A 287,649-nucleotide genomic window follows, 5' to 3' on the forward strand; every position below is an offset into this window, starting at 1 on the left:
GAACAGAGTCCTATCTTGACTCGCTACAAAAAACAGTCAAAAACTCTCAGTTTCCAAAGCTGAGCCAGTTCACAGACCTGGAGTCTTGAATACAGAGAGGGCTGGGTCTCCTTGAGAAAAGCCCAGCAACACTGCCTCAGATACTGTGAATCTTCTTCCAAGCCGTCCCAAAGGACGCATTACGGCACCGTTCACTGGGGAAAAGCCAGTACTTTTTCGTTAACTTTTTCTTTTGAAATAAAGTTAGATAAGCAGAAGCTACAAAGATAGCACCGACATTCCTTCTTCCCCTTCCCCCAGCTTCCCTTCATAGCTTACATCACGGTGCATTTTTCAAAACTAAGAGCATTATACACACTCTTGTGCATCCACATGTCATAATACAATTTTATTTTATTACTATGTTTTGGAATGAGAGGAGCAAAGCTGGAGAGCATGAGCATAGAGAACTCTTCAGTGGAGTTTTGCTGTAAAGGCGACCAAAGAAAATGGTTAATGAGAAGCATGAGGGAACCTGGTTTGGGGTGTGTTTGTTGGAGATGGGAAATGTGGCCACATGCTTCTGTGCTGCCAGGGATGACGCATCTCAAGGCATCATGAATATATCCAAAGTGAGGTCTGAAACAGGCTTGTAAAAGCTGCAGCTACACTACAAGCTAGTTGCTCCCGTTGCTTTAGACATAACACAGCTGCACATTACATTTCCGCCTAAGCCGGGAAATCCTGTTCCACTTCAGAACTGAATCTGTGAGACTGAGATGGGATTTTCGTGGCCCTTTTAGGAATAATTTCCTCTTCTCTTCAACTCTCAATCTCCCTTTGATCCAGTACCTGCAATTCTGTTTCTTTAAAATTAGTCCTTAGTATATACAAAATACTGATTGCTATTTCATTTAATTTTTATGAATTCCATGTAAACAGCTCCTAGAATCCACCAAACTCTTTCCCGCCTCTGGGAATACTGAGCTGAATCAGACTTTCAAGAAAAATGTTTTGAAGTGAAGGGAGTTTATTCTGTCGCTGCCGAAGAGGACATCTACCTAGTAACTCGTTACCCAGACCCCCAGCCCTTCTCCCCACAGCTATCCACTTACAAAGCTGTGGCTCTCCAACTTTCCTGATTCTTTTCCAATGCATTCCCTTTTGCTTAAGTGTAGCCAGAGAACTTTTTTGTTGTTGTGGCATGAAACCAAAGAGCCCTGGCCGATACAACCAGGATCTTAAGTCCTGTTAAGATCCCCTGTGTCTCCTAAAAAGACCACTGCCTCCCAAGCCAGGTCCCGGATACAGATTTGGCAGGAAGTCTCAATCTGGTGTTTACCCCAGTGGGCTCAGTTAGAGAGCATTATCTCTGTCAATTTGGACATTCTAGCTTCTGCACAGATGTCTCTACCCCAAACACCGGGAGCAGGGAGTTCTCAACCTGGCGGCATGTTTGAATCTCCTGGAGAATTCTTCCAAAAACAATGGAATCACAACCTCTGAGCAGCAGGCCTGGGCAACCTGTATGCAACCCGCGTTGAAAACTTGGTCTTGACACTTGGGATTGTCAAAGTCGGGGACATTTTGAAGAGCGCACACTTGCTTCTACCGTCTCCATGACTTTCATGAGAAAGATTTACTGTTACTTTACTCATTACTCGGTAAGAGTGGGTGCTCCTCCCACGGGCTTGTTTAGAAGCAGTAATAATATTGCCTGACCCTGGTTTTATTTATTTCATGGTTAAAATAGGAAAAGACCCATAAATAACCTGCATACCAGTTATTTAACAGAAACAGAGACATGATCCCATTCAAACACATTTATGAAACTGTGTCTTTGTAAATAACAGGGTAATCTTACCATCCTAGTTGGCCACAGTGCTGGCATTTGGCTAACTGCGTTTTCACAAACTGTATTAAGCAGAAAATCCCAGCCTGAGATTTCTATCAAGTAGCAAAACTACTCTGCAAGAAAAGATAGACAGACAGACAGATAGGCGTGTCTGTATTTTTCCCTTGCAGAATCTATCCAGACAGGCAGACAGACATAGAATTTGTGGGAGTTGCCCCTGCACCACTGTCCTCTGGCCCCACCCAAGGTCAGTGTGTCTGAACCAATGCTCTTCAATCCTCACCGCCAGGGTTTGCAGCCCCAGCCTTGCAGTGGACCCGCACACCCCTGACTGACCTCTGCCTGACCTTGCGCCTTACTTGAAATGAAGCTCTCTCTACACAGCCTCGCGTGATTAGAGATGGGCTTGATTCTGCTTACTGACCATGCCTGCCTTCTCCTACTCCTGATCTCAGATCTGCTTGTCTTTCTCTCCCTCTCCATTACCATTACCATTTATTGAGTGAGCGTCTACTGTGTGCCAGACACTGTAATAGGTGTTTTATCAACATTGTTCCTGTTATTCGCGACCCTACAAGACAGGTAACTGTTCGCACTTCACAGCTGGAGAGAGGTTAACTGACCCAAGATCAGGCAGTGGTGGGTACTGGGTGGAGTCTGAGCCAGATACAAGTGGTGACTAAATCAGCTCATCACTGGAAGTCCCTTTATGGGAAAAAGAATCAAGAGCAGGTACTTTCTGTCACAATGCTTCTGATGTTTAGGTTTGAGGGAGCTGATTTGCATTTGAAAGTGTGGCGCTGTCTTCTTGAGGTCTGTGAAGAGCACAGTAGCCGTCTCTAAAAAGACACCTTATTTGTATAGTTGACTCAAAGCACTAATAGCTGAAAACAAACTATTCCAATGTTTGTATTAACAAAACCCACAAAAAAGTTATAAAAATACTTTATTTAAATGTTAAAGAAAAAATTATACATTCTTAAAAATCATTAAAAGTTCATAAGTTAAAATGCCAAACGCCCAATAATTTACACAATGATAAAATCTAAAGTATGAGAATGCATAAAAATACGTTCAGTTGGTCCTCTCACCTAACAAAACCATTATAAAAATGAGATATACAGTAATTGCTAAAATTGGGCTAAAGGCACATGACACTCATTCCTTCATGTACACAGGCAGTCATCTTACGCCCCTAAAATGAAGAGTGAACAATTTATCTACAGTAGCAGGAGTACATTATATACTTCTAATGAAACTTTGTTGAAATTTTTACACCAATACTTTCTCCAATGATTCAAATAGATTTACATTGCAAATTAATTTCTGTTTTGAATAGAATATTTCTATTTTGAATCTGAAAAATTCACAAATCACTTGAGATTAAGAATATGCAAATGAATATAATTTATTCTGATTTCAACCACAGATCTATGAAGCTACAATTTTTTTCCCAGGAAACCACTCGCTTCAAGATGCAAAAACACACTAGCTTTTCCACAATGTCTACGATGCTTTCCGCTAGCTGGATGTTTAATCATTCACTTTAGATGCCCTGAAACCTGAAAGAAAAGCAGATTTATGTTTCACATAACACATTCTGTCTCATGCTGTTGGATTTAGTATTAAAAAGCACAGTTCAACCTGCATTCCTACAACACTATCTGGGCCTCCATAACCAATTATAAATTCATGTCAACAGAGTGGTCAAAAGCTCCTGAACATTTAAAACTGAAAGCCAAAGATTTAATGACATCAGAAGGGGAGAGGCAGGAGACACGGTCAGATGAGGGAATGTTCTTGTGGTGACACGTGTCCACAGGGACAATGGGCGTACAGTGAGCGTCCCCATGGCTCCCTCCCTTCGCAGCACAGTGTGCGGAGGGGACGCTACATGGCAGCGTGGTCCAAAGTGCATGCCAGCAACTCTGAGGTTACATCCTTATCTTCTTTATGTGGTTAGAGTGACTTTCCTTTAACACTCCAAAGGGAGGACATGCTGTCTGTTAGCGGAAATGTCCCTTTCCTTTAGCAACCCAATAATTTACTTAGTGTATTCACTTGTACTTTTCTGGGCCTAATGTTCATGCTGTCAACTGATGTATGGAGTGGATTTCCTTCAAGTTCTGATGCAAGCGACATAAAAAGAGGGGCTATCTCTGTCTTTTTCACCATGTCCCTAAGCGTATGGAGTGAGTACTCTCAATACTGACTTCTTTAATAAAAGAGTAATCTGATACTCAGCAAACAGACCCCACTGTGCCAGGCAGCAACCCCAGGCAGGGAGGCAGTGGGCTGTGTGGGGGGGGCAGAAATTCTATAAATAGCACAGAAGGCAAAGGCTGATGTGTCATGCATCAAATGTATATGAAGTAGCCAGAACAGGTAGAATATGGCAGAAGTTTTTTTCCCCGCAATTGGGCAAAATTGCCCATTCTTCCCATATCCCATTCCTTAGTCAACAGTCACTTGTATATAAGTTGATGGAAGTTGACTTCAATAGAAAATGGTCTAATGTGTGAACTTATCTATATTGGAAGGTGCAGAAACTGTCTTCGTGAGATCTTTGAAGGGTAGGGTGCCCTCCCGGAGAAGTAGTTCAAACTAAATTATACAAAAGGGGAGGGGTCTCAGTCCCTTTCATCTGAGATCAATGGATGAACAGCTCTGGTGTGAACACGACTGAAATAAGTCCCAAGTAGTCTGTGTCACCTGAAAACTGTCACGAAAGACGTTTTCCAAGTGAGGTCATTATTAGACATTCCATTCCAGAAATCTTACCTTTAGAAGTCATCCAAGGAGTGAGATCAACATTACAACCCCCATAAACTGGGTAAACAACAATACTGGAGTGAAAAATGACCACACGTGCCATAAAGCAATGTTGAAGCTGAAAATAAAAAGACAAAAGACACATGGTTGACAAGTCTAGCTGTAATCTACATATATATATATATGCTATTGTAGAGTCTCGATTTAAAGAACTCACTTTTTACACAGTTTGAGCAAGTTCATTTAGACAGCAACATTTATATATACATATAAATAATATATATGTAAATTACATATATACATACATACATACATACGTACATACACCGGGAGTGCCAAAACAATGTACACAAGTGGACACTTTGGTCACCGCAGCTCAAGCAGTAGGTCGCCATCATCAGAAGTGTCTGGAAGCTGATGGGAACCACTTTGATCACCTCTTGTAATTGCAGAAGTCAAATATGACTTGTATTCCTCTTCTGTTATCAGTATGTATTGAGTATTACTATTTTAATACAGTTTTCCTTTCTTAAAATGTGTGTACTTTTTTTTGGCGCCGCGTGTGTTTTCTCTGAGATGAGATTTAGCCAATATCGGAAATGCCACAATCTCTTCAAAGCCCTTGGAACTGGAATCACTAAAGGTCTTTCCAATGAGAGCTGGCATGGCTGAACAGAAAACTAAGCCTCTTAAAGTTCGTGTCTGCAGTGGAATGTGAATTAAAATGGCTCTAGACTCATTTCACTATATCACACACTACCAACCAAGGTAAAAAGACGGTTAAAAGCAATTTTCTATTAAAACCAGAATGAAAAAAGTAATCATTTACAAGTTGCTATTAAATTTTCCACTGAGAAAAACACTATTCTTATCACCAAGGTAAGAATAAAACATATTCTAAGTGCAATGATTTTTACGGTCTGAAATTATAAGAGCAGAAGTTAATTAGGGAAAACTATAGTCAATTCAATGCTTCAGAAAGTTACTGATTTTAATATGCAACATTTTGATAAACAGAACTTTAAAATAGCTATAATTACACTGTTCTGAAAAATCAGATTTTTGGGGTGATGTTAGCCTTATACAAAAATGTACAATAGCACACCTGTCACCCACGTCACTGAAGGGTTAATAATAACCACATTACAGTGTAATCTGTGCCAAATACCCTTAAACTTCAACTACAGAAAGCAAATCATAAAAAAACATACATTTAAACTGAGTAAGTACAAGAGTATATGGTTTTTCCAAAATCAAAATTCAATTAATGTAAAGAAAAGAACTGAAGGGTTCTACACAATACATAAGAGTAGTGTTTCTCTCTGTTTGGCAGGCTCCTGGGATTTGTTTCTTTTGTGTTTTTCTGTAATTAACAGATTTTTCTGCAGTGAGCAAGTATACCTTTATAAACCTTTTTTAAAAATCAGGGGTTTTTCACTGAGTGTCTATTTCAAACTTGTGAAGAAGGATAGGATTGTGGCATTGTTTGTAGCAGCAGCAGAACAGAAACAACAGGGAGCTGGTTAAATGACTCGGGCAGTGTCCATGCAGTGACAGCTATGTAAGAAGGCTGAGGCACACCCACAGCCAGCCACACGGAAGAATCCAGACTAGATGGCCCATTACAAAACAGAACAGGAACAATCTCGTAAACAGTTTGGCACAATTTACTGAAGGTGGAGGCACGCACACCCTGTGCCCAACAATTTCACTTCTAGCGATAAGTACACATGTACACACGTATGTCCATACACATCCAACAGAAATGTGTGCATCGGGGCAAAAGACATATACTAGGATGTTCTTAACAGCATCAGTGATGCCGCCACCAAACTAGAAACGATCCACATGCCGTCAACAGTAGAGAGAAGCTGGGATTCAGTCACAGGCCGGGCTGCGAACCAGCAGTGAATAACTGTTACACACAACACGACTCATACGTAAGGCTGCATGTGAACGGCCACATGTGAAGGATACATAACCTATGAATCCATGTCTATCCAGTTCAAAAAATAGACAAAACAAAAATAGAGTACTGAAGAGATGCGAAAGAAAGCAATTATGTAAAGGGCGGGACAGTGTTTCCCTGTGGGCGTGAGGGTGACATGATGGCACAGTTCTCTTTCTCGACCTGGGTGGGGTTTATGTCAATTCTCATTTCATGATCATTCATTCAGCTGTACATTGAGTTTTTCCAATTTCTGTACGTTTATACTTCACAACGAAAATGATTTAAAAAGCAAAATGCAGAATATACTATCTAACATGTCACCGTTTTATGTTTTGAACAACTAAATACATAAAGAAAAATACGACTGAAAAGGGAATCAGAGACTAGAAATGACAGGGAGGTTATTTTCCCATTATTCCTTTTTGTTTCTTTTGAATTTGTACCGTGTACTTCAGTAGCCGATGAACAACATTTTTATTCCTGTTCATCATTTCAAAGTTAACTTACCAGATTCCCGCTACGATAAAAGCAGCAGTTGTAATGGGTATCAAGGTTGGATACCTGACATCATAATCTTCAATTCCATGATACCATTCCAGGTAGAGAATGCAGTAAAATGCAATGGACAAGCTGATAAGCAACAAGGCACTGCCAACGAGAAACCAACTGCAGAGACAAAAATAATGTCAGAGTTGGCAGCACTTAGCAAATCACAGATATCCTACAAGTTTTTACTGGTAATCTAAAAATCTATTTCTACAGAGAATATCCACTGGAAAAGGGGCACAAAGGGACCCACAATGACTCAATCCCAGCTTTCAGAAAGGCTGGCTCTACTGGGAGATGGGGTGAGAAAGGCTGAGATGAGACATACGAAGGATGACAGTGTAAGACTTTGAAGACATGCATTCCTATATACTTTTATAAACTAACCAACCAAAACAGAACCCTGGTCACAGGGATGCATTTTCTTTAAAAATACTGGAAAGATAGCAGCTTCCTGTTTGTTTCTGAACTGTTGAGTCTGAGAGTAATCGGTACCACTAACTCCTCCAAGGTATAGGGCTTCTTAGAATGACGAAATTCCATTTGGAAGATTAATTCAAACTGCCTCTCGTAAAAGATTTCTAAATGAAACCCTCCGTTTTAGAAGAGCTCCAATCCTCCTTCCAGGGGTGATGTCTTCTTCCGCGCCTCGAATTCTACTCAAGACCTGACTCGGGTGTGGGAGGCAACCTCGTCAGCCTCTTCCTTCCAGCCCCTGCTGGTCATGGAGGCCAGTTTTGGGAAACCAAGTTCCTTTCCCAGTCTCCCAGCTCAACCCATTTATCCTTAGCTTCTCCACGGGGAGACTAGCATTCCATGTAGGAGACGGAGGGGTAACAGATGGTGGCACAGTCAAGTGACACAGGCACTGAGTGGACTTCCAACAACGGCAAGGTCCCAGATTCCTTTAAGGCATCTTACGGTGGTGCAGCTCTGGATTCAGAATTCTGCCAGGTGGCCTGCACAGCGGTTAGGAGCACGGTCTTCACAATCTGTGTGTCTGGGTTTGACTCTCAGGTCTGGCACGACAAGCTTTGTGGCTCCGGGCAGATGACCCCAGGATGGCCGTGACAGTGAAGTCGTGTTTACCAGGGCACTTCTCACACCGCTAACCCTCCACGGCGATTCGTGGTGTCCCCTGATGCTATCGACTGGGAAAATACTTCCAGGCTCCTCTTTAGGCATCTCCCAAGACCTCGCTCTCTCCTGCTAGAGGGTCCGCTCTCAACAGGGGTGGTATCGCCCCCAAAGTGAAGACCATCCGTTATGTATAAAGCACAGACATCCGTGTAGTCCGTGAGGGGGCGATTAGGGACAGAAAAAAAAGGCTCCTCAGGAGGTGACAACAGAGAGGCTGAGGAACACTGTGCTAGAGCTCTGGTGACTTCCTTGCTCCGCCAGAGCCTTCCTTTTACTCCTGTCAGTTTGTCATCATCGCATGGCATCCTCGTGTGGCCACTCTGTCCAGAGATGGTAAAGAATATTAAAAATGGGGAAAAAACGTCCGCGCAAAATAAAGTACTGCCAGTCAGTGGTCCTCAACCCTTTGCAACTTTCTAAAAGGAAGCGACCTGGGCCAGTTTCCAAATTTCTGACTTAGTGGGTCTGAGGAAGGTCCTGACCATCTGGGCTTGTCAATTTAGTTCCTTTTTTCTTTTAACTCCATAGTCGATTTTGATACACGCAACCAGATTTCTTTTTTTTTAAATTGTGATTTCCAAAGCACCACAATGTCTTGCTTTGCTTTTAAAGCTGACTTGTCTCTCCTGCCTCTGAACAGACAATCTTAGAGCCTTGCACAGATTTAAAGAACCCTGATGCCTCGAGCTTCTGAAGTTGGGCTAATCGCAGGGTAAGAAATTACCTTAGGCATCAGAGGAATGATCCGTTTTCCAGAAAGCACGAGGAACCCACCGTTTTTCAAACTGCCCACTGCTTCCAGCAGCCCTCAGCGAGCAAGAGCACGGTGCTCCTCCAACCTTCACCTTGGAGATTACTCGTGGCTTTTCACTCTGATGATACTTTTAAGGCCAGGCCTACAGCTTCTGCTTCCTTTTCATGCTCCACAGCCCTGGTCCCAGATTTGAGTCCACAAAACAGCAGGGCGGGTGCTCCTGGGCACTCCACTTACTCCTACAGGCGTCCCAACAGCTTACGTGTGTAACTAACTCTTCCTTACCTCCCCATTTCCTTAAACTACTAAGAATATTTAATATGTGTAAGGATACAAATAGATAACTCCTCTCATCTATCCTAAACCTCAGAAACGTCCAGACTAGGTGCTCGTATAGCATCCTGTGCACACACACACACACACACACACCCCACATGACCTATTATTTGTCTGTCGGCCTAGAATGAGCAGCTGGAGGGCTACAAGTGGGCCTTACCTATCTCATCACCACAGCCGAAAACTTCTCAGGCTCTCACGGAACATCTGATGAACAAAGGGGCAGCTGCTACTGGTGGTGTTTAAAGTAACTATTCCCTCCTTTCCTTGCCCAAGTTCTAAACCAGTTGAGAGAGACGAGGAGTGAGGCTGAAGATCAACAACATTTTTATTTTATTTTATGAAGATCAATCATCAGTTTTCTGACTGACACAGCTGTGGAAAGATGGCTTTGGTGAGCGGGGACAAAGCGCCTCCTAATACGGAAACCCAGAAATAGACAGGCTTACCCACCAGGTCCCAAGTCGCAGTGAAAACCCAGCAACCTTCTCATATGGGGGCTGCTGTGCAAAATGAAGGCATAAAGAGCACCGCAAGCTGTGCTTCCCATGGGCAGCTGGCTCCCAAGAGGAAGAAGGTGCTGAGCTACGCGTCATCTAGCTCATCGCGAACTCAATCAGGGAGTCACACTGCCTCCCAGGGAAGGGGTGAGTGGGGAAGGGCAGGAAGGTAGGAGTGTTTCGGGAAAGTTACTGCTCGTGGAAATAAGGACAAAGAGGAACAAGCTTTCTGCCTCCACTAGTTTAAACAAACTTCCCTCTGCCTATTTTCTCCTGACTGCGTGCACCCTCGCTCTCCTGGGTCCTCCTCTGGTCGTCACTGCCCCTCCTCAAGGCCTCTGGAGAAACTGTGTCCCCTGTGATAACACAGGATCACACACTTCCGTCTGCTCCCTTCTACCCCACTGGTGCTTCCAAACAATTATGCTTTGCCCTATGCAAACGACCCCTCCCAATGCCAGATCTGACATTCACCAACATCTCTCTCTCTTTTTGCTATTATCTCGGGGTCTCCAGCATGTTCCCGGAGGAATATGGGACATAATTCACAACCTTCTCTTGTCAACTCCTGAGATTAACTTGTGACCTTCACCTCAACTCGAACTCAGTCACGACCTGCAGTTACCTTGTTGGTTGTAGCTACTCTCTGAAAAGAAACTCGGAGACCCTTTGCTCACCCACCACAGTTCTCACTCCCTCCTCCTCATCCTCCTGCACTCTACCTTCTCAAAGACGTTCGGTCAGTCTTGCTCCCTCCATGATTTATGTGGATTTGGTTGTTCTCTCACTTACTCCCTTTCCCATCCTGCAACACATTTATGCTGAAAAGGTACACTGAAATAATTTCCAGTCCCATCCATTCTGCTGCACACGTCTAGAGCACAAACTCTTACTCATTGTTGTATCACCAGCACCCCTAACATGGTGCCTAGCTGAAAGTAGGTACATATTAAGCGTTTCAACAGGAAAATTATAACATGAAAAATAAGACAAGCATGTTTACCTTATGAAGCAATAAAGCTCTCTTACCTACTAGTGTGAAAGTTTTCTTTAACAGTGTTAAAGAAGTCAACATAATAAGTCACAACAATGGATGCCAATATCCAGAATCCAGAATGGATATTAAGTCTTGGAAGAGGTTTCTCCTTTTTCTTAACAGCGGTGGAGGCTTCTGCAAATAAGGGAGATTTCAACTTATTAAATTACCATAAGCTTATGAGGAAAACTTACACTTCTTTTACGCCAAATAAAATAATGTCCTAGCACAAGAACCAGATTCTCTCCCATTATAGCACCAATTTCTTCTGTAAAACCATCAAAAGAGGTTTCTATTTGCAGAAATAATTACTAGGAGCCCGCTATACAACATGTTCAATATAGTCAGCTTTTTTACTCCAAGTGAATTTTGAAATCAAATTTACATATTCAGTCTTTCAGAAAGATGGATACCATCTGACAGTGTAGGAATTTTAGTTTTACATTTTGTCTAAAATAATTAGTCCTATTAAGAAAAATGCAAAAGGCAAATACTAGAGTACAAAATGGACTTGTAATTTCCAAAAATACTACCTATGACTATTTCTTTTAATAATTTTTAACACCTCCTCATAGGGCAGCTCAAAAACAGAGATGGCACACTGGAGGTCTACTCCTAGCACAGGACTGTCTACACAGGTGATGGACAAGTCAAATTTCCTCCATCTGGGACCCAATCAGAAAGAAGAGGTGGCTAGGGCTGGGTCTAATGAGTTATTTCTAACAATTTCGCCAGGTGATTAACATGCCCTCTCTTTCAGCTCATAACCACCGGTGTACATCCGAGGTTCTCAACCTGTAGAATTCCTAAGAAGCTTGTTCATGGTACAAATTCTGGGAGACAGTACCCTCCAAACTTATACGCCAGCGTGCCTGGGCATTATGTTTTCTGTGTTTATTTTTTTAAAGGTAAACAATGCACGTGGTTCACAACACACAGGACAAAAAAGATCTAAAATGACATCCATGTCTCCCAGACCCCCTGCCCAGGAGCAACCACCAATAACGACTTCTATTTAATTCTTCTATAACCTATGCACCTACAGGGAAACACGCATCACACGTGACCTGGTTTGCACCCAAATGGTGACAGCCCATACATTGTTGTGTAGGCGAGGCCACCTCTGAAAGTCACCCACGTGGGCAGACAGAAGTCAGCGTGGTGTGTGTCATCCACGGGTACACCCTAACGTATTTAACCAGCCCTGTGCTGCCGGGCAACGAGAGGGGTCCGGGCGCTCGCCATCACGAGCCACGCTGCGGGGCAACACTCGGCAAACCCGCCCCCGGGCGCCGCTGCGAGTCTGTGTCCTCGGCTGATTCTGGGACACCGACCCGCTGAGCGTTTTGTATGGATGTTAGCAAAGAGGTGTTAGGTCAGCATTCCTGGGAAGCTGCAGCGCAGCCTGACGCGACGGTGCGCAGGGCGACGGGGCCTCGAAGGGCCTTTTATGCGCCAAACACCCGCCTTGCAAAGCTGCTTGGCTCGCCTTGAGACCCGAAGCCCGGCCCGTGCCGGCTGCTGGGCAGGGCAGGGCGGCCCGCCAGGCCGGCCGTGTCCGGGCGTCTCGCCTCCGGGCCCCGCGGGCGGCTCGGGGCGCGCCCGGCAGAGCGCCTCACCCGGCCCGGCGTCGCCCTCGCGGTCCAGTGAAGCCTCGGCGTCGGGCAAGAAGCGGAATCGCCGCCGGAGCTGCTCCCGGGCCCGCTGGGCGTCCATCTTGGCGTCCCAGGAAACGGGCGGACGTGACGTCAGAACGGGCGCCGGAACTTCCGGTAGCGGCTTCCGGGCGGAAGGCCCTCCGTAGGTGAGAGGTAGCGACCGTGTTGTCTTCGAGGTTTTCACGCGTGAGCGTCTAGGGCGGAGTTGCCTTCGCAGTCTCCGCGCGCAAACGTGATTCGAATTTCAAAATACTGATCCTCTCCTGGCCGAAAATACTCCATTTTCTTCCGAAGGACCGAGCTGACGGACGCGGCTGAACGCGCGCCATTGTCCTCGGCGCCCCTGGGCCCCAAACATAGAAAGTCCCCTCCGTGGAGGCGCGATGCCCAGCCCCGGCCTCTTTCCTGCTCCTCCTCGTCAAGGATAGAAGGCCGCCCTCAGGGGAGCCCAGGGCCACTAGGCCACGCGTGTCGCTGACCACTCGGGTAGACGCGCGAGACAGCCTGCTCTCTGGGCCTGTCTCCTCCCCTGCGTCACCGGGACTGAAACCTGCCTCCTAGATTTGTCGTGGGCTTTGAGTGCGGGGCACCCGTTAAGTCCGTGTCCAACCTCTGAGACTCTGCGCCGGCTGCGCACGTGGGCGCCGGCTGGGTACTGTCCCAGGGGACCCGTTTCCCGTCCCTCGGGCTCATGAACCGAAAAAGACGGGGCGTCACTCATCCACAAGTCTCTCCGGCAAGAAGCCTGTTGATGACTCTCCGGCGCGCTTCCCCTGTCGGCGTGGACTGAGCGCCCGCCACCGGCCACGGCCAGGGACCGTTGGGCCGGTCGTTGGGCGACGGGGAGAAAGAGCCGGAAGCCATGGCGTTGCGGTCGAGCTTCCGGACCGTAGATGGTCGCAGACGCGCTACAGGACGTGGCAGCCTTTAGAAACGCATGCAAGCGTTTCATGAACTCCACGTTCTCTGAGTGGCTAACATGCTGAGGACGGAGCGTGCACTCAGAGGTAAGTTAGAACCAGGAGGAGACGATTTCCGGGCAGCGCCACAACAGACACTGTATGTGCGGTTCCGCAAGTGCCAAACAAAGGGCAGTGCCCTCTGCTCGCGGCTGTGAGGCGCACGGACAGTGGCTCCAGATGTGGCACTTACAGGAATGCACAGCCCCGAAAGCCACCCAGGAAGGAAAAGCTGAATTAGTTGGCACTTTTTCATGTCTTCTACATGACCTGAGTATCTGCAGAAGAAATGTAATTAGAAATTATCAAGAAAAGAAGGTCTGGTTTCCGCTGGTTTATTTCTGTCATTTCCTGGGCCTTTCTGGCAAACCCGTTGGAGCAAGGGAGGAACAGCTGGCTGGATCGTATGGCCTTTCTACACAATACCTCCTCTTTCCTGTTCTGTGTTTTTCTTTTCCTTTCAGCCTCCTAAGGAACCAGGATTCAACTCTTCAAAGCCACCTGGGGCCCTGGCCCTCCTTTCTTCTCTCTCTTGTACAGGGTTAGAAGCCTTGTTAATAGGAAGTGAATTTCTCCTATCAAATACAGTCTTCTGTTGATTGTCTCCTTAAAAGGTTAGTGCCGGGTCTCCCTTGTAACCGAATATTCCCGAGAGTATTGCAGCAATTCCAGGGTTTCCATATGTAGTATGTTCAGGTCAGATCCGGTTTCCCCTTTGGTGGTTTCAGGGCCTTTGTATTTGGATCTGAAATCCTTCCAGCTTTTTTCCCCTGATATTTTCAGTGGTACTACTTTGCACACCATATTGATGATACTTAGAAGCAGGTTGGAAAAAATCCAGTATTTACTGACCACATCTTCATTGTTGGGGCCCATTGAATAAGTTCTTAAATGTGTGCACCTTAACAATAGATACATGATATCAGTGTGCTACCAACCAAGAAATTTTCATTTTCAATGTGGATTACTTGTGGGGAAAAATGAATTTGACTGACCTTTGCTGGCCTCCCTTTAGCAACATGGTTAAGACCAAAATGTTTATTGAAGTGTTTATTAAAAGACTGTTTAATCTTAGCTCCATCAATTTGGGTTCTTGGGCATTATTTCATTGTTTTAAGTATCCATTTCCTCATTTATGATACTAGAGGTACCAGAGTGAAAATAAAGGCATGTAGTATGCATTCAAGTAGTGGTAATTACTATTTGTTACTATTTGTTAACCGGGGCTTCCAGGCTTCCAGGTCTGGTTCCTGCTCATCTCTCGATCAGTTATTCCCTTCTCCTTGGGTTCCAGTTACTCTTTGTTGCAATTTCCCTTTTGCCTGTTCTCTCCCCAGTTGATGGGGGCAATGACCATGTCTCAGTAGCTCCCCAATTCCCCAGTGCCATGTCTTAGTGGTTCCCCAGTGCCTTGCAAACACCTGACATAATGGATAATTCCATTGTCCAGTTTTCACTTTGGCCTTTGATCACAACTAACTGGCTTTCGGTGTAGACATATATAAGCCTGCCCAGCATCCCTTTCTCTGAGAAACCACTTTCCCTCCTTTCTGCAGGAGTCCTGCAGAGTTCTCAGGAGGCTAGGAGAGGGCATATGACCCAAACCAGATCCATCAGTCCCCAGGACTTGGGCTGGGGCTCTCCTTACAGACCCATGATGCTCAAACTTGTTGAAATTGTAGAGCGCCAGGGCTTTTGTGGAACATGAAATACAGATAAATGAAAAATCACCAAGTGCTGTACAAGTTTACGTCAACTACCATAGCATCTAAACTAGAATAGGATGGTAACAAGTGCCAAGAGGCTAAGAAAGTTTATGCAGGGACACCTTAAAATTGAGAAAATTCTATTACCTTAACTTTTTTCTGAAACCTAGCCGAGATTACCCTTTTCAAGTTTAGCTATAAAATACGTCTCTGTTCAGGTAGCATTGGTTGGAGCGGGGCTATCTTCCAACGTTACCATGAGCATCCTGATGCAGACTCGGGGCAGATCCCCAGAGCAATGCTGCGGGAAGCTACCCAGGAGAACTGAGTCTTCACCTATCTTTGATCTATAGCAGAGAAACCCAATCTATGGATTACCACCAGCCTCCGACAGAAGTCAGCCTGGGGTTACCAGGTAGGCAGTATTTCTACAGCTCACAATACCCACTCTGTGGCCAGAGGCCTGACCTTTCCAGCGATATCTGACCTTTCACTCTGACAAACATATATACGTACTCAGCAATTACAATTTAAACTACTGAAGGGGCAGCTTAATCACTTGTATCAAAGGGAATAAATTAAAGCTTCCTGGTTCCCATGACAGAAAAAGCTAAACTAGCCTTTGCTCTCAAAACAAGGAAACTGCTCTTTTCACCAGTGCATACAACTGCTCCCATAAACCGCCACTGTTTTGTAACCAGGACCTGCAAGAGGAGGGTCCCAGCCACATTACAGAAGTGGAAAAATCGAATGATAAGTGAGCTGAGCAATATCTTGAGTTTCTTTACACATTAAAAGGACAGTGGTCGAGTATCTAAGATGATACCATTTGTTAAGCTGGGGGCAATTGCTATTCTGATTTATTTTTAACATCACTCAAGACTGAACTCTACTGTGAAATGTTGGAGAGACCATTTTCCCAATTTTATAATCTAATGGTAAGCCCCAGTGATTTTACTTAACAGCAATGAATAACAGCTATTCTGAGGAAATTAACCCAGAGATAGAAACTTGAGACAATATAGATTTCAGTGCATTTTGGGGCAAAATAAACTCATCTGCCCTCATACATAGAGGGTCGCCGTGGAAACTGGTAAAAGCACTCTGAAAAACTGTTTGGCGATATCTATCAAAGCTGAAATATACCTGATGACTCAGCAGTTGCACTCCTAGGCATTTACTCAGCAGAAATGAGAAACTGTACATACCAGGAGATACACAGAAGATGTCGATTTTATCAGAAATCCAGCCACCCTGGAAATCGCCAAGCATCTCATTGACAATAGAGTGGATACATACTATGTAGCAATAAAGAGCATCAACTCCTACTACAAAGCAACGTGCATAAATCTCAAAGAATGTTGAGTGAAAAGAAGCCAGACATGAAAGGGCACATGCCTTATGATTCTATTTACATAAAGTCCATGCTGACACAAGTAAGGGTATGGTTACCTTTGGGCTAAATAGTCCATTGTTTTGATTTGGCACAGAGGCATGCACTTTCTGAAATTCACTCAGCTGTCCATTTAGGTTTTTATATATTTCTGTATGTTTACTTCAATAGAATGTTTACATTAAAAAGTGAACTCATTTAGGTTTGCTTGGCAGTTTTATGACTATCTGTGTCCTGAAAAATGGTTACACATTAACTGTGTCACTTCAGAACGAAAGTGCATTTCTTCATTAAACATGCTGCCATGCTGCCCGATTTGGTCACTGTGGGTCTTCTTGCTGCAGCCCAATCATATGGAGAGCTGCGTGCCAGAAAAAGGAAAGTGTCTGGAGGAGGGGGCCTCTCTCTGGAGCCAGTGCCTCAATCAATGGTAAACCCGGTGGTCTGTGCATACTTCAGGCACATGGAAATATTTTAAGACACCGACAATGTGTCTGTGTACTATATTTTCATTTCACTCTGTCTGCCTTCAGACGTCAGTATAACAGACAAAAACCCTGAGGTTCAGGAAGCCTATATAACCTACCCAGGAGGGGCCCTTGGCTAAGAAGATACAAAGTCAGACTCAATATCAAGTCCCATTGTGGCACATGGAGCGTTTAGAGCGCATCACCTCCCACTGCCTCCTATGTGGGCAGGGGTAGAAACCTGCGGGTGAAAGTAGGTGTAGTGGCAGGCAGAAGAGAAAGACAACCCAATACAGCAAGTAAATATCTTTCAAGAGCCAACCCGAGGGGCCTTTAACCTGGGTCCCTCCACCCCCAGCCCAGGTGGAATGACTCCCTCCCTCCCTGGGCGCACACTACAACCATACAGCCTTGTGACGTGCTGCTCTGCTTGCCTGGGGTGGTGGTGTCTCCCAGACCCTGACGACAGTGCAAGGCCCGGCCCGAGGTGGTTACTCTGGAATTATCTCCTGAGGCCTTGTGATGTAGAATCATTTCAAGGACAAGAGGACAGAATTGCAGGCACTGAAGGTCCTGGAGGAGTCAGGTCGAAACGTGTTTGTGAGGAAAAGCAAAAATCAGTGCACACCAGACAACGTCCCAACAGAATCTCTTTAAATGTGACATCAAACCATGTGCTATGATCAGTGATTCTTCTCCTGAAACTGAAAGGGGCCAGCTTTCTCACGTGTACCGAACTCCTGCCAAAATGCAGTTTACTGGAACGAGAACAACGATTAACTACACAACCATCCTCTCACCCATGTGTAATTTAGGAATCAATATAAAGTGACACTTTGTAACCTAGTAAATGAGAAATATAATATGCTCTTTGGTTCACAAAGTAGAAGAGAAACTGAGAAAGCCTATGTTAGCCATTTCTTGAAAAGCTTAATTGGAAGAAGGGATAAAAGGCTGAATATATGCTGAGATCCAGTAACCACAAAGTACTGGTAAATATATAGAATATGCCATTTCTCTTCTTTGAGTATAATAATCGATCTCCAATTTCCTTCCACAAGGAAAGGAGTTACAGTCGTAAGAGTGCTATGATGTCATGGGTCTGTATCCAGGTAAAAGTCAAAAATATACAATTATCTACTTTATGCTGGAGTCTAAGTTCATCATGGAGACAAACAAAACAAAACAAAACAAAACACCCCACAAAGCAGGTAGGAGGATCAGTTTTCAGGGGTGGAATAAAGAACTAAGATACACTATGAATAGCTTTCACTAATGGTGATGAATTGGATAAAACCACTTATCTCTTAAACCAGGGGTGTTCAAACTTTTTTCAACGTATTTTACCAAGGGCCACATGCGGTAAAATACACAAACAGCCGGGCCACTCACTCGAGGTGAAGTACGTATTGCCTCACCTGGTTTATGTAAGTAAACTATATTTTTGGAATTTGCTGCAATTAAAAATGGATTGCAGGGCCGGCCCGGTGGCTCAGGCGGTTAGAGCTCCGTGCTCCTAACTCCGAAGGCTGCCGGTTCGATTCCCACATGGGCCAGTGGGCTCTCAACACACACACACACACACACACACACACACACACACACACACACACACACACACACACACACACACACACACACACACACACACACACACACACGGCAAAAAAAAAAAAATGGATTGCAGGCCACAGTTGGCCCACGGGCCGCAGTTTGAACACCCGTCTTAAACCTTCCTTACTCAAGTGCAAAAGTACTACGTTAGACAACAGTCTACACCAAAGACTGCTGCTGCTGCTGCTTTTTTCTCCCCTAATTCCTAGAAATCCATTTTGGAAAAGAGGGGTAATTACAGGCTAGTGTGGTCATCAAAGTCAATTGTTATAATAGGACCTGCTCAGCTCAAGTTTTCATTTTCAGAGAAAAATGGTATGTTTAGAAGGGTAATATGAGAGCTTTTCAAAGACAGTCATAAAAATCTACAAGTACTATTAATCGTGACTTTTATTAGCTTTTCCTCATAACTTCCCTGTGAGGTGGGTTGGAACAGAGGACTAGGCGTGCGGTTCCTGAAAGCCTCCCTTTCCTCACAGAAGTTGTCCCACTTCACCTGGGCAGAAGACACTGCACCTGCCTGAAGCAGTTACCCTGGGTGGTAATGAGTGGTTTAGCAGTTTTTAAACTTCCTCCACATAAAAGCCCCATTGCCAGACTTCCGCGTCAGCCCGCAGCTGGCTTTTGCAGCAGGTGGAGGGAAGGTGGCTCTGCGCTCGCTCCTGTTAGGCCCTCCCTCTCTTCTGAGCCTTGACTTCCTCACTGTACTGCAAAGTGCCTCGTGTGCCGGACATTCAGGAGGGCCCCGGCCTGCAACAGTCACACAGCTTCATCTTTAGGAGGGCAAGACACATGCCATCTTCTCCTAGTTCCGCTTGTAAGCAGCATCACGGAAAATGGCCAGTGCGCAGCAGACAAATGCCAGGAAACCAGAAAGGAAGGTATCAGATTAGGACACCCTCGTGTCAGAATGTGTCACTGACAGGTTTGGGGATACCCAAGTGCCAGACCCATCAGACCAGCGCGGAGACAGGCAGAAAACTGAATTCAATCTTACACTCAACTCAGACAAGATGAAGCTGTAAAGCCTGACATGAATGTCATTAGATCGGCAGCTGAAGTCCCTGGAGCTCCGCTGCCAAAACAAAGGGCTGTCTGTGCAAAGACCTCGGGAACGCCCCGTGCATTGTGCTTGACAGCCAGACCCACAGGGGCAGCTGCAGGCCCGGGAGCTCTCCCTGCCTCCAAGCAGTTTCCACTGACGAGGCCTGTCCATGACTGACCATCAGAATGGCCACTGCTGGCCCTGCTTCTTCATCCATGGCGCTTGAGGGGACCGAGGGGCCGCCGCCTCCGTCCCCAACGCAGACTCTCAGCCAGCATTCCTGAGCAGCCAGCCATTTCTGCCGTCTGCTGCTGGCAACTTCTAACTCTTGGGAACCTTGAGTAATGGCTGACAGGATGACAGAAATGAGGACCCTACCAATTTGTTTAAATTTTGTCACATTTGCCACTTGGCCTTAAATGCATCATAACAATGCAAGATTGACAGAAAAATCAATCCAGATCCTGACATACTGTTGTGCTTGTAATCAGCATGACTTAGGGAGCTCTGCACCCCAACTGCACCAGGACAGGGAGCACAATTCTGCTCCCTTGGGCGCTGGAGCGGAAGATGCCCTGGAGTCGCAGCCGGGCTCTGTTTTTGTCCCTGATTAAGTGTGTAGTCTGGGGCAAGCCTCACTTTTCCTGTGTCTTCCAGATGTCTGAAGGTTCTCATGGCTCAAAAACAGTTACTGAAAACAGTAACAGTAGTGACAGCAACCACCAAGTATCTGCTGGGCACTTCACACAAGTTAGCTCATTCACGACAACCCAAGGGGCCTTTATTATCCCATTGCCCAGATGAAATAAGTGAGGTTGAGAGAGGTTACCTATGAAGGGACCAACCCGGGGCGACTCCAGGCCTGATTCGAAAGCCTAGGTCATATTCACCCTGACTGTGCCACTGAATCCCATCACCACCCAGCGGCACGTCCCCACATCAGTCTGCACAGTGCTCAGCTCAGCCGGCAAGGCCAGGGGGAAGCTGGGTCCTCCGGGCCCATTCGGGAACTGAGGCTCAGACAGCACCTGTCTGCCCTTCTGCCCTTCCTCCTGTTACCCACCCCCAATCCGTCAGCACTTGTTCCATGTCCCAGTCTTGCTTTCACCTGTAGTTTGAGGTACTGACAGTAACAGTTAATACTGTCAAAAGGGTGATTCAGCTTTTAAGGGACTTGTGGGCAAAACCTATTCAAATACCCAAAACGGGCACAACACAGCTCTCCTCCAGCACTGGACAGCATTTCTGAAAGCATTTCAATCCAGTCAGAGCACTAGAACAGCGATATGGCTCAATAATGGACTCGGTCTCAAATGAGCTGTTCACTGGGCCTGGTCACAAGCCACACCCAAAATCTGTCACTGACAGATCTGTCTTTGGCGGAAGCCAGACTGGGCCAGTGTGGACGGGCCAAACCATTAGCAAAAGCTCCTCTAAAGAGTGGAACTGGGCTGGCCCGGTGGCTCAGGTGGTTGGAGCGCCGTCTCCTATCTCCTAATGCCGTTCGATTCCCACTGGGCCAGTGAGCTGCGCCCTCTACAGCTAAGATTGTGAACAACAGCTCTCCCTAGAGCTGGGCTGCTGGGCTACCATGCACCCCCAAGAGCAGCCTGTGGCAGTGAGAGCTGCTGTGATTGGCGACCCAGCGAAAGAAGGGGGGAAAAAAAGGAAGTAAAACATTAATAAATAAAAAAAAGTGGACCTCCGGCTGGGTAAGGGCTATCACACACACACACACACACGAGTGGTGTCACCACCGTTCCTAGAGGAACTACTGCAACTCACACATTTTAACAACACAAACCTACCAAAACCTCTAATTGAAAATGGATAGAAATGATGTAGTTAAAACAAATACTTTTAGTCTGACCAAAGGAGGAGTTATTTTTTGACTTGTCATATTTAAAAATATTTTTCACATAGAAGTATTTTTTAAAGTACGTAAGTTACATTCACCATCACAGATTTAGAATTTTGGACAATATATTTTATTTTTGCATAAAAGTTCTACCAAAAATATATATTTTTTCTTAACTTAAAAATACAGCTGTGGAAAGCAAAATTTGAGTTGCTATACCTCATCACGTTTTAAAAACAGCAATGAAAAGAAATCAACAGAATGGATTCAATTTATAAATATAAAAATGTTCATTTCAAAAGCTTGACTTTGCCCTTTAATAACTTAAAGGAGGGGTTATTGCTGATTTTCTTGTTAAAGATGACCAGGACCTCCTCTTCAGACTTGTGGTGTTCATTGGTCACGGCGTAATACTGGGCTACAACCTTCACAAAGAAACACAACTGTCAAATGGGGGTGTTTGTCCTGAAAGTGTATCCAAAATATCCTTTCTTTAATTCAGAAGTAGGGCAACAGTAAAAACCAACAGAAATCCAGGTGCTGGTTACACAGGTGTGTTCTCTGAAATCTGTACAGCTAGCTATACACATGTGAGCACTTTGCTATGTGTGTGTCACACATCGATAAAATGTTCGGAAACAGAAGAAACCACTGCTCTGGAATAATCAAAAGATAGCAAGATATCTAGAAGGTAATTTTCACATTTAACATAGGTATCGCTCCGGCCTAGGAAGTGTGATGGGAACCGGCCCCAGTGTCCCCCACAAGCCCAGAGGGGCTACTGGAGAAGCCTGGAAGTCATTGAGATACAGACACAAATTTATAGCATTTTCGGTTTTATAAAAACAAAACTGTACATTTAAAAATAAGAGCCGATCCCCCCAGCTTATACACCCATACGCCATACCTTTTTCCTTAACTTTTTGACTGCTATTTCATTGTCTGGGGCCTGTTTCAGAATTGCTTTAATAGTTCCCTTCCAGTTGAATTTACCTACAATAGAAAGAATAATAAGTAAAATGTCCTGTTTTGTTGTACTACCAGAAGCGTAAAGAAATGATTTCTGCAACATCTATTTGCCGGTTGGGAAGAGAACTAATACTGAATGAGCAGGCACCTGACCTGTCCCATGACAGTGGCCCGGGAGCACTCACTGCCCTTCATGGTACTTGTGCTCGGAGTGAGCAGGTCACTAAGAATCATAAATACCATCACCACTACAAATTCCTGTAAAAAGATAGCTGCATCTACTGAACCCAACCAGATCTAAGATCCACTAAGAGCCGGGGCTGTCTAGGCACAGTGAGCAAGACAAAGACGAGCAAAAGGATGTTAACCTTGACAGAGAACAGCCCCAAATAATTACTACACAGCGGGCTGAAAGACTCATTCTACAACCTCATGTGAACCTACAATTATCTCAAAACAAAACCTTTAATTTAAAAAGCCTCATACACATCAAGTTGGGGGGTGGGTTCGAAGCTAAGAGGTCTAACCCAACGTGGGCAGTTACTGAACCTCCATGAATAAAGCCTCAATTCCCATTCGAGTCCCTGGCTGTCGTTGCCTGGCAGGGCCCCTGGAGCGGCTTTGTGGAGAAAGCAGCATGTGAGAGGAGCCTTCGCGGCCAGAGATGATCCTGACAAGGACATATTCCAGCTGAAGGAGACAGCTGGCCATGGAGTTCCAAGAAAGAGACACCAGGGACAGACCCAGACGTGAGTGGGGAACAGTCAAGTCTGGCTGCAGGAAAGGAAGGAACGGTCCCAGAAAGCAGGACTGCGTTTAGTTGTAATTCCAAAGACAATACATGTTTCTAGTCTTGGCTGCTTCCCCTTTTATCCTTAAAGCTAGACAGACACTGTAAGAGTGACCACACAGTTCTCATTCATTACTGAGGAGTCAGTCGCACCCTAGAGAACTTATTTTACTTTCCATTCTCCCACAGGCCTCTGGTTCACCCCAGCCTAACGAGGGCAGCGCTTGCCGGGTGGCGGCAGTGATACCTTTGGCAGGAACTTCATGGTTTTCCAGTTCTCCACCCTCTGATTGTCCTGAGAACTTGATCTTTTTCTTCTTAGAATCTGCTTCAACTAAATAATTAGAAAGATTAAAAACACAACAACAGATACTGCATTTATGACAAAAGCTACCAGTTCATGAGTCTTCCAGGGCCTGGCCCCTGACACCCATCACCTTGCTCAGTCCCCAAGCAACCCAGCACCGTGGGGTTTCTCCTCCCGGTCAGAGAGGAGACGGGAGAGCTTTCTGCCTCACCCGGTTCAAAATGCAAGGTCTACCAGACTTTCTACATCCCAAATTCAGTATTCACATTTTTTTAACAAACCCCAGAGCATAAGCTAGCCACACACCTTCCGAAAGCTTCCGCTTTCTTTCTCCTGGACCGGTTGTGGTCTCTTCCTGGTCCGTGTCTCCCTGGCGGGCTCCATCTCCGTCCCCTCTGTGGCCCACCGTAAGCTGGCCTTGTTTTCTTTTCTTCTGGCTCTTCTTCCCTGCGGAGCCGGTGGGCTTGGGGGCGTCCTCCCCTCCAGCCTCCTGTCCTGTTTTGCGCTTTTTAGGCTTCTGACTCTTTGAGTTCTCTTGGTGGTTTTCTAACTTTAGTTCTTTCTTCTCTTTTTTTCTATTCTTCTGCCGCTCTTCCTTCCTTTCTTTCTTATTCTTCTTCACCTCTGCTTGTCCTTCCGTGGTGTCATTTGCTTTGGAAGGTGGTACCTTGGTGGAGGTTTCCGCAGGGGGTCTCGCCATGTGGTTGAGTGGCCGCTGACCTTGCCCGTTACTGACTGGTTCCTTATTATTAAGCAAAACCAAGAAACACTGAAGTCCCCATTCCAGACTCACTTATTCACATCACTGCGTGTATCTACCGGAACAGTGTTCTGGAGAACGTCTTAATTACTTACCATTTTAGCTGTGACGGCTCCCAATTGTTAAAATGGAGCAGTAAATACACAAAATGGTAAGAACTCCCCAGCCCACACCCCTCTGCATTTAACAGACACTTGTTTCACCGGAAAAGTGAGGAATCCTTAAAGCACTTAAGCCAGACCAGTAATTTTGGCTCGTTAGTCACCTTTCCTTTCAGTGAAAGGTGAGCACTTAGGTGTGGTAGAAACCACTAGATTTATGCATCCGCAGACCTGGGTTTAAGTTCCAGCTCCTTAATTACCAGCCAGGTGACTCAGGGCAAGTTATTTATCTGCTCCAAACCTAGTTCCTCATCTGTAAAATGAGAAGCAGTAATACTTACCTTATACAGTTATGTACGAACAAAATGAGAACACAAGTGTCATGAGCTCAGCGCAGGGGGTGCTCCATAAACCAGCCGATGGCCGGCCGGGAAGGGGTCTGTAAACTACCAAGTACTAGACAGAGGCATGATCTCATCGCCACTCAGATCAGACAGGTGCCGTTGGAGGAACGGGGATACCTGGATAGCCAGTAAGGAATCCCAGAAAACTAAAGAACTACATACACTGGGTAAGATAAACCTCCTCTTTACTGCACTACCTTATGCAAATCAGCACAGGGGTCCTATTTTTAAAAGTGACTTCAGCATAGCTGTACCCCGACTCTAAACGTGCTGGAATCTCTACGCCAGGTCCAGCTTGAGAGATGGCGCACAGCACAGCTTCTACCCCACTGTTCTCTGCGCTCTGACACGTCGGAGAGGAAGCGCAAGGGTCGGCAGCAGCTCCGGGGACCTGGCACAAGTTCCATCTCTAAGTTACCAGCCAGTCGACTTCCTATGTCACCTCCTCCAGTCTTCCCCTTTGGGAGACTAGGTCTCAAGAGGGGAGCTACTGCCCCCCCGAATCAAGAAGGACTGGCTTTAACTCAAGTATAAGAACGGACCAAATCAAGAAGGACTGACTTTATCTCAAGTACAAGAACGGACCAAATCATGAAGGAATGGCTGTAACTCAAGTACAAGGAAGCTACGAAGGTCATGCCTCACTCGATCTCAATGCTCAACCTCTGCCTAAAAGAAGAGCATTTAGGGAACGAATGTTAAACTAAATCGTAGTTTTCTCAGTAGCAGGTCAGAGAAATCAAGCAGTCCCAGCACATCGGGGTAGGGAGGCAGAGAATGAATTCAGAAACGGACTCAGGAGGCAGAAGGGGCAGCGAAACTTCACATCTACCCTACGATTCTGCTCATATTTAGTCAGGTATTGTTAGAACCACCAGGGCCACCAACCTTAGCCTGCCTCCCACCCGATTCAGAACAAGTGTCTAGCTGGTGCCTTGCCTCTACATCCAAACCAACAGAGGGGAAGGAGGTGGGGCACTGGGAGACACACATCCACCCCACCCAGCAGCCCATCAATGATGAGGGGACAAACCCACTCTTGTCTTCTACTTCACTGCAGGCTCTCCTCTAGTGTGGTCTCCTCAGCGGTGCCTCCACTGGCTCTCTCCTAACAGAGCACCTTTACTCTCTGCCCCTCCCACTGCCTTCTTTCTCTTCCTAGTGCTGACGGCGACCTGATATTACGGCATACACCAGTATGCGTAGCTGTCTGTCTCCCCACCTAGAATATATAGCTCTGTGAGGGCAGGTCTTGGTATCCACATGACCAGGTGGGATTGTGCTGGGTACAGAAAGCATCACAGCAGAGGACTAATGCCCGGAACAGAGTAAAGGGAGGGCTACAACTGGGGGCATGAACGAACAGGGCCCAGGACCTCTTGCTTTGCACCACAGACTCTGGGCCGTGCTGTGAAGTGCGTGGGACAAAGGCAAAGCAGTAACAAGCTGTATTTTCTAGAGCTCAGAGTTTACACGAGCTATTTACCGATTATTTTAATTCTTAATACGTTCATAGTTTCAAAAGGGAAATCGGAAAGAACTTTTTTTTAACTCTGCAGTTGACCCATTTCAAATCTTTAATTCTTAAAGTAATGGAACTAGCCTTTAAAAAATAGGTGCCACATAAATGCCAATTCAGTGGTTGGTTCTATGATTTCAAAGGCCCAACTTGTATACTCTGAGATAAATGCTAGGTATACTGCCAACATAAAGTTTCATCTTCATCTCAATTTGCTGCCCAAATTATTCTAAGTAAAGCAAATCAACTCTTTACAATGTGACCAGAATAAAAGACCAGCCAGACCCAGTGGTTTTGTTTTTATACTAAGTCTCCAAATGGGAAGAGCCGTGCAACTGAATTAACAGGAAAAATTAAATTAACAATGTAACCAACAAAGTGGCTACAGGATATCAAACCAACACTCTCTGCATGTGTATTCCACATCTGGGGTCTCTCACATCAACCCATTTTGACTAATACCGTGTTTTCCCGAAAATAAGACCTAGCAGAACAATCAGCTCTAATGTGTCTTTTGGAGCAAAAATTAATATAAGACCTTGTCTTATTTTACTATAATATAAGACTGGGTCTTAAGATACGATATGCTATGGTATAATAATACCGGGTCTTTTATTAATTTTTGCTCCAAAAGATGTATTAGAGCTGATTGTCCAGCTAGGTCTTATTTTCGGGGAAACAAGGCAGGCAGTTGACTGAATCACTCCAGTGGAAGGAAGGAGTCAGCGCTTCCCGAGTGCCCACTAAATGCTGGGCATAAGGTGGGATGCTTTTATAGCCTCAGCCACTTCAGTACATGTCAAGGGCCTTCGTGGCCCCTCCCACCTTCCTTAAAAGAACACCTAGTCACTCTCTGTGTCCTCACCCTGTTTATTTTCCATCGCGACACTATCACTACCTGAGATATTTTATATTTTTTGCTCACGGCCCAGCACAGAAGAGGGACTCAGTGGATATTGAATAAATGAATGAATATGATGATCCACTTTTTAAAGAAAAGGAAACTGAGGCTCAAAGAGGTTAAATAACATGCCCAAGATCAAACATTTGGCAGAGAGCACAGCAGGGATTCAATCCAGGTCTGTCAGGCACCCAAAACGCCTGTTCTTTCCAATACATCCCGCAGCCTGATTTCTAAGCAAATCATTCCGTGTTACTTGGTATCATTATCAAACATGGGGATTAAGTACCTGTCTTGGCACAATAAGGAACTCTTCTCTGCAGTGCATTCAGTTTATTCCTTCCCATAAATGAAGGCCAAAGAGGCTCTCTGAAAAAGAAGGCTGACTTGACCTCCAAAAATAAGACATTCCTATTGCATTATTACGAATTCATTTTTGCCACACTGCAAATCTAAAATGAGATCTGACTTACACTGCTGGAAGCTTCAGAAAAGATATTCCACACCTGCTCCAGAATAGATTCATTATGAACTTTTAAACTGTTCTTCATCCAATTCTGTAAGGAACAAAAGGGAAAAAAACCACTTATCCCATTTGACAGGTACACACAAGCTGTCACTGATGGGCCCATATTCCCTCAGGAAGTCATATCAAATACATACCTGAAATTTCGCCTTTTTCCTGGGAATGTTGTCAAAACCACTAATTTGCTCTAAAAGATCCCTCACTTTGGGGCTGACATTGGGTCTTTTTATTAATTCATTAACTTTCTGCAAAAAGGGAAGACAAACAATAAACTGACACGTGTGTTTCATGTAACCATGGATACAGGGTTCACATTTCAAGTCCAGATTTTGCATTAATGTCCATGCTTACAAATTCCACATAGTACTGGAAGGCCCAGCCAGAGCTATTAGGCAAGAAAAAAAAAAATAACAGGCATCCAAATCGGAAAGAAGTAAAATTATCTCCATCACAGCCAACATAGTCGTGTATGTAGAAAACTCTCAAGATTCCACAAAAAGAACCTTTAGAACCAATAAACAAATTCAGCAGAGTTGCAGAATAAACTACTGACACTCAAAAATCAAGCTTCATTTCTACAAACTAACAATCTGAAAAGGAAATTAAGAAAACAATTCCATTTACAATAGAATCAAAAAGAATATAAACTACTTAGGCATAAACTTAACAAAGGAGTTCATGACTTATCTACTTAAAACCACACAACATTGCTGAAAGAAATTAAAGACACAAACAAATGGAAATGTTCATGGATTGGAAGACTTATTATTAAGGTGTCATACCACACAAGTTATCTACAGCTATAGGGATATACAATCTTTATCAACATCCAGCTGACTTTTCTTGTTTTGCAGAAACAGAAAACTCTATCCTAATATCCACATGGACTATCAAAGGACACCAAACCGCCAAAACAACCTTGAGAAAGAAGAACAAGCTTGAAAAAGAAGAACAAAGGTCTCACACACTGATTTCAAAGCTTACTATGAAGCTAGAGTAATCAAAACAGTATGGAACCAGCATAAAGACAGACCAATGGTATAGAGAGCTCAGAAATACACTTTCACACATATGGTCAAATGATTTTTTGACAAAGACGTCAGTATCATTCAATTGGGAAAGGGCAATTTTTTCAACCAATGGTGCTTGTACTTAATTGGAGACTTTAAAATGGTAAACTTTATATCATGTATAATTTACCACAATTTTTAAAAACTGCAAAAAAATATGAGCAAACCAAAAGTGATCAAAAGAATCAGACAAAAATGGATACTATAAGGACTAGGAAATGAATTGAAGCCCAAGACAAAAAAGCATTAAGATCTAATAAATAAATCGGAAATAGCAAGAACAGAACAGATAAAAATTAGTGTCCTAGAGAAAATGTTTATAGCAATCACAGTGAAGGCAGAGGAAAAACGTAATTATTAAAGTCAGGGAAATGTACACAAAAAAGCTGGTCACTGGTGAGCCCTTTTCTGTAAAGGGCCCAATGGTAGAGATTTTAGGCTATGCAGACCATCCAGTCCTAACCATTCAATGCCACGCTTGTAGCACTAATGCAGCCACACACAAGACGTAAACATGGGCATGACTGTGTTCCAATAAAGCTTTATTTACAAAGAGATGGTGGACTCCTGGGCCATAGTTGGCTGATCCCTGCTTTAGATTTCATTCATGATATGATGACAAGGGAGATGGAGCTCACGCACACGGGTTCCTCAAGCTCAGGGGACTAGGAAGGTTGTTTCTTGGGGGAATTACAGATACAGTGCCCCAAAGTGTGGCTTGATGGTCGCCAGCCTAAATATCTTTGTTAAGGGCTGTCACTAGCTTCTGTCTGCACTGGGCAAACTCTGTCAGGCCTTTGTGAACAGAAGACTCCCTCTGAGCAGTTTGTACCTCAGTAAGCTCGCCAATATTGGAAAATTCACATTTAAGCTCTATCACTAGAGGAAGTAACTATTATTTATTTGGTTTTTAGGAAAATGTAGAATTTCCATATAGATGACATTTGTCTTTACATTTTCCTACCTTCCTTTCTGAATCCTTCCTCCTGCTATTCTGTAAATGGTGAGCTGAAAATCACACCTCTCAGTGAATTAGGGATTTCGTTGCTTTGCCATTTTTATTGTGCATGTTTTCATTTTATTTAAGTAAAAATTCCTCATATTCATGATTTATTTTGCCTGATTCTGATGACCAACACATATGACAGGTTAACATGGTTTGAGTTATAAAAGCTGTATTATTTCTAGAAACAAATACAGACTAGAAAGCTTCAGAGCCAAGAGAAACCTAGTGAAAATTCTAAAATAGTTTTGCAAGAAATCTGCAAAGCATATGGGTTAAATAGAAAATGCACTGCAGTTATAATTACAGAGAAATAACTCTTTTTCAAGGTTTAGTTGCTCAGCTTCAGTCTATCGTAAGACATTATGTGTGTGCCTGGATGATGCACTTATTCTTAGTTCCTCAGGCTTCCAGAAGAAGTGGAAGATGTCTGATGAAGCTACTAGGGGAGTCAGACCTTACCTGGATCCATGCCTGCTGTTTCATATCGCCTTTGTGGGCTTTGCCTGCATAACCTTTGCCCCCATACTTCTGCTCTTCACTTATGCATTTCACATGGTTTTTATAGTCGTCACCCCTGTAAAGTGATAAAAAGTTCCCCCATTAGACTGAGTCTCAGATTGGAGGCTGTCTAATGTTAGCACGCAGCGCCTACCTTCTGCGGTCCACACTGCTTTATTTTACATCTGTCCACTGCACGAGCACCCCACCCCCGTCCACTGCACGAGCACCACACCTATTTCACTTACCATGCTTATAGCCTCCTGGTCATAACACTTTCCTTCTTCCAAACTGTTCAGTATAAAACCCACTACGAAACTTTCCACCCATTTTTATGTACAATGCCTTAAACCAAATCGATAGGCAGCATTTTTGTTTAGTCCTGTGTGTACAATGACTAAAAAAAAACCCTCTGCAATATGGTGGCTGCATCTTAAGTCATAAAATGTGTATGATTTCCTGGCAATGTAGTAGGCAATCGATAATTCTTTGTAGAATAAGTTAAAAGCTGGTGTAAAATGGTGGTACCAGAACTGATATGTTATATACCTCAATAAATAATGAAAAATGTAATTAAAATATCATGGGATGTAATGTACAATATGGTGACAGTGGTTAATGACACTGGATTGCATAAATGAAAGTGGTCTGGATCTTTACTATGGATCTACATGAATTATTTGGAACTTACCAGAAGTCTTTACCACAGTCAATGCACGAAAGGCATTCACAGCTTCTGCAAATAGACACATGCTTTTCCACTTGCATTTTCTTCACTGATTCACCACATGCATTACATGTGAAAAATACCATGTTTAGCTAAATGATAAAATATTCTCTATCCAAGATAGGTTTTAAGTCTTGTCCTAAAAAAAAAAAGTTAAAAATAAAGGAAAAAAGATAATTATCATTATAGTCTGAAACTTTTATTCCCAATAAATGATCACACAGCTAATTTTTCAACCATAATTTCACATGAAAATAACTACAAACAGAATCAAAGTTGATTAGCAATCCACATGTAACTAGCACTATGTAAGCAAAATTATAATTAACGATGATACTAAAGGCTGACATTTGTTGAGTGCGTGCTCACCATGTGCCAAGCCCTCTAAAAGCTTTACATACATTAATTGACTTAATCCTCACAGCAACCCTATGAGGGAAAGACTACTGGTCACAATTTATAAGATAATAGAAGCACAGAGAGGTTAAGTAACTTGTCCAAGGTCACACAGCAGCAGAACGAGGATTCACACTTGGCAGGCTGGCTCTAGAGATGAAGAGTCTGGGGGGCATTACGTGAAATAGCTTACCTTTTCTAATAACTTTCCTTTTACCCCCACTTCTCTCTCCCCCTCCCCCTTATGTACAGTACAAATTACTTCAGTAAGAATATAATGGGGGGGAGGGGAATTGAGGAGGTTTAGAAGGTGGAGAAGAAGCCTGTAAACAACTTCCATAAGCACAGAAAACATTCATACAGGCATTACTACGTTCAAATATACCCTCAGTCCTAGTGGACAGAGCATAGGTGAGGGGCCCCATTCCTGTGGCTTCTTGTCGGATCAGGAAAGAAATGGAAACACGTGCAGCTGTTCCAAGTCCTGGGTGCTGAATTAATGGAGGGCGTTCACAGACCCAGGTGGCCCCAGCACCAAGGTGACATTCCGTACGTCTGCACAGATACATAACCACCATTTAAAAATTCATGGAACTGCTACGGTGCTCAACAAAACACAAATTCACCTAAAAGTGTGACAGAGTCACACTAATTTTCCAGCTTATATAATTTTTTAATCACTAGATTCTTAGAGTATTGTTGATTTACATTAGAAATAAGTTTCCCAGCACACTCCTCAGAACTATTTAACTTTCTTCCTCATGATGAAAATGAAGGAAAGGATCAAGTAAGCTAATGCAGCTGGCTTCAGGGGAAGACTGCATCCAGAAATCCTCCAGCACAAACAAGAACCTCTGGTTCACAGAGAATGCTCATGCACGAAATCCCTCTCCTGCCCTGCTGTCCCTATGGCAAGGGTCGGGGCTGCTCCCAGCCACGCAGCCTTGAATGGAAATGTACGTCCGCCTGCAACTCCAGGGTTCACCAAGGCCTTGCTCTGCGGGGCACTGCCGAACACCAGCTTGCCTGACACCAACCGCGGGCACCCGGCCCCGGGGCCCCTCCTCAGCTCACCATCAGGCTCGGTTAGCAAGAGAAGGCATCTGGTCAGCAACAGCCTTGTAGCGAATCCAGAGGAAAGCAAACAGGACTGCTGTGTGATGGGCAGCCACGAGCACCTTCTTATAGGTTACCATAAAGATGTGTGAAACAGGCGCAAGTCCTGGGGAGCTGGACTCATGTGGACTGTGACCCCCCCCCCCCAAGCTTCTGCACTAGGCAGATGGATGCTCAATTAATGAGACGCGTTGAGGACACCCTGCCTCTCTGGGGAGAACAAAGGCTGGAACAAGGGCCAACACCACATTATCAATAAATAGCCTGTAGGGGCACTTTGGTGTAAGAAGAGCATACCATTAACTAGTCACCAAGAAATAGATGGCCATCATTCACACAAGATAGAAGCAGCTTGAGAAGCCAAATTATCTGCTGAAAAACGTCTAAGTCCTTTCATCATGAGCATCAGCAACGAAAAATAGCCTCTCAGAGTTAAGCTAGAGCTTTCTGACCTTCCTTGTCGAGGTCTATTCGGTTTCTTGATTGATTGAGGGGGAGAAGAGATGGTTTCGGAAAGCTGTGCGATCCAATTGGGAGACTAGGTCTGTCCGGGAAGGTCAGGAATTAAAGGCCTGGGAAAGACCAGTGGAAACAAAACGTATCAACCGCAAGAAGCTGGTGACGTTGACAAAAAAGAGGCTGGGACTATCTGTGCAATCATGCATCCTTCTGGGGACCAGCCACAGAGGAAACGTCCGCTCAGCAGAGGAGGAGAATTTGGACACATGTCCATTGGAAAAATACCTCTCCAACCATTTTCATTCAGTCTTTTACAGCAAATGTTCACATTTAGAAATGTGTTTCTTTTTTTGCTTTTACAGGCAGAATGAGTAGCTTCATCTCTTAGTGCCTTCCTCAGGATTTTTAGTCTTCCCTGCATTTTAACTCTTGATATGAAATGGGAACAATGTGGCTGCCTGCTTGCTAATGCGATAGATAAGGCGTGTAAGCAGCTTACATCTCCCTCATTCAGGGTCACCTTGATCAGGCCTCACACCTTACCTAGCCCTCTGGGAAACACTGTCACTTATGCAGGAAACACTTGTGTGTCTCGGTGTGGGGGAGTGGAAGGACGGGACGATACACTGCAAATAACAGCAAGCTGAAAACCATGCTAACTGCATGGCAGACAGGTACCCTGTGTCTCAGTGCAGGCTTAACGATTTCAGAAGTGTAAATGCATCAACTTACAAAAAGACACCATGTGAACACTCACTCCCTCTTATTGAAGACAGCAAGCATCATCTTTAAAACAAAAAATTAAACTTACTCAAATATCACAAGACTAAATGTGGAAGAAATTTAAATACATGTTCAAATCATGTTTTGGGTAAACTTGTAGTATTTCTCCTTTGGAAATTAGGAAAGCTGGAAACATGCTGCATGAAGACTTTTAGGAAGCCGTCCACTGGGCTCAGATGCCATACATTTCAACATTTAGCCCCAAGTGTAAAAAGATGGCATTCTTTATGGGGCCGAACCTAAACAAGAGTTCCCTTTTCGTCCCTTGGTTCCCCACTCTCTCTGCCCAAGGCCAGGCCCCAATCCAGCCACAGAGATTCTGTGTGCTCATCCTCCTAGAGATGTGGGCATGTGAAAGAGAAGGGCAAGCAGAAAGCAATGTTTGTGGACCGGCTGAGAGCACATGTGGGTTCTCGGCCCAGGGCAGTCGCTCTAACTCAGCTCGGCAGACATTACTGCATGCCAGGTATGCACTAGCGTCCGTATACGCCAGGTGCACTCCCCCAAAGCAGACCAGGTCCTCTGTGAGCTTCTGTCTATTCATCTGTTGCTCAATTTACTGAGCTCTCGCCACGTGTCAAAACCCAAGAAAACGATGACGCATATGTCCTTCTAGAACATGACCATTAGCTCTCCACACAGCGATTTCACCTGTACCATCCCAACTGCACCAACACCTCCAGAACAGGTATGATCGCACCACCTCCCTCTGTGAGAAAACTGAGGCAGCCTGACAGGCCACGCGATAAGCCCAATCTCCTGCCCTGCCTCTCCATCTTGACTGGTCACGTCCTTGGCCGTTACTCGGCATCTCGGACCTTGAGACCCTCATCCCTCAAAGGCTCTACAAATGACCTGGCCTTTTAAAGTCTGGGGGCCCTATGTCTTAATTCTAAGGCCAGTCCCCACTTAGCAAGACCAGCCGTGTCGCAGCGGAGGATGTCAGGTACTGGAAAGTGATGCTGAGTTGAGAGGCAGCAGACAGCATCAGTAAAAGGCTGGGAACTTGTGAGGAACTTGGGGCACCTCGGTCTCCTCTTATCAAGATGGTAGCCCCGTGCCCTTGAACTAGGACTGGACTCGGGGCCAGAGGATCTGAGCTGGCGCCTGCATCTGCCAATTAAAAACTAAATGACCTCAAGACATGCACCCTAACTTGAATCTGTTTATCTATAAAATGGGCCTAATATCTATCTTAGAGCACTGTGCGGAAAGTTAAATAAGATACCAGATGTGAAAGATTCAGCCTTACCCAATGCTAGAATTTCCTGTGATCTATCAATTTGCACACAATGCTGTTACACCCAGTAACCTGCTAAACCCATGCTTCTTTATATATGACCTCAATTCATCTATCTTCATAAATTCACTCCAGTCTCCTCTGGCTCCCCACCCCATGGGTGCTACTCTACCCACCCTGGTCCCTTATAACATGACCTCAGGATCAGTTCTGGGATCAGGATTTGGAATAATTTTTTAGCCTCCTCCCTCTACGTTTTTATATTGTGTATTTTCTACAAAAACTACACTCACCAATCTTAAACCATTCTCTCACACACATATATACACAGACCTAAACACCACCACAACCACCAACACCAACACGGCCCATGTGACAGGCCAGGCTGGCAACCTCAGCACAGTCACCAATCGGCAGCTGGACCTCCAGCTGCTCAGCATCCCGTCTGAACTTCAAGTTCTCCCATCTCTGAAACAAAGGATCAGGCCCACTAGACCAGCCCTGAGCCCCTTCCAGGGACAAAATTCCAAGAAACCCTGGGATTTCTTGGACAGACGAGCACGTACTGTGCACCATCCTGTCTAAACCCCGAATGTGGGGGTGCCGAGGGTCCAGATGTGCTTCCATGCAGGCGCTCTCCCCTGCTCTCTGCCAAAACCCTGGGAGGCAGGTACACTGGTCTCCGCCTAACCGGGGAGTGGTGAAGCCAGACCTCACGCCCTCCCCTCACGTGCCTCGCCAGCACTGTTGAAACAGCATGGCTTCGCTGTGCAATTCCACGTGTGGCAGTCTACCGCTCGTCAGGCTCCGTGCTAGATGCCAGGGGCCTGGGCCGCTGTGAGAGCAAGTCGCCGGCGGACCCTCGCTGCGGGAACGCGGGCCCTGCACACACACCGCCACTCGTCCCCCGACCCGGGAGCTGCAGAAAGCCCTGACATGGGCCGAGCACCTACCACGTGCCAGGCCGTCATAGGTGGTCAACACGTGCGTGTCCACGCAATCCTCACACGAGTCCCCCGAGCTGGGCTCGATGCTGTTCCCTTAGACAGACGAGAAGAGCGGGGCGGGAAGAGGTTCGGTGACGTGCAGCGGGTCGCGCATCCCGCGGGCGGCACACGTGGACCCCACGCAGTGGACCCGGCCCCAGGACCGAGTCCCGCGCCCTCGAGCACTACGCCGAGGCCTCCCCCGTGGGGACCGAGCTCGTCCCCGACACGCGGCCGGCCTGAGCCGCAGGCCCGCGGGAACCCGGCGTCCCGCTTCGCCCTCGACACCGAGGTGCCCGCTTCACAACCGGAAGTCACTGGTCATCCTAAACGCAGGACTCCTTCCACTCCCCCGGAGCACCCACAAGGTCTGAGGAGCTTTCCTCCTTCCTCCACGCGCGTGACCACAGGAGGGGCCCGCAGGGTGGAAACGCAGGCATCGGCCATCCCGCCGCCTGCCCTCCTCGTTCTCCAAGCCCCCTCCCAGGTCGGACCTCGGGGCCTCCGCTCCTCACCTCTCGGCGGGCGTCCGCTAACCGTTTCAACTGGCCGCGGGAGCACGTGGAGCCGCCGCCGCCGCCGCCAGCCCAGCGCCGCCGCCGCGCTCCCGAGCTTCCCCGCGCACAATTCGTTTCCGAGCCGCCCCGCACGCCTGCGCGCCGCGGCTGCCCGCTCGGCGGAAGTGACGGCAGCGGAAGCCGCAGGGCGGGTCCGGCCGGCCGAGGGGCCGTTGTCGCGATGGTTCCGCATCCCCCGGAGCCCGGCGAGCGGCGCGGTGGGCGTCGCGGTCGGTGAGAGGCGGAGGCGGGGCGCGGAGCGGCCTCCGCGGGTAAGGTGGCCGCCGGGTCCGGAGGCCGGCCTCGCGAGGCGTGCGGGTCCCGCGCGGCGGGGCGGCCCCGGGAGGAGGCCGGGCAGGGCACGGACGCGCCGTCGCCTCCGCAGCGCCGGGCACCGCGAGGGTCTGGCGCCAGCGGTCGGGTCGGCAGCGAGTTAACCAGCCCCGGCGCCGCGCTCTGGCCCCGGGACACCGACGATCGCTCGGCTCGGCCGCGTGTGGCCCCCGCCGGTCGCCGTCCCCTCCGCCCCCTGCGGCGCGGCCCGGCCCGGCGCCTTCCCGTGGGGTCCAGCCGGCGTCGCCGGGCGTCGCAGCCGCGGACGGGGCCCCGGGCGTTCCCGCTCCGCTGGCGACGGGGCGCGGCGGGCGCACGAGGCCGGGGCCCGGGACCGCGGGGCCGCGCCTGCGGGGCAGCAGCCGTTCGCGGGCGCCGCCGGCACGAAGTCCCGCCCCGAGCGCTTAGGGACGTTCGGTTTTGTCGCGGCTCCGCAGGGGGAGTGGCGGGGGCGCGCCCTTCTCGGGGCCACCTTCTCGGGGCCACCTTCTCGGGCCACCTTCTCGGGGCCACCTTCTCGGGCCACCTTCTCGGGGCCACCTTCTCGGGGCCACCTCGGGCCACCTTCTCGGGGCCACCTTCTCGGGGCCACCTTCTCGGGGCCACCTTCTCGGGCCACCTTCTCGGGGCCACCTTCTCGGGCCACCTTCTCGGGGCCACCTTCTCGGGGCCACCTTCTCGGGCCACCTTCTCGGGGCCACCTTCTCGGGGCCACCTTCTCGGGGCCACCTTCTCGGGGCCACCTTCTCGGGGCCACCTTCTCGGGGCCACCTTCCCGGGCCACCTTCTCGGGCCACCTTCTCGGGGCCACCTTCTCGGGGCCACCTTCTCGGGGCCACCTTCTCGGGCCACCTTCTCGGGGCCACCTTCTCGGGGCCACCTTCTCGGGGCCACCTTCTCGGGGCCACCTTCCCGGGCCACCTTCTCGGGCCACCTTCTCGGGGCCACCTTCTCGGGGCCACCTTCTCGGGGCCACCTTCTCGGGGCCACCTTCCCGGGCCACCTTCTCGGGCCGACGGGTCTGGCCCCGCACCGGCCTCCCCGGGCTCCTCTTCTTGCAGGCCGTCAGGCAGACTGCATTGGAGGCTTGGCTCCCGGGATTGGACTTGAAAACCTCTTTCGAGGCCTGATCTGCAAGCACAGTCGCGTGCCGAGGTGCGAGGGGGTTGGGGGTTCAGCGCGTGAATCTGGGGGGGCCCCTCAGCCCTAAACAAGGAGTTCAGCAGAAAGGACGACAAGGGAAGTGTTTGCTGACAAAGGTGACAGAGGGGCCAAGAGGGTGGAAAGCAGGGTGCCCGAGGCGATTTTATGTGCAGGGCACGTAGGTGAGCCGCCTCCTTGTTGGCACTGCCCTGCGTTTTCCTTTTTATGCCATTTGCTTCCCCTGAAAACTCAGGGTGCGCTCTCTCCTTTCTCTGGCAAACTTAACTTTCAGGTCTCAGCATAGATGTCTCTTCCTCAAGGAAGTTTTTCCCTAACCCTCCTCCCCCCAATTAATTTCCGCGTCCTCTATTTAACATCTGCAGCGCGTTGCTGTTTTTGTTTCTCTCGCTTCATGAAGGCCTGGATGACCATGTCTGAGTCATTCGCCGTCGTAACCCTCAGTGCCTGGCATCTAGTGGACACTCAAGTTAAGTAAGTGAGGCCCAAATTGAGATAGACTGTTGAAGGCAGGGAGCATATCTCATTCAGTGTATCGGCATTCCATCCTCACGACAATGCTTGCACATAGTAGGCCCACAATACTGCTTCCGTGAATTGGCCCATGTAGCATCAGAGTCAGGGTGGCGCTAAGACGGGAATCCAGGCTTGTTTGCTTGAAGCCAGTGCATTGGGGTTGGGAATAAGCCATTTGAAAACCATGATGGCTAAAAGGAAGGTAGCATCACTGTAAGGCAAGCTCGGTGCTCAGGTGCATGAGCTGTGGACCCTTGGAGAAGTCATCTGTCAACGGCCCCACTCAACAGACTTGCACAGATTCTTTCCTCTGGTGTTTGGCCAATTGGTAGATTGGCCGACAGGACAGAAAGGGCTTTGCTGCACTAGCCGTCTCTACAGGGTAGATAGAATTCCATTCGGGCTCTTGTTCCTCTTCGTTCACACCTGCCTAAGCTTTTCTTGTGTGTTTCTCATTCTCTGTTCCCGTATTTTCATTGTTTTTTTATGCCACTCAGTCCATCTTTCCACCATCACATTCTTGGTACAGATGTGTAGTGGGGCTGGTCTGGAGCATTCACTGTGTCTTTGCTCCCATATCTGGTACCGGGAAGGGCTGGCAGAAGGCTGAGCCCAGCTGAGCCCTCTGTCACTCTGTGTATTCTCTCCAGTAGGGTGTTTTACAGTCTGACTGCCGACGCAGGCCTTCCAGAGCCATTGTTCCAAAAGATGGAAGGTGGGAGCTTCAGCTCTTAGGGCCTGGGCTCAGAAATGAGCACAGATGCTTAGATTCAAGGGGAGGAGACATAGACCCCACCTTCCCTGGGAGGAGTGTCAAAGAAGTTGTGGCCATCTGTAATCCGCCAGGTGCTTCACTGTCCTCATCTAAAACTGAGGGTAATAGTTATACCTATCTTACAGTTACTCTGATAATTAAATAAGTTAACAGGTGTAAAGGGCTTGGAATAGTGCCTGGTGGCATATAGGAAACATTTTAGAAATATTTGTTGTTACTTTTGTTGGGTACAGGATACATTATTACTGACAGTTGTCACACATAAGACATATAAGGTACCAATTCTTTCTCTGGAGCTTTTTATAAGGGAGGTATAGGATTACCATCATGAAGCAATTAGAGAATTACACTAAGCAATATGGGTCAGTTACAAGTTTTATAGTCAAAATAAATCGTGGAATGGTTCTTAAGTTTGCATATCATCATAATTCTCAGGGTCATTCCAAAGAATTTTTCCGTTTATCACTTCTGTATAGCTAGAAAATGTCTAATGTAGATTCAGAATATTTGCTGCATGTTAACATTTAAGTTTATGGAGGAAGGTTTTGTGTTGTGCTTTTTAACATCCTTTTTCTCGTGGGAGACAGCATTGCCTAAGAGCATAGACTCCAGGGTTTAAGGACCAGGATTTAAATTCTGGCTTTGGAACATAACAGTTTTATAATCATGGGCAAGTTACTTAAACTCCCTGTTTCTTAATTTCCTCACTTGTAAAATGGTGATAGTGGGATTCACATAGCATTCTTTTAATTAATGGATATAATATGCTCAGCACAGTGCCCAGCCTGTAATAAATGACAGCCAGTTAGTAAACGACAATTAATAATAATAAACCAAGAAGGCTTTTCTTCTCTGGCAACCAGTGGGGCAGGGGAAGGTAACTGATTGCTGTCATTTGGCTGTTCAGTACTATGGAGGATTCAGCACTGGGGACAGTGCCCCACCGGCCGACATAATGCTTCCCTTTCTGTATTCTTGTTCAGGGGTAATATTATCCACTCCCAGTGCTGCAGTGTTGCTCTTTATAGATGACACCACCTCTAGTCCTGGCTTTTTCGGAATCCCACCCTGATCTCGAATGAGGAGATCACGCCAGCACCCCAAACCCTACACACCAGAAACTAAGCTTTCCATTAAGAAATAGGGGAATCAGAAAAGGTATAGAGCGGAGGGTGAGATGATGGGGGTAAGTTTTGGAGATTCTGATTTGAAGGATAATACAGTTGGAGAGGTTTAGTGAAATGTTGGGCATTTGGAACTCGTGGTCAAAACTAAAGTTTCAAATTTAGGACTCATCTGCTTAGAGCAGATGAAGGCCAAGAACAGACGTGATTGTCAAGGGAAAGAGAAGAGGGCTCAGGGGCTAATCTTAAGCAACATTAACATTTTGGGGGCTTGCAGAAGAAGAAGTACAGCAGATCGGGGAGATAATAAGAGAAGCAGAAGCATTCTTGGGGAGGAGGAGTTTCAAGATAGACAGACAGACTACAGGACCACTCGCTGCAGGAAAGCTGGGGAGACGGACTGAGGACTGGCAATTGTGGGCAAGTCTGTTTCAGCATCTGGGTGAGAATGGCAGAAGGTTGCAAGGTGAGAAAGGGTCTTCAGAAAGTAAAGCGGGACATGTAGATGACTATTGTGAACGTGTGAAAGAGGCCTGTGATGCGTAGATGTACCTAGTGGGGAGGTTTCGTTGTCCTATTTTGTTTTGCTTTTGTTCAGCACGAGGTGCGCTTGGTGTGTTTGTAGGAACTGGTGAGCCAGTGGAGGACCGAGTAAAGCAATGAAAGGAGTGGTGATGAAGCGACGTCTCGGGGGAGGCAGGAGGGGCTAGAATCAAGGGGAGAAGGCACACTTCATCCTGTGGAGCTGAAGGGGTTGAGGGAGAGGGGAGTGGGAGCTGGGGATTAAGAAAAGAAACTAAAGGTTATAGCAAGTTATCCACGGGCGCAGCCTTCTTAGGGAAGTCAGGGTCACGGTCACTTTTATGGATGAGGGCGACAGACATGGTGAGAATGGAGAGAATGGATAGGATTTAGAAGAGCTATCATGATGAATGTAGAGGGAATCAAAAAGACATAAATAGAAAACATTACTAACCGTCGTTAATTAGCATGCATTTTAACGGCTAGGTGTCTGCCATGTGTCAGGCAAAGATGAGTAAGATGGTACCCTGAGAGTTCACAGCAGAGCTGGAGACACAAATGATGGAGCACAAGTTATCTTCTGGAAGTTGGTCGGGATGCTGTAAGATCATCCCAAGGAGGAGTAATCCCGAAGTCAGGCTTGAGGAGCAGCAGTGGGGAAGAGGGGACATGTTAGGAGTGGCAGGAAGGCTCCTCGGAGTTGCTGGCAGCCATGTGGGCATTCTGTGGAAGGTGGGAGAGTCAGAAGTAAAAAAAGTATTCCCAGTACAGGAAGTATCAGAACCAGAGGCTTCTGGAGGACAGAGCAAGGCAGAGAGGGGTGCAGTCCATCCGCTCAAACCCCTTGGATGCTTTCAGTGCAGATGCTTGGGCCCGGCGCTCAACGGGGCACACATCTGGGGCAGTGTCCAGACGGTCCTTTTTCGCAGGCTCTCCAGGTGGTCCTCAGAGGTACCCTTTGGGAACACTTACACGTGCCAGTGCGGTGGTGATGTGCACATGGTTCTCGGGTGTATCTCAGTGACCTGTGAGACAGGACGAGGAACGCAGGACAGGGAGAAGCCATTGCCCAAAGTGACGTCACTAATGAGAGTGGGCTCGGGCTCCAGCACTGGCCGGGAACACAGCCTGTTGGGGGGCTGCAGGTCGCTCATTTTGGCCGGCACATCTGGGAGTGACAGGATTGAGGTGAAAAATAATGATGGTAATAGAAGGAGGGGCCATGTTAAAAAGAGTAGATTTTTGGCTTCATGGTGTAGTGACTTTTCTCAGTAATGCTTATGCACTGAGAAGGAAAACAGATAAAGCAGAGAGTGACTTTTTAGGTTTTCAGTGTACTAAACTGTCGCATTAAGCTCCGTAGTCTCATCCCAATCTGACTTCATTTCTCCCCCACAGGCACACCTCACAGATACGGCGGGTTCGGTTCCAGAGCCCCACGATAAAGCGAGTATCTCAGTAAAGCGACTAGTGACCTTTTGGCTGCTGGAGGGTCTGCCTTTGATTTGTTAAAAAACGCAACATCTGTGAAGCGCAATAACGCGAAATGCAATAAAACGAGGTACGCCTGCACTCCCCGGCCATAAATCATGTATGCGTGTGAGCTCCTGGGCGTCGGAGCCCATGTCTTAACTCGTCTGTATTCACGTGTCCCGCTCGAACTATGTGGTTTAGTCGTGTGTCATATACTTGTGTGTATGTGTGTCTGTTCCCCATCCCTAGAACTGAAGCTCCCTGAGGGTTTTGTTCATCGTTGTAGCCCGAGAACCTTGCACGCAGAGGTCAGTCCATGACATTGAATGTCCATGACGTTGAATAGATGTGGAATGATGGAACTTCCTGTGCGCACAGGAAGGGGCTCCCCATCTCTTCCAGAGTCCAAGGACCCACGAGGCCCTGGGTGGCCCCCTTCTCACCCTCCCCCACCCCTTCCCGTCCCACCACTTGCCTGGCCTCGCCGCACGTACCCACGGCTCACTCCCTTACTTCCTTCAGGTCTCTGCTGAAGTCGTGCCTTGTCGGAGAGGCCTGAGGGACGCATGAAGGGCCCTGCCGCTTTGTGACACTTCTTTGCTCCTTGTCTAGTGGGGTAGTTTATTTTGTCTGGTACCTTAACTCGCCAAATAGGCTCCGAGTTTCCCTCAGCTTCTGATTCAGTGCCCCATATACCCTGCTCAGTAAGATTGATTTCATCTTTTCCAGTTGGCTTTTCTCCTACCCTTGTGTTTCTATAAGTACGTGTTTGCATCGCAGGGTTCCTAAGTAGAAACGAAAAAGTGCATGTGGTATTGTCACGGTCGTACTCTAGATTTGCACTGTGAAATAGAACGGCTGTTTAGTATAAATGAGAAGTTCCGTTCCAGCATCACACGAGCCATCAGCCCTGTGGATAGGAAACATTGTTATCACTGCGGAGTTTTGTTGACCAGCACCAGTCTAGATGCTTAAGAAACGATGGTTTTCTATTTGTTTTTCACACTGTTGTGACAGGGAATCATGGCAGTGAACTACAACCAGTCCGTGGGTTGTGGGGCCGTTGCGTTCCCAGTCCTGTCGTCGAGAACCACTGTCTTACCCAGTGCTTGCTTGCAGGTCTCCTGGATGGTTGAGCATGGACCCCGTGGCCACCCACAGCTGCCACCTCCTCCAGCAACTGCACGAGCAGCGGATTCAGGGCCTGCTCTGTGACTGCATGCTGGTGGTGAAGGGCGTCTGCTTTAAAGCGCATAAGAATGTTCTGGCCGCGTTCAGTCAGTATTTCAGGTGCGTATTTTAGACTGTTCTTCTAACTGCACAGAGAAAACACTCTTCCGGCATGGAAATATGTTGACTAAATTTTATTTTCTCCATGAATTTCATACCCTTTTTCTTTTGTAGTGCATTGTGGGTGTTTTGCTTTTGTATTTACAGTAACTCAAGAGGAAAAGAGCCTTTCAGTTAAAATATATCTGGGGCGATTAGGAGCATTTTGGTAGTTTGTTGTTAATCATGCTAATTAATGTCAGTCTTCCATATGTATGTTTCTTATCCTTTTAGGATAAAAAGATTGAGAAGCAGGATTCCTGTAAGAACTTTTCTGTGATAAGAAATCAGAGAGGGCAAACATCCTATATGCTGTTGCTTTTTCTAACTCAAACTTTTTCGTTTTTGTTCCCCATTTGACTATTCTAACAGGTTTAGATTCAATTTACTTATCCCTGTGATCATTTTTGTCTATGTGAAAGATTTGCTTAGAAATAGTAACATCAAGCAATAGTATTTCATTTATTTTAGCATTAGAGTTAAGGGTCCTACATACATTTTCTGCTGAGCTAGATTTCTCTCTTGAAGCACTGAAACTTCTGGTTTTTAGTTCCTTTTCCCCCCTAGAATGCATATTATATTACTGCTGTAGTCAACAGTACATGGAGCTGGGTTTAATCTTTCCTTGATAATCCCCAATCCCCAGATCAGATCTCAGCCCCTGTATATGCTGTAAGTACATGTTGTACTGGATCCGCTCACTGAAGAGGCAGCACTTTTCGTCTTTATGCAAAATGGTCCCAGGCTCTGGCTAGGCCTGCTCGTTCTGTCTTCCCAGGACAGTGGGGTTTAGGCACTGTGGGACATTGGCTGTTTGGAGTTTTCTGCACCCCACCTCTAATCTGTACTTTCCTTGAGGAAGAACAGAACCGAAGGCTGTTTGGGGGAAGCCCCTGACTGCATCTGATACAAATTTGCATACCCAACTCGGCTTGGTATTTTTACATAATACAAATTCCTTCACCTGTGAATTTGACTTGTGCCCAGAATGAGGTGTGTGGGCTTTATGGTGCCTTTTTCCCTCATTAACTCATAGGGGATTTACTGACTGCTGGACCACTGGTGGCTGAAAAACCACCTCTGACAGCTAGATGAATTACTGATTGCAAACTGAGTGTGTATCAGGTCTCCAGAATAGTCACATGCATAGCAACAGAAAGTAGAATTGTGGTTGCCAGGGGACGGGGGAATGGGAGTTGTTTAACAGGGACAGAGTTTCCCGTTGGGAAGAGGCAAAGGTTCTGAAAGTGGATAGTGGTGACAGAGCACGAGATGTGAGTGTAATCAATGCCACTGAATTTACCATTTGAACCATAGTTAAGTGTATAACATTATGCATATTTTGCCACAGTTAAAAAATTAAAATAAAAAAATGAGTATATCAAGGGTTGTTTTATTGTAGCTATTTTTATTTTTAGACTTTTAAGGCACTGAGGGATGGAAGTATTTTTCTATGTGTTTTATGGCTTGAAATATGTAATTTATCCAGCTAAACATGAAATATTGAAAAATGTGTGTCCTTTAGTTTCCTATATCTACATGCAATTAATAATACATAAGAATAATTACATTTTGAAAAAAGAGCAATGAGTATATTTCACAATTCTACTTTAAGATCTACTTGGAAGTTTGGATATTCAATGCACTAATTTAATTCATCTGAATTGCTTTATTGGATGGCTTCGCCAAAATTTTTTAAAGAATTGAAGCACATTTAATTTTAAAATCTTGGCATTTATAGGATAGTGATTTTGAATATTAGCCTGAACGTTGTTTATAAGTAAAAGTTATCAGCATGTATGAATTGTTAGCACTATAAACAGATCTCTTTTCTTTTCTCAGGAGCCTCTTTCAGAATTCGTCAGGTCAGAAGAATGATGTTTTTCACTTGGATATTAGAAATGTAAGCGGAATTGGGCAGATCCTGGACTTCATGTACACTTCTCATCTGGACCTCACCCAGGACAATATACAAGTCATGCTGGACACAGCACAGTGTCTGCAAGTTCAAAATGTTCTGAATCTGTGTCACACGTTTTTAAAATCAACCACTGGGGAACAGCCACCTGGCATGCCTTGTAATAACAGCCCGTTCTCCCTACAAAGCGCCCTGACTTCTGACACTAACTGTGTTATAAATGAAAACTACTCCCCTCATTTACTGCAAGAGTGTTCGGCAGATGTCCAGCATGGGAAGGTCTTGGATGAGTCACACTGTCCGGCTCCACCGTCAGGTAACCTTCATCACCCGCCAGGTGAAGCATCCAAACAAACCCCTGATACTTTAGACGACAGCTGCACAGAGCCGCCTTTCAAACAGCCAAGTTACTACTACAAACTGCGGAACTTCTACAGTAAGCAGTACTATAAACAAGCCACCTGTCCCACTCAGGAGAGAAGAACTGAGCAGCCTTTCGCCTTCAGCACCTCCACAGACCTCACCCCCGTGGAAAACCAGCCTTGTGCTGTCAGCCATCCCGAATGTGTCCTAGAGTCCGCTGAGCACTTGCCCTCCAACTTCCTGGCCCAGCCTTTGGGTGAATCGGCCCCAGACCCTGAGACGCACAACCCAGGCCCACAACCTACCAAACAGATGAGGCTCAAAAAGGCCATTCACCTCAAGAAGCTCAATTTCCTAAAGTCACAGAAATCTGCAGAACAAACATCTGAACCCAAGTCAGAGGGCGTTTTAACAAAGAGGGTTGAATGTGCCAGTGAAAACACTATAGAGAAAGCTAGCAGCCAAAGTGGTGAAGAAAAAGAAAGTGAAGAACTCATCAATTCTGAAAGTTTTAATTGCATCAGTGAAGCCGAGAGGCCTGAAGACCCTGTGACACTAGAAGACCAGTCCCAGACACTTCAGTCCCAGAGACAATACGCGTGTGACTTGTGTGGGAAACCTTTTAAACACCCAAGCAATTTGGAGCTTCACAAACGGTCTCACACAGGTACACTGATTCAGTACCCGCAGGCAAAGGAAAGGAAATAATGCAGACGATCAGACACCACTGCCTGCTTCTGTTTTCGTAAGAAGTTTTGCTATTGCTTGATGATGTCATTGATATTTACAGGGGAAAAAAATATCAAGGAGCATTAGCTACTTTTATATTTTTGGGATACCTCTTTAAGAATAATCTTATCTGTAGTTTGTAGTAGTTTCCAGCAGACTGCCCAGCCTCCCTCCTCTTACTTTAATAAATCTTCTGTCTTTCTAAAAAAAAAAAAGAATAATCTTAAAGTTCTATAGATGCTTTTATAGAGCCAGTTTCAAAAGATGTCACTCTTTTCATTTTTATTTTAATTATGCGTTTATATGATAAACTTTCCGTCTCTAAAAGAAGTATAGTAAATTTTGTTGCTGCACTAAAAATTTCAAATTAATTCTAAAACAGATCAGCTACATTTAGTTCTTTTTCTAATTAGATTAAGTTTATTCTTTAAAAGTGTGCGGTAGGTTAATTCCGACTAAAATAATTTAGTTTCAGTGATTCGAAAGTTCTCTGGAAAGTAATTTGAATATCAGATTTTAAAAATTGATTTGGGAGGTGGGAGGTAAACTTTTTAATAAGGATCATCTTTAACCGTCTGATATTTTCAAATGAAAATTCTTCCATCCTGAACACTGAATTTTCGAAGTTTTATTACCTTAATTCATACCTCCTCCCATTTCCAAATAGTGTATTTTTTCTAGAAGTTTCTTAATAAGTGTTACACAGTACATGTATATTACGTATATAATACATGTTACTTTCCTTCCTATACCTAAACATGATGACTCTAATACACATTCCAAATGAATAGCAATTATAATATGCTACAGCATGCTTCCAGATGCTTTTAAGATGCTTGTGTAATTGCAATTATTGATGTGACGTACTGTTATCACTTTCCTAGTTTGCCTAGGTGTTTACCACCTCAGTGTATTGAGAGAGTTCATATTTATGAAAGCCCTTTATAAATTATAATGTATATAAAGTACCATCATTATTACTGCTAGTAGTTAAGAATTACTCCATATGAAGGCAGTATCTTGACTTAGTTTTGTCCTGAAAACATTTAATTTATAATAGGTCATTCTTTTCACTTAAATTTCTTAGAGCCTAATGGTCACTATAATTTTTATTTGAGACTCTTATCTGTTTAGCTTTAAAGGAAAAAAAATTGTTTATCCTGCGAGAATATCTTTGAATGGCACTAGCCACACTGTCATGGCAGAGATGCTATGCTCCCTGGGACATAACCTCTCTATTGAGAAGAGTAGCAGTTGTCCAGTCATGATCTGGGGAACGCTCGGGTCTGTGAGGCCAGAACTGCTTCCATCAGAGCTTTGGACATGACCTGCCTTTTCCTTCTCCTTCTCCCACTAGTGTGCGTGGAGTCGGCTGCAGGCTGCAGGATGTGTGGTGAGGCCATCTTTCTGGTGGCCAGTGAAATATCTAGTCATGTGTGTTAGAAGTCACTCAGTTTTCATTCCTAATATGGGCTCTCCTGACAGACACAGGCCACATAAACAAAAGGGGTGTGAGAGCAAAGTTTTGAGAACCACTGGGCTAGGGTTCTTAGTGCTGGTCACTTACGAGTCTTGGTAACCGGTGACCTCTTTTCTCAAACTCTCGTGTCTCATCATGGGGGCTTTAACTGAACATTATCTATTATCCTTATAATTGCAGACATAAATATTGTCCCAAAATGCAGAATTAATATCATTATAAATATTCATAGTCAAAAGCTTCCCACCCACCTCATCCTGAGAAAGCCAGTAAACAGCTTCAAGAAAGATCAAAAGTATCGAGGTGGGAGCACAGAACGCTGGCACGCCCCATGCCCCAGCAATATGAAGGGAGATGTTGGTGTTATTTTTTAAAGACAGTCTTCATAAAGCCACTTATGTGAGGGGAATGGAGAAGATGGAGGATTTTTGGTCTTCCAAGTCTATTTACTGGAGTAACTTAGATTATAGGTGGTACCTTGAAGTATACTTTTAAACTGATCATTTTCTAGCGACTATATTCAGATCTGCTGTGGTTTCTTTGTCATTGAGTTCCATTCTCTACAACCTAGTCTATACCCAGATATAATTATTCAGAGGTACTAAGTCAGGTGGATAAGAAGCCAGCAGGGGGCCACATCTCCCGTAATGACGCCTCGTTTTCCCCTGGGCCTGTTCAACCCAGCCTGAAAGGGGGGGGCTTTTCCCTGTTCCACCTTCTGAGACCCCACTGTTTGGGGCTGTCCGGTTTTCATACCTCATGCGGTGTGAATGAGACCCTAGTTCTGTAGGAAATCGGAGGTAAAGTGGAGGCAGAAGGACAGGTGAACAGGTTCCTTCCATTCACAAAAACTCACAAAAACTCACATTTGATTTTCAACTAAACCGAAAGACTGTGTCCAAAACCTAGGTGGGGTTTGAGTGCAAATAAATAAGTTTGACTTCAGCGTCGGTTTATATTTGGAGAACAGTTTGATTTTTTAGCGAAAAGCAACCATAGATTTCACTTTTACCCTCTCTGCCGATCATGTAAGGGTGACAGAGACGATGAGGGTGTGGAGACCCCCATTTTCATCCCCTGACAACAAAGAATGTAATGCTCTGCATTAAACGGTGGGGCACAGGAGATAGTTTAAACGTTTTGAACAGAAAATTATTGTGCAAATAATGAGAATGATTTTACAAGCTGTTATTTTGTTTTGTTTTAGGTGAGAAACCTTTTGAATGTAACATTTGTGGGAAACATTTCTCTCAGGTGGGAATACTGTTATTTATTGTTAATAATTGGAAACCTGAAACCCAGTGTCGATTTTTATTACAAATAAGACATGGTTTTTGAGTTGTGAGAGATGCCTCTTAGGATATCTGTATCTTAAAAGACTTCAGACTAAATCAGGAGAAAACAATTTTCAAGAAAACAAATTTCTAGTTCATTGCGGAGAAAAATACCATTTTTTTATAAGAGTGTGAATGTCTCACAGTTAACACCACCCCCACCCCCCAGGATAGAGCCAATCCTAGAATATTTCTTCTCTTTCATGAATGAAATAAACCATATTGAACATACAGCCGGAAGCTGCAAATTATGCTGGGCTCCAAGACCAGTGTCGTCCTCTGATGGGGACCGTAGATATTAGGATATTGGCAAACAGACCAGTTTTCATTCCCCGCTTCTACTGGTAAGATGTTATATATTCATTCTCTCATCAGCCGGTATTTATTGTACCCTCTGATGGGCTGTAGACTGCTCTGGGCACTAGACCTAAAGGAACCTGGAGATCTAATGTTTTAGAGAAAATTTCGAATGTAGGCTTATGGGAACCTACTTCTCCTTCCGAAACAGAAGGTAAAACTCCAAACACCCCGTGCAGGCCCTGGCATTCCAGAGCTCAGTGAGACAAGCTGCTTGAGTCTGGTTAGAGCTAGGGGCATAGAGATCTGGAGTCCAGTCAGAGCTGGGGGCATAGAGACCTGGAGTCTGGTCAGAGCTGGGGGCCAGGCCCCACTGAGCCTAGAACCGCAAGAGCAGCGCCATCTTTGACACAGAGCCAGCCCTTGGTTTTCCCACGCATCCAAACCTGCAGTCTTAATTACTTTTCCCTCTTCCTACTCCCTGCATGCAGTGATTCACTGAGATTTAACAATCTCCCTTTGCGTTAAGAGTCTGGGCCGGGCTGCGTTATTTATCGTCCGGGAGAATGCCTGGCACCCACGAAGTGTCAGTAAGTGTTGACAGCCGCCTGGAGTGATCATTCCTTGCCACCATGGTAGCTGAGGCTGCTTCCCACCAGCTCAGCCTGGGGATCAGAGTGTGGCCTCTGGAGCCACACAGTCTGGAGATGAATCCTGCCTTCGATTTGTACTCTGTCACCTTGGGCAAACTGCCTGACCTTTTGACACTTCAGTTTCCTTATGTGCAACACAAGGATAATGAGATAGTTGACCCAACGGAGTGTGTGAGGAAGGAGGAAACGGGTTAATAAGGTCAAGTACTTGTAAATGAAGCAGCACAATCAGTGCTCAGGAAACCTTGCCGCACGGGCACCGTTTTAATCTTTGGTGCAGTGGGGAAGCCATGTCCTGCAATGATCATTAATAATGAGCCATCACGACTCTGGCTCTCATTTTAGTAATTCTTGAAATCGGAATACTACTTCTATACCTCAGGGGAATGTTAGGAGGAGTAAATGAAAAACGGGGCCAGAAAGCCGTTTGTACATTTACATTGTGATAAATCCTGTCCCCTTCTTGCTTGGAACCCTTCCGTGAGCCTCCCTTGCTAACCAAGTAAAGTCACACCAGGCCTCCAAGCCCCTTGCAGTCTGCCTCAGCCTTCTGTCCTGACGGTGATGCCCAGACCACCCTCAGAGATTCTGGCTCTGTTGGTTTGGGGGGAGGGGACACAAGAGTTGGTAGTTTGTGAGAAAGGCTGAGCCCCACTACCTCAAGCCTCATCCTGCACTTTCCCTCTCGAGCCAGTAGAAATCCTCCTCTTCTGCGTTAGTGTCTTTCTTGTCAGGTTTTGTAAAGGTAGAGTTACGTATAGTTACGGTTTTCAGATGTATATTGCAATATACAATATATTTCAATATACAATATATTCAATATACAATATGTTTCATTGTATGTTGTAAAGGTAGAGTTATGTATAGTGACGGTTTTCAGATGTATATTGCTGTTTTATTTCATAGTGAAATGAAGACATTTTTGTAAACAAGGAGGGCTCTTTTAAAACATGTCATTCAGTATGTGTGTTGCAAGCCTGCATTGCCCAAGGAGCTCTGCCATGTGCTGGGGGACAAAGGTGAATGCGGCTTCAGGAGCCAAGTGTTGAGAGGAGGAAACAGAGGTGTAAACGGTACAATACAACAAAGCACCGGAAGCCCGCTGATGGAGACGTGTACAGGGAACAGTATGGGAAAGACAGAGAGTAGGCATTTCTACGTGAACGGGGCGGTGCTTGGGGTAGGGACATCAGCTTTAAAAAACTATACTCCTAGATTGTGATCACAGAATATACCGATGTTAGTATAATCTGGACACTGCATCTGCCCAGATCTCAGGAAGGGAGTCATACCATACGTAGAGTAGGAAAGAGTCTCCATTTGGTGTGATGTGTCTCCTGTGTGGAGTAGGAGCTGGACCATTTGGTGCATCCACAGGGGAAAACTAAGATAGTGACGGGTGCGGAAAGCCTGTCACACAAGAAGCAGGAGAGGAAAACTTGGTGTATGTAGCTGTCTGTGGGTGAGGAGCAGAGTGGTTTTGTCTCTCGAGTCAGAAATAGAAACTGAGCAGCTGGTGCAGAAAGTCCGGTTTTCAGAGGTTAGGCGTCCTCCCACAGTGCTGTCTGGAGAGAGTGTCCATCCAGGTGTGATGGAAAGGACACAGCGTTCTGTAGGAGGCAGCCCAGGGACTTGGTTCCCAGGGCACTGGTGTGGCCTCATGCCAGAGGTGACTAAGTTTCATCCTGTCCATGGTGAAAAGGCAACAATAAGAGTATTTTAATGAACTTTTCCCAAGTTATTAAATTTTCAACTCGAGGTGATTGTTCCCACACTTTTGGTGTTAAATGTCCTTTTATCAGTATAATGATCATTTTTGTTTAGGTGACATCTCTATGTTAGTCTCCAGATTTTTTCCCTTTTAATTTTATTGCTTTGTTTATTGCTTTTAATTTTAAGACATCCTGAAGTCTTAAAACTGAACCAGGTGACTTTTAAGATCTGAGATCCCTTTTATCTCTAAAGTTTTATGATTTCCTGACTTTTTATATAAGCAATCAGCTGCCATTAGACGGGTACTCTGATAGAGAACAATATGCTTATTTTTTCATGTTTAAATACTGATTTTCAAGTCCATGTAAGAAGGAGTTTGCAGTATTTTAAAAATTCCTCAACAAATCAGATGTTAGTTCTTTTCTGCAACAGAACGTTTCTGTTCCAAATTCTGCTGACTCCATCTTAATATAAAATGATGTTTGCTTGGGAAGAATAGAACGCCTGCACTCCTGACGTCCTGTAGCACAGCTGAACAGCACACAGCAGCCCAGGCGCTGATGTCCATAGACAAACCTGAGTTAGAATATTCCATCCCCTGCAGGGGCCGAGGCTGATTACTTCTCTCCCAGAGTCTGTTTACTTTTCTGTAAAATGGGATGATACTGCTTCACGGGGAAGTTGTAATGACGATGACGTGAAATACGAAGTCCTGTTTGCCACTGCCCAGCAGAGTGTTCCTCACAGCAATGGCTTCGGATGGGACAGCTGTTACTATTACCACTTGCTGGAGTTTTCAGGGGTCCAACAAGCAATAGCTTCTCAGATGTGCTTTATGTACTTAACGTATACTTGGAGCATATCCAAGTTGACTACAAATGAAAACAGTTGACGTCAAATAATCTGGGCCCCAGCTTCCTATGTAATTTAGTATAAATTATCATTCTTGGACTTTTTTGCCTGAATTTTTCCATTATTTAATCTATTTTGATGTCATTTATCAGACTGTTAGCTACCGCATTTCCCCGAAAATAAGACCTAGCCGGACCATCAGCTCTAATGCTTCTTTTGAGCAAAAATTAGTGTAAGGCCTGGTCTTATTTTAATATAAGACCAGGTATAATATAATATGATATAATATAATATAACATAATATATAATATAATACTAGGTCTTATATTAATTTTTGCTCCAAAAGACACATTAGAGCTGATGGTCCAGCTAGGTCTTATTTTCGGGGAAACATGATATGCTCCTTTATCTGGGGGAAATATAATTGTTTTTATTACCCATTTCCACTATTAAATAGCTAAAGAAACACTTAAAAATGTTTTACTATTGCTTATTATAATATGAGTGGAAGACCATTGGATTACATTTGCTTAGAAAACAATTGTTATGCTTTGTTAAGTAGCAAAAATGCAGCATTGCTAAGAATTGATTCAGAGACTGAATTTCAATCATTATACATAGTTTACAAAATAAAGAGGGATCCAATTTAACAGTTGAGCAGATGGTGCTATTGGAATTGTTATATAACTGATGAGCTTTTCTGAAATTTGGAAGTGACTGATTTCGAACAGTCAGCCGTGCATTATCTAAACCCCAGTGAGCTGTTTTCCTGAGTGGCAAAGTGACTATTTCTCATCCTGAGTACTCAACACAGGCTAGTTTATTCACAGAAACTTGCATGTCCTCAGGTTTTCCCCTCAGACTCATATAAACCACTATTAATTTCTGGCCCAACCATGTACCCGAAGCAACTACTTTATCTGAACCTGTTTTTCATCTAGAAAATAGAGATCCTAAGAGCAGTTCCTGAGGGTAATTTGGTAATGTGTGGAAAGGCCTAAGCAGACCACATGTATATTGCCATTGGCATTTGTTGCTTTATTATTGTTATTCATAGTCATTCTATTAAAAGTTAGATATTTCCCAATATTTTGCCAGGTTCTTTCTCTTCTGTTACCTAAAATAAACCTAAGTGTTTTTCTAAGCCGTATCTCTCCTATTCTGAAAGGTAGTATCTCACGCCATGTTTCCCAGAGTCTGATAGACACGAAGAATCTCCGTGTTAGATGACGTAAAATCAGGACAGCATTCTTTATTTACACCTGTACATTTCCAATCACAGGTGGATTTCTCGCCCATCTTCAAACCTATAACTGTGAACTGTCTTTGCATTTTATGTAAAACATAATTTACAAATTTACAAAGCCAAGTTTGTTAGTTGGGTATTACTGTTTATTCTCCCTTTTTGGCTTATTTTATCCGTAATGTGTGTGCATTATTATCTTTGGGTGTACGCACTCATTTCAGGTTTTTTATTTTAGTTTAGTTTTTTTAACAGAACACTATACAAAATTAAGTAGGAGGAATGACAGACTGAGACCATTGCCTTAAATTATAGCAGTGGAAGCTTTTGTTTCCAAATCCTAACTAGACAGGAGCTTTTTTAATATCTGAGTCATTCGCAGTCTTAGTTTCACTCTACTTAAGGCAATTTAATATTGATTTCTTATTGATTAGTACACGGAAGTCTATTTTGTGATTTCCGTTTGAATGTTATTCTTTGTAAAGCCCTGTAGGGTCAGAAATTTGGAACATAAAGATCCTGCAACTGACTGACTGCTGCAGCTGTCTTCATTTGCATTTTTGCACAAAGGCCAAAATGACAAACCTGTCAGGCAGAACAACGGTACTGCCAGAGGAAAAACTGTTTGGAAATGCCTACCTTCCTTAGGAACAAAAGCCTGTTTTTCAGGAAGAAACAATCTAAAATAACCATGGACAAGCACTACTTTCTTTTTTCAAATGATGCTTGCATATAGATGGTCCAAGTTTAAAAATATACAGAACAATACATCAAGGTCTGTTTAAAATACAAACTTCACGACCACCAGCCTCCCTCACAGTGTGTCGGCCCCTTTAAGAAGCACCCCTTGAATAAGCAGCACAGTGTGTGCCTGAGTTGGACATCCCAGGGGAGCACACCCCCCGACTCCCCTGTGGCTTGTGGGCAGCCCTGTGCTCAGGGCACAGACCTGAGACACGTCCCTATTCAACAGACACTGGGCAGGGCCACTTGCCAGTTAGAATTGGGCCAGTGGTGGACCTCCTTGCATGCGGCTCCATGGAGTTTGTGCGTATGTCTCCAGTCGTCATTGGGACTGGAACCTGGCTAAACCTGTCTGTTTTCCCTTGAATGTATATAACTGTTTTTAAGAAACTCATTATTAGTGTGCTTTTTCTTGTCCTATTTTGCAGGCAGGTAACTTGCAGACTCACTTACGTCGGCATTCTGGTGAAAAACCATACATCTGCGAAATCTGCGGAAAGAGGTTAGTGCCGGGCCTATCCTTCCGTCCATGGGGATACCTCGTGGCTGGTGTCTTTGAAACGCAGTGTTCTGCAGCGGTGGCTCATGCACAAGCCACCTGGAGGCCCCGTGTATCACTAAGGAACACAGAGCCTTTCTTGTGACACACATGAGAAAAAGAAAAAGATGTTATTTAAAAGAAAATTTACTACAGAAGTCTTAGGAAATGGGATTTTACGTGAAACAAAATTATTTTATACTAAAGTTTCCATTCTTTCCAAAAATGGCTGTTAAAATAGCCAAATATCCCACAGAGGTGAGTGTCTAGTAGGGAAAGTGAGACTTGCAGCCTGAATGCCCAGACTTCGGGAGAGAGGGTGGTAGGAAGTGCCCCAGCCGTGGACCGGGAAAGGGTTTTGGGAGTGAGTCAGCTGCAGAAAAGAAAGAGATTGAGGGCTGCGTGCCGTAGGGTTTTGACTTGGGAAGTAAGAATTGGCTTGGTGACTGACAGCCTGATGTTGGGGAATCGGGTATGAGGAGATTGGCCTCTTGCGTGCACACCGGCCTGTGGCTTTGGCCCGCCCGCCCTCGCGGGGGTCGTTTCCCGGGAGCCCACATACTCTGTCATCTAATGGTCATGCTGGGACACAGGCAGCAACCAGGGCCGTGCCAGTCACATCGCCTCATCTTCCTCTATTTAACCAACGTTTATTAGGCACCTCTCATTGCACAAATAAACAGGACAAATTTCTGACAAGTTCATACTCAGGAGTCGGGGAAAGAGGTGGCCGTAGGGATAAAGTCAGAGTCCCCTGATGCTGTGGGAACACCAGGGGAGAGAGCCACTCCCACTTCAGGTCCCCGAAAGCAGTCGTCTCCGCAGATGGTGGAAAACAAAGAAATGAAAGCTACCCGGCCTAACGTGTCTCCCTTTCTGCTGTAGCGACCTGAACACTGACAGCCAAGTTCAGTGCCCAGGCACCGTGTGCGGCTCATTGCAGGTGGCTTGCAGCATAAACCCACCCCCCCACTGCACCTTTCATCCCTGAATGTCTTGCATTGGCTGGTGTTTTAAATGTGAGCCTTTGGAACTCTGTTTGAAAGTAAGGCATGCATTTAAAGTCACTTCTGTATGCAACATCTTCCCCAAAATAGAACGTATTACTCTACTTTCAAGTGTGGTGGACAGGAAAGAGCTGGATTTTCACATCCGAGGGCCTGGGTTGGAATTACTGCCTGAGTCACGTGAGTGGCCTTCTCTGAAGAAGAAAGATTAATGCAGTGAGGTAGAGAAAAATGTTTTAAAAGCAAAACACTTGTATCAGTTCCTACTTTCCTTTAAAAAAGAGGAAAACAGTGAAGATTTTTAAATGCACGTTTCTCATGAAATCAGCCCCCTCTGACTACGTTCTCAAGGAACGTCAGGAGCAGCTCATCCCCTGCCCCAGTGACTTGCAGTTACAAAGATTTGCAGTAATGGAAAACGGCTGTTAATTGCATTTCCAAATTACATTACAGGTTTGCAGCCTCTGGCGACGTCCAACGCCACATAATTATTCACTCGGGAGAGAAGCCACACTTGTGTGACATCTGTGGCCGAGGTATAGCTGAGCGTTTTCCTTTTTTTGCTTGAACATGACTGATGGAAATGTTCTCAGTCCTTCAGCTGAACACCTGTTATGGTCTCTGCAGGGTTTAGTAACTTCAGTAATTTGAAGGAGCACAAGAAGACACACACGGCTGATAAAGTGTTCACCTGCGATGAATGCGGGAAGTCGTTCAACATGCAGAGGAAGCTGGTGAAGCACCGAGTCCGGCACACGGGGGAGCGGCCGTACAGCTGTTCTGCCTGTGGTGAGTGTCTGGCCCTCCAGGCCAGGCGGTACCCGTCCTCCCTGGCGTGGGCAGCTCGCCTGTCTCCCGCTTGTCCCTGGCTGTTTGGTGTCTCCGAGGAGTCACCCTGTCCTCACAGGCAAAATGGAAGTCATGCTGTTGTTTTACCACTTCACATGGTCTCCTCTCATTCATTCCTATGTGCATGTATCAGATGTTTTCTGGGTGTCTCCGAGGGGTCCAGAGCTGTGCTGAGATGGTAGAGGTATCCGGATGACAGACTGTCCTGGGGCCGCACACTCCTGGCCCCCGGGAAAGTGGGACCCCGTGGTGTGTGGCAGCAGGTGCCAGAGCGCAGGGCGCGGGGGCTGCGGGCTTGTCTATCCTGCTGGAGCACGGGGTGCACACCATGGGGACGAGTGGGAGGGCTTCTTGAGGTCATGTGTTCTGAAGCAGAAGTGATTTCTATGGGCATCTGACCCGTCAGTGAACCAGCTCATCAGGGAAGGACAGGGAAGCCGACAGCTCGCAGCTTCACGGTACTTTATTGTAGAGACGCAGAAATGTGGACTCCGTTAAGGCACCTGTTACCTGCTCCGGCCTCTGAAGGAGTGTGTGTGTGTGTGTGTGTGTGTGCACATGCGTGAGCGTTCCTGTGACAAGTAGTTGGTAGTGTGAGTAGAATCATGGGTGAGTGAGTAACCATGTTTGTGATTTCCTTTATAGAACAAATGGGGAAAACACTCGAGAGTCCAGCTGTGGGAAACCTGGAATAGAGCACTACTCAGAGTGGCTCGTTCTAACTGTGATTGGTTAGGGGGCAAGGCTTCTGGGATGGAACCAGAAGACAACTTTGTTTCCCACTTAAATTATATACAGATCTTCTGGATACAAATTTAGGCAACTCCACGACTATTCTGATCACTCTTAAAAAATAAGTTGCATCACTTTAAATCACAAATGCAGTTTCAAATCACTAATATAAAATGTCAGTTCCAAATTATGACAACCGTCAACTTGATTTAAGGTTAAATTTTTTTCTTTTCTCCCAGCTGGGACTAAGACCGTTGCCAGGAGGGAGCGTGGGGGACCTTCTGTCTTCCCCACGTCAGGCCCCCACCCCACTGACTGTTTCTGCCCCTGACAAGCTCAGCTTTGGGAGGTGGGGAAGAGAAAGGGAGAAATCATGTTCTTGCATGACAGGTTCAAAATGCTTAAACCACTTGATTGAGGTAAAATTCTCATTCCATAAAATCTACCCATTTAAAGTGAGTGATTCAGAGATTGTGGTCCAGACACAGAGCTATGCAGGCTACACCACAGTCAGAGTTCAGAATGCTTTCAGAGCCCCTGAGAAGGAACTGCACACCCATTACCATCACTCTTAAAACATTCCCACCCTCCAGCCGCTGGCAACCACTGATCTACTTCCTGGGTCTACGGATTTGTCCTTTCTGGACGTTTCATAGAAATGGAAGCACACAGTGTATGGTCTTTTGTGACTGCCTTCACTTAGCAGATATGCTGTGAACATTCATGGACAGCTGCCCCCCTGTGCCCTCCTCAGGGCTGCGACACATGTCGAGCCTGGCTCCTGGCTCTGCTGTGACTAAAACTTATTTATACATATGACGAACCCTAACAGTGGTGCTCCCATTCTGCCCAGTAATCGCACTCCTGAGAGTTTATCTTAAGGAAACAATGAGAAGAACATCACATGAAGAAGCAAATAGGAGGGAGCATCCCAAACGTGCGACACCAGAGGGACAGTTATGAAGCTGTCATCCGCAGGACACCACACAGCTGAGGCAAACGTGTTGCACAGACAGGACAGCAAACTAAACACGCTTTTACGGTGGTGTTAAGTGAAGGCTACTGAGCTTGACCTTGTGGGCAATGTGCAGAAGTGACAACACAGAAGTGGCATGTTTCAGTAGTTTGTATGCAGACATGTAAGAAATAATAAACGGAGCCCCTTTCAAATGGAGCTGGGGCTGCCGTCCCAGAGGAGCTGCCTTGCAGGTCTTATGCCTCAAATCTTTGGAATATTAAAACGGGGCCCTTTGCCCACGGCCTAAAGTAACATTGTGCCCCAAAGAACTGTTTGCAAAGATCACAAGAAGGCAGATACTATGACTATGGGACTGAAAATTAAAAAACTGTTTAGAATTAGCGTCACTATGTGAACGTATATGCAGCAGTAGAAATGCCTTCCTTCTGTGGATGTCACGAGTCCCCTTCCCTCTGTCATACATACCCACTGCCTTTGTCTCCTGATAGGAACACTGCTTGGGCATTGTCTGAATCAGCGCTTCCCGAATAGCTATTCTTTGATCTCAAATAAATGCTTGTTGCCTCTCACTTGAAAGGCATTTTACTTTTAGGTTAACAGAAAAAAAAGTGCTCAAAATTTAACAGATGGGCATTGACATCTAGTTTTGTTCAAGGGCGTTTTTAGATAGCCCACATTGCTTGACTAGGGCTGGGTAGCTGAGAATTCAGATAGAGTGGCATATGGGTAGGAGAGAAGCCCTAAATATATGTGCACATACACTGTGTAGTTTGTTCTCCATACTTTGGAAATACATTATGCCTCTGATAAGGTTATTTATTGATTTTTCTCTTCTGATCCCCTTACCTGCTCTAATTGTGGAACTTGATCCCCTACCTGGATCCTATACACAGAGAAAGGAAATAGAACCAGGAGAAGTATGTGTCAAGTTATGTTAAAAGCCAAATACAGAAGTGCCTTTAGAAAAGATGTTTCTAAATTATAGATTGGCCGGTGGTAACACTTAAGGAAATGTAAGCAAAACGGACAAGGTTTCCCAGCACCGGCTCCTGTGCAGGGAGAGTCTCCGGAGGCTCCGAGCCGCCCGAAGCCGGAGGGCTGCGCCGCGGGGACACGGCCCGGTCCCCGCCCACGTGACAGCGAGTGGGCGCGCTCTGGGAGGGCCGCGGTCCTCCCCGAGTGGCCACTTCTGAAAGGTCCCTCTCTCATTGTCCAGGAAAGTGTTTCGGGGGGTCCGGGGACCTCCGCCGGCACGTGCGCACGCACACCGGGGAGAAGCCGTACACGTGTGACATCTGCAACAAGTGCTTCACGCGCTCGGCCGTGCTGCGGCGGCACAAGAAGATGCACTGCGGGCCGGACGATGCGGGCCGCGACGCCCTGGAGGAGTTCGCCCACGCCGTGGACGCCTCCGACCTGGGGCAGTCTCAGGGCGCGGATGCCTTTGCGCAGGACGTGTCTGTGACGTTGGTGCCCGTGTCTGTGAAGCTCCCCGTGCCCCCGGGGGAACACGGGGGGGCAGAACTTGAGGGCCACCCTGCCAGCTCCTACTGTAAGTTCCGGTGCACGGCCCAGCCTCCCGGAGCCGCTGACCAGGAGAAGCTGGCTCTGGACCCTGGCAAACTGGCCAAGGCCCCGGGGCAGCCCGCACAGCCCCAGGCCTTCGCCTACTCGGCCGTGGACGCCGCCCCCAGCGCCGGGCCGCTGCCGGTCGATGGCATGGCCGGGAGCCGCGCGTCCCTGGCCGCTCTGGACAACCACTGCGGCGACGCCCCGGGCAGCCGGGCGGCGGGCGCGGCCTACAGGAGCGCGGAAGGCCCGTTTTTCTCCAGCATGACGCTCTGGGGGTTGGCGATGAAGACGCTGCAGAATGAAAACGAGCTGGACCCGTGACGCCCTCGCGCGCTTCTCAGCGTCGGCCGCGTTTTCTGAGTCCTTGAAGGCGTCTCACGGCCGCAGAGCTCTTGGGCCACTTCCCCCCTGACGTGGCCGATAACTGGGAGCCGCTGGAGCTCAGGGTTTGGGAGGAAGGCCGCTGGGCTCAACTGGAAGCGGGCACCAGGGCGGGGCTCGTATGTCACAGAAGCCAAAAGCCTGAGAAATCAGTTCACAGACTTCAGCTAGCGTGGCAGAGGACAGACTATGGGTCAGCTACTGTACATTTTGGTCATGTTAAGAAAAAAAAAAAAAATATATATATATATATATATGATAATACAGATATTTTTGCATTTTCACATGACTGAAGTTTGTAGCATTTTGTATTTTTATTTACACAAAGATTTTATTTGTATATGAAACTCATACTATAATTTAATTTGAATAAATGAAACTTTCTATATAATGTGTGTTTCCTCCAGCATCCATATTAATCTAAAGACCATAGTGGGATAAAAATAAGTATCACAAGGGCAGGACTGACAATGCGGCAGGAAGTTGCTCCTGTCTTCCTTCTGTGACACAAGAGCCAGGACTTCCTGGAAGGCTGCTCCCTGTAGGGTTTCCCCGCAGTCCCTGGCTGCTCCATCTCAGACTCCTTCTCCCTCCCCTCAGCCCACACCTAGAAGTTGGGGTGCCCCGGGTTACAGGCCCTGGGGCCTTCCCTGACCTTGCTCTCTCCTTATGCCACCTCTTCGTGTCTAATGACCACTAAGTGCTGTTTGCTTATCACTCCCAAACTCCTGTCCGCCCTGGGCCTCTCCCAAGAACTCTAGATTCCTATACCCAACTGCATGCCCACCATCTCCATCTTAATGCCCAGGAGACACCAGACTGAACATTTTTAAAACTAGGCTCCTCCTCCTCTCCCCTACTTGTGCCCCCCATTAAAAGGCAATCCCATTCTTCCAGTCACTCAGACTAACCAGTTTCCCCACTTCCACCAGTAAATGTTTATGGAGTGCTTCCTGTATGCCAGGAGCTGGGTTTTCCCAAGCCTCCAAGAGTAAGACCCTCCTGGGCTGACGGAACTCGCCTGGAATAAATTTGCTTGATCAGGGTAATAAGACTTTAGGGGAAAAATTTTAAACCGAAGCTCTAATTCATATTTCCTGTCTCTTCCCTTTCCGCCTCTATCACTCAGCCTGAAGCCTTAACCTAAATAAAGAAAACTTACAAGTGGTGAGGCCTGGAAGTGTGAGCGCATCCTTGGACAGCAAATTATCTGTCACCTCACAGATATTGTCCCGTTTAATCCCGTGGCACCCAATGGGGTAGCGCACCGTTTACATCTTGGTTTATTTCCTTCCAGACGTCTTCCTCTGCAGTCAGATACAAATAAATTTACCACTTAAACATTTTCTAATCAGCTCATACCATACATGCTTCTTTGTCTTTTCACATAGCAGATTGTCATACACATCTTTCCTTGTCAAAAAAAAAGTGCGGGTTGACATTGACGCTCTGAATCCCTGTCTCCTATTCCCATCACATCCCTTCAAGTTGAGGAAGTTTGTGAAGAGCCCAGCCCAGTCCTGGTCAGATAGCGGGCGCTGCACGAAAATGCCCTTTTTCTTGACTTGACAAGGAAATCTATGGGTCGCTCTGGCCGCTTTGTGTCGCGTTTCCTTCCAGCCCCCAGATGGCGGTACAGTCCCTCACAAAAAGCAGCGGTGGGAGGAGGGGCATGGGTGACTTGCCTGGGCCGCGCGCGCCGTATTTCCAAAGCACCTGCAGATTGCAAAGCGCATTCACCCACCTGAGCCCCTCTCAAGCTCCCTAAGAAGCGTGGCCAGGTAGCACTCTCTTTCCCCAGTTTGGAGGAATGTATCCTGAGAAGGGAGGTCACTTGCTCATTTATTTTCCATCCTTGTTGAGTGCTGACAACACGCCGAACTCCAGTGTCCGCACAGGAGATGCCCTGGGAGCCAGGCGGCCTACGCCTTTGCCCTCACGGCTCCAAGAGGAAGCTCCATTCAACAGCTTCGTGAACTCAGCACAGTTCCCGGGTTCTCCACGTCTCCTCTGTACAGATGGGCTTAAAAAATAGCTCTAAGTCGTATGTGACCCTTGAGGACATGATTCGGAGTGAAAGAAACCAGACATAAAGGTCACACGTTGTAAGATTCCATTTATATGAAATGTCTACAATAGACAAATCCCTAGTGAAAGAAAATAGATTGGTGGTTGCCAGGACTGGGGGAGGGGGAAGGAGAAATGACTGTTAATGAGTTTGGGGTTTCCACTTGGGATCGTGGACCCCAAGAAAGAATGAATCTGCTAAGTAGGATTCCTTGTGGTTAATCGGGCCCACATTCTGAGTCAGAGTCTAGCAGCCATTGTGTGTGGGGGGGCCTTCCACACACGCTGCATATCAGGGAGGAAGCCACAGACCGAGCAGCCAAGCCTCCTGTCAGCTGAACCCACCCTTACAAAGGAGTTCCTGGAATCATATTTCCACCAATGGCCTGAGTCCCGCCCCATCCAATTGGAACTGCACAGCTATATCTTCATTTACATCTTTACCAACCAATCAGAGCATCTCCATAACAACAAATCACCACACTGCTTTTTGGACCAATCAAACTGTGTGAAGTTGGAGTCCTCATTTGCATAGAAATGGAGGAGGGATGGGAACTTCTCTCTATATAAGCCAGCCTGTCTCGGTGGACACTTTCAGTTTCCGCTGAAGTCTGTGTTTCTCCTACTGGAGCTGCCTCACTGGAATAAAGTCTCTCCCTTCACCCACCACAGAATGGGGACTCCTGTTGGCATTGAATTGGTGGCAGCCACCTTTTGTTGACAGGATGATGAAAAAGTTCTGGAACTGGACAGTGGTTGTTAGGGACTGAATTATGTCTCTACTGCCCCCCAATAATGAGGTCATAAGGCTGAGGTCCCGCCCACAGAACTGGTGTCCTTATAAGAAGAAGAGACCCCAGCGCTAGTCCAGAAGTGGGGACTGGGGCTCCCCTCTGCTCCCCTGCGGTGACCTCAGTGAATTACAGCACCTGCAGGGTACCCGGAGAGGGAGAAATGAGACAGCGGTCTGATCGCCTCATGTTCAGGACACAAATATCCTGATGGCCTCACCATCTCCTGAGAATTCGCTAAACGGGCTGTGCCTGGCAGACAGACAACAGAAAGGAATTTTGAAAATTCTGCCTCTCTAACAGACCCCTGGCTATCGAATCTATTGTCTTGTGCAAGATGCATTGTGCGTGCCAGACTCGGAATAGACCTCGATCATTCTCTTCTTCCTCCGCACTTTTCCTGGTCTCACTCGCATCCCCACCCAAGGCAGTGGGGTGCTTTGAGGTTCCTGGAGGAAGGTCGCGTACTCAGAGGCAAAAGAGAAACAAAATAATTTTCAAAATAGTACACCTTATGGTTGAACATGCAAATGTAAAGCTGATTCCTCCTGGGCCAGTAGGAATGGGAAATGATTCTTGTCTATGGTTGTGTAAATCCTATCCTGGCCAGCAGAGCTCCCATTGGCTCCTCTCCCAGCTGTGAAAAGCCGGCCCTGTCTCCAATTCATACTCATTTCAGTGCCTGATATGAAATGCATCTGTTCTTTGAATTCTCTGCTGAACCAGTGAGAATATCTGCCTCGTTTCCTCCCCGATGAATGAGTTAAATTAAATCCTTAACACATTCATTTTTATATCTGTATGAGAGGCATGATTTTACCTTTTTTTGAAAATTATTTTTAACAGACTTCTGAACGCAAAGGTTTGTTCAGAAGGAGACAAAATTCTCTCGTTTACTCTTTAATTTATGCCTGAATTTGTTAGATTTCTAAACATAGAGTGTATTGGTTTGCTAGGGCTGCCCTAACAAAGTATCACAGCCTAGAGGGAATTTATTGTCTTATAGTTTTGGAGACTAGAAGTCAAGATCAAAGTACGGACAGGTTGCTTTCTCCTGAGGCCTTTCTCCTTGGCTTATGGATGGTCACTTTCTCCCTGTGTCCTCACATGGTCGTCCCTCTGTGTGTGTGTGTGTGTGTGTGTGTGTGTGTGTGTGTGTCGGGGTTGGGGGGGAGTCTGTGTCCTGACTCCTCTTTTTATAAGGGTGTCAGTTGTATTGGACCAGGGCCCACCCAAGTAACCTCATTTTACCTTAATCATTTCAAGGCCCGATCTCTAAACATGGTCACATTTTGAGGTACTGGGGGTGAGGGCTTCACCATATGAATTCGGGGGGACATGAGTCAGCCCATAACAGAGCAGGAACACAGGAGGGCCAGAGTCCATGGTATGAGGAGTGGCCTGGAATCCTCGGGGGGACCCAGCAGACGCAGCTGCCCCACTACCCTGGGCCTGTGCCAACAGTGTGCCAAGTGACCCAATTAAGGAATCCGCCTGTGGTTCCCAAACCCAAGAGGCCACAGCAGCAAGGCCAGTGACAGACAAGTCCGCCTGCTAGCGGTCATTTCTCTGTTGGTCTCAGATTCGCCAATTACTGGGTGATTTCATCAGGGCCGTTGGCTGTAGACTGCCTGACCCTCCCACTGTAGGAAAGACGACAGACGCTGTGAGGGGAGGTGCTTCTTCCTGCTGCCTGGCCCTTTTGCTGCTGGTTGGGCCTCAGGGTTCTTCAAACAATCTTGGCCGTGGGAACTTCAAGTCATGGCATGTCAGATGGGCGCCCAATCCTCAGAGCAGAAGAAACCAAGCCGCTCTGGTTCAAGGAGGTGGGGGCCAGAGCCCGGTGTGCAGGGCCTCACCGCTCTGTCCCCCACTAGCCTTGGACCTTCAGAGGGCTCCCTGAGACCCCCCAGGGACTCCCAGGAAAACCACTGGCCTCAGACGGGTCATTGAGTCTTCTGCCATTTGGACATCAACAGAGGACAGTCCCACTGTGACGTTACTTATCAAGACCAGCCTCACTCCAAGACAACTGCAGAAACAAGCATATTTTTGTCTTTCTAAAATACACAAGGAGGTGGACGGGTGGCTCAGTTGGTTAGAGCGTGAGCTCTGGGCAACTGGGCGGTTTGATTCCCACATGGGCCAGTAAGCTGCACCCTCCGCAACTAGAATGAAATCAATGAGCTGCCGTTCAGCTCCTGGGTGGCCAGATGGCTCAGTTGGTTGGAGCGCGTCCTCTCAACCGCAAGGTTGCCGGTTTGACTCCCGCAAGGGATGGTGGGCTGCGCCCCCTTCGAATAACAACGGTGACTAGACCTGGAGCTGAGCTGTGCCCTCCACAACTAAGACTGAAAGACAACAACTTGACTTGGAAAAAGTCCTGGAAGTACACACTGTTCCCCAATAAAAGGCCTGTTCCCCTTTCCCAATAAAAATTTATAAACAAATAAATAAAACACACAAGGAGACTGAGACAAAGAGAAAATAGAGGCAGGTGATAAGTGGGACCAGGGGTGTGGGTGTTATCTAGAAATGTGTGACGTGGTGTTATGGACTGCAAGTTTGTGTGCCCCCCGAATTTGCACGGTGAAGCCCTGACACCCGCCCCCCAGTGTGGCTGTATTTGAAGATGGGGTCTCTAATGAGGTGAGCAATGTGAAAGGCCATGGCGGCTGTGATCTGACAGGTTTGGCTTCCTTATAAGAAGAAACAGCAGAGAGCTTGCTCTCTTTCTTCCCACTTGCGTACACGGAGACAAGGCCATGTGAGGACATAGTGAGAAGGCGGCCACATCCCTCAAAACGTCATATGTTGAGGTCCTTACCCCCAGGGCCTCAGAATGTGATCTTATTTGGAAAGGGGGTTGTTCAGATCTAACTAGTCAAGATGAGATCACACTGGAGTAGGTGGGCCCTGCCGCAGTGCCTGGGGTCCTTACAAAAAGGAGTCATTTGGACACAGACACAGGGAGAACATCATGTGAAGACTAGTTCTGCTGTCACAAACCAAGAAACTGGCAAAGAGGTCTGGAACAGGTCTTTCCCTAGCGCCTTCACAGGGGCATGGCCCGGCCACCACTGTGGCCTTGGACTTCCAGCCTCCAATACTGTGAGACAATGATTGCCGCTTGTTTAAGCCCCTCGATTTGTGGTACTTTGTTATGGCAGCCCTAGCAAACTAATACCATACTGTCGTGCCAATCAACACACATGAACTTCACCTTCAGCCATGAAGTTCCTAGTGGCCAAAGCAAAGAAAGGATCTGTTACTGGAATCTCAGCACCTCTTGTGGGCTGAGCTGGCCACCTCGGTAGAACCGATAAGTCCAGGGTGCTTAGCGTGATGCCTGGCACCCAGGTAGTGCTTAAAAGGAAATGTTACCTGGTATGTTTATTATTGTTAATTTTTCTTATTTTTAACTTTTTAACCACGGAATTTTTTTTCATGAACTCCTCGCTTTGGGAAACAGTAGATTAGAAAATAAATTCCCCTCCAGTTCTGTGGTTTTAAGATTTTACACTCCTCTTTCGGTAGCTAGTGTTGGCTTTCATTCCAGAGAAATAGCTGACATGGGACTTCATGGGCTGTGGACTCGGGCCAAACCACAGCACTGGCGCGGCCAGCAAGGTACCAATGGAGAGGAGACCTGCCCAGGCGTGTGTGACAGGGACCATCCCGGGTATGTGCAGATGTGGCCGGCAAGGCCAGCCCCAGAGCAGTGAGGGCCTCGTGTGTGCTCTGGCTTGTATTCCCTTCTGGCTGAGCCCAGGGGCCGCAGGCAGTTTGTGTTCTGCAGCTTCCTGCTGTGCAACCTCTGGAAAAGCAGGTGGCCTCTCTGGGCTTGCTCTCTTCCTGTGTGAACCGATGGGGTTAGACCAGCAGGAGTTTCCAGGACATCCTGTGCTCACTCAGACCTACTCACGGGAAGGGAGGTCTTTAACTCCGCCAAACTAAAGAACCCCAAAGCTCCTTCAGGAGTAAATGTTCTAGAAATGTCATCATTTCCTGTGCAAGCCCTCAGACCGTGCCTCTTCCAGCCTTTGATGCTTTTGTTCTCACAGTCTGGCGGGTTTTTGAGTTGGTCACTGAGTGTCCGTCTCTCGCAGGGTTGTGCCTCCTCAGAGTAGACGTGTGGGCGGGCCCCTCACAGCCACCAACACCATCACTCAGTCACTCCCCCGTGCGACCCCACTGATGCACTGCGGCCCCAGGGCCTCTGCAAGGCACAGACCCAGAGAAGGGGCGCTTTCCTGCCTCACACTGACACACAGGGCAGTGATCACCTTCTCATCTCTCCAGCCACCCCACGTGCACCCCTGGTGCTGGGAGCACAGTAAGTGCTGAAAAATACGTACTGATTTTGTGAAATAAAGAACAAATTTGACCTCATACCCATTAGGGTGGCTACTATCAAAGAAACAATAAACAACAAATGGTGGCGAGGCCGTGAAGAAATTGGAACCCTCGCGCAGCCAGCGTGCTTGGGATTGTAAAATGGGGCAACCACTGTGGAGAACAGCATGGAGCGTCTTCTTTTTCTTTTTCTTTTTTTAAAAAGATTTTATTGGGGAAGGGGAACAGGACTTTATTGGGGAACAGTGTGTACTTTTTTTTCCAAGTCAAGTTGTCCTTTCAGTCTTAGTTGTGGAGGGCACGGCTCAGCTCCAGGTCCAGTTGCCGTTGTTAGTTGCAGGGAGCGGAGCCCACCATCCCTTGCAGGACTTGAGTAGTTGAACTGGCAACCTTGTGGTTGAGAGCCCACTGGCCCATGTGGGAATCGAACCTGCAGCCTTTGGAGTTAGGAGCATGGAGCTCTAACCTCCTGAGCCACCGGGCCGGCCCTTCATTTTTTTTAATTAAAATTATTTTTTAAAAAATTAAACATTGATCCAGCAAACCCACTTCTGGGTATATATCCAAAAGAATTGAAAACAGGGTCTCAAAGAGCTGTTAGCACAACCGTTCATAGCAGCATTATTCACAACAGCCAAGAGGTGGAAACCACCCAAGGGTCAACGGGCCAATAAGTGAATAAAGAAATCATGGGCCATCCGTACAATGGGATATTATCCGCCTTAAAGAGGGAGGAAATCCTGTCACATGCTGTAACATGGACGGAGCTAAAGGACATTATGCTCAGTGACATCAACCAACTACAAAAAGACAAAATCATAGAGACAGAAAATAGAACGGTGGGTGCCAGGAGATGGGGAGTTGTTTCATGGGCACAGAGTCTCAGTCTGGGGGATGGAAAGTTCTGGAGATGGTGGCGCTGGCGGCTGCACAACTACGTGAATGTATGTAACACTACAAAAGCGTAACTTAAAAATGGTCAAGAAGGTACATTTTCTATGTGTTTTTTGCCACAATTTTTAAAAGAGAGATGTGCACATATTAAAAACCAACAAACCAACCAATCTGGACTTCGGTAAGGAGAAACTTTATTGGAAAGGATTGTTGCAGGCGGTTGCCACCGGGAGAAGGCTGGGCCCGTGAGATGGGCCAGCACCCCTGAGGCCAGGCCAAGAAGGCGTTTCTCCTCCAGGCCTGCACGAGCAAGGCAACCGGAGCCTGGTGTGGGGACGTGGTGGACAGTGGAGGAGGATAGACCGGATAGTCGGTCAGAGGATGTCTTTCCTCCCATCAGCCCTGTGTCTGGGAGCCGCGTTGGGAGGGGTGCTTGCCGGCCCGGGCGGAGGGCGGCCGGAGTTCAGGATCCTGGGAGAGGCAGAACCTCCACGAACATCTGGCCCAGTCAGATTACCGGACACACCCAGTGGGGACGAACAGGTGGGCTGATCTTTCACGAGCAAAGAGCCAGCATTTGGAGGGTCTGTGTGTGGCCTTGTCACAGGTAAACAAGGGGACATAGGTGAGTCATATCTAAGGCCCAGGCGGAAGGTTGATGCTTTGCAGTAAGCCATTTTCCAGAACACAAAAGTGTGGAGGGATTTCTGCATCCTTGTAGTTTTCCAGGAGCACAGGGCTCAGGTAAACCGTGATTTGAATAGGGTGGAATCGATAAAGTGGCATGGGGTATCTATCTATTTTGTTCTGGCACAAAGTAGACCCTCAGTAGGCATCCACTGAATGAATGAATGAATGAATGAATGAATGAATGAATGAATGAGTGAATGAAGGAGTGAATGAAGGAATAGGCAGACGGGAGCAGCCACTGCGTGCTGGAGTGGTCTGAGAAGGTGGTATCTGAAGTTGTGTGATGAATGCACAGGAGAACTGTCACCCTGCAGATCACAAGACAACAGCTGCAGGGATGGGAAGGCGAGAGAACCGTGTCATCAGGTGCGTGTTCCATGTGAGGCCCTGCAGTTCTACCGGGAAAACAGAAATCTCTGCAGTTATTTTAAGCAGAAAAGGGTGCAGACAAGGAATGGATTGCTTACAAAGCTGTTCAAAGGTGGGGAGGAGCAAATGTCAGCTGCTGCTCCAATGCCATCTCTCCCGGGACCCCGTCTCTTTCCCTCTCCCATTTTTCCAGCCTTGGTCACTGCAAGCTTCACCTCGGGGACTCAGCCTCCCTGAAGATAAAGCCTGAGCCCCAGCCCCTGCAGCCCCGGCAGACACAGCCGCCGGCACAGCCACAGGCACAGCTGGCAGAGGCCTCCTCTGTTTGCTGTTGAGCCCTCCATGGTTAGCTTACATTTCCTGCAAATCCCCCCGAGATGCAATTATGGAACCCAAGCTTTGCAAACAGACCTCCCACCTGTACAAACAAAATCAGGGGAGCAGGGCTCCAATCCAGCTGTACCCCTCAGGGACCAGCTCCCCTCATCAGCCTGGCTCCTTCCCGGGCTCCAGGAGAGGGGGAGGTGGCCTGGGCCCAGCCACAGACAGTCGGCCCTTGCCAGAGCCAGTGACAATGGGCCAGGACAATGCTCAGGTCTCAGAGCAGCAGCCTGGCCTCTCACGGTCAAGGTGAAGGTGAGGTGTTCAGGCACGGTTATTCCCACGCTCGCCTGGGGCCTGGTCCAGGGACACAAGCCCGGTGCTGTTATCACTCCCTGTGCACCTCCTGCCTCCGTCTCCCAGGGACCCAGGCTCCCTGGTGTTCACGCCTGTCTCACCCATTAGACCATGGGAAACCTAAGAGCAGGGGCTACACGCCACCCCCTGCTATACCCACAGCCTTGGCTCTGTGTCTGGCACCCATTCATCCTCGTTCACAGCAATAGATATGAACGTGCTAGAACAAATGGGCTCGGAACACGTCAGGCAGAGGCTGAGGGAAAAGTCCTGGAGGAAATAGTGTCCACTTCACGGACGTCCTGCATTTGTGTTGAACACAAGCCTGTTCAGAAAAGGATGGTTTGGGGCTGGAAGACCCCCGGCAGAGGCCCACTGCCCCGGCCAAGGTCTAGTTCGACATACCAAGAACAGTTCCAGAAACGGATACACTTGCCCATGAGGTGGCCCAGGTAGACCCTTCCTGTATAAAAGATTCTTCATGGTGAAGTTTGCGAGAATCAGCTGCCTTGCTGCTCTTGTTCATTATATCTGCTTTTCGTGGCACAGCATGCTCGTAATACAGCTCAGGGAGAACCCTTCCGTAAAGGAAGGATTTCTCACTCGTGTGGAGTGCTATCAGGTTTTCTCAGAGAGACCACCTGAGCTCCCCACTCCCCAACCCTGGGAGGGAGAATGACAGAGAAACGAGTGTATTGGCTAAGTGGCCACGGTGAAGGGAGGCAGAAGCAAGTGCTTTCCCACATCTGCCCTTTGAACCTGGCCCTGGGTGACAGCCTGGCAAATGCTGCAGCTTTCCCAGTCACTCTCAGACTATACAAAGTGTGCCGTTATCTCGTTATTGAAGGTCTAGTGTAGTCAGCTCTAAGGCTACAATGTGACAGCTAACTTAAAGCGTCTCCCCACCCCAGTTCCCAGGTATTCAGGGGTGTGGCTGCAGTTCCCACTGTTCCTGTTACCCCTTGCAGGCCTCTGCCATGCACTAGGCTGCTCCTGGCTCCCCCCGCATGGAGGGTGGGTCCTGCAAAGAAAGCAGGCCTGGTGGAGCTGGTGGAGCTGAAGTCTGCTCTTAGCCGTGAGGTACCCTGGCCAGGCCTGCAGTCATTCTGTGGGCACCTGTGGGGGTTCTTGGGAGCCTGCCCCAACCCTACCACCCAAGTCACTGGAGCCAAAAGCTGCTGACAACACCCCATCAGGCCCCAGCTTCCGGCAGGCCCCCCTGCACAGATACCTTCTGCGAGGCCCCTGAGACTCCCAGGGCCTGATTCCTGGAACCTGTAAAGGCCACCTTATACAGCAGAAGGGACTTTGCAGATATGATTAATTTAAGATTCTTGACATAGGGAGATTATCCTGGATCATTTTACTACACCCCAAATGTCATCACAAAGGTCTTTATAAGACGAGGCCAGAGGGAGAGGTGAAGTCGCAGGCACTGCAGACCCAGCCCTGTGGCCAGGACACTGATCTCATGGAGGTTATGTTTCAGTGGGAGGAGACAAGTAGGCAAACAATTAGCAAGGTAGTTTTAGAGAACTGACAAATGCTACAAGGTAATGAAACAGGATGGCAATCATCTACCTCAGGGACGGCTGATACGGGGACAAAGGAGCTTGAGTGAGATGGGAATCAGGGTGCCTGGAACCCGCTGGTGTGTATTATGGACTCACATACGTATCAGCTAAACTTGAGTATGAAATGCAGGTAAGCTTTCCCCTAGGGACCAGAACACTGGGGGTTGGGGTTTCAACACATAAATTTGGGAGGGGACACAACATTCAGTCCATAATAGTGTGGTAGGTTGAATAATATCCCTCCAAATATATGCTTTTCATCTATTATCTAATAGAGAGGCTGGGAAGATAAATACTTGGTTTTCCAGACTCCCTTGCAGCTAGAGAGGCCAAGAGACCCAGTCCTGGCCAATGAGTGCAAATCTTCTAGAAGTATCTATGGGAAAGGTTTTGTTTTCCTATAGGGACTAAATCTTAATCACCAGAATTTATGAATGTCACCTTATATGGGAAAAGGGACTTTGCAGGTGGGATAAGTTCAGGGTCTTGAGCTGGGCAATCATCCTTGATTATCCAGGTGGCCTGATGTAATCACAGCAGCCCCTGTGAGACACAGATAGGAGGAGTCAGGGCAGGTAGGAGGAGAGGATGATGGAACAATGACAAAAGCAGGGATTGAAGGGATGCTCTTTGAAGATGGAGGAAGGAGCTGTGAAGTGGGGACTACAAGTGACCTCTAGAAGGTGAAAAAGGCAATGAAACACATTCTCCCTTAGCACTTCAAGGAGGAAACAGCTCTACCAACACCTTGACTTCAGCCTAGCGAAGTTGATTTCAGATTTCTGACCTCCAAAAGTATAAGATAATAAATTTGGGTTGTTTTAAGCCAATGAGCTTTTGCAATTTGTTATGGCAGCCATAGGAAACTAATAGAGTTGGGATGAGGTTTGACCATAATAGAAACCTCCGCCACATAACAGTGGCTTAAAGATGAGAGCTGAATACAAAGCCTGGAGGTAAGTGGGTCAGGGCTGTGGGGGCTTCTGCCCCACGAAGTCCTTAGGGTCCCAGCTCCTCCCAGCTCCCTGCTACACCACCCTAGGTGGGGCCCTTATCCTCATGGTCCAACATGGTGGTACCTGCATAACAGGCAGCAGAAGGGAGGAAGGGACAAAGAAGTCAGAGGCAAGGAGTGGGCACCAACTGTCCTTTACAGAAGGTTTCTAGGAGCAGCCACACAACACATCTGCTCTTTCTCTCTTGCCAGAACTTACTTACAGGCCCATGCCTAGCTGCAACGAAGGTGAGTCAGTGGCATTTTTACTCTAAGCAGACACGTCCCTGGAGGAAATTTTCTTTTTCTTTTTTCTTTTTTGGGGGCTGGGTTATTACAACAGAAGAAGGGAGGATGGATGTTGGGGAATAGTCCACATGTCTGCTATACTTAACTTGTCTGAAACTGTCAGTTAGGAATTGCTCAGCTTCAAGAAACAGAAATCCTGCCCCCACCAGGGCTTAAACAAATAAGTCTTTGCTTTTCTCAGAAAACAAGAAGTGTTCAGTTGCTGGTGCAGTGTAGCCATTTCAAAGAAGACCACACTTTGAGGTTTGGTTTCCATCTTTAGACTTGGACGCAAGAAGGCTGCTGTGGCTTCAAACAGCATTTTTACATTCAAGGAAGGAAGAAGGAGGAAGAGTATTGCCAGCCTATATGTCCCTCTTCAACAGGAAAAGAAAAGTTTTCCCATAGACACTCCCAGAATATTTGCATACAGCACTCGTTGGTTAAGACTGGGTTTCTTGGCCTCTCTAGCTGCAAGGGAGTCTAGAAAACCAAGTATTTTTTATTTTTACTTTTTTTTAATTTATTGGGGTGACAATTGTTAGTAAATTTACATAGATTTCAGGTGTACAATTCTGTATTACATCATCTATAAATCCCATTGTGTGTTCACCACCCAGAGTCAGTTCTCCTTCCACCACCTGATCCCCCTTACCCTCATTTCCCACCCCACAACCCCCCTTACCCTCTGGTAACCACTAAACCAGTCTGTGTCTATGAGGTTTTGTTTCTCATTTGTCTTGTTATTTTGTTGTTTTTGGTTTATATACCACATATCAGTGAAATCATATGGTTCTCTGCTTTTTCTGTCTGACTTATTTCACTTAGCATTATACTCTCAAGACCCATCCATGTTGTCACAAATGTTCCTATATCATCTTTTCTTACCGCCGAACAGTATTCCACTGTGTATGTATACCACAACTTCTTTATCCATTCATCTATCGAAGGACATTTTGGTTGTTTCCATGTCTTGTCCACCGTAAACAAAGCTGCAATGAACATTGGAGCACACGTGTCTTTATGGATAAATATTTTCAGATTTTTTTGGGTAGATACCCAGGAGAGGAATTGCTGGGTCATATGGTAATTCTATTCGTAATTTTTTGAGGAACCTCCACACTGCCTTCCATAATGGCTACACCAGTCTGCGTTCCCACCAACAGTGTATGAGGGTTCCTTTTTCTCCACAGCCTCTCCAACACTTGTTACTATTTGTCTTGTTGATTATAGCCATTCTGACTGGGGTGAGGTGATATCTCATTGTGGTTTTTATTTGCATTTCTCTGATGATTAGCGATGTTGAGCATTTTTTCATATGTCTATTTGCCATTTGTATGTCCTCTTTGGAGAAATGTCTCTTCAGGTCCTCTGCCCATTTCTCTATTGGGTTGTTTGTTTTTTTGTTGTTGAGTTTCATGAGTTCCTTGTATATTTTGGATATTAGCCCCATATCGGAGGCACTGTTTGCAAAAATCTTCTCTCATTCAGTTGGTTGCCTCTTTATTTTGTCGATGGTTTCTTTTGCTGTGCAGAAGCTTTTAAGTTTCATACAGTCCCATTAGTTTATTTTAGCTTTTACTTCCCTTGCCTTTTGGAGTCAAATTCATAAAATGTCCTTTGAACCCAAGGTCCATACGTTTAGTACGTATGTTTTCTTCTATGCAGTTTATTGTTTCAGGTCTTATGCTTAAGTCTTTGATCCATTTTGAATTAATTTTGGTACATGGTGACAGATAGCAGTCCAGTTTCATTCTTTTGCACGTGGCTTTCCAATTCTCCCAGCACCATTTATTGAAGAGGCTATCTTTTCTCCATTGTATATTTTTTGCTTCTTTGTCAAAAATTATCTGTCCATATTTATGTGGTTTTATTTCTGGGTTCTCAATTCTATTCCATTGGTCTATGTGTCTGTTTTTCTGCCAATATCATGCTGTTTTGATTATTGTAGCCCTGTAGTACAAGCTAAAGTCAGGCAGTGTGATACCTCCAGCACTGTTCTTTTTTCTTAGGATTGCTTTGGCTATTTGGGGTCTTTTGTGGTTCTAAACAAATCTGATGATTTTTTGTTCTATTTCTTTAAAAAATACCATTGGGATTTTGATGGGGATTGCATTAAATCTGTATATGGCTTTGGGTAATATGGCCATTTTAACTATGTTGATTCTTCCAATCCATGAGCATGGAATGTCTTTCCATTTCTTTGTGTCTTCTTCAATTTCTTTCAAACATGTCTTATAGTTTTCAGCATATAGGTCCTTCACATCCTTGGTTAAGTTTAATCCTAGGTATTTTATTCTTTTTGCTGCAATTGCAAAAGTAATTGCTTTTTGTATTTCTTTTTCTGAGATTTCATTGTTAGTATATAGGAATACAATGGACTTTTGTACGTTGATTTTGTAGCCAGCAACTTTACTGTATTCGTTGATTGTTTCTAACAGCTTTTTGGTGGGGTCTTTAAGGTTTTCTATATATAGCACCATGTCATCTGCAAAGAGTGACAATTTAACTTCTTCATTTCCAATTTGGATGCCTTTTATTTATTTCTCTTGCCTGATGGCTCTGGCAAGGACTTCCAACAGTATGTTGAAAAGCAGAGGTGACAGGGGACAGCCCTGTCGTGTTCCTGAACGTAGAGCAAAGGGCTTCAGGAAAACCAAGTATTTATCTTCCCAGCCTCTCTATTAGATAGTAGATCAAAAGCACATATGCCCTTTGACCACTAATTCCATTTCTAAGGACTCCTATACCAGCAGTTACTACCACAGATGGGCTCAGAGACTTGTATATACCCAAAGACCTTCATTACAGTGTTACTTACCATTGTGAAAAATCATAAACATCCTAAATGTTCGACGTGTGTTTTTGGGTCCCAACTGATGAGGCAATCATTCAGTGTCTGGTTCCAGTACCTATGTTACCTCACTGGGAAAACAGAAGGAAATACAATTTACCTCTCAGGGTTATGGCGAGGACCAGAGATAAGAACAAAGTTTGTCTAGTGCATGGCTGGTGCTGAGTCAATTGTAATGCATGTGAATCTCCCAAACCTTCCATCATCTGCCCCATATTTTACCAACCAAAAGAATGGAGAATGAGCCAGTGTCAAAGGTTTCTGATTGGTTTATCTTTTCAGATCTCAGGAGAGTGAAATTCTATCCTCCACCCCTCACTCTGGAGGGAGAGTTGCCCATGTGACAAGATGGGGACAGCACAGCTTTGGGGCAAAGCTATTCTTGGTTGAAATCTGTGTTAGATGACTTCCTGCTCTACCATCCTGCAGAGGTGTCCCTCAACCCTTGTCCTGTAAAATGGGGTAACGGTGTCTGCAACCTGGTACGCCCCAAACAGATGCTGCTTCCCCCTCCTGACACCAGATGTTGAAGGAAGCCCACTTTCCTGTCCCAGAGGCGTCCCGGTGTTAGCACCGAGAACACTGATATGCTAAGGGCTTCTGTTCCAGCTGGAAATCTCCTGGGCCAGTCAGGGCTCCTGGCTAAAAGGTGACCTAATTATTAGTGAAGCCTCCAGAGATGAAAGCTAAGACATAATCCACCCCTGAATGGCTTCAGAAGGAGCAGATAATGGGACAGTAAAATTAATCTTGTAGAAAAACACAATTAGCTATATCATTTACACATCTCATCTGCTTCCACGTTGGGTGACATGGGGAGCAGCATTGCCTGAGACCTTCACAGCCCAGCCTCCCATTTCACAAGGATGGATGCGTCTTTTGCTGGGAAAATATTTTCATTTTACATTCAGAGGTCACTGCTGGGAAAATATTTTCATTTCACATTCCGAAGATAGAAAGAATCTTCGGAAGCCAAGATGACCCAGAGAACCAAATAAATGCGAAGGCCCCTCCATCTTCCCCACCCCCATTTCATGCCTCTGTCAAGTCACGTCAAAGCACACCAAGCACCCCTTACAGAGAACACGTCACGAAGGCCCCTCACTAGGACTGGGGGGGCCGAAAGAATGAGCCCCTGTGTCTGCACTTCCAGAGCTCCCAGGCCAGAGGGGCGGCACAGACAGACCTGACACCCCCCCCACCCCCACCAGCTGCCTGCTGTGTGACCTTGAGGAAGCACTTCACCTCCCTTGGTAGGCCTGCATTTCCTTCCAGATAATGCACAGCTAATAAGGGTGCCTCCCTCACGCCCACGGCTGGGGGAGGAGCAGAGACAAAGCCTGCAGAGCTCCCTGCACAGGACTGGCTCACGGCAGCCTTGGTAACTGGGAGCGGGCATGACGCCTACCGCAGGGCATTATTTATTGAGCACCAGGTCCTGTCAGTGACAGCACACCTGAGGGCATCTAATTGGAAACTCACAGTGACTCTCATTGTTCAGAGGAGGGGACTGGGGCTCTGAGAGGTGAAATGACTTCGTCACAGCTGGAAAGTGACCAAATCCAGTTTTGAACCCTGTGGCCTGTGTGACTGTGAGGCCCGAGCTAGTTTCTGAAATATTACTCTATGGAAGTGTAGTGAGCTGGGCTGAATTGTGCCCGTCCCCCCTCCCCCAATTTTGTATGTTGAAGTCCTAACCCCAGCACCACAGAACGTGACTGGATTTCAAGACGGGGTCTCTAAAGGGTCTTTGCGGTAAAATGAGGTCACATGTGTGGGCCCTGATCCAATCTGACTGGGGTCCTGATAAGAAGAGATCAGGACACAGACACACACAGAGGGACAGCCACATGAAGACACGGGGAGAAGACGGCCATCTGCATGCCAGGGAGAGAGGCCTCAGGAGAAACCAGCCTACCCTCACCTGGATCTCGGACGTCCAGCCTCCAGAACTGTGAGAACGTACGTTTCTGCTGTTTAAGGCCCCGGTCTGTGGCACTTTGTCATGGTGCCCGAACTAATGAACACAGGGAGCATCAGGAATGGGAGAGACGAGTCCAACCTGGGGGTGTGGAGATTTCTTAGAGGAACTGCACCTCCAGCTGACCTTGAAGTTCAGACAGGAGGGGCTGGCCATGGGAGGGCTTCTTCTGGTCCCAGGTGCCAGTCTCTCTCTCTGCCCATTTTGCTCTTAGGTATAAGCTGACTTCCTCTGGAGCTTTTATTCTCTCAACCCAGGCCATGCCACCCTGGGAAACAGCCCAACCAGGAGACAGAGAGCCTCCCTCACGGGCCCTCAGGCTCCTCTCCTGGGCGTGCAAGATCTGCGCACACATGGGCACACACACATAATACACACACGTGTTAGGTCACTCAAGTTTTCAAAAGAAAGCAGGAAATCAGAATGTTCTTTGAAATCTCCTGGTTTTCAGATATTTCCAATAAATAAAAGCAATTTAAAAAGCATACAAACAAACCACATCTGTGTATCTAGTGTAGCCCAGCCTGCAGAATTCCGGTTTGCAAACCTGGAACCAATGGTTCTGAAACCTGAGTGCGTGCTAATCACCTGGAGGGCTGGTTAAAGCAGAGTGTCTGATCCTGCAGGGTCCGGGGCAGGGACCTGAGAATTCCTTCCTCTACCAACTTCCCAGGTGAGGCAGATGCTGCTGGTTCGGGGACCCCACTTGGAGAAGCAGTCTGGACTGATGCTCTCTATGTTCCATCCCAGCTCTGAAAGGCACGTTCATGACTCTAGAATGCAGAGTGCAAGCTCTCCACTCGAAGGGAGGAAGCAGCTGGTCCCGACAGGACAAGGAGCCCTATGAGCGCCTGTGACCACCAGCTGACAAGACCACCTGGCAGGAGCAGCCAAGCAGGGACCAGGCACCTTTGTGCTACTGAGCTTCAATCGGAAAAATTCACCCTTGTGAATTGCTTTGAAAACTCTTAATGAGCTATTTTACAAACAATGCAGGTGATGTCAAAATATGCAACAGATTAAGATATAAAGTGGAAAAGCCTGACCGGGAAGCTTTTGGGGCTGTAGAATTTCTGTGTTAGTTTCCTGGGGCTGTCGTAACAAATGACCACTAACTAGGGGGCTTAAAACAACAGAAATGCATTCTCTTCCAGTTCTCGAGGCCGGAAGTCCAAAAATCAAGGTGTCGGCAGGGATTGTCGGTCTGCAGACTCTCCAGGAGCATCTTTTGCAGGACTGTCTCCTAATTTCTGGTGGCTGCCTTGTGGCAGCACCACTCTGCTTTTCACCTGCCCTCCTGTGTCTCCGTGTCCTCTCTCCGTCTTAAAAGGACACCAGTCATTGGATTTAGGGCTCATCCTAAATCCAGGGTGATTTCATCCCAAGATTCTCAACTATATTTATTTCCAAAGTTATATTCTGAGATTCAGGTGGACGTGAATTTTTAGGGGATGCCCTTCAATCCACTATTGTCTCCTTACTCCCGTTTTTAAAATGTCATTCTAATACATTTGGCCATTTGGGTTTTCTGCTCACAGCAAATGGGAAAGAGGTTGTCGTGCGGGTGATAGGTAGGGGATCCTGCTCGCTGCGCCTTTTGTCATGCAGGGAGTCACGTGGGGCGGCCTGCAGGGTCTCTGGTCTTGCTCCCCACATAAGAATGCAGGATACGGCTAGGCCAAGAAGGAACACCCACGGAGCCATGGATAGGGGAGTCCTACCACTGTATTCTTGCTGGAGGCTGGGTTGGAGACACAGGAAACAGGAGCCACACTATCTGCAACCTGCTGTCCACTTCTCTGCAAACTGTAACCCACACTCCACCATGCTAGCTGCAATCCCCTCTTGTTAGCTCAGCCAACATCTTCTTGCTAGCCCCCATTTTTCTGCTAGTGTAGCCACGGCAGTTATATCAATGCCCAATGGCTCACTGGTTACAGCTGACGGCCAACTAGCCACAGCTGATGGCCATGCAATCACAGTTGATGGCCATTTACTACCTGAGCCAGCACCTTTCCATATGAGGCCAAGAGCCTGGAAACTGCTCTTTGGGGCTCTGTCTCCATAGAGGTGATGGGGTGTGTGGTGAGGATGGTCCCCGGCAGCCCCCCGACTGGGAGGGAGGTCACAGAGATAGCAAGGAAAGCACGACGCGCTCTAAACAATTCCAGGAGCTTGGGGACGCTCAGTGCACAACGGCCCCCAGCCCTTTGCCCCTGGTCCAGCTCTGTGCATAAAGCTGACCCGATTCCCCCCCCCCCCAATTCTTTTCAACACCCTCTGTTTTAGGAGGCAGGGCAACGTGCCTTGCATTTTAGAATGACTCTGGTCCAAAAGGAGAAAACTTAGACTTTGAGAGGTAAAAATTCAATCTTTTGGAAAATCTGCTCACAAGGAACCTACCCCGCCCCCCATCCCACTCTCCAACCCCCGGTGGACCAGAGAACCAAGGGGCGCCTGCCTGATAGAGAAACGATGGTAAATTATGGATCTTTGGGGAAAAAACCATGCCATGGCTGGAAGTCCTAGGTCAGCTCAGAGCCCATGGACCAGCCATGTGCTAATTTCACTCCTGCTTCTACCAAAACCCCAGCCCAGCTGCAAGAGCGAGCGGAGACGTTACAGACAGAACAGCCCCGTTAGGTCATCGCCGAGCTGCCTGCAATGCAGCTCAGTCTTGCGCTGTGTAATCTCCAGCACTCCGGGGATCCTGTGAATTTTAGACACTCGCCCAGGGCCCCTGGCTCCACAGAGCGTGGAATGAATTGCACTCATCCATCTGTGGGCTTTTAAAAAATTCAATAATTAATTCAAGCATACAGTGGTATTACTGTTAGGAGAATTTGGCCTTTCTGTGGCTCTTTACTTTGGCAAAGTGCTTTTATAATCATTTACCAGCTAAATAATTTAATACAAGTTACTGCTACACGCTGGCAACCCAGTGCTTAGCTGGGCGATATTGGAAAGCTGTGAACGAAGCAGGGGAATTGCTGAATGACATTATAGGGCCCTGGGTATTTGTTTCCCAGGTGGTGTGCAATACCTTTCTTGACCTCAACATGCCCTTGAACCTGGGTTCTGATTCATCCTGGGCCATTCCCGTTAGAGTGACAGTGAACCAAATGAGACAGGGGTTTTCAGAGGGAGGGGAATTAAGTTATTCTAGCCCAATCCCTCATTTTATGGCAGGGGAGACTGAAACCCAGGAGGGTCCCTGCTTTGCCTAAGGTCACACGGCTAGTCTGACTCCCTGGGATGAGGAAAGGGAGCCACAGCCAGCATAACTCAGGACCTGGGGTAGCAGTCAGGTTTAGAGTATTGCCCCTCCCCCATGTGGGGCCGAAGGGCAACTTGGAGCAAGAAGGGGAAACCAGAAGCCTCGCTGGGCCCCGTCTCAGATGGCATAAGTGTGGGGGCAGGGCTGGGCTTGGAGCAGGGGAGGGGGCTGCATCTTTGGTTGGATGTCTACCTAGATGGTGACTAGGTACTTGAAGTGTCTGGTTTTCTCCCTTCTGCCAACGTATCTTCCGAGCATGGTCTTAATGACCAGGTACCATCTCATCTGAGAGATGGAACAATTATAGAGCCCACCCCAGGAGGTGGGGGGAGGGGGTTCAGAGGCGGCACTTGTCGGCACACACGCATGGTAGCTGTTAATAGGGTCGCTTTAACCAGATATTAAGGCTCCTTTACCCATAAAATGGGTATAATCATATTGCCCCTTCTGTTTTAGAATTTGTGTGAAGCTAAAAAGAAAAAGATCATCATCATCTAATCCTTCACCCTGGAGGAGGGTCGGAGGCGGGTGTCTTTCTAGAGGCTCCAGAGGGGTCCAGGCAGGAACAAAAATCCTTCTCCTTAGAGTTTTATCTGTCAGGACACCCAGGAATCGGCTTGAACTGACAGTGTGAGAAGGGGGGTGCTGTGACAATTTTTGGACCAGCTGGAGGGCATAGAGAGGGGACAGATGGTTGGTGTCCTGGAGGACCTGAGGCTGTCACAGAGGAGTGGTGACCTTCTTCGAGGGACAGGGCCAGCCTGAGAGGCCAGGGGAGTAGCTGTCCATTGGCCACATGGCAAGGGGTCCATTGACATAAGCCCTGCTCATACAGGTAGAGAGAGGGTGGGATGGTGGGAGTGGGCCCGGCAGGACGCCATTGGTGCACCCAGGGCAGTGAGAGTCCTGGGAGGTTGAGTGTGGGGAGGGAGTCTGGCTTGATCTGTGAGCTCGCCTGCCATGGCTCTTGCTGGGGGCAAATGGATGCTGAAAGCCCCAGGGATAAGTTCTGCTCCACTGAATGGCCAGTGATAGTGCACCCTACTCCCTATTGGCCTCAGTTTCCCTGTCTATAAAATCGGGGTGCAGAACTATAGTATTACCCAAACTCTGAAAAACCCTTGACCCTAAGATAAATTTTCACTCTATCTGCATATCCTCTCCAGGTAAGACGGGAGCTTTATCTTCTGCATTTGACCCCCTCCCACCTGCCAATATAAGGTAACTGTTGGATGTGCTCCTTAGAACTGCACAACTGCCCCCTACTGCCCCCCAGACCCTGAGTGGCCTCTAGTGAGTGGGAAGACTGCTTCTTACCCCTCCTTCCCTGCCCAGGTCACTGGATACCCTTTTAGGTTCCTTCCAGCCAAACAGTGACAACGTTCCTTGCATGCCCATCATGGAAAATTGCAGAGCTCTGAACTGAAATCTAAAAGTGGGAGCACTTTAAAAATCATCTTTTGTTATATCCCAAATTTTGTTGCTGAAATAAAGAAAACCTTTGTGATCACTTCTCTTGATTTGTAGATGAGGAAACTGAGGTCTGGAGAACACCACTCACTGGAGCCGGCGTCCATCTCTTCCTTCTTCACCCCCCCACCTCCCATCCCACCAAGGTCAAGGGATTTACAGCCAAAGCAGGACTGAGCTTAGAAATATTTTAGGAAAATTAGGAATTGCTGAGTGGTTGGTTCATTAAGACTATAAAGGCAAAATTGAAGAAAAAAAAAGGCTATATAGGCAACAACAAACACTCCCCACCCCTCCAAAAAACCCAAACTCCCAAAACACATGCAGTGTTCTGTTTAAATAGCTAACAGGTCACCAAATGGCCTGGGCCCTATAATCCTGTGTACTCAGTGTCTACAGGTACAAACAAACAAAAATATCATTAATTCATTCATTTCTTAGCCATTACTCAGTACCTGACATGTGCCAAGCGCTGGGGGACCTGGAAGTCCATAGAATACTGAAGAACACTAGAAACTGCCCTTAGGATTTTGTCTCTACATTGTTTTTAAATACGGTTTGGAGTTTTCCAGAAAGGAGCCTTTTGCAGCAGAGTTAACTCTAGGAAGGAGAACGTCACTGTTGTGTCAGGGGCAACCCTGCCTTCAGTGTGAATCACACCATGACTTTTCTTACTACACACTTGAACTTGGCTACAAACCTGACTCTTAAATGTGTGACTCTACTGTGAATGTAAAACGAGTGGATGCCTGTTCCGTAATCTTCCCAAGTCCCTGCTGTGTGCCCAGCCTATTCTAGGCACGGGGGATAGAGAAATGAAAGCCCAAGCTGTTCTGCCAGGATGTGCATGCGATCTCAGGAGTAGAGAAGCATAACGAAAGCCAGGTCAGGCTTCAAGGAGGAGGTGACACTGGATCTGGGCTTTGAAGGATGAATAGGAGTTGGCCAAGTGGACAAAGGGATGGGGGGTGCATTCCAGGCAGAGGAAAGGGCATTAGCCAAGGCCTGGATGCAGGTGCTTTGGGGATGAGGAGGTTGGTGTGGCTGGAGTACAGGGTTCAAGGAGAGGTGGGGAGGACTCCCCGGCGGGGCTGATTCTTCCTGAGTGTAGATACCCAGAGGCCCTATGTCTCTCCCTAATCTGCATCAGCGGACTCTGAGAACTGAGGAGCGGGGCAGAGAAACTTCAAACCATCACAAATGAGGATGTGTGCAGAATAGGTAACGCCATAGACGTGGATTAGGTAGATCTTCAATTTCTCACCACACACACACGCAATAACTAAAGTAACCATGTGAGGTAATGGACGTGTTAACCAACCTTACTGTGGTGATCGTGTCACAATATTTATGTGCGTCAGATACCACAATGTGAACCATAAACATACACAATGTTATATGTCAATCATATCTCAATAAAGCTAAAAACATTTTCAAAATAGTGTCTTGGCAAAGACAAAAAACAAAACAAAACATAGTAGTTGCCAGGAGCTTGGGAAGAGGGGAAGATGGGGAGTGCCTATTAATGGGTATCGGTTGCTTTTTGGGGTGATGAAAATGTTCTGGAATTAGTGGTGATGGTTGCACAACTTTGCGAATACTAAAAACCTAAGTGAAGTATATACGTTTTAAAATGGTGAAATTTGTGGTACATGAATTATAGCTCAACTTAAAAAAAAAAAAAAAGACTCACGGATGAAGCATCTCTGGGTCAACATGGCCAGGCTGTGGGAAATGGGGCAGAACCTTCTGGGTCACTGCAGCCTCCCCATGCTGACAGCCTGGTCCACCGCTCTGGCCACATGCATGGTGCTCACCAGTGCTGGGGGGTCAGGCTGCTTATGGGGAAGGCTGCTGGCAAGCGTAGAGCCCGCCTTGGCTCTGCCTGGCTCTCTGGGGCTTGGGCCTGGGCCTGAACTTCTCTGAGCTACCAAGAGGCTCACGAGGATGTGGGGATAGAGTTTCCTTAGTCACTCTCGGACTAATCCTACACCCGTAACAGGCATCTACCACCTAGTCCTGGCTCCAGCATAAGCTACCAAGAAGAGAGACCACAGGGGTACCGAATTAGAGGTCAAAGCCATAATCATAGCCAAAGCAGCCCATGTTTTGTAAAAAATATAATAATAGCTCATTGGATCCTCAACACTACGATGGAAGTATTATCATCATGTCTACTTTATAGATGGGGAAACGGAGGCACAGAGAAGTTAACCAACTTGTCTAGTCACACAGCTAGAAGTGGGAGAGACGGGATTGGAAGTCAGACTGTCACTGCCTTCTGCCGTGGCAGTCTGGACTTCAACCAGTGGGACAACTGGAAGCCACAGAGATGCTTGGACTTGGAAACGGCAGGGTCTTGAGTGGTGGGGACAGCAGCTGGCTGCCCAGGGGAGGGTGGATGGAGGTGGTGTGTCTGTCCCTGGGATCCGTGACCCTAGAAGTGTGCCTAAAAGAGTGCCTAAAAGTCATTTTGAAAAACCAAAAACATGTCAAAAATCCTGCGAGGCACTTGGGAGTTAGACTGTTGGTGCTAGGATAAAACTGGGGCGCAGAGGGGGAGACTAAGTCCTGTTGGTTTTACTGTGTGTACGCTGTAAAAATACCTTAAATCTGTTTGTCGGGCCGGCCCAGTGGCTCAAGCGGTTGGAGCTCCATGCTCCTAACTCCGAAGGCTGCCGGTTCGATTCTCACATGGGCCAGTGGGCTCTCAACCACAAGACTGCCAGTTCAACTCCTCGAGTCCCGCAAGGGACAGTGGGCTGCGCCCCCTGCAACTAAGATTGAACACGGCACCTTGAGCTGAGCTGCCTCTGGGATGGCTCAGTTGGTTGGAGCACGTCCTCTCAACCACAAGGTTGCCGGTTCGACTCCCACAAGGGATGGTGGGCTGTGCCCCCTGCAACTAGAAAACGGCAACTGGACCTGGAGCTGAGCTGCGCCCTCCACAACTAAGACTGAAAGGACAACAACTTGACTTGGAAAATAAAAGTCCTGGAAGTACACACTGGTTCCCAATAAAGTCCTGTTCCCCTTCCCCCAATAAAATCTTTAAAAAAAAAAAAATGTCCCACAACCACCATCACAGCTTCGTTGTCCCCATTCCTGTGACTGTGGCCTCTTTAACCTAATTTCTTACCAAGACCTTGCCTGTTCAGAACTCCCTGATATCCCCAAATCACTGCACCCTTACAGTCCCGGAGCCTGTAGAGAGTTCCGTGGTGGCCCCCCAAAAGATGTCCAGGTCTAATCCCCGGGACATGTGACTATTGCCTTATTGGCAAAGATGTGATTAAATGAAGGATTTTGAGGAGCACCTTTTCCCAGTGGCCTTGAAACCCAATGACCCGTGTCCTTAGAAGAGGCACAGAAGGAAGCAGTGGACCACGGAGGCAGATCACAGTGATGTACCACAAGCCAAGTCACACCTGGGGCCACGAGAAGCTGGAAGAGACAGGAACAGCTTTCCCCCCGACAGTCTCTACAGGGAGTGTGGCCTGGCTGACTGACACCTTGACCTTGGACTTCTGGCCTCCAGAACCGTGAGACAATACATGTCTATTGATTTACGCCACCCAATCTGTGGCTCCAGCATAAGCTACCAAGAAGAGAGCTTGCACCTTCCGTTCACCTACCTGCAATGCCCTCTCCCCTGCACATGAGGTCTGGTCTGCTGTCCTTCAGGGGTCCCTCGTGGATTTCATCTTTTGCCCACAGCTCCCTGGCAGTGGAGATGCCCCCCGCCCCCAACCCTGCCGTGGCTCCCTGCTTAGCTGAGACTTGCCATTTCATTTCCTAACTTGGTAAGCTGCTGGTGGGTGGGCTACCTGTGTTGTACATTTGCATTGCCTGTGTGTGCCCTTCAGGGCCTGGCGGGCCCACACAGAATGAAGCTGCCAAGTCTCAACGACCAGCACGTCAAAACCCAGGACGCACTGTGACTGTTCACAGCTGTATCTGGTACAACCACGGGTCCTTCTTGCCTCAGTCTTCTTCAGTTGACAGAGACTGATGGGGAGAGAGGCCCACAAGGGTCCAGGATGGTCCGCCCTGCAGCAACCTGTGTGGGATTCGGCCCAGTGCGTCTGTGTGCCTGTGGCCTGTTGTAGGGTCTGTAAAACGCTGGCACCTGAGACAGGGACAAAGCCACTCCCTCCCTGAAGCCCACAGGGTTTCTCCTGACCCCTGAACTTAGGAGGCCAGACATTAACCCAGGCTGGCACGTGGGCAAGTTCTAACTATTCTTCACCTGCTGCAGCAGGAACCAGAGTGTCAGGAAGGCGGCTCCCTTGGTTCCATGTCAGAAACCTGAACCACAGAGATGCCGTATCACTGCACAGGTCCTGTTGTTCAAAGGGCCTTTGCCAGCAGGCTGCTAAGGCCAGGCCCGGAGGCGGGTGGTAGGGGTCAGCTCCTGGGACACCTGCCTCCCCCAGGCTGGTCAGGAGTAGTGTCTGCCAGAGCCGGGGCCCTGCCAGGCTGTCCTGAGGTCAAAGGCCTACTTGCAGGCTGCTGGAGACCTGGGGCAAGTTCACAAGAATCCAGTTCTGCCATCTGTACAAGGGGTGGAGCCCTCTTGGGGATTGAAATAGGGTACCGAGGCCAGGTTACTAGCTTCAGCCACAGGCTCAGCACAGCAGGCAGTGGCTGTTTCCGCTCTGTTTATTGCAGGGGGTAGGGGTTGGGGGTCTGCTGGGTGTGGGGTTCTCTCATGGTTCTGTTGGCTGGTGGCAAATGCTGGGTCTCTGGCCATCAGGCAGGCAAAGGGCCTGGGTAAAGGGTATGAAAGAAAGGCTTTGGGGACACCCACTCTGCCTCCACAGGACTGGAAGCCGGACACAGGTGCCTGGGGAAGTCGCCCGTTCGTTCTCCAGCGACAGTCTTCCTCTAGCTCCCCGTACCGCTCCCTCGGCCCCACAGCTTTTTATCTGGGGAGTCCTGCAGTGTGGGGCGGGTTCGAAGTCTGCAAAATGGGGCCCTGCTCTGGGCAGCTGCGACAGTGGCCCTGCTGGGGTGGAAGGCCAACGGGGCAGGCTAGAACCCTCCTGGTTTCAGGCGGTGCCTCGCCTGCGCCCTGGGTGCTGGAGGCTGCGGGCGGCTGCAGAGGGACCCCTGCTTTCTCCTTCCACCAGATCAGGGAAACCTTTCTTCCAACGCGGCGCGTGAAGCGCTCTTCACCGGGAACACCCTCCGTCAGGCCCCGCGGGGCGTCGCCCTCCACCCGGGCACCGTCCTCAGGTCTGGAGGGCGCTCCCCCCGCATCCCGCGCCACCTAAAACCTCCCCCTCCGCTCCCATCGATGTCCCTTCGTACAGGGACGCGCGCTCTCTTTTTGTTTCCTTTCCCAACACAGCCACGTACTAACGCGACGCTCTGGTCCCTGCCACCGCCCACTGCCTCCAAGAACCCCCTCCGACACCCTTCACCCTCCTTCAGGACCCCCAGGTCCGCGCGGCGGCGAGGTGGGCCCTCTCCCTGCCACTTGGGGGGCTCCCTCTGTCCGTAGGGTATCGCCCCTTTCTCGCTTCCATTCGCCTTGTGCCCGGGCCGCCGCCCCAAGGTCGCCAGCCCGCAGCCTCCGGACCTGGGGTGCCGTCCGCGGCTGCCGCGATCCCCCATCGGGGGCGCGCGCCCACCCCCTCGCCCCTCCCCCAGCAGTTTGCGGCGCGGGGTCCCCGGGGAGCGCCCCCCCCGCCCCCCCCCCGCGCTCCTTTGTGCGCCGGGTGCGCGCTGCGTCAAGGCGGGGGCGCCACGGCCACACGCGCGCACTCACCGGCGCGCAATTAGCCCCCGGGAGCGGCAGGAAGGGAGGGGGAGGGGGAGGGGGAGGGGGAGGGGAGGGGAGGGGGAGGGGGAGGGGAGGGGAGGGCGCCGCCGAGTCCAATCGCTCGCTCCCGCCCCGGCCGCGCGGCGCCGCCTCCGCCATTGCTGAGAGCAGAGCGGGGACGCGGAGGCTCGGCGCGCGTCGGAGCCCAGACCTGCGGGAACCGGGCGCGGGTGAGTGCGGGCGGCCGCGGGGCCCTTCCCGCCGGGAGCGGGGCCCTTCCCGCCGGGGCGGGCTCCGGCCGCTGGTCTCCCCAGGCGGGAGGGACGGGAGTCTCCGGGCGCAGCCGCGCCAGGACCGGGGACGCATGTGGCCTGGCCGCGCAGGGGCGGCGCCCCCTCCCCTTCCTGCGGGCTCCCCTGCCTGGTCGTCCAGCGGGACCGTAGTCTGTAAAGACAGCATCCCTTCCCACCCGGGGTCGTGACCGCCGCGTCCTCACGATCCCTCCCGGGAGACCAGGCGGGGGCCGGCAAGTGGGGGACAGCAGGTGGGTCCTGCTCGCGGCGACTCCCGCCCGGTCCTCCCTCCGCAGGCGGCAGCCTCGGGTCCCCCGGAACGATGGTGAAGTTGGGGAACAATTTCGCGGAGAAGGGCACCAAGCAGGTGCTGTTGGAGGATGGCTTCGACACCATCCCCCTGATGACGCCCCTCGATGTCAATCAGCTGCAGTTCCCGCCCCCGGATAAGGTGAGAAGCCCCCGCGTCCTCACCCCCGCCCCGCGTTGCCTGGTACGCACCCCCAAATCTCCAGAGGCGGCCGCAACAAAAGAAACCAGCCGCGTGCACTGGGGAGGTGGAGTGGGGGACGGCTCGAGGACCCTCCCCCAAGGACAGCGTCCCCGCGCGGCATTCTGGTGGGGCGGTCTGGAGGCCTGAGGTGACAGCTCCGTGCTGGCAAGGTCCTTTCTAGATTTCCGTGGGAGCCTTGTCCGAGAGAGGTCCCTTGCCTCACAGCTGCCACCCCAGCCTTGCTCCTCCCTGCCCCACCGTACCAGGGCGCTCTGGGTCTGGGGTGAGCCGGGCGCTGCTGCCCCTCATGCCTTCCCAGGTGGTGCAGTTTCAGCCAGATTTGCCCCATTGCGGTGGGGAAGCCGGTCTCCTTGGCCAGATGGTCCCTCCTTAGAGGCTGAAATCCCCTCCTTAACCCCTCCACCTGCCCCTCCCAGGCCGGCGCTGCTGCAGGCTGTGTGCTCTTCCATCCAGCTTCCTGCCTCCTTTGTTCCTTTGTGAAATTTCCAAATCTGTGCCCCAGCCCCTCAGTGTTAGTATAACTGGGGACAGACATTCACAATTTCCCAAAGTGGGGAATTTAAAGAAGCCCCTCTTTTGTTGAATACAGCATCCAATCAAGTAGTTTGCGTTCATTAGAGATAATATTTTCAGGAGTTAATAATTAAAAACGTACATATGGTGCTTAAAAGTCTAGACAATTATATTGTAAAACTCAAACCTACACTAATAAACCAGCATCCATTCTCACCACCTTGCTGCTGCTTAAAAACTACCCGGCCACCAGCCACGTGTAAGCACATTTTGTTCCCCGAACGGCTTTTGCATTTATTGTGTCATTTGGTCCCTGGTGAGGAGGTTCTGACTCAGTCTTGGTGTTTTATTCGGGCATGTTGGTAATTATCTGGCTGTGGCAATGGGGGATATTCCTGTGGGTCCTTCCCTTCTAGAAGATTCCTTTGTGCCCCCGGGGATCCTTTGAGATGCTTACTCCGTCCTCCAGAGTGGGTTTGATCCCCCAGCTGTATTGTCTGTGTTGGGTAGGGGGGCAGGGGTGAGGCTGGCACAGGTGTTTCAGGTCAGGAAAGGAAGATCCGCTGGTCACACCTGTGCACCTGGGCCGTGGCAGAGCCATTCCGGGACACTGATGGCCCAGAAGAGGCTTCTTTGCAGAAGGGGCGGGGCTGCCTGAGGCCTCAGCCTCTGCGTTCCTGTTCCCTGTCTCGCGTCACACATGCCCAGTTAGCACAGCCTGGCCCCGCTGCCCCCATCTTACCCCCCCACCTCACCCCAAGAGCGGTGGTGACCTGTGTGAAGAACGCCGGGTGTGAGCCAGCACCTGTGTCAGGTGATGCCTTCCTTCCATCTGACCCTCTTTCTCCCTCAGTCTGTTCTGTTCCAGGGCCATCTGGCACACAGGCGGCGTATAGGAGGCGGGGTTTTAGGCTGGGAGGAAGTCCTGGCCCACCACTGGGGTTGTCCGGGAGCAGGGTAGGCAGCTCCGAAAGGTAAAGAGCCTCCCGTCTCTGGGAGTGTTCAGACAAAGGAGGGAACTGGCGGGGATGCCCCAGAGGCAGCAATTCTAGCCGGGACCCGGGACTGGACTCGAAGATTTCTGAGGTCACAGATGAGGAAACTGAGTCTCAGAGAGGTGACAGGACATGCCCAAGGTCTCTCAGCTAAAGGCCACGGTCCTCCAGAATGCAGAAGCTTCTGGCAGGGCCTCCTCTGTGCCCTGCTAGAGCCAGACGTCTCTCAGGCAAGACCTGTCTGAACACGAACAGCAGCAGTGCGCTGCTCACACAGCCAGGGTTCAGTGAGGCGATGTCACCTGTCTCAGGTGACACAGCGGCTGAGGGCTGATAACACAGGGTTGTCAGTAGAATCTGTTCTAAGGATGTGTACCAAGTGCTGAGCTTCTGGAGGAACAGAGCTGGCAGCAGTGGCAGGGCCAGTCTCACTGACATGTGTTAAATGCTTGTTAGGTATCAGACACTAGTCTGTGTGTTTCACAGGTTTAAATTCCTTTAGTGTGCTGACATTACGACGTTACTCCCGTAATTACCTCATTTTACAGATGCGGAAATAGAGGCACAGAGAGTGTAAGGGACTTGCCCAAGGTCGCTTCGCCTGTTGGTGGCAGATGCAGGCTAAACCCAGGCCGATGGAATACTGACTGTCCCCACTGGGCTGAGGGTTCCGTGGATTCCCTCCCCCTCACAGTAGCCCAGTGAGACAGGCCTTGTTCCCAGTTCCAAGGCGAGGACACAGGTTCTGAGTGGCCAAGTGTGTGCTCAAGGTCACAAGTTAGTGAGGCACACTTGGGATTGAGGATGGACTGCAGGGTGGTGCCCAGGTGTTGCCCCGAGATGGGCGCCTCCCAGGGGAGGACATGTAGACTGTCATCACACTAGGTGTGCTACATGGAACCGACGGGGAGAGAAGGGAAGGCAAGAGTGTGGTTACAGGGTATGTGGCCCTTGGGATTGTTTCCTAGTGACAACTGGCATGGGCCACTTTCTTCCCCAGTTCTTCTCCCCAAGACTGGTCCCGGGGGCACAGCTCAGTCTGAGAGCCCCTCCAGCTGCCTGCCCGGGGGTGACAGCCCTGACTTCATGGGTTCTCCTTGTTCTACTCTGGGTCCTGCTGTCACAAAGAGCAGGTATCTCCCCCAAACTATGGAACCCAGTGAGGGGCATTGTCACGGCAGAAGGAGAACATGGGGGTGGCTGGTTCTCTCCACTCCAACAGTCATGGCCCCTGCGCTGGGAGTGGGGCCTGGGGATATGAGACGTGTAAGCTCTGGACACTGCTCCTGAACGCCTGCCTGTCCAGTGGGGACAGAAGTAAGCAGTCACTGGCAGCAGGGTGTGGTGAAGGCAGTGACGGTGAGGGGAGACTGAGCATTGAGGGTGGAGGTTGGAAGGGGCTGGTTAGGGGTTCATCTGAAGCTGGAGGGTAGGTTTCCTGGTTGGAAAACCATGTCCCACCTTCCAGTAGAGAGAGGAGGGCAGTAAGAGCAGGGAGAGCCTTTGGGGGCCATTGCAGCGGGGAGAGGCGGGTGGTGGGGGGCTGCAGACGGAGAGACTGACCCAAGATCAGTTCCCTTGAAGGCTGACTACTCCTTTCTAATGCTGGCGGGAAATGGTGCCCTTGAATCTTCCCGTTTCACCCGTGACGCCATATAGAGACCCGTGCAAAACCCAATGCACCCTCCCACCACCGGCCAGTGGAGGGCTCCGGGCGTGGAAGGAGCCCTGTGTCAGGAGTCACACTCACCCCTGGTAGCCCTGCCACCTATGAGGTGTGTGGCTGTGGCCAATGAGCTGAACGTCTCTGCCCCTCAGTTACCACCTGCCCCCCAGCCCAGGGCTGCTATCAGGATTATTGATGGGTATTCATTTCTCTGGAAGGTTGCCAATAAGTGGTGGCTTTTCTGATTGATTCTTTGTGTGAAATACTTCCCGGCGAAACGGTAACTTTGAACATGAGAGTTCCCACATGCATCCTCTTTGGGCAGAGGTGTCTGAAGGCGTCTGGCCGTACCACTGACCAGACGTTTGCTTCTGTTTCCCGGACAAGGTGGTCGTAAAAACTAAGACCGCATATGAACCTGACCGCAAGAGACGCAAAGGGCGCATTTCCAAGCTAGCCGAGTTCACCGTCAGCGTCACCGAGAGCATGTCCGAGAGGTTTAAGGTGAGTGACCCTGGGGCGGGGTGCGTGCTGCTGGCCCTCAGGAGGGGCCTGAGCTGCACAGGTGACCTGGGGAGTGACCGGGACAGGATGAGACACCGTTGATCTGGCCTGATCCCAGCCGTGCCAGACCACGGTGTGGTTTTAAAAAGTTCTTTGTCTTCATCTTCCCAAATAATCACGTATTACTTAGTTTTAATAACAGGGAGACCCCACCCCTAAACTTTCTTTTAGATAAAGGTCATAAGCATAGGAAAAATCACTTCCCAAACATGCAAATCTCCACCTAACAGTTCCAGGAAGGAAACGGACAACAGCAGAGGTCACTTGTTGCACTTACTGCCTGCTGGACACAGGTCAGCCTGGTACTCAGGCTCGCTCATCTAAGCCCCCTCCCTGCCAGGTCGGTACTGTCAGGATAACCCATTTAGCAGATGGGGAAGTTGAGGTACACAGGGGTCACAGCTAATGTGGCAGGGCCGGGATCCAGAGCCCTTGTGTTCAGCCTGTGTCCTTGCTGCCCCCTGACACCACGTGCTCTTGGAGGGTAGGCTTGGCTGGCCCTCGGGACACGGATTGCTGGAAGCACTCACTTGGGGGAGGAACCTTGCTCCCGATGGGTCTCCGGGGAGGAACAGCTGCTCAACAGGGTGAGTCCCAGCCAGCCCTGGGGGCCTCTGCGGGTGGGCACCGCTGTGCTGGCAGAGGAACAAGTTAGGATGTTGATCTTCTGGAATCTCGCTCTGGGAAATGAGAGATGGTACAGAGTCACCCTCATGCAGATTGAAATGGGTGATTGGGAGACATGATACGCCTCGGCTGGCTGTCTGGTCACCCCCACGTGGGCAGGTAAGCACCTTGTTCAGGCTGGGATACAGAGGCTCTCCCACCCACACAGCTCAGTGTCTGAAATGCCTCTGCATGAGGTGTCCTGGTCCAACTCTGCAGCAGCCCTCGGGATTGGTTGATAGACGAAAGCCACGCCTGGGGAGGTGAGGCCTGATTGGGGATGTCAGGGCGAGATCTGACCTTAACCCTCCTCCTCCCTGTCGCTCCACACGGCCTCACTGGGCTGGAGGGAAAACGTACAGGGCCTCCCTGGCACAGGGATCCCGTCAGAGATGCAATCCTGTGTGTTCGGGGGTGTGTGGGGGATTTCCTAATGTTAGCTCATCTCATCCTCCCACAGCCTTCCTGGAGAGGTAGATACTGTTAGTAAAGCCCACTGTACAGGTGGGGAAGTTGAGGCACACAGAGGGCTGCGGCCGTGGTTTCTGCTGCTGCTGTAAGGAGGGTATATATGCTGGGAGGCTCTTCTGATGGCTCCAGGCTTGGCAGCTCAGACATGCTGTGACGTCATGGCTGGGACCAGGTCGGATGGGCCCGAGGTCAATGTCCCTCTCCACTCTGGCCAGCCATCTTAGCTTCATCTGCTGCTACTCGCACAACCTGTCCGGTCTGTGCCCTGGGATAGTGCCCTGGGTTTGTGTCCAGAAGTGACCTTGATTTCAAGGTCATGATAGCCATCATTCCCAAAGTGGGAGAGCACCTGGATGTCTGAGTGTGTCTGGGTTTCTCCTTCCTGATTTGACCTTTGCCCCTCCCAGCCCCAGCACGTTAGGTCGCCACAGGGTGGGGCGCAGTGTGGCACTTGAATGGCTGTCCCTTCATCTGTTGAGTGTCCACGGGTGCCACGCTGTCTCTCACCGCCAGTGTCCTTCATTTGTGCTTTTCTCACTTGCTCACCTGATGCAGGTCCCCAGGTCCCTTGTTTAAGGTATGGGTGACGCACATTGGCCACCAGGGCTCCCTGCAGCCATGGCTAGGCCTGTGTGGTTACCTGGCTCCTGTTGCCCAGAAGACCTCGGAAGACCTGTGGCCGTCGCAGGGGACCGGGCTGTGGTGGCAGAATCCTGCCTCTCCTGTGCTCGCACCTCCTGGGGATGTCAGGAGGGGATGTATGCAGTCGGTGCTCCATAGATGATGGCACTGCAGTGAGCCCATGTCCCCAGCCTTACATGTGAGGCCAGGCATGTTCGCATGCTCAGCATCTCTGGTCTTAACGATTCACGGCCACCCTGATGGGGGTGTCATTAGCCCCTTTTACTGATGAGGCTGTTGAGTCCCACTTGGTAACTGGGGGGGCCGGGGTACTTCCCCCGACTCCCTGCCTCTGAGACCAGTGCCTATCACCATACCTCCTGCCGCACACACGTCTCCCCACGGGCCCGCCGTCCAGCTCCCAGAACCAGCCCCTTCCATCTCCTTCCAGTGCCAGCTCAGAGATCACCTCCGCCATGAAGTCTCCGGGAATTAACCTGCCCTTCTGCTGTTTCCGCTGCCCTTTGTCCAGAGGCAGTACTAGGACCTGACGATTATGGGGTGCTCCCGGGAGCCAGACTCTGTGTCAAGCTGGTTAATGCTCATTACCTCCTTTAATCCTTACCAAAACCTCACGCAGGGTGCACCATCATTAGCTCCATTTTACAAGTGAGGGGAAACCGAGGCAGAGCTTGAACCTGGAAGCTGGCCCTTGGCTGGGACACCTGCGGTCATGTGGCTTCTCCTGGAGGACAGGTCTGCATGGGGGCCCTCATCCCAGGCCACCCGTTGCGTTGTTGATTGATCTGGTTCTAAGAATCCTTTCTGAAACCCAGCTGCACGGAACGCAAGTCTGCGTAATTCCCAGCAGCCGCCAGATGTGCGGCGGGCCCACGTGTGAACAGCATTCTTCTCTCGTCTCCCGGCGCCTTCCTCCCCGCGGCACCCTCCTCAGGAATTGCTCCTGGCCCCGCCTGTCTTCAGATGTGAGGCCTATGGCCAGGAGGCCTGGCAGGGTCCGGTGGGGGGGCCTGTCTGCCTGAGTGAGTGACATGGGGGAGGGAACCGCGGCATATCGGCCCTCGTGTGACACGGTGTCATGAAATGAAGGCTCAGGGACTCCTGGTGCAGAGCTACTCAGCAGCCCCTGGTGCCAGGCAGCATACGAGCTCCCTCTCTGGTGCGGAATAAATGCACCGTCCAGCTTGACAGTGACCAGCCAGGCTGCTGGCATGCAGTGAGTGGGCACGCGGTGAGAGGTCCACGGTCTGCCTGTGGGACCCTCACTTGTGAAGTTCAGTGGCGGCTCCTGATGGGTGTTAGCCCGTTATGGGTGTTACTTGTCAGTTCCGCCCAGTGGGGCAGGTGACCCACCCAGGGTCACACAGTCGGGCAGTGGCAGAGCGGGATCTGAACCTGGGTAGCCTGGCCAGCTTGACCGGGAGGCCCGTAGGCTGGATGTGCACAGCTGGAAGACCTGCGTTCTGCGCACCTCTTGCTCGCCCTTCTGGAATGTTCTCTGATTGCACGCACCCCTCTGCCGTGTGTGGCATCCGCTAGTCCAGGGCTGGGGGCTCTTTCTGAACACTAGGGCAGACCGTCTTCCTCCCCCTCTCGGTGACGGGCAGCTTCCGTGTCTGTCCCCAGTGCAGCCATCTCCTCAGTTCTTTCCATCTCTGTGTGAGACTCTCAGGAATGAAGCTATGTCTTTCGGCTGTTGAAGCAAGTAAATGTGTCACCCTTTGTCTCTAAATTGTGTGGTTCAGGAGCGAGACGCCGGCTGGATGGCATCCTTGAGACGAGATGTCTTTCTGGATGTCACTCTATGGTGATCACTGGGGGATTAATCTCTTGGCTACCAGGTTGCTAGGCTGGTTGCTAGGTAACAGCTGACTGGGGACAGGGTTTCGCAAGACTCGGCCACACTGGGATTTGCAGGATGAGTCACCCAATGACAGCCAAATATCCAGGCTTCCCAAAAGGTTAGTGTCAAGGAGGGCAGCCGTGGTTTCATTCTTTGGAGGAGTGTTTATGCCGAGAATAAACATATTTTCATTGCGCATTTGGGCTCACCTATGCAGAGCGGCGTGTCGTGGTGACACTGGGGGCTGCTGCTTATCCTTCTCTCCCATGGTGGACGATGAAGGGGCTGTAATTGGGCACAATAAAGGAAGGTCCCATCTGAGAGCTGCAGACACCACCGAGATCCCAGGCCCTCTCTCTGTGAGTTAAGGGGCTGGGTGAGCAAACTGCATCTCTTCACCCGTGCCATGTCGCCTTTGGGGCTGTTAGGAGATTCCAAGGTCGGCTTTTCATGTGAAAGTTTCACGGTCCACACAGAGCTGGGAGGATGTCCTAGAAGAAGAGACCATGTTTGTCTGAGTGGTCCCCATTGTAGGCACACGATACTGTGTGTCCTTCTGTATCCTGTCACAAAGGAGTCTGTGGGTGGTTTGCTTCTTTTTCGCATGTCCTTAATGACCTTGAGCTTCCCATGCACCCCTGTGTTTTCCACACTCGCCAGTAGTCCCCTGGTGTGTCTCAAGACGCATTTGTTAAATATTTATGAACAGCGACCGGCGGTGTCGCTCCTGGAGGTGCATTTGGACACCCCCAACCTTCAGCAGAGATCTTGGGGGATTTGGCCGCCTGGTTCTGTCCCAGTAGTAGAGTGGGGGATTCATCCAGAATCAGGTGACAAACGGTGGAATCACCTTGGGGGTGGGTGTCTGTGTGTTCACTCTTCTGTGGGTTACCTGAAAGGTGTCAGGATTCATCTTATTTTCCTAAGATGTGTGTTGTTGTTTTTTAACTGCATTACTCAGCAGAAATGCACCTCTCACTTTCCCTTCCCCCAAGGGTGGGAAGACAGACACTGGAATGGAAATGAATGACCCAGGCACCACCGACCCAGTGCCTGCTCGGCTCTGGGCTTCACGAGGGGGGTTTCTTTCCATCTTAGTAACAGTCTTAAAGGTGGAGCTTGCTGTCCTGGTGTTGATGGTGGGGAATTAAGGTCAGATCGGGTTAAGGAACAAGCTCGACGTCCTCCAGCTGGCCAGGGTTTCGCACACACATCCATCCGACCCCAGCCCACCAAGCTGTGTCTTCCACATGAACAGCTGTGTGGGATCCGTGCTGCTGACGTCCTAGTTCCCACCCCAGATGGGCATGACCCCGGGAGGTCCCCAGCAGGAGAGGAGACCGCAGGCCCGAAAGAGCAGATGGGGACGCAGCAAATTCAAACGCCACTTGAGCCCCTCGTCTACAAAAGGGGGGTGATCCCTTCTTCCCAGCTCACGGCGAACATTTAGAGAACCTGGTACGTGGACCAGGGCCTTGTCAGTTGAGTGGCCATATACTTTACGGTCCAGACTGGGGACACTTCTGAGAGTGACAGTGGACACTGCCTGGGGGATAGGGGTCGTGTCTGTCAGCCTTATCAACTCCTTGTAAAGGTCTGCCCCAAGGCCCATATCCTTTCTGTTATCCACTGCTGGCAGTTCTTTCTAGAAAACGCTCTGCAGACCCCTCTTGCCCCTGGGACAGGGCTGCTGTGGCTTGGGCTCACCGTGTCCTCAGAACCCCAGTCTCCTGCCCCCCCTTTTTATTGGGCTATAATATACATACCATAAAATTTGCCATTTTAACCTGTTCAGTTCACTGACATGAGTACATTTGCAATCTTGCCCAACCGTCACCTCTTCTAGTTGCAGAACATTGTTGTCACCCCAAGAAGAGACCCCATGCCATCGGCGGTCGCTCCCGGTTTCCCCTCCCCCAGCCCTGAGCCGCCTAATCCCCAATCTGCTTTCTGTGCCTGTGGCGTTCCCTGTTGTGTCGTAGAAATGGAATCCTACAACCTCTGATCCTTTGTGTCTGGCTTCTTTCACTCGGAATAATGTTTTCAGGGTTTATCCACGGTGGAGCGTGTGTCTGTACGTCATTCTTTTTTACGGCTGAGTAATACTCCATAGTGTGGATGGGCCACATGGTGGGGCCCCGTCATCTGTCGGTGGACATTTGGGTGGTTTCCACCTTTTGGCTGCCGTGAACATTGGCGCACGTTTTTGTTTGAACACCTGTTTTCAGCTGTTTGGGGTGTACCCCCAGGAGTGGAATTGCCAGTACACGTGGTAATTTTATGTTTGCCAGATGGAGAAACTTCTGTTTTCCACAGAAGCTGCACCAGTTTCCGTTCTCACCAGCAATGGCGGCTTTCAGTTTCTCCACATCCTCACCAACACTTGTTGATTTTTTTCTTGCAGCCATTCTAGTGCTGTCTCATTGTGGTTTTGATTTGCAGTTCTCTAGCGGCTAAGGACATTGAGCGTCTTTTTCTGTGCCTGTTAGCCATTTCTGTATCTTTGGAGAACTGCCCGAGTCCTTTCCCATTTTTAATTGGGTTGTTTGTGTTGTCGTCAGAGTGCCTCATGTATATTCTGCATAGTAGGTCCTTACCTGAGATACCATCTGCAGATAAATTTACCACTCTGGGGTTGTCTTTTCACTTTCTCACTAGTGTTCTTCAATGCACAAAATTGTTCAACTTTGGGGGGTACAGTTTATCTTTGTTTCTTTTGTTGCTAATGCTTTTGGTGTCCTGTCTAAGATGCCATTGCCAAATTCAAGGTCATAAAGATGTACCTCTCTTTTCTTCTACGAGTTTTATGGCTCTAGCTTTCATACTTAGGTCTTTAATCCATTTTAGGAACTTTTGTGTGTGGTGTGGGGGCAGGGTCCAATTTCATTCTTTCGCATGTGGACATCGAATTGTCCCAGCACCATTTATGAAGGAGACTGGTCTTGCCCGTTGAATGGTCTGGGCATCCTTGTTGAAAACCAGTTGACCATAGACACACGGTTTTCTGGGCTCTCCGTTCTACTTCATTGCTCTATATGGCCATTCTTAGGCCAGTACCACACTGTTTTGATTACTATAGCTTTGTAATACATTTTGAAATTGGGGAAGTTGAGTCCTTCAACTCATGCTTCATTTTCAAGATTGCTTTGGCTACTCAGGATCCCTTGCAGTTTCCATTTCTGCAAAAAAGGTTGTTGGGCTTTGATACGGACTGCATTGAATGTGTAGATCAGGTTGGGACTTATTCCCATCCTAACAGAATTACGTCTTCAAACTCACGAACACAGGATGTTTTCCCATTTATTCGGGTCTTCTTTAATTTCCTTCAGCAGCGTTTTACAGTTTGCAGTGTATGCGTTCTTTCACTTTTCACTGGAGGCAATAAACTGGGGTAATAATAGTAATACCTGTGACTGTCACCAATTTAAATCACAGGTGTTTTGCTCTCACACCGCCGTTGTTGCCACGATCTGGGGAAGTGTTTACCCTCGCCGTTCCTTAGAAATCACAGTATTTATAAGATCTGGTTGTTTGGTCTGTTGGTAAAGAAGCACATACATATTAAATCACAGATCTACATGTTTGTGATATTTTGATGATAGCATTTCAGTATAATTGGTCCTCTTTGCCGTCCTGTGTACAGTGTTTCATGCATTTTAAGCACAATTCTGAGAAGGATGCTGTAGGCTTTCACCTGGCTGCCATAGCGGTCAGTGGCACAGACCGAGTAGAAACCCTACACCAGACTCCCCCTAACCCACTGCTGCCACACACTGTGCCCGCAGCCGTGGGGTCTGGGCCACTGAGGGCCACGTGCCCAAGGACATGCCGCAGTGAGTACAATGAGCAGATTTGTGTACCTAGCTGTAATTTCATCCCATTGTCTCCTGCCTTAAAGCTTTCATTGATAGCTACACAAAAGTCATGTAGCTGTAGGGATAATGTAGAATCAGCTCTAACACACGTAAATCGTGGCAAACACCTGTGCTTCAGTCACTTGGCGACACCTCCCAGTGCTCTAAGCAACGTCCATTTGTCACAAAGGGGCAGCTGCCTCCTGGGGTCCTGTAGTGCACTGTCTGGGTTCCCACTTGCTGCTGGGGCACACAGGGGCCTTTGTCATCCGGTGTGTGTCCCCTCTCCTGCAGGACGAGATGCTCCCCCACGCTGGCTGAATACTTTGTGTCCTGTGACGCCTGAGCGCTTTGACACAGCTCTTTCTTTCTTCCTCTGAGAACACCCTCTCCCCATATTGCCTTCCCTGGTGAGCTCCTCCTCTTTCAAGACCCTGACACCCCCTCGTGGAAGCCTCCCCAGCCACAGTTAGGGTTTTGGCTGCGTTTCTGCCTCTCCTTTCACACTTTTCACCCTGGGTTGTGATAAGTTGACGCCACTCGGCAGAGACCAGAGTTGACACGGTAGGGCCAAGGACACTCCAAGGTGGCCACTGTGAAATCTCCTAAGAGCGTGTGCTGGCCACTAGGGATTCCGTAGGTGGAGGAAGGCAGGGCCTTGGGGCCCGAGGCACTTTGGTCTTTGTGGGCCCCTTAAAAAAACAAAAGAAAACATTATCTTATGATGGCCTTGGTCTGAAGATGGATGTAATCCAGGCTGGATTCGTTATTACACCTTTATTCTATTTTTCTTTCTAGTTTTGAAACAAAATTGAAAACCATGTGCTTAGGTCACTAAAAGCACCAGAGGCCACAGCACTGGGCCTCGTGTGCGTAATAGAGACGTCAGCCCGCAAAGCAAGCCAGGCTTCTAGGCAAATACGCTCGTCCAGTCCGGGGACTCCCTGGCCTCTGGGCCCACAGCCCCACCCTGGAGACGACAGGTGTGGGGTCCACCCAGGCTTTCCTGGCCTCCAGGCTTTGTGGAGGGCACGCCCCCCCTGGGTCCCACTTCCTTCTATTGTGTGACCATTTGCTTAATAAAACTCAGACAAAGGGTACCTCTGCCAACGGCATTTGTGTTCCACTGGGTGTAGACGCCCTGGGTCGGCTCCAGTACTGAGGGTTGCTCTGTAAATCCTCACTGGGGGGTGGCTGCCCGCCAGCTGCACCCATTCACTCCCTCCCTCATTCGCGCACTCAATCCTGATTCACTCGCTAAGCATTTGGGAGGCGCCTCCTCTCTGCCAGGTGTGTGGGCGTCTGCTCTGCCCACCGGGTGTGGGGAGATGGGCTTGACGTGAAGTCGTTTCCTGGAGCTGCTGTAACAAAGTACCACCAATCGGGTGGCTTAAAACAACACGCATTTCTTCTCTCAGAGTTCTGGAGGCCAGAGGTCCTAAGTCAGAGGTGCAGGCGGGGCTGCGCCCTCTGGGGGCCTGGTCCGGCTTCTGGAGCTGCACCCCTCACAGTCCTTGGCTACCGGCCCCTCCCTCCGCCTTCCAGACCTGGGCACAGAATCTTACTCTCTGCCATCTCCGCAGCAGCACCTCCCTCTGCCTCCCGCTTCTAAGGTCACCTGTGACTCAGGGCCCACCCTGAGGTTATCCTGAGTAAGACCCAGGATAACCTTCCCGGCCCAGGATCCTTGACTTAATCAGAGTCCCCTTTCCCATCTCAGGTGGCATGCACGGGTTCCAGGGATTAGGACCTGGAGGTTGTTGGGGACATGACCCAGCCGACTCGCCTTGGGCCACTCCTCTGCATGTCTGAGCCTCAGCTTCCCCGAGAGTAAAATGCAGGTGCTGCTGTCAGGAGCACACAAGCTTTACTTAAACACCAACCACAGTGAAGAGCATGGCCGGAGCCTCCAGGGGTACGGTGGAAACCCTGCGCCGGGCTCTCCAAAATACAGTGGCATTTTGGCACGTGTGCAAAGGCAGGGGTGGCGGCTCAGGAGCCCCCAGGCTCCGGGAATCCCATGCAGACATGGGTCCTCTACTCATCCCCACTGCTCGCAGCTTGGGCTGCACACCAGAAGTGGACTCTGGATGATCCTGGTGCCTGGCTGTGGCCCCCATAGTCTGCGGTCACTGCTCTGGCCGGGGTCCGGGTGGCGGGATCCTTAGGGGACCCTGTGATTCTGACTCAGCAGCCAGGGTTGAGGCCCGCTTCTGTGCTCAGGCTGCGTTATTGCAGATGGCTGCTTCTCCTCTTGTGTGCTCCCCTGGGTGCTCACGACCACTGAGGGGTCGGTCCTGTTGACCAACTGGAAGTGGACCTCTGCCGTGCGTAAAGTTGCTGGATTTGATGGTCTCTGAGCATCTTTCTTGCTCTGATGCTGCAACGCTGTAGGAATGGGGTCCGCACCTGCGTACCGAGGGTGGAGCTGTGTCCCACGGGGGACGTCTCGGATGCCCCACTATAAACTGGGGCACTGGGCTGTCACCCCCTTTCACAGCTGAGAGGGAACCAAGGGTCAGGGGGCAGATGCCTTTTCCAGAGTCTCTGTGTATGTTTACCGAGCAGCCTCGAACCCAGGGCTCTGGACACACGTTGGGCAACGAATGGCTGGTCTTATCAGTCCTTTGGAATTGGCTGACAGATGGAGCCGCTGGTTGGGGCTCTCGCGATGCTTACAGTCATGGCGTGTCAATGTAGAGACAGCCTAAAGGGTATATACCCTGGCCTGGAGGAAGCCCCTGGCCAAGGAATTCCACATTTTGTTCTAGAATATTCCTAGTTGTCTTTTTTTTTTTTTTTGCGGGGGAGGGGTGGCAGTTCATGAAACTCTCCACACTGGGACACACTTTTATTTCACTTGAATTAGGAAGCAGTAGATGCTGGGTTGTCTGGTGCACGCACATGCTGTGCGTATGCAGAGAGGATGGGAAGTTCCGGAGGCTTCCTGGAGCCAGGGTCCTGGCTGGGGCTTTGACGGGCAAGGAGGCAAGAGGGCCGCTCAGTCTGTGTGGGGACAAGGGTGACGGCAGAGAGAAAACGCCTTCAGGGGAGTCGCGTCGGTCCTGAGCCCCCGAAACAGCTCATGACAAAGTGCACCCGCTTCGACTGGGGGCTTCCCCGGCAGAAATCTATTCTCTCCCAGTTCTGGGGGCCAGAGGTTCAAGACCAAGGTGTGGGCAGGGCCAGGCTCCCTCTGAAACCTTAGGGGACAGCCCTTCCTCGCCGATTCCTGGTTTCAGGGGCGGGGGTGGTTGCCGGCAAGCCTTAGTGTTCCTTGGCTTGTGGACACCTCCCTCCAGCGTCTCTCTTCAGGTGGCATTCTCCCTGTATGTCTGTGTCCAGGTTTCCCCTTTTTATAAGGACACAGTCATACTTGATTCGGGTCCACCCTAATGACCTCATTTTATTTAATCACACCTGCAAAGACCCTATTTCCCAATAGGGTCACAGCCACAGGGAACAGTAGTTAGGACTTCTGGATTTTCGAGGAGGGGGGTGCACAATTCAACCCATAACGGGCCCAGCATATGAGGCTGACAAAATGCTCTCAAATCCTTGTTTTCTTGTCCTTCTCCTGATAAGTATGTGTGAGGCATTGTCCCCCCTTCCGAGGTGAGTGTCACAGGCAACTTGCTCAGTCACACAGTTGGCAGGTGGCAGAGCTGAGATCCAATTTTGAGCCAGTTGGGGATCTTTCTGGAAAGGCCTGTGGCTGTCTCCTCCGACCATGGGAACCAGAGGGGGACACCATGCCACACAGTGAACTGCAAGCCCACATTTCTCTTCCCACAGGAGGGCATTTCCCAGGTCTGAGCAGACTCGGGAGCCCAGAAGAAGCCCAGGGTTTGCAGAGGTGTTGGGGCAAGAGAGGCCTTTGCCATGCCAGCTGCCTCCTGCTGCCTCTCCATGGATTTCTTTGCCCTTCTCACTCGACTATTCTGGGGACTGTCACTTTCTCATTTCTCGGTTCTGTGAGCTCCTCTGTCCTCAGGCCCTGGGAATCCTGGACGAAAGGCCCAGGACAGGTTCCAGGAGGAGAGCCCCGAGGAAGTGGTACCCCACGGCCCTGCGGACAGAGCTGGGGTCATTTTTAAATCTAAACAGCTGGGGGGCCCTGAACCAAATTCTGATGAGTCTTCCAAATTCAGGGGACAGGTTTAAGAATGCCCCATCTCTCGACTTGAAATCATACTTTTTAAAAAAATTGAGATATAATTGACAGATAGCGTTATGGTAGTTTTAGGTGTGTAACATAATGAGTCAGTATTTGTGTGTATTGTGAAATTACCGGCACGGTAAGTCTAGTTAACATCCGTTGATAGACACTTAGTTTGCTTCTGTCTCTGACTACCGTAAGCAATCAGGCAGTGAACGTGTTATACGCACGGATCTTTTTGAGTTAACGTTTCCATTTCCTTTGGGTAGATACCCAGGAGTGGCATTGCTGGGTCGTATGGTAGTTTCATTTTTAATTTTTTGAGGAACCTCCACATTGTTTTCCATAGTGACCGCAGCACCTCCTTGGTTAAATTTATTCTTTTTGGATGCAATTGTAAACGGGATTGTTTTCTTCATTTCTCTTTCTGATAGTTCGTTGTTAGTGTATAGAACTGCAACAGATTTTTGTATATTGATTTTGTATCATGCAACTTGACTGAATTTGTTGGTAACAGTTTTTTGGTGGAGTCTTTAGGGTTTTCTATATATGTCATCTGCAAATAGTATTAGTTTTATTTCTTCCTTTCCAGTTTGGATGCTTTTATTTTTCTTGCCTAATTGCTTGTGACTTCAATACTGTCTTGACCAGAAGTGGTGAGAGTGGGCAGCCTTGTCTTGTTCCTGATCTTGGAGGAAAAGCTTTCAGCGTTTTCCCATTGAGTATGATGTTAGCTGTGGGCTTACCATAGATGGCCTTTGTTATCTGAGGTTTGTTTCCTCCCTACCCACTTCGTGGAGAGTTTTTATTTATTTTTTAACCATAAGTGGATGTTGCATTTTGTCAAATGCTTTTCTGCATCTATTGAGATGATTGTTTCATTTTTATCCTTCATTTTGTTAATGTAGCTTGTCACTTTGATTGATTGGTGGCTATTGAACCATCCTTGTATTCCCTGGAATGAACCCCACTTGATCACGGTGTGTGATCCCCTTAATGTGCTGTTGAATTCAGTTTGCCTATATTTTGTTGAGGTTACAGTCTAACAGCTCCTTAATGTGTTGTGTGCCATGGGCCTCTTCTTGGAATAACGTTTTGAAATGCCCAAAGTAAAACACAAAGGGCTTTGAAGGAGGCGCTTATATTAAATACAGCTCTCCTGACAGCCCCCCCCCCCCGGGTGAGGCAGTCCTGATGTTCTAGTGCGGAGAGAGCCCCTGGGGGCTGCCAGCAGGTAGCTGGGTCCCAGGCAGGGAAGATTGGGGTGAGTGGCAGTGGGAGTGAGTGTGGGTGGGACAGGGTGACAGGCTTGGGGGAGGCTGGGCAGCCTGGGCTGAGAGCCCAGCTTTCCATCTGCCAGCTGTGCGACCTGAGGGAGTGGTGGAATGACAGTGGTGACAGCTACGGCAATAAGCGCCAACGCTTCCTTCCATAGCTCTCACCACGCACTAGCCCTGGGAGCTGGGTCCTCTCACGGCCATTGGCAAGCAGGATCCTGGGCCCAGAGGAGCAGTTACTTGTCCAGAGCCTGGCTGCAGGGGCTGCATGGCGGCCTCGCTCCTCCCGGGCCCTGGGCAGCAAGGCTGCTGCTCCTGTTGTAAGCCCTTCACCTGTTCCAGCCGCTCCCTCAGGGGCCACCGCCTCCTCCCCTTCCTGGTGATTCGACCTCCTTCGTCACCCAGCTCCGCTCTCAACTCACTCTGCGGTCTCCCTGGGGCCCGGCGGTTGCGTCCTTGCCACCAGAACCCAGATGGTGTCTTCCCCATGGGTGCTGTGGGCCCCGAGGCAGCCCTGGCTCCATCCTGACCATGGCCCGATATCAGGCATGGGCTCCATATGCAGTACAGGTTGTGCAGACAGACGGGAGCTTCTCTGACTCTTAGGGGTCACAGGAAGGGACAAGGAGGGCTGGGGGATAGAGGTGTGAGGAGGACCAAAAGGATGGAGAGGGGTAGGAAGGGCCTCAGCAGAGGCGACTCAGATTTCTCGCTTGCCGGGGAGTCTGAGGGGCTGTCCCCTGGGAGAGGGGACACAGAGGGCCTGGTGTGGTCCAGGCTGTAGTGAGTATGAGCTGGGGAGTTATGGGGGTTGGACATGGGCCTTTGAAGCTGGGTGGGTGTGACCAGTGGCCAGGGTGGCCCTGTACGGAGGAGGGAGAGAACAGCAGGCTGGGCCTGGAGCACGGGGGGCAGGGAAGGAGGGCCCCCTGCGCGGGGCTGGCCCTGGCCTGGTTCCCAGTAGCCAGGACGCAGCTGGGGCCAGGTCTGAACCCTGGAGGTTCAGACCCTGGGGAGCGGAGGCAGGGCACAGGCCCAGCGATGCGATGGACACTCGCTGTGGTGGTCACGATTCCTTACCCAGCACCCAGCCTCACTGGGGAACCGTCGTCCTGTCACAGGAGAGGGGACTGTGGCTAGAGGTTCAGGGCCTTCCAGGGTTGGGGAACTCGGACCCCAGTGCTCGCGCCTAAGCCGGGTGTAGGGGGCACGGGGTCCCAGAGGGCAGGAGAGTTCCCTCCAGTCCCAGCAGGGCTGGCATCCTGCCTATCGGGGAACGTGCTGTGCAGCTTACACACACTCCCTCACGTCCCTCTTCCCATGTCGCCCAGGATCCTGGCTGGAGACGCGCTGTCTTCCTTTCACAGATGGGGACCGGGGGCTCCGAGAGGCCACATAGGAGCTGAGGCCCCGCAGTATCGGGGACCTGAGTTTGGGGTGAGGCTCGCGCACTGTGCTTGAGGGTCTCCCCAGATGAGCTCAGGGCTTGTCCCCAGCCTCTCTGCAGCCTCAGGAAGCAGCAGGGCTCCCCACTCCCGGTGGCTGGGGACTGTGTGTGGCAGGAGCTCACCTGGCCCTTTGAAGAGAGGTGGGGAGTGAGCGGCTACTGTTTGTCAGCCCTGCCCTGTGCCGGCTTCCGGGGCCCCGCTGCCTGTCTTCTTCCTTTCCCTGTTCAGGAGCCTAAAGCTGTCCCTGTGCTCTCCCAGGGCGGGGTTGGTGGGGGCATGTCAGTGGGAAGGCCCTCGCCTCCGGACCTGCCATGCATCTGCCGGCCCTTTTGGCCTCTGGACATGCTGTCGCCCCTGCCAGGTGGCCCCCAGTAGTCCAGTGAGCACCTCCACGCCCAGATCCACTGTCATTTTGTCCCCCATGCTCCACGTCCTCCAGCTGGGGTGGGACCTCCCACTTCCGTGCCCGTCTCACATGCAGTCTTGCATTCGTCTGCAAATGTTAGCTGAGCACATACTATGTGCCAGTCAGCATGTACTGCGCTGGGCGCTCAGGTGAAGAAAGCCGAGCCCCTGTGCTCACGGAGACTGTCCTCTGGGGAGGGGACGGACACTAACGGAGCACACAGGATACTGTTGAGGGCGGGGGTGATGGAGGCCCGGGAGGCCATCCTTTCCTGCTCAGCTGGTCGTAGCTCAAGGGCAGGGCCGGTGTCCAGGTCTCAGGAGATGTTTGTGGAACAGCTGACTAGCTGGTGGCTGCGGCGTCACCTTGGTGACTGGCGGCAGTCAGACGGGCAAACCGTGAATCACGTGTCTCAGTGTCCATGAGGCTTGATGATATCTGGACCCTGAGCTCTCTCTCTGTTAAGGGTCTGGCATACTAAAACTGCCAGATTTATAAAAGGTGACGTGAGGATGTGGTGAAAATGAAAATGGTACGCAAGTCCCGTGAGCAGTGATTCTGCTGACCGCTCATGCCCCGGGCCTCCCGGGCTGGCTGCCTCCCCACGTGCGCGAGCGCGCTGGCCGCCCGGTTCACCGACCCCGATGCCCCCGCCTCTGCCTGCAGGTGTCGGTGATGGTCTTCTTCGCCCTGGCCTTCCTCACCTGTGTCATCTTCCTGGTCGTCTACAAGGTGTACAAGTATGAACGCCTCTGTCCTGATGGGTTCATCCTCAAGGTAAAGCCCCTCCCCCTCCCCGGGACGCCTTTGCACCGTGTGTCTCGCTTGCCCTCGCAGCACCTGAGGGACAGCAGCCGAGCAGCCATAACCCAGGCCGGCGAGGACGGTTCTTGGGAAAGGTTCCTGTGGACGGTCCTGGTGGGAGCAGGGCAGGGAGGCAGAGGGGCAGGGGCGTGGTGGGACCTGTGGGAGGGGACAGCAGGCCCCGCACGCCCCTGGGGGACCAGGGACGGACAGCGAGGGTACTATGGGCCACACGAAAGGGGCAGGCACGCCAGGGAGGCTGCCCAGGGCCACGCAGGGATCTGGGAGCGGGGCCAGCACACAAAGCGCCCTCCTTACTGCGTGTCCCCCGCTCGTGGAAGCTCACTGCAGATGGTTGCTGCCTGGTTCCACAAGGCTGCACGTGGCACACCAGACGCCGGGAGGGAATGAAGAAAATGAAGGGCAGTGGGGCGGTGCGGGCGAGGAGGAGAGGCTGGGAGGAAGGCAAGTTCCGGGTGGATTTGCCCCCGTCCCCATCCACGGGGCTCTGGGCACCTCGCCTGGTTCTGAGCTTTCCAGAGCCAGTGTGAAGAGGAAACACCATCATTTTCAGGGTTTGGTGTTACTGATGTCACAGCAGGAAAGCCCCATTGTCTGGCACTGAGCATGTGCAAGGACAGGCTTGATTTGTCATCTGTCACTGGTGGCTTGGGTCTGGGTGTCGCTGATGTGAGGCCCCTGCCAAGTTAGCAGGTGAGGCTGGGACCCGCGTTCCTAACCCCGCCTCCTCGGGGAGGTACTTAGGGCTCCCACAGGCAGCCTTCTGCACCCTGCCTGTGTGTGTGCGTGTGCTCGCGCTGGCGTTCCCCTGCCCGTGCCTGTCACGCGCAGGTCGCTGCTGCTGTCCCAGGTGCTGGAATATGGCAGGAGCCAATCAGGCAAAGAGACTGCCTTTGTGAAGCTCCCTGACATTCTCAAAAGCAGCTTGAAGTCATTGTGTACTGAGTTACAGGGTTGTAAGCACTGGGAAATGGGAAAGCACAGCAGGACGGGCGCTGCAGCTTCCAGAAGGGAGGTCAGGTGCCAGGAGCAAGGCTCATGGGAAGCCTGTGCGGGAGCCTGCAGGGACCTGGGGAAACGCATCCAGGCAGAGGCCCCCCCACCCTTTAACAAGCCGCTGTCCACATCCTGGGCTGCAAGTGCCCCAGTTGCCACAAGTTTTACATTTGGGTGCTCCTTGTAGGCTTTGTGGACACACGTTCTTTCTCTTGGTGGGGCACACACCTGAGGAGGACTTAGTAGCCAAACGTCCATGTGCCAGGGGCTGTGGGGAGCATGCTCTCCGATGACCTCACCGGTCTGATGATTGTTTCTGGCTGAGGGACAAGGCATAGGGAGGGTCAGTGACCTCCCCAAGCCCACCCACAGCTGATGCGCAGTTCTCTGTAGATTCCGTCTCCATGACGGCCAGCAGGGGGCTGGGTCCCAGCTTCCAGTGGAGGCCCCACCCTGACCCATCTTCATCAGCGCCCCAGGGTGCCTGCCAGCATTTTCTCGCAGCCTCTCTGTGGGCTGCACCCTAACTTCTGTGCTGCTCCCTGGCCTGGGCACCTGAAGCGGAGTCACTTGCTGGCCAGCAGGTGTCAGCTGTCTCAGGTTGTCCTGGGCTGGCGAGTGGCAGGTGGAGAGGACAGAGTGAAGGGCAGGTGGCAGTGCAGCCTGGGGCCAACAGAGCCTTCCCTGGACTGGCCAGAAGGCGGTGCTCAGGCCCAAGGGACTGTCTGCCTCTGCAGTGCCCAGGTTCCCAACGCCCTGGTCAGGACGCTGATGGGCTGCGTATTGTCACTGTGCGGCCTTGAGTGTGTCCTGGCTTCTTACCCGAGTTACTGCACCTTGACTGTAGTTCTCACAGCAACCGGGAGGTGTGACTCATTAGCCCCATTTTAAAGATGAGGGAACTGAGGCTCAGAGAGACCATGAATTCCAGGGAACTCAGCTGGTAACATGGGGCTGTCTGCAAAGCTGAGCTTTTTCTACCAACTCCCACCCACTGAAACACTGGGTGAAGAACACTGCATGCCTCTGTCATTTCCTTCTGGAAATAGCACTTTGTGCTCATGGGGGGGGCTGGCAGGTATTTCTATCCTTATATTTCAGGGTTCAGTGAGCTGGGACGGAGAACCAATTCTCTGCGGGGCTGAGGGAAAGCAGAAGTTTATTACTTTCCCTTTCCCGCCTCAATAAAGCCGTGGCAGCGAGTCACTCATGTCTGGTAGCTATAGCAACCCAGACAGGAAAACAGCCAGAGCAGCACCACAGGCCCTGGCTGGGGGGGCAGAGGAGTGGGGGTGCTGCCAGGACCCACTTACTTACAAAGCTCTGCGAGATCCCAGAGCTCTAAGCCTCCTTCCCACCAAACCCTGTCCCGTCCTGCATCTGCCCACGTCTCCCCAGACCCAGCAGCGATGAAATCATAGCCTGCGGGCCAGGTGCTGGGCCAGGCTAGACACTGTCACACCTGGATTGACAAGGAGAGGCAGCCTGGGCCCCAGACCCGACAAGCTCATGAGAGCTGTGGACAGGTCTCTGGGCAAAATGCGCAGGCAACAGAATTTCACACGTAACCTCAGGGGCTTCCCAGGTTCTGTGGGCTGCAGGGACAGTCTCTTCCTTATCAGGGGCCAACTGCTCGGGACAGGGCCCTGCACTCAGTGTGCCCTCTTGAGGTCCTCAGTGACCTCTTGCTGCATCCTGGGTCACAAGGTCACACTCCCCACAGGCCCTTGCAGGTTGTGCTGCCCACTCGAGCCACTGGCCTTCCCTCAGGCCCCTGCCCCCAGGCCCGTCTCCTTCGCCTCGAGGCTCCCCCCACACCAAGGCTTGCTAGGGAGCCAGCGCACAGGACGCCTTTCTGATTTCCCTTCCTCTCTTGTGTGAATGTGTTCTTTCTGGTGGACAGGTGAAAGGTTTCGTTGTTTTCTAGATTTAAAATAAATGACAACTAGCGAAAGGTCTTTAATGAAGTAGGAAGGCCTGCTGTCCTGCTACACACTTGCCCTGGGAGCCAAGCAGCACCGTCATGCCTTGTTAAAGGTGGCTGCTCTGGGGCGGCTTCTCAAGGCCAGGCGGTCACTTGGCTGCGCGCCGAGGGCAGCACCCACAGCTGCTTTGCTGAGCCAGGGCAGGCGCTCAGTGGACACCTGCGGGGTGGTCACTGCAGACACGCCCCCCGCATCACGCGTACACTCACTGGCTTCTCGTCTTGCAGAACGCCCAGTGCATCCCCGATGGCCTGGCGGCCTACTACGCGGAGCAGGACACGCGCTCCCCGGATAAGTTCTACGCCATCGTGAACCACTACAACCTGGCCAAGCAGAGCATTACCCGCTCGGTGTCGCCCTGGATGTCAGTTCTGTCGGAAGAGAAGCTGTCAGAGCAGGAGACTGAAGCTGCTGAGAAATCAGCTTAGCGAGATGGGCAAGTTCTTCACGGTGTGTCACCCGAAGGTAACAAAGGGACTTTGAGGGACATTTCATTAAATATAATTACTGATAATTTAGAGGTTACTCATTTATGGTGCAACTGCTTCTGTTTGCTAATGCTGCTTTGCAAATAAAACTTGCTGCAGACCACCCGTGGGCATAAAGGGAGGTGTGTATCAGCATTGCTTAAAGAGCGCTGACACCACTTTTCATGGTAAGGAATCTTAAGTTAGCTGCGTTACTGGGATTTGTTGGATGCTGTTGAAAATAAATTTACACTGGATATGCAAGGGGTTTGGACTTGAGATGATAATGCATTTGTGGTTGCTGTGTGCAGACCTTACGCCCTAGCCGTATCTAGAATGATCCCTGCTTTGCTCAGAGCGAGCTGCACTCCACTCCCCCCCATCAGACGGTAACAGTGTCGAGCCCGGGACGCCCTGCCGTGGGCGGTGCAGAGAAGGAAGGACAGATGCCATCAGGTCACTGCCAGGCGAGTACATGTCGACTGTGTCATGGCACGTGAGGTGAGGGGACTCTGGAAAGAGCTGACCTCGGGCCCTGAGCTGCAGAAGCCCTTCTCCTGTGGGTGGTCTGTCTGCTCTGTGACGTGTTGAACAGGAACGAGCCCCACTGGCCCTTCTGTTCACTTCTGTTATGAATAAATTTGCACCAATGGCCCTATTAGCAAGTTAGGTTTTAAAAAATTGGCAGGGTGGGAAAAGTGAAAATGTAATTGTTGGTAAGCCAAGGCTACTTTAGTTTTCATTTTGTGAAACAGATGTGACTCCTTTGATGTAAGAAGCGGGCAGGAAAGGCTGGGGGGGAGGGGTTGGTGTGGTACCCCACAAGTCCAATTATGACATTTCAACTCACGATCTTTGTAAGAAAATTGTTTCAACCTGAATCTTGACATTAAAGTATATGTTTACAAAATTGCCAGTTAGATAAACTAAGTGTGTAAGACGATTAAATAGAACAAAGATATTCAGACATTTTCTTCCATGTTATTTGAATGTGTTGTTTCTGGTGGATGTGTCAAAAGTTTTACTGTTTTTTAGTAGATCCAAAATAAATGACGAATAGTGCAAGATCTGTTTCGAACAAGCATGCTGCTCACGGCCAATTCCATTCCCGTTTCCTGAAATGTGCTTCCACAGCAAACTGCATTCTTATCGAGGGTGTTTGGAAACAGTGGCCACGACTGCAGGGCAAGGGCTGTGCGGCGTGGGGTCAGGTGCTGCGAAGCCGAGGGAAGCACATGGAGTACTAAGTATTCCCCAAAGACTTCCTGCACAGACAGCTGTCAGTGGTGCCGAGGCAAGCCCGTTCGTGTCTGCCAGTAGACATGTACTTTATTGACTGTCAGTTCATTCACATTTTCACTCTGCAAATAACACAGGGGTCCCCGTGGCTGTCCAACACTGTAACACGCATGTCACAGGAGCCGTCCGCACACGCACCGAGGTGGCCCTTGGGACACCGGGACACTTCCTGCACAGATATGGCTCCAGGTACAAACAGGCATTCCCATTTTGCTTCCTAGAAGGTCACACGCACAGGCCCGGAGCCACAGGTCTGGTTCTCCTGGGGCCCATCTTCCTTCTCTGAACAAAAGCTCCTCGGGCCCCAGAGGCAGGAAGTCAGGCTTCCCGGCCCCCTGCCCACCCTGTCAGGACGAAGTGTTGGGGTAGCGGTTCTGGGAGGAGCAGGCCGGCTGCTCCCACACTTCTTCCCGACAGGAGGCAGGCAGGCAGGCGGCTGCTGGATTTCTGAACTTGCACCCAGAGACATGCTAAGTGGCTGTCACGAATTTATTAGGTTAACAAGGCAAAGGTGAGTTTGCCACAATACAGAGCGTCTCAGTAGGCTCAGGCAGGGAAGAAGCCTTAGGGAACCATCATCTGTGCTGAGGGGTTCTCACCCCAGGAGGGAAGGCTGGGCCTCCTCCAAGCCCAGAGGCAGCTGGGGGAGCTGCCTCAGGACTGCTGTGCAGGCCACTTTCAATTGTGTCCATCGTTTTCCTTTTGCTCCTCAGAGGCCTGGGCGACCCCCTGTGGGCGTATCGGTCTGCCTCCCCCTCCCCCCTCTCCCCAGTGGCTCTGTGGTCAGACCCAGCCCTGACCGCGCTCCGGCGCCAGCACCTGGGCAGCTAGCTGTCGTACCAGTCGAGGAAGAGCAGGGAGAAGGAGCACATGGCCAGGAAGAAGAGCACCCACACTCGGAAGCCCGCGTTGTTTTTGATGGCCTGCAGGGCGGGAGCACAGGCGTTTTCACCCTCCACGGCCCCCCGACGGCGCCCCCACCGGGCTGCACCCGCGTGCATGGCCCCATCCTATGCTTACCCAACAGGCGGCTTGCCTATTGAGCAAAACCAAACAGTCGGGCTAAAATCCCCGAGAAGACACCTGGGCGCTATCTCCCCGCCTGCTCAGCCGTTACTGGGCAGTCCTGCCGGCCCCCCGGGGAATCCGGCCCCCAGAGGCCGCTCCCGGCCAGGTGTGGGTTCATTGCATCCACCCTGGCTGGTGTCCCCCGCAGCAGCTCCCGTCAGCGCAAACCAGAGGGCCGCACTCAAGAGACGAGGTGCTCTCAGTGGAGTCAGCTGCTGGCCTCCATATATGCCCACCCCTGGATTTCCGGAGCTGGTCAGACCCTTGCCAAGAGCACCCCCACACCCCAGATCGCTGCTTTGCAGGCAGTGAGCAGTGGGGCGCTGGGATTGGCGGTGGGGAGCGTGACCATGCAGCACATGGTGTGGGGCCAGCCCATAGCCTCGGCCCCAACGAGGCCCTCGGCGGGCATTCCTGCCCGGGCTCCATGCCAAGTCTGACGCAGGCCTGCGAGCACCTACCTCTCTGATATCTTCATTGCCCTCCTTGATGTTCTCAGTTGCCCCTACGACTAACTGGTGAATGCTGTCAATCTCGACCTCCTGTGGAGACAAGGGGGCAGCTAAACACCAGCCCCGCCCCCACACGCCCCAGCGCACATCATGATACGGACAGCAGATATGATTACTAAGGGCCGGGCCTTCACACGCAGGAGCCCGTGGATCTTCCCAGCACCCCGACAGGGAGGCAACAGCCTCATTTTACAAACGGGAAGCTTAAGGCTCAGAGAAGGTGAGTAACTTGCCCAAAGTCACACAGCGACCCAGGGCCAGCACTGGGAATGGACCCCAGTGCCTGGGCCCCAACCTGCCACCTCTCCTGTGCCACTCGCAGGACAGTGAGGGACAAACACCTAAGGGCTGCCGATGACAGAGCAGCCACCACACGCCAGGGGCTTCTACTCTGGTCTCATCTCTCTTTTATGAAGTCCAGAGACATAAGCTTCAAATGCATGTGCTTTCAAACACAAACGCTGGCTTCACAACAGTGCTGTCTCGCCACTGTATCTCTAAAAACAGGCTAAATATCAAAATGGGCTGCAGGATGTTTGCAGAAAAGACTCCTAACACTTGGAAAGCTTAAGAAATAGGGGATCCCGCTCTTACACACAGAACATCTGGCTAGTAAGCGCCCGCCATTGCACAGGCAGTGACAAGGCCAGGCCGGACTCAGCAGCAGCGGTGTCTCCCCCACTTCCTTTAGGGGTGGGGGTGGGGGCGGGCAGTGTGCACCCTGAGGTTTTAGACAATCAACTGTCGACGGCCCTCGGTGCTCCGTGGGAGCTGGGCCGAGTGTAGGAGCGCCCGCCAGGTCAGAAAAGTAAAATGACTGTCACTGCTCTGACAACCAGGACCTCCGAGCATTCCACGGCACCCACGACATATACGGTGCTGGGCTTCCCTGTGCCAGCGGCTCCCGGCCCTGCCAGGAAAACATCCGGGTCTGTCACAGCCACAGCTAGAAGTAACAGCTCACACATACTGAGCGCCCGCGGCGTGCCAGGCGTCTGTCAGGCACTTCCCTGTCACTGGCTCTAAGCGAGGCGGGGACATCGGCCCATTTTGCTGAGGGGACAGGGCCCTGGACAGCCCCAAGTCACATGATGTGTGATGGCGAGCCCAGGTTGGACACTGATGGGAGCTGGTCTGTCAGGCTCCGCTGGCCCCTGAGTGTTCCACCACACTCGGCTGCTTCTAGAAACAAGTCGTGTGCTCTGAGGGAGGCATGTACCTTAAGTGTCCTGGGCATCAGGCGGACCTCAGGGCCACCAGGCTTCTAAGTGAAGGCTAAGCGCAAACACCTACTAGAACAGCCCCTTCCACGTGTTGTTGGGCTTTACATACCTGATCTACAGTGATTCCCTTGGCTGGGTGGTTCACAAGGACTTTAGTGAGTGGAGTAAAGCCAACTAGCCCAGTTTAACACAGCGCAGAAAGTGAGTTTGTCTTTCAAAGCCTTCCACAGTCCGTGGAGGCTAAAAACAAAAGGGGAGTTGAGCAGGCCTGTAAAGACTTGCCAGTTACTGGCTGCAATAATTTCAGAACTGCAAACCCACTTAGGAGAACAGTGGCATTCCTGAGGACGCTACAGTAGGTGGTAGGGAGCGGGTGTCGTGCGAGGGCGAGTGTGAGCTCCTGTGAGCACTGAGGAGAGGCTCCTCCCCATCAGGCACCAGCCTGGCGCTTTCCGTGTGTGGTCAACAGTGATGACCCTGCAGCCCACCAAGGCCACTCGACACAAATGGGCACCTGAGGCTCGGCGGCCGCCCAGCGTACTGCGGCCTGCAGGAGCCGGGATCTACGTGCCCCCTCCTCCCTGTGTCGGCCGTGGGTCCATGTGCAGAGCTGCCACCCCCCACGCAGAGGCCGCCCCAGGGGTGAGAGGCTTCCCCCAGGAGCTCTCCAGACGCACACTGGCCGACAGCGCCAGGCCTAGGCACAGCTGCAGACATCAGGAGAAATGTCCTCATGTCTTAGTATAGTCCTTTTTAAAGCTAAAACGTAAGCCAACATCTTTTTTCCTTACCTGTTGTAAAACCTTCTCTGTGAATATCTCTTGGAGTCTAGAAATTTCAACCACTTTCCCTTCGATTTGCCTTCATAAAAAAAAAAAAAAAACCACAACAGATTACATAGTAACCATTAGTACTTGGTAATCTTAACAGGACTGTCACATGTCTAAAGAAACTGTCTCTAAGTGAAGGCATGAGAGGGAGAGGACACCATGTCATCTGTGAGAGAGGAAGGGAAAAAAGTCCTCTGACTGTTTGAAAATACATCTGCGTCTAGCCACCGAGTGCTGGAGTTTTCCATGTCAGGTGCAGCATGGGTGAGCCTGAGGGCGGCTGGGGTGCTGGGTGCCTAGAGAGGGAGGCTGAAAATAACTGCGATTCCCGCATGAGCAGTGATACAAGTGGCAGGAGGCTGTGGGCAGAGCCGAGCTCCCAGCTCAGGAGCAGCAGGCGTGTTCCCAGCTGTGTCAGGGGCACCGAGACGCCTCTCAGCCTAGGTGAGGGACAGGCGAGGAAATGTGGCGACAGGAGTGAGGCGGAGCGTGTGGGACAGAGCTGTCTCAGGGAGGACGAGGAGGCCACCTGAGGGCAGCGCCAGGGAGGAGTGGGCGGCTGTCCGAGGGAGACTCCTGCACTCAGGGCAGCGGCAGGACTCACTTCACCGGGGGCGCGCCCACAATGCACAGGGGTTGCGGGCCTTCCTGCCGGCTGGCTCCAGACACTCCCAGGAAAGAGGCCCCCGAGTGCGCCAGCACAGGGCCAGCGCTCCTGTGAGTGACCGCAGCCACTTGCCTTGTGCGTCGCCGAGGGAGCAGAGAGACCCCAGTGGAGCCATTTGCAGGCGGCAGCATCCTTCACAAGGCCCCCCCCATTTCACCGTAGGGGAATTAAATGTGAACAGCCCCCCCAGTGGTGGGGCTAATTATACTGGGTGCAACCTGCAGTCACTGACTGGCCCTCTGGGTGGTGTGGCACATGGTGTGTGCCCGTCCACAGGCTCCGGTGGAGGGGCTAGTGATCCGGCCAGCTTCCCTGCCCCCCGCAATGGCTCGGTGGGGGCTGCATTTGGCCCAACAGCCGTATGTGGATGCCTGGGCACCAAAGTGAATGAAGCATGTCCCCAGTTTCGGAAAAGTTATAAACCAGGCCATCAGCTCTCAAAGGGCCTGCACATACCTCACTTCGTCAAACAGGCTGTTCATCTCACCAATCAGGCGCTGGTTTTCTTGCTCAAACTGCGAGGAAACAAACACAGTAAGGATGACATCATACTGAACTCAAGTCTGAAAAGCAACGCAGGCAAAGGCAAGCGTCCAGCAAGGCGCCTGTCCAGAAACCTCTGGTCCATCCTCCACGAGTGGGGTGACACGGCATTGCCGGAAGACCCTGAGCACTAAGCGAGAACACATCCCCACTTTAGGAAGAAAATAAAAACGCACCGCAAAGCTGGGCTGCCTGGGGCTTGAGCTGCAAGTGTGCAAGCCGGCTTGGTGGGCCGCGATTGTGAGACTGCGGAGGAGGGCGAGGGGTCAGTGCAGCGGAGCCTTAGAGAGGGGGCCCGTTATCCTGCCCATACCCCCCTCCGGGCTCCCCGGGCCCTTGCTCTCTGCCTCTGGTACAGAAAGCCTCACACACGTCCTTTCTCTCACACCTGCGATAGCTGTCGTTGCACCCACAGAGATGTTCCGAGGCATTCCCCGTGCCAGGCACTGGGGCGGGGGGACAAACAAGCAAGTCCTTGCTGTCCGGCGGCTTCGCAGTCTGACTCAAGATCTGGTCACTCGCTGAGTAAAGCACCAATGGGGACGGACATGGTTTGGGAACTCGGGAGGACCCCCTGGCCCATCTCACTCCTGCGCGGCCCTGCCCACCCTCAGCCCTCCTCTGGGGGGTCAGGGAGGCGTCACTTCCCTGGGCAGGGCCCCCTGAACAGCCCTTCTCATCTCCCCCTCTCCTCCAGGCACGGCGGGCTGGCGCCCTCCCGTCCTGCCTGCCAGTTTGACCTGGCAGACTGGCTGTGCTCGTTCCTTCGCTATCGTCTGAGTTCTGCCCTCAGTCTCTCCTCCCACGTCCTCCGCTCCTCGGTCAGCGTGATCTGCAATGCAAGTCACGCCGCACTGTCCATGCTGGCCCTGTGCCTCCAGCCTGTAGCAGGTCTGAGGTACGGTGTTGTCCGTGCTCTGGCCGCTGCCCGCCTCTCTGTGGACGTTGCATGCGCTCCCCGCCTCACCCCTGCACAGGCTGGCTCTCGGCCTGGCATGGACTTAGCCCTGGCTGGGAACACCTCTGGTCTTCGCCCTCAGCATGGGCACCTTAGTGAGGAGGCCATGAGGGCAGATTCAGTCACTTTCTGTCAGCCCCTCTCTGAACGCTCCACGGCACCTGACTCCATCATGCACGCTCACACCTGTCCTCCCTTCTGGGTGGTGGGGTCTCTGGACCCTGAGTCCCACACAGGGAGCGCCTGGCACTTCAGTTCTGGCTGCTCCACAAAACACAGAGGCCTCCGCTCCACCCCAGACCTCCTGGGTAGAAAAGCGGTGGGGTGGCAGAGCTTCTGGAAGGGCGGCAGAGCTGGGGCAGTGCCTTGAGTGCCACCTCGGCCCCAGCAGGCTGCCTCGGGGCTGCTGACACAGTGCTGCATGGCCCTTCGAATTAGGCACCAGAAAGGTTAGTAAGAGAATGATTTCACTTCTGAGTCTGCAAGTATCAGCTCTGTTAAATGTCAACTCAACCGGTACTTAAGAGTCTAGTATTTAAGGAAAAATGCAATTACTTCAGCAGGTAGGTGCTAATTTACCCTGGCTAACCCTCTCAGCAACTACTCAGGTGTTTTTGTTTGTTTTTTTTGGCAGGGGGCATTTTGAGTTTTTCCAATGACAAAGTACGGCCCTGCCCTTTTAAATCCACAGTCTTTTTATGCCTTGAAACTGTTGCTGGCCAAAATTAACCAGGGGTTTGAGCTGCTTTACGACTGGAATCTTCCTTGGGAACAAAGCTCTTCTGTTTCCTCCCCAACTTGAGGCCATGTAGCCTCACGCCGCACTTCCTTTTAGGCCTCTCAGTAATTGTTACTCGAGGGCCTCAGGTGAGCAGCACCAGGCCGGGCTCACAGGCTCAGATTTCAGATTTCCTTCAAGCCGCAGTTCCTGGTGCCACCTGAGAAGTACCCGGGCCCTGGAGGAAGTGGGAGAAACAAATGCCTCTAAGGACCAAGGACAGGCTGGTCAGGGGCCAGGAGGCTAACCCAGAGGCCCTTCCTCCCTCCCTCCGGGCAGGTGTTACAATGAGACTGAGGGTTAAAGACAAAACCTGGCAGCCCGGTGGCTCAGGCCGTTAGAGCTCCGTGCTCCTAACTCCGAAGGCTGCCGGTGCGATTCCCACATGGGCCAGTGGGCTCTCAGCTACATGGTGGGCAGCGCCCCCTGCAACTAAGATTGAACACGGCACCTTGAGCTGAGCTGCTCCCGGATGGCTCTGGTGGTTGGAGCGCAGGCTCTCAACCACAAGGTTGCCAGTTCTACTCCCACAAGGGATGGTGGGCTGTGTCCCCTGCAACTAGCAACGGCAACTGGACCTGGAGCTGAGCTGCGCCCTCCACAACTAAGACTGAAAGGACAACAACTTGACTTGGAAAAAAAAAATCCTGGAAGTGCACACTGTTCCCAATAAAGTCCTGCTCCCCTTCCACAGTAAAATCTTAAAAAAAAAAAAAGAATCTGTTTCCCACAGCCAAGGGCAAGGCAGCAGATTAGGTGACCAGGCTGCTGACGTCCACGTGCAGCAGCCTTCAGATGATTTCTGATCTCTGGCAGACCTTTACACCTCGCCTCTCCTCTGTAGGGGAGACAGAGAGCAGCCAAACAAATGGCAGGTGGCTGGGGTAGGCGCTGGCTGTGCAGGGGCCTCATGGGGACTCCCTGGGTGACCCTGGACAAGTCACTGGCCTATGTGGCCTGTCGGTTTCTCTTTGTGAAGTGATGTGGTGACTCTTATCCTTTTCTGCCTGATGCTGAGGGTGGGAGGGATGGCTCCTTCACCGTCTAAGCTGTGTGACTTTGGGTGGGAACTTAACCTTTCTGTGCCTCTGTCTTCATCACTAAAATGGGATAGTACTTAATAGCATTGTTAGGAGTAAGATATGTGCTAATACACATAAGTAGCTTATTTAAGTGCACAGCACACAGTTGGCGATTACTAAATGTTAACTACTATTATATACTCTGGGAGCCTGATTCCAGATACGCAAATGAATCATTAAATGCTTTGAAGCCCCCTTCCCTCTCTGTCACAAGAAATGTGCACACAGCGTCCTCTTCTAGGGCTCACTGGCAACTGCAGCTGCTGGTGTCTATCCCTACACAGACAGGGACCGTCACAAGGTTCGATGCTGAGTGAGAGGTGTGACACCCATGGCCAGCACCAGGGACAGAGGGACGTGGCGGGAAGGCAAACCTGCCCCAGGCTACGAAACACTTCATCCATCCGTGTCAGTCATTGAAAAGGGGGCAGAGAGGTCTAGAAGAAGGGTAAGGCGGGCAAGCAGGCCCCACAGGCATGACAGCAGCTGGCCGCGGTTCTGGGCTCCCTCCCACGGCCCATTCTGCTGTGCAGGCCTCACGTCAAAAGGACAGCGCTTTCCCTCAGCGCAGACGGAGGTCCCAGCCAAAGCGGCAGGCATCATGTTCATAAGTCCAGCACCTGAGAGCGCTCTGCAAATGGGGCCAGCAACCGCCCCACCCCCTGGGGTGGCATAAACTAATAGCCACTCAGGTGCTCAGAGCGGTACCTGGCACACGGTGTTACATGTGTTAGGCAATATTAATTGCCTTATTCCATTTAAAGTCAGACTTTCAAATAGGGCCCCCACAAAAGGGTTTGTAATCTGGTGTGAAGGATACAAATCCACATTGCAAATACGTTATTACAGAAATCCTTTTCTAACCTGATCCTCTTTACCAAAGTTTTAAAAAGGAAATCACTCCTTGGAGTACAAAATGAGGCCAGAAGAAGTATTTGCATTGCGAAGGGCCAAGAGCAGCTAATGAACCAGAAACCTGGGAACCCCTGGGGCTGGAACCCACGGGGCAGGTGGCCGCAGGGCTGCCCTAGAAAGCCTGCTGCCCCCTGCTCAGAAACACCCAGCCCAGGCCCTCTGGGCTCTTCCCCACTTGCTAGCTCTGCTCCGAACACCTTCACACTCGGGGCTCTGTGACCCTGACCTTGAGCCCTGCCTGTGAACCTGGACCCTCCCCAGGGTCTAGACTCCGGCTCTCGCCTGTGTGGCCCCCGGATTCTATCAATTCTCGCGTTTTCAGTGCGTGCGCTAGTGGTGGCCACGGACGGCAAGCCCTGCCAGCCAGCCACCTGGTGCTTCCGGGGCCACCTCAGGGACAAAGGCTAAGGACACCTCTCATGCATATTTAAGAACAGAAGTCACATTCAAGTCCTTAAAAATCATCCCAAGGAACACGTCAATAAATGCAGGTGGTTTCGCTGGAGGCAAGTAACGGGCACGTGGGCTTAGAAAGGAGGCCTTTTCTCCCTGTAACATCAGAAACAATGTGGTGGCCCGGCCTGACCACAGAAGTCTGCTTAGATTACTCGGAGGCATCGCTATACCTGCATCCTGGCTTATACATGGAGATTTATCGTGGAAATCATAGAATACTCGGCAGCCATTTTGGAACCTGTAACAACTGCTCCTGTGGGTGAAATAATGAATTCAATTGCTATTTAGGGCTTAATTTGTTATTTTACCCCGAGGAAAACTTCCAAAACAGTGATTATGAATTATGACCACAATTTGCTACAACACTTTCCAATTTAATACCAACAGTGTAGTATTTCTTTCTCTTCATTTTCAGAGTTAGGTTTTTTTTACGTAAGATTCGGTTAGTCAGACTATAAGATGTGGTGGTGCTTGGCTGTTATTCCCAATTAAGAAAGAAGTTAACTGAACGTTAAACAGCTTGTCATAAAAGTACTAACAGTGCAGCCCTTTTGCCCAACCCACTGGCAGTAACACAATGAAAATGAGGGCGATCTTGCTGGTCCTGACCACTTTAGTCACTGACACAGCAAGGCTGAAATAATGGGCGCGACGCCGTTATGTGGGGACGGCCACTGGCGTGCTTTCAGACGGTGACTCAGTTAGGACAGCAGAGTGAGATGACGTGAGGTGCAGCAATCAATAGTCATTGAGGGAGGGAGAGTCTGAGGAGACGGCCGGGTATTTGTCATGGGCATTAACTAAGCTACATTTGGGCGTGTGCAGTGACAGGGGCAGGGCGCGCATGGGCCACAGTGTGTCCGGGAGGGGCCAGGATTTGGGGAGCGGCCGCCGGGTGCCTGTCCACACTGTCCTGTGCTCCCAACAGTTCTGTGGGTTGTTACCAAATTCAAGCTCAATGAGGCTAATTTTCTTGCCCCAAATTATACAGACAGTAAGTCATACAAAGAGGACTCATAACGGACTTTGCCTCGTCCCAGAGCCCGTGTCCAGTCCCTCCTCTCCTGGGCCCCCACATCAGCTGGTCACAGATGCACTCGCGCCAGCCTTCCTCTCTGGTCCACCCTCCACACACCCACGCAGAGGCTTCTAGGCCACATGTCTGCGGAGGTAAACAAAACCCTGCGGCTCATCACTGCCTACAGGAGAAAGGCAAGCTATTATTATTCTAGCTGTTTCCTTTGTAAAGAGCAGCGCAGTGTGTTATAAAGAGTCCCACATAAAAGTAAATTCTGCCTAAACATACATGCATTCATTCCTAATGAAGAGACTGTGCTAGACACATTTTTATCTCCCACACAGACATGTGGCCGTGTTTCCTTATTTGGGGGAACATGACTCATCGTTTTCATTATAAAATTATTTTGTATAAATTGAAAAATGATGAGATTTTAGGAAACTTCTGCCGTCATCTGTCTGTAAGAAGGAGCATGCTCTAACTGCTCTCTGCTCCATGTGTTGGCCTCTCCGCCTCGACCTGCCCTCCAGTGGAGTGTCCCAGAGTGATGTCCTTGGTCCCTCTCTTCTCTCCCCTGTCCACGCTGTTTCAAAGGCCAGCAATAAGCCATCTCCCACATTCGCACCTCCGGCCGGAACCCCAGATCTCAGTGCCCACCAGACCCCTCCACAGATGTCCCCCGGGCGCCTGAGACTCACACCTGTCCAGTGAAATTCGTCCCCTGCTGGACCGCCCCAGCCTGCCCACCATCCGCCTGCCTCCCTTCTCCTGACTCCAAGCACCGTTTAGCCGAGTGACAGCTCCAGGCTTTTTCCTCACACTTTCCACACAGCCTGCTGCCCTCCAGTGACCAGACGGCCAGTCTGCTGCCCCAGAACAGCTCCCATCTCTGCCTGCACTACCGCTCTCTGGCCAAGCCCTCGCCATCTCCCTACTGGACGGGCGGTGGCAGCCACCTGGAGCCCAGGCTGCAGTCTCCTCCAGCTGCCCTCTGGGCCCCGCCTGCTGGGTCTGCCATGCACTGAGCATGGGCTCAATGTCAGAAGTGTATTCTGGAACAGGGGAGGAGCCGGCAGGGAGGCGGGGCCTGGCAGGCCACTCCAAGGCGTCCAAGGTACTTCCTGAGCTCAGGATCATTCTCGTCTACAAAAGACAAAGCTAGCTCTGCTCATTATTCCAAAGATCGTACCACAGGCTCTGAGGGACCCTCCCCCCGCCCCCAAAGCAAGTCCTAGGAAAGTCAGGTTAATAGTTTAGAATCAGTTTCGAGTTTCTAAGGGACAGATTTTAAAGGGGACACCACTCATCTGGGTGGATAAAGATTTGTGAAACCGAACTGTATAAAATATGAAACTCAATTGAGTAGCAGCTTCCACGCCACATGACCTTTGAGCCTGCTGCAGGGGCAGCAGGCACCACAGGCCTCCCCTGCACACACGCAGCTATGACCCAGGAGCCCAGGCAATGCCCTGTCTCCTCACCCTCTGTAGGGCACAGCTCGCCTTTGCCACTCTTTGCTACTCTGTCACTCGGAAAAAGAAAGGCCAAGGGAACACAATTACAAGTGCCCACTGTGTGCTGGTGCCCTGACGCATGCACCCATGGGTCAGCTCACTCAGGGTTAGCCCCACTGTGAGGTGGCTTGGAGAAGAAACAGGAAGTCTGGAGAGGAGGAGGAATGGAGCCAATTGTCTGCCTTTGGCAGCCCCCGGCCACCCCTGCGGGGCTTGGCCTGCAGACCTGCGGGCAGTACCACTCCATGGGTCCCGAGTGGCTGGCTGACTCCTCTGCCAGGCTGCCCACACCAGTTTGTCACACAGCTCCTGGGCAGGTACACTCACCCTGACCACCAGATCCCACGGGGGACTCATGTGAGTTGTGATACGGTGACAAAGCACAGGATTGGAGCCAGGGCTTGGGGCAGAGCGTGGCTCAGTTGCTCTACAGTCTGGCTCTGTGACCTTGGGAACCTGGGAGGGCTTTGGAGGTTTTGTGCCTTATTTTCTTCAACTGCCTAAGAGAGAGAATTGCTACTTCACTGTATTGTTATGAAGATTACACAAGACGACATTTAAAAGGCTTGGCATAAAGAAGGCATTCATGAGTACAAATAATAATAGTAGTAACTTAAAACTAGATAGAATATTCCAGTAGTTCCTACTAATGATCCTGCTTTCCCACTGAAAACAACCTACAGCTTTTATATTATACTCATCAAAGCCACTCATCCATTCAACAAACAGTAACCAACACTGTTGGAGGCTCTGGGAATTCGGCGATGGGAGCAGAAAAGTCCCCACGCTCATGCACCTGTGTTCTCGTGGAGGGATGAGGGAAGGTGGGGCACGGGTCAGCGTGGCTGGGCACCACTTCAGCACGGGTGGCCAGGGAGGGCATGTCTGAGGACTAACATGTGATTCCTCCAAGACATGAAGACAATGGTGAAGAGAAAGAGTCCGTGGTCTGTGAGGGTCGCAGGGGGGAGAACACTGGATCCCTTTCTCAGTCGGCTGAGCCTTGGCTCAAGGCTGTCCACCTCTGACTGTCCTGATCAGGAGCCTAGACTGGAAATGTACCAACTGATTATTGGGAAGTTCTACCTCTTACCAACTATGGACCTTGGGCACGACACTGTACTGTCTGCCAACGTTAAAAAGATGGTAACGCCCCACCACCTCTTAGTGTGATTAGGAGTACCGTGGAGAAAATGAGCATGAAAAAGTTTTGTCTCCTGTGAACTGCTGCAAATTTAAGGTGTCACTGGTTGGGTCCAGCCACCCAGAAAGCTGTGTGGGAGCTAGTTTTTCAGCTCTATAGGTAAAAGACAGTGGCATGCGAGGGCAGCTCTAGGAAACGTCTGTCCCCAGCTACTGTGACAGGCCCATATCTAGACACGCTGCACAGAGACTGCCCTGAAGGAGCCGGCAGGGGCGCCTGCCAAATCTATCAGTTTCCTTCTGAAACTCACCTGGAGATGATGGACCACAGCAACTGGCAACTAGAGGACAGGGAGCTAACAGGAGGTGAGAGTAGCAGTTCAGGCGTTACTCTGCATTTTTCAGTCCTTATGTACGCACCATTCACATCACCATAACACCAGCAATTCAAGCAAAAAGCACCAGTGCAGCAATTATAAAACCATTTAGTCTAGAAGACATTTTACTGCCACTAAAAAGATACCTAATATTAGTAAAATTATTCCCACGCAATTTCTTCTTTAATTATGCTGCTGCAAATTTAAAATACATGAAAAGCACAGCAAGAATTAGGAAATCTGGTGGGACAATCATATCTAAAATATTTATCTATAATTTTTAAAACTCGGTATGAAAATCAGGGCCAGGGCACTCATTTAGGACGACCCCCAACTCAGTGAAACATTCTCACTAAAACGAGTTACAAATGAATGAGTAGGCAGACAATAACCTTACCATCTGTATCTCTTCGGGGGATAGTTCATCTTCAACTCTGCCATCCCCCCAGGTTCCCAATTCTGGGTGTGCCTCGGCTGGAATCTTTTCTGTTGAAAGAAAATTTAATGAATCAATCAACAGAAGGCAAAACACTCATTTGAGGGCAGGCTGGCTGAGGATGCCGGCACGTGATCAACACGAAGCTCTCATAGCTTTGTCTGCATTTGACTATTTTATCTGTTGGCCAATACTCAGGGGTGGCAGCACAATTCTTCTACATGTGAAGACCAGCGTGTGCGTGTGCGTACATTTGTGTGTGCACATACGTGTGCGCATGTAGTGGGAGGGGACCTAGGCACACGCTCAGTACTGTAGTGATTTCAGCAGTGGTTGCAAACCAATGGACGCTCGTCAGGACCAGCCTTCATGTGTACTTTACCTCGGAACACACCCACATATACCCCCCCCCCCCGTTTTGTGAAGATTGTAAAATATATGGGTATTTTCATTGTAAAAACAAGTTATACGTGTGTAAACAATACAGAAAATACCGCTCTCTAATCCCATTCCTCTCCCGGAAGTAACCATGTTACTGCTGTACCTCACGGACTTCAGCCAAGCACCTTCACGAACATACGCACCCACCTGCCTCCCCTCACCCCACCCCAGATACGATACACAGTCTGTGTGGTTTGTTTTACTCAAGGATTTCAGGGGTAACAGTGTTCTAAAACTTGCTTTTTTGGCTTAACTAGCTCGGAGGTCACCCTGTGCTGGGTGGGCCCCACAGAGCACCTCACTGCATACTGTTCCATTGTAAGGACACACTATTCGTTATGTAGCCGAAACGCCCGATAAGCCTTCGGTTCTTTTGGCTTTTTACAGGCATGATGGGACGTTGTGCGTGGCCGTGCTGTGTTCATGTGGGGTGCTCTCACAGAGATATCTGGCTGGCGGTGTACGAACATTTTAATCTGGACAACTTTTTGGCCGTGGTCACATAACCATGTGTCGGCTTATCCATACGCATACCCATGGCACAGGCTCCTAGATAGGGCAGTGCCACCCAGGACTGTGTAGGTGGGCGCAGGGGAGTGGAGATGGCAATGTGGTCTCAGCTCCGAAAAGTGACTTTGGGTCGGGGTCTCAGGGTGCCTCTGGGCTTGTGGCGGGGGGGGGAGGGGTCAAGTACCCAAGGGCCAATGTGCTTTGTCTTTTCTTGTCTTTTGTCTTTCTCAGTAAATTTCCCATAGCTGATCTCAGCCGTTGGAGATGGGCAAAAGCTCAGAGCTTCTGTTCTGAGGCTGATAAGGGAAAAGAACACACTGATAACACCGATTAGGGGAAGGAGGTCAGGCAGACCGTGTGTACAGGGCATGGTTATTTGGGATACATTATCACAAAAACTCCATGACCTTGTCCCAAGTTTTTTAAAAAAATGGCTGTATGGCTGTTTATGCCAGAACTGTTTTCATATTTATAAAAGACATGTATCTATAATTTTTATATAATAAATATGCACACAAATAAAAGAAATATATAATTTATATATAAAGCCACATTTACAGAAGACAGGCTACAGCACCTTTAGGGATGCAGTTTCCCTTAGGACACTCTTCGGGTAAGCGCCTCTGCACTTTAGCTCCTCCCCCCTAGAGCCCTGTCTCCTACTGGACCCCACCAACGTCGAGGTCTGATAGAGGTGACCTGTCAAAGGCCCAGCAAACGCGTCGCAACAGGAAGTCGGGTGGGTGCAGGCCTCTCCCCTCACCCCCATGCACTCCTTAGCGATGCTGCAGGCCATGGCTCCCAACGGCTGCTCTCCCATGATTCCCAAACGTCTCCAGCCCTGAGGTCTGCCCCAAGCCCTAGGCTCACTCCAACAACTAACCCACTGTTTCCACCTGGATATCCAGCAGGCGCCTGAAACCTAACACAAGTAGACTAGCATTTCGGTTCCATTCACTGCCTGCTCAGCCCAGCCCTGTTGCCAGACCCCATCTTCCTTCCGCCATCCTCATCTCAGCCCACCCAGCTGTGCACGCCCCAAACCTGGAAGTCATCCTTGGTTGCCCTTGGTCCTGCACCTCTCACCACCTCCCTGGAGGCTGTGGCTATGGCTGGGCTTTGAGCATTTCCCTCCATCCCTCACTGTGTCCCTAATGACAGATGCGGTTGTCCTGGTCTGGACTGCTCACTGCGACATATGCCTGACAAGTCCACCTGCTTCCACTTTTCCTCACTCCCCTCCAACTCCACACAGCAGTCAGAGAACCAGACCTTGTCACTCTCAGCTTAAAAACTTCCAGGGTGGCCGGCCCGGTGGCTCAGGTAGTTAGAGCTCCGTGCTCCTAACTCCAAAGGTTGCCGGTTCAATTCCCACATGGGCCAGTGGGCTCTCAACCATAAAGTTGCCAGGTCAATTCCTTGAGTCCCGCAAGGGATGGTGGGCTGCGCCCCCTGCAACTAGCAACTGAACCTGGAGCTGAGCTGCGCCCTCCACAACTAAGACTGAAAGGACAACAACTTGAAGCTGAACGGCACCCTCCACAACTAAGATTGGAAGGACAACAACTTGACTTGGAGAAAAGTCCTGGAAAAACACACTTGTTCCCCAATAAAGTCCTGTTCCCCTTCCCCAACAAAATCTTTAAAAAATAAAAAAATAAAAAAAATAAACTATAAAAAACAAACACCTTCCAGGGGCTTTTCACTACACGCAGAATCAAAGCCAAGCCTTCACCACAGCCTATACAGCCCTGTAGGATCAGGCTCTCTGCCTGCACCTCCGGGCTCTTCGTACTCCACTCTCAGGCGCGCCTCCTCTTGTGTGTGCGTGGGCGCGCGTGTGCGTGGGCGCGCGTGTGCGTGCACGTGTCTGAGTATGCCAAGCTCACCTCTCCCTCCCAGGCCTTTGCACTGGCCGGTCCTTTGCCTGGACAGCTCTTACCTGTGTGACGGTTCTGACTTCCCCACGCCCTCGCCACACGTGTTGTTACCTGCCTTTTTCTTCCTGCCTACTGTAGTGGGTGGGCAGCAGTATCTCATCACAGTTTGCACTTGCATTTCCCTGATTTCTTATGAGTTGAGCACCTCTTCATGTGCTCACGGCCATCTGTGTATCTTTCTTGGGTATACTGAAATGCGAAGGTCTCCCAGCTCTCCGGCAGGCCGAATCTCTCCTAGCACCAGGCCCTGTCTTTCACAGCACACAGGCATTGCACACCCATTTATGTAACTATCCCACTAACACCTGTTTCCCCACCAGGCTGCAGGTAGTGAGTTTTCTACCCACTACCGTGTCCCCAGCACACAGTGTGGGCTCAGGCCCAGCAAAGGCAGACTGGCCAGTTCTCTCCCCAGACTTACCCTCAGCTGGGCCCCAAAATCCACACTGGCTTTTCCCCATGCTCATCAGCCCTAATGATATTTCTTGGATGGATGGATGGATGCGCTTTATACGGCACAGGTGAATTTACATATGCTATCTCGATGTCTTAGGAAAGGCAGAGCCCTATTACTTCACGGGTAATGTGGGGTTCTCCCTCCTTAGGGACCAGTGGAGAGAGGAGGTGTGCAGGGCCTCTGGGAGGCAGGCAGCCACCGGGGGGATGGGCTCAGGCTCAACAAAGACAGTCACCCACCTGCAATCCCAGTGCCCCCCCTTCTTGTTTGGCTCTGAACAGCTGTTTCCTTACACACAAAATGATTAGAGTAACAGCTCAGTAAGACTGCATCTGCTGACACCTCAGCATATGCCCAGCACGGTGAGGGGCTCACTAAATGTCGGCCTCCTTGCCCTTCCCCACCGAAGTGGTTTTCATCGATGGGAAGGGCCTCTGGCACCTTACAGGTTTACAAAACCAGGATGCGTTCTGAATTCCCTCCCTTGTAAAATGCAGGGACTAAATCAGATGGAGAGGCAGCACACACCCCCACGTTACCCAGCCTCTTGGACCCTTTCACAAGGCTCCTCTGAGAAAGAGGCCGTACGGGTGGCGGTGATGTCTGTGGAGACTAAGGACACCTGTGGGACTGAGAGCCACTGTCATGATGTCATGACACAGCACACCACCCGCTTGGCTTTGTGCATTTACGCACAGAGACCCTACCCTCACCCCCCACCTGTCTGAGATGCAGCAAACCAAGCACGCACAGCCTAAGCTGGGTGGCCACACCAGCCGGACACACAGGAAAGAGGTCCATGACAACATGCGTGTTCCTGATGTTTCCAGACTTGAGAGAGACCCTTGTTCACTAAGCGTCCACTGTATGTCAGGAGCTGTTGAAAGCCACGGGCCCTAGAGCATATACACAGGGAGCACACAGACCAGGACTGGCAGTGTCCTCTTAGCTCAACTGGCTGCTGGAGGCCACTGAGATCGCGCACTCCACCCCGAGGCGGGCTGTCAGCTCCACGCAGGGTCACTGCTGACAGCGCCCCGAGATCACTGGGGCAGCACCCCACCTTTCCTGAGGCCGACACGCAAGACTCCCTGAGCAGTGATCTCCAACATTTCCTCCTGATTCTAGGTCTCCTGTCCCCACCTCACTGGTGCACAGCGACGTCAGGCCCTTCTGGCTGGACCCTGCCGGTTGCCGGGTGACTGGGGGAGCGCTCCGACTCTGCTCCCCCTTCTTGCCCCCCAACCCTGCCTCAGCGGCAGTCATTAAGACCCAACTGTGACAGAAAAAAGGCTGCCACCTCTGTGTTTCCTTGCTTTGCGTGAGTACAAACACCATCAGATGTCTGGGACTGTGTGCCTTCCTTTTCTGCTTTGTTTTACCAACATGTCAGAGGAAGAGATGCAAGGCAAGATTTGGACTTGAACTCGTACCTGGACATTCTTCAGTGACGGGTTTTTCTTCAGAGTCTTTTGCAGGATCCTGCGAAACTTGCTCAGAAGACACAGATTCTCTTGACTTTGTATTTGCTTCTGGTTCCAGCTTAGATCTAAACACAAATAATTAGCAATCATATAACTTACTTAGGCAACAGGATTCCATCTGATGACAGAAGGGAGTCACCTGGGACCTCGCACGCTTGTTCTGGGCCCTCTACTGGGGGGCAGAGTTGCTGCCTCTGGGCCCCCTGACCATCCTGCCACACCTCTAGTGGGGCACTTGTTACAAGGTGCTGGTAGCACTGTCTGCAGGGCAGGGACTGCGCACCGCCCCACCCCCACAGTGCATGGGGGAGAGTGCGGTCAGCACGGGCTGAAGGAAAGGACACGGGGACCCGTCCCACACGCTGACACCACACCCAACACGTGGGCAGCGAAAGCTGACTGCTCTAAGTTCAACAACTCCAGGACGCTGCTTGTTTTATACCAGTGCAAGTGTTGCTAAATGAACACACACACACACACACACACATGCGCGTGTGTCCATTACATAACATATGTAAGTAGAATCTTAAAATAGTTTAAATATACAAGTCTTTAAACAACCCCTGGATGGAACCGACTTGTCTCAGGAACTCAGGCTTCTGCTCTGGGCATTGCCTCGGGGCTCCTCCCACTGCTGAATTCCGTTCCACCTGCAGGGCTAGGCTCAGTGTCACCTTCAGAGAGGCCTTCTCCCACTTTCCTATCAAAAAAATCCTCCTTCCGTTACTGTGCCCGCAGCACCTGTCTGCTTCCCCGCTGTCACCGCAGCCCGGACTGACCTTACTAGTTCATGCTTCCTGTCTGGCTTGCTCCACTGCAGTGCACACTGTCTACTGTGTAGCCCTAGATGCTAGATGTGTACCTGGCATGCAGTGTTTAATAAATACAAGTTAAATGAATGGAGGCTTTATAACTGTCAGTAAAAGGCTAGTAAGAGAGAAAAAATTTGGTTATAAAACAACAGGCCTTGTAATGGCTTAACAGGAATCCACATAGCGCTATGAAAATTATAGGCAGGGTGCTGAAACATCTACGTAAAGTCCACAGAAGTAGGCAGAGAGGCTATGAATAAAAAGAACAATGCAAATACATATGGGGGTGCTAATAATGCCAGCTGACAATTATTGACAGCTCATTATGTACCAGGCATTTTTCTAAGGACTTCATATGGATAAGTTTATTTAATGCCACCCATCCCTAGAAGGTATGCTTATAATGACAAAAAAAATGACCTAAATGTTCATCAGAAAGTACCTGGTTTACAGTGAGAAGATATAATGAAAGAGAAAATCCCATTTCCGGTAGCCAAAACAAAAGATAAAAAATTACCAATAAAAACTGCAGCAAACTTAACAAAACCAAAACCCTTATGTAAAAAACTAAAAGATGTTCTTAAAACATAAAAAAAAAAAAAAAAAATGCTTTAACTACTGTGTTTCCCTGAAAATAAGATCTAGCTGGATAATCAGCTCTAATGTGTCTTTTGGAGCAAAAATTAATATAAGACCTGGTCCTATTTTACTATAAGACCCAGTCTTATATAATATAACGTAACATAACATAATATAATACCGGGTGTTACATTAATTTTTGATCCAAGAGAGGCATTAGAGCTGATTGTCTGGCTAGGTCTTATTTTCAGGGAAACACAATAATTAGAAGATATATTATGTTCTTGGACAGAAAAATATCATAAAGATGTGAGTTCTCCCTAAGTTAATTTATAAATGTAATGTGACCCAATCCATAACAGACAAGTCAGTTATGAAATTCATGTGGAAACATGCAAGAAGGATCAGAAAAACTGTAAACAAATACCTCTAGTTAATGATTTGCATGCTGAAGTATTTCAGGGGAAGAAAACTGATGTCTGCAGGGCTAAATGAACATATAGGATAGATATGTGAAAGTAGGAAGGAACAGTAAAATGTAAATGCTCAAATTTAGGTGGCAGGTATATTCACTGTAAAATTAAACTGTGATGTATGTTTGAAAATGTTTATAACAAAATGTGGTAGGGGGTGGTGGAGAAGAAAAGTCGGGAAAACCCTTAAAAAGAAAGTGTGATATTAGGGTATGAAAAGATTGACAGACCAATGAAACAGAAAAGAAAATTCAGAAAGACTCAATCATATATAGATTTTAGTATATGATAAAAGTTTAGTAAGTGAGACCAGGATAGTTACATGGGAAAAGGATAAAAGTGCTTCCTTATGCTGTACACCAAGATAAACTTCAAATGCATCAGAGATACAGACATAAAAAATGAGTCACACACATGAAAAAAACATGGCTTCATCTGACATTCCCTCTTCCACCTCTTTGACAATGAGAAACCTGGCTTCCAGTAGCCTTCCAATAATACATCTATCACTCAAAAGTTGTTGCAAGACTAAATAAAACAGTAGAACAAAAAAAAGTACCAAGTAAAATGTAAGTACGTTACAAATTCGTACTACGACTAAGCCAGAGTGTAGAAATTATTGGGGGTGTCACAGGTAGGTGTCACTTAGGCAAGATCTTGAAAGAGGAGTAAGGTTCTGACAGGCACAGAGGACAGAAAGGATACTCTGCGCACGTGCTTTTCCTGGCATCCTGTCAGGTTGTGGTGAATTCACTGTGGCCACTCCACCACAGTGGTGGCAGCCAGGCTTCTCCCGTGTAAAGTTCCTCTTTCCCGCTTTGTAAAGAATCAGAACTGGGGCAGGGAGCGCTCTGACGCTTATCTATCAATTTCAAACTTCCCATTTATTCATTTATTTATTCCTATCTAGATGGACTCATGATGTCCTATTTTATTCAATAGGCTATCGTTTGCTACTACCATTTATTTCGTTGTTCAAATCGTCTCCAGTTTGGCCAGGAGAAGCCCCTGCAAAATGGGTTGTGTTCTTTTTGCATGTCCCCATCATTCTCTGAGCCCTTACTCATTTTCTGGTACAAAAAAAAATGTTCCAGGCTCATTTTACTTTCCGGGCCCCACAATCAGCCATTTCTCCACGGAGGCATGGTTCCTGGCAGCTGAAATTGCTGTCTAGAAGCCACGATCTGAGTGCTAAGTATGGTTATTGCTCTTGGGTGTCACTAGTTCCAGGCCCTCTCAGGAGACAGTGCTAGAAAACTCGTGTATTCATTTGTGTACCTATACAGACATACACATTTACAACCACATTTATTTCTGTCTATTTACGTAAACTGCAAACCATGCGTTCACACCAGTACCTGCCATTCCAGTCCAACACCACAGGGCTCATTCTGGCTTTTCCCCTCTCACTTTTCCAATAGTAAGAATCCTGGCTTCCGCTGTCTTGATATATGTACTTGTCTGATCAATCCCTGTGTATAGAACCAGCCCCCCACGCCTCCCCACAGGCATGTGCCCTCTCCCTGCTGGGGCTCCCACTGACTGCCCGTGCTGAGCCAGCCCTCCCAGCTCCAGCAACTCTGAGTTCTGCAGGGAAACCAGCCCCATCACTGCACACACCCCACTTACTCTGCCCCACACCAGGCGGCAAGACTTGTGTATGAATTGTTCATGAAGGGGAAGGGCTTAATTGACTTTTAAATACAAGGCTGCTTTAATGTCTGTCATCCTTTGTGTCCAAAATATGCTAATGTGTCAGTGTGCGATTTAAAATGAACAAAAGACTGCAATGCAGCAGACTTAGACAAAGTTGAGTGATTTTTTTTTTAAGTGATAAAAACAGATCTAATTATGCACAGAATGTCTACTTGAAATCCCTCAGGGAAAATTACAAATTATCTAGTTGAAGTCAATTTGAAAAAAGCCATTTTTTAAAAGTCATCAGAAAGATCAGTTTATGCCCCATGATTTATTTAAATAAGTGTCTCTCGCTGAGCATTTCATAACTGCCATCAGCACGGTTTGCACCTGGCCAACATGTGTTTCCAAATCCCTTATCTGAAAAATCTTGGGGTTCTGTTTAAAATTTTAGAAGAACAGAAGGACATAGAAAAGAGGAGAAAAACAGATTTGACAGCTTTGAAACAAGAAAATATATGGGAGAAATTCTTTGCAAACCTAACGAAAGCCCAATACAAATATTAGAGAAAAGTAATTCATATTCCAGGTTCAAGTGTAGTTCTTATCCTTCTTTTCTGCCCCCGATAAAGGCTCTAGGGGGAAGAAGATGTACTTGCCACATAATACCACAGTACTGTAACTTCAAAAGTGGCCTTTGGACTCAGGCATGCACGCGGGCACAGATGCTGCGTACCCCCACGGAGCAGGGCTGTCTCACGCTACCTTGATGAACCCATCTACACCATCTCCCATCACTCACTGCAGGGAGTCACTGGGTATGTACTACATAAAGGTGGCTTTCAGGCCAGGGCTACTCAAAGTCTGGGCCATGAACCAGACCGTGAACTGTGTGTTACTGGTCTGCTACGAGATATGCACCAAAATGAAAAGAGCACGCATTTAGAAACATTTACAGTAATGTGACATTTAATCAGTGGACCCATCTCTTGAACAGGGCACAGACCAGTCCAGGTGGGGCCAAACCACTGCGGTGGGTCACCTGCGGTACAAGCTGTGAACCTGCCTGCCCAGGGGCGTGCATGTCAGCCCAGGACGGATGCAAAGAATAAACAGCATCAAAAAAGGTCCCGCACCTCGGAGAGCCTCTCCTAAGCCCGGGGTCGGCACGCTTTTCCTGTAAAGGGCCAGATGGTAAGTAGCTCAGGCTTTCTGAGCCACATGTGACCTCTATCTCATAGGCTTCTTTCTCTCGTTTTTTTTTTTTTTTTTCATTTGTTTGTGTTTACAAACTTTTAAAAATATATAACCTGTGCTTAGCTGGAGCGCTACACAAAAGCAAGCACAGGGCTGCGGTGGCCCTCACGTCAGTGTGCTCACCCCTTTTGTAGACATGAGAAAGGCCCGTTGTGGGGAGTGAAAAAGACAAAGTCAAGGGAGGGGGAAATGGGGAGGGGTTGGCAAGAGGGTACAAACTACAGTAAAATGAACAAAATCTGAGGACCTCGTGTACACCATGCTATCTATAGTTGACAACACTGTATGATGTAACTGAAATGTGCTGAGTAGAACTTCAACGTTCTCACCGAAAGAAGATAAATCTGCGAGGTGATGGGTGTGTTAATTAACAGATGGGCAGGGATCCCTTCACTGTGTGTGTGTGTGTGTCAGTGTACATAGGTACATATATATATCAAATCACCACAATGTATACTTTAAATGTCTCACAATTTTATGTCAATTATACCTTAATGAAGCTGAAATTAAATTTAAAAAAAGATGAAGTCACTGCATGGACCTAGTATCACTTTTTCCTCCTCCTCCACCACCGCCACCACCACCCTCAGTCACTGGCAAAATTCACTGAGCTTTTATATGTACGGCAGACTGAGTTACGGGCTGTGGGTCCAACGAGGTAAAAGACAAGATTCTGCCTTCACCAAGCCTCCAGTCTAGTTGGGAAAAGAGGACCGGATCATAAATAATAAGAGTGGATTCTTGAAGGACCAAGTAAGTACGGTGAGAGTATATGTTGCACGAGTACCAATGTTTTTTGTTTTTGTTTTTTTATTTTTTAAGAAAAATAGAACATGGCAAAATTTTGACCTTCTGTCCTTACTTGTAGGAGTAATAAATAACTCAGGGTCACATACCTGGCCATGGGATTAGGCAGTACTTTCTAAAGTGGGTTTGCCAGGTGCCTCAGGAAGGAAAAGCTTCACTATCGGCAGAGCGCCCTCTTAGATGTAGTCGGGCCCAGTGGCCACGTTAAGGTCTCAGAGAGCTCTACACCAAGTGCTTCTTACCTTGCTGGACCATGGGAACAGCTTTTAGACTAGCATTTATGTAGGTCACCAGGCTTTCCTCAGAATACCTTAGGGAATTCTCACATTATCCTTTAGAACTGACAGTAAGATGCACTAAGATTCTGGCAGTTCACTTCAACTACACTGACCAATCCAGAAGGTGCTGTCAAGTTGTCTAGTCTTCCTGTCTGTTATTTCATGACCTACCCAACATTAGAAGAAACCACTATCTTTCAGACTAATATGTTTTATCCTTTTCAAGTCTCCCTTGAGACAGAGAAAGTAGTCCAAAGTTTCCATTCTTAAGGCCATCACAGTAATAAAGTGATATGTTCAAATGATGGGCTGAAAACCAGCAACCTTCAAAGCACAGCTGGCCCTGGGTAGAAACGGGATCAGATGCCCCACCACTTGGTAAGAGAAACAGCTGCCTGGAGAGAAAGGCCTTATATTTTAAGTGTGGACTTCTGTACAGTTTATTATGCCTCCACAAAGAAAATCCTCTGAACTAGCAGAAAAGAATCTCAGAGGTTCATTCTGATTTCCAGAGTGTCACCTTAAACCTCTTCTCCAAGGAAAAGAAAGCCAATGATACACAAGCTGATTACTTACTGGAAAGGGGAAATGTTTCCGATTTAATCAGTTGGTTTTTAATTAGAGCATGTACTCAGGAGGGCATCTTATGGTTATTTCAACTTAAATCATAACCACATATCAGTATTTTACGGCGGTCAGAAAGTAAAGGGTGTATTTTAAACCCTTTGGGATGACAAGGCCTCCTGTGCCAGTGTGGTGTCCAGTAGTGGCCCATAGCTTTTCCAACTGAGAAGCTCTCACTATGTAGAACCAAGGAGCCAGAAAACAGGGACTGGGCCCCATTCCTTCCTTCACTCAAGAACTGTTAATTCAGCACCTCGTCTGTGGCAGACTCTGATCAAGGCATTGGGATCAAAGAACTAAAAGTCACAGTGGTCCCTGCCTTCGAAGGACTCGCAGTCTTGTAGCAGGAGAAACAGAGAGGAGACCCCCCCCCCAAAATAATTACCAGTGTCCCTCATGTCCAACTTAAGGCAACTAGCAGCAGGTGCCATTGTCAACCATAGCACAGTGCCAGGGGGTGGGGGAATGAGTCACATTTAACAATGGCACTAAACTTCTAAGGAGACAGGATGGGGAAAAGGCAGGAAGACTTCGTGCTTAATAAGCAAACCATTTTCACCCCATTGGAAGAAGAGCCCTTCAGTATGATAGATGAGTGTGATACCACCATTCTATGAAAATAAATACCAGCACAGAATACCTTTTTCCCTATTCTGTGAAAAGACTTAAACAATTTGACAGTTCCTTAACTAACAAATATCTTTTTCTTTCCCCAAGAACAAAACAAACACGATAGTAGCAACAATGCCATAAAACATGAGCACTAGGGGTTCTCAAATCTATTTTATAAGAAAGGTTTTTAGCCATAACCATCACCAACCAAAACAAAATAATAACAAAAATAAAGAACCAATCCAACTTGACAACGAACAAACTCCACTTACAGTCAAACTACCTTCAGGAAATGTGTCGTTCCTTCCTTCAACAGTCCTAAGGAGTGGCTTCTGGGGCCTTGACAGGCACTGGGCTCAGAGGGGCTGAGGTGCTGGCACAGCAGCTCTCTGAGTGTGAAGAGGTACCCTGACCATGACAGTGCGGAGGGAGCCGACAGAGAAGGCACCCACTACCACGGCCCACAGGCGCCGAGATCTTTACAGAGCAGTCACATCTTAATGGGGCCTGGGAGGATGGGCAGGAGTTTGTTTGCCAGACGGATGGGGGGAGGGGCAGAGAACAGGGGGGAGGGCATTCAGGACAGACAGATCAGCAAGAATTACGGCGCAAGGCCCTTCCAGAACAAGGCCTCTTCAGAACACACAGTAGTCGACTGTGGCCAGAGCATGATTCCAAGGGACCAACTGGGAAACAGAGGCTGCCGTCCAGTCAACAGGGGCCCTGAACGCTGTGCTGTGAAGTTTAGCCTTTGTAGGACGTGGAAACACAGTGATAAATTACAGGTGTGTTTTGGCAGATACATTCCACAGCCAGGTGAGGAAGGAACTAGAAGAGAAGGGGGACTACATTGTGGAGGGTCACTTTCTTATTTCCCTCAAGGTCTTTTGCTCAGAGTAACTGGCACAGGGCAGCTGCGTGGCAGGAGGCTGGGCTCCTTCACTGTCTAAATGAGAACAATTCCCATCAGACTGATCTTAATTTGTCAAAACCTCTGCCAAGGACCCGGGATGGAGGCGGCAGCAGCAAAAGCCTCTTCTTACTCTACATGGGGTGCTCGTTAAATCTGGAGTGTCAGGGATAAGGAAGCAGAGATCGGCATCTCTCCCTTGGTGGGTGACCCCCAGTGCCCTCACCACCTCCGCCGTGAATCACACATCGTCAGTCGCCTTCCTCCTCCTCCAGGACTGGCCTCAGACACTCTGCCTGCTCTCTTCTCTGCCTCTCTGATCACTTCCCCACATCCTGTTCTTGCAACATCCAACGCAAAGCCCCTTGTTTTGACAAATCTGCCCCGGTTACTGGCTCACCCCTTACAACCTGTCCTGATTAAGCTGGCTCATTTTTCGTGTTTATTTGGCAAGCCATCCGACTGAACTCCATGAGGATGGAGATCCCGTCTCTCCTGCTTCTCTCTGCCTATGCCCTCAGGGCCTTGTGTCACAGTTTTGTGGACAGATAACTTGACTCATCTACTTACCATTTTCCACAAGTGCTTCTATTTGTTGGCATTTGTGGTTTTAAACGTTTCACAAGTGCGCAGAAGAGTTAACACAGCAGGCCCGAGACTGCGCTCCTTAGAAAGGCTGGTTTGCAAGCTGGGCCCTGGGCTGGGGTCTGGGAACTTGGAGATGGTTCCCAGCGACTGACTGATAAGAGGAGCTCACTGTGCAAATGACGGGGCTTGTGCTAAACCTGCCTGCCTTCTGGGGTCTGCAGTTTTGGTATGTGCAGCTGCGTATGTGCCCAGCCCCCAGGAAAATGCCTGGGCAGTGAGTCTCTAATGAGCTTCCCTGGTGGGCATTTCACACAAGAGGGCACAAGCGCCATCCTGTGTGACTCTGGAGAGGACGCTGGACGTGTGCTCCTGGCTTCCTCAGCTCCCGCCCGTGCGCCTCTTCCCTCTGCTGCTGGCCTCGCCCCTTTCCACCTGCATAAGTCACAGCCATGAGCAGGGCTGTGTGCTGAGTCCTGAGAATCCTCCTGGCAAATCACTGAAGCTGAGGGGGGTGTTAGGGCCCCAACACAGCAAGAATTCAGAAAAGTTGTCCCCGATAGTATGCACTGTTATCTTCTAAGAGAACACCCCAAAATGATCTAAGAGAACACCCCGTAATCTTTCTCAACTCGTAAGTGACCAAGATTTGGAGCCTGGACCCACACTCTGTTTGTGTAGGATCCAATCTCAGGCTGGCTGAGCAGCTGTGAGGACAGCAGCTCGGAGGGCCCTGTCCCTGTGCTCTGAGGCTGGCATGCAGCCCAGTGGGGAGGGCAGATGCAGGGACGCCAGGTGCCAGGGGAAATACGCAAGTCTGGTGCTGCTGCGTCCTGGCTGTGTGGCTTTGGTCCTCACCTGCAAGGGGGGCTCAGAACTGTACCTGCAGTAAGTGGGGGCTGGGTGCTGCAGTGGGGCGCCTGCTCAGAGCACCTGGCATCGAGTGAGGGGTGTCAGGAGGGGGGTATACACCGCAGGAGCCCTGAGGGGGACCTCACAGGGAGCACTGCTGGCTGTGTTCCAGCTCTCCCCTCAGGAAAACACTTTCAGAGACAGCAGGGAGGGACGTGGGGCTCAGAGGCCCAGGTACAGTGGCTAACACTGTGCCAGCCTCACAGGGTTCAGACCTCAGCTCTGCTTCTGCCTGGAGCTGGGACCTTGGGTGAGCCACGTAACGTCCTGAGCCACAACCTCCACGTCTGTAAAACGCGGGTGACACCAGACCTGCTGCATGGGGCTGCGCTGACCTAATGAAGTCGCCAGCACGTGGTAAGTGCTGAGTAAACACTATTTCAGCGCTTTGTGGAGAAATTCCAGGACAGTACACTGCAGGGCCTCAGAGCTCCTCATTAGTAGTAGTAGTACTGCTATTATTACTATTATTATTATATTACTAACGGTGATTAAGGAACCCCAACAGACACAGTACTTACAATCTTTTCTTATCCACCACTCGTTTAACTCGGATGGCTCTTTGTTCTGAGTAAAGCTTACACACTCCTGTTGCAGGGAAAATACCAGAAGACAGACCATTTAAAACCGCTTCTCAGGCAAAAGCATCATTCAATATAAGGAGACACTACGGTCTGCGGCTGGCACCACCACACGGGTAGTGCCACCTCCGACCTTCAGGCTGACATGCAATACTTTTTAGGTAATCTTCAGTGAAATCCAGAACAGCGGCCCTGTGCTCCTTCACTTGCTGCGACTGCACGTCCTTGCAGGCTGCAAAGGAAAGGACAGCAGTCAGGCCTCCACGTCACTCACGCTCAGGGACGGGCCGTCAGCTTCCTCACGGCAAGTGCTTTACTGAAAGTGCTTCGTGACATGCAGCCCTAACACCCATCTGTGGCACGAGACACTACACTTTTAAAGCATACGATGCATTAGGCTTTCCAAGCCTGAGATTAAGGCTGCAGAAAAACTTCCGTTACGTAGTTTACGGCGTGTCTGATAGCACGGAGAGAGCGTGAGCAGTGCCGTCTGCTTCTGGGGTGCTGCCTGTCAGCAGTAACAGCATCCGGTGCTCCAGCTGACTCTCAAGTAACATGTGTAAGTCACTCAAGCCACACACGCCCCCTGCCTGAGCGGGTGGAATGCTCCCTCCTCTCCCTTCAGCCGTCCACGTTCCGGGCCCTTAGACACCGGGTGAACCTTCCTTCTCCGGGAAACCTTCCTCAAGGATGCCTTTCTTCTGCAAACTGTCACATCTTCTAAAAGTCTGGGCCATTTATTTTGGTAGACAGCTGCCATTTATGGAGAGGCTGAGTGCCTACTGTGTGCAGGCACCTGCTATCACATTATATCCATTACTGCTAATAATCCAAACAATCCTAAGGCCATTTAGTATGCTCATTTTAGGCGAGGAAACTAAGGTTCAGAGCCCAGAAGGAGCCCAAGGTCACAGGGCTTGGTACTTAACAGCTGGCTTTACTAATGTTCGCGGGTATTTTCTAGCCTGTCTCATGCACAGGCCCTTCAGGGCCGGGGCATGATGTGTGTTTACTGTAGGGCTGCTTCACTTGGGAGTCCTGGGGAGGGCGCCGCGGGTCCAGAAAACTGTCCTCTCATCAGCCTATCCACGTGGTCTGCAGGGTGCTGACGGAAGCTTCCCAAATAAAGTCTGTGTCAAGAACAAGTAAAGTAGCACCTGGCCACTTTGAACTCTATACTACTTAATGTACTCTGTATCTGCCTACGCAAATTAAAAAGGAATCAAGGAAGATACGTGACTTGGGAAGCCATCTCAGGGCCTCGATTAGAATTAAACATCAATGAAAGGGACATGAAATAACCACACTACTGCCAGGTTCTAAGCATGAGCTGTGAGAGTTTCATGTATTTTTCATCACAATCTTAAAAGACATACCCCGTCCTTGTCTCCATTTTGCAGATGAAAAAACTGAGGCCCAAGGCAATTCTGTGGCTTGCCCAAGGCCGTATGGCAGATCTGGGGTGGGTACCTAAGCACCACGAGAGCCTGATGCTCAGCCTAACTTTAATACACGAGTAGAGAGCTTAGGTGACCCTCTCTCATCCTTGTTATCTACATGTCATCTACCACTGCCCACTAAACACCAGGTGGAACACCGCACGCACGCACGCACGCACGCACCCCTACACGCACCATTTGTCCTCTCTGGCCCCAGTCGCTTGGTAATGTTTTAGTCCTGTCTGGAGAGGTCCTTTCCTCCTCCTTCCTCCCGTTACTTAACTTGAATCATGGCCCCTTCCTTACTTTTAAGCCTAGGTGAAAGCACTGATGAGGACGAGAAGCACTTTTAAGTTTTCAGAGCTAAACCTAAACAAGACCCAGAGGTCGGGACTTGAACTGGTTGGGCCCTGGGAGCCTGCCGTGCTGAGCAGCTCACCTTTCAGGCACCTCACCTTGAGTTCTCAGCTGCTGAATTGCCTCCGAGCAGGTCCTCATGAACGTCTGCGCGTCCTGGTCTATCTGGTCGCGTTCCGCGTCTGTCATCCTTCCATATTCAGACGAGATGTGGCTGAGGGAGCGGGAGAGAGAAAGGCACAAAATGAAAGGGCAGCAGCACACGGCCACGTGATGTAGTCTGCACGGGGTGTGAAGGGAAGAAAACCTCCTCCGTTGACACCAGTGACTTGTAAGCTGAGTCTTGGAGTGAGGAGGAACTGGCCGGGCTGAGAGGTGGGAGAAGGATCTCGACAGAGGAAACAATGGTCAGGAAGGCTGTCGGGTAGAAGCTTCCTGCAGACACCACACTGCGGAGTCCAGGGCGGGGGAGGTGGGCATGGAGAGGCGTCAGGGGCGGCACACACGGGCCTTACAACAGGGCAGCCACCGCAGGCTTTCACACAGCACCACGCAGAAGCGACTTCTGTTAGGAGAACTATGTGGGTGCTGCGTGGACAATGCCTCGGGACACTGATGAAGGCTCTTGAGAGGTCTCTGAGAAGCTGTTTCAGACTGCCACTCTGTCCTTGCTGACAGGCAGTCTGCAGAACTCACAATATAAGAGCTTTCAGAAACACATTTCATTTCCCAATAGTAAAAACTCTGAAGTTACTGACCTAGTAAGGGTGCTCGCTTTTAGTAATGCAGCACCTTGAAGTTCAAAATATGCTAGTTCTATTACCATGCTCGCCCTGTAACGTCTGGGCGGGTGTGGCAGCTTTATTAACAGTGATGCTATCTGCCTAATTAAACACTCTGGACATCACAGGGGAAATCCAGAATCCCCAAACGTCAAGTCACAGGGAACTCAGAAAAGGTACAGGCTCAATCATTCCATTTCCACCCGCCAGCCCCTACTCTCATGGAGATTAAACTACAAAGTCCTGAACGCCCCCCACCCCCACCCAGACCTTCCTTTCTGCCACACCCCCTGGTTCATGTCGCTCCAGCCACACTGGCCTCCTTGCTGTCCCCCCATGGCCACGCTCCGGCCACAGCCTGGAATGCTCTCCAAGCAGATGTCCGGCTTTTCTCTTCCTTCAGATCTCTGCCAGATCAGAGCGGTCTCCCCTGGCTACCCTGTGTGCTCACAGTCCTCTGCCGTTATTAAGCTACTGTGTCTGAGCTCCAGCGCCCCCTCATACACTGGGCTCTCCAATCACACTGCTCCTCTCCTATCTCCTTTAGCCACTTTATTTTTCTTCACAGCACATATTACACTCTGAAATAAATATTTATGTCTATCTCCTCCCGAGAGAATGTAAGCTTCCTGAAGTCAGGGACTTCATCTTGTTCATTTCTGCTTCCCCAACACCTAAAATGCACGTGGAGGGCGCGCTCACATCAGCTGAACTCTTAGTACACACCCGGCACTGTTCTCAGCATCTTACATGTCTTTTATTTACTTATTTTATCCTCGAAATCCATTCATGCACTCATTTATACACGCCCCTCCACACACACACACACACACACACACACACACGTCAGGCACTGCGGCAGGGGTTAGGGGCTCAGAGTTGAACAAGGCTCATTTCTGATCCCCACAGAGGGGACCATACAACAGGGGAGAATGACCCAGAAACGGGGAACATGAGAACTGTGGTGGATGGTGTTGGTTTGGAAGTGGACAGTGGGACCCAGAGCGGGGTAGTCGGTTGGTGCAGGGGAGGTAGGTGCCAGGCAGGCAGAGAGGAAGACGCTCCACCCAGAGGAGAGCCAGGAAGACCCGCTGCCAGTCCCCAACCTGCGGTCATGGCTGGAATGACCACGTAACGTGGGTCTCCACCAGGACAGAAAACAGGAGCGAACTGGGTGGTCCCTGCACACCGGGCGTCCTAGCTGTGGACCCCTGGGGCCCCTGCATTACATCGAGGGACAGCACAGCACGTGTGTGTGTGTGTGTGTGTGTATCACAGACGCACTCAATGTATCTAGCACGGATCCCCACCTCTTTCCAAAGGAATGTAAATGGTATCATGATGAATAAGTAGACATTTATTTTAAATTGTTCCTGAAGCTGCATAGCTGTTTCTCCAGTATCAACAGGTTTCCCTAAAATACAATAATCATAAAAGACAAATACCTCACTATCAGCTGGAAAGGAGTCCTTGTAGTGCAGAAGTTGGGGGCTAAGTTAGCCACTGGAGGATTTTAAACAGAGGCATCTGCCTTTTGCATGGGTTCCTTGGTGGTGGCTGGCCTGGGGACACACGAAACCAGACGCCAGGTGGCCCTGACCACAGTCGTGGCCAGTGCAGAGTCCAGGAAGAGGTGAAGAAAGCCTGGGCTGAGGCCACGTCAGCGGGGAGAGGAGGCACAGCCCCCCTGAGAGACATTTCACAGGTAACGTGGACTGACGGGGGTGGAGGCCAACAAGGAGAAGCCCAGGACACAGAGCACAGAAGAAGACACAAGTGTGGAAGGGAAGACGGGAGGTGCTGGGCTGAGACAGCACGCCAAGCTTTGGACACGGAGCAACTTGAAGAAGGGCTCGGTCTCTTATTTTTCTCTGACATTTTAAGAACAGCACTAGAGATATAATGGGCATTAAAAACATAATCATCAAAAGTAAGGGATGCTTGGGTCCGGCCCAGTGGCTCAGGCAGTTGGAGCTCCGTGGTCCTAACTCCGAAGGCTGCCGGTTCGATTCCCACATGGGCCAGTGGGCTCTCAACCACAAGGTTGCCAGTTCAATTCCTCGAGTCCCGCAGGGGATGGTGGGCTGTGCCCCCTGCAACTAAGATTGAACACGGCACCTTGAACTGAGCTGCCTCCCAGGTGGCTCAGTTTGTTGGAGCGCATCTTCTCAACCACAAGGTTGCCGGTTCGACTCCCACAAGGGATGGTGGGCTGTGCCCCCTGCAACTAGCAACAGTAACTGGACCTGGAGCTGAGCTGCGCCCTCCACAAGTAAGACTGAAAGGACAACAACTTGACTTGGAAAAAAGGCCTGGAAGTACACACTGTTCCCCAATAAAGTCTTGTTCCCCTTTCCCCCCTCCAAAAAAAGTAAGGGATGCTTGCTGGTGACAGTATCTCCAAATTAAGTAACACAATAACATTACAATTTTGAAAAGGTTAACTATCTGGCAAATAATACCAAAAAATATATTCTCATAGAACGTGCATATATAAATTTATCAAGATTTATTTCCTTTATCATGTAAGAGAAATAATTTCATTACAGATCTCAATTTATCTAAGTATTAGATTCAATTAAAAGAGACTAAGTAGGGGATAGGTTTGGACTAGTCAATTTACTTCAGGAAAAAGGAGGAAGAAAACTGGATAGTTAAAGTCTATTTACTTGTTCAGAAATTTAAAGGAATATATATATTTATTCATTATTTCACTGATTAGAATATTAAGAAGTTTCAAAATCACAAAACACCACTGACATTCCGCCTATTGATTTAATAGGCAATTAGATACTTCCTGAGGATAGAAAAGAAAGGATAACAAAATTGTTTTATACTCTGTTCAAAGGTTACTGAAAAGGTATGGACAAAAGTTAAAGACTGCAATCTTATTTTTACTATAAATGTTAGCAGATTTCATAATGTATACCGGGCATGTACTATGGGCAATATGCCCAATATACGTTATGAAATTAAACTGTTAAGTGTCTGGGCTATGGACATAAACAAAATATAGACCCTGATCTCAGTAAACTATATTATGATAGGTAACACCCACAGGTTTATGTATATGAGGCTTATATGCTTATATCATAAAACAAAGGCTAACGGCTATGTAACACTTTCCACGCATTAATACCACTCATTGTTCTAAGCGCTTCACATGTATTTATGCACTTAATTCTCAAAATTCTATGAGGTAGGTACTATTATAATTTCTATTTTACACATAAAGAAATAGAGGTCAGAGAGGTTAAGTAACTTGCCACAGTCACACAGCTAGTAATTAGCAGAGTTGGGATTTGAACCAAGGCAACCTGGCTTTGGAGTCCATACTTTTCACTAATACCCAGGGCAGAAAAGTTCAGAAGAGGGGCGATGCTTGCTTCCCACTTGTTGATGTGGCCATGAGGAGACAAGAGGAGACAGAATGAAGTTGGGGGAGAGAGCCTGTCTGGAGAAGTCAGCGGTTCAGTTTGGCTAGAGCGCAGGACAGGCAGAAGGGCTACGTTCCTGGTGGGCTTCCAGTGCAGGTCAAAGGACTTTTCTTCTGCAGCCAACGGAGGGCTGAGCTACGGAAGTAAATGTGGTAATAATCAGGCACAGAACTCTGCCTTACTCATCTTTGCACCCCTAGCACCACGTAACAGGTGCTAATACACGTCTGTTGAACTGAAATTTAAGAAAGGGGCAACGGCTGAGTGTGAGTGGTGGCAGAACACTGAAAGGCGGGGCTGGTTCTGAGATGTGACATCTCAGGAACAGAATGGATGTTGGAAGAAGGGAGTCATCAGACCCTGAGATCTGGGGCCGGGATGAATAAGGCATTAAGAGAAACAAGGAACACAGAAGGAAGAGAACTGGAAATAGCAAAGTAAAAAAACCACTATTAACATTTGTCCTTATAATGCATTTAGAAGGACAGATGTAATGCTCCTGAGACCAAATGTTCTATGACTAACTTTGTTTTGAAAAAAGAAACCAGGGCAAATGGTCTTCTAGCCATTTTGTGATAAAATCTGGAGAAACTACAGGAGATTGTAAGTAATAAAGGGTCGCTCTCTGAGGTTCTGTAATCTATTTAGGGGGAAGGGAAAAGTCACTGTGAGATACGTGACAATGGACACACGCTGTCCTGTTAGTGGCTGAGGCTACTAACGTTTCCCACGGCCTGATAAACAGCAAAAATGTGGTGCCGTCCAAAACCATGCTTCCCCGAAAATAAGACCTAGCCAATCAGCTCTAATGCATCTTTTGGAGCAAAAATTCATATAAGACCCAGTCTTATTTTACTATAATATAAGACCGGGTCTATAAGATGTGGGGTGGGGTGGGGTGGGATGTGATGTGATATAATATACCGGGTCTTATTTTACTATGAGACCCAGTTTTATATAATATATAAGACCGGGTCTTATATTGATTTTTGCTCCAAAAGACGCCATTAGAGCTGATTGTTGGCTAGGTCTTATTTTCGGGGAAACGGAAATTGTAATAGCAGACTGCTGTCCTGTGACAGGCACTGAGAAAACATTTGGTTGCTTGGGTCTTGTTTAATGGCTCTGACCCTTTTTATCCTAATCCCTGAGGGGCACAGGAAAAGCCTGGCTCCTGGAAGAATGCTGGAGTGGGAAGCAATGAGAGAAGACCCACCTGGAGTGATAGTCAGAGACAGAGGAGATGGTGGCATCCAGAAAACCAAGAGTTAACAACTGGTCATTACAGACAGAGCTAAATGCTGGCGTTAGCACGATTACTAATCTCAAGTGGGACCTGGCATTTGCTGGGTGCGTTTGCTTGCCACTCTGCTAGATGACCATGTCATAGCTTCTCCACGCTCCCCAAACCCCAACACCTTCCTCCCCCTCATGAGTGTGTGTATGTGTGTGTGGGGGGGGGCTTTGCTTCCTGTTTCCTGGGAACTCCCACGAGCTCCCACCACCACATGGCCCCGCTCCTCTTCCTCTGGGCCTGCAGACTCCTGGCCATGCCCCCCACTGGGCACCAGGGTGGCTCCAGCAATTCCCCTTCTCTCTCCGGCACCACCAGCCTTAAGTGAGTTAATATGTGCACATAAGGCTTAAATGGTGGCTGGCACAGTGACTAAATACTACATGTGTTAGTTACTAATAGCATCCATTTTTTTTCTGTCTACTGGATCTTTCCCGGCAACATACAAACATGGGGATATTTCTCCCATCTTAAAAAAACAAAACAAAACCTTTCAACTGCGTATCTCCAACCAGCTACTGTCTGATTTTCCCTTTTGTGTAAAACTTCTCTAAGACACCCCAGGTCTCCATTTTCCTGACCATTTGCTCTCCAACCCAATCCAAACAGGTTTTTATCCTCATCACTGCTGTCCTTGCTCCCAAGGTCACCACTGAGCCCCATCAGTGACCTTCACAGATGGGACGGAGCTGATGGCTTCCTCCAGCCTCCACGACACCACACTCCTGTTTTCCTTACCTCACTGGCCACTCGTTTCCAGTCACGTCTGTAACACCTCCTAGTTCCCCGACCACTTCATGACGAACAGGTCATGGCCAGTCCATGAACTCAATCTCCTCGCTATCGAGGCTGCTCCCCTGGCGAGTTCGCGTCGTGTCGTGGCTTTAAGTGCCAGCTGTAGGCTGACAATCCCCAAATTTATGTTTTTAGGCTGGACTGCTGCTTGAAACTGAGACACGTATATCTCACTACCTTTCAACATCTCCATTCAGGTGTTGAATTTGTGTTTCAGCTACACCCCAAACTGAGCGCTGCCTGCTGTCCTCTACCGTCCTCCTGCCACAGCCCTCCCCACTGGTGTCGATGGCATTCCTTCTAGCTGCTCAGCCCCAAGGCTGGACTCATCCTTGACTCACTCCTCTTTCTCTCCCAGCTCACATCTCATCCATCAACACGTCCTGTTGCTCTCCCACAAAGGTCCTCACAACCACCGCTCCCTCCCTGGTCCACGCCACTGACACCCCCCACCTGGACTGTAAGTGTACGCGCCTAATTCTGCTGCTTCTGCTTGTCCCTCTTCAGTTTGTCCTAACACATTAGCCTCACTGACCTGTGACAAAGTCAGTCAGATCCCATCCGTCGTCCACCTAAAGCCTCCCAGTGGCTTCCCACCTGAGTGACAGTCCTTACGATGGGCTCCTGCCAGCTCTCTGAGTTCATATTCAAGTTTCCCCGCATCCCTCCAGCTACATTCCCACTAGCCTCCTTGCTCTTCCTGGAACATTGGGACACACTCCTACATCAGGACCTTTACACTTGCTGGCTGTTTCTTCTTTCTGGAATGTTCTTTCCCTAGATATCTATATAAACTAATCCCTTATGGCTTTGAGGTATTTTCTCAACATCTAAATGAGGTCTTCCCTAGCTTACCGTTATAAAATTGTACCCTCGCTGACATTTTCTATTCCCTTTCCCTCTCCCTACTCCAAATGCACTTACCCTCTCTCTAAAATTCTATATATTTGACTTACTTATTTTGCTTCTTGTCTGTCTTCTCCCACAAAATACAATCTTCACAAAGGCAAGAACTTCTGTCTGTCCACTGCTGTACCCCCATCACCAATTACCATGCCCAGCATAGAGTAGGCTGATCCATCAACAAATCAATAACCAGATACTTCCAAAGCCTGAGGCCAACCTGGAGAAGGGGCTCAACATACAGCCACAGATGCATTCTGTGACAGGTCCCTCTGAACTGAGTCTACCCCACCCCAAGATGTGCAGGCAACCCCCTTCCAGAGCCTTCACTGGAAAACTGAAGGCACAGATGGGCAGGACGCATCCAACCTGACAGCAGGCCCCTCCCAAAGAGAAAAGGGCGGAGCCAAGCACTGGGGTCTCCTCAGCCATTGTCTGAGTCTCCTGTCCTCCCCTGGTTGCCCCCTTCCCACCCACCCCCGGCCCACCTCCACGTTTTCTGGGAGACAGATGAAGGAGAGAAGGAAGGCCACAGGTTCCTGGGAAATGGACGGTCCTCCCCTCAATGAAACGTGAGGAGTGAGACAAGTATTTCCCTATCCCCACACTCACCAGCATCTTGTTTTCTTAACGTTTCTTTGGCCTAACACGGTAACCCTAACAGCATGTACTCCACCTGAGGCAGAAGGCCCAAAGGTGGGGGAAAAGGGCGGAGCGAGCTCGATCCCCTCTGCCCCCTGCCCCAGTCACCTCACCAAGGGAGGAGTGACAGTGATGAGCAGAAGCCCCCCCCCCCATGCTGGTCCCCAACAGAAATGATCTCAGAAGTGGAGGCTGAAGGGGTCAGGGGCCAACACCTGAGAAAGGTACTCATTCTGTGGGAAGATGCACTCCGTGGTCAGAGCAGACCTATAGATGACTAATTCCAAGAACATTAGATTAACATCTTCCTTCACCACATTTGGATTTAATGGAACCTCAGCTCAGTGAAATGGAAAAGGCCTAAAGGTTAATCTGATAAAACTGATTACTCAATTAAAAGGTGAGGTTCCCTTAGCACACAGTACACATTAAGCTTTTAAACTGGAAATGAAGAGTATGGTTTTTCTGTTAGTAACAACAACGGAAACCAAGCAAGTTTTTCCCCCAACTGGTATTGTTTTGTTGCCAGGATATTGCAGAAAAGATACCTCTACCAGAGGGGAGAAATTACTTTTAAATAAAATCATTCAAGAGATCCAGCCAGAGGCTACCTAGGTTACATGCTGTTCTCTAGTAAAATGTCATTATTTAAAAAATTAAATGGGTCAATAAAATCTGAGCTCTACATTACGGAAAAAAATTACAGCTTCCTAATTATGGGTCTGAAGGCACTGTTTCTAAACACGGTCTTTCAATTCCACCATCATACGCCTTCAAAATGCCCCCAGAGGCAGGCCAAGGCCAGTTCCATGCCTGGGAGGTAAGGTGGTAAAAATGAAGGGCTTTGAACAGTCTGCCACTTTGGGAGGGAGAACTCCCTGTGAGAGGGGAAGGGCCGCCTTTGTCCATCTGGAGAGAATACAGGGCATTGGGGGGAATGCTTATTCCCCAGCCATCATGTTTCCCCGCGAGTGAACTCACCCAGGCTGACACCGAGCCTCCTTCCTCCCTCCACCGCTCCCAAGGCAGGGGCGGGACTTCTCTTCCTGACAACCTGACAACTGGCAGGGGACATGCGTGCACACACCTCCAGCCACAGCTCCTTTCTCTCCTCTCTTTGGCGACTGCCTGCTCTCTCCCACTCTCTCATATGCTATCGGGGGCCTTGTCCCTGCTGTCTGTGCTCCAGGAGCTGTGACTGTCCAGTGGCACCCACAGCTGATGAGTCTGTCTCATTCAGGAGCCCTCATCACGGCCAACACACGCAAGCCTGACCTCTGCCTGCCACCCCAGACGTTCCTAGTGATAAAATTGCTAACGCATGCACCTCCATCATGCGGACCTGACGCCTGCATCCCATCCCTCTGGCTTTTTCTCCCTCCTTCCCACCTCTCTCTGGCAGGAAATAGAGGTGCTTTCTTTTTTAAATGACCGCCCCCAAACTGCATCACAGGTCTGACGGGGTTCCAATTCAATCATCATTCCCTAAGGGACGGTGTGTGCCAAGAGCCCCACACACAGCTCTTAGGAGCACAGTCCACATTTTATGGAGAAGAAAAGAAGCACGAGGTGGAGTGACCCCGCGCACTCTCAGGATGAACGCTTGGCAGAACTAAGACTGCCGCTTAGGGGTGACTGACAGGGGAGGAATGGGACTCAGAGTGCATTCGCTGGCAATGACTGGCTGCGACCAGCAAAAGGAGTCAAGACTGAGTGTCTACTCGGGCAACGGACTGGCCAAGCCTAGAAAAGCCTCAGGAGCTGCAGTTCTTTCTGATGCTGGAGCCACAGCAGTAAGTGGCAGGGCTGGGACTGGTCCTCAGTCCCAGCGTTTGCTGTCATCGATGTCGGGAAAGGGTAAGGCCCGCTATACTGAGGGACATCAGAAAAAGGGACTCAAGAGTGACACTGTCTGTGCCCTGGTGGCCTGGGACACTGGCACACAGTGGCGGGAGCTGAGCTGTGCTGTTCGAGGAGAACTGTCTTAATACCATTGTTATAAACAAACGTTTAAAACCATTGCAAAGTTACAGCACCCGATATAATAATCTTTTTATAAATCCATTGCTTCTTTTCTTTTTGCACCGCATTTCAATTATATTGCTTTGTTTGAATTTCCCAACACCTCCATTATTTAGAGCAAGACTCGGCAAACTTTTTCGGAAAAGGGCCAGGTAGTAAAATGTTACGCTCTGCAGGCCACGTGGTCTGTCACAGCCACTCAATTTTGCTGGAGGAGCAGAAAAGAAGCCAAAGATAGATGTCAGTGAATGGGCGTGGTAGTGTTCCAATAAACTTTATTAATGACCACTGAAATCTGAATTTCATATGATTTTCCTATGTGGTCAAATATTATTTCCCCAGCCATTTACAAGTGGAAAAACTATCCTTAGCTCACAGGCTGTACAAACACACAGGCGGCAGGCTGGACTTGGCCTGCAGACTATAGTTTGCTGAGGCCTGGTTTAGGGAAAGACACTGGGTTTTACAGATTAAATGACATTTTCAGGTTCATAAGTGAATAAGGGGGAGGGTGGCTTGAACTAAACCAACGTTCAAGGTCTTCACCTGCTGGATGGCTTTTCAAGGCAAAGGGCAGTGAGCTTCCACGAAAGCTCTACAAGCACACCTGAAGCTTAAGCTGTCAGGCACCAAACAAAGGAGCTGCAAACCAAGGCTTTGTACCGGTGCTGTTAAGTTTCCCAAATGACTGCAGCCTCCATTTTTATGGATATACAATCAGCGTCTGAAATACACACACACTGTTAGAAACAGAATTTACACTGCCATCTAGTGCTCACCAACCATTTGGACTAAGAGCTTAAAAACAAGGTCTCCTAGGTTCTATGCACTAGAATAATGATTTTTGGTACCACGCAACAGAGTAATTTAATATATTCCCAAATTATACAAACGAACTACACTCAAAAGTATAAAGCTGCCAATGTTGTTTAAGTGGACAAAGTGGCAGGGGTAATTTTAAAAGTCACCTGAGGTATAATTATTTTCTCTGTTAAAGAATTTATATGAGATACTTTTATTTTTGCATATATGGACAAGGTTTTTAAAAGATCAGAGGATTTCTTTCGTATTCTCTAACTTCATGAGAGGAAGGCTTCTGAAGTGCAAACACCCTGGTTTCTTTCATGAAGATGAAACTTGTACAAGATGCCCCTAAGGACGTCATTTCGGATGGCCAATCCACTTTGCCACTAGCTGATGCGACATCCTGTGGCAGAAACGCCATACCAAAGCCAGGCGCAAACGTGGGTCAGGAAGAGCAGAAGACAGGCTGGCTCCTACATAGAGACGCTGGCTCCATGTCTGCTAAGACATGCAGTCTAGTCTAGAAACCACTGTGGAAACCCCGATCAAGACGCGTTCTCTCTTTTTAATAAACAGCCTCACCAAAACCCCCACTGGAGGCAAGAGCTCCTCTCTCCAGATGGCCCTGTCACGTCAGCTGCATCGTCCCCTCAGGTGTGTAACAAATAGTTATTGAGTGGACGCGGTCTCGGTCACGCCTGCATGTTCACTCGTACGGCACACACAGCAGTGGGAATCTGAGGACAGAAGCTGCTGCCGTGGGGATGTGTGGACTCAGGACGTGGCGATGGAGGCACCCACGCTGGCCAGGGGAACTCTGTAGGTACCACTGCCAAACGGACCGTCCCCATTACAGCCCTGAGGTGTTAAATAAAAAGTGAGAATAAAAAGCTCAAAAGGAATACAGGTGCAGAAAAGAACACGGTTGGCAAAGTTATGGTAAAAAGACACACTTACCTATAAGCGTTAATATAATCTTTCCTGTGTTCCAGAAGAAAATCTCTCAGTTTGCCAATGTGTGAAATCTAAAATGAAAAAACAAAACACAAAAACAGTTTAGATAGATATGTTACAATCACATGTAATAAATTTTAAATTACAGAGAACGGAATGCAGGTTGTAGAAGGATTTTGAAGCTACAAACTGGATAATTTTGGTTTTAAACTCTTGTACAATCACAAGCTCGTTGGGTGACTCCCCCAAAGTTACCCACATTCCTGGGTCTTCGTCTCTTATTAATGGTTCCTTTTTCCTGTAATTGTTGTGATCTATGACATTATGAAGAAATAATCTCCAAGGAAGCTGGAGATTAAATGAAACGATGCATGTCTGGTGTCTATACAGCACGTACTCAACACAGGCCAGCTCCTAACTTTACGTGCTTTCTGTCTATAATTTTCCCGTCACATGTTCCTTCCCCCAAGTATTACAGGGGTAGGCCCTCAGGCTGGAGCTTGCACATTCATAAGAAGGGCCACGACCCTCTTACGCGAATCTTGAGTTACAAGACTCAGAGCTACAATTTATCCCTACCCAGCAAGTGTCCATCTTCCATACAGCCTGCCTCAGGGACGACAAAAAGAACACAAGAGGACAAAGGATTCTGTTTGTGATGACTGATCTCCAGAATCATAAAAACCCAAAGCACCTACTATGTGTCAAGTCCTGTGTGCAGCGACCTAGGGCTTAAAAAATAAAATAAAATGACGAGACGTAGGAAGAAACCTAGGATCATGTGGACAGGGACGAAAGTGTTTCCAGGAGAGAATGACGAAGCTGGCAGCCTGCTCCGTCCTCTGACCACTGCTCTCACGGGTCTCCTCCTGTCCTTTGAACTTCCTCCAAACACAAACCGCCCCAGCCTTGAGGGTCTGCTGAACCTCCCGTTTCCCACGTAGGCTTTTCTGTCAAGGCCAAGTCAGGCTAATTTGCGCTTTGCTCTGAATCTGAAAGCACTTGTGCTTACCACCCACCTGGCACTCAGTTACACGGCTCTGGCTTACCTGTCACATGCGTGCTTGTCAGTGGCTTTATGAGCCACACGAGGAGGGACTACACAGCTCCCCCCACAGTTCTAAACACAACGTGCAGCACAAAAGGCGGCCAATACGTATTGTGGAATGAACATGTATGTCTGAACACAAAAGTGGTATTTATCACAACAGAAACATGTGGCGTTTGTCTGGGGATAGGTCAGCAGCGGTTCAGCTAGATTTCCCACAGTCTACACCAATAAACGCAATTCAGGCATTTTAAGAGCTAGAATCAAAGAAAGAATCAAGTGTTGCCACAATATTCACTTAAGGATCAGATAACAATGACTGAGAGTCTGTCCAATATCCCTGGCTGTCAGGTACCTGCTTACGGACCGTGTTCTCCTCCCCATAGCCCTGGGGGTCCCTGATCTCACTGCTCTCATTCACCAGTTCGGGACCTCACAGGAGCTATGTGACTTGTCCAAGGTTACACATTTAGTGCACGACAGAACTCACAAACTCAGGACTGAGTTCAAATTCAGCATGCTTTCCTCACACGCCTATTCCTGTCCCCACTTAAACTGCATTACAAAATCTGCCTTTTACGTGTACTGCAAAGAAATGCAGAGATGGGCAAGCAAGGTGTTCATTGCATCGCATGCAAGATTTGATCTAGTTATTCTCCTGTTTTAGAACTGTCAGTGTCCATCCTCGTCCCCAACCCCTGCCCATGAGGGGCCAGGTCAACAGTGCAAATGAGCAACGCAAGGAGAGTGGATGGGTGCAGTACCGCTGGCGGTGGTAAACTCTGCTCTTAAAGTACACTGCAGCCAAAGGAAGCCGCTCTGTGGGCTGGTCTGCCAAAGGGCAGCCAATGTGTCACCTCTGGGCCCAACCAACGGAGTCAAGTCCAAGGCCCTGCCCAGCGCAGCTGCAGAAGTCCCGAGTGGCCTCAGTCCCCCCACACTCCCCCACACTCCCAGCCCCAGGGCTCCCCAATCCACACACCCACATGGTTCTCCCTTTTCCCGGAGTGCCCTGTCCGCCTTCTCTCCATCGCGAATTCCTCCTCCTCCTTCAAGGTCCTCTTCTCCTCCTTAGACCCCTCCACACACCCAGGCACAGCCAGACCCCATTCGTGCACATGCGTCTGTTTTAGCATCTCTTCCTTCGTGGGGACCACGTGATGAGTTATGGACTGACTTCCTGTCACCAGACTGCAAACTCCTGGACGGTGAAGGGCCCCCCCCCCCTCTTTCCCCAGAGCTCATCAGGAAGTTTCTGGGCAAAGCAGAGCCTCAAAACCTTCTACTAAATTTTGGATAAATAGTGGGCACTGCATACTCGTAATCCCAGAGGGGTACGCCTACTGTGGTAGGCAGAATAATGCCACTTCCCTCCCTCCAAGATGTCCACGTCCCAGTCCCTGAAACCTGTGACTGTTATGTTACATGACAAGGGGGAATTAACGGAGCAGATGGACCTAAGGTTGCTCATCGTTGACCTTAAAGTAGGATCCAGTAGGGAGGGCCCTCTATAATCACAAGGGCCCGTACATGTGCAAGAGGGAGGCTGAAGAGACTCGGCGTGACACAATGGGAGGACTCAATCCAAGGATGCTTGCTATGAAGACGGAGGAAGGGAGCTAAGAATGAGAGCAGTTGCTCCAAACTAGAAAAGGCCACAAAATGCAATGTCCTCTAGAGTCTCCCTGGAAAAGGACTCAGCCCTGCCAACACCTTGATTTCAGCCTAGGGAGTCCCATTTTGGACCTCTGACCTACACAAGTATAGGATAATAAATGAGTGTTGTTTGAAGCCACTGATTCGTGGTGATTTGTTACAGCAGCAATAAGAAATGAATACACCTGGTCTTAGTCCCTTTGGGCTGCTATCACAAAATACCGTAGGCTGGTTGGCTTCCACAACAAACATTTATTTCTCACAGTTCTGGGAGCTGGAAGTCTGAGATCAAGGGGCAGACTCAGCGTCCGGTGAGGGCCCTCTTCCTGGTTTGCAGACAGCTGCCTTCTTGCTGAATCTTCACACGATGGAAAGAGGGCTCCTCTCTGTGTCTCTTCTCCTAAGGGCACTGATCCCGTTCATGAGCGCTCCACCCTCATGACCTAATCACCTCCAAAGGCCGCACCACCAAATACCATCTCATCAGGGAAGAGAGCTCCAACACATGAATGAGGGTGGGAGGTACAAGCATTCAGTCCATAGCACACTTACTTAGAACCTTAATATTCAAAACAGGTTTTTTCAGGAGTCATAAAGTTTTCCATAAAAAGTTTTAAAAGGTCCAAAGGACTCTACTACATAGGCTAATTCCAGCTGCTGACCCCCTGCCCACCCCACCTCTCTCTTTAGCTAGTTCTAGTCTACCAGGGTGAAATGGTACATGGGGTTCAGTGCCAGGAACAAGAAGGCCCCATGGGCATCTCAAAAAACATAATTATAAGAGGTTTCACTTAAAGTATAACAAATGTGATCCCAATTTCGTATGCTCTAAAATGGCAAATTTCTATAAAATCAATTTATTAAAACGGAATTAAGCTTATTCAGGATTAAATGGAATTCTTGATAAGTTAAGAGGTTAAGTAATTACTGACTTAATAATATCATCAGTATAATAACTCAATACTTAACATGAGCATAATGTATAAAGTAATATTTCAAATGCCAAGAATGAAAAGAAATAAATGAGCATTAAGAAACACACGCACAGGGACGGCCACATGGCTCAGCGGGTTAGAGCGTGAGCTCTGAACAACAAGGTTGCTGGTTCGATTCCCACATGGGATGGTGGACTGCGCCCCCTGCAACTACTCTGTTTCCCTGAAAATAAGACCGAGCCAGACCATCAGCTCTAATGCCTCTTTTGGAGCAAAAATTAATATAAGACCTGGTCTTATTTTACTATAAGACTAGGTGTAATAAATATAATATAAATATTAATTTTTGCTCCAAAAGACGCATTAGAGCTCATTGTCCAGCTAGGTCTTATTTTTGGGGAAACGGTAAAGATTGAAAACAGAGACTGGACTTGGACCTGAGCTGCGTCCTCCACAACTAGATTGAAGGACAACAACTTGGAGCTGATGGGCCTGGAAAAACATACTGTTCCCCAATATTCCCTAGTAAAATTTACTTCAAAAAATAAAAAGAAACATACGCACAAATCACAACAAATCAGTAAAGAAGAAAAAATTTCAATTGATCTTTGATTTACCTAAATGGACAACTTAAATCCCCAAATAGCAACACACAATAGGGTTATTCTCTTAAGAATGATTTGACAGCTCAGTCACGTGACTACCACCATCTTTGTAAAGATTCGTGGCCGAGCTCTGATCTGTTTACTGTTGTGCTTAGTCCTATTTTTCAAAATAAACTGCCAAAGATAGCATATTACATTTCACTCAACTCTGATATTTTCAAACATTTACAGAGGTTGAATAATTGTACGCTTTGGATCTCTAATAGTTCCACATACAGTGCTAATTTTTTAAAGAGTCCTCATATTACCTAACGAGAATGCCTCTTACTTTTAAAAGGAGGCCCTCTTTGTAGTGTCAAGTTTGACAAGGAAATCAGAGTGAAATGACAGTACACTGGCCCACAAAGATCTAAAACTAGTGTCTTGCCATCACTGAGTGACATGGGGAGTAGGGGTAGGGAGAGGGTCTCTGTGGGACAGGTGGGTGACGAGATGCAAGGGCTGGCTCAGGGAGAGCTTTGGGGCTGCGCCACGTCGCGGGCCTTTCCCAGGCCTGGGCGTGGGGGCCGCCCCCTCCTCACAGCTCTCGGCCTTGAGGCTGCCCTTCTCTGCTTGGAGCAGCCTTCTTCTCTCACCCCCGCCCAGGACACCCAAAGAAGCCCTGTTCATCCTTCAGGTCCTGCTCCAAGTTCACCTCCTCCACGAAGCCTTCCCTAACACTTTCCTTAAGCCTTTCCATTTATAATCCAAGTATTTATCTGTGACCCTACCAGACTTCAATTAAGTTCCTTGAGGTCAGGATCTATGGGCTACTCATTGTTGTATCTCCAGCAGCGCCTACATGTTGGAAAGGAGAAAGGAGAAACAAAAAGGGCGGGGGGCAATCCAATAGGAAAAGGGCTTCAAGATCTGATTATTCCTGACATGCAGGTTGGATCAAAAAGGTTGCACTTAGATAACTGAGTGCGTAGGCAAATGAGGAGGAATACGCGGGCTCTTTGTGCACATGATTTTCCTAGAAAGTCAGTGAGGTGCGTTTGGAAGGTACAGCATCAACCAGCAGGTAAAATCTACCGAGAAGATGCAGCCTGAGGAGCTCCAGAGACGATGGGTTCTCCCAAAGTCCACAATCTTCCATCGACAGTCCATGTGCAAGTTTCCATACCAGAGAGCTGTGGTTCTGACTACACTGCCGTATCATATAAACTGTCTCTATCGGAGGCGACGGAGGTGGACATAGAGAACCCTTCATTTCTAACAAAAACTGTGGTTTAAAGTAAGAACTGAACTGTAGCTAAAAAAGAAAGGAAGAAAGGAAAGGAATGCAATATTTGTTTAATATCTCCTCCACACCAGTTGCTTTGCGTGGGTTACTTCATTTTATTCTGAAAACAAGCCTATGGAAATAGGCATTTTTCTTAGTGGAAAGAAACCAAAGCCCCAAGAGGTGGTATTACCAATAGAGCTCAGTGGTTTTACCTCAGTGGTATTACCTTACCTCGCTGAACTAGCATCGTTACTGTTAAATGGATGAGGATGTTGGTGTTTTCCAGCATCATTTAATATTAAATTCATTTTAATGCCTCCTGTAGATTATTATTTCCCTGGTTTAAAAAAATCTGCCAATTAACATGTAGTGATATTAAGGAATTATGATTTTTTTATTTAGGTATGAAAACAGTATTATGTATTATGATTGTTTTTATTTCTTTTTGTTTTTAAACCCTGTATTTTTTAGGGATATGTATACCGAAAAATGTACAAGTCAAATGACATGATACCTGGGATTTGCTTCAAAATAATCTGGGGGGAGGTATGAATAACAGATGAAACAGAACCAGTCATGAGTTGATAATTGTTGACTTGTTGAAGATGGGTTTGTGTGTACACGGGGTTCCTTACACCATTCTGTCTCCCGTAGTACATATTTTAGGTTTTCCTTAATCAAATATTATTTTTTAAAATCTCCCATTAAGCACTTTCTTCGCTTAACATTTTTAGTCATTTTGAAGTACAGATTTTCTGCGGCCAAACTAGTAACCCACACTTGAGCCAACAACTAAATCCCACCCACCATCTCTAGCTACTTTATTTCCAAGTACTTGCAATCTTTGCTTAAAGTTCCCTTTAAAGTGCCACTTTAAAAAAAAACCCACCCCCACCCCCACCTTCACTGAGAGTTAACAATGTACCAGGCAGCATTGCCAGAGCTCTGCACGTATCAGCTCATCTCATTCTCCCAGCAGCCCCCATGGGACAGGATGCATCATCATACCCATTTTACAGATGAGAGAAACTGAGACAGATGGCAGCGAATTTGCTCGGGGATGCCTGCATTAAAGCCTGGCTGGAACCCAGGCATTCTAAGAATCAGGTTTGAGTTCTTAACCCCTAAGTGTAAGCACAGATTCTTGGCAATTGCAATTTTCTAGTACAGACACCACAAGGGGGAGGGAAGGCTGGGAGCTGGGAAACGCAGCTAGTGAGCAACATCAAGCTATGCTTTCCTTCTGGTATCTGGATTCAACAATGCACTCACTACACAGTCGAGTTAGTGAACAGTCTGCCCCTTACTGAGCACCCACCATGTGTGGGCTCTGTCATTTACTGCCCCCATAGCAATCGGATGAAATGGGAATGACTACCCTCATTCCCATTTAATGAACGTGGAAACGGAGGCCCATGCAAGGTCACAAGGCTAATGAGAGGCAGAACTGGGATGGACTGCAGCTCTGTGGCTCAAAGGCTAAGGCATTTATTTATTCTACATGATGCCACCAAAAGACTAATAAAACTTCTACTTACTTAGCTTAATTAACCGAGGTTTTTCTTCACAGAAATATAGGCAGGGTTTTCATGTGAGAATATCTGTGTGTACTGAATTAAAAAATATTTTTAACTACAGCAGATACAGAAAGATCTGCAAGGAAGGCGTTCTGAGTGTTTCCACACACAGCGCTCATTTCAAATCCCTTACATGGTACAGTGGGAGCATGTGCATAGCTAAAGGGGATGTTTTCACTGCTGAAGTCACCTCCTCTGAGGTCGGCTGCTGCTCCTAGTGTTGTGCCACCCAGGAGGCCCGGAAGCGGCAAGACCTCAGACAGGGATGCTGAGAAAAGGCCCACAGGTGTGAGCAAGGAGACAGGATGGTCAGAAAGACTGTCCAGTGGGGACCAGTTCATCCTGAGTATCAATCGGCAAACCACCACAGAACAGGGGTCAAATGAGCAATGAAGGCAGCTTCCAGGACGTGACATCTTCCCTACGACTGAGCTCATCTCCACCCAGCTTTTGGCTGGGGATGGGGCATGGGCAGAGGAGCAGGCTGTGGGCAAGACTCAGTGTGGGGTTGCATGGAGCAGGGCAGGAGAGAGGGAGAGGGACAGGAACAGAAAAAGGGAGAGGGAGAGGGAGAGGGAGAGGGAGAAGAGCGACCCACAAGCTGGCTGAGGTTCCTTCACTCTAATCTCTGTTCTGCTACCTACTGCAGAGGGGGACCCTGACTCCCACTCCTGAGGCTTCGTTTGGAGGGACTTCGTTCAGCTGAACATTCCAGGCCCCGGAAGGAAGAGGACCGCCGCACCTGGTGTATGACCTGCTTTCGGACAAGGTGAGCACGCTTGGCAGCCGGCAGCGGGGACGGCCTATTCTGGTCCATGCTCCACCCGTGTGTAGCCACACCGAAAGCTGGGCTCTGCATTGGGCTTTTTCATACTCTGACTCCTGTATTTCTCTTCCAGGTGGCTCCAAAGTTGGGCTGGGGAAAAGAGGTGTTTGTATAAGCTCCCCTAAACTCTTAAGTTTTGCCAAATGACATTTTGAGCAAGTTGCTTAACATCCCTGGGCGTTACTACAAAGGGAGGGCTGTAAAATATGTCTGAATAAAGAGTAGCACGTGTGTTAAGAACTAACTTTTACTGAGCGCACACTATGGGGCAGGCACCACTCTAAACGCTCCGCATCCATTAGCTCACTTCCAACAGCCCCGGGGTGGAGGCCATTATCATCCCACTTCACAGATGAGAAGACGCCGAGGTCACGCATCACGTACAAGTGGTTCCTAACAAATGGGAGACCAGTCTACCCACAATGGTGCCCCGTCTGTGGTCCCATCTGAGCACGGCAGCTCTGAGGGCTGCTTTTACCAGCAGTGTAGACGGACAGTTGTGAGATCAAGAGTACCCAGCGCTGAGGCGATTTGTCCGGGGGATTTGTGTACAGGTAGGGACAGCACGGAGCGAAGGGGATCAGCCAGGATCTGGCTTCTTCCGGAAGCTGCCACTTCACCAATCCATTTATTTGAAGTGCATTCTAACACTACAGGTATCCATCTGACTCACCCCTTCTTTCTCTGAGGGTAAATGCAGTTCACGACAAGTGGCTGTATTTCAATAAGGAAATTCCCCAATCCATCAGGACTGAAGTTCTCCGTGCAGCCCATCTACCACGAAGGTAAGCTCACTGTGAAACAGCAGCAGTGTGGCTCCCTCAGGTAGACGCATCCGACGGGTAAGAGACGATTCATGCGACCTGTCCTTACCCTTACCGCTTTGATGACGAGACCAAACGGAAACAAAACGTCCCAGCATGGCCGCTGTGATCTGGGCCCATCCAGGGCTGCCGACAGGGATGGTTCCCTACAAGCGAGTTGTCGGGAGGGGAAAGCCACGATGGCCCAAGCACGTACCGTGTGAACCAGTAATGTCACACACATGCCAGGCGCACCTCATGCTGTTTACATGACGGAGAGGAACCCCACGGACCGCTCACTAAGTGCTAATGGTTTCTGGGTGGTAGGGCTTAGAGATAACCGCTTTATTCTTAATACCTTTTGTACTTCAACCCTTTCTACGATTAGTGTGCCCAGTCTTTGCAATCAGACAAACAACATTTTTACACCAAAGGTACCCCTTGCCACATACTTCCCTGACTCCCCAGTACCCACACAGGACGCAGTTCAGTTCCTCGGGCCCGCGGCCCCCCAGGGCCCCGCCCCGACCTCCCAGCCCAGCCCCTGACGTCCCCGGAGTCCTAAGACTGCTCAGTGACACACCCGCCGTCTTCTCCGGTTTCCAGGCCAGGTGAAGGGCCCTCCCGCATGCTGCCGTCCCGTCTGACGAGCCGCTCAGGCACACACCGAGCCCGCAGCCGTTCCCCAACGGTCACTGCTGCTCCGAAGCGAACCGCTCTTCTACGGCCCGGCGGGTTAACAGCAGGGAAAACAAACTGAAACACAGAAGTCCGCTACACGCGTGGCGCTGTCCGCTAGGTGGCGAGTCAAGCACAGGGCTGCAGGAGCCACAGGCACGCTCAGAAATACAGGCTTTTCCCAAGGGCTTTAACAACGTCCCGGGTTCTTTGTTTTGGATCAGGAATCAAAGGATTATTAAAGGTTAATTGTTCTGCGCCGGCAGAAGCTGAAATGACACTGTTCTTAAATACATATGTGCACTTGGGCGCGTCCGCGAAGCCTCCACACAAAGGGAGCTCGGGGGGCATGGCTGCCATCTGCCATCCCAGGCGGCGGGCCCAGCTTTGTGTATACGTGTCACCCACAGAACAGTCCTGCTAGCTGCTCCGTCGTGGGTGTTTTGTAAATTACCCAAAGGAAGATAAGCTGTGAAACAAAAACCCTGGTACAAAACGGTAGGGTTCTTCTCAGAGGACAGCGGCATTTTAACTGGAGGGAGAGTTCAAAGCAGTCACAGTGTCCTTTGCTGATCACAGCAGTGGTTTGACTTGCAAGCCGCCCCTCCCGCCCCCCCAGGATGATAGGAATTCTGTTCTGCTGGCACTCACAACACTGCCAACAAAGACCTGATTGATTATGAAACACTAAGTACCGATTTGCATAATTTGCCTCTGCAAGAAACAGCCATTGTTCAAGATTAAAGAGACTCCAGTAGCTCCCTCTGGCATATTGTAAAAAGTTCCCGGTAACACAAAATCATTATTTTTTTCATTCAATCAGTGGACACAGCTTGCTGTTCAGTTTAGTGTGCAGCCAGAGGCACAGCCAACAACCACTGTTATATAAATGCTTGCCAACTACTGATAAGCTAAAATGATTTTTCACAAGGATCATGTTCCCAAGTTTAATTTGGAGGCCCACTAACTAAATTCCGAATCCACTCCCTTCAGTCATAATTGAAAAATGCAACAGTACCAATTACAGCTCAAACTTTACAACCAGCACACCCTGCTGGAGTCCCAGCAGGGGCTGCGTCCCGTCCCCGTGTTAGAGAAGCTCCCCAGCGACTAGTCACCCACAAAAGCGCCTGGCATGGCCACAGACATTCCACCCGTGCTCGGGGTCACACCAGCAAGCCTGACAGAGTGTTGCCTGTGGGAATTGCCCCTTTCTTATGCTCTTCTCTTCCAGCAATTGTTCCGTAAGCAAGGACTGTGGGCGCACCTATCACTTGCCCTGCCACCCTTCCATGACTGCGGGACACAGTGGGAGCCCAGGCCATCCTTCCAGCCCTCACACAAGCCCCCCCCCCCCCGGAAGCGCTGTGCTCCCTTGGCTTCCAAGCGTCCACTCCCTCCAGGCTCTCTTCTTAAACCCCACTACTTTTTCACCTTCATTACTGCCTCCTGTGCTCTGGCCAACCTCTGAAGGTTACATTCAGCCCTTACTCTCTCCTGCTAAACCCACTCATTCCCACCCACAGCTTATTTACTGCCTACCGACAACGTCCACCGAGCCCCTGGCTCGCCCCCAGTTCCAGACGAGTGGATTCCACTGTCCACGGCAGGTCCCACTGGAGCCTCAAAATCAACATGTCCCAAAATGCTAATTATCCGACTGCTCCCACCCAACCCTCCTGGCGCCATCCCCCCAAAAAGGAAGGGCGATCCCCCAAGTTAGGAAATCTCTTCCCTTTTCACCCCACACATTAAACTGGTCAGCAGGGCCTGTCCACTCAACTTGTGAACGGGCTGCCAAAGCCGCTGGCACCTGCCCGCATTCCCGAGCATTCCCAACGACCGCAGAGCCTCTCCCTCGCCCAGACGCTTCTTTCCGCCTCTGCGCTTTGGCGCCCGCTCTTCTCTCTGCCTGGAAGGTCTGCTTTCTCATCAGCCAAACTTCTCCAATGTGCTGGGCCCAAGGAGGTCCTGGCGTCCTGGGTTCACTTCCCACTGTCTCTGCATAAAGCCTTCCTAGAGGCATGCTGGGTCTGCTAGCTGAAGGCTATGTTATTGGGATGCATGTATGTTACATACATTAGACACATGTATGTGTGGCTGCACATATAACACTATACGTGTTAGTTGAATGTATAATGTGCTCTACCCCATTGGTCTGGAAACCTCATTAGAAAAAAGACAGAGGGCGATCTTGATCGAAGAAAAACCAGTAGCTAAACAATCTGTTCTAAATAAGCCGTTGAGAACCAACGCCAACCTTACTGGACTGTAGTTTCTAGAATTCAGCATGTGTTTTTAAGAGACAGATAGAAACGCATGCATGAAAAAGGCGGGAGGTTGGTATTACTAGTTCGACGCTTCGATGTTGGCTTCATAGTCCTGAGTACAGACAACAGGGATGGTTAAACAGAGGGACCGCGACGCCTGACACTAGTTGGCATGAATTCAGTGTTCTAATTTTTTATATTGGCAACTAACTTTCTAGCAACCTGAAAAGGTTTGCTCCTTTCTATTATGCCCTACCCTCTTTTAAGAAATTCAGAAATTAAAAAGCAGTAAAATCTTACATTCTTAGTGTTAATGACATAATGAAAGAACTTGTGACTTAACTTTAAAAGTTGAGTCGCACCATACGATGCTTAATGACCCATGAAGCTCAATGCAACTTCCATTTTAAAACAGGTCTACGACCCTGCAACCTCCAGAAAAAGCAAAAGCCTATCACGTTCTCAAGCTTTTCCTCCTCACTCCTTCCGGCCCCACCTTTCTCTTTACATCCCACTATCATCACGATCATACTTTTCTCTAATTAAACACTTGCATTCCCATCCTTCCAGCTCCCCAAAGTGCATGCATGGAGCACAGTGGCCCCACTTCCGAAGCTCGGTCCACTCCTGGGTCTGTGACCTTGCTACTTATTAGCACATACTCGATGATTCCCAGAGTATGAAGCGAGTAAGGATGGCCCTTCCTGGAGTCTCGAGACTGGCCAGATCCTGGCAGACACCACCAGCCTGGTCTCCCAGGTCACCCATTCCGCTCACAGAACAGAGCTCTTTTCATCTGCATCGAAGGGATGAGTCCATTCTCAGGACCGCATGTGATTTTTGAGGCCTGTAAATTGCTGCATTCAGAGGAGAGTAAAGAATTCTCAAGGGGATTGAGAATATTTAGCTTCGAGCAGGGAGAAGACTCAGACGGGGGACTCCATCCCCTGTGCGTGAGCGGGAAGCGCACAGGAAAGCAAAACCCCAGCCTCCCTTGTTCTAGCCTTTAGGCTTCCATTAATGCCACCTAAGGGCAAGCTCACTTTCACGTCACTGAGTCAAGCTGACTGAACAGCAACTCAAATTATTTCTTCAACTGCTGCTGATAAACTATGTGTCTTCACTATATTCATATTTTCGCTTGGCTTCCTGTCATGTACCATTTTGATCATTCTGCCATTAAAGACATGTAACTAAAACTCATCAGTTAAAAAAATGGGATGAAAACGGGGCTGAAAAAGGCAGCATGGAGTTACAGACCCCTCCCTGTGGACAATCAGCTCACAGATGCCCTAACAGTCCAACTATTCAGCCCATTTAAAACAGGGGTGTCCAAACTTTTTTCAACTTTTTTCACCAAGGGCCACATGCGGTAAAATACACAAAGAGCCGGGCCACTCACTCGAGGTGAAGTATTGCCTCACGTATTGCCTCACCTGGTTTATTTCAGTACACTAAATATATTTTTGGAATTTGCTGTGGGCCAATTAACAATGGGTCACACGCGGGCCGCAGTTGGGACACCCCTGATTTAAAACAATGTTTCCTCCACAAAAGCATCTGAAAGCTGGTCTTCTCCCCACCTTCCCGCCTCACAAACCCCCCGAGGCCAGTGAGACCTGGGACGGCGCCATTCTGTATTCTGTGTGCTTGGAAACCTCTTTTATTTGTTCCCTGGACAAATATGTTAGACGCAGTATGGGCCGGGTACATTAAGAAAGAAGGTGATAAAGAGAGGAAGGAGGAGGGAGACAAGAACAGGAAGTTCCGACCCGAGGCTCTGTTATGGCTCCCCACTGCTTTTCAGATTCAATCCAAACCCTGTCTGGTCTGGAGGCTGGGTGCAGAGTGTGTGTGTAGCACACGTGTGTGCAGAGGCTGCGTCTGCAGAGACCGTGTGTGTGCCATTCTTCCCAGTCTGGGTAATTAAAGCACAGACTGGAATCTTACAGACCCGGGTTCAGATCCCAGCTCTGTCACTTACTATGACTGGCCTTGCGTAGGTTATCTCACTTCTTCAAGCCTTACCCTCTGATGTATAAACTTGAGGCAGTAACTCTGAGAGACCACAGTCGTCAATGCAAAGAATGTGTGGAAAGAGTGTGGCACACAGTAGGTGCTCAATCAGTCCAGGTTTTCTTCCACGACCTCTTCATCGCTGTTTGGGTCTCACCCATGGGGCCAGGCCAGCCTGGACTGTGTACTGCATGGGGCAGCAGATGGCAGGGGAGGCGTGCAGGCCTGGGCCTGGAAGGTCACTCGCAAAACCATGGCGCCGTGGAGGCGAGTGGAAAGCTGCAGAGCCAGAAGAAGAAACGAAATGGGATTTGGCACAAACCCAGCACACCTGGAGGACACGTGGTGGCGATCCCAGCAGCGAACAGCACGGCGGGCTTACTGTACGCCGGGCCCTATCTAGGAGCTTGTCATTATTTAACTTATTTAACCCTCGCAATGACCCTGTGAGGTAGGTACTGTTATTCTCCCCTATGAAAGAGAAGGAAACTGAGGCCCAGGGAGAAGGTAAACACGCTGCGCTAGGTTCCACAGGAAGTCAGGGACACAACACTATTTGGCCCCAGACAGCCCGGCTGCAGAGCCCAAGTTTAACTCCCTCGATGGCAGTGGGTGGCCCCCACGTGTACCAAGGCCGGAGCACAAGCAGGTAAGGGCACAGAGCAAAGTCAGAAGTTGCAGAGGCAACCTGAGGCGGCTCCGTTCCACGAGGGCGGGGCATCTGCACAAGCACGCCTCGAAAGACCTGGGCACAACCAGCTCCTTACAAAAGCCAAACCTGGACGCGATGCAGCGGCCCAGCTGTCCTCCGGCTGCACTTCACGTCCAGCTTAACCTGAGTGCGGAAGTTCCAAAGCACACAGGACACTCAGGCCCCTCTGGCTTCCAGTGTGCGTCTTCCGTTCGGCTCCAAGCAGCTCGTTTCTCCGGCGTTGGATTAGACTGCTTTCTTCGCTTGTGCATCAAGAGGGGCTGGTTTGAGTCGAGGAGCCAGGAGGAGCGGGAGGCGTGTATTCCTCGAGGCGGGGATCCCGGCAGGAGCCCTCAGGGATGCTGCTCTGGGCGGAGGTCCCGCACAGGCTCACTGGCTGCAAAGGCTACACGAGAGGGGGGTCCTGTGACTCAGAAATCCCGAGATAACATCCGGGTGCTCGGTCCACTCGGAAGTTCCTTCTGCCCAGACCCTGCTGGTTTCTATTCGCTCCTTTCATGCTTTCCAGTTTCAAGCATGAGTCTAAGCAACCACGCACCTGGTGCCTCGTTTATCACATTTTCCTGACTTAGGGCAATTCAGCTATAGGGCCTTTGGAAGTTCAGTCGTAAGAAACTAGAAATATTTATAACTGTTCAAACATCAATAAGGTGTAGGGAAAATGGGCAATAAAAGACAATTTCTAATAGGCAACTAACTTGTACCTATTATAACTGCATCTAACCGTCATCACACCCGATGAGGGAGGTACGTAATTATTCCCTCTGACAGAGGGGAGAGGCTAAATCTCTGGCTCCAGGTCTCACTAGTAAGTGGTGGAGCTGGACTTGAACCGGGGGGTCCACTCCAGAGCCTGTGCTCCTAACGTTTCCTTGCTCCTATGATCCTTCAGAACTTTGACAAGAGGGGTAAGATGGAAAGCACTCCATTTATATGTGAGTCCCTCAAATTAAAATCTCAACTCCATGCTTAAAATAATTTATAAGACAAAACAAATAGTGTAAAATTCAAATTTGAGTTACCTTTTCTAGGAACGGGTTGTATCTTTAACCTCTCGAGTGGCCTTCCAGAAAGCACCATGACCATCTGGCGTACACTTGGCCTTTTTACAGGGCACAGATGCCTCTGAGACTCTGACAAGAGCCATGTAGTATCTGATCTCTTCCCTTAAGAAAACGAATATTCCTACAGATACTAAAAACCTTGTGCCTACCTTTTTGAGCTTCAGAGGCTCTGTGTTCTCTGGAGCTCAGGTTAAAAGCCTCTGCTCACAAAACACGGTCCAATAAACAAACAGGACAAGAGCACGGGCAGGCACAACCTTTCTGTCAACCGCGTGTGTAAGGAAGCGCTTCCAGCCCAGCACAGCTGCTGGCCATCCACCCGCGGAGTTTGTCTGCAGACTGAGTGCCCTGTGACAGCCCCTCACACGGCTGCCTGACGACACACACAAGTGGGGAGACATGGAAGAGCGCCATCATCATCCTCGTCAATATTTAGTGTTTACTATGTGTCGGGTACTGTGTTAAACCCATTGCATAGATGACCTCAATTATTCTCATAACACATTGAGGAAACCGAGGTGTAGAGCCATTATGTAACTTCCCAAGGTCATACAGTGAGCAAGTTTCAAAGCCAAGGTCCATATTCCAAAATGGACTCTAGAGCCTGTACTCTCAATTCTTCATTGTACACCTCTAAATGTGGGCTCTTCAAGGATAAAGCTTGAGCTGAAAAACCGAACCAAAGAAGAGTTATCACACAGACTTCTACGACTTCGCACACACCAAACTCGTTAAAACAAAGCCACCAGTTTTATTCGTCAGCATCTCCAAAAGCACTTGCTAAATGTCTTCTAAATTCTTCCAATCCAGGGCAGAAAATACCAAGCAGACAAACACATTTGTACTCCACTGTAGTACATTCCACATCCCAGGAGTATATTCATTCTCTTTTGTGGTGAAGAATTAAAAGACTTAAAAATTGTACACCCAGAAATAACTACATGTCATGTTCATTTGGGATTCCCAAAGCTGGGCAAGGTTCCTAGCTCAACAAACGTCTGTTGGATGAGTGATACATTTTATCCAGAATTTGTCACTCTAAAATCAACATTAAGGAACTGCTATATCTGAAGCCAGTGGTTATGGTGTATTAAAGTTGTTTTAATATGAAATTTTCTCACATCATTTTCGCAAATGTGTTAGTATACACCAAAGGCACAACTCTCTGTAACAAGCAACCAACAAGTTGCACAGTTGACAATCAGCAGCTACTCCCCCTTCATACGGTAAACAGCTTAGTAATCAAGTTCGTGGCAACACATGGTTTCTACCCAAAGGTAGTCCCTGATTACTAAGGTTCAAAATACACACTCAAAAACATAACATCCCCAAACACTGAATGCTGCCCTATGGACATTTTTAAAAATGATCTTTTTATTTGAATTATAAGATCAATTATAAAGAGAAAATTTTTGTGAAGACGGCAAGGACCGGCACATACACCTACGGAAGTGGGAAAACTACAGATAACGCTGACATATCACAACTGCTCCCAATCTCGTTCTCCTGGGATCCTAACCCTGGATAGAAACTGCGAACTGGAACAACATAAAATGTCACTTATTTGCAAGCCAAGGGCAAGAGTAATCAGAGACTACTAGTTAGTTCTCTAAGCTCTGCCCGTCGCAGCAGGAGCAGCCCCTGACCACGAGGTGGTGCTCTCCACCGCACCGTTCCTCCGCGAACAGTACAGTACCTCAAAATGACAACAGGCTGGTTTTAAGATGATTTGTCTCTTGAGGATATACATTTGGTTTAAGTTTCCACTGCAAAGTTAAAGTTCTTAAGATAGGTCATGCAGATCAATTGCTCCTGTAATCTGAAACTCAAAAGAGCAAGTAATATCTAAACAAGGGGAGGGGGTGGCCCTGAGCTTATGAGGCTCTCTAAAAGCCAGGAGACAGTCAGCCTGGCTACCTCTAATCTCATCATCAAAACTGTTACCTTGTCCAGCTTCTGCTTCACATCAGCAAAGAGAAGAGCGAAATCAACTGCGGGTGGTACAAAGGGAGAACATATATTCAACTTCCATACTGTGTGATAGATGCCAATAATGTACATTCAACAGAAAACCCTGCTTGATAACACTCGAACCCCCTAAGTTTAAGCGCTTTGCTCTATTAAAGCATATTCTTTCTCTACTATAAAAACAAAAGCAAAGGAGTCAATGTGCATTTTATCGTGAAGCTCTGAGAAAGGGCTTGGTAACAAGATACAGAGCCCTGCCTCCAAAGCCATCTTTCAGCTGAGTGAATGGGAATGAAATGCAGAGCATGCGGGCTTCGACCGAGAATCCAAATGTTCAAATTCCAAGCAAACTCCAGGGCCTTGTTTCATCATTCCCTGTCCTCCAAAAACTATAGATTCCTTTCCCTCATTATGGTCTTCTTTGGAGTAAATAGGGCATGAAACTTAAAGTACTTCCTTACACACGCCAAAAAAAAGAAAAGCAGAAAATATTATTCCAAGGAATAAGTTACAAAACATTCTAACAACCTCTTTGCTTGAAAAAATGAAAATGAAATTTAGTGGTTTCTAGGATTTAAAGAAACTGTAGCAAATTGCTAACTGCTAAGTTTTATAAAATGGGGACTAGCTTCATAAAAATTGATTCTTACTTATGATTGAAAATAGCATAAATTAGCCCCTAACACAACACTTGCTAGAGAAAAATTTGTGTGTAAAAACAACTAGAAAAATAATGCTTAGATCCTGAGTTGTGTAATACAGATCTTGATTTTGAGAATCAAAGCTTATCTTTTCATCCTAATTTTAAGATTGACTGTTTTACTAAGACAAAAAGTTTTAAGTCCTATATTTGAATTTCATATTCAAAACTCATTTTTAAAGCTTTAAAAGTAAAACCAGTATATATTTAAATCCCTTTTAACAGTTTTTCAGATCATTAGTAAAGCCTTTGACACAACACATATGAAAATCTCCATTCTTAACACAGCAACAAATTTCAGTTAAAATCACATATTAAGTTGTAAGCAATAAAAGCGTCATCAAAATGTAACACTGCCTCCCCAAACACGTACATACACACTTTTAAAGGAAAGTCAAACTTGACAATGTTTGAGAACTCCTTCAAAACTCTACAGTTTTAGTCAGTATCTGATCAAATTTTGGCACAACTGCTATTTCAAAAGCGTCTATATGTAATAATTAGTAACGTGGTGTCTTTCCACACTTACCGTATCATTACAGTAAAAAATGGACACATTTCCCCAAGAGTTGGGGTAAAAGCAACTAAAAATAAAATGCCAATTTGCAATTGTGAGGTTAATGTTGTAACAATGAGATTTAAAACAAACTTTAGATTAAGGTTTTTAAATTTTATATTTATACTCTATATTGTGTTATATTTCAATAAAGCCAACTAAAATTTTTTTCCTCCTTGCAAAATTAAGACTCTCCTTATATGCTAAAATGTAATGCTTATTACATTTAAAAAAATAGTTTAAATTTTCCTGGCAACTAACTGTATATTTTGTTTTTTTAAATGGAATCTATAAATACATCCGTAATTTCTGTGCCCATAATTGGAAAGGAGCATTTTTGGGACTCCTATGACAATCACTAAGGTTCTTTTAAAAAAAAGCGAACATCCATGTTGAAGAATTCATATATAATTTTCAATTACAGCCAAAGTCTTTGTTCCAGACCCACATAAATCACCATTCTTCTCTCTGAAAATGAGTTTTGGAGAAAACATTATTAAATGTTACATCTGACTTTAATAGAGTCTCCCAATTTGCTTTTTGCATGTTTATTATCAAACTATAATCATGACTTTCCCAAACTTATTTATACTTTCACACAAACTTCCAAAGTTTTCCCAACTTAAATACAAACCCACAAAAACTGTGGGAAATGTTTCGCTTGAAAGATAAAAGTAAATTGGTTCAAATGTACATGTACAATAATCAGCGTTTACTTTCGTTGCTCAAACATTCAGCTTACAGAACTTTCAATATCTGCATTCAACTTAATTTTCTTGTCTCTTTTTTTAAAAAATGGAGGGAACGTAGTTTTCTCTTCCCCCATTTTGCTCTCAAAATATAAACTCATTTAATGCAGAGCATTCATGGATCCTGCATGTTTTAAACTACAAGTTTACCTAGTCTCTACAGCATTCTTACTGCATACGAAATGTCACTTCTTTCAAAACTTCAGTCTGAATAGTTTATGAATCTAATTTCACTTTTCCTAATAAAATGAAAGCATTTTTACTACAGAAGGCCCAATTAAAATTTTAGTAAATGAAAAGAGCAAAAGAACTGATATGACAACGCTAAGATGGGAAAGAGGGTAAGTATTACTTTCCTTACTTTAAAAGTTGGGTTTTTTCCTTGAAGCGTCTCTTCCATGGACTGCCCTACGTTTATTACAGTATGACAAACCTTTAACCTGGGAGCAATTTACCAGTTAACATTATCTACCGAAAGAGGAAGTACACTTTGAGTAAGTAAAACACTAGAAACTACAGATGCTGCCTATGTTCAAGCTGCTTAGAAAGCTGGGCAGTGAGTTTTTGAAAATAATCATTACAAACAGTCTAAAGGGTTACTGGGATACAGTTAATCCACAAGCCAAGCGATGCCATTTAATTCTAGAGACAGAAATTTGTCTCTCAGAGGGGATCTTAAGACATCCATAGAGTAATACACATTAAAGGTAATGAAAATATCTCCTAATAGAATGAGTATATTTTAAAGTTTGCATGACTGGCAACAGAAAAGATTTTTTTTTACCATTAAAAAAAAAAAAAATCTCCTGACAAGAGATTCTGGTTTTGAAGTATGTCACACCCCAGTTCCCCAGCCTCGAATCCCAGTTCATTTTTTAAAATGAGGTCTATTTCCTGTAATTTTAGATATTTTAGAGCACAATTATTTTACATTTTTATGATGCCTTTGGGGTATCATTACAAATATTTTTATGTGTTTAAACTTAGGAAAGTAAAATTAAGTAATAGCTTCTCTTAAAGGGAGCTGTCAACTCTCTCCTGAACAAAAATCTTTGTTTTAAAGCAATCTAGAGATTTATATCCCTAGTAACCATAGAAATTAATCTTAAGCTTTAGAAAAAAATTGCATAAAATGCTCTTTATTTAATTAAAATCAGAGCTCTGCTCTTAGAAATAAGGACCCTCTTTTGAACAGAAAGAACTTTCTACAGAGTCGAATTGTTTTCACTCAAGGTGGCACTCTTTGTGATAAATTAATCAAACACATGTTTAATTGACTCTTGAATTTGTGTGCACAGAAAGTTAATTACTTTGTTGGAAAGGATTTGCTCAGGGAACACATCGACTGAAAGCTTTTAGTAAGAAAGGAAAGTGAAACACACAGGATCCAAAGAGGATGTGTGTAGATGACCTGAGTGAGAGCAGAAAAAGAAAGAGCAAAGAAAAGAATTTAATAGTAACAATGAGGAGAATCACTCGAGGAACTCACTTTGTTTTCATGGAAAATATCATTCAAAGTGCCTTAATATGAAGCCCCATCAACACGTCATAACTCAAAGTGCCTTCTTGCGATGGCTCTCACTTTATTTCACATGCACTAAAACAGAGACGTACTCCGCATTCTGCTTATCACCGTATGACTCGGAGCTTATTTCAGAGGGAGAAGCTGGTGGGGGGAGGGGGCGCAGTGCCCGCCTGTGCCACTCTCTCCTCGAGTGGTCTGAAAGAATGTGCGCATTTGAAGGGTGGTAAAGACAAATTCCTCGAACATTTTTAAACAGTCAAAGTTTTGAAGCTTATAAAATTCGGGTTTTGATGAAATCTGTGTACTACCAAATTTGATTAACTTTCATAAGATTTAAATTTTATAGCTTCGGGTTATTCTTTGCATAGTGGAAGAATACTTTTTCAAGTGAAGCCACATTCTGTTTCCATTACATTTTTAAAAACCCAGACTTTCGGACTTTTCTGAGAAACGAGATAAAAACAAAACTGGTTAAGAGCTTAGGGTAGAATCAGAAAACAAAGACATTGATGTTCACATCAAAAAAACATGCTGAATATTTGTCACCTGCTTACACAGTACACTGTAAACACCAAGTCAGACCATCGAAGTCTTGGAAGAAGCCTGAAATAGGTGGTTTTTCACAGGCACTTAGGCGCTGCTAAGAATTCTAAACATTTAGCATCTAAGCAACCCCACTTTTTGGAAAAGACACAGGCATTTTCTCCCCTCACTGTCCGTGGCTAGTAATTTCAGAGTCCGACAGAAGGAACCAGTTCGCAAGCATTTGAGAAAATCCGACGTCTTGGCACATGCGATGAGTTGCAAAACAGGACAGAAAATGAGGAACTGTAAATGAGAAGGATGGGGAGCTTCCATTGTATTTGACCCCAGTGTGTGTTGTTCACCTTGGTGGTTCTAAAAACTATTCTTCTGCGGGAAAAGAAAATCACTGTTTTTGCGAGGGAAACAGGAATCAAGAATTTTGATTCAGGTACCTGAAAAATGACACATCTTACAATCTTCACTCCAGGCTGCACACTTTCCTAGCAATTAGACCCCAAATTAAACAATACATATTATGTGTCAATGAGTTGTTTTTCACTTTTAATTCACTTGCATAGTAATCAATGATAGAAATTCTAAAACATCAATAGAAAAGAATGTTTATAATGGTTTAAAAATCATCTCAAAGCATGATGCTGTTTTGAAACTTAATACAATGTTTAGGAAAAACATTGACTTTCCATTAAAAAAGTACAGTTGCAGTCCCTTCGTTTCCCTCTGCTTTTAACATTACACATGTAACAACTTAGGAAAGATACAAGAGCCCCATTTTCATAGAAAACACAAGAAGTGGACAGAGGCTTGTGGGCTTTCACCGATTCACCGTTGGTATGTTTTGAATTCTTCTGCCTCCTCAAGCCCCGACCCCATGGCGGTCTCCGTTAGGATCTCACGGGGCTCAGGCATTCTAGGCCTGCAAAGTTGTTTTGATGGTTGCGTACCATACTCCAGAGTACACTGAGGTGATAATGTGAATGAAGTAACGGTGAAGTAACAGGTAGTAAGAGCCACAGCTGTAAGAAAGTGTTTATCATCCACCTATTTGTACCCAGTATGGAATAAGCATCCCACAGAAAGGCCGCGTCGGGGCCCAGGCGAGCCCTTGTCAGGCCCCGTGCTTATGCTTCAATTTCCTGGCTTGCATTCCCTGACCCCTACGGTCCAGCTGAGCTCCAGAAATTCCATGACTTCTTGGATTTGACTGAAAACGGAAGAGCATATTTTCAAGTGATTTTTCATATGCAAGTTTCACGGGTAATTGTGCTTAATTTACAGGGGGAAGAATTTAGCATCTACTTCTGATTACCTACTACATGACAGAGCATAGCCCATATTTTCACACGCCTCATGTAATCTTCACAGTAATTCTCTACTATTATCAGCTTTCCCATTTTTACGGGTAAGAAAACTGAGGTTCAGATCTGCTGCAGTTGCTAAAATCAGATCTGTCCAATGAATTATCCATGCTCTTCCTATCGATCATGGGATCTCCCCTGATGCAGAACACCAACAATGCACTGACTCCTCACAAGCAAGTGCTGTGCGTGTGTAAAACGCTGTGTGGGTCACCTGGCAGAAGACCCAGGTGAGAGGCATGTCCTGCCTCCACGGGCCCTACCTTCCAGGGCCATTAAAAACCTTGCAAAAGGCCATTAAAAACCCTCCATATGCCATGAAATTAGGGGAAGGAGAGGGTACGGTAGACTAGAAAACCAGGGAGGGAGTGCCCTTGGACTGTGGACATGGCAGAAGAGGGCAGAGGTGATGGGTCTCAGGTAGGACTGGGTCAAATGTCGGTCTCTTCCCCAGGCCCTCTCCACAAGCTCCCCAGAAGGTGGTAACTTACACGCAGGGCTGAGAGTCACCAATGGGGAGGACACAAGAAAGGGGCTTTGGAGTCAGACGGCCTGGCTCCACACAGCTCTGACAGTCAGCAGCTCTGTGGCTGTTCCCAAACTACTCAACCTATCTTTGTCTCCATTTCTTCATTTGCAAAATGGGGAAAATAACAGTCCATAGCTCACAGGGTGTGTCAGGATGAACCGGGTTATTTCCTGCCAAGGACTCAGAAAAGTCCCACGGAAAAGCTGGGGGCCCCTGAAGGCCCAGGGAAGGGATTCCCGCAAGTGGACGGTGTTACGTGTCCCCATACAGATGGGCGTGACAGAGATGACAGCTTTTCTTCTTTCTTTTTTATCAGACTGTGACTGTTTTAATCATACAGCTGAATTACATTTCCTTCAATAACTGCACCTTCAAGATCTCTGTCATACACACTTTCAAAACCAAGATTTCTGTCTTTCCTTTTTTGTTCCCAAGAGAAAGGTAAAACAAGTAATATAGGATCTTGGATTTTAAAATGAAGACACTGAGAGTCAGAGGGACTGCCCAAGGCCACCATTAAGTGAGACGAACAGTGATTTTCAACAGCAGCCCAGTGGTGACACGGGGAGAAGGCAGAGAGGCCTGGGCAGCAGAACTAAACGGCGCCCACCAGCAGCTGAGTCCTCGCACGTGCCCAGACCCCCATCTCAGCACAGATCTGTGGGCGCAGGGCCTGGGTTAGCCAGCTGCCAGCGAGGAGCCAGTTCTGAGGACATCACTGTCTCCTCAAGCTGAGGCCCAGGGCTGCTCACTGCCACCTACTCAGCTACGCCAGCCAATCCGCCAGCAAGACCTCCAGATTCCAGCCCCTTCTGCTCTCCCGTCAGCCGGGACCCTGGAGAGTCCTCACTCCTGCCCCTGCTTTGCAGGCTCCCTCCTTCCGGACCCCACGGCCAGACCCCTCCCAGAGCTGGCCCCGGCCTGCCAGGGCCAGGGAGCCGAGGCCTCGGGAATTCGTGCTGTTTGAAAGTCAGTCACTTTGGCGTGTCCTTCTCAGCCTCGCACATACGTCATGAGGCTGCCCTCCACAGCTGTGGGCGAGAGCCTGGCATTTCATCTCTACCCCTTTCCGTGCTAAATACTCATGGCACCACCTGCCACACGAAACCCTGGGGTCCTGCAGGAGCCTCAACTTCTACAAGCCCAAAGTGCTCAGGGCAAAGAACAGAAGCCTGAAAGAGCTAGACGAAGGGTGTGGGAAGCAGGGAGCCACGCGTCCTTTGCAGTAGGGAGAAGACGCCTCTGGACTGCCAAGAAAAACCAGCCCGTATCTGAGACGCCTTCACTAGGGGGCCCAGCCAATTAAGAACTGGCTCCTTACTGTTTTATACAGAAACGAATTCCATAAAACCAGTGTCAACCAGCGGCGTTTCTGAGGAGCGTGGCGGGCCTGCCATCCAGACCCAGGCTGGCTGTAAGAGTGGTTGGTCACAGACACACAGGGGACAATGGCCCCATGCCCCCGCAGACTCCACAGAGCCAGGGGGCTGTGAAGATGACATGACACCCCCTCCCCAAGTATCTATACAAGAAGACCTCCTTGGCCTGGGTGGAGGGTGGTATGGCCTCTGATTCCGCTCTCAGAGGCCCAGGCTGAATTCCCAGGATTACTGGACAATAGGCCAAATACAAGCACAGCCTTCCAGCTTCTAAGATGTACTGCACCACGGGGGTGGGGACTAAGAAAAACCAGAAAAAACTAAGTCACCGTCTGACTTACTCAGTGTCGACTGACCAAGCCCTGGAGCTATAAATGTTGCCTTATTATTCTGTGATTAGTACCCAAAATATCAACAGATAACCAAGCACCTATTCGCCCATTCACTAGCACGCAGATGATACTATGCCCCAGGCAGTTTTATGCTGTTCTACAAATATTAACTCACTTAATTCTCATTAACAGCCTATGAGGTAAATGGCATTATTATCCCTATTCTACACGTGAGGAAATTGAGGCACAGGAAGGTTAAATACTGTGCCCAATGTCACTCAAATACATAGCATAACTGGATCAAAATCCAGTTAATCTGGCTTGAGTTTTTGCCCTTAACCACTGTCTACACTGCCTATCCTGCTGGAATTGATAAGATCTACCAATAAAAATGTGTTCACGGGTCCTCAGAATCACCTTGTCACATCACCCTGAGACGCATCTAGTATGCCTGGAACAAAATGTGTATTGTGGTTGCTAAGTTAGGCGAAGATTAGCTTTATCTTCTGAAACACACGTGTGTAAGGAGACAATGGGCTATGGCCACAGTGTGCTCCCCCAGGTGTCAGCATCTGGAGGTAATGGTAAGGCTCCAAGAGAGGAGTGGTCACTACCACGTTTCCCGAACAAGACCTGGCTGGACCATCAGCTCCAATGCAGCTTTTGGAGCAAAAATTAATATAAGACCCGGTCTTATATTACTTATTACTTATTTTACTTATTTTACTATATTATTACTTATTATTTACTTTATTACTTATATTACTTATTTTACTATAAGACCGGGTCTTATATAAGACCGGGTCTTTACACTATACTATAATGATATGATATGATAATAATATAATATAATATAATGTAATACAAGGTACTACATTAATTTTTGCTCCAAAAGACACATTAGAGCTGATGGTCTGGCGAGGTCTTATTTTTGGGGAAACAGGGTAGACAACATATTCCAGGTCTAAAATTCCTTGGTTGCAGCATATGAAACAAAATATACAGACAAGTAAATGTAGAAAAAAAGGTGCCACTTTTTAGCAGGGGGTAACAATTTAAGGTTATCGTGAATTTACATAAAACAAACATTTCAAAAATTTATCCCAGTGCCTAACAAACTTTCCTTAAAAGACCTTTTCTTTTAAATTAAAAACAGTAGCTTTATTAATGCACAACCCATTTCAAATTTGAAACACAACTCTAAGCCATACCTTGTGGAATGGAAAGCCATAATTGTAATGTGGAATGAGACCAACTGAAATCAATATAAGAAATCTGAAGTAAGCAAATACTTTTTTTTCCTAGGGGGTAGTATAAAACGTATGAAATTACAGGAGTAAGAAGTTATTAATTTGAAATTATAAAGTGGAATTGAGGACTTCAAAATATTCATAGATTTTTTTTTTTCAAAGAATTTTGAAAGCAAAGAACACCATACCATGCTCTGGAAAAGCTTACCTTTTAGAAAAACAGCATTTAATTTGCACAGCTGCCCGGCCACGCTGTACGGCAAAGCAACAGCAATGGGTCCCTCCAAGCCCAGCCCCGACTAAAGTGGTATTTTCAGGTTCATAGGTATTGCACTGACTGGCTTCTACACAAACATTCATTACTTAATAGCTAACCCCATTTAATGATTAAACCCCAACCAGGTGAGAACAGGAACTGTGTCAAGTTACCTCTCTAACAGAAGACTCTGGCCAGCAGATTTATGGAAATCTCGACAGTGACGGGGCAAAGAATCACTGGTAGCAGAACATGATCTCCGAGCCCGAACTATCTCGTAGGTACTCAAAAACATTTGCTGAATGAAAGTATAAAGGAATGTTCGCTCCATAAGGGGAAACGGCTTTGAGAATTAATTTTTTCCCAATAAAATGCTGATTTTTCCCCAATAAAATGCTGATTTCGCCCCATTGCCCACAATCCAGATGGGTCACTGTGCCCCATGTGGGGTGGACGTGGGCAGCTGTGTGACTGATAGGAGCACGAGCTCCTATGAGAATGTGTGTTGTGGCCTCAGTGGGATATAATGTGGGTTTTCCATCATCTGGTATTACCAAAGAATTTGCCTCTTCAACTACGTTTCACTTTCTTTTTATAACCATCTTTTCTCCTTAGAGTGGAAAGTTTGTGAAATACGCAAAATATAAAAAAGAAAATAAATTCAACCTATATGACATCATTACCTAGAAATAAAGTCATCACTTTGATTTTATTGTTATCCATTTTATGTATATATATCCTTCATAAAACTGAAACCATATTAGATGTACAATTCTATTTTCTACTTATTTTAATTAACACCATAACAAGCACTTCCCCATGTAATTAACATTCTCCTAAAAAAATTACTTTAATGTCTACATAACGTTTCATGTTTAAATTTACCATAATTTGACTATTTCTCTATTGTTGGACAACTAGGTTGTTTCTTCTAAATTTTCATGTGGATAAATTATTCTGTAATGAACATCTTTTTGGTAAACCATACCAGAGTATTTTTGTATCCTAAACTTCCATCTGATTTTGTAATTCCTTAAGACACAGTCTTAAAAGAGGAATTACAAGGTGAAAAGTTACAAACATTTTAAAATCTGGACACAGATGGCCAAACACTGCCCAGACAAGAAAGGACCAGTTTGCCCCACAGGGCGTCCCACCCGGCAGAGACCAACCATCTGAAACAGTGCTGCCAGACACCCCTCCCTTTGTTTGCCTGCCCAGAACGATGGCATTTGAAAACAGCCACCAACATGGTTATCCTAATACCATTAAATCCAATTTCTTTTGCCTCAAGTTAGTGATCATTTTCTGTAAACAGGGCAAAACCGAACTTCAGTTTCCTCATCTGGAAAATGAGGAGAGTCAGACTAAATGACCTCTATGGCTCTTTTGAGTTCTACATTTTATGATTCTTATCTGTCACCATGTAGACACACCGTGTGTGTAGGTTCACAGGACATTGACAGGAGAATAAAATGTAACCTATTTGCTTAAAGCTGTTCTGCGCTTATTCAATCTGGTTTCTCTTGGAGCAAATCATGAACAATAACTCTGCAAATTGGAAATACTTAAATACAATTGCCATACTGTTTTATGAAAAGAAACAAAACATTCACTTCTGGTATTTAAATACATAACCTAGTTTTTGATTCTCAATTCAGGCTCCATAAAACTAGAAGCCACAGCTGGAAATTCTGATTCAAAATTATGACTTCACAGAAAACCAGATGCTGTATCGCAGATAAGGTTTCCTGGAGAAGTGTAGCATTTTAAGGGGCAATCGAAAATCTGTATTCGATTTTCTGCAGAAAAACAGAAACCTCCAGGATACTACTAAGCATTAAGAATCCGCACATTAACAGCAAGATAAAGCTGCCAATCTGCTTCATATTTCTTCACAGCAACATAACATATTTATTCGATGTGCACACAGACCTCTATTACCCTATAGGTGTAACGTGCCGAGAAGGATCTGCCAGATTCCTCAAACCACTGTAGGCAAAAAGAAAACAAATGACAACACTAGTTTTTTAATCTTGAAAATTACATTAGTATCAAAAGCACCAAAAATATTCTAAACATTATTTTAGCAGAGAATTCAAGCAGAACCTTGTTATTTGAAAAACAGCAAAAGTTACGTAAAACAATGCAATTGGGAAAACAGAGAAAAAGAATTTAGGGAAAGCAGCATCGTGATTAAGATAGCAAGAGAGCTACTGAGTCAAAAATTTTACTTGTAAAAGGACGTTTCTATTCTTGAAGCTCAAAAATTAACTTCATAGCGTACAATACTGTTCAGGAATTTCTTAATTATCTGTTTTATATCTTTCAATGACGAATGAAAAGGTTAATGGATTTGGAGTCAAATTTTACATAAAATGTTTTGCCCTGGATTCAGTATCAGTGAAAAAATATTTATTGAGTTCTTACTAGATGCCTTGAGCTGAGGAAAGAAACAAAAGAAAACACAGCTCTGTGCCCTCATGGAGCCTTGCAGCAGTGGTCTGTCCACACCCCGGAGGGACAGGGAGAACCCGATTTCTAGATCCACGACTTGGGTACGTGCTGTTTCTCGAAGCACATCTGTGATCCGCACACACCCCACTGGTTCCACTTTCCCTCACACCCTTCACAGCTACTCTCTCCCACATCTCCAGCTTTAATGGTGCGCTGTCCTGGATGTAAAAATCTCTAACAAAGGACACTTAGAAATCCTGGGTAAGCTGAGAAAGTGGATGGCTCTCACGACCAGACAAGAAATCCTTTCCCAGGTCTAGGAGCTTCCCAAATTTTTCCATTCCACAAAATTAAGGAGGATCTAACAGAGCTGTCATCTGACAGATCATTAAAAAAAGTTTTGATGACAGTTTTGGCAAGTAACTCAAAGGAAATTCAAAGAACTGAATGGCAGTGTTATCACAAAACTCCTTTCATTCTTGTCCACTTATGTGTATAAACAAGGTTTCTCAGCTCTTATGTCACAAATGAAAACTAAGAATGTAGTAGATATTGAACCCTGTCATATTCTAGAAAAAAGTAACAGTCATCCACGTGCACGTGATCTAGTTATGGGGGAAAAAACCCACTGCCTTAAGAGGATTTTCGAATAAAATAATGTATTTTTTGTTTTAATCCATGTACACTAATAATCGCAAAAGTAACAAACAACTCAACAAGATAACTCAACAGAGAGCAATTGCAGCCGTTTGGTCAGCACTGGAATTTTTTTAAAAATTAAATTTCAACTTGCATATCTATTTTTGTTGCATGTAAGTATCATAGAATGATCAGAAAAGGATTTGCAGGCATAAACAGAGATAGGATACTATGATGTTGGGGAAGTGAAATGGAAATATGAGTTCAAGGAGAAAACAAGGTAAAATTTGTGACTATAAAAAAGGCTTTTTCGGGGATATTATTTCAACAAATGATGGTATCAAACATAGTATTTAGGTTCCGTGAGATACATTTTAAGAAGTGATACAAAGTTTCACTTTAAAATGTTAAGTTTTATTGTATACTGGAGAGTATATCCTTTGCAACTATTTCAATTTATGATGAAAAATTATAGCCGTCAGCTTGAAATATATATATGAGTGATTACCAAGTTTTTTTCAAAATTTTTTAGGGAGTAAATGAACAAAAATGCTCAAAGGGCACTGGCTTACGGTCTGGTAGGGTGAAAAACGCTGAACATACATAATTACAAATAATTGAAGTTCTGTGAAGCAAAAACACAGGGATACTATGAAAGCATAACATAGAGGTGCCCAGCCTCGTCTGGAGGTGGGGACAGATGGTTTCTGCCACTAAAAGGAGCCCCAAGGGGATAAGAGCTGCATCTCTTGTTCACGCTTGTATTCCCACGGTCTAGAATACATAAATAAACATGATGTTTGAGCTAGGAAATAAATGAAAATAAGGAGTTGGCCAGGCAAAGAGAGTGGAGGAAAAGGGTTTCAGGCAGAGAGAACAGCATACGCAAAGGATATGAGGCAGAGAGGACCATGAAAATGTCCAAGGAACCAAGATGGATCATGCCATGCTTGACAATCTGTATTAGAGGTTGTTGTTTTTTTTCCCCTGAAGAGGTAACTGGAAATATTTTAATCAGGGTGATTAGTGACCTAATCAGGTTTCTTTTTATATATTTGTTATCTCTCAGAAAAAAATCTGTTGCTAATCAGTAAGAAGCGGCAACTCATGCATTCGTCCATCAAATATTAACTGAATATCTGTTTTGTGCCAGATACTGTATTAGGCGCTGAGTGTACAGGAGTAAACAGAGAAGGAAGCCCTCACAGAACCTGTAACCCATCAGAGGCATTTAGAGAGTGAAAACACAAGCTAATTTGGAGACTAAGAGAAAATACTTGCAAATCACACATCTGACAAAGGACTTGCATCACGAATATTTAAATAACTCTCGAACTTAACACTAAGAAAACAACTTAATTTTAAACTGGGCAAAAGACTTGTACAGACACCTCACTAAGGAAGGCAGAGAGGCATATGAAAGACCTCACATCATTGAGCAGCAGGGACGGCAAATTAACAATGAAAGAGCACTACACACCTATTAAAACAGCTGAAATAAAAAGTACTGACAATACCGAGTGGTGGTGAAGATACGGGGCCCCCAGAATTCTCACACACTGCTGGTGAGAATACAAAATGGTACAGCTACTCTGGAAAACAAGCTAACAGTTTATTTTTTTAAATAATAGCTTTATTGATATATAAGTCAGAGAACATACAATTTACCCATTGAAAGTGTGCTTCTCAACGGTTTCTAGTCTATACACAAATTGTGCAATCATTACCCCAATCAATTTTAGAACATTTTCTTCACCCCCCCAAACCCCAATGGGTAATTAGCAGGCACTCCCCATTTCCCCCTAAGCCTCCCAGCCCTACAGGCAACCTATGTTCTGTCTCTATGCATTCGCCTTCTGGACAGTTCACGTAAATGGAATCACTCATACAATATGTGGCCCTCTGTGACTGGCCTTTCTCGTGTAGCATGTTTTCAAGGCTTGTCTGTGTTGCTGCCAGGATTAGCACTTCATTTATTTTTATTGTCCAATATCTGCAGTGTGGATATATCACATTTTATTTATCCATTCATCAGTTGATGGACATTTGAATTATTTTCACTTTGGGGTCATTATGAATAATGCTGCCATGGACATTTGTGTCCAGGCACTTGTTTATAACATTAAACATACAGGTACCATATGACCTAGCAATACCACTCCTGGGTACATGCCCTCGATAAATGGAAATTTAAGCTCACTCAAAAATCAGTACACAAACATTTACAGCAGCTCTCTTCGTAAGTGCCCCCAAACTGGAAACACCCGAAATGTCCTTCAGCAGGTAATCAATGACTGCGGCACATCCATACAACGGAATATTACTCAGCAAGAAAGAAGGAAGGAACCACTGATACACACATCTTAAATGACTCTCAAAGGCATTACGCTGACTAAAAGAAGTCAGTTTCAGAGGGTTGCCTTCTGGAGAATTCCATTTGCATAACATTCTCGAAAAACCACACTATAGCAAGGACAGGTTGTGGGGGGTGGGGGGGTGTAGTGTGGCTACAAAGGAATAACACAAGGGAGGCTCCGGGCATGAAATGGTTACACCAATAAAAAGTCAGAATCCATAGAACTGTACAGCAGAAAGGTAAACTTTACTGTATGTTAAGTTTTAAAATAAAATTAAGAGAAAAAAAACGACAGTAGCCAGAAAGACACACATTGCCTCTCCGAGCACCTTGTGCGCCAGCCTGGAAACGAAGCATTCCTGACTGCATGCTTCTCGTCACTGTGCCCCTCGGCCACAGAACAGGTGACACTGGCCATCCTAATGTGACAGAAAAGGTATGCTGATCCAGATCAAGAGTGTTCTCCAAGTGTAATCCTAGCTGGCCTCCAGGACTGCCTCGGAGAATTATGAATCATCATTAAACGAATGGGTCACAGCTGACATGCCCCCTACAGCACAGAACAAAGAAATGCCCTGCGAAAAGCACCTGCTTTTAGGACTTTCAATCTGGGCCGTGTATGCCAAAGTGCTGTTGCTGTTTTGTTTTGCTTTGTCTGTTCATGGTGCCTTAATAAGTCTGTCATGTGGGCCTCTCCATGTTACCCCATTCAAGCTGCTCTGGAAAACAGCCTATCTTTGTGGACTGCCCCTTTCTTTCCTCTTATTTGTGCTATGTAGCCTATACTTTACGTGAGATCATCCTAAACAGAACTTCCGAAGTTGATAAAAATCCAGGGTTTTTTGTGTTTTGGTCATAAACACAAAGCAACATCACTTTAATTATGTAGATTACATATATATGGACTTTATTGCTTTGAAGCAAAGACTGAGCCCAGAACTTCGGGAGACCAGGGGTAGTAAATCCCAAAACGTCAGGATTATTCTTAAGTCACCAAGAAGGAGCTGTTTTGTAACAAAAACTGAATTGAACTTGGAATCAAAAGGCACCAATTTGAATGATCATGGCTTTGCTTACAATCCAGCCAAATTCTAGACAGATATGAAACAATATAATAAATACGTTTAAAAATAACAATAAATAATACTAAGTCTGTTAAAAGTATGTTAGATGGTGATAAGTGTCATGGGGGAAAAAGTAGAGGAAGGGAAGGGAAACCGAGGTAAAGTGTGGGGGAAGAAGTGAATTATCATTTTAAATAGCGTGGTCAGGATGGCCTCAGTGAGAAGACGACAGACGTGGAAGGACGTTTGGAGGAGCGTTTGGAGGAGCGGAGGGAAGCATTAGCCAGAGGTATCTGGGGGAAGCATTCCAAGCGGAGGGAACAAGTACAGGGCCCAGAGACAGGAGTGTACCCAGCATGCGTGACGAAATGCAAGGAGACCAAGTGTCTGTTAGGCCTCGTGGCAGAGATGTCAGGTAGGTAGTCAAATCAGAGTTTGAAAGAGAGTCTGAGCTGGAAATAAAACTTTGGGAGTTACTAGAATTCAGATAACAGAGCTGTGGGGCTGGCTGAGATCACCATTTATCATTCTTTGAACAAATATTTAATGAGTGCCAGTGTGTCACATGTGTGCCAAGGAGGGGAAAGGGACAGGGGGGAAGGGGAGGAGGAGGGAGAGACAAGGGGAGGCGGAGGGAAGGGGAGGAGAGGAACAGAGAGGGGAGGGGAGGGAGACATTCTCACAAAATGCTCTCCATTTCAACTGTAGTTTAACCAGAGCAATGGGGGAGGCCAGGGGGAAAGAAACTGAGAGATAATCCCCAGTTCATGGTTTTAAAAGAAAAGCCAAAGAGGTTTTTAAAAAGTAGTGTAAAATTAGGTAATATCAGATCTGATTCTTAATCCAGGTGATTAATTTCTCCTCTTGTCAAATCACCACTCACACTCTTCATCAGTTTATTCTCTGAGAAATCCGTGAGTGTGATCAGAAGATGAATCAGAGGTGCCTTGCTTTCTGGTAGTTTCTACTAGAGGGATTCTGCTTGCTCAGCCACGTTAATACAAATGCTGCCGGTTCCTGTGTCTGCAATGCTTCATGAAGGCTGTTGTAAGACAGTGTTATGTTTTGTTCTGCACAGCTGAACATTTGATTTTTATCACAGCTATTCCTAAAAATGGGTATTTCATCCCTGATATGAGTTGCACATAGATCTCAAAAGAAACCTTATGGAGGGCAGCACAATGCTGATGCAATCCTAGCAGTAATTTATGAACAGGCTTTGCTTCAAAAGTTTAAAGTTTGGAGTATATGTTGTTTAGCTGCCCCAGAGTCTACACACGTCCACCTGTGTGGCAGGTGACTCAACAGCCCCTCTCATCTGGGTGATGGGGTATCTGTGTATTAGGTCAGCTATGTGCTGAAAAATCTTAGATATGGGACTGAAATGTGTACCAATAACCAAACACTCACAGTTTACATTACCCCTAGGTAATTAAGGTTCTCTTAAACAGAAACAAACTCTAGCTAGCTTTCAAAACAGGGCGGGAGGGGAAGGTACTGAATGGATACTAAGGTTACCCAACATATTTGAAAGATGTAACTTCAGAGTTTATCAAACTAAGCCCTACCGGCATTTTGAGCCAGATAATTTTCTGTTGTAGGGGAATTTCTGGGTGGCGGGTGGGCGGGGGTGTCCAATACATTATAAGACGTTTGGCAGCACCACTGGCCTCTACCCTCTAGATGCCAGTAGCAGTTCCCTCGTTGTGACAACCCAAAATGTCCCCAGAAAGTGCCCAATATTCCCTGGGGTAAAACTGCCCCCAGTTGAGAACCTCTGGTTTAATGACTAAAACATGGGAAGGGCAGAGGTACAGCTGGGGCCCTGGAACAACTAGAGGCAGATATTTCAAACGTCTCTGGAACGCCCCGGAATTCCAATCCCTTTTATCCTCGCACATTAGCTTAATTCTCTCAATGCAATTCAGCAACGGGAACATGGCCACCAAGAGCTCCTGAGTTTTGTAAAAATCCAGGGAGGGAAAAAAAAGACTCTTTTTCCTAATCCCAATTTGTAAAAATTCCCAGGGGAGGACTCTGATTGACCCAATTTGAGTCTGGTACCTGTCTCTGTTCTGTGACCTAGAGGGTGGAGGACGTTATGTGGGAACACAGCAGCTTCTGCTGAAACTACCAGTTTGCAGCCAGAGGCAGGATAAGTTCCCAGATGGAGGAAGGGCAGCTGTCGATAAAAGGATGGTCGGGGGACAAAAAAATAAGATATCCACCACAGCCACTTAACGCTGAACAAGAAGCATAACGCACAGCGAAAGGCAGGACAGTAAGAGCTCCTTATAACAGTGAGCTGGATCTGCTTTCCTACATCCGGGGTAAGTCTGGGAGTTAGGTACTGCAGGAAGCCTCTGAGCCCACTTCGAGACCATTATTTAGTTTTGGATAAGTGGGCAAGCAGAGTACGTATCTATGCTTGGCTATTTTGTCACTGATGTATTTTAAAGTGAGTTTCTGGACGATACACTTAAGCAATCCACAGGTGAAATTTGGGAATATTACTATCACTGTAATATTACTGCCCAATCAGACATGGGCAAGGACTGACAGTTGTGGGCTACTAACAAAACATACTGTTAAGATGTGACCCTGCCTAAGTCAACGGGAGACCATAATTGAACAACCATTGCCCAATTTGTGGGCCATCAGAAAACCAAATGTTTGCCTTGAAACTTTCCAACTGAGATCAAGAACAAAATCCAGGAATGTAATATACACATCAAACAGACGTGAATGCATTCAATTCATAACTTAAAGAAGGAAGCTGTCTAAGTTAAAATTTACTTGAGACTTTCCCAAAGTCTCAGAGAAGACGGGAGACAGGAAATCCTTCCCTGGTTTTCTCATTAGCAAATCGCAGAAATTATGTTCTGTGTTAATTAAAGAAGCACCTGTAGCTTGAGTGTGGCAATCGAAAAGCGGGGTGGGCAGGGGCTCTGGCCTGCATCCCAGATCTCAGCTTTGCCTCGGGCAAGCTGGTGTACCTACGGTGTCTCCCACGCCCTGAGATCTCCACAGAAGTGGGCTCAATCACCTGATTACAAGCTTAGCACAGAAGAAGTACCCCTTTATTGGCCAGGAGCCAATCATAACCAAAGGGGGACAAAGTGTGGGGGGTTTCCACCTGCACGGTCAGCTCAGTCACATTCGTGGAAGTCGAGTCCAAGGGTCACAGCCCTCTCCGCTGTGTTCTTGGATCTCACTGTTACAGTCGGTTTTTGGGGCCACAGTTCCCAGTGAGCAACACACAGGAATAGCAGTACTTTCAGAGTCCATCTGTGGATTACTTACATGTAGTACCTCGAAAACTCTCTAAAATCCCCATGTTAGGAAAAATCCCATTCCTACATTTTAGACAGACAGCTGACAAAAAGGAATAAGCAATGCGCTTCTTAGTCCTGGGAGGGGTAAAAAGCACCCCAACACGCACCTCTTCACTGTGAAGCCAGAGCTCTGGGAAGTCTGCTAAGGCAGCGATGACGAGCCTTGGCGGCAATTAGATAACCATAAACTTCTATCTTTTCTTACAAAAGACTGACGTTCGATTATTGCTTTTATGAAAGCCATGATTTCTTTCCATTTCCACTTGAGGACCTGGGGAAGAGCCATGCAAATATGGAAGCGTCACAACTGGAAGGAGGGCTGTGAGATTCCATGTTCCACTGAGGGAGAGAATCCAGCCTGGAGAAGACGCGACCATCAACCGTCACAGTTCAGATTCCAGGAGGTGAGGATTTCTCTGTTAGGACCTCCCTGCGTCACGCAGCACCGGGAAGTCTGCAGTAACTGGTTAACGAGTGATTATTTCTGTAAGGCTTCTCCGGGAATCAGGAAGACTTATAAGGACACAAATCAGAGAAATGTTTCTCAATCTTGTCACTGGGGGAAAGTGTGAAGCATAAATATGTATTGTCGGAAGTTAAGCAATCCATTTGTCAAGCCCAGCAATAGATAGAGTACCTTCTATGGAAAACAGAAACTTCTTCATGAATAAACTTCATTCTATCATGTTCTGCTTTTTAAAAATTTAAAGTGAGAAATAAAGTTATTTCAGTGATTTGGATATGGCAAAAGAGCTTAAATGTTATGTAGATGTGTTTTATTAACTTTTAAGGGATCTTTCTCTCTTACCTTTCCATACTAAGAAGCCTAAATGGATGGTCCACTTTGTCCCCATTTTTCAATACCTTACATTAATCCTAGACCTTTACGACCTGGCTTCTCTCTTAACTCTCCATTGAAACTATTCTCCATTATAACCAATGAAGCTGGTCAAGCCTCCTGGTCTCTCCTCGGCATCATCATGACAAGTAACCAAGCATTTAGTCAAAATCCTCTCTTCTTTGGCATGCACGGTACCCCATCTGTGTTCTTTATTCTCTGAGGGCACACTCCAGGAACTGTCCTTAGCTCCAGGCCAAAGAACTGCTCTTGGCACCCTTCTCCTCTAAACGTGACCTGTGGAATTCAGATGCATTTACAGGGCAGCGTGTGCAGGAAATGCGGGGTAAGTTTTGCCGAGTGAACGCACTGTCGCCTTGAAATGCTCTTCTCCCACACTCCGTGTTCAGTGTTCGCCTCGCCCACTGCGCATTCTCACATTGACCTCACTTAGCTTCAGCCACCAGATTATTCCAGCAACTCCTTAGTGTTGTCTACTCTTCCTATTGTTACACACAATCAGGCGTGTTTATATTCATTTACGGATGCCTACCTTTAGGGCCCAGTGCACTCCATGTTAATAAAGCTAATATTTGTTGAGCATTTACTATGAGCCAGACACTATTGTAAGTATACATATGTTAACAAACCTATGAGACAGGTACTAGCACAATTCCCATTTCACAGATGAGAAAACTGACGCAGCGAGATAAAGTAACTTGCCTGGGTTGCACAGCTAGAAAGGGCCAAAGCTGGGGCTTGCAATCTAGACACACTGGATTCCAGCATCTCTGATCTTAACCACCACCATGTACTGCCTTTATATCAGCCACTGTTTTCTTTTAAATTCTACACTCATAAAGGCAAGCATTATGATCCTCCCAACTATTTTTCCAGCGTCCAGCAGAGTGCTCTGAAAAAAATACGGGTATGTAAGCTATACCAGTTAAGGATTTTGACTTTGAGTGCATTTCTTTTCTTTCTTTCACTTAATTCATTCTAGTCATCCCACAAATGTTTGCTGCATTTTTACTATGACCCTGCACTGCGGACTGAAAATTGAGCAGGCCATGGCCAGTGCCTGAGAAGCACCAGTGGGGAAAACAGTCAAGGACGGCAGCGTAGTGCAGTAAGGGATACAACAGCCACAACTGCAGATTGCCTCGTGTCCGTGTCAACCACTGCACAAACCAACACAACCTTCCATGTGCCCAGAATGTATAGAAACATAAAATGTACAAAGAATCTCGATGTAGCAGAAAGAACACAGGGTTTAGAGTGAATTCTGATCTGCATTCTTGTCCTGACGCTTTGGGGATTACGACTCAGACCAGTCCGCCTGGGTTCTCCGAAGCTCGTCGTCCTACTGCTCCAACACGGAGGCCTTCCTCAGAGCACCGTGAGAAGGAAGTGAAGATGGCCAACTGGGACGCTTAAAAGAAGCACCAGCCACGACTCACGGACCCCGCCCCAGGAGACCACACTGGTCACTACCAACAGATCAGGACACACTGTCCTCAACTACACAAAACAGAACTTCTCCGAGGCCGTGTTTAATGAAGTGCAAATACCAGGCAAGTACAAGTATATAAAGAAGGCGTAGCTCGGAACGATCAGGTTTCTGAGGAATGGACCATTTTTTAAAAGACAAGAGTCACTGGCTGGCTCAAAGGAAATGGTGGAAGGGATTCCGGGGCAGGGCACCAGCATTGCGACAGTCACTCGGTGAAGGAAAGAAGAGCCACACGATGACATGGCGCAAACGTAAAAGGAGAGTAAGACTAGCAGTGGAACAAGAGGGGCGATCTGACGAGACAGTCTGAATATGGTGACAGAGCCAGGGAGAGAGTGGGATGAAAGCAAGGAGACGGTGCCTTCTTCATCCAGGAAACAAGGAGCAAGGCCTGCCACACACCAGGCGCTGTGTCTGATGCCGGAATAAAGGGGAGAGCACAGCACGCAGCCAGCTTTGATCTGAAGGAGCTTCCAGTCCTGTGGGAGTGGCGTCAACAGGTTAATAAACAAATATAAACCCCAGACCACGCGAAGTGCCCGGAAGGAGGGAGCTGCCGTGGCCTGCACAGTATATACTGGCGCAGAGACAGGAGGGAGGGCTGGTCTAGGAACAGGACTAGATATGGGAGTGAACGAGAGAGGATCCCCAGGGTCTCTCAAGTTCACAGTCAAGAAGCCGGATCTTGCCCTTCTCCTTGAGGATCCAAGGAGCAGGGACAGGAGGAAAATAAAGTGAAGACATGACACTGTCCCTGCTCTTCTTGAGCAAATGTCTCCCGGAAACACTAAGCATAGGGATGTGCAATCCTCTGTAAGTTTCATTTTCCTCATATGATTCTCAGAAAGTACATGAATGCGACCAAATAAAACTCCTTCTCTCAAAACGGATTCTCCCATGACAGAATCATTAAAACTTCCCTAGGATGGTGAGACCTAAATGAACACAACTTTAAAAAAATAATACAGCATACTGGGAATGGTTGTAAAGTTTCTAGAAAAATTCATGGTCTAATATGCACTGATTACATCCAATAAATACCTCAAAACATTTGTTTTCAATGCTAATTGGAATGTGAATGATCTGGATATTAATAACAGGGAAAAAGAGCTTTGAATATTGCATAAGCATTCTAAAAAGCTGTGGTCATGTTTTGTTTGTATTTTAAGAATAACTTCAGTTGACAAGATTCCTAGATAAAATTTAAATATTTTGAACTGGCCGTGCCTGCCATTCATGGTAATTCTCACAAAGACTCATCAAATCATAAAGTGTCTTTAAGAGAAATGGTTTGAAGTGGGTTTTGAACACTACTCACTATTTCTAATGGATACCAGCCTGACAAGCAAAAGCAATAAAAACGTACAACGAGGAAAGAAAAACAAAACTGTAAGACCTATTTGAGAAAAGAGAAAGAGATTTGTTTTAGCAGTCTCCATGTATTTAAAAAAACATCTTATTAAGTGTACAAAGCAACTGAAAATTTCTAAGTTTAAGAGGAAAATAAATTATATTTCCCTAGCACATAAAAAAGAGTTATAGTCAGCGGCAACATTTTAAAAGCTACTTCTAAAACATACTACTCACAGATATATGCCCCTCCCCCACCCCACGCAGCCTTTTCTTCCAGTGCAAATTATTGATTTGCAGACAAAAGTGGGTAGTATTCAGAAAACAAACATCTGATTATAACATAAGCTAACGCTGATACAAAAGCTTCTGTGATGATAGAAGGCAGTATCTCAAATCTAAGAAGGTAAAACATCAAGTAGCAAAAACGAATCCTTTAAGAACGATCAAACTAAACAAAAATTAAAATTAGATATAAATTCAAGTTTTAGACTGTGGTCAATTGAGGTCTAGACAAAACTCTCTGTTTGTTCACTGCCTAGTCTCCAGTCTGCTCCAAGTTTGAAAAGGTAATTGAACACAGTCTATAATTACTGGATTAGACACAGATGGGCTCTGTACATTTCAGGGGAAAAAGCACTGTTTTGATTCATTTTATGATTGCCTGTAAGGTCAGACTTTTCAAAATGTACTTTCATCTGTTAAATGGTTTCTCAGATTCCCTGGGGTATATCTTCAATAACTGTGATGTTTTAAGCAATTTGGGCCTATCAGATCCTGTCTTTGAATGTAACTAGCTGCCCATTTTCTAGCATTATAAATGTGCATGTAGGTTAATTGCTACATCTCTTACATATTTTCTGAAGTTGAAGTTTTTTGGGAAAATACTGAAAAACTGTGCCCCTTTTCTGACAGGCGTTGGTCATACTGATGAAGATTTTCACATACGGAAAAAAAACTTAGCTACTTAATAACAATTTAGTGTCATCTAAAGTCCATGAAAAATGTTTTCTAAGGGACGCAAGTGAAAAACAGAGACAGAAAAACATCAACATTTTGGACAAAAGTTGTCAGCAAAGTAAGTTTTAAGTTTAGATTTCTTGCAACTGAATAATTTATCACACATACTTGACTCAAATCCTATGTATTTTTATTTAATAACTATCAATGACTAGGAAGTATGCTGTCTGTACTAACACAAAAAAAGAAAAACTATTCCCTAATCAAAAAATAAAACCCACAAAAAACCCTAAACATAGCATTCTGTATCACTTACAATAATAATGCTGTCATTATACAGCAACGTATTATAAATTCATAGTGGAAAATAATATCTAACTTGGAGAATTCGGCATTTGGTCCCTTCAGTGTAAAGCCTATCTTATTTCCAAACATCTCATATTAAAACATTTAGTCCACAGAGCTAGACACAAAATTTTTAATCATGAAAGTTTGTGGCATACTCAACAGCTTCAGTTAAGACGCCAGAAAAAGTTTCCTTTGCTTGGTATACTTAACCACAGAAAGTGGATTCTTAGGCCAAAGACCTGGTCAAAGGAGCCCCCCAATTCTACCAAACAGCCCCCTGGAGAAGAGCTGGAGAAGTCCCGGGCTGTTGTGTACCAGCAGGAGCAAGGCTCACGATACATTCTTCATCTCATCCCTACCTTTCAGAACATCACAGCATGACATGAGATGCTCGGTGTTTTTCAACTCTCCTTTCCAATTATAGCTTCATTTTCTAGTCCCCAAATTCACTTTGGTCAGCTATTCTGTGATCCTTAGAGAAGAGAAATACCCCAGTACCAGTAAACCAAAAACAGAAAGATAATGTAGAATAAGAAATAATTTCAAAACGTTTTTATATGTTTTAGGAAGTTGATTGTGTAAGTTTAACACGTATGGAAAAGAGGAATTTATAGTCACATAATAAAACCTAAGTTGATAATCTTCATAAAATTACACATGCAAATAGGAAGTATTTCTACTTAGACAAAGACTTACAGCCATGTTCAAGAAAACTGAGCAATTTTACTGACGCTCTCTACAAAATGCCTAAATGTGATCTACTTGTAACCTCTTGTCACAAAACCAAGGAGTTTCTAAACCACAGATAATCTTGCTTTTTAAAAACACGCTAATTTAAACAGAAGAGAAAATGGTGCGGAAACAAATGTTTGTATCACTCTTTGCACAAACACAACAATCATAATTTCATTTATACAGTGTTCCTGTAAGATAGAATAGTTGTTGCAAATAGAATAATCTCACATGTACTAAGGAAGTGGTTTTTAACATAAAATCTAGTACATATTTGTTATATCTTTATGCAAAATGCACAGCTACACTTGACACATATGTGGGTTTTCTTATACCAATTTGCTAAACATAAGCTATATCTCTCATAAGTGACTAAAAGCTCAGAGTGCCATGTAAATACCATAAAAGATTATTAACAGTTTCCGTCCTCGCTTTCCTTAGAGCTCATACACAAAACCCAGATAATATCAGAATAAGGCATTTGGACAGAAAACAATGTAAGAACTTTGGCCTTGTTACTGCGCTGTTTTATGCTTTTTTCCTAAGGGTGTATATAAACTGAGCGCAACAAGCCAACCGAAATGGTACAACTGCCAATGAGGAAAGTTTCTTTAGGTAAATCTACTCGTGAATTTAAATACGAGTTTCTCAAGAACGGTTAGCAAAAATGTTGCCTTAGTATTGATTATAGATACAACTTAAGAGAACATAAGGATTGTTTAAAAAGATGTATGAACACACTATAAATTAATTCCATTCTTCCTCCCTTCCTCCCTCCCTCCATCTCTTCCTTTCTTCCTTAATTTCATTTTCAAGTCATAGAAAACACGTAAGCAGAGATTATACTACAATGAATTTGATCTATATTATTCACCGCCAACACGGGCTGGTTTCTGCCTTGCTCTAGCTCACAACCATCTCTACTCACGTACACGTGCACTTTATTTTTTAAACATTAATGCTTTAAATAAATTGTGAGCTTAAACTCATGAAACTGACTATAAGAAACAAAAGAAAGCCTGGAAAGATTTCTTCTTAGCCTTTCTCAAAAAAGGCCTTTCCCTTTTTAAACAATTTACATGATGTTTTATGGTCCTTTTAGAAGAGAATTATAGTAAATGGCACTCCAAGTGGGTTGTGTGAACCCACAAACCACTCCTCATAAAAACTGCTATAATTTTCTAGGACAGGGACAATAAAATATCATACATAAGCCAAAGCTAAATCACGGTGTGACCACAGTAACAAACACATTATTTTCACAAAAATTAAGCATGATAAAGCTAACAAAGAGATGACAAAAAATTTTTTTTCTCACAGATTTTTCCCAAGCACTTACACAAGCATTTTCAGAATTTTCTTCCATTTCCTAAGTGGCTTGAAATACAGGTGCTAATCTTGTACCCAAGTTTTTATATGTAGTTCACCTATTTTCAATAAGAAATTAAGAAAATAATTTCAACTGTAGTTCAAAGAACACTTTAAATAAAGCAAAATTGTTAACGTTTTTGTTTCCAATCAAAATGTTAAGCTTTATGGGAAGTTCTAAAGAAATTTTCAAGAAATGCATTTCCTATTACAAACCACTAGGGACCAATAAGTGTCTTCCATTCCCAAATCAGTATCTTAATAGTTAATAGAACTAACATGATGGAAACACTAGCAATGTACTCCCTTCTGCCTAACAGAACCAAATTCATTATCTGTAAAACAGCTGAGATCACAATGCTATACAGAAAAAAGGGTTGATCAATAAAATTTTTAAAGATGTAAATAATTCAAATGGTACCATTCTTTAATCATCATCTACTCTGAAAAACTTCCCACTTTTCCCTTCCTCTTCATAGAGTTATTAATCATTAATCCTGAAAAGCAATACTAAAACCAGACTTTTTCTCACTCGGGAGAAACTGCAATACCACAATGATAGAGGAAAATAAAGCCTGCCTAATACAATTCATTGTAGCTGATCGTTATGGCTTATTGCTAAGTCAGGCATAATACTGAAATTAGAATCAGTGTGCCACGCCAAAAGATCTATAAAAGAATATCATTTACAGACAGTTACCTTATGATGCAGTAATAACGGTGAAAGGAAACAGCATTTTGTACTTAAATCTGCTATTATTAATTCTGGTTAAAGAGAATTATTTAAAATATTCACAACACTCCTTTATAACAAAATATCAGGAATGAAATCATATAAAGCCTGAAAACAAGCTAACTGATGGAAACCTTAACAGATATGTTTTACTGCCTTTCAGCTTCTCACACTAAAATGGATGGCTCTTTCGAGAGTAACAAATTATGCTCCACTTATATAGTATTTTTCTATATAAAGTTCCCAACTCTTTCCAAAAGGGTACCGTTAATTAGCATCTCAAATTTCTAGGGGAATATGGCAGTGAATCAATTAAATCTGGTAAGACATCAGTACTCAGAAATCTGCTCTCCCTTCCACACATACAGTGTACGATAATAATAATTCTAAAAGAGTGAGCTAGATAACAAAAGTTAAACACTTGAAATGTATCCTCATCAAATCCTTTCATATAAAAATGCACTTTTTTATATGAAAAAATATTTGTTTCTAAATCAAACTTGAAGAAATAGGACACTTTAAAACTATACTATTAGATATAAAGAATAGTCACATTGAAACAGTGTGCTATTAAAAATGAATTCATTATTCGTGAGGTTGAAGCTTTGTATGATAAAATATGTCGTCCTATTTGTTCAGTCTAGCAGGCCTTTGTTTGTGTTTATTGGAAATGCCTTCCATACACTTAGGCCCCAAATCAGAGCTTCCCAAGTGGAATCTGCGGAGAAAAAACACTGATTCCAAAAAGAAGACTGTGCAAACATGCACAGTTCCAAGATAAATAAATCAACCCACCCCAACTACACTGTTCTCCAGGTTAATCAAAGACTCCTCCCTAGTGAAATAGATCTTTCAGAAAACTGAAGATGCCCGTATGTCAGACTTAACAATAAAAATCATCTTCAGAATTTAAAAAAAAAAAAATCCATCAGCCCAAACACAACAATGAACAATTTATCTAGTCTTGCAAATAGATTTAAAGAATCTTCGAAGATGCAAAATATCTTCACCTCATCCTACAAAATCCAACCTGACTCCTCCTCCGATTACCGAAGTCTACCCACCCAACTCACCTCTCCACCCACCCCCCCACCCCACTCCCCTTCCCTTACTGGACTCTATGTTATTTGCCTAATATGGCAAAATCCTTCTAAGTAAAAAGAAGAATTTGCTAAATCTCTTCTCATTCCACGGCCTGGTTTCCTTTAGGTCCCCTCACTGACATGGGGGTACAGGCCAACCTCCATGGCTGGCTGTGCAGATGTATTATGAAGCCTTTACAACTGACCACACAAACACAATAGCACAGTGTAGGTCAACTTGTGCATTCAAATGCCAACGCGAAATTTATATGGAAGTAAACTATAGACATAAATCTAAAAGGGTAGAATCCCACCCAATGATCTTAAAATTATTTCAAGGAATCAATCTCCAAGAATGCATCATGAAATCAGAAGAGCCCCGTTAAACTTTAAGGGGGGGGGGCGGGAGGCGAAAGGGGAAGAAAGAAAGAAAATGAAAGACTTTAGAAGAGGCAGCAAAGGTTTCACCAATCATATTATTGAAAGGGCTTAAACTACAGATGAAGTTAGAATACAGAAGATTGTAGAAAGGGCATTTAAAATTATTAACTGATCAAAAATTTGTAGTTGTCATTAAAAAAAAAATACAACTTAGCAATTCAGTTCAGAAAGAAGAATATCCCCAGGAACATACACATCTGTTTAATATTACAAGCCAACTGTCAACATCCTAAGTGAAGTTTTAATTTAATATTTTTTCTTTCTTGATGTTTTACCTTTAATCAATGCCTCATGAGAGTATCAGCTTTCTATAAGAAACTGTTAAATATAAAGAAATGTTATTGTAGCATGTTTATAAAATCATAGTTCGAGAACTTTTTATTTTTCCAAAGCCTGACCACAACTTAATTATCTGCAGGACATTCCAGGCTCACAATTGCAAGCTCCAGTTCCCAAGCAATTTTAAACAATATCTACTGTACAGGACAGAGGGTACACAACAGACCGCAACATGGTTATATTTCCAAAAGTCAGCATTAGACCCTTTAGACATGGTTTTTATTTTCATTAAACAATATTTGTTTCCTCACTAATCATTAAATGGTTTTCATCACTATTGCCTGTTTTCCTTTCACATGTCAGTTGTCAGCATCAGTGTTTGTGTTCGTAATAAATAAAAAAGTGACCCACCCAGTTATTTAAAAATGAACACACACGACGTCTGGTGCAACGAGTGTTTAGAGAGGCAGCAACAACAGACTCACACTCGGACACTGTTACGTTTTCATCCAGACACTAAAAAACTAGTGGAGCAACAGACTCTGTACAATACCCCTTTAAGTCCCATTTAAGCTTCGTGCCTGCTTATGTTATTGTGGGCAAATAGATCTAATCAGCGGTTCGAGACATTTACTTGGGAAAAGGGAAGAGGAAGAAGGAAAGACAGCGAGTTCATATTCCTAACCATAATGGGGAGGAGTTGAAAACACTGCCAGTTCCTACAGACAGATGAGAAAAGTAGCCTGATTGAAAGTAACATGCCAGGACTGACCAAAATGCGGGGGAGCAACGAACACAGCATTCCAGAACTTTAGGAAAGATTCTGGGGAAACAAATCTAAAGAAGGAGGAGGAGGCGGAGGAGGAAGGCAAAGAGCTGTATGCTCTGAGGCATTAGGAACAATTTAAAAATACGCTAAGTGTGGAAGAAACAGAAAAGTACATCAAAGTCAGAGGTAAAATAAACAGCCAGTAGAAAAAAATAATCCCATAAATAATCTGGAAAAGCTTCCAGAAGTCAGATACTTGCATTGTTGCACTGGAACCACCAGAGTTTTCAGAAGAGCCAATGACTACTGTCCAAATACCCATTTTGGATTTCAGGTTGACGGTGAGCTCAGAGACAGACATGACAAATGCACACGGACATGTTTATTGGTTTCTGTGTTTAGTTATCAAACACTTTATAGCACTTACTATGTACCAGCACTTCCAAAGTATTTTACGCATTGAATTCTCCAAAATCAGGGACTACTTTACCCCATTATATAAATGAGGAAACGAGGTTCAGCAATTTGCCCACAGGTCAGTCACCAGCAGGTGGTAGAGCCCAGAGCCCAGGTGATACTACCTTTATCAAGGTGAGAAGAGCTCGATGAGGTGGAAGGACGCGGCGGAACCTCTGCACAGCCCCTCTCTGACTCCTCCTCCTCTCCCAGCCTCTCCCATGCCACTGCCCAGGAATTACCCTGAGGCCCCTCGGGTACCCTCGCTCCTTCCTCAACCTTTGACCTCCACCCCCACTCTAAGGTCCCCCCATCTCCATCTCTAGCTCAGAAGCCCTTCCTGAGGTCTATTTCAGTATTTACAACTGCCTGATACCGTGTTTCCCCCAAATAAGACCTAACCGGAAAATAAGCCTTGGCATGATTTTTTAGGATGACATCCCCTGAACATAAGCCCTAATGCGTCTTTTGGAGCAGAAATTAATGTAAGACACGGTCTTATTTTCGGAGATACATGGTATACGTGGGTCACTTGGGTGTTTGGCACGCACCTCAGATGATACAAAACTGAATTCGTCTCGACCACACACCTGTGCCCTACAACCGAAACCCTGAAGTCATCTAGAACCACTGATTTTCAGCACCTACAGCCAACAAGTCCCAAGTGCTGTCAAATACACGGTGACTCTGTCCTCTGTCCCATCGGTCACTGGCTGAGCTCAGGCCTCCACTGTCTGGATCAGACCTGATTATAGCAATGGCTCGACGAGTCGTCCCCCTGCCGCCGTCCTGCTCCCCTCTGCTGACTCTACCAGTCGCCCGTGGGTGACCTTCCTAAAATCCTGTGCCTGGTCCTGTCAGCCCCCTGCTGAGAACTTTCTAGGTTCACCATTCAGGAGAATGAATGCCTTTCCTTTCCCAGTCCAGGGAAATCCTTTACCCTTCAAGGCTCAACTCAAAGCTCACCTGTCCTGAGCCGCCCTCCCCCCCGAGCCCCGCCCATGGAGCCTTCACAGCCGGGGTCCTGGGTCCGTGGGGACCTGATAACAGCACTGGCTGCAGCATGCTTTAGTTATCTGCCCAGTGTCGGGCCTTCTCACTAGACTACGAGTTAGTCTCTTCTCGTCGGGGACTCTCCCCCATGTTTGTACACCGACACCCAGCCGCATGCCCGGTATATACTGGGTGCTCAATAAACAGTGACCAAGTGAACGAAGACGTCGTTCGCAGAGACAGCCTCCGTTCAAAGCCATATTCATAATCTGTCTAGGGCAGAGTGAGGGGGCGCGACTTTGACTGTAATGTACCTCTGTTGTTGGCCACCCACATCCACTGCCCCCTTCTTCTGGCAACAGTTCCCCAGATTTCCTCTGGAAGTCATTCTTCCCCTGGTCTCGGCCAAGGTACTGGGCGGCCGTGACACCCCTCCAGGGCTGGGTCGCCTGTAGGTCACGCTGAGCAGTGTAGCCTTTCCCTCTGGAGACAGGCTGGGTGTAAGAACAGGCTCATGGCCCAGCCTAAGCCAGTGAGAAGGACTGACTCCCAACATCCTCGCGGGACCACAACAGAGCCCCTCTCGGCCTCTGGATGGGTCAATGTGGGACAGTAAGGTCCTCAAGTGTGGCAGCTTAAAGGTGCCTTCAGGGACATGCTGACACCATGAAGGCAGAACAGAGGGAGCAGGAAAAATCGGGCCTCTGGTGACACTGCTGTGTCCACGGGTCCAGCAGTGCCAGAGGTTAGGTCATACCACGACTGTTCTGCGATAGAAATCAATTAAATTCCCTCGATCTTTACGCTCGTTTGCTTTGGGTTCTCTGCAACCTGTAATCAAAAGACTCCTGATACAGCAAGTTAATGTTTGTGGGAAGAAAATCAAACTACGCGTTTAAAAAATGCACAAAAAAAGAGACACAGAACAAGGAGAGGGGGAGAGCGGACCACAAGTTAAATCTGATAGGCAGTGGGACAAAAAAAGCCAAAAGGACACTCTAAAACACAACCTAGAGAATGAGCTTCGTGATGCCTTCCATTCCAGCCAGCGTTAACCAGGCCCTAACAGGGGTGTCCTGTGGTACATTTATAAAAAGAATCAAGTTTTATAAACAGCTAGAAAAAGAAATAAAAAATAACGAATGCTTCTTTTTGAAAAGGCCTTTATGAGGAGGGGGAAAAAAAAGCTTTGGGATAATTTAATCTGGAGAAAGCAAGTCCTAGAGGCAATTTAACTTGTTGAAGGGTTATTTATAAGGAGGTGACTAAACAGCTGTTCTCCAATTTCACAGGGAAAAGAATTAGAGGAAATTGATTTCCATTTCGGTATGAAGCTGAAAGCAGGCGAAAGGCAGAAGTGCTGGAGGGAGAACTGTTAATGATGAAAAGAAGCTCACTGAAAACCTGGATTTTTATGGCTTTTGGAAGATGAAAATCACCTATGTTGATTCTTCTGGTTTGGGGTCAAGCTAGTAAACAAATCTTTGAGAATGCCTTCTGTTCACGTCTTCACGTATCACGTACTGCGTCCCTACTATGGGCCAGGCGTGCTGCGAGGCACTGGGAACACAGAGACGATTCAGAGGTGGTGACAGTCCTGCGTACCGGCTCCCGCACTAGCTACGAGAGCCACTGAGGGAAGACAGGGCAGCATCCCATCAGAGGCCTCCCCACTTCTTTTCCAGCCCCATGCTCAGAAGTAAACAATATCGTTTGGGAGACAACACAACAGCACTGACAAAGTTAAGCAACAAAGCAATCATGAAATGACAACACAAAACCATAACGCAAAGGCTGGAACAGCTACACATAGTTCCTTGCTTAATGAGCAACACAGGCAGCAAATGATCCGCGTTCAGAGACTAGCTTGGACTGCCGGTGCCTTAGTGACGGTGGACTCTGAGTACAGAAAGGAGAGCGAGACATCCAGGCAAGAGAGACAGCAGGAGACAAACGGGGAGGCGAGAAAGCAGACGAGGCTCTGAATAGCGGAGCTTGGGAGCTTGGTTAAAGCGGGTGGGATGATGGGGGAAGCGTGGGATGGAAAACTGGGAAAGTGGGTAGGGCCAGCTTTGCAAAGATCTTTGAACACCAGCCAAGTAACTGTGAGTTCGTCGCGTGAGGAATGAGCAGCACTGAACACATTTGCTTCTGAGCAAAGCAACATGATGAAAGCAGCATTCTCTGCACAGTGGCTTGGCGGGGGGGGGGGTTCAGTGTTGTTGAGCTCAGGCTCAAGACGGTGAGGGTCGGAACCACACGGCTGCAGTGGGATGAGTGAGAAAGCGAGGGAGCACGAGGCATTTATTCACTTAACTCATCTCCCAAATATGTGTTAACTCTGTGCCGTCAGGAGGGGCACACAGTCCTGGTCCTCTTGGGTCCAAGAAGGAAGGGGACGGGAGGCTGGGAAAGGCAGACAGACAACTGTAAAAATGGCGGTCAGTGTGGAGGAGTGTCGGGTGGTCCCTGACGCCTGGAATTTTATTTACATAAGCGGGAACAACAACAGAATGGCAAAATATAAACCGAAAAACCAACCCTCCCAAAATATCTCATGTGTATCTTGGGAGATACTGATTTTTACTGACAGTTGAGTCATGGAAAAGTATAGAAGCAAATATGCCCGTACTGACTGAACTGTATGAAGAAATGAATATAAAGAAGACTTCTAAAAAAGAAAGAAGGTCTTTTTTAGGACTGAAATGTTTCCAGATTTCAACCTTTCACATAACAGATATATTCACAGATTTCCCACTTACCCACAGATAGGTATTTAGAAGCTTTCAGAAAATTCATCACCTCTCCTTGATATCTCTCTCTCTCTCTCTCTCTCTCTCTCTCTCTCTCTCTCTTTTTAAATTTCTTTCCCTTAATTTAATTTTGATTTAACTTCCTCTTGTCACTGCTTGCTTACAAATCACGGCCTCTATGTCTGGAGTCAATTAGGGCTATAAAGTACCCCACCACGCCTTCATCTGGGGACCCATTTATATGTATTTTCTTATTTCAAGAGGTAGAACTAAAAGCCTGTAACTCCAAAAGTTTCCAATCAACCATCACATTCTATTCTTTGGAAAAGTATGCTTCTCTCCACAGTTAAGAAAAAGACATCAAACTACACGTTTTGCAAGAATATTTCCTCACCACCTGTGTAAAGATGAATTGTACTTTGGGAATTCATTTGCAAAAAATGGGTTGAGTGTGTGTAATACATGCTTAATAGCAATAACATTAAAAAAAATCTTTCTACCATTTAAAATTAAATGTAATTTCCTTATTACTTTAATGGAATCCCTTGGAGTTGAAGTATTTAGCTAGTCCCTTCACATCAAGTACTCATTATATAATTCCCTCTTACTATTAGGTACATTAGGTATGTAAACTGTCCACTGACAGAATAAAAACACACATTTCCACTGAAACAAAAACAGGAGAAAGACAAGGCAGCTTGATTCAGAATCTGATAATGGGTTACAGATTCCATTCCAGTTCAGATTTACAGTCAAAAATGCCACCAGAGCCATTTACCACCTCTAACCTTTCAGGTCGTATTTGGAAGACAAGTATGAACTGCCACATCATTGAGAGAAAATGTTTGAGCCTAAAATTCTTGACTTTTGAGCTAGAAAGGGAGAGAAAGAGAAATATATCGCCGATAAACCCACTTTCAATAAAAAGGCAGAGATGAGTTGTCCCACATTCTGCCCGCAGGGAGGAACTCACTCCCCGTGGGCCCTGGAGGCCTGCAGTGCACTCCCGGCTGTGGCTGGCCGCTACCAGCCTGCGGGCTGACCTCGTGACACACACGGAGAAACCACCAGAGGGCTGATGGGCAGACACCTCACCCAGTCAGTCGTGCAGTGCGAACGCACAGCCTCTACCCACTTTCCAAACCAACACCTCTCTTCCAGCCCTGCGAGCCCTTGGCTGAAGTCAGAGAGCAAGGAAACCCAGCCACACGCTCCATAAAGATCAGGCTGCTGGGGCAAGAGCAGCGGGGAAAGAGAGGGTAGAGAGCAGATGCGGAAGGGCCAGGAGATAAGGCACGGCACCCCTGTCACCTGCAGCCCCGTTACCTGCTCCTCACGCTCCTTCCAGCTGAACTGAGCTTTCCTCACGTCTGACCATCCCCGGGGCCTCTGTCCTGCGTTCACGTCTGCTTCTCCTCTCCCCACTTCCACACGTGGACAATCTATGAGGCCCACCTAATGTCAGCCTCACCCAGAAGTCATCTCTCCGTCCTCTGAATTCCTCAAGTTCCCCTTTTTTCCATAATTTCTACAATTACATACGAGCATGTCTTATACTTACAAGTTTACTTATTAGCTGACATGAATATTGGTACGCATCTCTTTACTTGTTTACTGTAAGTTTCCCATTTGAATATAAGCTTCACGAAAGCAGAGGTTTTGTCTGCCCTATCTTTGCTCCATCCCCAGGAGCAAAAACAAATATTTGCTGAATGAATAAACAAGTGAATGAATGCCCCTTTCTAGACTGTAAGCGTATTGATGGCCAGAGGAAAGTCACTCATCTTTCTTCCCAAAGAGTAATCTAAGTGCCCTCCTTACTCATAGGTAGATACTCAACAAATACAAGATGATTATAAAGCGGCTGCCATTTAACGAGTGTCTGCAATGCACAAGATAAATGCTGGCGGCTTCACATACAGGATCTCATTCGATCCCCACAACAACCCTGAGAGGGAGTGTGGCAGCCCTGTGCCTTCAGAAAGGAGGCCCTCACTTCCCTCAGCTTCCAGAACTGCCTGCGGATGGCTCACAGCAGGGGAATGCTGCCTGGCCGCCCCCCCTTGCACTTCCCTGGGGAAGCCCAGGGCCAGTGGCTGGCCAATGCCGTGGATTGACAGGTCATGCCCCGCCTCAGTGGGCAATCCTGGAAAGTCATCTGGGCTCCAGCGCTCTCCACAGAACTGACTGTTGAACGAACAAATAAAATAACAAACTAGTGCCCCCAAGACAGAAAAAGGAATTACACTTTTTCAAATGTCTGTAATATATAAATTGAGTCTTCTTCCTTCTCATAATTTTACTATCTAAAACCATAAATCTTTTTCTCTTCCCCCCAAAGCATACCTCAACACTACCTGTAAGAAATGCATTAAAATACATTAACTATCAAAATGCAAAAAAAATAAATCTGTATAAGAAGGTCATTGTTGATTCAAAAAGAAAAAAGTTCGGTTTGGAGGCAGCTGTATTTCCCCAAAAGCTGGTCAGGCACTTTCAAATGTGTATGATTTATGGACCAAAGTGTGCTCCTACAGACAGCAGGTGACCTGACAACGCGCCCAGGAGAAAATCACCGGAGATCTGACCTACACAATTGGAATAGCGACCGACCGTTCTGGGACAGCGCTCACCTGGAGAGGTGGCAGACAGCCCGAGGACCACGCGCGCTCCTGTCACACCATCCTGCTCAGGCCTCGTGCTCCAAACACGTGGGTTTCCTCATCAGGAAGGGCACCTTACTTGCAAGGGTAGTCAACTGAATTTAGAGCTTTCAGCAAGCGCCAGGTACAGGAGGTGCTCAACAAGTGGTAGCTATTATTAGCATTTATTATTTTGTAGAATGACAACCAGAAAGCTATACCTCAATGCAACATTTGTGGATGATTTTCTTGTATAGGTTAAGAAAGTCCGAACTGAAAACCCAGCTGAGTTACAGGAAAATTACTCCCTTTTCAAAAGTTTTCACTGCAGACTTCCTTTAAAGGGGGAGGGACCTCCCTCCATTGTGCATTTGATATATAATTAGATACTGCTTACTCATGACATTTTTCTAATGAAAAGGTATTAATTCTTCTCCATTTCCTACTGCAATATCTCAATAGAAACTCATCTTCCAAGACTTTTACTAGTTCTGTTCTGCTTTTCATTTCAAAATATGTGCCCATTAAAGAACTTCAGGATGATGGAAGCAGAAAAATAAATCACCCATAGTGCCATCACCCAGCAACAGCCATTGATAATATTTTGGTGCATTCCCTTCTGATCGTTATTTCTATGCCTAGAGCTTTTTGATTCTGTATACATAGTTTTAACTGCAGCTGGTTTGGGTGGTAATTTTTTCAACCTAATATGATATAATTCTTCTCATGTCATGACATACACATCAGGTTGCCTTATTTACCTGACAATTTCTCTGGACTTGGGAATAACGCTATAGTGCCTCTACGTAAAGTACGTGTGTGTAGCTGCCATCAGGGTCATCACCAAAACCATCACCGTTATTAAGACTACTGCTGCTAATTTTCAAACTCAGAAAGACTTCCTATTCCCAGAAGATAGGTCAATATTCATCTTCATTTTCTTCAGTTTTGCTTTTCCAATGAAATATTTAATTCATGTAAAACTTTATTTTAATGTGTGTACAGTAAGATAAGAACCTTAAGACAAAACCCTTTTTTTCAAAGTGCTAACCAATTAACCCCAAATCATCACTAAATAAACTTTCTTTTTTTGATTGACAATGCCTCTTTTGTCCAGATAAACAATATACCCCCCCACACACACACACACCGCTGGCCTAATAGGCTACATTGATTGATCTACAAATTAATTTAGGAATAACTGATGTCTTTAGAACACTTTTCCTTCCCTTCCAGGGACACAGTATGTGTCTATTTACTCAAGTCTTCTACATCTCTCTACAGAACTTTGAAGTTTTCTTTAAATGGGACATTTACATTGCTTACTAAGGTTATTTCTAGAAATGCTTTTTGTTACTACTGTAAATGTTTTCATTAGATTTTACGGGGTCATTAACTAGATATAGGGTGGCTACTAATTTTTGTGCCTTCTGCAATCTGGAGGCCATAAGGCACCTCCCCAAGTTCATTCCACACTACAAACCAAGAAGCACCCAGTGGCCGAGGCAGCCAGTTTCCTCACTGTCGCTGAACTTGCCTGTGTTCACCCCATATCCAGTTCTACTTGCTCTTCCAGACTCAGCCCCCACGTAAAAGCTTTCCTGAGTCTGCCCCGGTTACCATGCCCTTTTCTACACCTCTCCAGCATCGATAATCAGTTCTAACACATTTAACACTTTCGAAAAAATTAGGGATATTTTCCTTTATCTATATTAGGACAACCAGTTTTTTTATATTTGTGAAAAGATTAAAGAGAAAATGAGTAAAGTAAATTTATATATTGTTTTGCCTTTTTAAAAGATTATAAATTTCAGACAAATTTGGTAAAAATATACTGTTTAGTGATAAACTAAAAGCAGCCTAAGTAGCTTTCAATGAGGGTTCAAGTAAATAAGTTATGTGATATTAATTTTAATGGCTATAAGGCCAAATAATTTGGTGACATAGAACAATACGTATTGACATAAAAAATGTCCATAATACACTGGTAAGTAAAAAAGGCAAGAAAAAAAAGAGGGGCTGCATAACAGTACTATAGAAAGATTTCTCTTTTTATAGCCAAGGAAAAACGTCTGGAAAGATATTCACCAAAATTCTAACAGTGGCTAGTAGTACTCACATGAACTTTATTTTCTCCTTTATTCTGTTTAATCAGCTCTTACTACTTTTATAATCAGATTTTAAAATTAGTCAACTTCAAAAGCATGTCCCGCTGATGAAAGTCCATTATAAGAATATATAATCACTACTAAATCAAATACATTTGTGGAAACATACCAAATACATTTGAAAAACAAACGCATTTTTTTCATCTAGGTGAAAAATTCTGAGTCCATAGGAACTCCGGGGGGGGGGGGGGGACAGCATAAGGCATCGGGTAGTTATCATTGCAAAAAGCATTTAAAAATATCTGCTGGGACCTTCAGGAAGAAGAGCACTGAATCATGGCACCTGTGGAAAAGGTCCTTAAGGAGTATCACAGCCTCTCATTAAACAAACAAGAAAAATGGGCGAAAAAGAAGTGAAAACAAAAAGGAAGTGAGGGGAGTTCACCAAGATTCCATAAATTAAAGTCCAAAAGTAGTTATAATTCAAACTTACACTTTTTAATTCCTTCCTCAATTTCTGTAAGTCAAGATATGCTGCTTCCTGTCACTTCTATTTAGCCGAAAAAAGCAAATGTTCATGTCACCAGAGGTTTCTTATCATCTGTCTAAAAGTAAACATGAATTTGTACAATAATGTGAAATAAGACTCGCGGTTAAATATCGTTTATGAGCTCCATAAGAAAGTCGTGACAAATAGGCACATGTTAGACTGTGACAAGCAAGGGCTGGCAAACTCTAATATTTATAGACTTCGAGAACCTGAAAGTCAGGAAGAGAAAAAGTACTGAGTTTAAAATTACAACTGTGCTGCAAGCTTTTCATATCTGAGTTATATGAGCGCATTCAACACATCATACTTTCATTCCTCTGGTTTATTCACTTTCTTCTAGAGGGGTTTTGAAGGGGCCTCTTTTTAAGTCAACTTTAAACCTCATGTGTTTTAAACATGGTAAGTTTTTCACAATACAAGCCGTAATTAACCACTGTAGACGTCACTGATACTTCGCCCACCAGAGGGAGCCCACATAGGTGTCCAGGTGAAAAAAAACCTCAAACACCAAGTTTGTATGAATTCTATGGTGATATTATTCGTAGTACAATCAATACTGTAAAATCACTTAATACCATTATATTTCTATCCCCCAAAAAGAGAAAAGTTAAATGAGATCAGGTATGTAACGTCCTTAACAGAGTGCCTGACCTACAGCAGAAGTTCAAAAAGAAACTGATTTTCCAAAATTTGTATCTTCCTGAGAATCAGTGACAGTGCTCAAAGGAAATGGACGAACTGGTATTCTGAATTGACACAAGTTGACGTGAGCTCGGTTGACACCTGTCCTGACAGATGCCTCCACCCTCAGTATGTAGACAAATCTGGTTCTCAAGTTTGCAAGGCGGAACCAGACCCCGGACGGAAAGAATTTACTTAAAATGTCACCCTGAGGGGACCTGCTTCAGCAGCCCTATCCCAGCAGGTGACGCAATGAGCTGCTGGTGACCTGCCAACCAGAAACTGAAGAAAGAGGGAACTTTTTGATCCATTCCAGATTTTTCTTGGCATGAAGGAGAAAATCAATGACCATCCCTGAGAACCACGCTTCTACAATACATGAGACGATCATTACCATCACCGTTGAGTTCCTTTCAAGAATAAAGCAAGCACACTGCATGAGAAGCTGGCATCTCAAAGGGCCGGACGAGTCTCTCTCCCCATCTGCAGTCTGGCCAGGTTGACTTGCCTTTGTTTCTCACAATAAGGAGGCCCAGCCCGCGTTGGCTTGATTTGTGAGGCAGGTCTCAAATCTCCATGCAGCTGGCTGGGTACATGTACAGGTGACCCCTGAACAGTGTGGGGATGAGGGGCGCTAACCGCTGTGCAGTCAAAAATCCGTATCTAACTTTTGACTCCCCAAAAATGTAACTACAGTCATCCCTCAGTATTGGCAAGGGATTGGTTCCAGGACCTCCCACAGATCCCCAACTGCGCATGCTTAAGTCCCCTCTACAAAACAGCACAGAATAGTCAACGCATAAAGCCGGTCTTCCACACGCGAGGATTCCCAACCTTGGATGGAAAATACGGTTCTCCATCCACAGCTCGATGAATCTGCAGATGTAAAACCCAGGTATGTATGCAAGAAGTTATGAACATGTATTTCTTAAAAGTCTGTGTATAAGTGGACCCACGCAGCTGGACCCACGTTGTTCCAGGGTCAGCTGTACTGGATATCTTATCTGCAGACTCCACTGTCTCCGAGGTGAGTGACAAAGTTGGAGAACGCCACTGGGTCTCGCTATGCTCCCCAGGGCGGGTGTACCAAGAAGCACTGCCCCTGGGGAGTTACCCACCACCTGCTGCCTTACTAAAACTCCAGTGCCCACTGGGCACCGTGGCTCTATTCTCTACTGCTTCGAACTGAGAGAGAAGAACACGTAATTGTGTTCTCTGAGAAAACATCAGTGTGATCTATGACCACGTAACTTTGCAACCAGACGTGGGAATTCCTTCTGCTTCCTCCTCTTTCTAATCCCACCAGCTACTGAAGTTAGTCTCCCTCCTAAACAGCGACGTCATCCATCCATTCCTGCCCAAGCCTGCCATCACTAAGTCAGCAGCTGTCACCAGAACTGCTGGGATAGCCTCCTAATGAGCTCTTCTGTCAGCCTTGTTACACCCCAAACCCATCTTCAGTACTGCTGATTATTTCAGAACACAAACATGATCCCTTCATGCCTCTGCTTGCAAAGCTCAGAGCACAAAGCACAACGTCCCCAGCCCTGCTGACAACGCTGTCACCCAAGGGTGGGCAAGCTTTTTCCCTCAAGAGCCAGACAGTAAATATTTGAGGTTCTATGGGCCTCTGAAGGCCATGGCTCTGCCACTACAGCACGAAAGTGTCCACAGCCTATATGTAAACAAATGAACATGGCTGCACTCCAGAAAAACTTCATGTACAAGAACAGGCAGCGGGCGGACATGGCCTGGGGGCCAAAGCTGGCCGAGCCCAGCTCTAATCCCATCCAGCACAGCCCATCACCTTCCACGCTGATCCCCACCAGGCCTCTTCCGGAAAGGGGCTCCAGCCACCCCAGTCTCGCGTCGCTCTGTCATCCCCTGCTGCTGTGCACCGGTGCCTTTGCTCATACTTCCCTCTGCCGGGAGCGTGATGTATCCCTTCCTCTGTCTGGGGCAACGGCTCTCATCCTGCAAGGTCCAACTGGAGGGTCACTTTCTCTCTGAGGTCGCACTGATTACCCTGAAGGAGATTTTGTTATCCTTTCTCTGTGTTTTCAAAGAGCTGGGCATGTTTTCCTAGTTTTCCTAGTTTTCTGTGTCCTCACAATGCCTGACACACATCAGGGGTTCAACGCTTATAGGATGATGGAATAAATCAGTGAATAAATAAATATAATGTCAAAAGCTGCAGTCTTAATAAATCCCGGGGGAATTCAGACATGCAGTGCACACAAAGGGCTCACTATTTATAGCATGAAAAGTCTCTAGCACTGAGTTCTGCTTACAGTATACACTCAGTCCTTACGACCCATGAAAAACAGAGCAGTGTGAAGCTAAAGAGGCCTCGGAGAACACTAACATGTGGTTTTTAACCTGTGTGTCTGAGCCCTACGCTTGGTTCCTAAGGGGCTCCTCAAGGAGAGGGGAGAAGGGTGGGAGAGGGCAGGCTGGCTAACAAACCCCTCCTTCCAGCCCCTCATCCCAGCCTTAGCCAGAGCTGCTCCTTCTTTCATTGGTAAAAAGGTTTCTGCATTAATATTAACATTACTACTAACACTAACAAATACATGCTTCAACAGCTCATGCTCCATGCAAAGCCTGCAGCCTAAACCTATACTGCTTCCTGATCTCCTCTCCTGTCTGGCCCTTCAGGCTTTTCACTGATCCCTGCCACTTGTTGCCTGGCACCTTTTCTTCAAGCCATGCTCCTGCAACTGAAACCCCTGTCTAAGTACGATTATAGCCAGTCTTTGGAGAAAGTCTACTTCCAGCTGCTCTAGGTAATAACCTAGGTGGTCCCAGTTCAACCTTTACGTCCCCAAACTGGCACACAGGTCAACACTACATCTCAGAAGAAAATCAAGGAGGACCTGTGGAATCAACGTCGAGAGAGATGGCTGTCACTCATACCTGAGTTTTACACTATTTATGTGTCAGCTTCTCCACTGGACTGAGGTAGGAACCAAATCTTAAGAAAATAATGAGTTTAACAAAGTAAAAGCTACCGTTTATCTAATGTTTACTGCAGACGCTGCACTAAGTATACGCATATGTTGTGGACTATTAAGGCATCGTGTTAGGATCATATGGTCCCAGAACTGGAAGGAGCCCTGGACAGAAATCAACTAGCTCCAAAACTGAAAGCAAAGCAGCACAGCAGATAAACAGACGTTCGTTAATTCAAGAAATATTGATGGTTCAAGAAATATTTTTGAATACCTATGTCTGTGCAGTGTTCTAGCACCTATGCGTTTGGCGTAAGCTACTCAAAGTCTTTGTTTCCATGACGTGTATATTCTAGTGGATAAACAACAAATAAATGGATATGTGATATGTTAGATAATGAAAAGACTAAGGCAGAGTAAGGGACAGAAAAGGATGCTACTTTATCCAGGGCAGTCGAGGAAGGTCTCATGAGGGAAAGTCTGAGCAGAGACCTGAAGACCAAACTATGTGCAATCTGGGAGGAAAATGTTCCAGGTAGAGGGAACAACATACGCAAAGGCCCTGCGGCATGTGACAAGGCAGAGGCAAGGGCGTGGGAGGAGAGGAAGAGGAGAGAAAGGAGGCGAGTCAGAGAGTCCTGGGGACCAGCTCATCTGGCTGGGGGTCACTCTGAATTTCAAACTGGAACTCAAGATAATCAATTCCTAAGAAAATAAAAATATGTGACATTTAGCTTTCACACAATGTATATTACACAAACAAAACCTCATCTACACACCTCATCTGACAGCAGAATTCCCAACAACTCAGGGTTGCTCTTATCTGATATGTAATCAACACATCTTTGTTTGACAAGAAATCGTTGCAGTTATCTAGTCTGAGCTCTGAATTTTACCAATGTGGAAACTGAGGCCCAGGAAGATTACATGGCCTGCCCCCTTAATGGCAGTCCTGGGCTATTCCACAGGTTTCCTGCGCTTTTCATTGGCCCCTGCCGCCCCCTGGACAGTTTGGCCACTTAGAGGGGTCTTGGTTTCCTGGGTGGTGCTTTCCCTGGCCTCTGTAATCTTCGTAAGTCAGTAAGAACACGAAGAGCTGCCATCCGAGGCCCCGCCAGACACATTCGCACACCCAAAGTCTGTCATTCCAAACTCCCACAATTCCAGGTTTTCATCCCCCCCCCCCGAGTGAAGACCACCAGGCAGGCAAGGGGGAGACATTCAGGCACTGCGCTGGCCACTGTGGGGACATTTCCAGTGCTTTTGCCTGCCCAGCACCCTTCACTCCACACTCCTAGACACAGCACTCCCTTTTCCAAAGTTCAGGCGGAACAACAGTCATAGTATCCCACCCACCTACTGGGGTGGACAGACGACCTGGCCATTGGAAGAACCTTACCATGAACCTTATCAAGAACCTATGATGTCACGATGAAAGCTCAGGATCCAGGCAGAATCAACTATGTCCTTTCCTGGGTGTGATGGGGAAGAGCCAGGGAACGAAGGCCCGTGCTGTTTTCCAGCTACATCAGCCAAGACGTTCCCGTTTGGCTCAGGTGAATTCACATGACTAGCTCACCGTTACCTGCAACTAAAAGAATTCACACGCATGCAGGGGCCAGCATAACTTTTCTCGTTTCATTTGTACAACAACCTTACAAGGTTGCTCTTACTTGCTCTATTTTAGAAGTGAGGAAACTGAGGTTCAGATTCAGTCTCCAGTTAGGACTTCAGTATTAACTCAAGAAGAAACTCACTGCCATTCGAAAGCCAAAGATTTTGGGGTTTAAAATTGCAGTGGAAATTAAAGGTAGGAGGATGGGGGTGGGGGAACTGCGTAATAAACAGCATTAAACTGGGGTCAAAGCACCTGGCTTCTACCTCAGGCTCTGTCCTATGACCTCAGCTATTAGGACTCTGGGCAAGTCGGTTCACTTACCTGGGTATTAGTTTTCTCATCTATAAATTGAGAACCCTAAACAATATGAACCTTTTAAGATCCTTTTAAGTATATACAGAAAAAAGACCATGGTTCCACTTGAGGCATACGGGTTCTATTTTTACTATGTGTCAGGTAAGATGTCAAGCAGATTTCAACTTGAATGTCAGCCCCAACAACTGGTCATGGTTGCCTGGGGCACAATGTTGCAAAGGAATCTGAGCTACCCAGGTCTGCTCCCAGGGTCATAGGGAGGAAGAGAAGCAGACAGCTGATGCTTGCCATACATTTGCCAAAGGAAAGTTGCTGTCCCCACTGATGCTATTAGTACCTGCACGAGATTTGCACCGATTCCTTCTTGCACTTATTTGGTTCCCCTTTGCAAGCAAGGAATGAAAAGTACAAGGAAGCTAAGTGGTTTAGGGAATATAACTTGGTACCAATGATGAAAATAGTCTAAACAGCCTACATGGGGTTGGGGGTGAAGTGAAGGGAAACAACAGAGAAGTGAAGTGCAGGAAGTGAAGGGAAACAATAATAATCAGTATGATTCTTTATGATACATACTCATAGTCTCACAAATCCTAATAATCAGTTTATCGGTAAGTAAGGTATTATCGTTTCTATTTTATAGAAAGGGAAAATGAGACTCAGGTAACAGGACTTGCCCAAGTCACCAATTTCAAGTAGCAGAACCCAGAACCCAAGTCTCTGAAATCCAAGTCCTAGTTCTCTTTTCATTCCCAAGGCCCCCATGAGTCCCCACAATCCAAATGAATTTACTAATCAAACTCTCACTGCAAAGCAGCACATTCATCACTCTTTGGGAGTTGTTCAGCTATAAGTTCCTTCCCCAACCCCCATCTGAAATGTCATTACTGTCCACTATGCTTGTACTTTAATGGGTAGACATGCATGAGCATATAAATCAAACATAAGTTAACCTATCTGCACACTTTTGTGCATCCTCTTCTCGGAGGCTGAGAAGCCCTTTTGCACCCTGAGTGCAGTAGAACCAACAATTACTCCTCTTTCAAGATTTGTTTCAGGCAGTATCGCCTATATAAAGCCATTCTTGGCCTTCAGGTAGAACTGAACACATTCTCTTCTATGCTCTACACAACACTTACAAGGCTTTACGGCACGTGTTTGGTTAATAAGTCTGGTTCTCCCACCAGTCCTTTTAAGTTGTGTTATTCTAACACAGTGCTGGTCAGAAGGTAGGTGCTTAATGGATGTTTATAAATGGACTGAATGGATTCCTGTGGTCCGATTTACTTCCCGATATTTGACTGTCCTCTGCAAACCGCCCCTCATTAATTCACGCATACATATATTCATTTAAAAACAGCGGAGTGTCTACAAAGTACCAGGCATTGCACTGCATGCCCAACAGAAGGGGATTTACGATGAAATTAATGTTCAAGCTTCAGGGCCCCTCCCACTGACACCTCCCAAAGCTCTGACCCTTCTTGTGTGATTTTGCCTTTTAATTTCTTACAGAAAACAGAACTGTGTCAGCTTCAAGCGCCACAAAATCGACACCTACCCTTGGTTCCAAGGTTACAAAAGCGAACAAGGCAGACATTCTCTCCCCCCTTACCGTTTCCTCTCCCCTTAGGGAGCTTAGTGGGGAAGACGGACAACCATTGGCTCATGTTTTCATGCAACACATACTAAGCCATGCTGCGTGGGCCCCGGCCACACTGTTCCTGCCGGGAGACCAAGGTCCCTGCTCTCCTGAACGACAGCCCGCTGCGTTCACGTGACAGACGACTGTGACAGGCGACTGTGACAGGCGACTGCGACGCAATGTCTGTGGCGTACTGATCCCGAGCATGAGCCCTAACCTACTGCAGGAGACAGCGGGAGACAGGTGAGCTGGACACGACCTTTGACCTCAATGCGGGGGTGCGGGGGGGGCACGGCCGGAGCGGAGCAGCAGGAGACCAGGAAACAGCAGACGCGAATCCCCGCGGCCGGTGCCGCGACGGGAGGGCAGAGCCCTGCGGGGACACGGACGCCGCCGACCAGCGTTTCCTAGCGGCCGTCCCCCTAAGACAAGCCTCTCGGCGGTTCCCCGGGGGACGTCCTCGTCCCTCCACGGCCGCCACGTTCCCACGCCAGCGGTCGGCCCTCTGGGACCCACTGTCCTGTCCCCCATCGGGACGCTTTCTCCCAGCGCGTCCTCCATACGAGGCTTGCGCGACGAGGTCCGTTTTGGAGCCGGGGGTCTGCGCGGCGGGTGCGTCCCCTCCCCGGCCCTCCGTTCCCATAGCAACCAGCTCACCACTTCGCGCGCCCGCCCGGAGAAGTCGCCTTTGGGCCGGGGGCTCCGGCGGAACAACTCGTCGCGGCTGCCGTCAACGCCGCCGCCCACCGCCACGCCCAGCGCCTTGTTGCGCGTCTTCACGGTCTTGACGCTGGCCCGAAACAGCAGTGTGATGTCCACCGCCATGGCGACCCGCACTTACTGCCCCGGACCCAGCCGGCCCACGTCAGCAGCAGGCGACCCCGGCGCACGCCCAGCCGCGGGAGGACTGTTCCGGCGCCGCACGCCTCCGCCCGCCACCCGGGACGCGAGAAGAAAGGTTCCGGCCTCCGCGGGATGACCGCCGCGCGAGAAGAAAAGTTCCGCCCTCCGCCCAGGCGCGTGTGGGGTGCCCACGGCCTCCCCAGTCCCGAGATGCGTCCACCCGTGCCCCTTCCTCTTCGCAGAAAAGCTGGTCCGGCTTGGCGGCACAGGAAGCTGCCGGAGCCCCGAGCCCTCTGAGCCGGCCCGGGGCGTGTGGGCCCCGGGAGCGAGAGGACGCGGAAGCCTCACGGCTCCATCCCTCTCGTCGGCTCCCGCACGGACCGAGCCCAGCCGCGCGGGGGGCAGGGAACCGAAAGCGGCCCGGCCTGCCCTTTGACCCCGGGGGCTCCGGGTGCGGGGCCGAAGCCCGGGGCGGGGCGGTGACGCGCCGGGGCGGGGCGGGGGCGGGGCGGGGGCGGGGCCTCCGGCCGCCAGGTGCTGCACCTGCCTCTGGCTGTGCGCGCGGCAGGGGATGCCACGTGCGACTGCTTGGACACTTCCGTGGCTCCTAGTGACCAATGCAAATTAGTACCGTGCGGACGACCTCGTTGTTGATGGGGGCGCTGTCGCCAGGGGGAGGCGTCACCGCTAGAGGAGGCGGGTCCGAGCACGGCTGAGACGCCGCGAGGCGGAGACGCAGGTGGGGGAAGAACGTCGCCGGCGGTTCCTCCCCGACGCGCGACCTCACACGGACCCTCCGAAGTCCCAGTCACGTAACGTCGGCAGTGGGTTCTCACTACGTTGTTGGTTCGGGGTCAGATGGAATTCACCATCTCATTGATTTCGTCATTGGCTGTCATTTTCAAAGAGGATGCGCAAATAGGGTCTCAACACAGTGCTCGTCGGAGTGCTCAGCAAGACATAACGATGTCGGTAATAGTAAGATGGCCTTTGACTTTTCACTCTCGTCTCTCCTGAATGACACACCGCTGAGTGTTCCGGAGGCTTGCGACTTGTGATACTGCAAACCACCGCATGCAGACCAGCTGTCTCCTGTTGAGCCAGACTTTAAAGAGATTTGCAAAAAATGTAAAACGATGCCATTCTCACGGCGTTTTTTTGTTTGTTTTGGGAATGTATTTTTTTTTCACAAAAATACATTATTTATGGTAATATGTTTGGATTTGGTTTTTTGTTTTAAAGTGAGTGCATATTTACAATTTTTGTTTTCATGTCTAACATGGTAAATACTGATAGATAAAACCCATACAGACAAAAAAATTATTTAGGGCCTTCCATACTTTTTAAGAAGGTAAAGGAGTTCTGAGAGCAAAGGTTTGAGACCCACTGTGTTAAATAAATACATTCATCAAAAATTGATGTCAAGAAAGGACATATATGGACCTGAAAGGAAGAAGGAAAACATTATTTAAAACCCAAACTATAGCAGCTTCAGCCTTTCCGTACGAGGAAAATAAGTTTCCATGCAGCCCATGGAGTATGAGAGGGAAAATGAGAAAGAAATTACAAAATCTCTGCCAATGATTCCGTATTGCATAAATGGTCCTTTGTTTTATCAAGACATTAATGAGTCTTTGGCTATGCAAAGGTGAGCCTGGGGGCAGAGAAGAAGAAAGAGTTGAATTGCTCTGCATAATGTAGTGAAGGGGATTGAATTAGGGTTAAAGGGAAACCAGAGCCCGGGAGGAGGCCAGGAAAAGAGTGCTTCCTCCTGAAGGGTTTTTAAGTTGGAGGAGGCAGAACCACACCACACCACCCTTCAGAGTGAGTAGTGTGTTTGGTGCAGTGGGTTTCGGCGTGAGAGCATGGGAACGAACGTCTGAGTTTTCTTTCTGGATCTGCAAGAGCAGAGAAGATTCTGAAGGTGAGACCCAAACAGGCTGAAAACATCAGGCTCTAAAGGCACGGTAATCACAAGTACCTGCTATTCCTAGACAAGTCACTGCGGAGGCCATTCGTTTGCCACAGTCCATGGGATATGAGACTTCACTTTTTTTATTACTCTATTTTATTTTATTTTACTCTTTCAACCTCAAAGAGCAAGAGAACTCCAGTTGACAGCGGACTACACAACTACCGTGTTTCCCCAAAAATAAGACGTAGCCGGATCATCAGCTCTAATGCATTTTTGGAAGCAAAAATTAATATAAGACCCGGTATTATATTATATTTGTTATATTATAGCATAGCATAACGTATCATTATATAAGACCCGGTCTTGTTTTAATATAATTTTTTATTATTTTTTTGTGTATTATATTAATTTTTGCTCCAAAAGATGCATTAGAGCTGATGATCCGGCTAGGTCTTATTTTCGGGGAAACACGGTATTTGAAACCTCATAAAGCTGAAAGGGGATATGGATAAAAAGGAAGAACAGTGTGGTGAGAAGCTACAAACTATCCAGTTTGATGTACATAAATTATGTTTTATAAGTAACAATGTTTCATTCATTAGGCCAGGTACTCATCTCTTGCAAAAGAGTAAGGCATATTGAAATTCCCTACAGCTCCCTACAACCACACCCTCCATACCGTCTGGATAGATGCAGACAGACAGCTTTGAATCATTTGGGGACTCTCACAGAAGTCCTTAAATGCAGCCTCTACCAAAAAGAGGGGATATTGCACATTCAGATGCCCAACCCATGACGGACATGTGCTGTGAGTGAGAAATAGACTTCTGTTTTTGTCAGCCACCAAGATGTCATTGTCACATCCCTTAGAGAAAGATGGAGTAAGCAGGCATTTGCTGCACGGAGGGCGCCCAGTGCCTGGAAGTGTGAATTCTTATGGGGTGGCACAGGAAGACCAGAGTTTCGTAGGCCCGTGGAATCACACACTTGCCACAACAATAGAGACTGGAGACCCTCTGTGGTAGTCTGTTTCATTGTTCGCTCATAGTCATGGCCTCTCCCAAGGGGAGGACTATAGGTCCTTGACCTACTGACGAATAACCTGGCCAGGTGATTCTTTTTAGCCACAAAAAGTGGTATGTGTTGCAAATTTAAGAGATAACATGTGGTTCACTGTGCTCTCTTTACCCTCTGCCATGACAACCCATGTTACAATGTTTCATCAGCCTGGTCCCCGAGTAAAGAGGATATGGAGCAGTCAAGCAAGGCCGTGTGCTGGCAGTGACAAGTAAACCTTTGGTCCAGTTGTGCATGGAGATGTGGTTGGTTGTTACTGCAGGATAAGTAGCTTCTTTTGACTGATAAACCCATATCCAGATATCTGCCAAAACAGGACTGTTGGATGCACACGTCACTTACCCTCATTAGTGGGTGGGAATTGCAAGCCCTGACATCAGACAGAGATAGAGGCCCTAGGGCTGCTGAGTATCCAGTGTCTGCTGGTAGGCACTCCCCAGGAACCACCCGGAGGCGGACATCAGTTAGTAAAAAGCATCAGAAGAGAGACTGGGAGCTACTGCTCTGTCAACCCTCCTCCATCTCTGACCTGGAGCTTCTGGACCCTGTAAGGCCCAGACTTCTCTGGACAGGAATTGTTGTAGGGTACATAAGAGACATTTATTAGATCTCTGAGTTCTTTCTAGTTCAAAAAAAAAAAGGAATTCCAGGAAGTAGTTAGCCAAGGATGAGGAATAGGAAAAGCAAAGGAACAAACAAAAAATACATGAGATTTGGAAACTGAAAGATGGGTTTGAATTCCAGCTTCCCTATGCACTAGCTGTGTGACTTTAAGCAAGTTACTTCACCTCCCTGAGCCTCATCTGAAAAATGTCTGAAAACCAGAGGAACACCTATTAACCACTCCTGATTCTCTGAGCAGAGATTCCCTTCTAAAAACTCTTTCCCCCTCCCCATGGAACTGGTATTACTGATCTGGTTGTTGGGCAGTAGCCACCAGTATGCATTTTTCAGTTGGTTGGAGCTGATCTCTCAACGTTTCTGCACTGAGGACATTGGCTCTTTTGCAAAGGTCAGTGGGAGGCAGTGACGGGGTGAGGCATTTGTTCTGTAGACTTGCACTTCACCTCAGAGGGGAGCTAGAAACTAGAACGCTACCAGATCTCTCTCCGTCTCTCTCTGCCTCTCTCTTCTTCGATGTAATTATCTTTGCAAACCTTTTTTCTCTGCTTCTCATTCACATGGCCAAACATGGGCCCCTGTCAGCTCCTGAGTTTATATGTTATGCCTCTAGTCACAGATGTATCAATTCCAAGCCCAAATTCTGAGCAAGCAGAAAAAAAAAAGGCCCTTCTTGGTACAGCCATCTACCTCTGGTCCAATCAGCGATGGCTCAGCATCCAGTCATGTGGTGCAAACCTGACTGTCAGGACACACTCTGCTGGTTAGGGGTTTTGGGCGTGTATTCATTTCCTGTGGCTGCTATAACAAATCAGCACAAAGTTGGTGGCTTAAAACAACGCAAGTGTGCGATCTTCCAGTTCTAGAGGTCAAAACTCCAAAATCGGTCTCACTGGGCTAAAATCAAGGTGTGGGCAGGGCTGAGCTCCTTTCTGAAAGCTCCAAGGGACAATCCATTTCTTTGCCTTCTCCAGTTTGTAGAAGCTGTCCACATATTTTGGCTTTTGGCCCCTTCCTCCATCTTCAAAGCCAGCAATGGCAGGTTGAGTCCGTACAACCTGTCACTCTGACACCTATGCTTTTCCTCCCTCTTTCACATTTAAGAACCCTTGTGATGACAAGGGGCCCACCCAGGTAGTCCAGGATAGTCTCCTATCTGAAGGCCTCTGACTGACAACCTAATTCCACTCGCCACCTCAATCCCCCCCTTACCATGTAGCATAATATATGCACACGTTCCAGGCGTAGGATTTAGACATCTTTTGGGGGCCATTGTTCTACCTACCACAGGGGTAGCTCCAATAGAAAGGTGGGATGATAATGAACTGGATGAACAGAGAGAGAGAGAGATCCACCCATAATTTTCCATTTCTCAATGTTTCTAGACCTCCTCCGTGTAACACTCCTGGCGGCCACAGCAATAAGGAGAACAGTAGTCCTGCCCTTCAAGGTTTACTGTAGCAGGAAGCTTTCACATATCCAAAGGCTAAGGCAGCGCTCCTCTGAAATCTTCTAGCCCTGACACCTCTCGTCAGAAATGTTCCCACTTCGCTGACCCCGTCTTAAAGGACACAACGTGCACCAAAGTAATCAACGGTTTCCAAAGTTCAAGTCCTTGCTCTCCCTTCACCCCCACCAGGTTGGAAGTTGGTGCCACTTCTTCCCAGCACTCGCTTCGTCCACCCCAGGAGTTTCATAAATCACCTCATAAAAACTCATTTACTGGTTTCCCTGACATAATGGCAGAAATAAACTGCTCGATACACACTCAGAAGCCCCCTCCAGACAACGTGTGCAGTGTTTTGTTGGCATAGCATCTTGGTCCCCAACCTGGGTGCTACCACTGTTGCTTTCTGACAGTGTCTTCCATAATTAAGATGCCTGAATCCTCCACTTTTTATTGAGTTGGATGGCAAATCACGGAATAAATGCTTTCCTTTGCACTTTAAGAGGACTTAATAGGAAAATATTTTTCCTACATCCTGTTTCAAGGGGAAAATGTGATTTTAGAGGACATTTTATAGCTCACAACAGGATATTGAAGGGCATTTGGTTTTGCTTAGTTTATTATGACTGTATTTCTCCAGCATTAAGTGGTGATTTTTGTGATTATTTAGATAAGTCTGATTAAGGTAGTGGGATAGCCATAGAATTGTGGAAATTTTTGACTGGAAAGGGCCTCAAATATCGTCCAGGCCAACTCCCCTCGTATTACAGATGAGAAAACATGTGATTTGTCCAAGATCACACATTGAGTTAGTGGGGGGAAATGAGAGTAGATTCTTTATCTCCCAACTGTTCAATGCCCTCAAACCATTATTTTTTTCCTTTTTTGGCAGGAGAAGTGACGTGTATGCAAAGGGATCCATGTGTATCTGTAAGTGCTTTTGAATTTAAGAATTGAGGGTAATCAGTAAATGTGGATTTCTGTGTATTTCATCCCTCCCCCCAATCCATCCTTCCAGCCATCTATCCATCCAGGCAGTCAGTCATATTCCAAACACATTTTGAATGTCTACTCAGTAAGTGGCACTGTGTTAGGTGCTGAAAATATAAAAACGGATCTGAAGTCCCCACCTTGGTACAGGTCAAAGACTAATAGATCAGACTAGTGTATATATAGGTCATTATAATTAATAGTTGCAATAACAAAGTTTGTTGTTTTTAGATGACATCTCTGAAGAACAAAATTTTTCAAAAAAAAAGCCTTTAACACCCACCTATTCTCTATGGATAGGAAAAGATCTGCATGAATTCAGAAGGGGCCTCAACTCCAGAAACAGGTTGTAGAGAAGGTGTTTCCATGGTCCTTTCTGGCCGTTTCAGTCGTCCCAGTTTTGATGGGACTCGACAGCAGGGACCAGGTCTCAGCCTGGCATTGTGGCAAGAGCTTGCGCTCTGCATCAGACAGCCCGAGGTTCAAAGCCCAGACACTTATTACGGAGAGCTTTAGAAGATGCTTCTGATCTGCGAATTCAAGATAAAAATATCTATTCAACAGGGTTGTGTTAAAATGAGATTGCACGGAGCTGGTAATAAAAATACAGCTGTGACAATGAGGGTGTGGAGGATGATATCGATTAAACTTCACAGCTGGAGGTGGTGGAGAGTCTTCTTCAAATATTGGAAGGAGTCCCGGTTTAAACCAGGTCTCTACATGGCCCAGTGTGTGTGGGGTTCAAGAATGAAGGTGGAGATGGTGCCTTGGATTAATTTTGGAAGTAGAAGAAGCTCTTAGAAAGTAATTGGCTACCGTGGTTTGGGTCCGTCTCAGAGAATGTTTCTGGGAGTTGGAGTATTTATTCTGGAGAAGACAAGACTTAGGTGATGGGTGAAATAAAGATCCTCAAGTGTGTGAACCGTGGATGAAGAGCAGCTGTTCCCTATTTCTGTTTTGGACAGGAGGAGAGGAAATGAGCTTACGCTGAAGCAGGAGGGAGGTAGGCTAAACATCAGGAAGAATTTCCTGGATGCGGGTGCTGTTGGACTTCAGAATGAGTTACCACGGTGTTCCAGTGCAGGACAGTGTCTTCTGACCACGGATCTTTACGTGTGGGAGCACTGGCTATGTGTAGGGGTGGCTACACCCTTGAACACTTTCCAAACTAGGGAGTCCATGACACTAACAGCACCCCGTAACACAAGGACATGAGTCTCAGCCAACCCCAAACCACTGTCCTAGACCTTGGTCTATCATAAGAAACGATTAGGATTCGAGCTGGATGATCTCCTCTGGCAATCGGCACTTAGAACATTCCACAAATACCACAATTGCTCACGCAGGCTACTCCAGCCACCAAGCACCTCCCTTCTTTGAAATTTATTAAGAAATTCTCTGTAGGGCTTCTTTCACCAAAAGTGCATTTAATAAAGCTTGGAATTTCCTCACAACACATTTATTCTTGTTGCTATATTTTTAGCTCTCCATTATGACTTGTCTTCACCTTTCTGCTTTGGAGGCAAGAGGCAGGCCAACACAGCAGGATTCCAAAAGTTATCAATAACCAGGAATTGGCCACGCCGCCGGGGTTCTCCCCAACCCTCCCAGGAAAGCCAAGTTTCTCCTTGTTAATGTAGGAAGCCTTTAAGCCAGCCACTGGTTTTAATAATCGTTCATTAAAAAAATGCAGGCAAATTAAAGCTCTAAGTTCAAAATTGAATGCGAAAGTCTCACTGTGACCATTGGTGGGAGTAGTTTTGAGTTTTTTCCCCTCAAAAGTAGCCTCCTGATGGGTTCAGTTTGTGTTTTAAAATAGATTTAAAGTTGAGCGACTATAACTTGGAAGAGGTTTTTAACAAAGAAACTGTGTCACGCGGGGACTCAGCACCAGAACGCAGGACATGGTGAAGCCAAAAAGGAACACCCACGGAGCCATAGATGAGGGAGTCACACCACTATATTCTTGCTGGAGGCTGGGCTGGAGACACAGGAAGCAGGAGCCACACGATCCGCAACCCGCCATCCGCTTCTCTGCCAACCAACCAACCAACCAACCGACCGCCTTGCCAGCGTAGCCACGCAGTTATATTAGTGGCTAGTGGCCATCTGATTACAGCTGATGGCCATGTAATAACCGAGCCAGCACCTTGCCACGTGGGGCCGAGAGCCTGGAAACTGCTCTCTAGGACTCTGTCCCCACAACCTGTATGTTGGTCATTCAGCAAGTATCAAATATGCCCCTGTACACCCCCAAAGTATTGTGTTGGAAATGCCTGATTTATTATAATAATACATTAATTTATAAAGTCCCCAATTATACCCAAAGGACTTTCGCCTGTTAGGTGCCCCCATGATGAGGCATAATTACGAATGAGCCCAGTTTAGCACTCTGTTTCCTTTGTCAAAGGACGGAGTCATGGTTTCCACAACCAACCACACTTGCTCTTATCAGGTAAATCTCCACAGAGTCCAGAAAAGTGTGCAAGTTGTCCTTTATTTCAAGTTCCTACCCACGCAGCGTTGACAAAGGGAGGCGAGGCAGAGGCAGCGGTTCTACCCACCCATCGTCCCAGCCCTTGCGGCCCGCATGGGACCTTTGCTCTCCATTGCTAAGGCACCACCACGCCCACCCTTCTGGAGTGCAGACGGACCTCCTCCCCTCTGACCTCCTTCCTTTTCTTCCCTTCCTCCCTCCCTGACTCCTTGGTCTGTTGAAGCTCTTCAGGTCCTACCCTTTCTTGGGTTACCATTCATCTTTGCTTCTGCCGCTCGCTTGTAAGGGGACCAAAGGGAGGTGTGCTCTTCCCCACAGGGCACTCTGTGTAAGCAACAGCCAGACCTTCCATTCCTGCTTCCAATGTGACTCCTCGGCCTCCTTCTCGACCTTATGTCTCCCTCCTCCCCTTGGGTCGTAATCCCTCTGTTAATCTTCACCTTGGAAACGGAGGATGGGAGTGGAGTGGTACATCCATTCCCCACAAGTAGATAAACTGAAATTTCTTGCTTGGGTGACTGGTTGCCATTAATCGAGGTGGAGGATGGTGAAGATGATGATGATGATGGTGACGAGGTAGCAAATAGCACTTACTAGCTCATTTACAAGCACTGCTATAAGCTTCATGGACCATAAATCACACATTCCTATGAGGTAGGTAATCTCTTTTTTAATTAATTTTATTGGGGAATATTAGGGAACAGTGTGTTTCTCCAGGGCCCATGAGCTCCAAGTCGTTGTCCTTCAATCTAGCTGTGGAGGGCGCAGCTCACTGTTCCATGTGGGAATCGAACCGGCAACCCTCTGTTCAGAGTTTGCGCTCAAATTAACTGAGCCATCGGGCCGCCCCGAGGTAGGTAATCTTATCATCCCCATTTTATAGATATGAGAAAGCAAGGTACAAAATGGTTAAGACACTTGCCTAAGGTCACACAGCAGAGCACAGCAGAAGTAGAACCCCAACAGCCCAGCTCCAAAACTTGAAAGGCCTCCCATGAAGAGAGCCATCATGCTGGACGTGCCTGTGGGCCAGCCAGGTGTAAACAGAGAGTAGCTGCAGGAACTCTAGCTTTGAGACGAGAGCTGAACCCACAGGCAGAGCCCAGGAGCCATCTCTCCCCTTAGGCTCCAGGCCTGGCCAGACCTCCCAACTGCGCTGCTCTCCCAGCTCCCCTTGCTGGCCTATCCTCTCCTTTGCCCCACTCGCCTCACCCCTGCACACCCATCCTCCTTACTGAAGCCACCCAACCCCACCACGGTCATCTCCAGGCTTCCCTTACACTTCCTGCCCTCGGAGTTCCTCCTGGTGCCAAGATGTCAGCCTCGCCGTTATTCTGTTGCTGGCCTATCAGATTCCTGGCTCCCTTTCACACGAGCATCCCCAAAGCTCACATGTGTGCACAGCATCCACCAAAGGAATTTGGTTCCGAGTGAAGAAGCAGAGGTGTTACACTCACTGTCTCCTTGGGCAAGCGCATTTTCACCAGGCAGCTCTTGTCCTTCAGTCCACTCTGCCCCATCTCTGCTCCAGCTGCTGGAGCAGGAACCTGCGATCGCCCCATTCAAAGAATGTAATTTACATAAAATAGTTTCCAAATTTTTTAAGGGAACAGGCAGCGAAAGGAAACCTGTAATTAAGGAGTGTGAGCACGCATTCAATACCCTTCCACTGGCTGAGGTTTCATCTTCCTGAATTAATAAGGTCTGGACAAAAACTGCAGTGTAAAAGGATGCCCCACTTTCAAGACTTGGGGGTGTTTGTCGTCCTGGGTGGGGCAAGCAGCAGGGGCAGAGTCAGCAGGCAAGCGTTAGAGGTAGATCTGTGTTGTTAGGTTGTGTTGCCAGACTGAAATTGTCAGGCTGACCCAGGTACAGGTCAGAGGAGGAGCCTATGTTTGTATGCAACTAGCTATCTACCCATTAATTTGACTGTCCATCATTCCATCTTATCGTTTAGCTAACTTTCTATCAATCCATCCTTTTAATACTTATATTCTAGCTTGTTTTCAAAAGCATTTGAAACAAGTAGCCAGAGATCTGGACCCAAGAACAACCAGGGGAAGAATGGGTCAGGCAGGTAGCAGGTAATGCCCAAGGTGAGCTTCACACAGGCCAAAGGCCACCGTCCCCTGAGTAGCCTGTGACAAAGAGGTTGTGCTGAGCCTGGAGTCAGGCGCTGCAGGCGTTGAATCCTGACCTGTCCCATTACCACCGTTGACTAATTTCTTCATTTTATTAGTCTTTATGACCAGAGTCACACTTACCCATTAGTGTGAGGGTAGACGAATAGCACTGTTACTAATGTGCCTATTATGTCCCATCTCGCAGGCAGAAACTATTTTATTCACTCTCGAAGTACATACTGAGCACCTACTATGTGTCAGGCACTGCTCTAACTGCAGGAACTATGATAGGGAAGAGGGTAGCCCTGTCTGTCCTCACTGAAATTTCTTCACGTACTTAATGGGCCTTAGCTCATTAAAACCCTTACCCAAGGTACCAGATAGTATACAATTTTTCTAAACTTTGGAGATCAAGCAAGGAAGAGTATCAAAACCCAAATCCCAGAGATACATGCTCACATGATTTCATTACAAAAACGTAACAAGAGGTTTTGCTCTTTGTTGTTTGTTTTTTAGAAAACTTGTAACTATTTACAGGAAAGATAAAGTAAATATGACCTGGTCTTTCAGCTTCAGGCATAATACCCCAGACATTTCTGAAACCCACAAAGGGTCGTTTCTACTTCTCCAGGATGTCTCCCTCCACCCCACCCCGCTGTCTGTCTTCCTTTTTCCTCCAAAGAAATAATGTACACAAACTCTACCTAAGAATGTTGTATGAAAAACACACCAGCGTAGAAAACCCATCCCTAACAAAGTATAAAGTACAAGACTCATTCATTCATTTATTCCTTCATTCTTTTATTCATTCATGCATTTATTCATTCATTAGACAAATGTTTCCTAACAGGTACTGTTCGACCAGTACTATGTGTTAGGAACAAAAAGTTACAAGACAAATGGCTCAGGCCTCAGGGGAGAGACGCTGCCACACACAGGCACAGTAAACATGCGTCACAGTGAACACTAATGAAGTGAGTGCAGAGGCGGTGGTTCTCCTCCTGAGGAATGGGGAGAGGGAAAACAGCTTCAGGGCCCCAAAGGCTCTTGCAATGGCCACTCTTCCTTTCTTCTTTCCTCCCTTCCTCCTCTGTCTTCCCTCCTTCCCTTCTCTTTGGAAAGCACTAATGAAAAATAAATAAATGTCTGAGAGGAGACATGGTGAGGGCATTAATTTCTAGGCTCATGGAATAGGATTCTCAGGACTTAGAAATTAGCATCTATTCCCAAACCCTCATTGGATGTTTGCATCCCTCCTAGAAAAACTTCAGCAAGGGGTTATTTTGTACTCAAACACCCCATGAATGGGGAACTCTCTCCTTTATGTGAAAGCTTTTACGACTTGGGGACACTTTAATTTGTTCATCCAGCAAATACTTACAAAGCCTGGAATGTGTTCCTGGTTCTGTACTAAGCACCGGGAAAACTGAGGTGACCCCGGCTTTCCAGCTGCTCCCAGCTTCCTTGCTTCTTTGAGGCCACCTCTTCTGCCTGCTTTCCCTCTGTGCCCTCTGCTGTGACGTGGCTTTTTTGTTGGGTCACCATTTGCCCGTGTTTCTACCCAGAAGTGAGCCCCAGACTTCAGGTGTGGTCTGACTCATGTGCCTCTCGGGTCTCCAGTTCTGAAAACTGTGTTGTATTAAAGTGACTCAGAAGCTCATTAATGTTTTTGGCAGCCAGGTCCTACTCCGGACTCACCGGAGCTGGCGGCCGCGGGGACCCTCCTTCCCTTCTCTGTTGTTAAGCCGCCCCTCCCCCATCACCTGCCTGTGTGGGGCAGTTTGGGACAAATGTTCAGAGTCCAACACCTGCCCTTATAAAACAATCTTATTACATTAGTCCCCTTGTTTTAGCTTCTCGAACTTTTGAATCTTGTTTCTGTTACCCAAGAAGAGCTCCAAAGCTCTGCAAAGTCAGTGAGTGAGTGTGTGTGTGTGTGTGTTTGCATGTACACACCTGGTACAGCTTTGAGGAGCCCACCCATAGCTTTTTGAACACTCCTGCATGAATGCAGCTCATTCATACACAAATTTATTCATTCTGCAACATTTATTCAGCATCCCCTCATAAAAAACGCTTGTTCTCTGAGAACTTTTGGCCTCAGCATTACAAAGAAAATGGAAGCAAAGTAATCCATACTAAGGAGTGAATGACTGCAGTATTCACCCTCTAAAAGGATCCCGGGGTGTTTGCTTGTTAATCCAAATGAGAACCTTATTGGTGAAAGAGCAGACAGTAATATCAGGACTAAATGGAAGTTTGTTTTCAATTGTATTATTCAGCTAACTGTGACAAAGAGACCTTTCAACGCACCACCCATCCTCTCCTGTGGTGGAGCTTCTAGAGCAGGAGGCTGGCTAACGTCCAGGACCTAGAAATGTTCAGAGGGTCTTCAGCACACACTCCGCTCATCCCATTATCCCCCAGGAAACTACACTGAGCGCCTCAATGCCGTGGGGACCCCAGAGCCTGTCTCCAGCCTCCACTCACAACTCTCTCCTTTGGTATTGGAACGGGGTGGCAGACTTTGGCTCAAATCTCTGTTTCTCACAGCAATTTCTTGCCCAGACCATCCCGTTAGAATAAAACTCCCACTTACTGTGTTGGGATGAGTGCACACAGACCAGGGTTTGTGCCTCGGGAGTCTGGGTAGATATGGAGTAGTAGAGCTTTAGCTGATCCAGCCTTGGGGAAAAACAATCTAATGGGATAATAATATCACTTTCTGGTAGCATTATTACAAAGAGTAAATGACATGTCATTGTAAAATGCTTAACGCAATTCCAGGCTGAAGGCAAGTGTCTGTCACTAGTGTGTTAGGAAAGCTAGTAACTAACACAGAACGCAATCCCTGACAAAAAAATCCTCCTTATGTATACTACCATAACCAGGGAGGGGTGTTACTGTCCTCAAATGGTTTACATGTGGCTATTGTGAATAATGTCCCAAGGGGTGTGAAAACATCTGCGTGGGTCCCCACTTTGAATTCTTTTAGGGATATACCCAGAAGTGAAATCGCTGGGTCGTGTAATAATTCTGTTTCCTGCTGACAGTGCACAAGGGTTCTAGTTATTCCACATCTCTGCCAGCACATATTATTTTCTGTTTCTTTTTTCTTCTTTTTTCCTAATAGCTCTCCTCAGTGTATTGTTTTTCGACATACTGTATACTTTACTTATTCTGACATTTATTTTTTTTCTTCTTTCCCTAGAACTCAGGCTCACAAGGGCAAGGGTCTTTGTTTCATTCACTGTCTCCCTTGTGCCCAGAAATAAAAGGCTGGCATGTTGGGGATGCTCAGTAAGTACTGCGAGTGAATAGATGGGTGAGGAAGTTGAGGCTCTGAGGGGCGCTGCCATAGGCACACAGCCAGTGAGAGTGGGCGCTGGGACTCGATGCAGTGCCCTTTGTGCTGAGCCCCACAGAGAGCTGTGTGTGGGTGCTGTGGGTACTGTGATACGTAAGGCACTGCCCTGGTCCTCGGGGGCTGGCTGTTGGCAGGGAGACGCAGAGACTTAAATAAAAGAGCAACAGTGTTTTCTGGGCCCCTGGGAGCTACTGCGCGGATGTGTCTGCACTCTGCCCAGAGCCCCCCACACTCCTCAGATGCCCTTTACTGCACACACGCCCCTCACCCCAAACTTGTGTGTTGTGCTTTTAAAGCCCCACACCAGCAGCCTTCTTCAGGGCACTATCCTGGGCTGCTGGAGTCGCCCCTACACTGGCAGAGAGAGCAACAAGCAGGTCCTGAAGATGTGTCTCTCGCAGCCTTTCCCGCTTGCCCCGCTTCCCCCCCCCTTCCCCCCCGTGTCCCCCCAAGCCAAAGACTGACAGGTAGGATATTAGGAGAGTCACCTTCCTGGCCTTCAGGCAGGACAAGCTCAGAGGTGTAATTGACTCTGGGTCAGGCTGAGTGGGGCTCAGCTACCTGTGGTCCTGTGTGCCCTCCTCTCCTGTGGTGTCCGCCCCCACCTCCCCGCCTGCTTCCTCCTGGGAGCTTTTCCTTCATAAATCCCTTGCCCACTAACTCTAGTCTCAGAGTCAGCACCTGGGAAACCTGGTGCTACACATTGTCTACCCAACACCTCTCCTCCCTCCTGCCTGGCTCAGGGGCCAGGTACGTGGTCCGGTCAGGGCTCCAAGCAACCACCTCTGGCTGCAGGGCTCCTGTGCTAAAGAAACCAACAAGGGCTGAAGGTGGGCGAAGACTCCTGGGTGAGCCCAGAGGGCCTTATAGGAGAGGCTACGAGTTCATTAGGTAGAAAATGGGGGGAAGAGCCATGGGTCGATGTAAAAGTCAAAGGAGCCTGGGTAACGTGAGTGGGGGAAAAGGGGCAGGAAGGGATTGGAAAGAAGTGCATGAGTGCTGGCTTGGCCCCCACCATGTCTCTCCATTTGAAAATGACCACCTCCCGCAGGCCCCAGACCCCCCGCCCCCCAAACACACACACCAGCTCTCCCTGCGAGATCCCTGCCAATCCAGACACACGTGTGCAGTGATTTACTCCCACCATGTACCTTTTTCTCCCGGTCGGCCTCAGGATTCCTTTGGTCTCAGAAATAGCCAAAGGGGCAAATTTTACTTCCGAAAAGAAGAAATTGAAGATAATTACGCGTTCGGTTTGAGGCTGAAACGAACAAAAAGCGTCTCATTATTGGCCCCCTTTGGGGAAGGCGCCCCCCCACCTCACGCCAGAGGAGCCCATGTTCACCACAAGACCCGACGCCCGCGCCCCGCGGTGTCCCCGGCGCGGCGGGGCAGGGACGGCCGCTGCGCCCTCTTGGACCTTGTGGCCCCGCCGCGCGCGGGGATCGCCTTCGGCGCTGGCGGGCCGCTCACACTTTGAAGTGCGGCGGGGCCTGGTGAGGGGCTTGCTGGCCACGGGGATCAAGGGTCAGCGCTGCCCCCAGACGCCGCTGCGCAGACAAAGGGCGCTGGGCCGCCTCGCGGGGCCGGGGGGAGCGGGCCAAAGGCGGAGCCGGGCGCGCCGCGGGGTCCCGACCGGAGCCCGGCTTTCCCGGCTTTCCCGGCTTTCCCGAGGCGGGAACTGCAGCGCAAGCCACTCCGGCCTCAACAAGAACGCGCCTGTGCACAGCCCCGGCCTCCACGACATTTTTTGTGACAGCGTGACCTTGGATTTCGCCTACTACGGTGACGTGCTCGCTGAGGGCAATCCGTTCTTTACAGCGCAACGGGAATGACTTCCAGCACCTAACTGCTGGGCCCTCTCCTACACCCTTTGGCTTCTCTGGTTTAACCCGTTTCCGCCTCCCCTACCTCTGCGAGGCGGTGGGGTGGGCAGGCCGGCCCCGGGGTCCAGGCCAAGGAACCCAGGCTCGGTCTGACGCCCCAGAAGTGATGCAGGCACGCTGGCTGGCCCGAGTTCCCGACACATCAGGCTTCTTTATATTCGGTACTTTGCTTATCTGGCATCCCCCACCTCTTTTATGTTGCTTATTAAAATATATTACATTCGACTGTTATTTATCTTGGATCCCAAGTTTTTGTGCGCCTCTTAAATTTTGCGTCCCAAGCGACGGAGGTACTGCCCGGCTGGTACTTTCTCCTCTCACCTGCCTGGCAACCTGGCGAGGGAGGCCATTGGCGTCTCCCACGCTCCCACGGTTAGGGGCACTCCCCGTCCCGTTTCAGAAGGGGAAGAAACCAAAGCTCCAAGGGACTTGCCCAAGGACTCCTGGCAGGCTAGTCTGACACCAGTCCCGAGCTAGTTAAAGTACCAAGTTTTGCTAAGTGGCAGACCCTTAAGTACCTCGGCTTTGGAGGGCCCAGCCCTCATCACAGCTAACCCCTAAGAAGAGCAACACCACACACACTATGTATAGCCTTCTTATTACAACATTTTAAAGGATTTTTTTTATAATTTTAATTTTGCTTTTACTTGGCTGCAAGACCCTCATTTACAATGACTGCGATTTCTTAGGACTGATTGGGCAAACAGGGAAATTCTTGCAAAATGAGAAAATCTAAATCGTTTTCACATGGAATGAAACTTTTAGGAATAATTAATTTAGCAATTTAATGATGTTGACACGGTGCTACCTTTTGTAGGCATTTAATTAAACATTTATTAATTTTGACTTTGTAGTTTGCTTTTCTCACGGTGGAGCCAAAAATCGGTTTTCCACGTCTCCAACATTTTTGTTGGAAAGCCGTCCCAGTAGCTTGTGAGTCCCCGGCCCTCCGCCGAGGGTCCCCAGCCTCTGGAATGGTCTCGCCCACCCGCGCCCCGCCCATTACAGGCCCCGCCCCCACTCTGCGGCCGGCGGGATTGGGGGCGGGGGCGGGGGTTGGGATGCGTCGCCGAGGTCACCTCCTGTCCTTGCAGTGTGTGTGTGTCTGGCTTTCAGATAAGCAGAGCCTACTTGGCTCAGCCCTTGTAAAGCTGTGAGTTACCCCAGACTGGGGTCTAACTGTAACCATGTCCCAATCACCTGCCTCCCCTCAATAGAAAGTGGACACTTTGCTAATACGGGTTGAATGATAACTTTCGCTTGGAAGGGGAGACGGATGTAAGATAGAAAGTGTACCAGAAAAGGTGTGGGCGTCCCAGTGCTACTACTAATGCTGTATGTCCCTAAGGAGGTCTCTGCCCCTTCTGGGAAATGAAGATGGACCAGGAAATTTCTAACTTGACGGCCCTTTTAATCTACTGATTGGACACAGCTTTCAGGAGAGAAGACAGACTTTGCTCCCTACTTGGGAAGCTCAGCCCCATTCCTCCTCAGACCACCTGAGCCGAAGGCTTCTGGGTAAAGGCAACTGTCTGAGAGCCCTGGAGCCCGGTTCCCGTTCCAGCTCTGGTGCAAACATGCTTTGTGCTCAGAGCCGACCCTCACCCTCTCTGTACCTTTGTTTTATTGGCAGTAAACCAGAAAGCTGGACTAGAGCAGGACACATCATCTAAGGGTCCTGTTCAAACCAAGTCTGATTCTGGAGGTCTGGGGCTGGCCCGAGAGAATACATTTCTAACAAACTCCCAGGTAATGCCATTGCTTCTGCCAGTCTTTGGAGCAACTGAGCGGCAAGGACCTAGAGAACTGCTGAGGTCATGTCTGGCTCTGAACGGCCAGACCTTGAGCCCTGGCAGCAGGCGCGTGGAGAATGACAATAAAGAATTGCCCAGATTTGGGCCAGCTAGGGCAGTACAGAATATGAAATGATTCCGAGGGGTCCTTTCAACCAACGGTTATAGAAAGCATCATCGTCATCATCAACAACAAACATTTGTGCAGTGCTTTTCGCCGTCCAGAGCAGCTGTAACATCCTTGAACCCAGCTGACCTCTGCATGCACCCTGATGGGAGAAGAGGACGTGGCTGGGGAATCGATTCAGTCCTAGCCAGAGATCTGGGCTCAGCACAATAGCCCCTAAACTATTGTTTCCCAGTGGTCCTTTGATTTTCTTAGCTTCTTTCTTGGTGCCTGCTCTCTGACCCTTCCCCCTTTGTCTCCTTATGCACCTCCTCCCTGTTCTAATTCTCCCCTCCCCCAACACACACATACACAACGTTAGGGGGAGAAAAACAGTGTATCCACCCCCGGATTTCCCACTTTTGATCCTCTCCCCTCTGACCATATAGAGCCCAGCTTCGGAGACTGGAATCCTGGCTCATTTGGGGGCGACCTGGGGGAAATCACTTCATCTTTTTAAGGTCCACTCTTCTGATTTGTCATGCTGGTTATTTTCCCTCAGGTGACATTTGTTGAGCATTTATATTGTCAGGAACACTACACTCAATGACTCCAGCCTTATCTCAGCCCTCGGGCGTAGGAACTATGTCTGTCCCCATTTAGGGAATGGGGAAAACAGGCTTTCAGAAGTGTACCTGCTTGAAGTCATTCAGCTGGTCAGTGATCCTATGAGGACATCAGACCATGGCCCACTGGCATCGAAGGTCATCATAGCTTCACGTGCAGTTGTACGTGATTTTCTTAGCTTTCTTCGGCCAACTTTCCATGGAAATAAAATATTGGTCCAAAAATTATCACAAACTTTAAGTGCATGGTTCTAAGAATTTTTACAAAATGATGAATACTCCTGGGAAACACCACTCAGATCAAGATACAGAGCACTACGTACGCCTGGAATCTCCCTCATGGCTGCTCCCAATTATTATCCCCAACTACAAGGGAACTGTTGTTTGGGCTTCTATTGCCACAGATTGCTTTTGTGTGTTTTTGAATCGTACACAAAGGAAAACCTACGGTGGGTTTTCCTTAGCATCTGGCTTTCTTCACACGGCATGGTGTCTGTGAGACTCAGCCACGCGGCTGTGTACAGCTGTGGGTAGTTGCTTCTTTCTTCTTGCCATGTTGTCATCCATTGCGTGGACAGACCACCACTTGTTTTTCTCTTCTCCAATGGAAGGATGTGTGGTTTGTTTCTGGCTTGGGGCTATTACGATTCAAGTGCTATGATATTTCTGAGAGTATCAACGGATGCACTTATGTACACATTTCTGTTGGGTAGGTACCTGAGAGTGGAATAGTTGGATCTTAGGGTGTGCATTTGTAGATTCTGCCGGTTTCCCAACATTTTTGTACCGATTTATACTGCCACCAGTTGTATAAGAGAATTTCAATTTCTCCACATCCTCGCTAACACTTGGTATTATCACTTTTTACGTTTTAGCCATTCTGGTGGGTGTATTGTGGTAACTCATGTATTAATTCCATTTCCTTAATGATTTATGACATTGAGCAGTTATTCATATGTCTAATGGCCATTTGGATGGTTTCTTAAATATTTTGTGACTTGCCTTGTAGTCTCATAATGGTATCTTTTGATTAATATAAGTTTTCATTAAAGTTCAATTTATCAATCTTTTCCTTTATGGTAATGTTTTCTGTGTACTATTGATAGATCATTACCTATTCCAAGTTTATGAAAATCCTTTTCTTTTTTATTGTCTAAAAGCTTTATTGTTTTGGTTTTCCCATATTCGTCTATGACCCATCTGGAATGAATTTTTGCATATGACATGAGGTAGGGATCAAAGTTAATTTATTTTCCTATGGCTTTTCAATGGGTCAATACCATTATCGAAAAGACTTGTTTTTGTGTGTGTGTGCCAACTGCATTATACTGGCCTCAATATGTGTGGGTCGATTTCTGAACTGTGTTCTGTTTGATTGTTATATTTGTTTATCTTCACATAATTATCAAAATGTTTTAATTATAGTGATTTTATAAAAAGTGTTGCTATCTGGTAGTGCAAATCACCCAGTTTTGTACTTATTTTCCAAGATTATCTTCACTGTTATTGGCTGATTGCAGTTCCATATAGTTCTTAGAACTTGTCAATTTCAACAACAAACGCCCCTGGGATTTTATCTGTGATTAAATTGAATCTATAGATCTATTCAGAGAAAAATGCCATCTTTACAATATTGGGTATTCCAATTCGAAAAACATGGTAAATTCTTATATTCATTTAGGCCTTCGGAATTTCTCTCAATAGTGTTGTGCAGTTTTCTATGTAAAACCCTACACAGCTTTCATTACATTTGTTCCTAAGTATTTGACGTTTTGATGCTAATGTAAATAGCATCCTTTAAAATGTCCCACTTTGTAATGGTTTGTTGTGTATACAATTGATGTTGCTCTATTGACCTTGATTACATCGACTGCACTAAATTCTCGGAAAATCTCTAACCGTTTAGATTCTTTTGCATTTTCTATATACACAGTGACGTCCATTGAGAATCATGACAGTTTTATTTCGTACTTTCCACTCCTTATATCTCTTTTGCTTTTCTTGCTACAACTTCTAGTACAATGTTGGCTAGATGTGGAGATAACAGACCTCTTGGTCTCTTTTCTGATCTCAGAGGAAAACTTTTAGTATTTCACCATTAAACATGATGTTTGTTAGCTTTTCAAAATCTTTGTGGGTTGAAATAACTGTGGATTCGTAGGAGGCTTCACAGAAATGTACAAGGAAGACCCATGCACTGCCCCCCAGGCTCACTCAGTGTTAACTTTTTACACAACTACAGTGTCAAAACCAAGAAATTGGTATCAGGACAACCCATAGGACTTATTCAGATTCTACCAGTTATACATGCACTAATTTGAATGTGTGTGTGAGTGTGTGTGTGTGTACTTCTTCGCAATTTTGTAACATGTGTAGTTGGCATAACCATCACAACCAAGAGATTCAACTGTACCCTCACCGCAGGTCACCCCTTTATAGCCTCACCCACTTCTTTCCCCTCATCCTTACCCTGGAAACTGCTCCTCTGTTCTCTATCTCTCTGTTATTTTGCTGATGTTACCTTAGTGGGGTGATATAGTATTATCCTTTCAAAATTGGTGTTTTTCACTCAACAAAATTTCCTTGTGGTTTGTCCAAGTTGTTGCATGAACCAGTGGTTAATTTTTGTTTATTGCTGAGTAGTATTCCAGGGTGGTGGGTTGAATTGTGTCCCTCTCGCCCCAGAAGGTCTTTTGAAGTCCTAAGCCCTGGTACCTGTGAATGTGACCTTATGTGGAAATCCCTAGAGTCTTTGCAGATGTGCTTAAGATGAGGTCATTAGGAAGACCCTAACCCAATATGGCTGGTGTCCTTCTAAGAAAAGAAAACAAACACAGAGAGGAGAATGCCACGTAAAGACACAGACACAGAGGGAAGACATCCATGTAAGGACAGAGGCAGAGATTGCAGTGAGGCTGCCACAAGCCAAAGAATCCCTGGGGCTCCAGAAAGTGAAAGAGGCAAGGATGGATTCTCCCCTGGAAGTTTCGGAGGGAGCGTGGCCCTGCCAACACCTTGATTTTGAACTTCTGACCTCCAGAACCGTGGGACAATAAACTTCTGTTGTCTTCAGCCACCAAGTTTGTGGCAATTTGTTACGGCAGCCACATGAAACGATACGTGGTATAGAGGTTCCACTGTTTGTTTAACCATTTACCCATTGGAGGATGTTTGGGTGTTTCCAGTTTGGGGCATAACCTGCTATGAATGTTTGTGTACAAGTCCCTGCGTGAAAATAAGTCTTCATTTCTCTGGGAAACAATCCTGTTTGCATTTAAAGATACAGTTCATCAAATTAAGGAAGGTTCCTTTTTTTCTTAGTTTGCTAAAACTTATGAGTAGGTGCTGAATTTTATCAAATACTTTCTCTCTATTGAAATGATTGCATAACTTTCACCATTATCTTTTTACCATAGTGAGTTATATTGATCGATTACTGAATGGTAAAGCAATCTTGAATTCCTGGAATGAACCCAACTCACTTATGATGTGCTGTCTTTTTCATGCTGCAAAGCATTGGATTTGATTATCTATAATTTTGTTCAGGATTTCACATCTATGTTCATGAGAGAGATTGGCCCGTAGTTTTCTTATAATATCCTTGTCAGAGTTTGGAATTAGTATTAGGCAGGCCTCATTCATTGGAAGTATTCCCTTATTTTCCATTCCCTGAAAGCACTTACTAGGGCAGATATTATTTCTACCTTAACAGTTAGTGAGATTAACTGTTGCAGTAATTTGGGCCTGGAGGTTTCTTTGTGAAAATGTTTTATTTATAGACTCAATTTCTTTAATAGATAGCGGGAATTCATATTTTCTACGTCTTCCCATGTAGCAGTATGAAGTTTTAGTTTGCAATCTGCCCATGCAATGTTTCCAAACGTATTGGCATAAAGTTGTTCTTAATGTCTTTTTATTATCTGTAAAAATTCGCAGAATTTGTCATAGTGTCCCTTTTCCGATATGGGAAATGTGTGCCTTCATTCTTCTTTTTCCTCAAGTCTTGCCTTCTCTGCTAGCGTATCTGCTTTCCACAGATTCGTAAAGGGTCCTGGAGACAAAACGGGCAAAGATGCTGTGATCTAATCTGAGAAACTGAGACAGCACAAGAGGGATAGCTGTCTGAGTCAGCTTGGGCCCCCATAACAAAATGCCCCACACTGGGAGGATTAAACAACAGACAATTATTTCTCACAGTGCTGGAGGCTGGAAATCCAAGTTGAACGTACCGTCAAGGTTGGGTTCTGGTGAGGACTCTCTTCCTGGCTTGCAGACGGCCGCCTTCTTGCTGTGCCCTCACATGGCCTTTCCTCTATGTGCAGAGAGTAAGTGAGTGAGGGCTCTGCTGGCTCTTTTTTTTCTTATAAGAACATGAGTCCTACCGGATTAGGGCCCTACTCTTATCACCTTATTTAACCTTAGTTATCTCCTTAAAGACCCTGTCTTCAAATACAGTCACATTCTGAGGTTTTGGGAATTAGGACTTCAACATATAAATTTGGGGGGACACACTTCACCCTGTAACCTCAGGGCTATCCAAGATTATGGTGAGTGATAGAAATGAGGCTGAAGGTGAAACAGCCCCTGGTATGTCCCTGACCCTAACAATGAGTGCCTCATCAGAGGACGCATCTTCTCATATCTGTGGCTTCTGTGTCTCACATTAGCTGCTCAGTGAGTATTATGGAGCCTAGAAAACATGGAGGTTCTAACTGGAATCTCTTTTCAGTACCATATTTAGTTTTTCCCTTCCTTCATGTAAAAACTGAGGCCCAGAGAGGGTAGATGGTTTGCCCACAATCACACAGCAAGTTGGTGGCTAAAACCCAGGTCTCCAGCCCCCAAACATAGTGTTCTCTCCCCTACCCACCTCCCACCCCAAGTGGACCTCTTCCCATCCTTCACTCTTGGCTAAAATCAGAGAAAAGGGAGCAAATCTCTGTGTCAGGAGTCGGCACCAACTCATTTCCTCTGACAGGATATTTGTGCTTAAATCTCTGCGCCAGGCCGGGGAAGAGAAATCTAAGCCATGTGTGTTCAGTGGGCTCTCAGTGTTCAGAAAGGGCTGCGTAGGTAGTGGGGCTGAGACAGGGTCAGACAGGCGAGGCCGCCTGAGTTTCCTACCCCCAACCCCAGCCTCATTTTGTGATATTGGTATGAGTGTGTGTGTGTGTGTGTGTGTGTGCACGTGCATACACGCACGCAGAAACACACATGCACGCAGAAAATGTAAAGGAATTGGACTGGTTTTCTGCATCTAGCACTACAATTTTCCAGCCCCAAATCTCAAATGAAAGGAAGGCCAAATTAACTTAGGTCTTCATAACATATATATATATATATAATGTAAAATAATGAATGAAAGAGAAATAGTCCTTAAAAATGTTAAGAAAAAAATATTCTAGTTTCTAGGATAAAGTTTCAAACAATACAGCCACAAAGAGGAATAGATCTCTAACTGGTGGTTCAAGTTGCTGAGAAAGTAGCTGAACATTGCAGGTTGGGCTGAGAATGCCCTTTCTGACCTTGCCACCCACCTGCTGGTTGGCATTTGGCATGTCACATGTCCTCTCTGGGTTGTGGTTTTCTCATTGGCATTGGTTTGTTCATCCGGAGGGGTCCCCATTTGTTGGTGGGCCCCTCCTTGCATCACAGCTTTTCATCTGCATGCCCACCCTGTCAGTGTGGGTATCATGACGCCCATTTTGTGGGAGAGGAAGCAGGTACACAAAGGCACTCAACTGTGAGTGACAAGGCCGGAAAATGTCACCAGTGCTTCAGACTGCACGGTGGTCTTTGCAATCCTTCGAGTAAGAAGAGATGCGTGACTTTGAGCAAGTCCTCCAACTCCTGTCTACCTCAGTTTCCTTGTCTGGGAAAGAGACCATAAGCGTGTCCCCCTGAGAGGGTTTCTGAGAGGATGAAGTAAATCAGTTCTCAGATGGCTCTTGGTGAGTTCCCACCCCATACCTGGGTCTTCAAGACGCAGGATGCTTTCTCGGCAACTAGAACCACCAACTAGAGACCTGCTCCTGTCCAAGGAAAGTTGTTAGCGTTGCGGCAGCATTGATGTAAACGCTATCCCGGAAACGGAAATCGTTTTTTCTTACCATTTTAAGCTCTGAAGTCAGTGTCAGCTACTAGCAGCCCTCTTCCCATCCTGTGTGTCACACTTTGTCAGGATAGGAGCAAGGCCCTTTGGTGACAAGCAACAAGCCCCAACCCCGGCCAACTTCAGCCGACAGGTAACCTGTAGGGTGACAGTCACAGCTCTTAGAATCCGCAGAAAGGCTAGGGCAGGACTCGGGGTGCCTGTGAAGGCGCAGGGCACAGGAGTCCCCGATGGGGACACTAGGCCAGTGCTGCTGGGTGTGTCGGCTCTAGCCCTGTTCTGTGTTGCCTCCCTGGGTTCCAGACGGAAGTGTAGGAAAGGGACAAAGTGATCCCGAGTTTCCTCTGGCTGCTGTCACAAATTACCACAAACTCATGGCTTAAAATAACACACATGGAGGGATGAGGAGGCAGAGCACAGAGCATGTTTAGGGCAGTGGAACCAGTCTGTGTGATATTATAATGGTGGATACGTGTCATTATACACTTGTCAAAACCCATAGAATGTACACCACCAAGAGTGACCCTAATGGGAACTACAGACTTTGTGGCCAACTGAGTAATTTGGTTCATGTGCTCCCCGCTGGCAGCGCCCCACGTCAGAGCCACTGTGGGGCAAACAGAGGCACAGCGGCGGGGGCCCCGGCCCCAGACTTTCTCATGCAGCGGGTTTGGGGACAGGCCTGAGAACGTGTATTTCTTACAGATGCTGAGCTGCTCGTCCCAGAATCACACTTTCAGAAACACAGATTGGCAGTTACAAAATAGTCACGGGGACATACAGTACAGCATAGGGAATCTAGTCCATAGTGTTGCAACAACAACTCTGTAGAGTGCCCGGTGGGGACTCGATTAATCAGGGAGATCACTGCATAAGTCATGTAAATGTCTAACCACCACGCTGTACACCTGAAAATAATATAAAATAATATTGAATGTCAACTGGAGCTGAAAAAAATAAATACACTTTTTTTTTAAAGAGCCATTGGGCTGGGAGAAGGCAAACTTCCTTGACTGACTTTCTCAAACAGCCTACTTATGGTGGGAAGAGAACTTTCCTAAAAGATCATGGAAAGCAGAAGCCAAGAGAGACAGCAGGGACACATACATCCAGATTGTTGGTTAGGGGCACCTGCCATGAGAAAAGTGTACGCCATGAGGAAGGCATGCTCAGAAATGACAGAAGAAGGCTGGCAGATATCATGGTGGTTGTTGAGACCCGGGGGTGGGGGTTCTCAGTCCTGGCCGAGGGTCCAGTGGCCTGCCACAAACACTCCCACAGGGCCCTCGGCTCAGTGGGCCCTGGAACATGGGGTCCCGGTGACGCCATTCGTGGGACAATTTTACCTGGATCTTGGAGACGGAAAACAAGCCAGAGGGAGAATCTGCTTTTAATTCTCAGAAACAAGGAGCCTGTATCAAATGACCTGTGGGACCAGCTGACGGGCCCAGTCTGTGGTCCTGTGTGCTCCAGTCCCACAGCTAATGATGTCATTGCCCTGGGCTGCGCCCGAACTATGTAGTGGGTTGATGGGATTAATCAGCTCATGTTAACATGCTGATGATCATGAAATAAAGACGACCGTTTCAATAGGATACTCGGAGCTGAGGGACTGAAGTGAAATCATTGGGACTTTTACAGAGGTCACGGTTGAATTATCACAAAACTTCCTTTACTCAAAGCAGATGCTTATTAAGATTAATTTAGTGTGAAAAGTGAACCAGACTGAGTATAAAAGACGTTGTCTCCTCAATTATGTAACGGGACACTCTTCATTGTCCTCCACTCACTGACGAGGATTGTGCATTTCCTCCGGGACATTTCAGCGCACCGTCGAGTCTCCGAGCCATCCCTCTTTGGGGACGTTCAATGAGATCTCGGTGTTCACACACAGACAAAGTGGGCAGGAACAAAAGGGAACATCAATTGGGAAAATGAGGGCTGAAGACAGAGCCCATCTTTCTGCTAAAACCACATATTCAGCAATTTCTAGAGATGTGCCTTGTCTGAAGATGAGAAACAGACGCGGGAAAATGACTTTGCCTTCTTGTAGAGTCGTCAGTGCTTGTGTGATGGGTCGTGGCGACTGTTTGGGTCGCGTAGGCCCAGAGGAGAGCCTCTGAGAAGGCGTCTGGCGAGGCTCACATGTGTTGGACCTCTGAGGTGTCTTATCTTCCTTCGGGACCCCTGCAGTGTTTGTCGTCTTCTCCACACCTTCTTCCTTTTCTTTTTCTAAGTAAGTTTCATTCCTCTTGTTTGTTTGTTTGTTACAAAATATTCCTTCTTCTTCAAATTCTTTTCCCTTTGCTTCAGAGAGAGCTTCTGGAGCCCTGGCCCCCTCCTACCACTTGGCCTCTCCTATTCCCTTCCCTGGATCCTTTTCCAAAGATAATTCCTTGACTGCTGCTGCTCCCCAGAGCATGGCTCTCTGTTTCTACTCACTGGGAACACACCTTTTCTGGGATGCAGTTCACCCAGACCTGTGGTTTCCATGGTGACTTTAAGCCTAGAGATAGCAGGAAGGCAATACTACCTCCGTTAATAAAACAAAAGTCTCCCAGGTTAGCACTGAGAGAATTCCCTGGTGGGAGGGTCAGCCGGCCACGTGGTCCCTGTCTGAATTCTCTTTTCTTTGGAATTCTTGCTCCCCTTCCCAACCCAGGGCATGTCAGGAAGGGCCTGCTTTTCCTGCAAATCTCTGACCTAAGAGTGAACAAATCCTTGTCCCTTGGTTCTTCTAAAGCAGTTGAGATGAGATGCATTCTTAATATGCAGCTACGTACCAAGGAAGAACAGGAGAATGAGCATACAGAGACCAAAGGTCAACAACTTGTCTCCGAGGTCTGTATGAGTTATCTGTGGCTGTGTAACAAAAGATGTGGTGGCATAACCCAGTTATTTCTTATCCTCATGGTTTCCATGGGTCAGGAATTGAAGAAGGTCTCCGATGGACGCTTCTCACTTGAACTCTATCCTGTGGTTGCACTCATGTATCAGCTGGGGCTGCAACATCTGAAGGCTTGACTGGGGATGGAGGATCCATGTCTAAGGTGGTTTGCTCATGGACCGCCTAGTTCTTTCCCTGCTGGAGGTGGTCCGTGCCCTTTATGATGGGCCGCTTGTGGGGGGGAGCTGGGGTATAGGGTTACTTCTGTGAGAAGTAGGAAAGGGTCACTGCAGCCTTTCCCTGGGGCACGTGGCTTGGGGACGGAGTAGGCTAGATTTCAGTCTCCTGAGTGGTCCCTGTTGTGCAGTGCACAGCCTGGACAACCATACCTGGGCCCTGATAGAGAGGCTTTGGTTCAGCCAGACGCTTTTCTCCTCGTAGGTTAACTCCTGCCTTCTGTCGCAAGGCACCCCCAACTTGCCAATAACTCCACGGGGGTGCCAGGACTCAGAGCTGAAGTTACATCTGCTGCCTGACTTTTATATTTTACTTTAATTGTTTCATTGACATATAATTGATATGTAATATTCTATTAGTTTCAGGTGTATATTATACTGATTCAATATTTATATACATTACAAAATGATCTCCTGGATGAGTCTAGTTACCGTCTAGCACCATACACAGTTATTACAATATATTTCGTATGCTGTACTTTACATCCCTGTGACTTATTTATTTTGTAACTGGAAGTTTGTACCTCTTAATCCCCTTCACCTATTTCACCCAGCCCTCAACCTCTCCCCGCTCTGGGAACCATCAGCTTGTTCTCTGTATCTATGTGTTGGCTTCTGTTTGGTTTTGTTTGTTCATCTATTTTGTTCTTTAGATTCCACATGTAAGTGAAATCATATGGTATTTGTCTTTCTCTGTCTAACTTACTTCACTGAGCATGATATTCTCTAGGTCCATCCATGTTGTCACTAATGGCAAGATTTCATTCTTTTTAATGACTAATATTCCATTGTATAGATACATCACATTTTTAATTTTTTTTAATTAAGGTAAAATTCACTTAACATGAAATTAACTACTTTAAACGTATAGTTCAGTGGCATTCAGTATATTCAGTGTTGTGCCACTATCACCGCTGGTTCCAACACATTTCATCACCCCCAAAGGAAACCCTGTACCTATTAGGCGGTCACTCCCTATTTCCCCTCCTCCGGGGCCTGGAAACTACTAATCTTTCTATCTTTATAAATTTGCCTATTCCGGACATTTCATGTAAATAGAATCATACGATGGCTGGCCTTTCGTGTCCGACTTCTTTCACCGAGTGTCATGTGTTCAGGGTTCGTCCATGGTGTAGCGTGTCAGTGCTTCATTCCTTTCTGCGTCTGATATTCCAGTGTATGGACAGAGCATGTTGTTTGTCCACTCATCTGTTGATGGACACTTAGGTTGTTTCCACCTTTCGGCTGGTGTGAAGAATGCTGCTGTAAATATGCACGTGCCAATCTTTTGTTTGAACACCTGGTTTCAATTCTGTGGGGTGTACACCTAGGAGTGGAATTGCTGCATCGCATGGTATCAGTATTAACCTTCTGAGGAACCACCAGCCTTTTCCACAGCAGCTGCACCATTGTGCGTTCCCATCAGTGATGAGGGAGTGTTCCAGCTTCTCTACATCCTCGCCAACACGTGCTACTTTTCGTTTTAATAATTAAAGCCATCTTAGTGGGTGTCAAGTGGTATCTCACTGTGCTTTTGATGTGCGTTTTCCTTGTGACATGTTTTCATATGCTTGTTGGCCATTTGTATATCTCCTTCGGAGAAATTCAAGTCCCTTGCGCATTTCTCACTTGGGTTGTTTGTCTTTTTGTTATTGAGTTGCAAGAGTTCTTTATACAATCATCCCCCCTTATCTGTAGGGCAGATGTTCCAAGACCCCCAGTGGGTGCCTGAAACCTTGGATAGTCCTGAACCCTTTATATACTATGTTTTACAGCATCCATACAGACCTATGCTAAAGTTTAATTTATAATTTAGGCCCAGTAAGAGATTAACAACAGTGACTAACAATAAAATAGAACCAGTATAACAATATATTGTAATAAAAGCTCTGTGAATGGCTTGGGGGCCATTAGTAAGTAAAATAAGGGTGATTGGACTTAAGCACTGTGATATTTCTACAGTCAATCTGATAACTGATACGGCTACTAAGTGACTAACTGACAGGGAGCCTGTACAGGAGGGAGATGCTGGACAGTGATGAGTCACGTCCTGGGTGGGACAAAGAAGTGGGGGGGGGGCAGGGGACGTTGAGATTTTATCACATGACTCAAAACAGCACACAATTTAAAACTTATGAATTGTTTACTTCTGGAGTTTTCCATTTAATATTTTCAGACCCTGGCTGACTCTGGGTAACTGATGCCGTGGAAAACGAAACCGTGGTCACGGGGGACCACTGTATATCCTAGATGCTACCTGATGTGTGTTCTACATCCAAGGTGCTTTAGCCTGCGCTTTCCCATTTGAGAGGAAGATAAATCCTTAATGTAAATTCCATCTCTTTCCCTCTGACTCTTGCAAATGTCAAGAATTCATTGAGTGCCTCTGTGCTTCAGTTTCCTTATCTGTGAAATGGGGATGATAATAATACCTGCTGCCCAGGCTCGTTTTGAAGATCAAATGAGCTAACAACTGTAAAGTGCTTAGGACAGTGCCAGGTGTAGGGCTGTCCCAGCTCCAGAAGCAGTTCCTGGGGGTCCTCGGAGGCTGTGGCTGGGCCTGTATTTATTATAAGGAATTGGCTGATGTGATGGTGGAGGCCGAGAATCCCAGACCCAGGAAAACCAGTGGCATAGGTTCAGTGCAAGTCTGAAGGCCTGAGACGCAGCAGAGCCGATGGTGTAAGTTCCAAGGCCAAGTTCAAAGGCAGCAGAAGACCAACATCCCAATTTGAAGACAGTCAGGCAGAGAGAAGGAATTCTTTCTTACTCAGCCTTTCATTCTGTTCAGGCCTCCAGTGGACTGGGTGAGGCCTGCCTACCCTGGAGAGGGCACTCTGCTTCAGTCGGTCTACGATTGAAGTGTGACGCTCATCCAGAAACACCCTCACTGACACACGCAGGGTCATGTGTCACATGACCACAGCATGGCCTAATCAAGCTGACACACAACACCAACCCTCATAGTGGGCAAAGGTGCCTGCAGACCTCCACACCTCTCTCTGAGTTGTTCTTTGGCTATGCTCCGCGAAGAGCTGTTGACTGTTGAGTGGATGACCAGGTGCTCACAGGGGCAGCTGTATCAGATACCAGATCCTATTAGGATGAGGGATTCAGGACGGATCATCTCAGGTGGACGGAGAGTAGCTGTTGTTCCAGTAACTGGGGTATGTCTCTATACTGATTTGAATAGTGCGCTCTAAAAACTCAGGTCCTCCTAGAACCTAATGTGATCTTATGTAGACATAAGATCTCGGCAGAGGTAATTAAGTTAAAATAAGGTCATACTGGATTAGGGTGTGCCCTAAATCCAATGATGGTGTCCTTATAAGAAGAGGACACCCAGATGTACAGAGAAGAGCCATGGAAAGACGGAGGCAGCTACAGGAGCAATGCAGCCACAGCCCAGGAGCCCCCAGAAGCTGGAGGAAGCAGGAAGGACCCTCCCCTAGGGTCGTTGGAGGGCGTGTGGCCCTGTGACACCTCGATTTTGTACTTCTGGCTGCCTGAACTGAGAGAATAAATGTCTATTGTTCTAAGCCACGTGGTTGTTGGTCATTTGTTACGGCAGCTGCAGGAAACTAACACAGTCTCTGTCTTGGCCTTTCTGCCTCTCCAGGGCAATTGCCTGGCACTGTTTCTCTTTCTAGAACACTCAGGCAGTTTCACAAGAATGCCCTCTCTTGGGCCTGTCCCCTTACCTGTAAGTGCTCAGTCCCCACTGGATTCTAGTAGGCCTTTGGGATTTTCTCATTTCCCTGGTGCTTATCTGGGGTGGGAGTCTCACATTACCTGAGGGACTTATTTGCATTTTAGATAGAAAAGGCCTGCTGACAGCGATGGCTGCAGAGCCAGAGGGGAGCTGAAATCAGACCCAGCCCTGGCCACTGCAGCTCTGAGAAGCTTTTCTTCCACTGGGCTACTGCTGTGGGGGGACCCCATCCCGTAGAAGGAGAAGGCACACACAGCACAAAGGAGCTTGCAGGCTTCCAATCCCACCCTGAATGTAAAGAGTTTTGTTGTTTTTTTTCTTATTAGGAAGTAAATACATATTCATTGAAAACAATTCCGACAGGAAGTAAAAATATCGAGTGGCAAAGATGACCCTTACTGTCTTCATCCTAAACCAGCATTAACGTGGTGTCAGCTCTTCACTCTTTCCTATGTGCACATCCACTTCCCACACACATGCCATTTTGTATGTTTGTATATTTGTGTCTATATCCTCTAAGAGCAGTGTGTATTAAACATTCCACCTTGTAAGCTGCTTTTTCGCTTTATACCATACTGTGCCCATCTTTCCACACCCACTATTATGGACAAATCTCTGCATGTTTTGGCTGTATAGGAGTCTATGGTGCTGGTTCCTCCTTCCTGTAACACCCCCCCCACCCCCGGTTGTTGGCAGGTAGGACGACAGAGACTCACCTGGCTGAGGAGGAAGGGTAGCATTCCAGGTCTGACCCAGCCAGTACGAAGGTGTTTTTCTTGTACTTGTTTTCCTAGGTACTAAGTGTGTGTAAGGATCTGTGCTGTTGACTCATTAGATCTCACAGCGGGGCTGTAGCAATGAATGAGACGCAGGTAGCTTTTAGGCGATGAGATAGAACCCTGGATTATGAACTATAAAAGTCCTGACATTAAAAAAATGAGTGGGGCGGTGTCTGTTCTACTATTTTTTTCACTGCAGAAACTTAGGGAAGTATTAAGAGATGAGGGCACCGGAATGTGTGTTGTTTATAATTGAGCAGTTTCAATGTTGGCTTCTGTTACATCTGCTGAGCAGGTAAGGCAGTGGGCATGCCTCTGGACCCTGGAGCCCACTGTCTGTATTTAAATCTCGGCTCTGCCTACTCCATGAACAAACCAGGTAAGTTACCTGACCTCTATTTGCCTTTGTTTCCCCCATTGTATTAGTTTTCTGGGTTGGTTGTGACAAATTACCACAAACATGGTGGCTTAACACAACAGCAATGTCTTCTCTCTCCTAGTGCTGGAGGCCAGAAGTGAGCAGTCAAGTTGTCAGCCGGGCCCTGCTCCCTCTGAATGTTCCAGGGAAGAACCTTTTCTCCCTCTTCCGGCTTTGCTGATGGCTGGCAATCCTTGGCCTACCTTGGCTTGTGTCTCTCTATTTGCTGCCTCTGTCATCACATGGCCGTCCCCCCAACCTGTGTGTCTCTGTCCAAATCCCTCTCCTTTCTCTTACAAGACACCAGTCATTGGATTCAGAGCCCCCCTCAATCCAATGTGGTCTCATCTTACCTTGACGACACCTAACGAGACTTTGTTCCAGATAAGGTCGCATTCAGAGGTTTGGGGTGGACATAAATTTGGGAGGACACTTATTTAACCCAATACACTCGTTCTTTAGGAGGAGATTCATCTGGAGAATCGGTGAATACACATGAAACACTTAGAACAGCAATGGGTCCGATGAAGCTCGCACAGTGGTGGCCATCATGGGTGAGTGACCTTTGAGAAGGCTCAGAGGAAAGGTCATATGGAAGTGGCCATGGAGCAGTCCTCCCAGCAAGCAACCCACCAGCCCCCAGGCCCTGCCAGCCTTTCTGAGTCTTTACGTTTTATATGCCAGAATATCAAGTTTTTCTCTCGCAATCCTTCCATTAAAGAATGGTTTATCTGGCCATTTGTTTATGTGTGGAAAATGCATAAAAATTTATAAAATAAACCCATTTATTTCCAGACGAAAGTTAGCATTTTGCCCGGAGTGAATTTTTGTGGCCGAGTTATAAAATTCCAAAAGTAAGGGTTTCTAATGAAACTGCGCTACCCTTTAATAAATATCACTGCCCTCTCTGTAATGAAGAATGTACAATATTTGGCATGATGCATCTGGAAAAATCGCCTAATGTGTAATATAAGTGATCGCCCTCTTTGTGAGCCAAGCTCTGTTTCCATTTTGCGGGGTAATTCAGCTCAACAAATGTTTATTGAGTGCCTACTAAGTCTCCCTCACTGTGCAGGGCAGTGGGGACACAAAAACAACATTGGGGGAGGGTACGGTCTCATAAACAGTGAATTCTTGATGGGGCACATGTTGGGTACTGTTCTAGTGCTTTACGTACCCACATAATCCTAACGGGCTCCTCACTTACAGATGGGACTCTGGAGGTACAGAGAGCTCCAGGTAGTTGCCCACCATCATTGCAGCCAGCGCGTAGAAAATTGGGGTTCACATCCAGGCAGTTGGACTCCCGAGTTCACGCTCTTAACCACAGCCCTGGGCAACATCATTGAGGTGCGACAGTGCAGTGGGGTGGACACAGGGGCCATGGAGATTCACAGGGCTTCTTGGAGGGAGCTTCTCAGGGCTGGGAAGCAGAAGGGACGAGCGGGCACAGGCCCCGAGCCCAGGAACTGCGTGGCATGTGCACGTGTGTCGGGTGTTCCTGGAGTCCCCATCAGGGGCGAGAGCATCAGGAGATGACACCAGAGAAGCAGGCAGGGGTCAGCTTAAGAGGCAGCGTGGACACTGCCTTGAGGAAGTTGACTGTCAGCCTTCACATGAACAAAGGAAGGCCTGAATCGGGGTTTGAAGGAGGAGAAGGGCACACAAGTCTGCCGGTTAGCTTTCTTCACCGTCACTGGAGTATTTCAGGACATGTGTCACCTGGCTGTTCATGTGGGGAGAAAAAAGGATTATAGAGGGAAGTTGTATCCATTTCCTCTTTCGGCCCCAAAGGTCTGAATCTTACCAATTTTTGCTGAGAGCAAGATGTTCCTGATGATGCAATAATAATAATAATAACGGCAAGCTGCACTTCTGAATCCTTTTTACACATAAATATCACTGCCCTCTCTGTACACTGCAAATGGCTCACATGTTTCAATTCATGAGTCCTCACCTCACCAGGACTGTACAAGCCAGGTACTGTGGGTGTCCCATTTTTAGATGGGACCAGCTGAGGCACAGGGAGCTTCCTTAGCATCTTAACGCTGGAAGGGGTCGAGCCAGGACTTGGCAAATGGCTCCATTGTCCAGGTCCATCATTCTTCAGCTAAGGGGGTTTCCCCAGAGGCAAGCCACACCATCAGTGGTACACTGTGGAATGAATTGTGTCCCCCCAAAATTCATGTCCCTAACCCCCCCCAGAGGGATGGTATTTGGGAAGTGTTAAGGTTGGATGAGGTCGTGAGAGTGGGGCCCCCATGATTGGATTAGTGTCCTTATGAGAAGATCACCAGACAGCTTGCTCTCTCTCTCTCTCTCTGCCACGTGAGGACACAGCAAGAGTCCTCACCCCAGACCTGACCACGCTGCACCCACATCTCAGACTTCCAGCCTCCAGAACTGGGAGAAATAAAGGTCTGCTCTTTTAGCCTCCCCATCTATGATATTCTTTATGTCATCCTGAGCTGATAAGACAAGGTGTGCCAAGACACTGAATCTAACAGCCCTGGGAGTGGGTGGAGATACACACCCGCTGGTCTCTCCTGGCTCAGTGGTGGACCCAGGGAGCCATCCGAGGTGATCTGTCTGTGTGTGAAAACTGCCGCGTGGTGTCCCACTCAGAGCAAAGGGCATGTGAAAACCCAGTGAAATGGTATTGTTGGAGGGTGCATGGTGGGACAGACACTCAGGGGCCGAGATCCAGCTGTGCCACTTACAGGCTCTGCACACGCCTGCACATTTAATGTCTCTGGACCTCGGTCTTCTCACCTCTAAAGTGGGGGCAATAATGCCATCCCAGCATCAATGTGACATTTACGGGAGGTCCTGTAGGTACAGTATCTAGCACCTAGTGACTGCTTCATGAATGGTGGGCATAAGGCTAATATTACTGACGTCTTCAATACCTAGCTCTGGCAACCCCTCATCTCAGAGGCGCTCCCTGGAGCTCCCTCCTGGGTCCCCTCTGTGTCTCATACACCCTGAGGGTGACTCCTTGTCACATTAGGTTCCAATTACTCACTGACGTGTCCACCTGCCTTCTAATACATGCACAGATCCTTTTGGCACAAAGTGCTCAGGATTGTAGCAGCGGGACGAAGGGCTGTGACACCTGGCAGGCGACAGAAGGAAGGTCATCTCAGAAAGAGACGTAAAGTCTTGCACGGGGCCCAGGTATCTGGGAGAAGAGAAAAAGAGGGGGCAGGGGTGCTGGCTGTGGGAGGAAGAGCAGGGTGTGGTTTTAGAGTGAACAAGGGTGTGGAGAGCTGGGACGTTGCCTTGGGTGTTGTTCTGGGCACACACGTAGACCCCTGTGGGGTTTTGAGCAGGGAGTGGCTGTTCAATTTGCTAAAGTCTAGACCGGACTCCTGACTGCAGTGTGGAGGGGCCCCAGCATGGGTGAGTCTGCAGAGGACCGAGGAGCCGGCGTGGCAGGGGCCCTGGGGTCTGAGCACAGCTGTCTGGCTTCTCAGAAGGTTCAGTAGAGGATGAGGGTTGTTAATACCCTCTCAGGCAAGCAACGTGGCCCCCAGACCTGCTCTGGGGACCCCTTCCTCCCCAAAGGTGTGATGGGGAAGCCAGGGCTGGAAATGGGAGGCTTTCTTTCTTTCTTTCTTTCTTTTTTTTTGTCCCATAATCATTAGGTTTGCTGATAACTGAGGTTTATTAATTAAAGGGATGAAGCATGTGCTTCCCAGGGTGATTACCGTTACTGTAAATCAGACTTAATGGTGGCAGAAACTCATTAGGGATTCGTTTCCTAACGATAACGAATTGGTTTGAGCAGATGTCAGATGCGGTGTGACTATAATTCTAATGCCTGGCTCTGGGTGTGGCAAGTGTCGGGGACGGAGAAATCAGAGGGAGCCCTTCTGGGAACGTGGGCCTTGGCTCTGTGGCCCGTGCGAGGTGGCCACTCCATGTACCTGCTCCTGAGAACCTCTGGGTCTTTGCTCTCGCCTGCCTTCTTCCCCGAGCAACATTCCCACGACCTGTCTCCTCAACCCCACTTCCCTCGGAAGTCTGCCCTGACTGCTCCAGGCGAGGTCAGGGTACTTCTGGCTCCTGAAGCGCTGACCACATTGGTGTTCCCCTCGGAGGCAGGCTCTGGCTGAACTCCACTTCTGCAGGCCCAGCCCCAGGCACAGAGTTGGTGCCCTGGGCCGTGGCTGAATCTTGGATGATGGATGATGGGTGAGTACATGATGTTTCGCTGAAGGAATCTTATGTAGCTCAAGCTGCAGCAAACTGGTTCTGCTTGGAGTGTGGGGGTCAGAGAGGAACCACCTGGTTGCCTGGAACACCGGGCCTTCCCTTGTGGACCGAGGTGAGTCCAGGTTCTTCCCTGGCACATGGATCCCTGGATGATGTGGGTCCTGGTCCTTGGAAATTCACAGAACAACCAAGGCAGCAAGAGGTAAAGGGCCCCAAGCTCCTCGCTTAGCCCAGGTTTCCTCACCTGTAAAAGGGGGTCAGTGGTTATTGCAAGGAGGACACGAACGAATGCATGTCATGCTCACGCACTTAGCACAGTGCTTGGCACCTGGTAGGCACTCAGCGAACATTAGCCAGTATCATCACCATCATCATTTTGTTGAACTGATAAAGCAGAATCACCAACCTGGTGAGTGGGAGGAGAGCAGGGGTTTTTTATAGATAAAATCTATGGCCCCCATGACACACCAGGCTTTAGAAGGATGTGGTAAAGTGTGGGTGGGAAAGGAAAAGGAGCGGTAGAAAAGAAACGGGCTCCAGAAGGGCCTCACCTTGGGGGAAAGGGCAGGCTGTGCCCGGGGAGAGCAGAGGAAGCACAGACGGGACCCGGCAGTGCCGTGTGGCTGCTCTGCAGCTCTCCAGAGCAGTCTGGTCAGGAAGGTCAGCTCCATGGGTACAATAACTGTCCCCAATACACAACGTGGTCCTTCTGTGTCTGCTCTCTCCAGCCAGGTGCTTGCAGAGTGAGTGAAGCCAGGTTTGGGTCCTTCTCTGGATGAGGAACCAGGCTCAGTCAGGTGAAGCAACGTGCCCAGGGACACGCAGCTGAGACTCGAGCCCCACCTGTCTGCTGGCTTGCATGTCTAGAAACCTGACCAGCTGGCCTCAAAGGAGGACATCAGGCTAGCTATGTGACCATCGAAGGGGGCGGAAGTCCTTTCTGATACTGTATTTTATTTGCTGGACTTGGAGTTAATGTTTGGGTCCTGCCAACGCATCTTGGGAATGTCATGTGTAAGTATCTATTACCGTTTAGAAACACCTATTCTCTTTGATCCTGAATCCCACTTCTGAGAATCTATTCCCCAGAAGTAAGCCTGTAGGATTGGGATGTTAATTGTCACATGTTTGTAGTGGCAACAACCTGGAAGCAATCTGGAAGGCCATCAGGACTGGAAAGGTTGAATAAGCCGTGACACACGCCTTTTGGGAATGTCAACCCTTTAAAAATTAGATTTCTACATAATTATCTGGAGTGCTGTCCTCAATATATTATTAAGTATAAAACAAACAAAAAACTCCAAGTTGGCCAATAATGTGAATTATGCAATGTCTTAAAAATAATTTAAAAGTTCTGTATGGGTATTTCTATTCATTTCCTAGAGTTGCCAAAACAAAGTACCACCGACTGGGGGGCTTCAACAACAGAAATAAATTTTCTCACTGTTCTGGAAACTGGAAGTTAGAGATGAAGGTGTTGGCCGGTTGGAGACTGGGAGCAGTTTGGTGCCCGGCAGAGACAGGCTCCATTCTTTAGACTTGGAAGAATGAATGAACTTTGTGAGACAGAAAGGGAGTACCGTGCCCAGTGCCCATTTAACAGATGAGGAGACTGAGGCTTTGGATATTTATCCACCTGCTCAAGGTCATCCAAGTGACTCCACAGCCAGGATTCCCCCTTTCCCTGTGCCCTGTAGACCTCACAGCAGCCCTGTAACACCGGAGGTGTTTATCCCCCACTCCAGATGCGGAAACTAAGGACCTGAGAAGTTAGCAGCCTGCCTGACTTCTCACGGTAACTGGAAGGAGAGAATGCTCTCGTTTGGTGACTTCAGGTCTCACCTAATCCTTCAGAGGCACGTTGTTCTCCGGCACATCTGGATGTGGTTGGCAATGGCCCCTCGTGTGCAGGGTTTTCTTTCCGAGTGCCTTTTTATAGACTTGTAATGGAATTCTCTTGTGCTTGGCAGATCCCAGCTTGCCCCTGCAAAGATAATTCCTTCTGCAACGGGAAGATAGAGGCTTTTTGTTTGTTTTCCTAACAGCAGTAGAGACAGGTGTACCGCTCTTGGACAACTCCATAGCTGTTTGAAAACGAGTCTTCGCGTAGTGTGGGGAAGTGGCGGTTGTAATAGGAGAAACATTGCACTGTGTGCTTACACTGTGATCTTACGTAAGGTCCCTGACATCTCCGCTGGGTAGTATTACTTCTGACAGAAGAAGAGACTGAGGGTCAGAGAGGATATGCTTCCTACCCAAGTGCAGGTGGTAAGTGAGTGACAGAGGCAAAGCGTGCTGTGTGAACATATCGTGAACCTGGCCCTCCTTAGCTGTTCTCTGCATGGCCCCTGCCTGAATCCAGGCTCTTTCTTCCGGATCATTTCATCTCCTAGGCTCCAAGCCTCACTCTTCTCCCTTCCCCTCAGTCCTGCCCAATGGTCCTAAACCACAAATCTCTTCAGCCATTCCCTTGTTTAAAACACCCGTGAGTCCTCATTGACCTTGGGAGAAAATTCAGTTCATCAGCTCTACTTCTCTCCTCCATTTGGAAAACTGTTAAAAATGGGGTTTCACCGGTGCCATCCTATTAGAGAGAGGACGTCATGACAGAACAGAGGCAATAAGATATAAAAATAACTAATAACAAGGAGAGTGGGATTGCAGATTTATACACCACTCCTCAAACAGGTAAAGAAAACATAGCTTCTGTGTTTTTTGTAGATAACCTGGCCCGTGCTGTTGGGTAGCAGTGGGAATGGAGAGCGACTGCCAATGCCACATTCATGGTTGCTCAGGGTCTTCCACAATTGTAAGGCTTCTTGGAGCTAACAGTGTCTTTCAGGTGAGTGCTCAGACTTTCCGTTCCTCCTCCTGTCTTGCATCTGCAAGGATTGGGGGTGAAGCTTCTGTGACCCCATCGAGGCCGGCCGCTGGACTGTCCCTGGGCCTTCTTGGCTCTGTGGTTTTGGGGACAGAGCCAGGAGTGCAGTTTCCAGGCTCTTGGCCTCACATGGAAAGGTGCTGGCTCGGGTAGTAAATGGCCATCAACTGTGATCGGATGGCCATCAGCTTGGCTAGTTGGCCATCAGCTGTAACCAGTGAGCCATTGGCCACTGATATAACTGCCGTGGCTACGCTAGCAGAAAAATGGGGGCTAGCAAGAAGACGGTGGCTGGGCTGGCAAGCGCAGATTGCAGTTAGGACAACAAGTTGCAGACAGTGTGGCTCCTGCTTCCTGTGTCTCCAACCCAGCCGCCAGCAAGAACACAGTGGTATCACTCCCCTACCTATGGCTCCGTGGGTGTTCCATTTTGGCCTCACCCTATCCTGAATTCTTATGTGGGGAGCGGGACCAGAGACCCCACAGGCCGCCCTGCACGACAGTGGTGGCATGTCCAGTTTGTGCTGGTCTGGTCCTTGGGCTCCTGTGTGGAATTAACGAGGGACAGCTGGGCCCAACTGGCTTTCTGGGGCATCATCTGGCCACGCATTGCTAATGGTCCTGGCCATTTGCTCTGCTCTCGAAGTCCCTGCCTTCTGTGGCCCCTTCCTACTGCTGGTCCCCTTGTCCTCTTTGACCCTTGTGAAGGCACCCGGGAGCCTCTGATTCCTCAGCTGATCAGAGGGGATGAGCAGTGCTTCCTTGGGGTCGTGCATCTAGATGTTTGCTCTGTCCATGCTTCCCTGGCCGCCATGTTGGATGTCGCACTGCAGGCTACGGCAGTGTCTCCTAGGGGCTCCCGTTGCCTCTGCCTCAGCAGGCAGGTCGTGAGCCTGATGCTCTCCAGTTCCTCCCAATTATGTGGGCATTTCTACCTCAAGGTCATGGGCATATCACCTCTCTGTCCTACCTCCTTGTTCCTCCTCTTGGAGAGCCACATGGGTTTTGCTTTACTCTCCTTCCCTAGGCCAAGTCCTCTTCATTCCAAGGTGGTGTTCCCGTTCTGCAGGTCCCTGGGACCTCAGGGCAGAATGGCTAACAGGGACTGAGATTTGCAGTAAGATGAAGGGGATGAAAAATATACCCACATAATATATCCAAATGTTATAGTAAACGAACCTTTGAGCTTCTCGGTAGCCCTGTAAGGCTTCAAGATGAGGGAACAGTGGCTCACAGAGATGAAGTGATTTCTCAAAGTCACATGGAAAATTAGTGAAGAGTCCACATTTGACCTTGGTACCCTGACCTCCGGGTCAATGCTTATTCCACTAGACAGTGACAAAGAGGTACGGGGTGGTGTGGAGAGCACAGACTCTGGAGTCAGACAGACTTGGGTGTGAATTCTAGTCCCCCCAGTTCTGGGAAAGGATCTTGGGGATGTGGCTTAACTTTGCTAAGCCTGTTTCTTCAGCCAAAAATTGATGGCATTAGTCTTTCAGGATTGTTGTCATAAATAAATAGAATGATGGAAAGTACATACTACACGAGTCAGTTAGGATGCATTTGGCTATAAGTAAAAGAATACCACTCCCCAACTGGTTAATCAATAATTAAGTTATCTGACATAAAAGGCACTCTGAAGGTAGGGATGTCCCAGGGTTGGCTGCTTCAGCAGCTCAACAATGTCAACCAAGACCTGGGTTCTGTCCATCTTGCCTCTTTTTCATCCATTCTCAGTGTCATCATTAGCTCTCCTCATGTTTGCAAAATGGCTGCTGCAGCTCCAGCCATCAGGCTCTCACATGCGCATGTCCAGAAGCAGAGAAAGGACATTTCATCCTTGTGCATTTCGTCTGAAGAGCAAAGAACTCTTCCCCAGATGATCCTTGTCAGTCTTCCACTTACGTTTTATTTGCTAGTACAGATCACCAGCTATTCTGGATGTCTACAGTTGCATAAGAAACCACTTCAAAATTTAGTGACTAATAACCACAATCCATTTGTTTTGATTACAAATCTGCATTTGGGATAAGGCTCGATTGGCAAGGACAACTCGACTTGGCTTCATGTGTAATCTGGGGCAGCTCCGCTGGGAGCTAGCGGTTCCAGTTTCAAGATGACTTATTCACACAGCTGGCACGTTGGTGTTGCTGGCTCTTGGCTGGGAGCTCAGCTGGGTTCCTCCCACATGGACCTCTCCATGGGCTGCCTGGGCTTCCTCACAGCATGGCAGCTGTGTTCCAAGAACAAGCATCCCCAGAGGACCAGGTGGAAGCTATATTACCTTGTATGATTGGCCTCCAAAGTCACGTGGCGTTCTTCTGCCACAGATACAATCCCATCCAAATTCGGAGGGAGGGAACCCAGACCCCCGTCTATCAATCAGAAGCGTGTCAAAGTCATATAGTCAGAAGGCCGGCTATATGGGATGGGATATGGGCTGGGACAACCTACAATCTACCACCCACACCTCTTAACTAATCAGTAACAAGGAGAAAAGACCACCACATATGGCTCAGCTCTATGTTTTATTAGGGGCAGGACCTTGGTCGATCTGAAAGACATGAGAAACTGCAGTTATTTAGATGACCCAAAGCATTTGCATGAAGAGCTGGTCAACAAGCGATAAATGTTATCGTCTTCAGTTATCTAGTTCTAAGGTCAGGTGAACATACTGAGACTCCTCTGTGCAGCTACTTAGAGCAGAAATAGTCTCCAGAGAGAGTTTCTGGAGGGGCAGCTGTGCAAGTTAAGCTGACTTTTCTCCCTAAGTTCCCCCATGTTCATGGCTTGACTTTCCCTCACGCCTCAAGGGCTAACGTTTTATTGGTATGGAACATTCCAGCAGGGCAAGTTAGTGGCGAGTGGAGTCTTTTCTGAGGCAAACTCTCCCATTGTTCCTTCATGCCTGTCTATTTCCTTGGAGCTGTTTTCGGGTGTTAGAAAATTGGATTAAACTTCAATCGCATTTCCCCCTAAACACAAAAGTCCAAAATTAGTAGCACATTTCTAAGAGACCTCACTTAAAGCCACATCAAATTAAATAGAGTTGTTTTAAAATGGTCCTGTGTATATTGTGCAGCATGGATTGCAAAGGTTTATGAAGTGAGGTATGTTTGTAAATACTGGAAAGCTCAAAATTGTTTTGACCTTGTGATATTTGAACCATATTCTTGTAAATTGTATTCAACATGGAATTGACATCCTGTGGATTTACAGCCCTTTCCCGCCCTATATATTGCTTTGGAATTTTATTACAAGCTCGTTTGATGATGTTTTGTTTTTATAAGTGCTGATGGTATCCGAAGTTGCATAAGATCAAAGGATATGGAAGACAGAAACTTTTTTTTTTGAGAGCTCCTATTCAGCTCTCAGAACCATCTCATCTTAGGGATGGGAAAACTGAGGCTGAAGGTGGTGAAATCAATAATTTAAGCCACATAGAATGTGAGTGTCTGGGCTGGGAGTTAAATTCAAGGCTTCTGAACACAGATTTGGGGAACTAGAATGAATACATACTTTGGAGAGACATAGACGGGCCTGAACTCCAAACCAAGCTACCTCCCTTTCCAGCTATGTGACCTTGGTTATGTTGCTGACCTCTCTGAGCCTCTGTTTCCCTGAGCCTGTGAACTGTCCCTGTCTCAGGGCGGTTGTAAAAGTGAAATGAGATGCTAAGAAGGCGGAACCACAGAGCCCAGGACCTGATTCTAGAAGGTGCCCAGTTCCTGTCCTTTCCTATTGTCTAATGGCCCCTTGTCCAGTGCATATTCACTAACATAAGCTGGGGGGTGATGAGAAGTCTTGGGGGTGATCCTGGTGGCAGTGGGGACACTGAGAGGGAGAAGGTGATGGTTCATTTAGTTGCCCAAAGTGTAGGCTCTTGGTCTCACGGGGCTGAGAAGAAGTGAGCGGGTCCTAGAGGATGGGTGTCACACAGGGATGGCACACTCAGGTAGGTGTAGAAGCCCTGGGTGGCCCCTCTGTGCCTTTGCGATGGGAAATCTTTTGCCACCTTACTCACTCTCCAGACTCAACTCAAACATCATTTCCCTCCCACAGTCCCTGGCAACCACGAATCTGCTTTCTGTGTCTATAGATTTGCTTATTCTGGACATTTCATATAAATGGAATTATACAACATGTGACATTTTGTGACTGGTTTCTTTCACTTAGCGTATGTTTTCAAGGTATATCCATGTTATAGAATAAGAATCCCATCCCTTTTATGGCTGAATAATATTCATTGCATAGATAGACATATCACATCTTGTTTCGTCATTCATCCATTGATGGACTTTGGGTTGTCTACTTTGGGGCTACTATGAGTAACGCTGCAATGAACGTTCACAGTCAAGTTTGTGTGTGGACATGTGTTTTCAGTTCTCTTAAAGTGGAATAGACCTAGGAGTGGGATTGCTGGGTCACATGGTTACTTTATGTTGAACGTTTTAAAGAACTGCTCAATTGTTTTCCAAAGCAGCTGCCCTATTTTGCATTCCCAGCAGCAATGTATAAACAGGGTTCTGATTTCTCCACATCCTCACCAGCACTTGTTATTATCTGTCTTTTCGATTATAGCCATCCTATAAGAATGAAGTGGTACCCCATTGTGGTTTGGATTCACCTTTTCCTAATGAGGAGTGATGCTGAGTACCTTTTCTTGTGCTCGTTGGCTATTTGTATATCTTCTTTGAAGAACTGCCTATTCAGATCCTTGGCCCATTTTTAAATTGAGTTGTTTTTTATTGTTGAGTTGTAAGAGTTTTTTATGTATTCTGGCTACTGGCCCCTTATCATAGATACAATTTTCAAATATTTTCTTCCATTCTCTCTTTTCACTTCTTTATTAGTGCCCTTTGAGGCACAAAAGTTTTTAAGCTTGGTGAAGTCAATTTATCTATTTTTTTCTTTGGTTGCTTGTGCTTTTGGTGTCATATTAAGAAACCTTTGCCCAATCTAAGGTCATAAAGATTTATCCCTATGTTTTCTTCTAAGAATTTTAGTGTCAGCTCTTACATTTCAGTCCTCAACTTATTTTGAGTTAATTTTTGTGTGTGGTGTGAGGTAGGGGTCCAGATTTATTCTTTTGCGTATGAATGTTTAGTTGCCCCAGCTCCATTTGTTTTAAAAAACTATTCTTTCCTACATTAAATGGTGTTGGCACCTTTGTTGAAAATAAATTGACCATAAATATGAGGGTTTATTTCTGGACTCTCAGTTCTGTTCCTTTGATCTCTGTGTCTATCCTTATGCCAGAACCACAGTGTTTTGATTACTCTCATTTTATAGTAAGTTTTGAATTTGGGAAGTGTGAGTTCTCCAACTTTGTACTTGAAAGTTTGTTTTGGCTCTTTTGGGTCCCTTGTACTTCCATATGAATTCTTGCGTTAGCTTGTCCATTTCTGAAAAAAAATAAAAATAAAAATAAATGCTATTGGGTTTTCGATAGGGATTGCATTGAATCTGTAGATTCATTGGGGGAATATTGCCATGTTAACAATATTAAGTCTTCCAATCCACAAACATGGGGTGTTTTTATTTATTTGGGTTTTCTTTAATTTCTTTCAACTATGTTCTATAGCTTCAGTGTACAAGTGTTACACTTCTTTGGTGAAATTTATTCGTAAGCATTTTATTCTTTTTGATGGTGTTGAAAGTAGAATTGTTTTCGGAATTGAATTTTCAGGTTATATTATGAGCCACTGGAGGGCAGAGTCAGTCGGGCTAGAGAGCCAGCTGTGTACCAACTCTGGTTTCCTTTGCCCCAGGCACCTGGATCCCTGCATCCCTGAAATGTGGGTGGAAGTGATGTGACCCCTTCAGGCCTGGCCTGTGAACCTGGCATGACCCTCCACACCATCTTTTCCCATCTCCTGGCCAGAGGTCAAAGCCCAGGAAGATTGTGGAAGCCACTGTGGGAGATGGCAGAGTTTCCCCCTGAGTGACTGTGGAGAAGAGTGGACCCTACCTTCAGCAGATGGGTACATCTGCGTGGGATTGTTATAGACTTGAGAAACATTTTATGAAGTCACTGAAATTTGGGGGGTTATTTATTACAGGAGCTAATATTACCTCCACAAAGACAACTGGTTTTATTTCTGAACCTCCAGCATCAACACACTTCGTACATAATAGGTGCTCAATAAATTGTTTTAAATGTGTGCATTTTAAGCCTTCCTGACTTGACACTTCCAAGACGTCTTTGATTTCTCCCTTTTGCCTTTTCTCCCACAGTTAAGCAAATGTCTGCTGCATGATTGATTCATTCCAACATTGCCTGGAGTACAACAAAATCATATTTAGGGAAAGCATCAAAAAGTGGAAAGAAAGAACCCTTTCATTGGCAAAAACCTTTTAGGTAGAGTTTAAAACTGGCTTCTACATACATTTTATTATTTGATCCCAATCCTATCATTATAACATAGGCACGCCAGCTACCCCATTTGACTGATGAGGAAACTGAGGTCCAGGGATATAAAGCAATTCACCTGAAGTTATGAAACTAGGAACAAGGAGAGCTGAGATGTGGACTCAGGTAAGCAGACCCAGGCCCAGTTCTTATTCCATCAGCTCCCTCTGCCTCTGAGAATCAGGGGTTACACTAGAAGGGGTAACAATGCTGGTTAATTTTATTTGTCAACTTGTGTGGGCCACCAGGTGCCAAGCTCAAACACTGCTTCAGGGTGTGTCTGTGAGGCTGTGTCCAGAGGAGATTGGCATGGGCATCCGTGGACGCAGTGGGCCCACTGCCCTCCCCAGTGTGGATGGGCAGCATCCAATCTGCTGAGGGTCTGCATGGAACAAAAGGTGAAGGAAGGTGGGATTCGCCCCCTTTTTTTTTTTTCCCACCTCACTGTGTGAGCTGGGACATCTCATCTCACCTTCTCCTGCCCTTGGATTTGAATCTACGTCATTGGCACCCTGGTTCTAAGGCATTTGGACCCACACTGAATTACACCACAGGCTTTCCTGAGTCCCCAGCTGGTAGATGGCAGATTATGGGAGTTCTGGGCCCCCTGAGCCAATTTCTCTTAATAAATCTCCTCTCTCTTGTTCTCTCTCTCTCTCTCTCTCACTGGTTCTGTTGCTCTGGAGAACCCTAATACAGATGTTTATTGACTTTCCTCCCTGTCATTGCATAAACTGTCCCCTCAGCCTTGAACATCATTATTCCCTTGGCTGACTCCTTTTTTGTCCACATAATTCTGCTCCTGCCTCCTGCCTCCAGGAAGCCTTCCTTGATGTCTCCTCTCCACCTAGTTTGGGGTAGTTTCCTTCTCAGGGGCCACGTCACCCAGTGCTTCCTGCAATAAAGGCATGGTAGGATAGGTAAGAGTGTGGGCTGCATACGTGACTTTAGAATTTAAATAGTGACTTCAAGTGATGTCACTGTGTCTCTCAGCTGCCAGATGGGGATGGTCCCAACAGAACCCAGCCTGCAAATGTGTCCCAAGGGTTAAATTAGATAACATGCTGCTCAGCAAATTGTGGCTTTTCTCTATTGCACCACGTCACCAAGGTCTGTTCATGTGTCCCCTCCCCAACTAGACAATGAGTGAACTTGAGGCAGGGACCTGGCACATAGTAAGTGTAGAGTAAACATGAGTCATATTGAATTAATAACTGCAAAATGGCCAGAGCTATTTCCTACGTGTCTTACCTGTCAGCATGTAAGGATGAAATGCAGCGCTGCAGGAACGTGCTATGGGCCAGTGGTCAAATCCCAGGAAAATATAGATGGTTGTAACTACTGTGCTTCCCCCAAAATAAGACCTACCATGAAAATAAGCCCCAATTTAGATCGTCAGCCAGACGGACGCATTTAGTACGTTATGACGATGTTCCAGAAGAAGATGACATGACTGTGTTTGAATAAATGTGGATTGTTGTACATGAAAAAATAAGACATCCCCTGAAAATACGCCCTAATGTGTCTTTTGGAGCAAAAATTAACATAAGACCCGGTCTTATTTTGGGGGAAACACGGTATTAGAAAGCTTTGTACTCACAGACCATCGCTACGGCATCTAACATCATTTAAACATCAACTTTGTACCGTCCAACGTTCATGAAAATGACCTTCTCAAATGCAGAAACAGAAATCGAGAGCAAGGTTTTGGTTCGGCCTTGGTTAAAATGAAAAGAAACTACGGCAGGATTTAACTGGACAAACCCAGGACAGAAGAATTTGATTTTGACAAGCACTTTACAGTTTCAAACTGTCCTGCTGGAGAGGCAAAGCCAAAGGAACCCAGAAAATAGAGTCTCCCCGGACAGGGAGGGAAAAGATCAGCTTAAAGTTCATGTTATAGAAGCCCATGTCTCGTCCATGTTTCTTGAGATGGAGCAAAAACTTCCTGGAAAAACAAGAACTGCAAGTTCTTTCTGGACTGTCATGGTTGTGAAACACAGAATTCCTGCTAAGTCTTTCCAGAACGTCCCATCAGTCTCAAAGCATGTACATCATTGCACGTGACATTATTCAATATTTTATTTGCACATGAAACTACTATCTTGTGGTAGGAGATGGAGCTTGTCCACTTCCGCTGTCCAGAAAGTCACCAGCCCTGAATCCCTGCCTTGGATTTCTGCCTCCGTGGTACAAGTTCTCGGAAGATGTTGGACCCTGGTATCTAGCGTTTTTCCCTCCGGGCTGCAGACATGTAAAATAATGCCTCTAGCATACTAGAGTCCTAACACAATGCCCATTTAGTTTTTTGGACATGGGACTTCTCAGCACGCTGGGAGAGTTACACTCATGCTGTACGAGAAGCGAATTAAGCAGCTATAGTTGGAGACAAGCCATTAGATGAACCTGGGACCCATGCTCAGCAGCCAGAGGCAATGGGGTAGAGCCTTGCAGGAGGTCCAATGCATTCTCCACACACACGGAGTGTGTTCATTCAGAGACAGGCGAGATCTGAGTCCACTCAGAGCTTTGGTCTCATTGCTCACTGGGGAAAGGAGGCTCAGACCCTGCTCAATGACAGGAGTCTTTCTCTAATGGTTCCTCCTTTCTTCATTTTATCCATGCCTTCATTCGGAAAATATTGACTGCAAGTCTGTGACGTGTCCGACACTATTCTCGATATTAGGGAACCAGCAGAAAATATCATAGACCACAATCTCTGCTCCTAAGATGCTTGTATTGAAATGGCAGGAAAGGGAAGCAGAAAGTAAGCCCGAACCACAACAACATATAATATACAAGCTGGTGATAAATGCTTCAGAGGTAAATAAATGGTGAGGGGTAGAGAACCGCTTCACCATGTGAGGACACGGAGAGGACAGCTGTCTACGAACCAGAGAAACGGCCCTCACAGACACTGAATCTGCCAGCACCTTGATCTTGGACTTCTCAGCTTCCAGAACAGTGAGAAAGAAATGTTTATTGTTTATAAGCCACCCAGTCTATGGTATTCTGTTATATGTTATAACAGCCCGAACAGACTAAGATGATGATATACAGCTCTTCAGAATTTAAAAAGCTTTTTTAGGATAGTAGTAATAATAGTAACAGTTTCCTCTGTGCCCACTATCTGGGTGCTTCATGTTTCATTCAGTTCTTGCAGCAAACAGAGTCGTTCATTCATTCATTCATTCATTGTTTCCTGTTTTACAAGTGAGGAAATGGAAGCCCAATGAGTCACTGTGGCTTTTCAGGTGGCAAAGGCAGGTATTGAACCCAGATTTGTCTGACTCCTGAACTCAAGTTTCGTTTTCCACAGATTTTTTTGCCTTCTGGTTTGTCCCTTGAAACTTACCTTTCCTGTAGAGAGCGTGGGTGGGTCCCACTAATCCCCTCACATTGTGCATTGTAACACGTGTGGCTGGGACGCTGACTTCCGGCTCGCCTCTGTCCCCTGCCTGAACCTTTGCTTTGCTTGTCAGCCTCCCTCATTAGACTATGAAATAGTCGGGGACTGGGGGAGGTGTCACTAGTCTGGGCGGTCCATTAAGTAAATTAGATAAAACCAAAAGACAGTTGTGTCCTGCAAACAGCACTGGGCTGGGAATCTGAATCCCGCCAGCTCATGAAGCACTTTCCCCACCAGACGTGACTCCTTGCATTTGTTAGGAGAGACTGGGTGGTGCCAAGGTGACAAATTAACTGGAAATCTCAGGGTCTTTCTTGACACAGTGAAGGTATATCGTTGGAGTCACACTCCAGTGCTCTCTTGCATCTTGGGCCCCCAATGTCAATGCAGACCAGGACGTGTCTGGGAAGACACAAGGGCTGGGGGAGGGCAGATGGGGAGCGAGTGTTTAATGGGGAAGAGGAAATGGGGTGGTGGACCCACAGCCTTGTCTTATATCTGCACCAGAGTCCAACAGAGGTAGATATATTTTGGAGAGAACAGGCAAGGATTTTGCAGTTGGTATTTTAGGACACGAAAAAAAATAGATAAATTAAACTACAAAAAAATTTAAAAATACCTTCCGTAGACACCTCTTTTAGACACCTTTTAGACACCTCTAAAAATCACGTGTGTCAAGGATACTATCGACAGAGTGAACAGGGAACTCATGAATGGAAGAAACTATTGACAAGTCATAGATCTGATAACAAGTTAATATCCAGAATAATATACAGAGTCCTATGACTCAACAACAAAAAAACAAACAACCAGATGAAAAAAATCGGCAAAGGACGTGAGTAGACATCTCTCCAAAGGAGATACAGAAATGGTCAATAAGCATGAAAAGATGCTCCGTGTCACTAACCATCAGGAAAATGCAAACCAAAACCACAATGAGATACCACCTCAAATCCATTAGGATGGCTACTCTCAAAATAAATAGATAGATAGATAGATAGAAAGATAGATGGATAGATAGACAAAAGAAATAGGAAATAACAAGTGTTGGGATGTGGAGGAATCAGAACCTTGTGCCCTGCTGGTGGGGATGTGAAGTGGGGCAGAAGTTATGGAAACAGTCCAGCAGTTCCTCAAAAAGTTAAAAAGAGAATTACCATACAATCCAGCAATCCTACTAGTTATCCTACTAGGATATCCCACTAATATCCAAAGAATTGAAAGCAGGGACTCAAACAAATATGTGTACACCCATGTTTATAGCAGCACTCTTCACAAGAGGCAAAGGGTGGAAGCCACTCAAGTGTCCTTTGATGGATGAGTGGACAAACACCACATGCTCCATCCATACAATGGAATATTATTCGGCTTTAAACAGGAAGGAAATCCTGTCACGTGCTACAATATAGATGAAATTCAAGGGCTAATCATGCCGGGTGAAATAGCCAGTCACAACAAGATAAATACTGTATGATTCCACTTCTACGAGGTCCCGAGAGGAGTCAGATTCATAGAGACAGAAAGTAGACGGGTGGTGCCAAGGGCTGGGGGGAGGGGAGACGGGGAGCGAGTGCTTAATGAGGACAGAGATTCAGTTTTCCAAGATGAAAAGAGTGCTGGAGATGGATGGTGATGATGGTTGCACAACAATGTGAATGTACTTAATGACACTTAATAATAATTGATGGTAAATTTTATGTTATATATGTTTTACCACAATAAAAAAAAATGGGGGAGAAGAATGACGAAGGGCCTTCAGGGAAGGCCAAGTGCTTCACTTTGCAGCACGGAGAGGAGAGGAGCAGGTGGGGAGGCAGAGAGAAGGGACACTGCAGGGCTTTGGGACACCTCTCCCCTTCCCTCCCGCTGAGCTCCTGCAGAGGCCCAGCTGGGCCCGGCCTCTCCGTCTCAAAGGCATTTCTGAAATGCCGCTCTCGGGAGGGCACCGCTTCCTGCCGCAGTCACTTGGGGGAATCGTCCAGGGAACTTGTCCCAGAGAATTGACCTCTCTGGCTGGCTTCCTTCTGTCCGGTGCCAGGCGTCATCTGGAACCTCTAAAAAGTTCATTTAACACAAAGGCAGAGGCTGTGGCATTCGGGGTCTGCCCCTTATTGGGAGACCAAACTGCCCTTTCAAAAAGGAATTAATTCAAAATAAGTCCTTAGGATCACAAATCATTAACAGACATGTTCCAAAAATGTCCAAATAATTGCAACTTCAGGGGGTTCTGAAACTGTCTGCGCTGTAAATGGGAGAATTGTTCAGGATGAAAGGAGGGGGAGAGCCCCACAAAGATTCCAACGTCAAATGTGAACTTTGTTCTTTTTTTTTTTTTTAACCTAGAAGAGGTGTCTACGGAAGGTATTTTTGTTTCATTTGCCTTTTTGTATCTTCTGGCTCCAGAGGGGGTGGCAAGAGGTTTAAACCCAGTGGGAGCAGCTGCCCTTGTGACTTCAGCCTGTTGGACACAGACAGACACTGGGGATGTACGGATGTGACGGTCGGGTCTTGATATTCAGATCAGAGAATCTTGTCACTTAGCAGTCTAGGGTACAGCATTTCACAGCGTTGTACAGACTGATGGATGATGGTGATTTGCCTGCAAATGAATTGTCTTCTAACGAACGTCCCTATTTCCTGGCAAGAGGGTTGGCGATAGAAGAAGATACATGGGGTGGGGGGGCTTGAGCTAGAAAGGGCTGAATTTCAATCCTAGAGCACCCCTCCTCCACCTCCCAGAGGAGGAGCTCCTTTTATTCCAAAACACGTCCTGTGGTGGTGAGTTCCCAGGCCACGCTTGCCTGGGGCCAGGACCCTGGTTCTCTGGGAGGTTTGGCTAGTCTTCCCCAACCCCCATCACCTTTTCTCTCCAGAGCTTCAGTTCACCTTCCGCCAATTTCTTTAAGACTCACAGATGCTATTTCAGCATCAGAGGGGGTGGTAGAGTGGGGGAGCCTTTATGAATCTGGGACCCCCTAGAGCTTTGAATTGCACTAACCAGTGCTCCTGGTCCAAGGCCGGCTGGGTGTCTCCCGGCAATTTCCGCCCTCTAATCTGACAGTGACTGTTCGCCCGGCCTCTTCTCTTTCTCCCTGTTCTCCTCGGTGCCCAGGCCTTCTCAACTTTAAGGCCGATAGGGTCTTGTCATAAAGTCTGGCTGGAATAGACTGAAGGGAGACAGAAACTGATAAATTTCCTTTTGATCTCAAATTTGCAAAGCCACTCAGAAAAAATAAATCATAACCATGGGCCCACCGGCTGGGTCAGAGCCAGTGGAAGCCAGAAAAGGTTCCTTCTGGAGCTCAGGGTTCCTTGATCCCCTGGCACATTACATATCCGAAGGAAGGGGCGAGGCCAGGGGGGGACCCCCCAGGCTCAGAGCAAGGCAAGGAACCTAATTAGGTGAAAATCATTTAAATGGTTTTGGAGGCATCGCTTGATTTAAAGCATTTATCACCAGCTAACGCATAATTAACAGCAGGACAAACGACCGAACAAAAGCTCTCTTCTCTTCAGAGGGATTATGTTAATTTTCATTAATCTTATGTATTACCATCTCTCCCCCAAGTGAATGTTATCTTAAAGACCCAAATGCCTGCTTTGATCTTGTGGAAAAGGAAAAAAAAAGAGAGAGAGAGAGAAAGAAAAGATTGCAACCTGTGTTTGTTTGGAAATGACACTTTTAACAACAGGCTCCAAGCACAGGATCAGAAGTTTGCAGTATTCGAGTTAATCCAGCCACAGAGAAGGAAATTCTGCTGGGAGGAATGAGAGCCAGCATTTCCTGTGGAGGCCAGAGGAGAGGGCGGGCTCAGTTAAGGTCTTTAGTTTCGATGGTTGATTATGGTTCTAAGAGAATATTCTCGGCTTCCGTGATAACAGGACATGATGCCCTCATACAATTTTGTGATTTGACATGTTTGCTCCCCTTACCAGCCTATCCCAGAGAGGCCGTGACAATAATTTTAATTTAAAAAATCAGTTAGGACCATGACACTAATAATATCAGTGGCTTAACATTTCTAAGAACCACACACTTAGCGGCTCTTAGTAGTTAATTGTTTTATGTGGATTACATCGTCAAAGCCTACTGCAGCCCGATTACCATGCCACTTTGCAGATGAGGCAACTGAGGCCTGGGAAAACAGAGGCCACTTATCTCAGATGCCAATCGCAGGGATCGTTGCCCAGGCAGGAAGCCTCTCGAGCCTGTGCTCTTGATCACTCACTGGGCCACACTGCCTGTCTGTGATCACTCAGGGGAGGAAGCATCTGGTGTACGTCTGGCAGTGCGTGTTGGCCAGTCCGGTAGAAGAAGGTGGCTGCAATTTATCCCCCCGGGCTCCCACCCCAGCTATGCCTCCAGCTTGGTATGTGGTTTGGGGCTTCTGGGGCCTCAGCTTCTTTATCACCAACTTCTGGAAGTTACACTAACAGCTTTGCACATACGCAATGCTTTGGTAAGAGTGCTGGGAGCTGTCATTTTCCCGCTTTACAGACGAAGAAACTGAGACTGAAGAGGCCCCACTCAGGGTCACACGGCTGTGAATTATAGAGGTGGGCTCGGCACCCCGGTGGGCAGCCCACGGGTTCCGTAGGTTACGTTGACTCACGAAGTCCCACTAGAGGACTTTCCAGCTTTAAAATGATAGGGTTCTGACATTTTTGTGGCGTTGTCTTGACTGTGGTGGTGGATACACAGACCTACACACAGGTGATAAAATTGTACAGAACTGACAGACACACATGCTCACGCGCGTGTGCGCACGCACACACACAGATGAGGGCAAGCAAAACTGGAAAGTCTGAATAGGATTGGTGGGTTGTATCATCTATCAATATGCTGGTTGTGATATAATACTACAGTTTTGCAAAATGTTAGTGTGGGGCAGAAGGGTACAGGGGACCTCTCTGGGTAATTTCTTACACCTCCACAGGAATCCACCGCGATCTCAATAAAAATTTCAATTAACAAATAGAGATGAACTAAAATTATAAGATTCTATCTACAAGCACGTTGAGGAACCCCATTTTTTGTGTGTGAAATGTTGGGAATGAATGAATTATAAGAACTCATTCTTGCATAGAGGACTGTAATAAATTCATCATAATACTTAACTACATTCATTCCATGCCTGTGCCCAAGCATTGTATCGATGTCCACAGCATCTTACTGTCACAAGATTACTTACAAGCCGAAGAGGCTGAGACTCAGAGAAGTTAATGAATTTGCCCAAGGTCACCCAGCACACAAGCTGTAATGGTGGTGGCCAAGAGTTTTGCTATATTCTCTTCAGATCAAGCCAGGGCTTCCTGAGCACCTACCGACTCACTATGCCAGTGCTTTGTATTAAAATAATCTCACTCAGCCCTCACCCAGTCTGGCATGGCAAGCAGTATCCTCCCCACTTTGTAGATGAGGAAACAAACCAAGGCTCCGAGCAGGAAGAGACTTGTATCCCGCTGCCTCTTCCTCCTACTAGGAGGAGATGGAGCAAAATGCCCGTGTTCCAGCCTATGGGGTCGTCTGGACCTCAGGGCATGCCGCAAAGAAGAGGGGTCTGGACAGGCCCATGGTGGAAGGCAGGGCCTAGATAAGCCCTAAGGGCTTCAGAGCTGAGAGCAGAGTGTGAGCGGAGCCCAGAGCTGTTTATTCAGCTTTAGGGGGAAAGATTTCATCCAGGGCCCTGGTTGGTGATAAAGCCATTCTGTTTTCAAACCAAACACACAGCCTTTCCTTGGAGGACTGTGACGTTTGGGAAGAAAGATATTGTATGTGTCTCCTGCGGATCTTTCAGTCATATCACCAGCCGAGTATCTCACTGCGGCAAAGTCAAAATGGACTCCCAACGAGACTGGAACCTCCGCGGGTAACTTCAAAGGACAGTCATCCAGGAAGCCCATGACGAGTCCATTAGAAAAAAGGGCCTGGACGCGCTGCTGGTCTGGCCCCCTGGTCCCTGACCCTAAGCAAATGCCTCGAGGGCCGCCTGTAATTCAGCCCTGATGCTCGCTGGAGCAGGAAGCCGCCCTGCAGTGAGCCAGCATCGGGCCCTCGAACTTTCTAGATGTCCTCTCACTTTAAGACGCAAGACAGTCCCGGGAGAGAAGGAGCCTCATCTTCAGCTTATAAATTTAGAACATGAGGGCAGAATAGGCTTTCATTCAAGGTCACAAGGCTGGTGAGTGACAGATCTGACACTGTTTCCAAAGCTGGTTTCGCTGCACTGAGTGGTATTGGCCTGGGTGATCATCCATGGTGACGGTGGTGACCATTATTACCATTGTTATTATTCTTATTATTCTGTGACAGGTAGTATTTTTGGAAGACAGCTGGCACATAGCCTCCATTCCACATGCTCTGCTGATAACGTGATTTGGACACTCCCCACACTGGCTGGTGAGTTCTGTTTCCTCTCTTTGAACCTGGGCAGGCTGTGACTATGGCAGAAATGACGCTCAGTAACTTCCAAGACTGGATCATCAAAATGCCATGTGCATCTGCCTTGCTCTTGGGTCACACTCTGTTGGAACCAGCCGCCATGCTGTCAGGAAGCCCAACCCAGCCCACAAGTGAGGTCACCTGTGTCGTAACCAGCAAGCCCCCTGAGAGGCAGCATCAACTGCCAATCATGGGAGTGACGATGGCTGACAATGGTTCCAACCTTCAAGTGCCCATCCGTTTGAGGGTTCTGGCTGCGGCCCAGAGGTTGGAGAGCAGAGACAAGCCCTGCCCAAATTCCGACCTGCAGAACCATGAGTATAATAAAACAGTTGTTTACTGCCGCTATGTTTTAGAGTCCACCTGTTACTCAGCAACAGTGGCTACAGCAAATATGACCACCATGGTTCCAAGGCTAACATTTGTTGAGCACTGTCAAGAGCTCATCGAGTCAGAGGTGGAGGGTGCTCTATTTCTGGACCAGAGATTCCTAACGCTGAGGATTGAAAACTGAAGGTGTCCAGCTCCCATCCCAAACCTGCTGGGTCGGCCTCATGTCCAGCATTCCAATGGCCAAGTTTACTGGCCAAGGCAGGGTCAGAACGAGCCCAGAAAAGGGACAGGCCAATTGGATTCCATGGAATGCAGCAAATATTAGTAACAGTCCTTACTCTACACCAGGGTCCTGGGCATGACAGCCCTCGCGTCTTATAGAAGATAGACATAAGATGTAAGACGACAGGGCAAGCGAGGGCATGGCTACAGTGATTATTCAAGAATCACTCTCCTGGGTGCTTTATATATAATAGAAGACTCTATGGCTTTCTCACAACTGCTTTTATTATTTTTTTTGAAGACACGGAAATTGACAAAGTTTCAATAACATTCCCAAATCATCTCGCTAGAAAGCGACTAGCCAGCATCTCAACCTGTGTCTGTCTGACTGCAAAGCTTGTGTCTTTCGTTATACCCTGCTGCCTCCTGGAGTAAGAGCTCGGTGTTATATGGAGATGCTCATGAAATGTATTGTGAGCTCTGAGGAAGAACATCACTTCTTAGTTGTGGGAGGCTGTGTTTTCTCTCAGTATCCATTCTCCCTTCTCTTTTGGCAATGGACATATTCCTATATTCCCCAGCCTGGACCACGTGAACAAGTTCTGGCTAAGGAGATGTGAACAGAAGTCTTGTGTGATACTCCTGGAAAGCCTCCTGAAAGAGAGACCATACACTCTTCTTCCCATCTCCTCCAAAAAACCTTCTACTGTGTTTCCCCGAAAATAAGATCTAACCGGACAATCAGCTCCAATGCATCTTTTGGAGCAAAAATTAATATAAGACCCAGTCTTATTTTTTATAATATAAGACCGGGTATAATATAATATAATATAATACCAGGTCTTATATTAATTTTTGCTCCAAAAGATGTATTAGAGCTGATCGTCCGACTAGGTCTTATTTTCTGGGAAACAGGGTATCTGGAATGTGGATGTGATGTCTGGAGCTCTAGCAACCATCTTAGACCACGAGGATGAGTGTGCACCCCAGGAATGGTAGAGGAAAGCCAGAAGAAGCCTGGGTCCTGGATTACTGAAGAGCTATGATGCCAGCCCCTGGATTTTCTACTTCTGGTCATCTTTTATGCAAGAGAGAATGAGTTTCTATCTTGTTTAGATCACGGTTGTTGTACCTTTAGGTCACTGTTGAGACTTCTTTTCTCCCAGTTACCTCTGATCCTAAGTGATACAGTGGGGCAGCAGATAAGGCTCTGAGGGAGGCAATGAATGTGGGTGGGGCTTTGGAAAGTGGGTGGGACCGAGACATGCTGGGATGGGAAAAGCCATTCCTTACAGGCCTGGGAACAGCAAGAGTGAGAAGGGTCCTTGAGGTGCTGTGTGGAGTATGACAGGGAGATTTAGGAGCTAAGCGGGGTTGGAGCAACATTCTATAAAGTATTTGTATGCCAGGAGGAGAAGAAGATATAATTCAATTGGTAAGCACTGGGGAGCCACTGAAGTTGTTTGAGTGGAAGAATGATGTGTTCAGAACTGTATTTTACCTTCAGAACTACAGGAAAAACTAACTGGAGAGCAAAGAGCCTAAGACAGAATTGGGGGTGGGAATTGGTTGGAAAGGCGGTATGGAGACCAGCTTTTCCAATGGTCCATGGACTAGTGAATTGAGGAAACAGTGGTGTGATAATACCACGATAATTTGGCAGCCATTAAAATGATGATGTACAAGAAAGTGTGATAACATGTGAAGTTGCTCATGGTCTGTTGTAATATGACAATATCGGTCCCCAACACAGTGTGTACCATGTGAGCAATTCCTGAAAATTAAAAAAAAAAACACTGTACATTTTTAAAAAGCCAAAAAAGGTGACTCTCCAATTGTTAAGAGTTACTGCCAGATGGGCATAGTCAGGGGTGACTTTTGTTTCATCTTTTTTCCTGGCTATTTTCGAAATCTTTCCTCATCATGATAATCCCTGAGCCTTCCCGCAGGCTCTGAGTCCTGTGCCAGGGCTCTGTCGTAACACTCTTTCATGCATTAGGTCTTTGGACCCTCATAATACCCTACGAGGGAGGAACTTTAATTTTCTTCTTTTTATATTTGAGGCAACTGAGGGGCAGAGAGTAGGGGCCTTGGTCAAGGGGAGAGGACCAGTAGAGAGAGGGTGATGTGGTGGGGAGGGGAAGCCCCAGCTGGCAGGAGGTCACAGGGAGGGAGAGGGGACGCATGGCCCTTTCTCTGTCATCCCAGCGGATGTCCCTCTGGGCCTGGACAGTTTCCTTCCTTTCCTAACGACACGTTGTTAGGATTTATGCTTCTTCTCTCATGGAAAAGAAAACAGGCTCAGGGGCCTTAGCAAGCTGCTCAAGATAACAAAGTGGACGAGTCAGGATTAGAACCTAGAGCTCTCTACGTGGCTCAAAATTTCTTTTTTTCTCTACAATGCTCTCCCAAAAAAGGGTGCTTGCTAGTTTCAGGATATATTGGAAATCTCTCTATTTGGCCTTCCTGACTGTCGTAAGCCAGCAGGCTCTGTACCTGCAGCTAGAACCACTTAAGAAGACACTTTTGACTTCTGCTTTCTGGCCACAGCCTGGGTCTTGAATTGCTTGGCTGGACCGATCTGCATTTCTTGGCCCAACTGGACCCTGAGTTTACCTGCTTCTGTCCATGGTCCAGGTTCACCCCTTGAGCATGACCATCAATCCTGCTTTCTCAGCTTCCTTCTTGACCAAAGTCAGAGCAGGCTTTCACCTCCTGGGTAATACCTCTGCCCCACCAGTGCCACCTGGCTCCTGGGCTCCCACCCTCAGCCTGAGCCCCCGCAGGTAACACCTGAAGCAGGTAATACTGCCTGGCTGGGCCCAGCCAGCCAGGCATCTGGCTTTTCCCATCCTCCACCCTCCCCTCCTTCACCCATTGTGTTCTGTGCCTACCGAGGCCACCCCTCCGGGGGAAAGGCCCCAGAGAACACGCTGTCCCTCTTGTCAGATGTTCTCCTAATTCCCCATGGCCTGATCTTTCGCTGTTTCAGTTTATCACAAATGATTTTCCAAGCCAGTGGACTTAATTACATTACACTTAGGGAAATTGGTGCCATTTCTTAATTACTTTTATAGTTGGAAAGCAATTACTTAGCAATCACATGAAGGTCTTGTGTTTCCTGGAGCTGTGCAGCCTGAAACAATGTCTGTGGAGAACCAGGCCTGGCTTTGAAAGGATTGGGTTCACTCTTTTTGGGAACTAGAGTTATTGGGTCTGAGGAGAAGGCTCAGTTATATGGTATAAAATTGGATGAGATTAAGATGTTTTTAATGATCTGCCCAGTTGTTTAAGCCAAAATCTGACAACCTCTCTTAACATCTCCTTCTTCTTCAGCTCTGAATCTGGGCATCTCTTACATTCTTCAATTCCACCTCCTGATACCTCTAAACCTGCCACAACTCTGCTCTCCCTTGTCTAGTCTGGGCCACCATCATCACTGACCTGAATGGCAGTGGTAGCCTCTTCACTGGTCTCCCTGTGCCCACCCTGGCCCCTGGTGGTGGGTAGAATAATGGTCCCCCAAAGATATGTCTACCCAGAGCCTGTGAATGTGACTGCACTTGAACAAAGGGCCTTTGCCAATGTAATTAAGTTAAGGATCTTGAGATGAGATTATCCTGGATTACCCAGATGGGCCCAAAGCCAGTGAAAACTATCCTTAGAGGAGAAAGGGAGAAAATACACGGACGACTTTCCCAGACTCCCTTGCAGATAGGTGTGCCCATGTGCCCAAGCTCTGGCCAATGGGATGCAAACAGAAGTGATGCATGAACTTCCAGAGCATAGCCTTAAATGCAGAAGCATATCTTCATCGTCCCCTTTCATCTCACTGGCTGGAGTGTGGATGTCAGGGCAGGATCTGATGGTACCATCTTGGGCCATGAGATGGAAGTTTCCTATTAAGGCAGAGGGAGAAAACAGATACCTAATAGAGCAATTGGTCTCTATCTTAAGCTACTATACTACTGGGTGTCTCTTGGAGCCACCAAGCCTGAATGGCTGGTTACATTGGTTTTTGCCCCTCACTCTAATAGGGGCTGCAGGGAGCCAGGGAAGTGGATTATCTTTCTGGATATTGAGAGCCCCCTCTGTGCCAGGTGCTGTGCTAGGGTACAGTGGGGCCAGGGCAGATAGAGTTACCTCCCCTGGAACCCTCACACACACAGGGGCTACCGGAGGGGCTGAGCTGGTATGGGATCACAGGCCTCCCTGAGGAGATGACATTTAAGCTGAGCCTGGTGGGAGGAGTAGGGCCAACGCTTGTAGGGAATGGACTTTTAGGCAGAGGGAATAGCAGTGAGCAGCATATTTGAGGCTTGGCAAGAAGTTCAGGCTGAAAGTGAGACTTTTATACTGAGAGAACACAGCCTGTTCCAACTCTCCTTCTGGTGGGTTGTGGTCATCAGGGAAATATTAAGTTATTGGCTGTGGAACTCTTAAGAAGATTCTTCCTAGATGCAGGGCTTGGAGCTAGCCTTCCATAAACAAAACACTGATCTGCATCTGGAGCTTTCTTCCCAGCGTCCATGTTGTAATGCTCTCCATGGGGTCCCTCTTAAGACCAAGCTAATGGCCTTCAGGGAATCACTTGTGTGTCTGTTCCTGCCAGGGACAATATTCCCTCCAAAGGCCACACCGTCCAAACCCCCAGGTGATAAGGGGGTTTGGAAACCCATAAAGGGAGGAACTGTTCTACCACCAGACAAACTACAATTTTCTTATGTTCACACCCCCATAGCAAGGGCTCAAACAGCATGCTTCAGGTCTGGCTTCGATGGACCATCTTAGGGAATTCAGAGGGCTTTCCCTCTTTATTTATCTTTGCCCTTTAGGGGAAAGTAGGCCATGCTGGAGCTTTCCTTCCTACTTCTGTTACTATGTGGGGCTGTGAGCAGTACATGTGTGGGAGGGCGTTGAGACCCACCCATTTATTAGTCATTTATGCATTCAACACACAACCTGAGCTTGGTGGGTCCACAGAGCTATGTGCATGGAGGTGGGCTGTCCATGATGCCTGCCTTCCGGTGATGTTGTTAGTGAGTCCTGCAAATGGACAATGACAGTAGAGTGTGACAGGTGCTCTGTGAGGGCTGTGGGCACACAGAAGCAGGCCCCGAGCCAGGCTGGACAAGGGCCAGAAATCTCTCTAGGAGCCTTGAGGAGGGATCCTTGAGTGGGCCTTGAGAGTTAAGTGACAGTTGGCCAGGCCTAGAAGAGGGGTGGGCTACAGGGAGGGAGAGCAGCCCGGGAGAAGGCCCAGAGGCTGGTGGGGCAGAGCCAGTCCCAGTTCAGGGAGCTGCATAGACCCAGGGGAGCTGAGGCATAGGGACGGGGGCCTGGGCAGCCAGTGATGAAATCCCGGAGACCAACAGGGTGGCAGTGGGCAGGGCTGAACGTTTGCAGGCTTCATGGCTCATACTGGTCCCATGAGGGCAAAGCTGTGGAAGACACTGCCCCACCTTCCACGGCTCAATGCCCAAGTCCAGGGGGAAAACACAAACAGGTGATAAGTGCTAAGGTTTTAAAAGGTGGTTTAGTTTCCTGAGGCTGCTTTAGTGAAATAGCATAAACTGGGTGACTTAAAACAATAGACGTGCTACTCTCTATAGTTCTGGAGGCTAGAAGTCTGAAACCAAGGTGTCCTCAGGGCCACGCTCCCTCTGAAGACTCCAGGGGAGGGTCCTTCCTGGCCTTGTCCAGCTTCTGGTGGCTGCTGGCCATCCTTGATGTTCCTGGCTTGTACCTGCATCACTGCAATTTCTGCCTGCACCTTCACATGGCCTTCTGTTCTGTGTGTCTTTGTGCCCAAACTTCTCTCTTCTAAGGACACTAGTCACTGGGTCAGAGCCCATCCTAATCCAGTGTGCTGTCATTTCACCTGGATTACGTCTGTAAAGACCTTATAAGTAACAATAAGATCACATTCACAGGTTCTGGGCATTAAGGCTGGAACATATCTTTCGGGGGGAACACAATTCAACCCACAACAGGAGACAAATCAAGTTCAGCCCTCTGCTCTCCACCTGAGCTCTGAGTCCAACAAGGTAAAAATACCAGTTTTGTGGCTCATAAAAGCTGGTGTTGGTGAATGGGTCTCACAGTGGACTTACTCTGGCGACCCCCAGAAGTCCACGCCACCCTGCAGAGAAGGGGGCGTAGAAAGGGCCACAAATGCCACAGATTGTGAAGCTAGAGAAGAAGGTTGTCCAGCAATGAAGATTCTAAATGCTAAGAGTAAGATGACAGGGACAGAGAGCAGGGACAGGAGGGCTCCAGGGAAAGGGCCTCCTTAAACTGGAACAGATTAGAGGGAGCCGGAGAGAGAAGGGTGCAGAAGGGGACTGGGAAGGAAGTCTGCAGAGGGAAGTCAGTGGGTGGGGGCAGCCCCACGCACCTTCCCCACCTTCCTTCTCCTGGGATGGAGTCCCAAGTCATCCAAACATCTTGGGGCAAGTCCGAGAAGACAGCCCGCCATTTTGACTGGTAACCTGTTCAAAAATAAAATGGAGCCACCCATCCGCATCGTCTGCCTGGAGCAAGCTGCGCCCCACACCCTGGTGCTTTCTAATGGTCTCTGGCCTCTGCCTTGAAGGCCGCGTGCCCCTGAGGAGACTCCTCATGAAGTAGCCTACGCTGCAATGTTTGGCTGTTTGCATTTCTTGACAAAGGAAATTTGTTGGGCTTAAGCTGCCAAGGGTTTGCGTCTGGATCCTATGATGTCTGACTTTGGGCGGGCTGTGCGCAGAACCTCCCCCGGCCGGCCTCCATGTAATTAACTTAAGTGCTCCAAAGATGAAAGCTTATTTGCTTGATCCTGGATTAGGGCCTGGGCCACGAAGGTAGGCAGAGCAGGCTGTCCGAGTTATCTCCCGCGATTGAAGTTTCCAGAGACACCAGTGGTGGACAGTGGAAGTCAGGAAGTTTGGGCATGTTGGAATTTATTAAATTTGCAGTAAAAAAAAAAAAAATTATTTAAAAAAAAAAAAACCCAAAAAACAAAAACCGAGCTCTGGGTGCCAGCGCAAAGAGGTTAAGTGGAAACATAACTTTACATAATGAAGTGGTTCATCATATTTCGCTTTAGAAACACTAATATCATACATTGGCCTCATACTTTTGTGCTTCCAGCTTCAACAATAGAGCAGAGACATTAATTTCCTGGTTGGGTATAACTTCTGGGGTTTTCCTCCTGCATCTCCTCCGCCCCCCTTCCTCCCGGCCAGCCGGCCAGCCGGCCTCCTCCCTTGCTTTACCCCTCAGCTGGAGTGAGGAAGATAGCTTTGATCCTTGCTTCTCTGGGGGCCTGGGGGAGGCGGAGCAGGAGGGGGTGGGGATTCCCACAGGTGATTTTTAGGCCTGAATTCCATTGTGACAGCAATGATTTATTTTAACTACTAACCCAGGAAAGCAGGCGCCACCAGGATGAATACCTCCACTAGCCCCTAGCAGACTAATTTTACTGTTTATGAATCACTAGTATGTTTAAGAAAAAAAAAAAGGGAGTACCATTTTAGATAACTAAAAGTAAGGCTTCGAGAAAAGACCCCACGGTGCCCAAACAGTCCCACATGGGAAAGATGACTTCGGCTTCCAAGGCAGAGAACACATGGGGTCCAGATAGCTGCCCCCCAGCTCCGCGGCGGGCAGAGGCTACTGGCACATGAAACACTTTCATCTCTCCCAGGGAGATAAACTGGCTGGTCTGGACCGGCCTCTTTATTTACAAAAGAAAATTAAATCCATTTTAACACTTGCACCGCTCATAGGAAACACATGTTGGCTGGTAATTGTTTTGAACTCGCTTTCGAGCCTGCTCTTGCGTTTTCGCACTGGTTTGGGGTGGCCGTGGAATTTGCCTGGAATTTCTTCCCATCTAGAGGCTCTGTGAGGGGACATTCCTTGGTCACACTGGCAGAAGAGTGCTGTTGGGTGGGTTTCCTGCCCTCCTGGAGGAGAGCACTTTCCCCTTGTTGCCTGAGGCTGCCCCCAGCGCTCCCCCCCAGCTTCCCCCCCTCACCGCGCCCTGCTCCTCAGTTCTTATCGGGAGATTGGAAAGGATCAAAGGGACTCGAAGCCCTAATTGAGCCTGACTGGCTCTCCTCCGCCTCGGGTTTTCACAGAAATAAAGAAAAGTTTGGGTGATTTTCCCAAGAGCCCCTGATAGAGTTTTACAGCTGTGTGTGTGGTGGTAGGTGGGGATGGAGCTTTCCACTCAGAACCTGGTGTCACCTGGTGTCACTCTGGGACTGCACTTTTCAAATGTTAATATGCACAAGACCCCCTGGGATCTTGTGAAATGCAGATTCTGATTCAGTAGGCCCGGACTGGGGCCTGAGACCGCATTTCTGAGCAGTCGTTCCCTGGCGGTGCTAATGCTGCCGGGCCCAGTGCCACACTTGGGGTAGCAAAGTGGTTCTTAGACTCTCCCAGGCTTCAGAATCCCCTGGAGGATTTATGAAAACACATTGCTGGCCCCCATCCTCAGAGTGCCTGATTCCACAGGTCTGAATCATGAGACCTGAGAATTTGTGTTTCTGATAAGCTCCCAGGTGATTCTACGGGTTTGGGGACCTGTCATGCGGGGTCTCAGTTCCCACTCCCCACACAAGAATGCAGGACAAGGTGAGGCCTAAAAGGAACACCCACGGAGCCCATAGGTAGGGTAGTCGTACCACTATATTCTCGCTGGTGGCTGGGTTGGAGACACAGGAAACAGGAGCCACACTATCCTCAACCTGCCGCCTTCTCTGCCAACCAACCCCCACTTGCTAACTGCAATCCGCGGCTTCTCTGCCAACTAACCAACCCCTTGCTAACTGCAATCCCCATGCTAGCTTAGCCACTGGCAGTTATATTACGGGCTAATAGCTAACCAGTAACAGCTGATGGCCATCTACTACCAGAGCCAGCACCTTTCCACATGAGGCCGAGAGCCTGGAAACTGCTCTCTGGGACTCTATCCCTACAGGACCACACTTTGAAAACCACTGCCCCAAAACCGCTGCCCTCTCTGGGGAAACTGAGGCTCAGAATGATTATTTCCCCCCTCTCCCGGAGGTCACACTGCTCAAAGACAGCAGGATGGGAGCCAGCACCGTGGTCTGCTCGCTTTTCTATCCACAAAGACAGGTGAGAAGCAGTAAGCCCACTTTTCCATGGGGACCCACTCTTCAGGCACTAGTGGGTCTATTTGAGGACAGAAGCTGGGGTGTGATTTGAAGCACCCAGACCGCTGTTCCTCCTGGGCGTCAAGCCATTCCCTTGCTCTGGAATGCCCTTTCCCCTCTCCTTCCGAGTTACTCATTTTCAAGGCTCAGTATAGGCAGCCCCTCCTCCAGGCAGCTTTCCTTTCCTCTGGTCCTAAGTCTGCTCCCTCAGCACTTTCTGCGTCTCTCTGTCATCATTTATTCCCTTTCATTACAGTGGTGGGGTCAGGCCCCTCCTCTAGGGCGGGTGGAGAACAGAGAACGCAGGAAATAGATGTTTCTTAATCGAACAGATGACCAAGTATCTTTTGAATGACATATCCTTACCTGCTGTGTGTCCTTGGGCAAGTTACTTATGCTCTGAGGCTTGGTTTCCTTGTTTTGTACAAAGAAGATGCTTACTTCTGCCTCATGGCATCCAGGCAAATAGAGATAATATTTGTAAACAGGCCAGGCACCCATAAGCGGTAAATGAAGAGTCACTTTTGTTGTTTTTGATGTTTTCATTATTCATCATTATTATTGCCTTGGTGGAGTCCATATTTTTATGCTGAAAGTCACTCTTTTGACTAAGGTTTTTGTCTTTGTAGAAACCCCCAGTTGGCATGCAAATGTATTTTGGGGAAGCTGGTATCTTAAGCCATCCTTAAGAGACTGAGCTGTGACTCGGATTTGTTCATCTCTTCACGGTTTACCTGACAATTCCCCCACAAGTTGAGTCACTTAATTCTCACAAAATACCAGTGGAGGGAGTGCTGTCAAGCTGAGGCCCCCAGATGATTGAGGCAATTGCCCATGTTCACACAGGCTTTCTTTCACCTCAGTGAACCTGCCTCCAAGGTCAGCTGATCAGGAAAGCAGGGGCGTGTACCTGCGTGTGTACTGGGGCTACTTTCCCAGGACAGCTCAGAAGACAGCTCCTGCAGAAAATGGCTCTTCCGTAATTCCAACGTAATTTCCAAGGAATGTGGATCCTGGATAGGCTTTTCCTCTCTCCAAAGTTCTGGGGTCAGATATACTTGGGAGCACTGCATGGTATAGGCTGGCCCCATCCTGAGCCTGTCAGAGGCCCCAAATGTCCCTGGGTAAAGAAACTTACCCCACTTTATCTCGGCTCAGCATTTTCCAGATTGGTTTTCTCTTTCCCCCTGATATGGATGATCGCAGCTGGGAATAGGGTCTGCTCTCTTCAGCCTCTAGCAGCCGCCATTTGTTCCTTTCCTCAGCCTCAGGCCTGCTGTTCTCTGCCTAGAGTTCCTATTCCCCCTATTTCTCACTTCCTTCAAGTCTCTGCTCAAATGTCCTCTGATCAGAAGTCTTCCCTGACCACCTGATGTGAAACAATGAGCCCAGGTCAGTGGGTCTGACCTGTACCGGTCAGACCCACTGCTTTAGTGCCTTTCACGGAACTCATGACCGTTCAGCTGAACGGT

At 47.6% G+C, this 287,649-nt stretch overlaps 5 protein-coding genes across 12 annotated transcripts; 2 read left to right on the forward strand and 3 right to left on the reverse strand.

The window, feature by feature from the left end:
* Window positions 1-2,763: 2,763 nt before the first annotated feature.
* Window positions 2,764-12,615, reverse strand: TMEM128 (transmembrane protein 128). Of its 2 annotated transcripts, XM_081058337.1 has the most exons (5): window positions 12,489-12,615; window positions 10,863-11,004; window positions 7,065-7,223; window positions 4,616-4,724; window positions 2,764-3,396 (listed from the first exon to the last, which is right to left on the reverse strand). In XM_081058337.1, exons 1-4 carry the CDS (start codon window positions 12,583-12,585, stop codon window positions 4,625-4,627), a joined length of 498 nt encoding a protein of 165 aa, XP_080914463.1. In that variant the 5' UTR covers window positions 12,586-12,615; the 3' UTR covers window positions 2,764-3,396; window positions 4,616-4,624. The 2 variants fall into 2 exon arrangements, with proteins under 2 accessions (XP_080914463.1, XP_080914464.1); XM_081058338.1 differs by lacking the exon at window positions 4,616-4,724.
* Window positions 12,616-21,554: 8,939 nt separating this feature from the next.
* On the reverse strand, window positions 21,555-36,881 carry LYAR (Ly1 antibody reactive). 5 transcript variants are annotated; one of them, XM_081058378.1, is made up of 11 exons: window positions 36,643-36,881; window positions 36,095-36,181; window positions 33,112-33,231; window positions 31,112-31,286; window positions 30,382-30,496; window positions 27,984-28,091; window positions 27,794-27,877; window positions 23,942-24,377; window positions 23,576-23,662; window positions 22,477-22,562; window positions 21,680-21,994 (listed from the first exon to the last, which is right to left on the reverse strand). In XM_081058378.1, exons 4-11 carry the CDS (start codon window positions 31,231-31,233, stop codon window positions 21,860-21,862), a joined length of 1,173 nt encoding a protein of 390 aa, XP_080914504.1. In that variant the 5' UTR covers window positions 31,234-31,286; window positions 33,112-33,231; window positions 36,095-36,181; window positions 36,643-36,881; the 3' UTR covers window positions 21,680-21,859. The 5 variants fall into 5 exon arrangements, with proteins under 5 accessions (XP_080914505.1, XP_080914506.1, XP_080914504.1 ...); XM_081058380.1 differs by lacking the exon at window positions 33,112-33,231 and having other exon boundaries at window positions 21,556-21,994; XM_081058381.1 differs by lacking the exon at window positions 36,095-36,181 and having other exon boundaries at window positions 36,643-36,808.
* Window positions 36,825-61,689, forward strand: ZBTB49 (zinc finger and BTB domain containing 49). Of its 2 annotated transcripts, none has more exons than XM_081058356.1 (8): window positions 36,825-36,956; window positions 42,514-42,676; window positions 43,708-43,878; window positions 45,760-46,865; window positions 49,615-49,661; window positions 55,672-55,745; window positions 57,242-57,324; window positions 57,416-58,514. In XM_081058356.1, the coding sequence occupies exons 3-8, from the start codon at window positions 43,727-43,729 to the stop codon at window positions 57,817-57,819; spliced, it is 1,866 nt and encodes a 621-aa protein (XP_080914482.1). In that variant the 5' UTR covers window positions 36,825-36,956; window positions 42,514-42,676; window positions 43,708-43,726; the 3' UTR covers window positions 57,820-58,514. The 2 variants fall into 2 exon arrangements, with proteins under 2 accessions (XP_080914482.1, XP_080914481.1); XM_081058355.1 differs by lacking the exon at window positions 36,825-36,956 and adding an exon at window positions 60,565-61,689 and having other exon boundaries at window positions 42,541-42,676; window positions 57,416-57,577.
* A 27,742-nt stretch (window positions 61,690-89,431) lies between these two features.
* NSG1 (neuronal vesicle trafficking associated 1) lies at window positions 89,432-114,017 on the forward strand. The gene is made up of 5 exons (XM_081058312.1): window positions 89,432-89,581; window positions 89,941-90,095; window positions 93,720-93,836; window positions 109,329-109,439; window positions 112,696-114,017. Exons 2-5 carry the CDS (start codon window positions 89,967-89,969, stop codon window positions 112,894-112,896), a joined length of 558 nt encoding a protein of 185 aa, XP_080914438.1. The 5' UTR covers window positions 89,432-89,581; window positions 89,941-89,966; the 3' UTR covers window positions 112,897-114,017.
* STX18 (syntaxin 18) lies at window positions 113,793-220,947 on the reverse strand. 2 transcript variants are annotated; one of them, XM_081058288.1, is made up of 11 exons: window positions 220,313-220,947; window positions 156,087-156,154; window positions 144,549-144,664; window positions 142,809-142,886; window positions 142,595-142,661; window positions 132,536-132,651; window positions 127,716-127,804; window positions 118,991-119,049; window positions 117,829-117,898; window positions 115,764-115,844; window positions 113,793-115,157 (listed from the first exon to the last, which is right to left on the reverse strand). In XM_081058288.1, exons 1-11 carry the CDS (start codon window positions 220,478-220,480, stop codon window positions 115,062-115,064), a joined length of 1,008 nt encoding a protein of 335 aa, XP_080914414.1. In that variant the 5' UTR covers window positions 220,481-220,947; the 3' UTR covers window positions 113,793-115,061. The 2 variants fall into 2 exon arrangements, with proteins under 2 accessions (XP_080914414.1, XP_080914415.1); XM_081058289.1 differs by lacking the exons at window positions 113,793-115,157; window positions 115,764-115,844; window positions 117,829-117,898; window positions 118,991-119,049 and adding an exon at window positions 126,064-126,298.
* Between the last annotated feature and the right edge of the window lie 66,702 nt (window positions 220,948-287,649).

The sequence above is a fragment of the Rhinolophus hipposideros genome (genome assembly GCF_964194185.1).
Source record: "Rhinolophus hipposideros genome assembly, chromosome: 1".
Lineage (NCBI taxonomy): Eukaryota > Metazoa > Chordata > Mammalia > Chiroptera > Rhinolophidae > Rhinolophus > Rhinolophus hipposideros.

Bases quoted from the DNA above. Each gene is read 5' to 3' on its own strand.
- TMEM128 (XM_081058337.1), bottom strand. From the start codon at position 12,585: ATGGACGCCCAGCGGGCCCGGGAGCAGCTCCGGCGGCGATTCCGCTTC. The intron at 7,224-10,862 runs GTAAGAGAGCTT...TTGTCTCTGCAG, and splicing joins GAAAACTTTCACACTAGTAG to TTGGTTTCTCGTTGGCAGTG. The intron at 4,725-7,064 runs GTAAGTTAACTT...TTTTATTTTCAG, and splicing joins TTTATCGTAGCGGGAATCTG to CTTCAACATTGCTTTATGGC.
- LYAR (XM_081058379.1), bottom strand. From the start codon at position 31,233: ATGGTATTTTTCACATGTAATGCATGTGGTGAATCAGTGAAGAAAATG. The intron at 28,092-30,381 runs GTAAGGTCTGAC...CCCTTTTTGCAG, and splicing joins AACAGCAGGCATGGATCCAG to AAAGTTAATGAATTAATAAA. The intron at 24,378-27,793 runs GTAAGTCAGATC...CTTAATAATAAG, and splicing joins TTTCTGAAGCTTCCAGCAGT to GAACCAGTCAGTAACGGGCA.
- ZBTB49 (XM_081058355.1), top strand. From the start codon at position 43,727: ATGGACCCCGTGGCCACCCACAGCTGCCACCTCCTCCAGCAACTGCAC. The intron at 43,879-45,759 runs GTGCGTATTTTA...TTCTTTTCTCAG, and splicing joins GCGTTCAGTCAGTATTTCAG to GAGCCTCTTTCAGAATTCGT. The intron at 55,746-57,241 runs GTTAGTGCCGGG...ATTACATTACAG, and splicing joins TGCGAAATCTGCGGAAAGAG to GTTTGCAGCCTCTGGCGACG.
- NSG1 (XM_081058312.1), top strand. From the start codon at position 89,967: ATGGTGAAGTTGGGGAACAATTTCGCGGAGAAGGGCACCAAGCAGGTG. The intron at 90,096-93,719 runs GTGAGAAGCCCC...TTCCCGGACAAG, and splicing joins AGTTCCCGCCCCCGGATAAG to GTGGTCGTAAAAACTAAGAC. The intron at 109,440-112,695 runs GTAAAGCCCCTC...CTCGTCTTGCAG, and splicing joins CTGATGGGTTCATCCTCAAG to AACGCCCAGTGCATCCCCGA.
- STX18 (XM_081058288.1), bottom strand. From the start codon at position 220,480: ATGGCGGTGGACATCACACTGCTGTTTCGGGCCAGCGTCAAGACCGTG. The intron at 144,665-156,086 runs GTAAGTGTGTCT...CCGCTCCCTCAG, and splicing joins GATTATATTAACGCTTATAG to CCACATCTCGTCTGAATATG. The intron at 142,887-144,548 runs GTGAGGTGCCTG...TTTCCTTTGCAG, and splicing joins TCAGCAGCTGAGAACTCAAG to CCTGCAAGGACGTGCAGTCG.